The sequence below is a fragment of the Scardinius erythrophthalmus genome, assembly GCF_964197995.2.
Source record: "Scardinius erythrophthalmus genome assembly, chromosome: 19".
NCBI classification, from domain to species: domain Eukaryota; kingdom Metazoa; phylum Chordata; class Actinopteri; order Cypriniformes; family Leuciscidae; genus Scardinius; species Scardinius erythrophthalmus.
This window is the reverse complement of record NC_138239.1, coordinates 4,185,377-4,473,734: the sequence shown is the minus strand read 5'-3', so window position 1 is coordinate 4,473,734 and position 288,358 is coordinate 4,185,377. Positions and strand designations below refer to the sequence as shown.

Genomic DNA, 288,358 nt, shown 5'->3' with positions numbered 1-288,358 from the left:
TAACAAAGACGTCAAGAGGCATAAACATTGAGGCCACTGAAGTCAGCATTTATATGAGGTAGGAAATAGTGACTGAAATTTATTTTTAGCAAGATCCCTGATCATTTCAGTCTGAACAGTTTGTGTGAATAATTTGTGCATATTGTTTTTTTAATACTGCCACAATGTGATCCAAAGAAGCTGTTGTTGAAGGATGGGAGAGCCTCAACAATATTGCATTTGACAGCTAACCCGAAGCCAGTGAGTAAGCTTGGCTAAACTTCAGGATGTGTAATTTTAGAGCTATATGGCGATTCAGGATTGGTTCCACCAAACCTATTCGAATAAAATGGCTCGTCGGCCCACTACATCTGCCGATAGCAATTTGTGAAAACCCCACGAGTTGATGAAAGCTGAGTGGAAATGTGGATGAAACCTATAGCTTCATTTCTAATGGCCCCTCGAAATTCTTCCAAGTGATATGAAAGTCATCCAATTACTCAGATAATTAAATCTGTGGAGTGGTGACAGTGGAGAGGAGCAGGTGGCCATCATGCCTCAGTGTTATAGAATCCTGCCTGCAGTTAATGAGCAGCGGGCAGAGAAGTGCCTTTACCTGCGGATCTCAGGGCTCTATATCGGATGGGATGCATTTCATACTGTGTCACACCCCTATTCGAATTGAGAAAATAAGATTGAACATAATAAAGATGCTGAAAGGAACAGGTCAGAAAGAAATCAAAACGTTTTAATTCCGTCAGTATTTACTTATCATTGCTGTTGCAAACCCGCATTAGGTTATTATTTATTTATTTTCACGAAAAATCAAAGTCTCTAACCAGGCACGATTATAGTCTTGTGGTGTGTTAATACAGGATATGGAATAAAATATCATTTATAAATAACTTCTTCAGATGATTGCAAGCAAAGCTGCAAAAAGCTTAACGTTGAAGCGTATTGTTACCTCCCTCAACCCCACAGTTCTCAGTCCCCAAGAAATCTCATGAGCTTTACCAAATGTTAACCTTAAATGAACCAGAGAGGAAGAGAAGAGATTTCAGCCTCGGCTAACCTTGTGGTTTCATGAATATAAAATAGGATTTGCTCAGAGAAATGTCAGACCATAGTCATTAAGATAGTGTCCCTAAACAGTCTATTAGCAACCAAGGCTTTTAGCAATTAAAGCATATTGCTTTATTTAAAGTGAATTAATTAAATGAGGGTTGAATATTAACAGACTAATGATATAAATTGGACAGTGCTGTTAACTATTAAAGAATTATGTAATTACTGAACACCTAATTCCTCAACAATTAAGAGCTGGACTATAAATATATGATGAAATTGCTGCTACTAAAGATCCTAATGATCATCACTAATCATTTGCACAAGAAGGAACAACATAAAGTCAAGCCATATTTACTTCATTGCACCTCAACTTTGTCAGCAAGTCCAGATAATACATTCAATTTTAATTGTAATTGCATTATAATTTTACTTATTAATACAGTGTGATCTAGACATTATATGTAAATTGTATTTCTCAGCCTGACACCCCTGGGTTGTTAGTTACTGCAGAAAAATGTTACACTGAGAAAAATGTAGGCTCTGTTTTTTCCTCAAGACTGGATTACTGTAATGCTTTGATGTTTCTCTGGATCTCCGTATAAATTACAGCTTATTAAAAACAACAAAACTTTTCACTATAGTATGAGAAAATGTATACACACCACGCTCATCTTTATGCATCTTGTCATCATAAACTGACTGACTAAAAAGCTCATTAGACTACAAAATTGTGCCACAATACCTAAAAGATTTCCTGCCGCGTCTGCTTTGATAACAGAACATGGTTCTGATAACCATATTTACAATAATAATCTATATATTGTGTAAAGAACCAAACTGAACAAGTTTTTAATGACAATTAAAAGTAAAGCTGAAATGTGTGTCTTTCTTAAGTCCAAGCAAATGACATGACACTTGGATTTATCATTAAGCACAAAATAATAAATTAGGGAATTCCCTTCATTTCAATGCATTTCTCGCTGCCAACACTTTGCAGTGTGTATGTGGCCTGATAGACATGCCAGTAACAAATATGCATGCGGACTGACAACACTAGACTTGGAGAAAAAAAAACATTATTTTAGACATGGAGGATCTACTTATTTAGGTAACACAGGCACTACGGCTGTCACTTTTGTGAAAAAATCCTGTTCGATTTTTGAGACATAAGTGTTCATTGAATCGATTGTAAAATCGATTTTCCATGTCTAAAGACGTTTCCATTTTAAACGCCAAATATGGGCAAATCCACAGACAACTAACAGGCATTAGGAAGAACGTAAAGAGGGCGCTTGAGACGCACACAAGTCAGCAATATGATTTATTGGCGTGAAGTTGGCGTGAAACCTACGTAGGCGATTGTAGACCGTAGATCTCTGTATGCATGCGACTGTCTGAATACCGGCAGAATTCACATTTTTGTAGTAAAAAGAGACACATTATGCAGAAGTATAATTTGCTGTTATGTGTGTTTGTCAGAGCCTGCAGTTGCTGTGTAACGCGCGTGCGCTGCGGGCGTATCGTGACGCGCTCCGAGAGAAGGCCGTTAAAATCGATTTCCTATTTTCGAAACTTGTGTTGGTTGGTCCGATCGACTGTGCAATCGATTTCGAACGTGAAGTGACAGCCCTAACAGGCACAACATTTACTCATTAGGCAACACTATTGTCATTATTTTTATTTATTTTTCAGAAATGGCAAAAAAATGCTCCCCACAGCTGGATACTCTATACTGTACGTATAGTATGTTCTAACATTCTTCTCCATCATTTGATCATGATGTTAGAAAATGCACACGCACATCTCTTTTAATGATGGTCGCATTGTATTGTGACCTTGTTAGAGTGTAATTAAACTGAAATAATGTGTTGATTAATGTATTAACAATGGTCCATTTAGACATTCTACTGACTAAAATTAACTTTGCAACAACATGTCAACTTATTCTACTAACCCTAACCTTACAGTCTACTAATACTCTAATGAGTTAGTTGTAGCAAAGTTACTTATAGTTAGATGAATGAAATAAAGTGTAACTGTAACAAGGACACATAAAATTCAACAATGTACAGTACATACTATGTACTTATTATAGTAATTGCAATAACTAGGTACTGACCCTGAAGCTGTACCCCTAAACCTAACCTTAACCCATGTATGTACCTTATATTACCCAGTACTTTCTTAGGTAAGTGCCTGTACAGTAAAGTAAAGTGCCATTCTGTCTACCGCAGTTCGTAAGAGCACACCAGTTAAACAGCGCTGAGTGTGTGAATAAGATATATTCTATAATGAGCCTAAATTACATAGAAAGAAGCTGTGTTCATGCTGGATAGTGAAACTTAATTTAAAGCACAACACTATTTCAGTGCATTCAGAGCCTCGGTAACCTCGACTGCAGGTGGTTAGTGGATAAGACTAGGATTTTGTAATGAAATACCATCTGTGGTGCAAATGGTTTAGTGGATTTATGTTTTCATTTTAACGTAACCCATTTTGTGCATATATGCAAACACACACACAGATCCTCCTTCAGCTTTGAGTCAGAGTTTAAGAAAGCTCAGTGTCTTTTTGTTCCCTCTTCAGGTGAGTAGACCTAGAGCTGAGAGTGGGAATAAAAGAGTGGGCAATTTCGGGTTTCGTTCCATCTTAAAATTTGACAGTACCTGTTGTATCAGGTCACAGGGTGGGCTTCGGCTTAATGTCAGTGGAGACCTGCACCCCACTGCACTCGCACCTGTCATAATGTAGTGCCTTGTGCTACTGATCTTGACCCACATCGAATCTAAAGACTTTCTGACTAATAGACCTTAGGTGGTCAAAATACAGGTCACCAACTGTCTATATCGGTGTTCTCCACATGCTAAGTCAATTCAGTTCATTCAAATGTACAGTATTTAACAATTTCAGCCACAATTTACACTGCATAGTGAATGTGTTAATTAACTTGTGCAGCCGAATGAAACCAAGAAGCATGTTGAGTGTTATGTTATTCTGCTACCTTGCAAGCACTAGTATGTCCTTTAGGAAATGCAAATATAGTTGTTTAGAAGTTGAAATATTCAACACGTTCTTCATACATATTCAACATGTTCTTGTGGCTTCATATCATTTGTGACCTGTCTTACAAATTGAATATCTCCCTTATGAAGAAGCCACAACCTGCATTTCCTCAAGAGGCTGAAGATCTGTGTGAAGACAGACATGCTCAGAGGGATTGTGGATGGCATCCCCGTTCAGTTTAGAAGCTGCTCCACCTCTGATAGGAAGGACCTACAGCTAGTTAAGACTGTACAGCATAGTATTGATTGATGAAAGTCTCCACCTTTGGCCTATCTGCCCTTCCTCTTTCTAGGAAACAGCTCCACCATGTTCATTCCAGAATCACTAAGTATTTCTGCCCACAGGCTATAAGAGTATAGCTTTGCTCCCTACCTCTCAATCAGGAGATCATATGTGACCCTGGACCACAAAATGGGTCAATTTTTTTAAACTGAGATGTATACATCATATGAGAGCTGAATAAATAAGCTTCCCATTGGTGTATGGTTTGTTCGAATAGGACAATATTTGGTCGAGATACAACTATTGAAAATCTGGAATCTGAGGGTACAAAAAAATCGAAACATTGAGAAAATCTCCTTTAAAGTTGTCCATTTATGTTCGCGATTCTGCTGCATTCACTCACAAAAATAATTGTTTTATATACAGTATATATATACTGTACATAATCTGCTTTTTTGTGCATAAATGGAAGTATTTTGATTCAATACCATGTTTTGTGGCACAGAGGTGCTATAAATGTATTTACGCAGGAATCATAATTACAGGATTATTCAACTGCTCAAAAGATGATTGTTCATTCACGTACACAGCCTTGCTCTGATTGTCATGACAACTAGGTGTGTGCCTTTGAGAGAATATCATGGTCTTTGAAGTCAGCCTAAAAACATTCTGTCGGACACCATGACTTTGGAGGAATAAAGGCTTGTTAGCCATTACTCTGGTTTGAATTGAGCACTTACATTTATTAGTATGAGTTACCTTATTATCTAGCTAGCAGCTTCACTGTAATTTTTTCTATCACTGTCCTATTAATGTGGATTCAGGGTGATTTTCATTTTGTAACTATTAAAGCATGATGCTCCTGTGGAGAGCCTACTTTACACAATTTTATAATGTAAACCAATTTTGTTATTGCAAAAAATAAAAAAATAAATAAAACAAAATTCTCCCTTAGATTCTGATGCATTTGGACTTTAGGGTTGATTTTCCACTTGGCAAACCCAATGAAGCCAACAAATAAGCCAAGAAAAAAAAAAATATTATATTGGCTATTAATGTTTTGGGCATTTCAAAGCAAAAAGAAAAGAATCCTCCAGACATTTTCCTCAGTATGACTCTTTCCCTGAACAGCCCACAACACACACTTTCCTTGAAATCCTGCAACACAATCTAGAATCTTTCACAAGAGATACTTAAACAAGTGGCTGAAAATCCCTCAAGGACCATACACTGTCAAACAGAACATGATTATTCGTGATACTTTCTTTTCAGTGAATGTATCAGAAAAGCTGTCGGCATCTAAAAACATAGCCACTACATTTAAAGAATAAAATAACTCTGTGCGACACAAGACTTTGCTTTACTAACAAAGCAATATGACATTTCTGCCAAATCAGCCTCATATGGTTTGTTATTTTCAATCTAAATGTAGGGGGAATATATCGTTTTGGTTATGTTACACCTGTCAGCTTGAGTGTCAATTTCCATTACAGATTTTTTCTAAATGTCGACAAAAAACTATTGCGAAATGACGGCGTTTCCATTAACGTTTCCATATTCATTTTTTCCTCTCGCAATAAGTCAAATCATTCCAAAAACCATGGCAACAAACATTGGTAGGTTTATGTACTATATCCCAGCCACTGCACTGGCCATTATTATTAATTGAAGGAGATGTACAGGACTAGACAAACTAGACAAATCTCTCTGCATCAATAATAGGCAATAAAATGCATTAATAGGCTAATATAAAAATTACAATAGTCCAAGTTGGTTCGGGATTTGAACCCGTGTCATCTAAATGATCGAAATGGAAGTTCTACCACTCGGCCATGAATTTACTCGTTGCGAAATGCTCAAACATTCCAGTGTGTGTTCGCTTACACGAGCGAGCCGAGAAGCGCTCTTCATTCGTCTCATTCCTCAATAGAATAGTACAAATAATCAGCTTCATTACACATAATTTGCTTTTGTTTGTTAATTTTAGTATTAAATTTGTTTTTGTGTTGTTGTTTTTGTGTATGTGTGTGTGTGTGTGTGTGTGTTTTTTGCTCCCCGGGGAATAGGCTTGTCGCCCACCGACGTCTAAGCCTACAATATGAAATACAGGTTATATTGTTATCGTCTCTATTTTTAATTTGTTATTCTATTTTTCTGGCCTTATAAAAACGTTCTATATTCTGTTTACCATAGTTGTAGTATTTCATCCTTACTGTAAATTGACATTAACCCCACTTAAGGCAATTGAAAAAAAAATGCAGCAATTGCTGCTGTTTTGCACAATATCCCTTTGCGCCACCTGGCGGTCATTTCACAAATGACTTTGAAATGCGACTGGTTTATTTTTGCCGCGGTGGCTGGCGCGGCGGTAATAGGCATTCTGGTTGAGTACCATCTGTATGTGTGTTTTCCAAGCATTAATGGTAAGGAACAACCCTTTTTATACTTGTGAGCGGCACATATGAGGTGTTTCTGGGTGTTTCTCCCTCAGATCTGCTTCGAGGTCTTGATTGTGGCATTTATTTGATGTTTAGAATCCATTATTCCTCTAATTCTTTTGTCTATTATGAATTTAATAAAGAGCTCTGTCTCGTATTCTGTCCAAACACACCGCGTCATCTACGTCAGGTGACCTGTAAATGCGCAAAAACTGTTTCCATGGCAGTTTTGCGAAATATTTATTTTTCGAATTGCCTGAAAAACCACCTCATGCGAGCGTAAAAACTTTTTTTCGATAAATGGGAGTTTTTGCAAAATTGACGTGCTTCCATTGGGCGTATTTTCAATTCGTAATTTCAATTTACGTCTGCTATGCTGCTATCCCACTGCCTGGACTCATTATTTTCTCATTACTTCCACCTGTCTGTGATTAACTCGTTTGTGTTTGCCTATATAAGCCTTGTGTGTTCTGTCATTCTTTGCGAAGTCTTGTAAGTGTCACACTGCATCTCTGAGCATTATTTCTAGTTTTTGATCTTCTGCTTGTCTCCCTGGATTTCCCTGTTTTCCTGTGCCTTACTGTGCATTCACACCAGACGCGAATAGCGCGTCAAATTCGCGTCTGCCGCGTCTAGTTATACGCTTGACCACTTTGAGTTAATTCGCGCGTCAAGAGCGAAATTGACGCGCGTAAAAACAAAAGTTTGAAGCGAAATTTACACGCAAAAGTTTCGAAACGTTTTTTTTTAGAAAGAAAAAGAAATCTTTTTTAGATGTTTATTGAGCATTAGCATTAATCGAGAGAGTCACCGCTCGTATATGCTCTGGAGAGCAGAAACAGCTGCGTAGGGGACATCGTCGCTGTACTCGGGTCCACCAGACCCTCCGGAGGGTTTCAGGAGTTTAACAATTTGCTCCAGGAGCTAGGTTTGGTGGACCTAACGGTGAGGACGCTGACGAGGACAGCGTAGGCCGTATAAGGCCTCGGCCTCGAGTGGTCGCTGCCTGACGAGCCCGCGCTGTACAGCCCGGCGCGAGGTTCACCCTCGCCCGCACCCACCTAATCTGTCATTTATTTTTGTTGTGATAATAAATGGAGCCAGCCTCCAAAAGTGAAACCTGTCCTGTGATTTTTTTTAGTTTTTATACACTAAATTGTGTTTGTTGTCTTTACATTAGATTAATGTTTCATATAATCTAGAATAGATATGGAATAAATAGCATTCAATACAAAATGAGTATCTCTCTGAAATCGAAAAATTTGCTTTGTTGTGCATTTTAGTCATATTACAAAATAATTTATTTAAACATAAAATAACATTATAAACTGTCACTTCACCACGTGTCAGCAGCAAGCAGGCTCCTGATTGGTTAACGCGGCGCGAATTGACGCAGAAGTTCAGATTTTTCAACTCGGGCGGCAGATGCGAATTCTCGTCAAACGCGTGAATGCACAAAAAGCACTAATAAAATCATTCGTGCGTAACGCGGCAGACGCTCAATTCGCGCCATTCGCGCGAACTTGACGCGCAAATGAGGCGTATTCGCGTCTACCGCGCCGCGCTCTACGCCTCATTCGCGCCGCGGGAATTTTTTACGCGCGTAACGCGTCTTTGCATTGACTTAACATTGAAATCACTCGCGTCCGGTGTGAACACACCATTAGACTCTGTCATTGTTTGTATTGTTTGTCCTGTGGTTTTGACCCTCTCCTGTTATATGGATTACAACTTACAAACTACAATGATTGTAGGGATGGGCAAATGAAGCCTCATGAAGCACTGAGGCTTTCCCCGAACAGTTCCGGGAAAAGATTTGAAGCATCAAGAGTGTCGAAAACAGCGCCATCTTGTGGCAGGTCAAATTTATAGCAGCCATAAACCCGAGTGCGCAGCACCCTTGTTTAATCTATTAAGCACATATAAAAGCCTGAGAACGCTAAATGTTTTTCAGTTTTCTGATAATATAATTCACATATTTAAGTGTGGCAATAAAAACAATTATATTAATACTTTTATAAAAATACCAACAGAGTTGCTTGATGCAAGTAAATGGAGGTATAATTATTTTATGGTTTCTATGCTGTTTATATGGCAGAATATATGATCATGTTACATAGGCTATAGGCTTATTTATAAAAAATAAAAAAAAGTAAATTGACTTAAACTTCCAGAAACCTGTAGAGTAGTGGTCTGGGTTCAAACATCCTGACACCAAAGTGAAGCATCCGTGTGACTGGGAAGAAGGTGAAGCTGTGTTTTTTGTTGATCACGTGTTTTTCTGAAAACAATACGCGCTCCAACACGGAGCTTCATGAGAAATTCCGCTCCGTACTCGACACACGCTTTGAAGCTTCAGTGTCATATGTAACATCACTACTGGATTGCCCCAATAAAAGCTGCATTTGGATCCTCAACCCCAAGTCTCGGAGCAGTATGTAACAATGTAAGAATGGATCAATCATTAGAATGTAAAAATGAAAATCAAGTGTCATAAATGAAAAATGTACCAAGATGAAAATGTTATTTCTCAGGCAATTTAACAGAGATTGCAGATGAACCAACTGAGTAGTTCCTTCTAAAATTCTTCAAGAACTAAAAATGGAAACAAACAAGACAATAATTAGCATACAGTATGAGTGTAGAGCTGTAAAATGAACGTGGAAAGTATATAATTTTACTAGAAATGTTGAATATTTGAGTGAAATCTATGACTTCTAAGACTATGAGTCCTAGACTTTGGTATCTTGACAAACGTGTGCACAGTTTGTTGAGATGTATACGATTATTAAGGTATTTTTCTCAGAAGAAACATCTGAGAAGCAGGAGACCCAAACATATTCCATGCAAATGTCTTTTGTAATTGGTAAAGTGCTCCAGTTCTTTAATGTATTATACATTGTGACATCTCCATGAATAGTAAATAGGTAGGCCTATATTGGCAGGCATTTAAAGAGATTCCAAGAGATTCATTTGGATGGTATCCATAATTTTCATTGGTCAAAACACAATCTATGGTTTGGGGACCAATGGGGGATTTCAATGTAGCAGCAAAAGTGGTAACCATGGTTACGACTGATCAGCCGAGGCTTCTTCTTCTCCAGCCTACAAAAGCAGATGGACTGAAAAACGCAGAGAAACCCCCGGTCCCTAGTCCTGTCACAATCCACAGGACTCTTCATTTGTCATTCATAATAAGCAAGTCATCAAATCGTGAGGCTTTTTTTCCCCCACTAGGACTTTCTTAAGTGGATAATGAGTTCTCATCTTTTTAGCTGTTACCTAATTACACAGTATGTCATTAAAACACCCAATGGAAACCAGGCAATTGTGTTAAAAACTAAAGGGAATCTATAGTTTTTGCCATTCATATATTTAATGCTGAAATCTCTCATCTGTAAGCAATTTTAGTCGTCATATGTTGTCCACAGTCGCACGAAACTAAGGTACTAAGGTTAATGGTGCAACGCAGGCTTGCTTTATTTCATTTATCAGTTAAATATCATATGGTGGTGCATTGCTGCCACATACATATTATTTTTTCCACTCAATTATGTCGTAATAAGGAGATGTTATGTTGTTTAAACAGCATTTTTCGCATTAAAATGAAATCTGTTCGTAATAATGTGATATGTCATTAGAATTATGTTTTTTTTTCGTAATAACAAGATAACGTGTAGTTAAAATTATATATTTTCTCGTAATAAATGACGTCACTAGAGTACACTCGTTTAATTTTATTTTTAATGTTGTTTTTATTGTAGCGTCATACTTAAAAATGTATTTATTTTTTACAGTGTGATTTAATTTAAATTACATTAAACTGACTTTTAAAAATTAGTTGAATCTTGTATAACTTATAAAAAAAGTTGAAAATTGCATAACTTGTTTTGGTGAGTTAAAGCAATGTAAAACCATGTTGTCACAACTTATTGATCATATATGTTTAATATGACTAATCTCCAATCTGTCTACAGTATAATGCTGTCCAATCATTACACTCAAATAATAAAAATAAAATAATATGCGGCAGGCAGCAATGTCCCACCATACTGTTATATTTACATCTGTTTAAATAAAGTTTGGGTTCACACACCTTCCATTGACATCAAATATTTACTATTGCCCTGCCAGTATTCCAGTATCCCACTCTTTCTGACCTATCAATTCCATCACCAGTGAACCTGTGCTCAAAAAATGTCATGGACACGCCATAATGTCAGCGACAAAGAAGGTTGAAAATGGAGAAAGGAAAGAGATGTTCTGTGATCATCTGACCCAAAGATATCTGCCCTTTACCTCTTTTTCTGATAGACCTCTTGTACACAGAGTCCCTTGCAGTCTATCCTGCTCAATGGTGACAAATCAAATATCCACCCCATGCAGGAACACTGGATCCAGTCTCTTTGCCAAAACTCTCAGCACAGTTCTGTCTGATACCCAAAATCAGTAACACTGTATTCTGCCTATTAACTAAAAACCCTCTATCAGCCTGAGATGTTGACAGATGAAGCCCAAAAGCAGGACACAATGATGATAAAAAGAGAGAACTTTGTCTTGTGCTTTGTCTGACTAGATACAAATCCAAAAGGAAAAGCAGTGGGAAAAGACTGGCTCACAAAATCATCCCTGTGACGTTAAAAGCCTTGAGCTGGAGACATTCTCTTATCTCTAACCCGTGAAGACGAATATCCCTTCACACCACACAATCATTGGATTAAACAACAACAAAAAGCACTACAAAAGCAAAGGAAATAAGCTAAAAAATAAAAATGAATAAATGCTTAAACTAAATGATTTAACAATTATAAATGAATAAATGCAAATTGGTTGCCATTAAGAATCAGTAACATTTTAGTTTAGGGTCCGATTCTCACTATTGACTAGTTGCTTATTAGCATGTCATGCCTATTACTAGGATTTTGGCTGTTTAATAGTACTTATAAAGCACATATTGATGGGTTAGTTAATGATATAGTTATTTGTATTCAAATAAATGAGAATAGATTAAAATAATTTCTATGTGCATTATGAATGGAAATTTAATTAAATGCTTGCTTTAGGGAAAATGTTACTTTAGCCATTTTGCATATTGTGATAATTAGTTAAAACATGCCTTATTTTAATTTTTTTTTTAAATAAAAAAATGTTTGGAGTATTAGAATTTAATACTTCAAATTAAAACTGTAAACTCTGAGCTCTTTTGGCTCTTTCTGTTAAAGTGTTTTAATCTTTTTTTTAGTTCGTCTGCATTAACTTAACTTTTCTTTCATTAGAACCAAAAAACATCTGACACACAGAAAATTTCAATTTTCAGACCCGAGTGTTATTTACGAGGTAAAATTGCAAGGCGTGCGTTTCAATTATTCACTCTCGCCACAAAATATGAACAGCCAGAGAGATTTCAATGCAACGAACCCTAGCGCTGTCTTGCTCTACTAATCACATTCACATAAAGAACATCTTAAGTCACTCAATTTACCCCAATGACTGAGCTAAGCTCAAAATGTCTGCACTTCATGTCAAGCGGCCATTGAAAGGGATGAATTATCCATACTGCAAATGTAGTTTCACTTGAAAGACATTATAATTCTGTAGAGGTGGGGATTGACATGGATTTTTGAAGATCAGATTCAGGAGCGACTCTGAACACTTAGTTTTAAATGGAGGTAATCTAAGGATCAGATAAAGAACGCTGTGCACGTTTCCTCACAGTTGGAGACCGAGTAATTTATTCAACTGAGCTGGAGGGAATCTTTTCATGTGAGAGGGCAAATCATACGGTTGTTATTCAGTGTTTGGCAAATTAAAGTGGTACTGGGGGTTGGGGGGTTAGAATTTGTACTAGAGCTTTGCGTAAATACGTAATCCTTCAGATAATGGAGTATCGGGTCTTTAAGTTCATTGGGAAAATGATGAAAACTAGTTCTAAGCAAATCAAATCAGCTGCAACTTCAGGGAGAAAGAAAACTAACTGCCTTTGGACACGGGTCATAAAGGCCACATAAAATCAGCCATTTTAAATGAGAACTTTGGTGCTGCTAAAAGTTCTTGCACACCAGCAACTTACTATCACTACTTTCCTGCAATTTTGATCATCAGTCTAGAAATAACAACACTCAAAGTTACAGTGCACAGTTCAGTGAGAAGGCAGAAATACTCAATGCAGTATGACCTTTTTCAGCACAAACGAACGTTTCGCATATATTATTTTTAAAGGTTAACGTTTGTGATACTGCCCTTCAAATATAATACAGCTGTACAAAAGAAGCCAATGAACACATAACACAAAGTGAGTTTTAAAACCTTGGAGCAATTAAATACTAAGAGTGAAACATTTACAGTGGCATTGATGCTGAGACTAACATACTAGTGGCATCAGGTATTGAAACAATACAGAAATACTTACTGTTGGCTAAAAGAGACCTAGAAAACAATGTGATTGATTCTTAAAGCAATTCGATAGAAACAATAACAACATTATGTGGCTTTACTTACTGACATTACTTGGTAATTACACTTTTTGAATGTAATAGAAAGTTTTCCTTAAATTGAAGAGGAGAAAGGGTTTTGGTTGAGCCAGTGTTGCCACGTCGGGATAGCCAAACAAGTGACACAATTTTGACTAGCACTAGATAGCCACAGTGTTTGTTTACACTCTTTGGAGAAAATCATCTTACAAGTGGGTTATATATGTTTAGCTAGGATAGGAGAAAGTCATTTAACATAAAAAAAAATGCACATACAAAACTTTTAAAGGACCAACGAGATGACTATGATGACCTTGTTGATGTATTTCCAATTGAAACAGGAACATATGGGGAGGAACATATCAAAGAGTTAAGGCCCATTCACTCCAAGAACGATAACTATAAAAATAACTAATAGGCCTAATTATACTCTAGCGGATAATAAGCGCGCACTGCAGTTATGTCATCTCTCACTTTAAATGATCGGCTTTTTAAAACTGCATTCTGATTGGCTGTCAATGTTTTTATTGTTCGTCATCAGCATGGAAAAAAATCGTTCTGAAAGTTATTCCAATGATCTTGTTCCTCGATGTCATCATTATAGGCTAGTTGTAGTGTGTACTCTGCTATTCTTTTAAAGGTAGACTGATTAAACTTCATCATTTATGTTATAGTATGGTTCTATTCATTTACATTACAAAACCGACCTAATCTCACGAGAAAATGTAAGTATTTTTTCGTTAGAGAAAAAAGTGAATGAAAAAAGAAAAGGAAATGATGGTCCATCCCTACCCGCCGTAAGCAGATAATATGAAAATGAACCAATGAGATTGTAAGAATTCATACAAATTAAGACGGGTGCACACTGTGCGATTTATAATAGTACCTAACCCTGACTGTTGCTTGTCTTACAGTGCTCCTATTTGCTCTGCAAAAGTGAAATCTCTTCGCAAACACTTTCAAAGAATGAGGATGTGAAGAGGTTCAAATTAAGGTCTTCCCACATGTGCACCGCAACAAATCAGAAATGCACACATGGGTTTGTTGATGAACATACACTTGTTAATGCTCATAGGGAGGAATTACAGTTGCAACATCTCATAATGTACCTAAAAAACAGTAGTGTATCTCTGAGAAACATAATGCTCAAGTCGTCCTTGCGATGGAGGTTTGGGTTGAATGACTAGTTCTTCCAGTGTTTCATCATCGGACCCATGATATGGTAAAATCGACGCCATCGTTACTGTCTTTACAGTGTGTACAATCGTGCACACTATATATATATATATATATATATATATATATATATATATATATATATATATATATATATATATATATATGAATAAAGATATATATAGCTTGCTCAAGCACAAGCTTGTAGATGGACTCAAAGCAAACCTTACATTTTGATACAGTGAAGGCCATGTAACTAAAGCAGCTCAAGAAATCACAATGAAGACTAAAGCATATGCTAGTCACGATCTGTAGTATTGTTGCTTTATCTAAAATTAATAATACAACAGATCATAAGAGTCCACAGAGATCTGATGTTTGGGAAACAGCTAACCATATAAAGGAGTTTTATGCTGTCCTATTCAGCCCAGCTCTCGAATAACCTTCCTCAATATATATATATATATATATATATATATATATATATATATATATATATATATAATAGCCTACTGGTTGTGAAAAATTAAGAGAACTTGAAACATTTGTAAACCTGAATCATTTGCATCCCTGAACATGTAATGTTAATGGTGTAAATTCATCTGAACTACAAAGATGGAATATTGCTGACTGGTGTGTTGAAGTTTGCAGGAGGACGTATGACATCTTCCACAACACTGAAATTACCTTTGCTCCGTTTTAAGCCACATTTAACGTTCCTCTACACTTCACTCACTCACAAACATATATATTTGTAAGCATCTTCAAGCCTCGTGGGTACAATTACCTGCTGGAGTTCTGAGCATGTTTCCATTTAGTGAAAGTACTTACTGTAAAGCACAACTGCCACTGGAGGTGTGTAAACCGGAGAACTCGCTCAGGCTCGAAGCAGGACGCTCAATAAAAGCACGCACACACACACACACACACACACACACACACACACACACGACACAGTCCAGTGGAATATCGAGCAGCTGGAGTGAGGATGTTAGCACTGATATCAGTGTGACGGTGTGATGCAGCCCTGCCCTCTGCTGGTTCTGTCAGCACAACAGATCCTGGTGGCAACAACATCCAATTAAACTGGAGATGAAGCTGGAATAAAGAAAGGTCTTTGGAGACTAACGTAATGAGCACAAGGACGGGAAACAATTCTTTTTTTAGTTAGTCTGGAGTTTACAACGAAGATCAGAAGAAAATGCAGAAACATTACAAAATTCACATTCTTCACACTAAGTGTTTATACGTTACAAAACTATGGCCTGGTTTCACAGACAGGGCTTATTTTAAGCCATGATTAGGCCTTCAAGTAGCTTTTATACTTTGATACTATACTTTTAGTGTGCATCATGTGACAAAACAATGGCACTGACATATTTTAAGATCTGCCAGTGCAAGTTGCTTTCAGTCAAAACAGCTCAAACATGCATTCTAGACTGGGACTAGTTTAAGCCTTGTCTGTGGAACCAGGGGTGTAAACAATCAATTTTAAAACTTTTTAAGATAGCTTCTTGTTTATTTAGAAGGCTGCACAGTCCAACAAAATACATTTTAAGATGTTAAATTGTGACTTTTGTTCAGAACATCCTCACCAATTCACATTACCATAATTGCCATGAAGTTTGTGTTTTCAGTGTGCTTTAGTTCTGAAAAACTCTACTTAAAATGTGTCTGCAAGATGATTTTAAACTCCAGATTAGGGGTGGCTCATATGATCATCATCTGAAAAATTATACTGCAAGTTCTACAAATACTGTTTTTAGTATAAAAACAACAATAATAATAAAAAAAAAACATTCATTGCAATGATGAAAATCTAATGAGAATTAAAGAGAAGTACAAATAATCTCAAAATTAAAAAGGTCCATGCGCATTACAATAAGCACAATTTGGGGGTAAAACATGCTTATTTGTCATAAAAAAAAAAATGTCACAGTGTATCTACAAATAGAACTATGTGGTTTCTTTTAATTTTGGGGTGAAATATGACTGGTATATGATTTTGTGAAAGATGCTTCTAAGACCCTTTAAAACTATGTACTGGCATCTTATGTGTGAACTCAAGATTTTTGTCTAACTGAAATGAAACGTCCCTGAAGTGGCCACTGGAAGCTCACACTAATTAATTTCTGAAAGCTGTGTGATTGCTATCAAGTTATAGATCCTTTCGATTGAGCCTCAGAATGCATTGTTACCCGGGGAGGGTGAGAAGCTAAATTTACTCTAAACAGAATGTTTTGGCGCAGGTGGCTAGAAGACAATACCTCCATTGTGTCGCCTGGGAGTGTGCATGTAATGAAATGGCCTGCGTATTTAACATGCAGATGTATGCATGCTGTAATTAATTTGCCATTACTCCTTGATTGATATCCCTGTGTGTTTTGAAGCAGACATCAGGGCTATAATTACTCCCCATGTTGTGCTCCCTCCATTGTTTCGTTACAATAAACAGATGCTAATTTTACCATGGCAAACAAGTAATTGTCCTGCTCAATAATTGGGTAAAACAGTGACCGTCTGCCATTTGCTGGGGGAGAATTCAAACACGCACATTATTAGTCTCTTCCGTTTAATTTCACTGAAAACTTCCATTCAAAACCAAAACATTTAATCCCAAAAGAAGGCGATGATCCTATGCATCACAATGACTGTGAGGTGCTTTCAGTCTCTTTATTTAGACGATAAAACCACTATACTTTTCTCATCCGTTTCTTTGGCCGCTGGGTGAAAGGTGACGTGCCCATGAGAGAATCTGGTGAGTGGGACATGTAACTTCCTTCTGACCCTCCAGGAGATGGAGGGATGCCAGCCTCACTCATGGTGGACATGGGACCCTCTTCAAAGACGTCGCTGCCCAGAACCCCGTGACCTGACACCTGGCCCTCCTCACTGTCCTGGGGCTCCATCTTCACCTGGGCTAGATGCCACAAGGGGGAGCTGTTCCCTGCTGCTACTGTTGAGGACACAAAACAAACAAACACTGTATTCATCTGGAGTATTAACAAACTTTCCGAATGATCCTTGTCTTTAAAGCTGCAGTCCCTAGTTTTTCCTCTTTGTCGCCATCTCTGTTCGAAATCTGCAATTGCAGTTATTTGCGTAATTATCTTTACGTGGGTTGTGCCTTAGCACGGCACAGCGCGGATGAATCCAATGTTTTGAGGAGAATGTGCGGCTGAAAGTCGCCGCCGGTGTGGATACTGGCATTCACAATCACAGATTATACTTTTTGGAAGTATAACCAACATAAGAATTTTCACGGGTAATGTCGTCTGAACAAGTAACATCCACTTTTGTTCTGACCAACTAAGGGGAAAAAAGCATTGCAGTAAATCGCACTGATTAAATCTAACGATCGCTCATCATATCACGTCAAACCGTGCAAATTTTACTTTGTTCTCAAATTGTTAATGTTAACAACATCATCATTGCGTGAATACATTTAATGCTCTTCTGATATTTTTGCCGGTTACAGTCTCTTTTTTTCTGTAGCCACTCCGAAGTCTTTAGCATTTTACAACAGGTGAATCTCCAGTTGTCACTGGTGATTGTCGCTTGAACCTTTCTGGATCTGCCATCAAATTGATAAGTTTAATTATCAATTAATCAAGCAGGCAGTTTTGAACACTGGCTGGTTATGTACTTGCTCTAAAATTTATTTTGGATAATTTTTAACCCAAAAAAGTTACGTACTGCAGCTTTAATTCTGACCACTATCCTTGCTGTTTCCCTTAAAGATGCCATATTATGCTCTTTTACAGAGCCTTCCGATGCGTCCCAAATCGCGTATTGTTTGAGTAGGTACTACTGTACGTTTGAATTTGAACTTACTTTACGACCGTTAAAAAAATATGCTCTAGTCTATATAGTATGAATATGGGTAGTATGAATGAAATTCAGACATACTACATCCACAATGTTGTTTTTGTCACGTGACCTTCCAGTATCAGTTGCGTCGCTTCACTTCCATTCATGAATCCCCTCCCATGGCCTCATGGGATAGTAAAGTGTCGATCGAATGCGCACTTCAGAATCTCTGTAAAGGGAGTGGGTCATCCGGGGACTTTTTGCCTATTGTTTTATGAATACTACATTATAAACCTGAATAAGTTGACAACTCAATAAATTTTAGGTAATCAGTTGCATCCAGAGCTTTTCTTAAACTTATAAATCATAACTTAAAAATTAAGTAAGCAGAACTTGCATATTTTTATGTTGTACTCGGACATTTTAATTGCTCTTAACATGAAATATTTGAGTAGGCTAATTCATTCATTCATTCATTTAACTTAAAATAATCATGTAATCTCAAACTTAAATATTTTTAGTGGAAGAAACTTCGGTAAATGCTAAAATCCCAGCCTAGTTTCAGTTCAATTTAAGTTTGACTAAATGTAAAAGAAAGTTAAAAGTTCAACTCAAACCAATTAAAAATTTTGATTGATTGAAAGGTTTACAGTGTATGAATTTGGACATACTACTCTTTTGACCTACTATTTTTCCACATACTACATGTAGAATAGTATTCGATTTCAGATGTGATTTTGTGATTTTTGGGGTCTACTAGAATAGGTTTTCATGCTTATTTTCCCCATATTCCCCATTGTTGCAGCATCTCTTTCTCCAGTCTGTCAGTAACGCTCTGTTTAGTTGCGGTCTCTATGAAGCCCCTCCTTCTGAAAAGCACAATGTGCTCTGATTGGTCAGAGTGTTGTTATTCGTTGACCACTTTGAGAGTGTTTCAGAAATGTCACACCCCTTACCAACACACTACTAACTAACTCTATCAGGCCCCGCCCCTTTATTTTCATATAACATTTTTTTTTTTTTTTTTTTTTTTCTCAATACAACAGCAAAAACTAATTCAAGCCTAACTAATGGAAATAAAAAGATCAATTATTGAAGACAAGTAAAGAGCTGGCAATCAGTCCCTCCAGGATTACATGATTCTGCATGCCATCACAGAATTGAATGTAAAATCAAACAAACTCCACATTATTTGCGGTAGCTTGAACTTTTTATTATTTCTTTTTATTATTTATTTATTGTATTATTTCCTCAATTGTTCCAGAAAAAAATGTGTCCCTAAACATGAACAAACTGTGATTAGTTGCTTTACATGTCAATCAGACGGCATCTGTGTGTTTCTTGGACAATGAAAGCTGCAATGGAGTCCAGACCTTCTGCCATCTATAAAGACGAACTATAATCTATTTAATGAATCGAGGCTCACTATAGATTTGAATATCATTAATGGTTGAAACACACTGGTAAGAATGAGAAGGTCTGCAGTGAGTGACTGCTGCATGCTAGTGGCAAAATCATTTATTATTCAGGAACTACATTTGGAAAGAAAAATAAGTTTTCATATGCAAATTTTACCAAATTCAAAATTTGATATAAATGGCTTTACGCTTGACAGTCCTAAAATAATTATCTGCTGATGTGCTGAATGCGGTACCAGAAACGCCTGATCCATAATAAGCAGAATGCCGAAGCAGTTTTTGCTTCAACTCATCCTCTTTAAAGTACCACCTCAACAGCCGCTTGTGTAACAAATTCGAAGCCTTCAACAATAAATTTCAAAGATAATCACGTTCAGACATCAAATTGCCTGCAGTGAGCAATGTTCCTGTTATTATGCAGAATCCACATGTTGATTTGTGAGGTGTTGTTGACAGATTAAAGGACAGTATTTCTCTAAAGTCTGTTGTTGATTCTTTATACTTTATGCTGCTAGCTCGTGAGTGTCTGTCAGAACAGACAGATTATAAAATATTTGCAGTAGACATTAAGGATGCACAGCTGGGCTTCAATTAGATGTTTGGCATGCAATTTCTATAGTCTAACGATTAAGAATGTATTAATGCAGAGTAAGAATCATCCTCCAAACACCCAGATTGTATTAAAACTCTTTAATTTCATGATTATATGTGGGCTTTGAAATAGTTATAGTAATTTAGACCAAGGGCCAGATTTGCTTAACAGGGTCAAAAGGGGTGTGGCAAAATACACTCAAAGCCTATAAATCCTACAGGAAAACTCAGAACTTCACACAAATTGGTAAGCATATGTGACATAACATTAATAACAAGCATGCCAAATTTTATGGAGATCGGACCATAGGTGGCGCTATAACTGATAAAAAGCATTAAAACCATATATTTCCTATGGTATATTGCCTATATTGGCTGTAAATGGTCTTTTCCATCTATTATGTCAGTGGTTTCATGCTTGCTAAATAAAACTTATTTTTTTATGCTTTTGTGCTTAAAGGCCTTAATTACTTGAACCCCGATAAATGCTGCTTGCAGCTTTAATTTTATTTGATTCCCCATTTTTCATGAATTCTTCAAAACGTGTTTTATACCTGCATTAATGTCGTTTTAATATTTCTTGATGATAGGATTAGAAAAAAATATATTTTTGTATCACTACCCCAAGAATGCATAAAGTGGGTCAAATTGACCCGTATTCATTTCCTGTGGAATTTTGACTCAACAGTCCTTTTGGATACATTTTTGTCAATAATAATATTTATTTTCTTTAAATGTTATGGCTTACTTAAAAATCTGACTTGTTTTGCTCTGAGCCAAGAATTTGCCTCAGAAACCAACCCCGTGTCTGAATACGCATATCTGCATTATACTATACTATATAGTAGGTAAAAAGCAGTGTGTGAAATTAGTATTATCTCAAAAATACACAGATGACCTACTACAGTGTAGACAGCCTCAAGTACACTGTCAGAAATAGGGGTACAGTAGGAGTCCATTTCTGTCCCCCAAGGTACAATCTACACTAACGTACCCCATAGGGCTTATTATTGGACCTCAAGGTACATATATGTACCTTTTCGAGGGTCAAAAAACATTAAAAGGTACATATATATACCGTTTCTTTTAAAGGTTAAGGTACAATATTGTACCCTTGAGGGTACAGCCCTAGTGACAAGCCATTGTACCCCTAAAGGTACAATTATGTACTTTATTTTCTGAGAGTTTCATGTTAAAATATGCACCGGTTGCAGATATGTTGAATGAGCTTTTTATAAGCGAGACACTCGTATTTTCTCTAGACAGAGTGTTCGCCTATTCAATTGCTTACTCATAGTCTACTCACAGCAACCCAGACCTTTTATTGATACTAGCCTACTTTTACCTGGTGAGACATGCTTTCATAATGTTGTTTGAAAATGTGCTTTATGTTTGTAATTCTGCTAGATGCCACTAGTGTTGCAGAAACTACATTCTTCACCCTTAAGGGACTATGAAGAAAAGTATGAATAAATTGCATGGTGATTTAAATGACCATTTAAACATCTGTTTGGTAAAGGATCCTTCAGGTACCTGAAGTGTGAGGGGAATGTCCTTCCTCCAGTCCTCCAGCCAGTCTTTCACTGGATGTTCCCAGCACACCGATGGGCAGGGCCTGGTCACCTGAGGCCAGATCCGCTTCCGGCTCCTCGCTCAAAGGAAACGCAATGTCACTCACCGGCTCCTCTTTAACCTTTAAGGGTTTGGAATCCTCCAGAGCCTTTTCTGGATTCACGAGTCTCTCGTACTCTTCTGAGAGCTCCTTACTGACCTACAGTCAAAGCAATGTCAATAAAAGCTGCATGTACTGTCGTGTAGGAACTGAAGCTGAAATAACATTGGAGTTAGCTCACCTGCAGCATGTAGCTGTGGTAATCTTTGATGCGGACCTGCCAGAAGCGCTGGAGCGCCAGGACGCTGCCGATGCCCACCTCATGAAACACCTGTTCCACCACATCAGGGAAGGGTGTAGAGCCCCGACAGGCCTCTCTATCAACAGCCACGCGCAGCAACTTGGTGAGCCGCAGGTAGTGTTCGTGAACCATATCGGTCAAAGTCTCCAACACGCTCTCATTGGCCGACTCGAATCCAGCGTGAGCGAGAACTGTGGCGACCGACTGGTACAGAAGCTGACGGCAGGACAGCCAGCTCAACTCAGTGACTGGCTCACCTTTACCTCTAAAAGGAGGGAAATGTGGAGAAAGATAGAGAGAGGACAAGACATCTAATTAGGAATCACAGGACAATAAAGTTTGGACCTTTTCTAAATAAACTCAAAAGAGTTTTGTTTTTTTGAATAGCTGATGATACCTAGAGAATAGTTTCATCAAGGTAAATGTAAATGTGGGCTTTGAGGTTGTAGGCATCATAGACAGACAAGGCCAGGGTCAAGAATGTATAACAGTGTTGACGATTTTTAATCTAGTTCAGAATATGTCGAATTCTAAGAAATGTTTGTTGTATTCATGTTGGTTTCATATGCGTTTGGTAAACTATTTTTTTATAGTCTATATTTTTAGTCTAAAAATATCATGTGGTGTAACCAGGGCCTAAAATGAACACTCGCCAAGTGCCAAATAAGAGTAAAAATCAGCGTTGGCGAGTAAGACACTTCTTAGCGTCTTAAGGTCCTTGCACATTGAGTCCGAAATTCTCGTCGGAAATTACGCACGTTAAAAAATAAATACGACCTCACGTTGTGTCAATCACGTTTACACACTGCCTCCTTCAGAGCCACCAAATGACGCATACGTAAATTTTGAACTCCGTGTGCAAGGACCTTTATTGTGTTTAAATTGTCAAATACACATATGGTTTACATAAACGCAGTCATTTCTATCTTAAGTGGATGTAAACGGATGTGTGTCAGTATATTAGATCCGTGCATGAGCTTTTAAAGTGACAGCGGCCTAATATACCTGCCGTTGTCTGTGTCATTAATGTTAATCAAACTATGAAAGACAGAGCAAATCACTCACTGCTCTTGACTGAATAACTTTTGTAGCTTTAAGAATCGGTGTATATTTAATTCATACACTGAAGTCTATGTAATCTTTTATTTTTACATTTGTTTGTTCAATTTCTTACTTGAATGCTACTGTTATAGTAAATGTACCTACTGTGGCTGAAAATATTAATGCACTGTTTATTTCATTTGTATCTTGTATTGTATGTGTCCTATTATTTTTTATTTGCATCTTTGTTCTTATTTTTAATAAGATTTTATTTTGGACGATTTTGCATGTATCGCCCACCCCTACTTTGGCCTAAATTGTCTTTTCTTTTGTCTTTTGTTACCTTGTAAAGCTACATTTTTTAAATAGGGAAGTTGGAGTGCTGTGACTTGCAACATAGTCTTAAAAACCTAGCCTACATGAAAAAGATTGTGGATCGTGATCCTGTCTGAAAAAAAAAATTGATATATTTTTGATACATTTTGCCCAATATACAAGGTAAAGGGATTTTTTAAAACATTATGAATTAATATTTAACTCTAGGCTAAATAAATAAATTAATATTAGTTTCTGGGTAGTTGCATCACATGAGATTTTACAAGCTGAACTAACCTTGCCTTATAAAAATAGAAAAAGTTATAATTAACTGTTACAGTTACAATAAAAAGTTACAATTAACTAATGAGGAGGAAGTCTCTTAAAATATCAATCAATCATTTCCTGTTTTAAGTTTTGCTACATAATTTGTTTTCTAAGAAATAATAAAATTCTGCATAATAAGGTTCTCATTTAATGAATTTCATTCTTTTAATGAGGCTTTTTACTTCATTATGATAGCAGGACAGTTGCATCACCCTGACATTTTCACTTTATTCACCCATCAAATATCATTCAAAATTAATTTTAATGCAGACGTGTTCACCCTACAAGAGGTGCAAGTATGAGGATCTTTAACATACTTTTAGAAAAAACAATGACCGATATACATGATGATCTACTGACGTACTTGTAAAAGTCGCTCTCTGGGTCACTATGGCGTAGCTGGAATGGATGTCGAGGAGCTTTACTATCCAGTGGAAGCAGATCATCAGGTACAGTGGGTGTGACAGGGCGAGGAGGAAGAGCATCCACATCCTCAGGTTTGAAGACACCCTGGGCATCTAGTAATGTGGGCAGAGGCTGCTGGCCCTGCTGGGCGGCAGCAATGAGACCCCGGAGACGACGGGCATGCTGGCTCAGCTGCACGGTGTGGATTGTGAGGCTGCAGGGCTCTGAGGGGATGTCCAGCATGGTGGTGGGACGTGGACGCTGGGCAGAAGGTTGGTGCAGGGGAGGGTCCTGCATCTCCACCTGCCGGAACTCGCGCTGCAGAAGGTCAAACGAACTGCGGCCCGAGGGAGCCGAAGCCACTGGGAGCTCGCCCCAATAACGCATCATCTTCACACAGTGCTGCTTTTGGCAGTGGCACAGTTCTTGAGGACAATCTGAAACGCAAGTGAGCAAGCAATTTCATTTTATAGCACAATTTCAAACGTCAGACGTTGTCCCGAAATGCTTTACAACAACGATGACATTAAAACCAACAGTTACTGATATACAAATATGTATACATCATTGTAGTGTTTGTTGCACTGCCTTTTTTTTATGCAAATTGTAAAAATAAAAAAATAAGTATATTGAAACCATCAATGGTTCTCGTTAGATTGTCAGACAGCCACAAACAAACTCAAAAGTAAAAGAACAAAATATATAAGTTAATGGACCTAAAAATATGATTCATTTCCTTTATCATTTTTTATTTTGGACATGTTCTTCATGAGATTCCCTTTCAGTACTAAATATTACAGCAATTTCAATACTGATATGCTATATTATGCACATAAAACGTGTTATTTATTTATTTTACAAACTTTCATGTATTTAAAGACTTTTTGAATTGACACTGCACAACAGCCGCCCTGCAGACTCTAATGTTTAATGTAACAATTATAAAGCCCAATCATCAGAAAACAAAATGCTTGCTTTAACGTTACCTTTTATGAGTAGATGATCATCATAACGATGAAAAATAGAAAAATAGTGCAATATATATCATTTATTTTCAGTTCCGACTAAAACAACATATAACCGATTAGCGGCTACCAGGTACAACACTAAAATATTTCCGTGGAAAAATGTAAATAGGTCCTAGACATTGGAGATAACAGATACGAATTTAAGATGTTAAATTGGACACATATATGACAGATAATTACTATACATCCACATGAACATATTCTGATACATTTCTTGTTATGAATAAAATAAGAATGTTTAATAAGAATGACATTAATTCAAGAGTACAGGAACGGAATCATAAAAGTGTTACACCAAACACACCATGTCGGTTACTGAACACACGATGGAATCTGAACGCAGCGAGCAAATAGAAAATAATAAAACTGAAATAGAAACAGAGAAGAGTTTGGACTCTACCTGTGATAGCAAACAGCACATCAGCAGCACTAATGAAAACACAGATGATCCTTTTAAGAAACCGGTTATTTTCGCGGCTCCATCTCTCACGGTGAGGAAACCAGGAGGATCAAACTCAACCAAGAAACTCACTGAAGAATTAAAATCAGAGAATAAAGACACACATCTTAATACTAAACACCAGCCGACAGACACTCAGACAGACCCATCCGATCATCCATCATCCGAGAGAGCTGAGGCACAGAAGGTGGGTCATTGACAAATAAAAATCATTTTATTTCAATTTTGTTTGTTAAATAACATTTCAAAGTGTTTAAATTCATAATATGACTATTTTTATGTCAGGCTGTACAACCAAATATTTGTATGTATGCATACTGTAGTTGTGCCACCTGACATGGAAAGTGTACCAACCTTCCCATACTTGAAATGAGCAGTTTTAACCAGGATTTGAGAGAGATCTACTAACCGTTTCACTCTACCACTATTATTATCTGGGCTCCTCTGGATGATGCATTATAATGTATCATCTTTACTGTTATTACCTTGTCAAATCATAATAAGAGCCATGTTTGCAGTTGTGTCACCCTGACATTTGAGGACATACAAATTGCTGGACAAAAAAGTTGTTAAATTATCTCAACAGCTTTAATACTACTGATATTTTAAAAAATGTGTTTATATGAAAGGTTTCAAACCTTAAATGATGATATAGATTGATTTAGTTTTCAATTTTGTGTTATTAGGACACCATATTAAATAGTTTTCTGAATCTGTTCATTTGTTCGGACAGTTGCACCACCTGACATCTTGGGGGATTAAGATAACGAAACATAGAAATTATATGTATTATTTAGCCTAAATATGCTAAAAATTAATTCAAACTAAATAGGTTTTATAGAATAAAGTGATATGCAGTACCATTCAAAAGTTTGAAACATTACCATTTTTATTGTTTTGGAAATATGTTTTTTATGCTCATCAACGATACATTATTTGATCAAAAATACAGAAAAAAAAAACAGTAATATTGTGAAATATTCTTACAATTTCAAATAATGTTTTTTTTTATGTACTTTAAAATGTAATTTATTTCTGTGATGCAAATCTGAATTTTCATCAGCCATTACTCCAGTCTTCAGTGTCACATGATCCTTCAGAAATCATTCTAATATGCTGATTTATTATCAATGTTGGAAACAGTGTATAAAATTAGTTTAAAAGGAAATAATGCACTTGGACACAAAAAGATGCATGTCATGTCATTGACCCAGGTCCAGCCCAAACCAAAAGACACCAGACCCAAGATCACTGCCAAACTACCTCCGGCGGGCAAGTTTCCTCCTGTCCCGTACACCGAGCCCCCGTGGGGATCTGTTCCTGACATCAGCTACTCGTTCGAGCTGCTGAAAAACGGGGCGATACTAGACGCGGTCCCGCTGACCCAGAGGAGTTACTTCGTGGTGGGTCGGCTGCCGGTGTGTGACGTGTCTCTGGAGCATCCGTCCATCTCCCGCTATCACGCCGTGGTTCAGTACCGGGGCACAGCCGGGCAGGACGGGGGCCTGGGAGAGGACAAGGGCTTCTATGCCTATGATCTGGGCAGCACTCATGGGACTTTTGTGAATAAGAACAAAATACCCCCTAAAACATACATAAGGCTCCGAGTGGGACATGTTATAAAGTTCGGGGGAAGCACTAGACTCTTTATTCTGCAGGTATGTATTTCTTAAAGGGATAGTTCACCCAAAAAGGAAAATTCTGTCATCATTTACTCACCCTCAAGTTGTTCCAATCCAAACCTGTGTGAGTTTCTTTCTTTTGCTGATCACAAAAGGAGATATTTTGATGAATGTCTGTAACCAGACAGTTGATGGTGGTAAAAAATACTATTGAAATCAATTGGGCATCAACTGTTTGGGATAGCTAAAAAATATTTAAAAAACTTCTTACACTGTTTAAAAGAAATCAGAGATATTTGGGTCCCACTTTATATTAAGTGGCTTTAACTACTATGTACTAACATTGTGGACATACATGTTTTTACATTGTAACCTAAAGCTACCCAATCCACCACACCTGTCCCTAACCTTACCCGTGTCACACCTCAATAGCAGCAATGCGTTTTACAATACAATAAGAACACAATAAGTAATTGTACTTATTTTTAGATGTAAGTACATAGTAGTTAAAGCCACTTAATATAAAGTGGGACTGATATTTGTTTTAAGTGTTATTGGTCTACTGATATTTACCATGATACTGAATGATTACCAGAATAATTCACCAAGATATTGACATCGTACTTGTTCATAATACATGGCATGTTTTGTGTCTTTACAATAGCAACATAGATGTAGTAACTACGGTTCCACCAGAAACTAATTACCAATATTATGTTATATTTTTGTAACTAAAAGTCCAGCAGTTAATGAAGTTCTGACATTATTTTTTTATTTTATTTGAATGTACGCCAACTAACTAATGATATGTTGACCTGATAATTATTATATTGTTTTATTTTTTTTTATTTTTAGTTAAGTAAATAACGTTACCAATATTCATAATAGATTTATCTCATGCTCATATTGCTTGAACGTGTCGTGAACATCAATTATACCAGATTACGTGTTTTCCCAGGGTCCAGAGTTTGACGAAGAAGCAGAATCTGAACTGACGGTGACAGAGCTCAGAGAACGTGCTAGAAAACAGAAAGAAGCGCTGGAGAAGAGGATGCTGGGAGATGGCTCAGATGAGGAGGAAGAGAAAGAGGAGAGTGAATCCAGAGCTACGACGAGAAGCTCCTCAGAAGACACTGGCTGCTCGTGGGGAATGGGTAACAATGAGAACAGATGATCCTCGATCCGTTAGAACTACCTGAGTGTTTGTTGTGAACTTACACTTTGTCTTTGTTTTTTTTAGATGAAGAGGCAGTGCCAGAAGAGGATGAGAATGAGGAGAATCCATTTGCCACAGAATTCCAGGAGGATCAGGAAGCAGCTTACTTAAAAGATCCTAAAAAGGCCTTACAGGGCTTCTATGATAGAGAAGGTAAAATATGAACTTAAGTTAGATTAAGGGGGTGTTTACACAACATGACTTTTAACTAAAAAACAGAAAACTTTTCTGTTAGCCATTCGTTTTCACGACAGCCATGTTTTGCGGGCCTGGAAACGCGAACTCTGAAAGCGATACCGTTATCGTCTCTGTGTAAACTACAAAAACCAATGCGTATTACGTGGCCAGTCTATAGACACATAGTGTTTCTTTATGAAATAAGTGGCAAGAAGAGTTGGATATATGTGCAAGAATAATAAGTTGTATGAAACTCATCCGGAAATAACAAACGTACTTCTTATCACTCTTAAAACTAGACTTGATCAAGTGGTCTACACCAGATGTCGTATGGGTCATACAAGTTTGACCCAGGCTTTTTTGCTTAAAGGTGAAGACCCAACTTTATGTATGTTTTGTAAGATTCCCTTCTCTGTCAAACATATTTTATTGGATTGTCCTGGACTTAATACAAGCAGAATGCTCTTTTATGAAGTTACTTCACTTAAGGACATATTTAATAAGATTATGCCTGAGAAGGTTTTGGATTTTTTATCATATGTTAATTTAATATGACTTGCTGTTTTTGATTGTATTTATATGATATTTGTATTTTTTTTGCCATGAAAATAGCTTTGAATGCTGACATGGCATTAAATAAAATAATCTGAATCTGAATCTGTTTCTTTACGAAATGACATCGCCAACTCCTGGCCTGGCAGCAGAATACAGCGTTTTAAGTCGTTTTTGTGGATCCGCGTGAACGGGGATCGTTTTGATAACGTTGTCGTCTGTACTCTAAACTTTTCAAAAACACGCAAAGGAAAAACGTTTCCGTTTTTTAGTGCATCGTTGTTGTGTAAACGTACCCTTAAATGTAATACATTTCCTTACCACACACATCCGTGAAGTCACATGCATGGATTTAACTGTGTATTTTCATTGCAGGAGAAGAACTAGAGTTTGAATATGAAGAGAAAGGCCATGGCTCTTGGCTCTGCAGAATTAAGTAATCACTTCATCTCTATTTTTAGCCAAACTACCTTTTTTGGTTTTATAGCAGTTTAGCACCAGCTCAGTGTTCAGTGGCTATACACTTTTTTGGAAATTTTGATGACATTTATTTGGATATTTATAATATATTTCTGTGTGTTTTAGGTTGCCGGTGGATGATGCCATGGGCAGGCAGCTGATGTCTGAGGTGACCCACACAGGGAAGAAGAAAGACGCTGCCGTCCAGTGCTGTTTAGAGGCCTGCCGGATCCTGGAGGCTCGAGGTCTTCTGAGACAGGAGGCTGGTAGGCATCGCCAAAGCAGATTCAGGACGGGGCTCAGACTCATGGAGCTGTCAATAAACCATTTGTTTAAAAAAATGGTCCCACTTTACATTAAGTGGCTTAAAGTCAAACAAAATTACCCCATTGTAAAAACACAAATACACTGAGTGAGCAAACATTTCGGAGAGATAATTGTAAGGGTAATTGATCAATGTGAATAAAAGCCTAAATTAAAATCTGTTCATCATATAAAGCGATCATGTCTCGTCATAAGACTTGGATTAAACCGCTCCATTCTTATGGATTACTGTTACGATATGTCTTGTTCTTTTTGAAGCTTGAAAATATTGATTACCTAGACTTTCAATGGACTTTTCAATTGCCTTTGGCTTGCTCAGTTGGGGATATTTAATTTAATTAATCAATCAACGATACTATTGATCAGCATTACCAAACGTGGACGTTTTCCACTAGAAACAAACACTGATGTATTATTTTAATTTAATACTGTGAAGCTGCTTTGATACAATCTGTATTGTGAAAAGCGCTATATAAATAAACTTGACTTGACATGGACAAAAAAATGATGAGATAATTTGAAAATGGGATCAAGTATCAATATTTTTCAAGGTATTGTATCGGAATGAGAAATTCCATGCATGCAGATCGCATGTAAAGGACCTCTCAGCCTGCGCTCTATATAGTTTCATGACTGAACTAGATATTTGTCTTTAAAACCCTGTAATAATGCTGACAGGTCAATAGACTTGCCCACTCACAAACATTCTATTTGTATCTCTTTACAGTGTCCCGCAAACGCAAGAAGAAGAACTGGGAAGATGAAGATTTTTATGACAGTGATGATGACACGTTCCTTGACCGGACAGGTGTGGTGGAGAAGAAGAGGAAGGAGCGCATGAAGAAGGCCGGAAAGATTCAGGAGCGTCCTGATACGTATGAATCACTGGTAAAGAATATTTATTTTGTGATTATTATTACCCATGTCCTGTGTGTGCTGCACCTGGCATTGATGTAACATGTATTCTTTCTTAGCTAGCCAAACTGGCCAAGGTTGAAAAGGAGCTGGCTGACACTGAGAAAAGGCTCAGTTCTTCTGGGAAAGGTGAGGTGGTGAAAGTCTGCTTTTCCTCCATATTTCGTCATGTGTGAGTTGACACTCCCTGTTTGTTGTCCTCGTTCAGGAGGCTCCAGCTCTTCCACAGAGGATCCTCTGGATGCTTTCATGAGCGCGGTACGGAGTGAGGTGGCTCTGGATGGGGTGGAGAGAAAGAAGCTTCATTTACATGTTGCTGAGCTGAAGAAGGAAGGTCAGAGACTGCGCAAGCTAGCGGATCTGGCTAAACCTACCCAGATGCCCTCATTACAGCCCAGCGGGTGAGCGGTGTTCCCTCCACATCCACTGGGCATTTCAATATCTACTATCAGGGTTCCCACGGGTCCTTGAAATCCTTGAAAGTTTGTGAAACAGAAAAAATAAAAATCAAGACCTTTGAGTTTTTGAAAATAAACAAACATAGATACAGGTCCTTGAAAGTGCTTGAATTTATTTTGTGCAAGAAGTTTCCTGGGAAAAAAATCCATATTTTTCCCTCCGGTCCACTAATGTGTAATTTCACCAACACTTTGTGGCCTATGCACACTAGCTTGCTTGATTAACGTTAGTTACGCGCATTTACGCGATACGTTAAGTGTTACCCGTGTGAGATACTTTGTGTTGTACGTTGCCATGGCGTTCACGTTCACATAGTCATGAAACTATTATGTACCTCAACGTTTCACAGACACACATTGCAAAAATAGGCTGAAAGGATGTAACCTTGCTCTCACTTGAAATGTGTCCCCACATTAAGTCCTTGAATTTGAGGGTATTGTATGGGATCAAATTCCCGCCAAATATATAGCGGTCGCGTATAAAAAAATAATAAGCGTGAATCAAAAATTTAAAAACACATGTAAAAATATATTGCACAAACTGAAAAAAAGAATGCAAAATGATCAGAATAGCAAACAACGTGGTCACGGATCAAAATAAAATAAGCGTGAATAAAGAAATAACAAGCATGAATAAAAACTTTAAACACATTAAAAGTTATTTTGCACAAAACTTAAACTTATGGTCATGCTTTGTTAAAAAGTATGGTTTTATTACTGTGTACTTTGTGCTTTCTTGCATTTTCTGCTCATATTTTACTCTTTTGTACGCTTGTGATGTTTTTCTCTTCGCTCTTCTTTCTATGTTCTGCGCTTGCTCTTCCAAATGTTGCAGTTCGAGTTTCATGTAAATTAGGGCGGGCTTAAGCGTCACCATTGGTCCACTAGTTCTAGATTGACAGATACTCCTCTAGCCAATCAATCGAAGAGGGGAGTTGACGTCACACCAATGCGACTCGTGGCTACTTATGTTTACTTGTTATACAGGGGAAGACGACCATCAACAGGACACCTTTAAACTGCATGTGTGCCTGCAACTCAAACTGTTGCCGGTATACGTATACCTGGCAATATGGTATAGTTAAATTCGTCATCCTAACAACGACCTGTTACATAATGCCTGTCTGATGATCCATCATTCACCTCTAATGCACTTGACCTGGCACCGCGAGCGTCGATCTTCTCCGAGCAGCCACCACCTACTGGCCGTTTTACTTTCATATTTAATCAATAACAAGGATGTGTAATGTTGGTCCTGGGTGCAGAGTTTAGCTCCTCCAACCCTAATCAAACACACCTGAACCAGCTAATCATCGTCTTTAGGATATTTAAGACAGGTGAGGTTTTTAATCGGAGTTGACGCTAAACTCTGCAGGACAGCGGCACTCTAGAAACAACGTTACCTATCGCTGATGGAGATGTTGCTGTATTCAAATTTTAAGCTATATTTAAAACATTAATTCTAAAGTAGGCTAATATGCAATTATGTAGCTATGTAAGTAAACACAGTAAGTTTGTAATAAATCACTGTATTAAATTCAACTGGTTTCTCTATCTTCTCTGTAACACAATCATTTTCAATAATCTTGTCAAATTTGGCGAGGTTAATAAAAAAAGGTAGGCAATGCGTAGCGGCGACAGGTCAAAGTCCTGAAGTCTTCAGACAATGGCCGTTTTTAACTTAGTTTTTGCAACGAATTGTAGTGTTTCATAATTGCAGGATGTTTCGCTTACAGCAGCCTTAACATATTGACATCATGAGCCAAGTAATATTGTTTAACACCAATTACCAGTGTGCACATTAACATTCTCATGTATCTCAAAAAAATGAATTTAATTATTTATGTCCAGAGTTCAGATAGCTTTACTGCTTGAAAGTCTTTGTAAAGTTAAATTGAACTGCCGTCTTCCCTTGTAAGTGTAGCACTCCTGAAAAGGAGTATAATGATTAGGGTTGGGTATCGGTTGGGTTTTATCCGATACCAGTACCTACTCGGTATTTTTCAAACGGTTCCGGTGCTTAAACGGTTCTTGAAACGGTACTTAACAAAACTAAACCGCACACACTTTATCAAAAAAATAATACCTCTGTGTGTGTGTGTGTGTGTGTGTGTGTGTGTGTGTGTGTGTGTGTGTGTGTGTGTGTGTGTGTGTGTGTGTGTGTGTGTGTGTGTTTGATTTTCTGAAAAAGATTTTCTGATTTCTGATTAAATGAAAAATTGTGCCGTTTAAAAGGCTACTAATGTAGCCGAAAACACTTGAGTTAACATCAAAATTTTGTCTTCTCATATTATGACTTTTACAAAACAGAGAAATATCTGACACTGAGCAGAAATATTTAACACACACAGTATAGCCTCATATAAATATACTTGATATTGATATACTTCATACTTGATATGCAAGATTTGCAGTTGGCATTAAAATACTAGACTTATCCGAAGAGGAACACTGGCAGCTGAACTTGAACTTTAGTCAGGCGTGTCAGAGGTTTTGGGTTCTAATCCGCATTCGTAGTTTTTTTTTTTTTTTTTTTTTTTTTTACGATTATGCTCATCAGTGGTTGTATATCAAGCAGGGACACTTTGTGTCCATTATATTTTGTGATTTCACCAGAATGAATAGATAGGCGTCGTCTAGGGCTTAAAGGGATACTCCACTTTAAAATGAAAATTCTGTCATCATATACTCACCCTCATGTTGTTTCAAACCTGTATGAATTTCTTTCTTCTGCTGAACAGGAAGGAAGATATTTAGAAGAATGTCAGTAACCAGACAGTTTCTGGTCTCATTGACTTCCATAGGCTAGTAGGAAAAAAAAATACTATGGAAGTAAATGAGACCAGAAACTTTCTGTTCAGCAGAAGAAAGAAATTCATAAAGAATTGAAACAACATGAGGGTGAGTATATGATGACAGAATTTTCATTTTAAAGTGGAGTATCCCTTTAAATCAAACTTCATTCACGCACATATGAAACCCTTGCATACACATATAGGCCTACTAAGTCATACATGTATACTGCTGAATGCTCAAACTAATATGAAATGCTCAACATCACATCTAAAGTCGCTCACGCACAAACACGCAAACTCTACACACACGAGACGCGCGGAACTCTCCGCGCATACTCATCTGAGACGCGAGCACACACACACACACACACACACACACACACACACACACACACACAAACTCTCCGCGCACATAATCATATAGACGGCGCCTCATAAATAGATCGATCTCCGCAACGAAGCGCGCGTCCGAGTGACAGTGCAGTGTGCGCGAGCCACAAGAGAAAACACTGTATCCGCGCCACTGATCGCAGCGGCAACGAGCACTTTGATCACTTGATTTAAAAAACGCATTTCAGCGCTAGATTGCCTCTTATTTAACAAACGAACTAAATTAATGCTCGCTCTGCTGGTTTACTGGAGATGTTTTATTATTGGATCATTCGTGCCGCGAGATGTTTTATACACTGTGCGATTTTCGTCCGATTTTGAGCCGAATTCTGACTCGTGCGACTCTTTTTCGGGTCGGGCCGATTTTCAGCTTTGTCGTGCGTCGTTTGTCGTGCAGTGTTCGTGCAGTGTACAGGGGGAAAAGAGAGGCGATTAACCTCTCACGACCGGCAATCGGATGGTCGGATGAATTTCAGGCATGTTAGAAATTTTGGTCGCTCCTCGTGACTATATCGCACAGTTGAAGCAGAGCTACGAACCGATTGCCCTAAACTCAGTGTTTTTTCCCTCACTGCGCCTGCGCGAAAACAATTTCATCTGCAGCAAAAAAAAAAAAAAAAAAACCTAACCCTAACCCTAACGAAAAAAGGGAGATCTTTAAGTTCTGTAGTTCAAAGCTATTACTGTTGCTTACCTCCAGTTCGTGTTGCAAAATGGATTAACCATTACCCACTTCTTCCAAGCCACCTGCGATGTAGCCTACACTTTGCCTCTTTTATTATTAAAAAAATGTTTGGAAATAAAGCTGTTTTTAATTTTCATTGATGAATTATTGCAGTGTTCGGACATATTATAGACTGTTAATAATTAATTATATGTATAATTCATTGTAATCGACCTAAATGTTTTAGACAATTTTTAATGAGGAGAAGTAAAGCTTCTATGTAGGCTAATATTTTATTATCCTCACAGCGCGTTAGTTATGCGGTGATGCGCTATGAAATTGTTGCGTGGCTATGTAATTATAATAGCCTATCAGTTTAATAATAAAAGTAGCCTTCCCTAATAATAATAATAATAATACAAGCCTACTAATAATTTAATATATAAATTGGAAATGCTAAATCTTCTTGATATTGATAGCTGATGCTTGTTTTGACAATATCTCTGGATAGGCTACATGATATCGTCCATAGGCGCAACCCGGCACGAGGATTTATCCCGCTGATTCGCGCATATTTCACACGTATAGTGTGAGCAGTCAAGTCGCAGCTCGACGTTCGGACCGTACAGTGTGAGCACATAAATCCTGAGCTTTGGCTTTACATCGCATGCGATCTACTCGTTCAGTGTGAGTAGGTTCCTTGCTGAAATCGCACAGACATCGCACAGTGTATGCTCGCCTTTATAGGGGGCGGTAAAAAACATCAGGCACCGAAAGTTTCGTTCTTATTCGGTCTGGTTACTACCGTTTACGTCGGAACCGGTTCCCTATTGGCACCGGGTCTCGGTACCCAACCCTAATAATGATTAAAGAAAAATGAAATAAAAGAGAGTGCAGCAGTGCTTCTTTGTTGTTATATTTACTCAGAATGAAGTGCTTCACGGGCGCGCACCACCCACTGAAGTGTGCGGTCATAGATATCTATGTGTGCGGTGACCTATTTTTTTACAGTCTATGGCGGTGACGCAATCACGCTGGTATGCCAAGCGAAAATAATTAATTTAATAAATGCACATATCAAAGCACAAATAAGAAATTGAACAGTATATAAAAGTATTAGAAAAAAAAACATTTTAGTATATTATAATGGAATTGAAGAAATTGTACAAACATAAACAGCTTGTACCACGAGTCGCATTAGTGTGACGTCAACTCCCCTCTTCGATTGATTGGCTAGAGGAGTATCTGTCAATCTAGAACTAGTGGACCAATGGTGACGCTTAAGCCCGCCCTAATTTACATGAAACTCGAACTGCAACATTTGGAAGAGCAAGTGCAGAACATAGAAAGAAGAGCGAAGAGAAAAACATCACAAGCGTACAAAAGAGTAAAATATGAGCAGAAAATGCAAGAAAGCACAAAGTACACAGTAATAAAACCATACTTTTTAACAAAGCATGACCATAAGTTTAAGTTTTGTGCAAAATAACTTTTAAACTTTTTTAATGTTTTTAAAGTTTTTATTCATGCTTGTTATTTCTTTATTCACGCTTATTATATTTTGATCCATGACCACGTTGTTTGCTATTCTGATCATTTTGCATTCTTTTTTTCAGTTTGTGCAATATATTTTTACATGTGTTTTTAAATTTTTGATTCACGCTTATTATTATTTTATACGCGACCGCTATATATTTGGCGGGAATTTGATCCCATAGTATTGGACCTGGAAAGTCCTTGGATTTGAAATTAAGCAAGGTGTGGGAAACCTGTACTATGTATTCAGACATGGCGTACTGTTTTTCGCGTACTATACAGTAGGGAAGCATTCTGTTTCTGGCACAGCGACAGTGTTTTGTTAATTATTTGTGTGGAAGTTTTATGTGTTTTGTAGGGCCCTTTTATTTCTGAAAAAACGGCAATGGAATCGCAGGATCCAGTCGTAATTTACTTTATAACTCAGAATGTCTCAAAATATGGATAAAGAAATCAGAAGTAGTGCTTTATGCTTAATCAAATCGCAATATGGACTAGTGTTTGAAAAGTTTCTGTTCTCATAGTAAATGAGCGGCACAGTTTCGTCTGTTGCATGTACTACTCAACCACACGTTTAACTGTCTTATTATATGAGGACACTCCACAACGTTTCATTTGATAAAACTATCGTCAAATACACACAGAAACTCAAAGGTCTTCACTTCAGCTCAACAACATAAAAGTTTGTTTAAACTCGATGAAAATCCTGAAAGAGATATATTACTTTTTATTTATTTTTTTTTTTTTTACAGCAGAATGTACTTCTTAAAAGTGATAATAACAATAAAAGATTTAAAAGATGAATTAAATTGGTAGTTTATTCATGTGGACCATTGTTTTTTGTTAATAAATGTCTATTATATCAAAACAAAAGAATCCTGAAAAATTAAAACAGACAATAGAAGGAAAACGCATTTCAAAGGGCAGTAGTATTGCTCATTTTAATTGATTACACATCCTTTAATTACGCCATTAATACGGAAAAATTAAAACAACATTTTTAACAGCATAACAAAAAACACGTAATTTGAGAAAAAAATAAAATTGATTTAATTAATATGTGTGAATTTTTTTATTATTAATTTGTTTTTGTTTTTTTACAGTAGTCAGTCCACGGACTCTGAGAAACCTAAGAAGTTATCTCTACCTATGTTTGGAGCCATGAAAGGAGGGAATAAATTCAAACTGAAGACTGGAACAATAGGAGTGAGTCTTTCCAAATTGAAATAAAAACAATAGATAGGTAATTAACTTCAAATTATTAAAACGAGTTAAATGTCTCTCTCTCTCTCTCTCTCTCTCTCTCTCTCTCTCTCTCTCTCTCTCTCTCTCTCTCTCTCTCTCTCTCTCTCTCTCTCTCTCTCTCTCTCTCTCTCTCTCTCTCTCTCTCTCTCTCTCTCTCTCTCTCCTAAATGAGCAGACGTTACCCCCAAAGCGAGCCAATCTGCCTCCTGAGCTCTTCAATATGAAGGAACTGCCCCCTGGTGGTGAGAAAGAGGAAGAAGAAGAAGAGGAGGAGGAGGAAGAAAACAACAAGACTGAGGCTGGTGTCATGGAGGTTATTCAGTCAGCAGAGACGGACAGCGCACACCACACTAATGGTTAGACCTTGACCGACATAACTACCCTCTGTCTAAACACCTGGGTACTTAGGTACTCAAAATTACTAATGCTAGATTCACAGTCTAGAGTGTATAGTGTAATTCTATATCTGACCTCAAGTAGGCAGTGTTATGCTACTCAAAATGAGTTAAATGTCTGTTATTGGTTGTCTACCTTTGAGATTTGTTAACCTGTAATCCATAGGTTCATAGCTAATATGTATTTACTAAAATATTTCTATTTGTGTGTCTAGAGAAAGAAGAGCATGAGGACCAGCCTGCTAAGATAGTTACATCTCATGAAAAAGAGAAATACAAGTCATCCCATCTTCACAAAAACAAAAGTGACTCTGCTTCAAAAGGTAGAAAATCACATATTCTGTGGCATAAATGTGAAGTTTCTTCCATTGTTCCATTGATTGCAGTTGCATTTGGTGCTTCTAACTTCACCTTTAAGTGAATAATAATGGTTGACAGTTATCTGATGCACTTTGTTTTAAATTATGATTCATATCCCAGCAGAAGGAGTAGACCATGATGTCTCAAATGATCAGAGTACAAAGACAAGTACAAAGAAGAAAGTTATTGGCCCAAGCAGGGTAAGTATTTATGTAAATGACTCACCTCAAGACGTAAGATATGCATCCAAAGATTATTTACTTAAAGTGATAAATAAACCATGAACGGCTTGTACCTACAGTGGCCCCAAAATATCAAACAAAGTGGCATTTATTTCAAAGAAACAAACAGAAGAACACTTATCAAGCCAAATATTTTACAAATAAAAAAATGTGATATTAACTTATAAAACTACTAATATACTGTTATAAATGAAGAAGAACAAAGTATTTGGACATTTTCTGGTTGTCAGACGAGATGTTCATGGTTAATATGATTAGTTATGGGTCACTATGCAAGCTAGAATAGCTTTTGAACTTTATATTCTTTGAAGAATCCTGAAAAAAGAAGTTTATCATGGTTTCAACAAAAACATTGAGAACAACTTTTGCTAAAAACAAGAAATGTTTCCTGTGCCGCCAAATCCGCATATTAGAATGATTTCTAAAGGATCATGTGACACTGAAGACTGGAGTAATGATGCTGAAAATTCAGCTTTGTGTCACTGGACTTAATTACACTTTAAAATATATATTAATATAGAAAACAGTCCCAACGCCAAGAGAACACGACAGCGTTTATTGAGTTTCGTCTGGCGCTCTGAGACACACGTCATTTATGATGGAGGAAAAAAGAACCACAGTTTCTTCCCCGATTGCAGCAACTTCAATTTTTATTACAAATATTCTGCGCCAGTTTCCCAAGAAGTGACGATTTTGTTCTCTTGAACACATGGGAAGGAAACGCTGCTCCAATTTTAGGTTAAATTCACAACATTGGATTGAAAGTTTAACTTTAACATTCGTCCTATATCCATTGTGCCGTTTATTTCCAAGGTATTGAAAAATATATATATATTTTTTACAGCTTCAGACCTTCTTAAATGACAATCATATTTCTGAAAACTTTCAGTCAGGGTTTAAATCTCCGCACAGCACAGAAACCGCTCTTATAAGAGTTCTCAATGATATTTACATGGGTACAGATTCGTGAGATTTCCGTCATTTCAGTAATGTTAGATTTGTCTTCTGCTTTTGATACTGTCGACCATATGATTCTCGTTTCTCGAGTCTTGCGTTGGCCTAGGGGCCGAGGCTTTAAGCTGGTTCAAATCTTTTTTGTTTCGTTTCTCTGTAAAAATGGGACGTTTCTCCTCTTCCCTCCGAAATGTATCTTGCAGTGAGCCTCAGGGTTCTGTCTTAGGGAACCTTGCCCATATTCTCCCTATGGGCACTTTCACATCTGTAGTTCGGTTCATTTGGTCCAGACCAAGGGTGAAAAATGACACTTGGTAGCATTTTTCACACCACACTGATCCTCTGATCCGAATCAGTTGATGAGTTGATGAAACAAACCAAAATGCAGTCATGTGACAACATCCACATCACTCATTGGCCAGATGTGTCTTGAACGTATTTCCATAACTGCACTTCGATTGGTCAGAATTAATGCGGGAAAATTCCAACACAACTCCCAGAAGTAAACAAAGAGGAGGAAAATCCGTCAGACAACACACCGCTTTTTACTATGGAGAGACGACTGCGTGAGCTGATTGTATCCCTGTTCATATTTTATTATATAGTTTGTCTATGAAACCCTGAAAAGATGTCTATGTCTATGAAAAGATTTCGCTGTTCTTTTGAGTTTTTGAAAGTTGGGACCTAATATGGTCATCAGACCAAATTTCTATGAGGCTCCGCACCTCCTCACAACTCCAAGTGTGTCCGCGAGCTGCCATGCTAAAAGTGCAAACTGTCAACAAACATTAGTCCTCATACCATAATGCACAGTGGACTACGGCAGCTGGTTTAGTCCAAAAATGCACAGTTCTTTGGCAGTTGGGTCTGTTCGAGGTCGGATCACGTTCTCACCACAAACGAACCGCTCCAGAGTTCGTTTGAAAGCGTACCGAGACCTCCTCGGCCCGCTTTTGGTGCGCACCCGTGTACGATTGCTGCATTCACGCCTGCCCAGACGAACCGCACCAATGGGGAAAATGAACTCTAGTGCGATTCAACCGAACTAAATGAGGCAGGTGTGAAAGCACCCTAAATCTTCTATTTTTAGGAAGCACAATGTCTCATTTCACTGTTATGCTGATGACATGCAGATTTATATGCCTTTGTCTAGGAAAAATAAGAGTGCTCTAGACAGTTTGACAGCATGTCTTGAGGAGGAAAAAGCTTGGCTCGCCAAGAATTTCCTATTTTTGAACTCAGAACAGAAGTTATTGTTTTTGACCCCTCAGAAACCAGGCCAAGACATGATCTTGACCTTGGATCTCTAGATCTATTTATCTCTCCCCAAGTACGGAATTTCGGTGTGATGTTAGATAGCTCCTTCAAATTCGATAGGCAAATTAGTGCTGTCATTGGATCTAGCTTTTTCTATCTTCGCTCTCTAGAGAAAATCTTATCTTCCCAAGCACTCGTTGGAGACTGCGATCCATGCTCTAAGTACATCACGCCTTGACTATTGCAACTCCCTTTATTTTGGTGTTTCAAAGTCCCAAACGGCACTCTTACAGATTGTTCAAAACGCTGCAGCGAGATTCCGGAATGGAAAGAGAAAATTTGAGATCCCTTCATTGGCTACTGATACATTTTAGAATATTATATAAAATTTTAATACTGGTGTATAAATCTTTGAATGATTTAGCACCTTCTTATCTGTCCGCCCTACTCCATTTATATTCTCCCACTAGAAGTCTTAGATCTGCGGGTAAAATCAAGGGCAAACTGAGCTTTTGAACTGGCTGGCCCCACACTGTGGAACAAGCTCCCACTTTATATTAGATCGACTTCAAGTCATGTCTCAAAACGTATTTATTTTCTGTTGCTTTTAGCTTATAATGATTGTTCTGTTTTAAACTGTGTTTATTATTATTTGGATCACAAAACCAGTCTTAAGTCACACGGGTATATTTGTGGCAATAGCCAACAAAACATTGTATGGGTCAAAATTATCGATTTTTCTTTTAGGCCAAAAACCATCAGGATATTAAGTAAAGATCATGATCCATGAAGATATTTAGTAAATTTCCCACCTTAAATATATAAAAATTTTAATTTTGTGAGTGGATGCAGCACAATCACCAATAGAAATGGACAACTTTAAAGGCAGATTTTCTCAATATTTCTGCACCCTCAGATTCCAGATTTACAAATAGTTGTATCTCGGCCAAATATTGTCATATCCTAACATCAATGGAAAGATTATGTATTCAGCTTTCAGATGATGTATAAATCTCAATTTAAAAAAAAATACCCATAAGACTGATTTTGTGGTCCAGGGTCACATTTGTGTTACTAATTTCTATTAGCTCTATTTTTTGTGTACAGCACTTTGGTCGGCCAGTGGCCGTTTTTAAATGTGCTTTATAAATAAACTGAACTGGACTGAAAGTTGGTTTTCTTGTGCCCTGATATTTCTATATTTCCTCATATATTTCTAGCCTCCTGTGACCATGTCCAAGCAATACCCAGAGGACGACCCTGACTACTGCGTTTGGCTTCCTCCATCAGGTACAAAGCTTCCCTTCTTCATCCCTGTAGGCCCTCATATGAAACCGAACATAGAAATCAAGAAAATCAAGCATTCTTGGCACTTTAATCTCAGTTTACAGGCCCTCGCTGAATACTAAAAATTATCTTCAGCGATTTTTGATCCTAGGACATTTCAAACACAGTTCTAAGATTTCAGAGGATTAGCATTGTGGGAAAACACATTAATACCTGGCCAAAGAGTTTACTTTAAAGTCACAGGGTTATTACAAGATAAGGTTCTCTTTATTTCTTAAAAAAAAAAAAAAAATGTATTTCCAGTGTCTGCCAGAATCCACTTTTATTCAGCAAAGACACATTTTTTTTTTTTTTTTTTTTTTTTTTTTAAAGGGACAGTACAATATCCTTTGTTATGTTCCATAATCCTTTGTGTGTGAATCCTTTCTTGTTGACAGCATATTAGAATAATATTAGATTTTATTTACATTTTCAGAATGTAAATGGGGAAAATTTTCAGATTCAGAAAATCTGAAATGTTTCTATTTACATTCTTGATAAATGACCCTAATGGATAGAAATAAGGGTAACACTTTACAATATAAGGTTCATTAGTTAATGAATTAACTAACATTTAACTAATAATGAGCTATACATTTTTGTACAGCATTTATTCATCTTTGATCATCTTAGTTAATAAAAAATACAGCTGTTCATTGTTAGTTCATGTTAGATCAGGTCCATTAAATAATATTATTTATAGTAAATGTTAAAATGAACATCAACTAAGATTAACGAATGCTATTTTAATTGTTAGATAATGTTAACTAGTATACAGGAAACACATGTTAACAAAATAGCCTTATTGTAAACCAAATAAAGTCCTGTCCTACATTAGTTTGCTTTAAATTATGTAAGTTAAATGCATTGCATTTCTTTGACTAGACATTTAAGCGGGTGAAACTAAGATATGATTTTGTGTGTGTGTGTGTGTGTGTGTGTGTGTGTGTGTGTGTGTGTGTGTGTGTGTGTGTGTGTGTGTGTGTGTGTGTGTGTGTGTGTGTGTGTGTGTGTGTGTGTGTGTGTGTGTGTGTGTGTGTGTGTGTGTGTGTGTGTTTTGAACAGGTCAGTCTGGTGACGGTCGGACACATCTTAACGACAAGTACGGATACTAAATACAGAAAGTGAAGGCTTCCTCACTGAAATGGAATCAGCCCAACCGTTCATCTTAGTCTTTGGGAGTGCGCAGATCGATCATTTTCTCTCTGTGTCCTTTTTCCCAACTTTATACTTCATCTGCAAACAAGGAACATTGTGACTCAAGTAGCACTGAGATGTTTCTAGCACTTGGTAATGGAAACAGCTTAGTCTTGTGACTGATTTTCACTTCCCTTCGCCCAGTTTTCATTAAAATGCAATCGTTTTCCACACGTGGTTTGGGGCCAAGTTGCCAAGTATAGTTTTGAAGTGGAGACTGCTTAAGGTTTGGGGAAGGATCTGTTTGCAGGATTGTTTTCATAGGTACTTACTCAATGGTTATTCTCCACACTAGCATAATCAACTATTTTAGTGGAAAAATTAATCGGTTTTCTGCTTTACCAGTTGGAATATATTGGTTTTGACATTGCATTTGCTTCAGATGCATCATGCCAGTCACTTATGTTTAAGCACTGCTGTTGTTGACAAATCTCTCTCCACGGTTTGCTGTCCTGGGATCATTTCACCAGCCTTAAGCGGGCTCTGTAAACACTCGATCCGCTGTTCTGGGTCACTCTCTGAGTAACGGCGGACTCCCTCCTCAGTTTCGGCTCCGTATGGCGAGCGAGCGAGCGCTCCTGTTGGATGCGGTCCTGTTGAGAGAGAGCCGGCTTTACCAGCCATCTGGACACTTGCTTGGCAATCTAGGATTGGGAGCAAGCTGTTAATGAATCAGTCTATGTGTGTGAGCTCTGTGTACATTATTTGTGTGTGTGTGTATTCGCTTCTCTTGATATTAATGAAGAGTGACTCAGTGTTGGTGACGTGTTGGCGTGTCCAAGGAAGGATTAGGCCCCCCACGTTCGCTATTACGCGCTGGTCTCTCCCTCTGTTTATCCAACTCTTTTAATGCTCTTGAGTTCTCCATTGTTTGGAGAGCATGATTAGTCGCATACAATATGTGTATTTTGTTATGTATATTTTGTAAAATAAACAATTTTTTCCTGTGTCTCGCCAACATGGGGGCGTGTGTTGAATGTTTGGGTCATAAAGTTGTAATCAAATACATCCAGTAAATGATCATCATGATCAACTTTTCTGAATGACCAATTGTACACAATCTGCTACATGCCTTCTGTAATCTGATTGATAGTTTATACATTTTTATCAAGTAAAAGGCCTTTTAGTATGATTCTAAACACATGGTATACAGGGCTTGACTTTAACTTTTTTTGCTCCGCAGCCTCTGTGGCGAGTGGTTTTCCAAAGTTACTAGCCACTCAGCATTTTCACTGGCCACAATTTTGACAGCAATACCATGGGGGAAAACTGCCATATATGTATTTTTAATAATATCTTATAATTTGGCTGCAGATATATTAGGCTGCTGTCACTTTAAAACCTGACACACTGATCCATCACACCGTTTTCATTTTGAACTGTTTACGTTCACAAAACATAACTGACTGTGTTTACATGAATACTCGCCAAGACGGGCATTTTGACATTATTTTGAGTGTATTTGAATGTTTAAGCGCAATAATCAGTAAAAAAAGAGCTTAATACTGAGAGGTGGCTTTATGTGCCGCACTTTGGGTGTTTGAGCACAAAATCTGCGAGAATGAGTAAAATTGACGGAGAGATGAGAGGTATCGTATATCTATTCTGCAGAAAATGAGTATCAGAAGCGTTTCAGATATTTCAATATGTATCGAATAAATCAATATTTTTGACAACACTAAATTGCACTTAGTTTATTATTTCAGATGCATTTTTAAAGAACTACAATCGAGAAATATATTTAAATTCCAACTCGCCAAAGTAGCTAATAGGAGTGAAAATGCTGAATCTCATTCGCATTTATTGTCAAGCCCTGATTGTTAGTCATATTTCAAGATGAACACTTACTGGACGGACGCAACTTACGTTTACTTGATTATCCATACAGATGTTTTTAGAAAAATCATGTTCAAATGTGAGTATCAAAGTTGATACATCTTTTGTTTATTTGTGCATTTTATCTAAGTAGTCTATAAGATCTCATTGATTTACATCACATGATATCAGAATTTCATTTTACTTTTTGGCCATATATTAAAATATATATATTTTTTCTCTCCTCGAGTGTGAGCTCCATATTCTCATTCTTATATCATATATAAGCCATAAAAGCCTGATGTATCAAATATGATACTCAACATTTTTTTTTTTTTTTAGATCGTCGAAAGGTTCACTAAACTGTTTCTGTTTATTTGTTCATATGCCAGACTTCACAGGGCATGTTCAGGCATGTCTCTGGTTACACTCACTGGAAAATACTTTGATGAACTGTTTCTGTTCACATTTTTACAATATTATTGATAATCTTTTAAAGTAATGTTAAAGGTTCAATAAAAGTTTATTTATTGTTATATTAACAATATTGTTACCACAATAAAATTAAATAGCCAGCGGCTATTTGCACTAAGTGAGCGATGGATGCTATGTACACTACGTGAAAATGGCAGTATTTTAAATAGTAGATGCTATTTATATGTAGTACAAATATTGACAGATACTGTTTGCACCTCCTGTGTAGTGTAATATTATTATAAAACAGTATGTAATAAAATATTCAGTAGGCCAGTATATGATCTATTACTTCTATTACAGACAGTGAATATATATGTTTTAAAATCTTAAACGGATGGTGTTTTATTGTCCTAACCCTACACTTTAGTCCCACTGCAAAATCCACTTTTTGTATATTTTCTCCTAGCTGATATGCGATGGGAAACGGGAAAAGAATGAGTTTGGAAAAAGGTACAGTAGATTCAACCTCGGGTCAGTCGCATCAAAAGCATTAGCACCACACCGCAGGAGTTCTTCATAACTTTATCTGGCTTAATCAGACAATGGTGAACCAGACTTACTTCCAGTTATCACTGTAATTCTGTAGGTGGAGTTGCACCATGTTAACAGTGTTTTGTGGAGAGTCACGTCACATAAGCTTGTGCAGATATCATGCCAAATTTACCAGGTTAAACCAGCTTGGTCATGACATGAGTTGAAAGATTGCATGTAAGTGCACACAAATACAAAATAAAATACAAAACAATACATTTCCTTAGGGCATGCTGCTTATATCATTGTCTGCCCCTCAGCGATATATGTTGTAAGCAATTTTATCACACTTTATTTAAAGATGTTAAAAGATTGTAGTCTTTTAATGTTTATCCCTGCATTATCCCTCATGATGGTGCCATACACTATTTAATTTTGACTCCTAGACCACTTTGCACAAGGTTTCACAAATTGCTAATCAACTGAATGCATTCCAGATTCTAAACTCAGTGTGTACATACTGCTTATCCTACAGGAAACTGGATTTGATAGGCATCAGACGTATATTATTGTAGAGTATCTTCTGATCAGGCCGCACACACCCATCTTGATGTCTCGATTCCTGGCTCACTTCCTTCAGCCCCTCATCATAGCCGAGCACTGACGTCACTCTCCGGTTCCCTGTACACAAACACACAGCTCATTGCTCTGTTTGGGATCTGGCACGGATAGGCCTGTGGAATCTGCCCACGCTGAAATGAGAATGCTTCTTTATGGTGGATAAGGAACCTGCAATGTTGACAGACTTGCTTATCGCCCGACACACATGCAAACACAGCAAAAAAAAATGACACAAACTACACACAAACACCTTCGGCTCTGTGTGAATATGGTTGGCAGCACTTGTGAACACGTGAGCTGTGTTTGAAATTGCCCCCTGTAACCTCATTCACTATGTCCTACGTTACTCCACTAATATAGTCCACTTGAAGGAGTGAACACGATAACGTCCACTATGGTTTCACACGGCCCTATTTACGGGTATAGGGGGCGATTTCGGTCACAGCCATGGAAATCGAAAAATGATGTCATCTGAGCATGCAAGTGCAATATGTTATGCTGTTGTTTTGACAAATTGAAAACACTGATATTTTTTAATTTATGACGTTAAATCCGTCAGTTCTTGCCATCTCTGAAAAGCCAATCAAATGTTGATTCTTGTTTTATTACGAGCTCTGTCACTGTTCTGACTCTCCTCTGTTCGGCAGCTTGTTTTAAACGCATGATGTGAATTAGCTGATCCATATCAAACTTTCTTCACTCGTTGTGACAACTAACCTTTTAACAAAATGTTCTCTATTTACGGATATGACAAGACACACAAGGTAGAGTGACACACAAGGGAACCATCCCGACAGATCATAATAGGCTTACCATAGTGAATCAGGGGAAAACAAAAACACGATTGATGATCTATTGAATCATTATTTAAATAGTTAATTTTGAACAAAAAAAGTTAGTGTACCTTTAAATCAAAAGTAATAAAAAATTAATAAAAAAAGGCTGCAAAATAAAACTGAAATCGTGGTATAGATTAGTGCGATTATCAAATCATAGGCTGCGAAGTCAGTTTAATATAATTTACATTGAAATTACTTGTATTTGATTATACTTAAAAAGCTGCAATAGATGGATTTTTTATTTTTACAATGTAAAAGCATGGGGTACTTCAAGTAAATATTTTACATCGTTTGGCTGACAAAAAGGTTTGGGAACCCCGGCCTTGAGGTCTGTGTAGTGTGGTATCCTAGAACCTAAAAAAGCTCCTAAGGATATGTCAACAACTGCCTCAACTCCTCTGGGGAACACCGGGGGCATAGGTTGGGTTAATTACCCCAGAAAAGTGGCAACATCTGTTCTAGACATGCCTTTAAGAGCTTCACCAAACATACTTTGCAATAAGAAAAAGCATCTGAAGTGAATTAACAAGACACAAACTGGGAAGAAACATTTATTCGCCTCATTTGAGGCATAGAGACAGAAAAGGACAACTTTTCACGTTGCAAGCATGTACTGTACTATATGTCCATATAGCTGTAATTTAAAAAATATTGTATTTGTTTCATATAGATACACATAACACCTAGGTGAAACTTATGCAACAACTATGAATAATTGTCCTTGTTGATCACCCACCGGTTGGCCTAGCTTATTGACCCTTACACGGGTTACAACTGCAGTTTACATTCAGGAAAAAAGTATTAAAGTTTGCTGCTAAGTACGTCACATCCACTGTCAAAATCCTCAGATGGATTGTTTCTGAAATATACTGCATGGATAGGATTCATGTTGTCCATATTTATGCAATTTTCTACACATCAGAAGAATAACACATAGGCAATGCTCGGAATAGCACACTAGCATACTCATGTTACTATTTCTACAGTATGTTGTATTTCTGGAGAATACTACTGTATATCCCACAGTACACTGTTCAACTTGACCTTTCCTTTCAAGTTTCATTAATGAACTAGAAGACATTTTGTTTTGTTTTTTTAGAAATGAATTAATGCGAACAAACATTCCAAAATAAACAACATACCTTTTGAAACATTTATTGCAAATATAATGTATCCTGTTTCACATTCTTTTCTCTTTTATCCTTTTTTTTATAGTAAACAGTATACAGTGTGTACTTTGCAGTATGCAGCACGCTAGTATTTTATTCTGAACAACAACTGTGTGATAAGGGCTATGATTCAATCCCTGGTGTGTGTTCAAACAGTGTCAAAACATTCATAAACTAGATATTGATGGTAAAAGTCATTGTATTTAGGTACATAGTAAAGAGTATGCTACATAGTAAGGCGCATGTTTAATATATGATGTTAAAAGACTCTAGTATAGCGTTGTGTTGTTTCCCCTCCCCCCGTTCTTCACTTAAGATGTAATTACTTTGGAATACACATCAGATAATCAGTATTGTGATTACTGACACACTGAAGCTGAACAATGACTTGGAATGTTTAGCCTGTGCTGTCATTATATCTGATTGTTTTCCGGTTTACCCTGGTTATTATAGAGCGAAAAGCTTTATTTTATTACAAACCGGTTTTATTAATTAAGGCCCATTCTGGCATCAAACTGATTGTCTCTCATTACATTTCCCTGTCTAAACAACCAACTGCCTTATAAATTGTCTTGCATGTTACCTTCAACCCAGTGGTCTCAACACAACACAATCGTCAGACGTTGTCAACAATCCGCTGCTCACTCCTGTTAAACCCATCACAGAAACCAAACCATTTGGTTGTGGTTTTATAGATTGCGCAGTGGTCATGGCCTTGTCATTAAAATAAGTTCTAAGTGGGTTTCCTGAGAGATAGAGAGGATGAGACGGCTAAAGGCGAAAGGTTGCGTCTCCTCATTCCTCTCATACATTCTGGCCCTGATCACATTTCCTGTTTTGTCCACAGGCCTTATCACGGGGCCTTTGTTCACACTAATATCCTGCCAAATAAAAGGCAATGCAAACATACATTGTCTTTATGTTGGGAATTTTTGGTCCACAAGTGATGTTTCGTCTCTGCAAAGGTCCAGTCGTGTCCCTCACGCACACGGAGGTTCCTCAGCGGGGATCAGGGGACTGCAGGGAGGAGCGCTGCTCAGGGGCCGGAAAGCGAAGATGGATGGATCGTAGGAGTATCGGGGTGCGTGACGGCCGCCACTCAGGTTCTGTGAGGGAAATACATAAACAAAAAGATGAAGTGGGAAGAAACTGGGTTTGGTTGGAACACACCAAGCCGACGCCGACGAACTAGCGCTGATGAAAGCCGACTGTGTTGTCGCCTCGCGTCGGGGGGAAAAGCTGCGCTTGAACACACTACTGCTGACTGTCAGATAGAAAGCGTGTTCTGCGCCTGCGTGTGAATGAGACAACTGTCTATTTCTGAAGATATATTTGTCTTTATTCGTCATTTAAAAAGGGAAACCGATGCTGCAAGGTTGCAGATACACACACCGTAAACAAAGCAGTGTGTGCTTAACGTTTTGAATATCAATCCTGCTAAACACATACTTTATTCCACTCCGCTCGAGTTAATATTGAAATATTCGCCAAGGAACACTCAGCTAAGATGACGTAACATTAGAACAGCGTCTATCTGTACCGTTTTGACTTCTTTGCTCGCTGTTTTGCTATTATTCTCGTGCACTGACTCGCTCACTAAACTGAACAGCCAATCAGAGTTCCCTCTTTCACCGACGGCCCGACGCCGATTCAACATATCGAATTGGCCCGAAAAAAAGCAGACGAGGACCAATTTCAGCCGACGGTGCGGAACACACTGAGAAAAATTATACATATATTTTATACAACACAGATTATTTCAAAGCAGCTTCATTATTCAGCTCAGGTCAGTTTAGTGCTGGTGCACTTTTTTTCCAATAACTGTAAAATTCAACAATTATGAAACAAGTTCAATTCAGCTACAAGCAGCTCTACAGAAGGCAATAGTGTCATTATTCAGCTTGAGTCAGTTCAAGTCCCCCTCTGTCCGTTCGCGTTCGAGGTTCAGAGTTTACACGACACAGAACTCATGTTTAAAGGTGTAGTAAGCTATTTCTGAGAAACACTGTTGAAAGTACAACACACTTGTAGCCAATCAGCTGTAGGGGGCGTGAGAGAAATCTCACTCTCTCTCCTCCCCTCATGATAGGGGAGGAGAGAGAGTGAGATATGAAGAAAGACTGTAGAAAGAGAGATGGCTGAGAGACATTACAAAAAAGAAAAGGTCAGAGGAATATCACTGGGAAAAAGAAGGGTTATATGATCAGGACCCGTGCTAATATTAGAAAAGCTTTCCAGCGCTGGAGAGACCTAAGCGGGAAGTCCTGGAAACAGATGCTGAGGTTGTGTTGTTTCTGCTTCATACGCGAGTAACATTGTTTTCAGTCGCCAACAGCAGCACGTCAGCTCCAGACAAACAATGACACTCAAAACTAATATACTCTTGTGTACAGTATGTTCATTTTTTGTTCTTCCTTGTCATTCGTTCCTCATCTTCGCTTTATTTTTCGCTAAGCATGATCTTGCTTTGCTTTCGCTATGATAAAGAGACATCCACTCTTGCATTGCGTGTTTGTGCATTTTGGGGGCGGAGCAATGAAGGGAGAGGTGTGTTTGTTTTGGGTTCTAATATCAACAATATTCAACAACAATTTTAAGAAATCACATACTGCCCTTTAATGTGATAGTTCATCCTTAATTCTACTATACTATAATATACTGCTAATCCCAATATCCTTCACATCAAAGAATAAACACATATGTCTGGATTATTGTTTGTTATACTACAGGGCTGTTGAATGCTTGAATCTGATTGTTTGAAGAACGTTCTAAGCCAGGTGTGCATTATTTTCAGGGAAGCGCACAGCTAAAGTAGTTCCAGGCAGGTCTTGACCGCATTACAGTTCCATATCACTTCGCGTAGTTAACGGTAATAACGGAAAATAGGATACAATTCATAACAAGAAAAAACATGCAGCCCCATGCGCTTGATCTGCAATTTTCAATGTCTAGCTTCACAATCAATGGAAACATGCAGTTTAATTTTAATAAATAAAGTATATAGTCCTAGGCTATCTATAATCAATAGAAAATTAAACTGAATATAGGCTAAATAAATGGATAGTCCTGCAGCAAGGATTTTTATTGCAGATAATATATAACAAATAAATAATTATTGATAGGCCTACTTGTTAAAATGGCTTTGTGTTTCATTTATTTAGCTAGTCTACTGTCATCTGTCAATAATATAAAAAAGAATGAACAAATTAATTATAACGAATTGAATTAATAAATAAATAATAATATTGACGCACATGCTTTTCTGTCTCATTTTTGCAACATCTCTCTCTAATAACTGCATTAATAACTGCATAAAGCCGGGGACACACTTTAAGGCCGGTTATGAATGTAATTTGATACTTATGACTGATCATGCCCAAACGCGTGTTCAGCGCGTTCAGTCTGTGTTCAAAGTCGGTGTTTAAAATCTGCTGCAGTCGATGAAAACAGCGAGAGAATGTGTCAGCTAGTCGTGTGTCCCCAGCATTAAAGTCTGCTATCAGTGGCTCAAACCTCCGTTACTAACTTTAAAATGACGTTTTGGAATTAGCAATGCATTGGCATTGGCATTGGATTAGATGCGTAAGAAATTAGTCCTACATACAAGAGCATTTTAATGACAAAAACTTTACAAACGTCTTGAAATACATAATCTGAACAATGTTTCGAGGTGTGGTAACTGTAGTATAAGTGGAATAATTGACTTCAGGCCGTTGAATTATTAGAAAAATAATGCACACCCGAGGTGAACGGCCACTCCGCTTCGCGTCGTGACTGCATTACCACCTCGGGTGTGCATTATTTTTCTAATAATTCAACAGCCTGTCGTCAATTATTCCTTACTTATATCCTAATGGTCTGGTGGTAGAATTTTTGTCCAAAGATGTTCATCAGTGATTTTATATCAAGAGCGGGGACACGTTTGTGTGCATTGTGTTTTGTGATTTCACCGGATGAATGAAGCTATAGATTGAAGTGCCAGATTGCCTCTTATTTAATAAACAAACTAAAGAAATACACTACTAGTCAAGTGGAGAAAAAAAAAAAATAGAAAGATGCCAGTGACTTCTGGGGGTATTTAATAATTTATTGTATTATTAATATTTCTTTCTAAACAGTGGCATATGATTTATAAATAAAAACCATTAGTATTTATATTTATAAACGTATGCCTATTTCCTTATTTATTTTGTAATCAAGGATGATGAAGTTCTGGATCTTCTGTACTGTTTTCTTTTCAATCTTAATATGCTGTATTGGGATTTAAAAGCTATTTAAAATGAAAAGATTAAATTCGCCTAATCAGACACTTGGGAGAGAGTAACCAAAGAACGGATTAATATTAAGCAAATCAGTAAGTAACTAAGGATACGTTTACACAACAACAATGTACTAAAAAAATGAAATGCACATTTCGTTTTGCGTTTCACGTACAGACAGTGTTATCAAAACGATCCCCGTTCACACGGACCTGCGGAAAACAACTAAAAACGCTGTATTATTCATGCCAGGCCAGTAGTTGGCGATGTCGCTTTGTAACACGATACGCATGCGCATGATGTCACCATTTTCACAAATCCGCGTTTTTGTAGTTTACACTGAAACGATAACGGTATCATTTTCAAAAACTTGCACTTTGAAACCCGTTTTCAAAAATTTTAATTGTCAGGCCCCCAAAACGCTGTTGTTGTATAATTGAACAGTTTTTAATTGAAAAGGGTGTCGTGTAAACGTAAGACTATTTTCTTTCAATCTTTGTCTGTCAAAATCTATCCAACTTTAGCTTAAATGTGCAAGTTGTTCACAAGATACACTACGGAAACATGCTGAACTTTGTCGAAAAAATCCTCTAGTGTGTTATCGCTGGCTTACATGACCAACATTATCTTTAAAACAAAACCTGAGTAAAACCAAGTGAGCAAAAACCCCAGAGAAAGGAGGGGTTCCTGTCCTGGGGAATGAAAGAAGTAGTTAATATGTTTCACATATGGTCAGCTAAATCTAGCCTGGCTTAAAAAGCACAACTCAAAAAGATATACATGCAGATACCACAAGGTTAAGCTCTTTTCCTGTCAAATAGCCACTCTATTTGAGGTTTTCAAATCCATCAAGGGGCCAGATCAACACTTCATCAAAATAAAAAAGAGTAGGCCTCAGGGTTTCATTGGATGTTACATGATCCCATTTACTTTCTACAAGCAGCTGTTTTCCATGAATCTCCCTCCAGGAAACAATGTTCTGAGTTTAATCATTTTAAACTGGTTTCATCCATGCATTCCTAACAGCCAATGACAAACCATCAAGTACTATTCTTTATTGTAAGTTTTTAAGAGTTCAACAGGCCTTTAGACCGACAAATACCTGCAACCGTAGGAAGAGTAATTATATTATGACAAACAGCTCAGGCTTTTGTTTCCTGGTACATTTTACGAGTACATAATGCTTTTAAAACATTACACTACACACCATACTGCTTATACATGGGAATGAATTAACCCCTCAACCCCTAACATCTGTCTTGTCAACAAGTTTGGACCATCTAGGCGATGAGACCGTTTGTCTTCTCTGCCTTCATCCACCAATGATTTTCTTTTTTTCCCCTCCCTCCTTCTTTGGTTTCATTTCTTTCTTGTTTCTGAGCCCTCATTCTCTCCGGTCTCGTCCCAGACCTCAAACCCCCATGATGATTTTCTCTCTTCCCTAACTGGCCCCCTGATAGCCGCTTCCCACTCCATCTCTAGCTTTACCTGGAGCGTGGCCAGCAGAGACGGGGCCCGGAGATAATACCAGGGGCCCAACCACCACATACATGAGCAGAAGTCCAGAGGGAATGGGAGAAGCAGGGAAAACCAAAAGAAAAACGATTTTACTCTGAAATACATGAGAAACTCTAAACTAAAAAGTATGGCTTAAAGGGGTGGTTGATTATGATTTCACTTTAATGAGTAATGTTTTAGTGTGTAATGTTGCTGTTTGAGCATAAAAAACAACTGCAAAGTTACGACGCTCAAAGTTCAGAGCAAAGGGAGATATTTGCTTTTAAAGAAATCGCTTTTTAAGGACTACAACAAACAGCTGGTAGAGACTACACCACATTCCTCCCGAGTTAGTGACATCACCAACCCTACAATTTACATAAACCCCGCCCCCTGAACACGATTTATAGATTATCATTACAGAATATGCTAATTAATGACAAGAAGATAACTAGTTGGCATAAATTCACCAACTAACCATTCAGAAATGTCCTGTTGCTTCTACAAGTTGTCACTTCTTCTTGAGTCTCTCCATCTTTGTCTGACTCCGGTTTGAACATAAAAGGCTAAAAGTTTTTGAAATTTTCAGTGCATGTGTATGTGAGTGCAAGCTGTTGAAGCTCCGCCCCCTGTGCCGGGAGCAGCAGCTCATTTGCATTTAAAGGGACAGAAACAAAAACGGTGCGTTTTTGCTCATCCTCAAAAATTGACAATTTTAACATGCTATATAAAAATATCTGTGGGGTATTTTGAGCTAAAACTTCACATACACACTCTGTGAACATCAGAGACTTATTTTACATCTTGTGAAAAGGGCATTATACCACCCCTTTAAGGGTTTAACAGAAAAGGAATATTCAGTAATAGTATTGATTTAAATGCACCGAACAAAACTGGATATTGTAACCATTCTTTGCAAAATCAACACTTATTGAAATTAATTAAATCTACATTGAGCTGAATAATGACACTATTGTCTTCTTAAGAGCTGCTTTGAAACAATCGGTTTTGTATAAGATTTTCTGGTCTATTTGTCTGTTTGGGAGAATGCATCCCGCCTGTAGATGATGATATAGCGAGTAACACATGTAAGGTTGCCGATACCAGAGCTGCGTCCCAAATCATCTGAGTAGGGCTGCGTCTAAATCCAATTTTTATGCCCTTCTCTATGCTAACTTCCCTCTGTCTCGTTCACTCAGATGTACGTCTTTGCCATTGGACCTTAAGCTCTTGATCACTGAAATCTGCTATGGAGCTGATTTATTATTTACAGTTATTTTCCTTATGAATTTGTTTTATGCACAATTCTAAAGGCCTGTATGATGTATGCTTGGAATGTTGAAGAAAATATATTTAAAATTACACAAGCAAAAACAACAATACCATAAACTAGCAGTCAGCTTAACAGTCAGCTTAAGGTAGCATTAAATGCGGTTAAATGTCAAAATAACTCAAATATCATTCACTAGATTTGTGCAGGCTGTAATAAAATATGACAATATTTTCTAAAAATATGTTAAAAATAAAAATAAAATATGAGTCAACGATCAAGGACAAAAGGTAAAGGAAAGTGGGAAAGCAAAGAGAGAGTGGGAAGAGAGAAAGGAAGTTGAAAACGACAACAAGGCGGAGGAGTGAAACGAAGAACATCTTTCTCTCTGACTGTAGATCCTACAACAGCCGGCACTCTATAAATGGAAAATGACTTCATCCTAACACACACACACACTTCCTTCTCCCTCTCCCTCTCCCTTTTCATCCCTTGCTCCTCTCCTCACCTCTTTCCATTAATCTAATAAAATGGTCATCCAATCTCCTGCAGATGAAATGGAGGTTTCTGGATGTTCATTGGAGAGAAAAGACTATACACATCAATTCTTTTGCAGTCTACAAGAGGAAAACCTGCATTTCTGGAAGCTAAGAGAAGGGTTTTTTTATTTTTATTTTTTATCATAACATTTCAGCACTGAAAATTTGGAGACTCCATATATTGGACATTTTGGTCACTTCAGCTTAGGATCCAATTCTCACTATTAACTATGATTTTTGCCTCAATAAACACCTAATTACTGCTTAAAATAGTTATTACGGTAGTTAAATTTAGGTATTGGGTAGGATTAAGGGGATGAAGGTTATGGTCATGCAGAATAAGGCATTAATATGTGCTTTATAAGTACTAATAAACAGCCAATATCCTAGTAATATGCATGCTAATAAGCAACTAGTTGATAGTGAGAATTGGAGTGTTACAGACATTTTCTATTTTCATGCGTTTGGCCAATTAACGTACATTGCATCTCTGGTAGTTCCTGTTGTGTTGGGTTAGACTCTACTCTGAAGTAGGAGCTTATTTGATTTTTAAAGTGTTCCTGTAACTAAAATCATTCCCAGTTCCTGAGGTGTGAACACGCTAAAAAGCGGGAACTTCCACCAGTAGTTATATGAACTATGAAAACGTTCCTCCGGTGTGAAAGCCCCTTATATGGTTTAGGTCCCTCTTTTAATGTAAATAAATGGGATTTTTTTGTCCATTGGTGTCAGATGGTCATTGTGCTGCTTGATTATCATATTCATATACTGTGGTATTAACCCTATAAAGCATACGGTGTCATATTTGATACACAAAATTCAAAGGCCTCTAAATAATCAATATGATCAAAACATTGCCTAAAACATGGTATAATTTAAAAAAATCCCCATTTTTTGTTGTGAAATCGTCACTGATTTTTATAAAGTAAAGATAAGAATAACTTTGATATCGTTAGTAATATTTCATGATGAACACTTACTGGACTGAAGCAACTTAGGTTTACTTGATTATCCATTCATAATTTTAGAGAAATGTTCAAATGTAAGTATCAAATATGATACATCCTGCTTTTGAGGAATGTTTATTTGTACATATTGTAACGCATTTAAAACAATTACAAGTACAGAGCTTTTATCATAAAACGAAGCTTTTAAATATCATCTTACTAAGACATACTGTATTATTGGAAGATGTAGAGTGACAACTGATATTTACAAGCACTTTATGTAAATATTTGATTGATTTACATCAAGCTATCAGAATTTCATGTAACTTTTTGGCCATATAAATATCAGCAACTGTACCATATTGCATATTTTTGCTCAGTTTGGGGCTCTATTTTTCCTCCTCAAGAATGAGCTCCATATTCACTATATAATATATGAGCCATAAAATTCTGATGTGTCAAATATGATTTTTATCAAAAGTCAAATATGACTTTTTTTCTTTAGCTTTTTTTAATAGTTTGTCTAAAGGTTCATTAAACTGTTCCATTAAAGGAACACGGCGACTTTTGGGGACTTTAGCTTATTCACCGTATCCCCCAGAGTTAGATAAGTCCATACATACCCTTCTCATCTCCGTGAGTGCCGTATCTCTGTCTGACGCACCCACCGTTAGCCTAGCTTAGCACAAAGACTGGAGGTAAATGGCTCCAGCTAGCATACTGCTCCCAATAAGTGACAAAATAACGCCAATATTTTCCTATTGACATGTTGTGATTTGTATAAGTCACCATTGTATAGGTGCTGTGAGCTAATCACTCCGCCCAAGTAGCAGTGCTTCGCCTTCTGAGAATATAGTTCCCAGTATGTATACGGTTAGAAGATGGCTGTGTCTCATGTGACCTTGTTATTTGTACACGCTGTGACTATACAAATTAGAGCCCGACCGATATATCGGCAGGCCGATATTATCGGCCGATATTAGGCATTTTCAAAACTATCGGTATCGGCATTTATAACGGCCGATAAATTAATATTTCAAAAATAAAATAAAAACGGACGAAACACCCTTCAACCATGTTATGAGTGTTGCAATTGTATAGTTTGTCCACCAGAGGGCACTCTACACCGTCCCTGTTGGCAACACTCGTGTATAACGCGCCACACATTCAGCAACCTGTTGATCCAGCCAGAGTCGGGCAGAGAGAACCGCGAGTGAGATCAGCGGTGAAGTGTGTTCATGGTGAGTTGGTCACGACTCACGAGACATACATTGTTTGAATAACAATTAAAAGAACATCCCTATCAGTTCTCTTAACTCAAATAAGGATGACAAAATTCGTGACTCATGTCCAGTTTTGCTGCGGTTAAATAAGCCGAGAGTGAAGCGGAACAACGCGACGTAGGCTTTATTCACATAAAATGTTAACACTGCAGTTCACAAAAGTTCATAATGTGCATGTGCTTTAATGCTTTGTCGGTTAAACATTTAATTTTAAATGCTGATGCGCTGTTCTAACGTGTGCGTTTCTCAGCGCGTACATGTGAAGCTCACATGCACTAAAAGCCTTTCTAACTTAGTCCAGTATCCAGGCGCTGGTACTAGAAACTTTCTAGTACCAGCGCCTGGATACTGGACTAAGTTATCTTTCGAGTATTATTGTGCTAATACTGTTAAATACACACAAGATTTACATAAACAATGTCGGTTGTCCGCTTGTCAAATGCGTGTACATTAGACGTGTCGTGCTCAGCTCTTAAAGAGACAGTAGCAATTGTAAACACATTGCCGCTTGTCCTTAAAGGGATAGTTCACCCAATAATAAAAATGATCTCATTATTTACAGGCACTCTAATGTTATTCCAACTGTATTAATTTCCTTCTAATATTTTTCTAATATTAATAGTTTGAAGAATGTGGGTAACCAAACAGTAGCTGGTCCCCATTGACTTCCAAAGGAGAAAAATATACTATGGAAGTCACTGGGGTACATCAACTGTTTGGTTACCCACATTCATCCAAATAACTTATTTTCAACAGAAGAAAAAAACAACTTGAGAGAGTAAATTATGACAATTTGAATTTGTTGTCAATTTGAATGTGAAATTGTTGTTTTTGTTCAAAGGACTAAACGTTTAGTCTTAAAAAAAAATCTTAAGTTTGTATTTTTATACATTTTATTTATCAGAACTTTAATATATTTTGATGTTCCTCTGTTCTGTTGTGACAATACAAGAAACAAGTTTCTTTTTAAAATGCATTGTAAAGTGTGTCCAAACTTACTGTACTATAATACACATAAATAATATTGCTACTGTATTATAATATACACATAAATAATATCGGCCGATATATCGGTATCTGGCTTTTTTTATCGGTATCGGCATCGGCGCCCAAAAATCCATATCGGTCGGGCTCTAATACAAATCACAACATGTAAATAGGAAAATGTTGGCATTATTTTGTCACTTATTGGGAGCAGTATGCTAGCTGGAGCCGTTTACCTCCAGTCTTTGTGCTAAGCTAGGCTAGCGGTGGGTGCGTCAGACAGAGTTACGGCACGCACGGAGATGAGAAGGGTATGTATGGGCTTATCTAACTCTAGGGGATATGGTGAATAAGCTAAAGTCCCAAAAAGTCTGCGTGTTCCTTTAAAAAAAAAAATAATAATAATTCAGACTATCAATCATAATAAGAACTACTCATTTGATATTATTTTTATGACCTTTACAGGGTTAAATGTTACCGAAGCAAAGAATGCAATGGTAGTTTTTCTGGAAAGGGGCCCCTGCGAGATGAGACAGATTGTGTTTGTAATTCCTCTCTCTGACTCCAGCGGGCTGGTCTGCAGCCAGTGTTTCCCATGAGTGTTCCAGTTCCTGTGCCATGCAAGCGGGAGTCACTGTTCTGCAGTCCAAAAGCTGCCGAGCTCATGATGACGTCACACACTGGCATCGTTCAGCTCGGGCCTTCTGGACCAGTGTGAGGAGTGCCAAACACACAGCCGGGGTCCAGGGCCATGGCTATGAGGGTCAGCGGGTGCGTTTCGGCCCAGCTCCAGCGCACCGTGCTCACGGGTCAGGCTTTTAGAAACCAATCCAAACACTCGCATTCAAAGCATTCATGCTACTGTATTGACCTGATCCAAGACCAGAATTACAAAAACATGTCCAAATGATTTACTATTTGCAGAAAATTAACTATTTGAACAATGCCAGCAAAGAAACAATTCTTCAGCTCGCTAACAAATTGTGTAAACAGTGACCCCAAAAAGTATTTAGATACTTAAGGTTGATTGTCATTGGATTAGATAACAAAAAATCAAACCATTTTATTTTCTAGACGAGTTCAACACATTAACTATATTAACGCTATGATATAGTAAAACTATAATATATACTGTATATATTATATATATATATCTGGCAGGGAAAGCATTAATATAGTTAATGTGTCCATCAACACCCCCAAAGCTTCACAGTCCTATAGCTCGTCCTGGGTCGATATTTCATTCAGTAACATTTGGCAGTTTGTATTTATATGCTGTAATGTGTGATGATTGTGTTATTTTACATAAGCAATGCCTCTATCGCTTGTTTCTGCTTCTCTTTCACCTGTGTTTTGATCAGAAGATGCTGTACTCTTTCAGAAGATGTGTATTAGCGCCCCCTACCATACAACAGTGAAAACACGGATTGCCGGAAAGTTCCGTCAATGGCGGGGAAAGAGTTAACATGTTCTGTAAGTGTCTGAATTCTTTTGTTTTGTTTTTTTGGGCCACTGTATGAAAAAAAACAACACTTTGTTTGTTTTCTTTTGAAACACTCACCCGAATCTTGATAGTCCTTGTTTTCCCACCGCAGTTCTTTTTTAGAAGCATTTTCTGAAGCAAAGGGCAGAAAGGAGAAAATATGGTTAAAAGGAATGACATAGACCTTCCTTAAGTCTAAGCACAGCCAAACTCCACACACCAGCTGCAACACACACACACACACACACACACACACACACACACACACACACACACACACTGAGGAACGAGTTTCCATATTGTCAGTGTAAACATTTACTGCTTTTTTGCCCTTGAGCTGTTCTGGAAGATCCCTGGAAGCTCTGGGCCACTGTGGCTACCAAAACTAATCAGTCTTTTATGTAACAGAGCAAAACATCCTGTGGGCCGCCCTTTCAGGACAAACGAGGAACTCTGTTTGGTTTCCTTACCCAGAACTCTACTGTTAGTGCTAAACTGAGGCAGCGTGACTCAATAGCAGAGGTTAACTCGGATTCTTTTCAGGACAAAGTCTAAGCGGTTCATTACAGTAAAACAATCAGTTCTCCTTAAAGATTGCAATACATTTATGATTTTAAAAAACTACAGGCAATGATAAAGGAATAATTTGACCATAATTAAAACTGAAAATTAAAATACTGTATGGAATAAAAAAGATGTTTAGCAGAATGCACAGGGACCGAGACTGTGAAGCACTAAAACTGACAAACGCGCAGTTCATGCACCGAATTTATTAGTATATTATTCCATATATTAGTCTTTAACTAGAGATGCACCAGTCACCCGGCCATCGATCGGAACCGGATGGTTTTTGCTCCAAACACATGTTTTTGGTTTTATTTTGGCCGATCTCTGTTCTGGACTTGCACACAAATTGCATTGCAATCATTTCCCAAAAATATAATTTGTGTGGATTTTTATGAATGTACTGTATCTCTGACTGTCTTCATTAAAGTTTTGATGGCATTTTCTTTTCCTCTTACCTCCGTATAAAGTAGTGTTTAATAAGCGCAGAGCTGCTAACCATTTCATAAACGCCACCTACTGTCACAGACAGAGTTTGCATTTTCATTCAGTCTGTCTGCTGTTTTTGTTTTGTGCAGGAATGTTTTATGTAGCAATTTCACAAAGCTAAAGTCAGACTTTAAATATTGAAATTATGCAATCTAATAATTATATTATAATTTCAAATGGCCATAGGCTAGATATTTTTGGTTTGTTTGTTTAAGGCCAGTTTGGCCTGTAGTAGATCAAATAAACAACAAATACATTTGCTAAATGGAGAAAAAAAAAATCGACAACCGGTATCGGAATCTGTCCATTTACTTGTAAAAATTAAATAAAAAAAATCTCTTTTAAAAATCTGCAATTGGAATTGGCCATGAAAAATTAAGACTGGTACATATCTTGAAGTCATTAATCACTAAACATCTTGAACTTTGAATTTCATTCACTTTCTATGCATCAAAAAGAGAAGCACAAACATGCTGCAAAACATCTTTGTTTTCTCAAAAATAAATGAATAACATACCTACACGTCATGTGTCTATGAGAACACGGCATAAATGACGACAGAATTAACCCTTTAACTTAGAGAGCATTAAAAACAGGGTTATTCATTACAGTAAAAACAATCCGCTTCAAAGTTTATATATTATAATAAATTCATGGCAAAAATCTATAGGCAATGACAGATTAATGCACATTTCAAGCAGCCTCTTTGTTCTACAAGGGAAACTCCCAGTAAAAAAACAAAACAACCCAGGAATTGTCAAATTTGTCCAGATCTGCGTGACTGGAAGGCAGCCATGGTTAAAGCCCGGGTGAAGTCTGAAACGAGCTCGGCCTCATTTCAAAGTTCCCAAAAAAGGAGATAATGTTTGTCAAGCTCACTCAACCATGGAGGGCAGCATTTAGACATCTGTCAGACAGACCATTCATTTCGCTTGAACAATGGCTGGACCCCCGCGTTTGAGATTTAAGCAACTGCATATGTGCAGGAATGGATTAGTTGGTAAGGATTAATAATGAAAAACTAACACGACTGTCGCCCAAAAGTGGCTCAACATATTAACATAACAGCTGCCGTATATAATTAAATGTGTGATACACAGTAGAGTGAGGCTGTACTAAAGGCAATAATGATGACTTATTAATTTGTGTACGTTTGATTTAAAGTGCTTTTCGAATATTACCTTTCATGCAGTGTGTAATGTGAATGTAAAACGTCTGGCAAAGTTTTAAAGATCAAAGTACACGATAAATAACTTTATTGTCTACTATAAGAATACTGTAACGAGTCGTCAGCAATTCCAGTCTCACATATTGTTACAAACCTACGTAACAATGTATTGTATTCAAGTTGAGAAAATGCTGTTTTCATCTACTTTGCATGTGCTTCAAAAGCATGAGGACTCGCTCTGGAATTGATACAGAAAAAACAACGCCATCGTTACTGTTTGTATCATTGTGTGTCATTCGCTGAGGAAGCCTCTGGAGCCGAAATTCAGATATGGTAATGGTCGTTTAGTTACCGAGACACGCTGTAAGCGGTAGACCAATCAAAACAGACTGGCCCGTCTGACCAATCAGAGCAGAGCAGGCTCACGGAAAAGAGGGGTCTAGAGAGACTGAATCTTCGAAAGAACCGGTTTCAGACTCTGAGAACTGAGGTGATGTGCAATGTATATTATGAGAAAATTGAAGTGTTTATTTATTTTTTTTACCTTGGATGCATGTAAACTATTGTAGGAGACCTCCAAAATAAAATAGGAACCTTTAAAATAGCATATAGGGGCACTTTAAAAGAGATGAAGCAAAATGAGCTTTTAGCAGTTAACTTGAGTAGTCTCCCACATTTTGTTTTTCCATCAACACCTCCCATTCCACTTGACCGAGCGCACACACAGTGCACTCCAAGAGTCATATGGTCCTCACAGCCCTCTTCTCTCTCTGTACTCGTCTTTTTGCTCTTTACATCCCCACATGTCCTTTGTTTTAACCTGGCACAATCTGGCCAGTTTATTTGAACACCTGAAGACAAAACTACTAGGTTGAAAACTACTTTTTTTCCCACTTTGCCGTTTCATTCACTCACAGATTCACTCTATCAGGCTTTTGTTCAGAGCGAGGGAGGGGGGCCGACATCTGTCATCCTCTCTTTCTCTCTGGAGGTGGCGGGCACAAAGCCCCGGAGCACATGGACTTGTCTGAGTAAGTGTAGTTTTGTGCATTTGTCTTGCATTGTTTTCAAATTCAGCCATTGAGTTGACAAGGACTGTTGGTCTGGAACGAAGAGATTTTACACCAGAATGTATTCAAGAGGTTCTTTAGGGGGGGGAAATAGTAACTTTACTTTTCAGAGACTAAGGTTTTTTGCTGGATATATAAAGTCAGTTCAGTTCCCCTCAAGTTTACACAGGTGCCCTAGCAAAGTAACCACAGTTTCCCGTACGTTTTGAGAACCAGAAAGTTTCCATATACTTTTGCCCTAATTGAACAATATCCATTGTTTTGTCATTTAAAACCTAAACTTTTGTGAATGTTTTGCTTGATAAGTGAGCACGCACAAGTAAATTCCACTTGATCTAATATTTCATTTCTAGTGCAGTGATATTCACACTTTTTTAAGTGTTATTTAAGTTTCAAAATATTTTTTTGTGCCACTGTATAAATTGCTGTGAGTAATAAAAGGACTGCGTTGATACAGTGATACAATGGTGCATCTGATCATGGACACAATGGCTTTTAAAAAAGCAGAAGACAATGATAAAAAACGAAAATTCAAAGAAGAAAGACCAAAAAAAGGTTAATTACTTAAGGAGTGCTGACACTGATAAATAGAGCTGTACGATTTGGGGGGAACAATCGAATTGCGATGTTTCTGAGAAAAAATCCGGGTTTTAGCTATTAACTACTACACACTATTTAGAAAAAGCATGCTCTTGTTGACTGTGATTTTGCTAATAATGCTTTCCTGGATGTCTATAATAGTTGGTCCTGAAACAACAGCCCTATATCAATCAATTAGATCAAAGGGTTAGGGGTTTCTTCTACATTCTTATCCACCCATCATATTTCCCTCTGATTTTAAGGGAATGTTAAACATAGGGTTAAGACTACAGTTGTTGGATAGAACAAAAGATGCTGATGTCCTCCCTTGCAAAACCACCCAAGTTCGTTCTTAGCCAGATGTTGAGTCAAAATGAGTGTCTCTTACCTGCTGCATTTTCTCCAGGTCTAGGCTGGGGCGACCAGGTTCTCCTGTGTAATTGGGCCGGTGGCGCCAGTAAGGCATGGAAGGTTGTTCAAAGTGGCTGAGAATGATGGGCCGGACAGGGAGGCGGGCCGGCGTGTGTGAAGGCTTGAGCGCTCTAGGAGGAGAGGAGCTGAAAAGGACAGGACTGGGAGAGGTGGCGCTCAAGCGGGCCCCGGTCGACGGTTCGTTCGGACCACACAGGTCCTTCACCTCCTCGTCACTAGAGGCGCTGCTCATGTCTCCATGTCTGTGCCACTTCCGGCCCCCCTCGGCCCCCGGGGCTCCTGCGATGCGCTCCAGCTCCTCTTCCGAACTGTGGCGGTCCAGGGTCGGGTCCAGGAGTAAACGGAGACGGCGTAAGTGAGCCGGAGAGAGAATGCCCTGGTTGTGCTGTTGACTGGTGGCTAGAGGAGTCAAGGCACAATTCCGCCGGCGCTCTGTAGAGGGGAGAAATATAGCAGAAGGTTATCATTCAGCAGAATTTTTTTTTTTTTTTTTTTAGAAGCTTAAAACACACTTAAAGGTGCTCTAAGCGATGTCACACGTTTTTTAGGCCAAAACATTTTTTGACACATCCAGCAAACATCTCCTCACTATCCGCTAGCTGCCTGTCCCCTAAACACACTGTAAAAAACGCGGTCTCTGTAGACACCCCAGGCTCCACAAACGGCAACAAAAACAAACTGGCCCAGCCTGGACCACAAAACATAACAAACAGTGTTCCAGCCAATAACCAACAAGAATGAATTGGGGGTGGGGGTTGGGGGGTTCGTTCGCGTGTACATGGGGGGGGGGGGGGGTTTGCTAGAGGAGAGATGTCCTAACAACGACTAACGTTAAAGTTGTATATTCTTGAGAATTTTGATATGGCTGGCGAGAACTTCAATCCCACATTCAGGAGGCTCTGTTTTTGATGGACAGGGGGGGAAATCCAGTTTGTTTTTCAAAATGGTTCCAAGACTGTTTCAGGAAGCACAGAAGGGAGGGGGAGGGGACGGGATGAGGAGGAGGGAGGGTCGAGCTAGCCTCCGTTTTGTTTGACAATACTTCGAACATCAACAAGAAGTGACGTCACCCAACATCGCTTAGAGCACCTTTAATAAAGGGACAATTCAACACAGGCTCATTGAAAAAAAAATTCCTGTGGAAAAATGTTTGCAAAACACGCACCAATACGTACATATCACTGCAGTTTCTAAAAGAAATAAACACTAGAGGCAGTAAAACAGCTTTTAATCATTTTCACACACAATTATGATTACAGAGGCAGATTATGGATTAATAAAGACATATTTTCACATGGCTCCTTGCACAATTATATAATCAAAACACACTTTTTGCCATAGTGCATGATGTGTAAACTAATATATTTTGGAGTTTGCATCACTTAAACAGCTCCATATGTTTCGGGTACGAACCCCGTGAAAGATGAGTCACGATATATGAGAGCTCAAAGTTCAAAAACAAGCTAAAATGTCATGGTTTCGATTACATTTTTATATCGCATTTGCTTTTGTTAACACTATCTGGTAGGTTTAGGGTTTAGTGTAGGTGTATGTTATTTTAAAACGTGATGGAGCATTGATCTTTTAGCGGACATTTCAATTCAGAACTGCAGTGAAACTCCAACGTAATAAAACGTTGCCATAATCACGTTCATCTGTTCCGGAAAAAAACTAAACACGCTTTTAGCGCCACTCACTGGACATTTAACTTTGAAATTGTCGCGAAATGTACATGACACGACATATTTTGCGTTTTGCAAAAATGTTGCCGCAGGTACGTTTTTCGAATGAGCCTGAGCTGGGACAATCCCATTAAGCAGTCCAGTTTTGCTGTGCTTGTTTGTAAGTGTAATCAATATGGCTATAAAATATTATTAGTATTATTGCTAAATAAAAATACAAAAAAATTAAATAAGAAATATAACTATTGTGATATTTCACTGTTTGCGTCTCACTGAAAATTATGGTTTGTTTATGGTTTGGAGTTTCTAACCTAGAACCAAGCGCATGTATGTGACAGACTATTAAGGATTCAAATAATAACTACTCTGATAAAAGTTTAATCTGTCAATTTTTTTCTGATTATTCTATTTATCAGATACTTTACTTCAATGTGCAAGACGAAAAATGTTATGCATTTCAGAAAATTTCAATAAAGTAATTTTCACAGTTTGAAAGCAGCAGAACCAAATGTATGAAAGTGTAGAATGTTCTGGAGACACACATTCCCTACTGTGAACATAGTAATGATCTACTGCGATCATTTAACTTTTCCTATAATGCCTAATGTCATGTGTACACTTCATTTTTCAGTAATCCCATTACTGTAGATATCAAAATAGCATAGTTAGCCTACATTGAATATAGGGTTTTAATTTGTTTCATTTAAAAATGTAATTTTATGTTTAACAACAAACTTGTTCTGTTAAATGAACACTTCAACTTTTTTGCAAAACTGAAAAGCTTGATTTATAAGAACATAACAGTAACTTTAGTAAATGTATTTTTCTATGTATCATATTTGATTTCATCAATTAGTTGTTGAAGCCCTCCATGCAATAGGCATATGAATGTGTCAAAAAATAAAATAAAATAAAAATACACACCTCTATCGATCTGTGCCAACTCTTGGTTTTCGCCTTCTGAGTCTTCACTCTCCCCCCCTTCCTCACTGCCATGGTAGGAAATCTGTTTCAAAAGCAAAGCAAAGGTCAGACAAACCTGAATCGCCATGATACAAACAAGTAAACTCAGACAGTCACGTCCCACAGCTCACACAAACAAATGGAAAGGGTTATTCATGCATCTGTATTGGCATACAAGTATTGCTTATCATTTGCTATCACAACAAGACCAGTGACTAACACTTGGGCAACTTCTTAGGAAACCTTCTATACCAAAGGGAGAGATTAACTTATGCTGTAAGTGCTGAATGATTCTTGCAAACAAACCAACCTAAACAAAGGGATTATCCATTTACTAAGAAACTCCTAATGAAAATGTGCATGACGATCATCCATGCAAAAGTTGCCTTCATTATGCAAGGGTGTTATGGGTGGTTGCCAGACGTTGCTATGTGGTTCCTAAGGTATTCAGAGTTGTTTTTAGCAAGTTGTGCAGCGGTTGCTTGCATGTCGCAAGTGGCCCCAGTGATAAAAGCCCAAATCTCCATGAGAATCTGTTCACTAGATGTGCAAGTCTATGGGACTTTTGGCCCATTTTGTCATCTGCCTGCTGAACATCTTAAGACTGATTGTTTAAAAGATTAATAGTCAATAATCTGCATGATTCATGTCACACATGGCATAAATAATGTGTGATGTGTTTAATATCCAGTTCAAATCTCTAACCCAAGTATGAGCAATATTTACAGTAACGATTCACAGATTTACACCTTAACTGAGATAAGAGGTGTGATCAGATTAGAATATGTGGTAAAGCAGAAAAGATGTGCTCACTTGCCAAATGAAACCTATTTCAATTTAACTTCAGTGTATGCATTTCCTTGTTTCCTTGTTTAAGTAAAGATCCGAAAGTGTGAAAAGAAGAAACAGAGCGTGAGGTTAAGAGAAGTAAAAACAAGAGGCACACCCAATATACCACAACACCAATTGCTGTGAAACGTTAGCTATGTCCCAAGTGTGTTGGTTCATTTAGACAAGATATTTTAAGAGCAAACCGGTTTCGAAGTCTATCATAGAACGAAAGTATGGAACAGGGATAAAACCCAACAGATTGCACCAGTAAGGAGTTAAGTAACACAGTGCATGGTAATTACCTTGTCCAAGCCCAGCTAACCAGCTGCCATCTGTTCTCAAGTACACACACACACACACAGCCCACTTCTCTTCTCATCTCTTTCGCCTTTCACTAAGCAAACAGTGAGAGAAACTGAATGACTCAAATGTGTCACTCTTTCTCACAGGCTCTAGGATCTCACGGCAGCTCAGGGCCCCCAGAAGAGCCATTTCCACTCGCTGAAATCCAGTCTGTCTCCAATCTCAAAGCCACCACAAATTACCATTCCTCTCCACCAGAGCCCCTGCCAGACAGCGTCTCCGGCTGTACAAAGACAGGCGATTTTCTGTTAATATTCGAATGTATTTGGAAACTTCTGCCCATTACACGTTTCATTCTGGGGTGTTACACAAGATTCAAGGGTAATAATCATACTTAAATGTGCAGTAAGCGATTTATGAGAAACACTGTTTAAAGTGGATTGGACAGAGCACCATAACACACTTGTAGCCAATCAGCAGTAGGGGGCGTGTCCTCTCATGATGGAAGAGAGAGTGAGATTTGAAGAAAGACTGTAGAAAGAGAGATGGCTGAGAGACATTACAAAAGAGAAAAGATCAGAGGAACCAAGATATGCTGTTGTAATGTTATCTCTAGTAACAGCACAGCATGTTGGGGGCGGAGCAATGAAAGGAGGGGCATGTTTGTTTGGAGAAATGTAAAAAAGATTTAACAAGAGAAAAAAATGGGCTGTTGGGTTCCATTTTGCCAAAAACACCCATAATGCACTTTTGATTTTGACACCACCCTCTTGTCGATCCGACTCTAGTTTAATCTGTAGTTTTAACTAAAAGGAGCAGTCAAAAGTCTATCTTGTGATATAAAATGATGCAGTTGGTGTCATCCGAAAATTTTTCCTGACAAATAAAAAGGTATACACAGAGAAAGAGTGCATATTGTTAATTTACCGGCATTGAAACAATACAAACAAAGCTGTTTGAAAATTTGGTGAACATATCCTTTACAACACTAGCTATATATGGCTCTACAATGCTAGAAGGAAACTGCCCAAATCCCAAAGCCAAATGATGATTGAGAAACAATTAAGTGAAGGATCATAATATATCTGTATTGTGACAACAAAAGAGGAATCACTGGAAAGAAAATGCCAACCGGAAATGCTTATAAACATTGTGTATGGCATTAGCAAACCTGTTTTTTAATTTGAATGTAATTAAGTACAAATGTATGCATTTATATTAGGTATGACTTACATTCAACCTGTAAATATTGAAAAATAAACCTTGACATTGTGTTCTTGAGTCACTCTGACAGCATTTACTTTGTGATATTGATCGACTGATGGTACAGTAAAAGTGTTATTTAATGACTTGGTTATGTAAAGCTGTTTTACCATGCCAATAAAGCATGGTTCCTATGACTAGGAACTAAAAGTTATAGCATGTGCCTTTACTGTGCACACCGACCCTCTTTGTGTTATAGCTCTCTCAAGTAGGCAGGGGGTGAAACAATGCCAGCGCTTCAAGCCCTGAACAACACGCTGGCAAGTGACCTTGACTTAATGGTGACAGCCAATCAATAGACCCTCAGTGTCATTATAAATCCAGCCTCGTTCGAACTCACTTCAGTGTTGAGAGAAAACACCACTGATACTAAGTTGACTTCTGCGTGGTTCTTTGCCTGCACTGAAAAGCTCTGCAGACACAAAAGCTGCTGAAAAAGGAGTTGTACACAACAGGAAAAACAGGCTCTGTGTACACTGATGGGCCAAAACATTATGACTGGTCACAAGTGAAGTGAAAATCTCCTAACAAGGACACATTTTAATCTCTGTGTAGATTAGTCAATCAGTTCTCATAATCAACATGTTGGATGCAGGAGAAATGGGCAGGAATAAAGATCTGAGTGACTTTGAAAAGGGCCAAATTGTTGTGGCGAGGCGACTGGATCAGAGTATCTCTGAAACGGGTGTTGAGCGCCCAAGGCTTATTGACGCACAAGGACAACAAAGGCTGTCTAGTCTGAGCCAACAGAAGGTCTACTGTGGCACAAGTCACACAAAATTTGAATGATGGTTATGGAAGGAATGTGCACTCTGCTGCGTATGGAGACCAATCAGAGTGCCTAATGACCCCTGTCCACCGTCAAAACCACCTACAATGGGCACACAAGCGTCAGAACTGGACCTTGGAGCAGTCAAAGGTCGTCTGATCGCACAAGTCCCATTTTCTTTTACATCACGTGGACAGCCGTGAATGTGTGCACCGTTTTCCTGGGAAAGTGATGCACTGTGGAACGACAACAAGCCTGTGGAGGGAGTGTGAAGCTCTGGACAATATTCTGGGAAACCCTGGGTCCGGCCATTCATGTGGACGTAAATTTGACACGTGCCACCTACTACCTAAACACTGTTGTAGACCAGGTACAGCCCTTCATGACAATAGTGTTCACAGGTTGTAGTGTCCTCTTTCAGCAGGATAATCACAATGCACACATTATTCAAGAATGGTTTAAGGAAAATAATGAAGAGTTCAAGGTGTTGCTCTGGCCTCCAAACTCCCCAGATCTCAATCTAGTTGAGCATCTGTGAGATGTGCTGGACCAACAAGTTCGGTCCACAGCGGCTCAAAATCACAACCCACAGGACTTGAAGGATCTACAGCTAACGTCTTGGTGCCAGATCCCACAGGAAACCTTCAGGAGTCTTGTAGAGTCCGTGCCTTGGCGGGTCGGCGCCATTTTGGCAGCAAGCGAAGGACCAATAGGGAGGTGGTCATAAAGTTTGGGCCAATTGCTGTATATGTTACTGCCGGTCAGTTCAACTCTTATGTTCATTGATGGCATAGAGATAATGTATTGTATGGTAAAAGACGACTGACTTATTATTTTGGCTAGTACTGGAACCCTACGCACAAACACACATACTGCTGAGTGACTGGACTAAATTCGGCAGCACAGCATGAGGCCTGTTACCCAGGAAACTATCCCCAGATGGGATGACAACATCTTCACATGAGATTATTCCAGGCATGTGTTTAAGTGAAGATATGTTGACAGAGCTATTCTCAAAATCATCAGCATCAGAGTCAAATTACCCATCAAGCTATTCACTATGGTTTTGGACCGAAATGAAAGCACAGCCTGTTTTTCCTCAAATAATTGTTTAGGCAGTATCTTCCCTTTCACTTAGTAAAAAGTGGTTCAAAGCAGTGCTCACATACCACTGTCTTTGAAGATAGCCATCAACATTTTTCTCATACTATGACAGTATGTTTTTGAAAACCTTTAAATGCTATTCACAGTATGCTTTTCAATTTCAGTTACAAAAGAAGTAGGTTTCAATGAAACGCTCTCAGATTAAAGCATTACAGACCTTTAATATAAAAACAAGAGAAACTGTCTCTTAAAATAAAAGCGCCATGGGCAATACCATGGCACAGTGATAGTGTTACATGGTAATACGACATATTGTTAGTGACTTTTATCGTGCTAGGCAAAAAAGATGCACCAACAAACCAACAAACATGTACTGTACTTGCAGTACTTAACCCAAGTACTGGTAATATAAGGCAACTATATGGGTTAAGGTTAGGTTTAGAGGTAGGTTCAGGGTTAGTACCTAGTTATAACCCAGTTATTGTAGTTGCTATAAGTAGTACATAGTATGTTGCGGAACAGCACTGTAAAATAAAGTGCTACCAACATCTCTTTCACCAAGTTAACTAAGATAACTTGCTGCAAATACAGATTTCAACTAATGTGGGGTCACATATTTCCTCATTTCAAAGATGTTTTAATTGAAAGTGACTAACAAATGTGAGTAAAACGAGCAGCTGTTTGTATATTAACTACAGTATTTTAATATCCTCAAAGATATTATAGCTGTTTCTATCAATAACTATGCTATTTTCCAGATGTATGGATGTAAAGCAAGCTGAAAGTATAAATTTGAATAGGAAAGAATACAACCATTTTCTATCATGGTTACTATTCAACTTTGTCACAGCATGACTGAATTGCATAACTTAAATTCAACAGGCAGCACATTCATTCAGAAACTGATTATTCATCTGAATAACTGACATACAAATTTAGTCGGGCAGGTGAGCGACAGGAATGTGGATGTTCTTCAGTGTTTCTCTTTGTAACTGTACATAAGAGCGCCACAGCGCAGGGCCGCAGTTTTGCTTGAGGTCAGTAGGCATGCATTTGTAGCAGATCTTTCAGTTGAAACATAATCATAGGGTTAAATCAAACCAACATAGATAGCACTGACTGCATGACTTTCTGCAGGGGAGCTGTACTCATGCAGGTGTGAATCACAGGCTTGATGGTTTATCGCCCAGCCCATTCCCTCTGTATTTGCATGTCTTAAGCAGTGGACCTGAACTGATTTGCTTACACATGGATTACACCTTTCCTTCATCTTGGGGAATACATAATTTTCACCAATATGAAGTGCAATTCGGGATTCTCGGGAAAGGACAAACCGTTACAAATAAGCATCATGGCAGTGATGGTATCAGATGGTCATACCATGGTATTTAATGATATACTTCAAAGAATACCATAATATTACTACGGTACCATGTCCAAAAAAACAAACCAAAAATAAACTACTTTTTGTTAGTGATTATCAACTTTATTCTAATAATAAGTAGGCTATGTAAAAAATGCTTTGAAGAAATATTAGCATCATTTATTCTAATGAATTTAAGGTGGAAACTTCCCATAAGGAATATTCCCTGGCTTCAGGCCCGTTCACACCAAGAACTAGATGTCAGGGTTCAGTCACTTCTGTCTAGTGTATTTCTTGGTTCTGTGACAGAGCTCTGTCCTGTTTTGTCATGTCTGTGTGGGCGCGCGTCTTCGAGCGTCCTCGAGCCGTGCGCTTTCTTGTCTGTATGCCTTGTTACATGTGCGGGGAATGGTGTTTGGATCCCGGCACATCTGTCTAGTTTGGTTTCGGTTCTGTGTCGGGATTCGGACATTCATGCTCCTCTGCATGTTTGTCCTCTGTTGAGCTTTCGCTCATTCTCGTCTTGTCAGCATCTGTTGTTGTGTTCTGTGTTCCTGCGGTTCATGTTTTCATCGGCCGCGTGCTTTCATGTCATGATTTGTCTTGTACTTGTCTTGTGTTTTTCACTAGCTATGTGCTTTCATGTTGTCATGTTGTGAACACGTGGCGTATGAGTGTTCTCATTGGCTGCTGTTCATGTCTCGTTTTGTGTGAGCACATGGCGTGTCATTTGTTTAACTGGTCATGTGCTTGTGTTTTTTGTCATGTTTGGTGTGAGCACATGGCTTGTCGTGCGTTTCCTTGTGCCATGTGAACTCCTGCCGATTGTCAAGCCCCACCTACCTTGTTACCTGATTATTGATTAATTTGCCCCACCTGTCCTCCCTCGTTACCTGCTTTGTTGGTTCACCCTATTTATTCTCCCTGTGTTTGCAGTCCTGTGCTGGTTCGTTGTCATATGTATGTCGTATGTTTACCCATGTGTGTTCCTCAAGTCAAGTCAAGTCAAGTCAAGTCAAGTCAAGTCATCCCCTCCCCTCCCCCTCGGGGTAGTTTTGTTTGTATTTTGTTTTATTTTTTGCTTCATAAAAGCCTTTATTTCTTCTGCGTTTGAGTCCTCGCCTCATCTCCTCAACCCCAAACCGTGACACTAGAACTATAATGATAACCACAAAGATATAGTTTTAAAAATCATTCTGAATATAAAAGAATAGCAGCGTCCACACCACAACTATAACGATAACAGCACAGAGAAACAATATCGTTGGAATCAATTTCAGAATGATTTTTTTCCAGCTGATGAACGATGAAATCATTGACAGCCAATCAGAATCCATCTTGCTTTCAGAGCTCGAGCATTTAAAACAGCAGGTAACAGACCCGTAGCCAGAGCGATAGTGTGCGCTGGTGTGGATGCTAATGCTAGTTCTCATTATAGTTATCTTAAGTTATTGTTCTTGGTGTGAACAGGCCTTTTGAATTCAATAATCCCTTAATGTAAGGAAGTTTAGGATTTAAAATGGTAAGTATAATATAAAAGTTTGTTGGTATCCATTAAAGCGATCCCAGACATTTCCTTACGACATAAAAAAGCACAACCCATTTGCATTATTAACATCCGCATTTGCATGCGGGTTTGATGCTGACTACAATGCACTGCTCTTGCAGGTAGAGCTGTTTGCATAGCTTATGGTTCACTCTCTGTGTCCTCCAGCCTTGTTTGAGCTCGTAAATTACAGGGTTGTCAATGTGTTTGTATATGTAACACAATCAGCTGCCCTGTAGCCTCAGGTCGACAGTGCCATCCTGCAAAGCACTGTGGGAACGAGAGAGACGGGGAGGTGTCACTGCTGTCACGGCCTGCTGGATTAGCATTGGCTGAATGTGTGGGGTAGATTAGGGTCAGTGATGACTGTCATGGATTACAGACTTTGGAGAGGGTGTGTGTGTGAATATGATATCAGCTCAGAAAGCTGTTGGCACACAAGTGAGTTGTTAGTGTGATAATGCTCAAAGTTTAATCATGTGACAGTCTTAACGTCTTTGAACTTCTAAAACAGACGAAACAAACACACACATCAGCGCAGTAACATGTCACAGTGCTCTGAACTCTATCCATCATGTGTCCTGTAAAACATCAATAGGTCCTGATTTTGCAGTGGCCTGTAATGAGTGGTAATCGATTACTGTTGACCTTTACTACTAGGGGTTTCACGATTCTCCAAATCCTCGATTCGGTTACATTTATTTTTTTAAAGCACAGGTTGCTATGCCATTTTTAGACTAGACTTTCATGCAATATAATATCTGACCTTTGTTCGCAATATAATGCGAACAAGGTGACAACATAATGTAACTTTCATATCTTCAGTCAATTGGAAACTTAAGCAAAATAACCTGCCATGTAGTTTCTCTTTTGTAACTGTAGTCTTCTTCACAGAAGATGACATTCAAGTTCACAACAAAACAAACTAAAACAACAAAACATATTTTTTAGTGACAAATATCGCTAAATATATACACTGTATTACACTGTATCATTATATTTTTTACTTAACCTGTTAGCGATGTCTTCATGTTTTAATAAATCTGTCATGAAAACAAGTTATTACAGTTTATTTTCATTCAAGCTGAAGTAGAAACAATTCTGTTATTAAAAAGTTGATAAGAAGATAAGAAGTCGTCAAAAGTAAATGTTTTGAAGAATGTCGATAACCAAACATTTGATGGGCTCCATTGACCCATAGTCTATATTTGTTTCCATGCTATGGAAGTTAAAGGGGTCCATCAACTGTTTGGTTACCCATATTCTTCAAAATATCTTCTTTTGTGTTCAGTAAATCATTTTAAAATCTTCATTTTTGGGTGAACTTTTAAGTAAACCCTTTCAGTCACAAAAGAATGCACTGCGGCATCAAAGTTGGTTCCCTTCTGAGTAAGACAAATTGACAAACTGGAAACCCTACAGAGATGTAAAAGTGTTCTGTCAAGTGCGTCATTTGGGACAGGGCCCAGATCTCTCATTATGCGGCAAAAGAGTTAAAACCATGAAAATCTCCTAATGTTGATGGCTAAATCAATGGATTAATGAAGTCCTAAACCACTTTCCCTCAGAGAGAGTCCCTTCTCAGAGTGTAATGGTGTCTGTGATGTCAGTATGCTGTGTAGTGGGCGGTAGGTGAGAGTTGCATGCTGGGCGTCAACACGTGTGTCACAGCCACGAGTTCTGGCTACGCCATCTGCTCAACAGTTTAGGATGGTGGTTAGTCCTGTAATCATGGCCAGTCTCGGTGTCTGTCTGCGTGTGTGTGCTGCAGATCATGTGTGTTCCACAGATAGCAAAGGACTAAGTGTGGCCACTGGAACATGCCACCCTGCTCCTTCCATACACTTATATGCATGCAAACACAACAGTCTTGTGAATCAATCGAAACATTTCAGATGGAAATAAAATTAAAAATTAAAAATCACACTAAAAATGTACTTCTATGATTTCACATACTACACCAGAGACCAGATTACATTTGTTTTTAAATTAAAAATGTTAAAAATTTTACATAACTTCATACATAAATTAATACAACCAACATCATGACCTTAAAAAGATGAAAGGGAATTGTAAAAAAAATAACTCTAACTTTCACCTATGGGTTCTGGGAAATATAAGCAAGCATGCGGATGTTTAAAAATCTACTGAAAATAATATAGCTCACTATGTATGCACCTTTGACCTTTTTTAATGTATTAAGTCTTGAAATCCACAATTTATAATCTTGCATATTATTTAATATTAATATTACATAAAAGAGAATCAGCTACTGAATATTTTTGAGTAAATGTTTTTAGAGCAGAAAAATGCCTCCATTGTGTTCAATGCCATCTGAAACGTTTCTGCTCGTCCTCAATTGATTCACAAGCTATTAAAGAGATAGTCCACCTAAAAATTAAAATCAATAATTCCCCCACCCTCATGTCATTCCAAAACCTATAACTTTAGTAGATATTTTGAAGAATTCTGGGTACCACGGACTTCCAACGTATGGACAAAACACTGACATTTCTCACACAAAAAAATAAATAAATAGAAGAACACCTTTTTTAACAGCACGAGAGAGAGTAAATGACAAAATTTTTATTTCATTCATCTTTAACAGATATCTTCTGGTAAGATTCTCAAACACACCCCTTCTCAAACAAGCAGATGTACGTGCTGTGTGTGCTTTCAGCTCTAACACTTAGCGAGGGTTTCACAGGTCTCAGCATTCACTGATGATATTTATGACCAAGCACAGCTGAATGCAGACCAACTTGCTAACAATGTCCAGCAGAAAGTGCCTAATCACTACCAGCCACAACCCTGCGAGTTTCACATTTACAAAACTGCAGACCTATCAGTGTTAAAAAAGAAGTTGTTGCAATTAGAAAAATAACAGAAGGAAACAATGAGACGATTATACTAATCACTTGACAAATATATCTGATAATGCTTATTATAATTAATTAAATTAATACATTCTAATTACAATGACACGCGTGCTTAATAGCAGACCTACAGTGAGCTGCCAATTACGTCAAAGGCCTATAAAATCTAACGCAGCCCAAATAGCCAAAGTACATTTGTATTTCTGTCTTTAGCTAACCTCTTGGCTTATTCTTGATATTGCCAAATACTTTTTTTTCTTTTTCTCATGCTGACTAAAAACATTACGAGTATCCAACTTTCTGTAGACTGGCTGCGCCTGCTAGATTAAGTGCTTGGCCAACAACATGTAAATGACATTGGGCTAGAATTTCCAGTATTTTCCCTCCTGGCTTATAGAAACACAAACATTTCACAAACTGTTCATGGTTTGGCGGTAGGATTTAGGTGAGTGTGTGAATCCAGCCAACTGCCCTTGCATAATTTTCATGGCTTTTTACATTAAACCTGCACAACTGGCACTAGCGTGTAAACATAAAACAAAGTTCTAAATGAGTCTGATGTGCTTTTCAACAGAGTCGTGCAAGACTAGCAAAGGCAGGTTTGTAACATGGAGCAGTCTGCTAACCATGGGAGTGTTTAGGCTAAGTCCTCTGCGGTCAATTTAAGATCACACCAAAAAAAAAAAAAAAAAAAACAGCCACACACTCACAGCTGCGTTTTTCAATTTCTACACCAGTGCACAAGAACAAACCCATCAAAAGTGGGATCAAGTAAAAGGCAACGACACACTAATAAATTCAAACACAGGAAAGACACACAATAAACAGGGTTTCAAGACTCAAACAAACATACCGTGTGTGTGTGTGTGTGTGTGTGTGTGTGTGTGTGTGTGTGTGTGTGTGTGTGTGTGTGTGTGTGTGTGTGTGTGTGTGTGTGTGTGTGTGTGTGTACTTGTACAACTATCTTTGTGAGGACCAGTTTGAGTTTTAGACCATTGGAGTGAGGACAAAGAGAGGAAGGTGAGGACATTTTGGCCGGTCCTCACTTTCTGAGAGCCTTTAAAGGCCTGTTTGAGGGTCAAGACTTGGTTTTAGGGATAAGGTTATATTTAGGTTAAGGGTCAGGGTTCGGGTTAGGTACCTAGTTGTGATGGGTAAGTGGCTAGAGATTGCATCGTGTCAATGAATGTCCTCATAAAGATAGATGTACAAGAATGTGTGTGTGTGTGTGTGTGTGTGTGTGTGTGTGTGTGTGTGTGTGTGTGTGTGTGTGTGTGTGTGTGTGTGTGTGTGTGTGTGTGTGTGTGTGTGTGTGTGTGTGTTCATGCATAAAGGAGACTTCTGGATGACTTTATCTTCAGGGTTAGCATAGGTTCATTGTTGATGTACCCAAATACAAAGCTCAAAGTTCACTATCAACATGCAATATTAAAGGCATGGTGTGACATTTAGTGAATAGTTATTATATTATACACATTGCATGTCGTATGCAAATTAATACATAGTAAAATCGTCCTTTTTTGGCTCTATCTGCAACGCTTTCATGTGGAGGTCGGAGCTGTGCTTGATACTTGTGTGGAGAGGTGCATTTAAGCCCTGATGCTCATCGTGTGAAAGGGCATCATGTGTAATTTTTCTTCTGGCTTGTGTCTGCAGAAAAACTCCCACGAGGAACTTCTGGTCTACTAAATCTACTCAAACATGACACACTCGGACACTAACACACACACAGCTTCTGTCAGCAACCCAGCAGTCTCAAAGACGTTTCTGGCAGAAGGCCGCACTCCAACCACCGTAATTGTATTTATTAGTGTAAGCCATAGGGTCAAGCTGAGATCAGGACATGTGTCCACTGGTACAGGAATAACAGTCTTTGGCAATGAGTAGTCACCGACGTGATTACCGTACTTTGAACATCTCTAGATCTTGTAAAAAAAAAAAAAAAAAAAAGTTTCTTGGTGTTAATTTGTAATTTAGTAGTTAAGTCATTTATTTCAACCCTTGGTCTTGAAGTAGATCTCAAAGGCGATCAAAATGTAGCTTTACAATACCGTCGTCCAGCTACGAATCCCAGTTTAGCACATATACAAATGCCATACAAACTTAAAATCAACATGAAACGGAAGTCACAAGCCATATTACTTTCATAACTTCAAGAGTAAAACAAGATATCGGTTGAGAAAGGATGTTGGGAGTAGGGATGTGCCCGAAGCTGAATATCTTATTCGGAAAGGTACGGAAAAATGAATAACGTATTCTACGGTGTCCAATAAGGGACATGGTTAGGCTTGCTGTGGTTTTCGATGGCATCCGATTTCACTTCTCACGTGACGAGAGTAAGGAGCGATAACTGACAGGACGATGGCGGAGGATTTGGTGCGCAACAGATCCTGACTGTCATTGACAAATATCTTATCAATAAAGTGCAGTCAGTACCGCCGCTCCCTAAACACAGTGTTCACGAATTCAAAAGCAATTTTAATACCACGCATATTAACAGCTGCTCCCCGATGCCCGCAAATTATATACAATATAATTACCCAACTATATAATTGCAAGAGAACACAAAAGCATTGAAATATATTTTGAAATACTCATATACAGTACATCTCATTTCTATCACTATGTCCCTTTTAGGCCACCGTAGAATGTGTAATTTCCTTACCATACTTGGAAGGGACTTTGTTGTATCCATTAACGGAACGGATTGGATCATAAAAGGTGGCAATTAAATACCAGAATACTGTCAATTAAGACTACATCCATAGTAATCTGAATAAACTTAAGTTTTGGCCTTCTGTCAACACTGATGTGCCATTATTGTCCATTGAATTTTTTTTTTTGAAGATGGATGCTCTCCCAAGTGGATAAATTTGAAAACTACTTGAGGTACTTGAAAACAATGATGCATGTTTAGTCATGTGTTACATATTGTACCCATCTATATATATATATATATATATATATGTATGTGTGTGTGTGTGTGTGTGGTTGTGCTGGAATTGTTGTGTCTGCTATTCACGTTCATAGACTTATTAAAGATACATTTTCCTTGGTACAATCTTCATATAACAGTCCTAAAATATGGACAATTGCATTTTAGACCCTGAATAGCGATTTTGAGTGTGACCTGGACGCACCAGTGAGTGGTGGGATATTTTGCTAATAAAATTACCGTGCCAGAACAAAGCATGGTGTGAGCAATTTATTATGTCTGATCTCTCAATATTATCTCAGTGAGCTTTTATTGTTTTAAACATGAACATTATGGTGACTGAAGAGTTTTCATCAGTTTCAATAGGGCTTTCGCACTGGAGGAATGTTTTCATAGTTCCTATAACTATTGTAAATGTAATGTAAATGTAAATGTATTGGCGGAAGTTCCCGCTTTTTGGCGTGTTCACACCTCAGGAACTGGGAACGATTTTAATTACAGGAACACCTTTTTAGGGGACAAAATAAGCTCCTACTTCAAAGTAGGGTCTAACCCAACACAACATGAACTACCAGTGATGTAAGTGTACACAGACACTCGCCATTTTTAACCGGCTGTGTTAACACACAGCTTACATGAACTAACTCCACAAACATGGACCGACTCAGAAGTCCAAGCGCTTCTCAACTTCTACATTACTGAGTAGTTGACATTGTTGAATGCGGCTGTCGGCCGGCTTACGTCACTTCAGAGTTCCTATTGACGGTGTGCAACCAGGAAAACGGCCCCGGGGGATCATTTAGTTCTCGGGGGACCGCCCGGGTGACTAGTTCCTATAACTGAGTTCCTGCAACTACCTGGTGTGAAAGTCCCTAATGTTGTGGACAAGCAACTTCTGGAAAGGCTTGAAAATGCTAGTGTGGACAGAGACCGTTGTTTCGAAATGAAAACGCCACTTTCAGATATATCCAGATTAAAGTTGACGTAGTCTAATGAGCATTAGTCCCCTTCTAAAACACTGACAAACACACTTTTAAAGAGGTTTTTGACTGGGATGTGAAGGTTGAAGTCAAGTTCACCATGGTCATCTCATCCTATCCTAATGGTAACTCTTCTTTTTCTAATCTGTCCTTATTATTGCCTAAAGCTTTATTACATTAACATTACTAAGCATTAAATGAGCATGTCAACTATTGGCAAGGCTGCATTACCTACTACAGTAAACCATAACTATGCCTAAACAGCTTTGTCAACTGGTTAGCAGCATTAACAAATAGACCAAACCCACGTGGCCTAGACATCAGCCAAAAAGAAAATCCTTTCAAAGGCACAGCAAGTTATTTTTTCTTTGGAATCTTGATAATGAATCTTGCACAATAAGACCAGAATCATGCATTAAAGGGATAGTTCGCACAATAAAAACAATTACTCAGAAATGAAGTCACACAGGTTTGGAACGACATACAGTGCATTCCGTGTATGCTAGGCTGTGTGTACTACTGTATATTTACCCCATCTTCTTCTTTCTTCCTCATAACCAAGACAAGCTGGTCACAGTGGCCTCTCCTATTTCATTCATTACTCATCAGTTTTAAAGTAGCTTTCCATTCTGCTATTGCCACAGACAGAGCCTCCCTTTGAGGAGATAACAACTCACCAGGAAGGAGCTCAAACATGTGGCTGAAGGACACACCTCTCATGACCAATAATGAAACTGGAACAAGCAGTTGGTCAGATCAATCAACTATGGCCCTGTCTCCACCTGGTATTAAGATGCGTTTTGGTCGATCGGATCACAAGTGGACGACGCTAAAAACAGGTGTAAACGGGGCCTAAAATCTTTTGAGCTTGTCGACTTTGGACCACTTCCAGACGCATTCGAACGGATTGCTTTCGTAGTGTAAACGCTCATGTGGTCGATGTGTTCAAACAGCCACAAAAGACGTCTACTCTCCGTCTACTGACCTAATGCGTGAACATTATGCGAAGCGCACACGGGACTTAAACAAAAAGAGTAGTTTTTAAGACGAAAAACGTACCAAGCACAATGTTTCCTCACCATTCCTGATTTATAACACGCATTCACAGCGTTCGCCGTAGTCTTGAGACTATAAGAACAGAAACGAAAGCTGATGCTCTCCGTATGTTTATTTCATCCATTAGATTGAAAGATCTGAAAAAGCCCATGCATTTTCCTGCCTATAGACCCTCCCCTCGAAGAAATCAGGACAGAAGTGGTTGAAAGTGGACAAAAGACACGGATTAAAACACCAGGTGTAAACGCGAATGTGTCTCCCTCGTCTACTTGTGATCCGATCCATAACTCATCTTAATACCAGGTCTAAATCGGGCCTAAAAGTCTAATAAGGAAAATGTGAAAACTGCCAAGAGGACTCAGGCTACATCTTTGTGGAACATCAAACCATGCGCTCAAACAAGAAGCATTCATGCCAATGCCTTCGAGAAAAGTTGGTGTGGTGCATTTATGAACAATTTATAACTTTATAACAATGCAGCATCAGCAGAGAGCCAGCGTTGGGTTCAGTATGTCAAGTATTTATGGATTCCAGAAAGGTGTTGCATTACTTTAAGACTGTTCTTCAAGATGGCGTAATCCAGATGCCAGATTACTTCTGCTAAAACTTTTAACTCATAACTTCATCTGGTTCTTTGGTTTATTTCTTCAAATAATGTTTTTTCCATAGCCTCTGAGGGCATCTTTTCATTTTGTTTGTGGAGTTTCAAGTGTGTGTGTGTGTGTGTGTGTGTGTGTGTGTGTGTGTGTGTGTGTGTGTGTGTGATCGCTTGAGTAAATATGCACAGGAGTCTGAACGAGAGGGTAAATTATAAAACTAGTCTTAGTAACAAATCCACATTGAGCTTAAACATTTTGTAGTACACTGGGACAGCAACATGATCAATAGGAAGCTTCCGTATTTAATTGGAATAAAGGAGCAGTAATAAGACAAAGTGCTTTACTGTAACACTTTGCATTACAGTGTTTATTATTCAGTGCTTATTTATGTACAGTAACACTGTATTGTTAAGTGTGGTCAGTTATTTGAAATCCACTATTTTGGCATAAGAATGTAGGCTAAGTTACATAGCTTCGTGCATCTTGGTCTATAAAGGGTACTTGTATTATTGGTTACAGACAACTTAAATACATTTTTATTTATTTAATATAGTTATTTACTGACTTACCTTTAGTTGAAACGGATGGATCTCATTTAGAGAGTGTCTTCTGAGTTTTTTAGTGAGGGTCTTCAGCATTCTGCCCTTCTTTGATTGTTCTCAGCTTTAAGATCACTTCTTCAAATTACAGATTCCTATCGGATTCATAATTGGATTGATCAGCTCAGCTCTAAGAACAGTCAATGCGTGTATTCAGAGATGTTCAGCTCCATGCAAACAAACTCATGCTGAAACACAAATAAACAACGATCATGAGTTCCCAGAGGCAGAACAACAGCAGATCTCCGTGCAGGAGGGACCCGGTCTGGTTTTAAAATTAAGTCTCATAACTTGGTCTAAACATCCATCACTCTGATGAAGGTAAATTCTTTAAATCGAACTATTTAAGTCCTGTGTGGTGTTGAATTGATCAGCGACAGTGACACTCGTCATCAAAAACGTTTTTAAAATCCAGATGGGTAAAAACAATGTTAATCTTACTCCAAACGGCAGATGGACGATGAAGCTAATGTGTGTGTAATAATAAAAAAAAAAGTCTCTATAGAATCTCAATCGCACTCATACACGCACACACTCACACATACACATACACACACACACACGTATGCGCACTACACATGCAACTCGCGCTAGCTCATGCTCGTCGCGCTCTCTCATTGGTTGCTTAAACCGATGATGTCATTGCGTTCTAAAAGGAGGCGGGACAGCAACATCTTAAAGGGAAAGGAAGAGCTTTCAGGGTCTGGGTCAAGTGAGATGCGTTTCTTTATTCACAAGAAGTCTCAAATCTATCTATCTATCTATCTATCTATCTATCTATCTATCTATCTATCTATCTCTATCTCTATCTCTATCTCTATCTCTATCTCTATCTCTATCTCTCTCTCTCTCTCTCTCTCTCTCTCTCTCTCTCTCTCTCTCTCTCTCTCTCTCTGTATATATATATATATATATATATATATATATATATATATATATATATATATATATATACAGTATATATATTTGAAGATTTCAGATGCAAAAGCCTCTAAGTGCCTTCTGAAATTTTCTTCTAGAATGCTCATTTTTATCAGGTTTGTAATTATATTTAGGTTCAGTAATTTCACTTAAATGGCAATGCAAATTACCTATTAATTGTCAATTAAGTGAAATTACTTAACTTAAATATACAAGCTTTATAAAAATGATCATTCTAGAAGAAAATTTCAGATGGCAGATGGCAAAAAGGATATCTATCTATCTATCTATCTATCTATCTATCTATCTATCTATCTATCTATCTATCTATCTATCTATCTATCTATCTATCTATCTATCTATCTATCTATCTATCTATCTATCTATCTATCTATCTATTAGCAGGAATTGGATGATGTAGACACACACACACACACACACACACACACACACACACACACACACACACACACACACACACACACACAAACACGTTGTACCTCCCACACTAACCCCTAACTCTACCCGTCACACAAAACTTACTGCATTTTTACATTTTCAAAAAAACACCACTCAGTCTGATTTATAAACCAAAAAATGTCCGCACAAGGACAAGGATATTTACATTTGTTTTTAAATTTTTTGTTTGTTTTTTATGCATTTATTTCCCCAAAAAGCTTTGTAATTAAAATAAGTAATTAAACAGTAGTAACTGTAAAAGACTGCTTGTTATAGCCTATTTCTTGCATTTTTCTTTGTACATTTTACATTTTACTTTTGTCCCTACATTTCCCTCTTCTCTGTGTGGAACTGACACATAATGAGAATCGAAGCCTTATAACATCACATGGCTAAATAAATAAATAAATAAATAAATACCAAACCAATGGGGAAAAAAGTACATAAGAGGCAATACAAATTATTAACAACACATTGTCTTAACACTATTTTAACAGAATGCGGTTTCTTGCCGTGTGGTTTTCAAGAAGATTTAACATCTCATTACCTGCACTTAAAAATGACAATTCTGTCAGTAATTACTCTCCCTCATGTTGTTCCAACCCCGTAAGACTTCCATTCATCTTCAGAACACAAAATAAGATATTTTTGATGAAATCTGAGAGCTGGCTCACTCCAAATATCCAAATAACTTGAATCAGTCGTGTCCAAATAACTTAATTAAAGGAGAAGTTCACTTTTAAAATTAAAATTCTGTCACCATATACTCACCCTCATGTTGTTTCAAAGCTGTATGAATTTCTTTCTTCTGCTGAACAGAAAGGAAGATATTTAGAAGAATGTCAGTAACCAGACAGTTTTTTGGTCCCACTGACTTCCATAGTATATTTTTTTCCTACTATGGAAGTCAATGGGACCCAAAAACTGTCTGAAAAAAATTCTTCTAAATATCTTCCTTTCTATTCAGCAGAAGAAAGAAATTCATACAGCTTTGAAACAACATGAGGGTGAGTATATGGTGACAGAATTTTCATTTTAAAAGTGAACTTCTCCTTTAAATTACGTGGAACCACTGTCTATGATTGAATCATGTTCAACCAAAGAGACATTTTTTTTAGTGCTGCTAGGAAATTGATATCTGCCATCCCAGAAAAGTTAGTAAAGACATTGTTAAAAAACCTTTATCAAGTGACGAGAATACTTTTTGTGCGCAAAACCCCCCCAAAAATAACGACTTTATTCAACTCTTCATTTTCTTCTGTGTGTCTCTGAGTGAGTTCACGTAGTGTAACAGCGCAGCACTTCTGGGTTGTACGTCAGAACGGAGGCTCACTATTGGCTGACGCTGGTCATGTGTGTGATGTGTGTGATGCTGGCCAATAGTCCAAGCCTACGTTCTGACGTACAACCCAGAAGCGCTGCGCTGTTACACTACGTAACGAAGTGTACGAAGAAAATGAATAGTTGAATAAAGTCGTTATTTTTGGGGGGGTTTGCGCACAAAAAGTATTCTCATCGCTTGATAAACTTAAGGTTGAGCCACTGCAGTCACTTGGACTATTTTAAACATTGTCTTTACTAACTTTTCTGGACTGGCAGATGAAATTACATAGAAGCCTATGAAGAAGTGAGACAGCTCTCAGATTTCATTAAAAATATCTTAATTTGTGTTCTGAAGATGAATGAAAGTCTTACGGGGTTGTAACAACACGAGGGAGAGTAATTACTGACAGAATTTTAGTTTTTGGGTGAACTAACCATTTAATAAGTATACACTGAGAATAAGGAATGTAGGAACACAATATGACCACTAGAGGACACTGTCTTTTTAAAAATGAATGTGTTGCCTGTGGCTTTTTGTCATGCAAGTCAATACGACTGTTCGTGAATCCTAAGCTTAATAGAGAACAGATGAAGCTGATTGAGGCCAATGAATTATCTCTGTTTGACAGCAGATGTGTATTGAAATGCATGTTTTGAGTTAGGATAGCCGTGCCATGTTTTGCATTTGACTTGTTTAGACTTGGAATTTGGAAATTGGGAATTTGTCCCATAGGCCACTAATATTAGAAACATTTTCAGAGGTAGGAGAATGATGGAAGATTTGACAAGGATCTGTCCAGTGAGAACAGGACACCTGGCACGAACTGCATTCTTTCTATTTACAAAAACATGGTGTGTTAACATTTCTCCAACAGTAAACACACTTTCAATGTAATTAAATTGTCAGTAAAGAAAGAATTTAATTAAGATGATCTGAATTCCGCAGTTGGTCAATAGGAGGCGATGTATGACCGACCACTGATGGAGAGGTCAAGCAAGAATAACAGGAAGTGTGTGTGCGTGTGTGTGTGTGTGTGTGTGTGTGTGTGTGTGTGTGTGTGTGTGTGCGTGTGAGTGCGTGTGTGTTTAACCTACATGGTGAGGAACAAAATGTCCCCACAAATATAGTAAAATGTGAAAATGTTGACATTGTGGGCCCATTTTGTCAGCTTATAAATCATGCATGTAGTCTAGTCTAATGTTTTTTGAAAATGTAAAAATGCAGAAAGTTTTCTGTGATGGTGGGTAGGTTTAGTATAGGGGGAGAGAATATATAGTTTGTACAGTATAAAAATCATTACGTCTATCGAAAGTCCCCATAAAACATGAAAACACAATGTGTGTGTGTGTGTGTGTGTGTGTGTGTGTGTGTGTGTGTGTGTGTGTGTGTGTGTGTGTGTGTGTGTGTGATCAGCAGGAAAATAATGATCAGTAATCATTATTAAAGACAATTATGTCATTAAACAGCTGACGTCAGTTCAGTGTTGATTCAGTTCAGTTCAGTGTGTAAAGTTTAAATTGAGTTATGAAGCAGATCTGCAGAAAATAGGGATGTCATCATCCAGCTTAGTTCAGTTCTTATCCAATAGTGTCAGTGTAGTCAAATCAATAATATTGCTGAATATTAAGTGTTCATATATGGCAACAAAAGGTTCAGTTGATGTAAGTTAATGTTTTAGGTAATGAATGCATGTCAGTGTTAATCTGTACTTCACATTACTAACATTTCAGGTACATTTGAGTTATGAATGAACATGAATTAACAAATGCGCACACATACTGTATGTGCATGTGGCTTGAAGGAGAAAAAATAAATAAATCCAACATGTGACGAGAACATTTCACTTTTAGCCTGCTTATTAGTCATCATGCCCAATAAATGGCAACAACATCAAATAAATCTGTTGCATCCACGTCAGTGCTTTTTTTTCTTCGGGCTCCCTTTGTGCCAAACAGAACTAAAAACAAACTGATGACATGTGGAGCGTTGTGACCTTCACACCCGTGTTGCAGTACACAAACGCTCTCAGCCTACTTGTCCTGAACGACTCTGACTTTCCAGGTGCGCTCAGCCCACACCACCCACCGCTCTCTGGACCAGTTCAACCAGTTCCTCCCCGAAGACTCTCACCCACTGACCCACTGGCGGAAAGCGTGGGCGCCGTGCGTCCCAGAGTCCGCTTTTAGAACGCCAGATGGCTATTTTCTTCCCCAAGCACTCTAAAAAAGAACAGACTTACATAAAACTAGCACTGCTAGGAATGCTGGTCCTGGAGAGATCTGTAGAGAACAAAGGTATCAAAGATGACCTTCAATCTGTGCTTCTTTTCAAAATAACACAAGCGAATGTGTGAATATGAAACAGAGATGAGTCACTTTAAAAAAAAGAGATTGTGGGCCAATGTTCTTGATGATGTGCGAATAAAATAAAAAATAAAAATCGAATGAAGAGCCACGCTGTCATGTGGACCTAATGGCATGTGATTCAAAGACAGCAAAACATTGGGTCACTTTTTCCATTTTGACACCAAAGTCAAATGTCAGTGATATTTATAGCACAAATCATGACTTGCACATGCAGATGTGATATAAGTAGTTCCATGACTTTTGTTATGACATTGCTGGTGAGAGGATCATATCCTCTTGGAGAATGTGTGGGTGTGCATATCAGCAGATCTGCTTGTTCGAAGGATAAAAATAAAGCAATATCAGCTTTAGTGGTTAAAAATGACGTGCAAGTTTGATGTCTAAGTGCATTTCATAAAATAGAGTCCTGTTTTGCAAACTGTTGGATAAATGGAGATATGACATTAATTTGACCTTCTGCTAAAATGATTCAGATCCAAACTGTGGATTTCAACATGTTCCAATGATCTCAGAGCAACTAAAAACAGGTTTGTATATCTGTTAAAGATAATGCAACTCTGTTATTTAACCAATGTCAAGAATAGATTGTTTATCTAGAAGATTAGCGAATCTGATTTCATCAAGTACAACATGTTCCTGGAACAACATTTCAATCAACCAATCAGATTTAGGGACAAGTTTACAGTTTAGGCTTACAATCAGGGTTAAGTGCTTTTACATCAGTGTTCTTCACCTATCATTTCCCTATGATTTTTGGGATAACCTTTGGGTAAGTTTAGGGGTAGGGATCCCAAAAATCAGATTGAAATGAACAGATGTAACGGTTATGTTGTGTTTTTGGACTCTTGTGTTTCCTTTGGTTCCTTGCTGTGTTTAGTACCTGTTCCCGTTGCGAGTTTCTTTCTATGGTTACTCATTGGTTAATTAATTTGGTTCACCTGTGTCTTGTTTGGTTTTTCATTTAGCTATGTATTTTAAGCCCTCAGTTTGGTTCTTCCCAAAGCTTTTCAAAACTTTTGAATCAATTGAACCAATTGTTTCGCAAAGCGATTCACTGTTTCAAAGCACACAAAACGCCAAACGTTGGTCAGAACAGTGTGAATGAAACGAAAACTCAGAACAAACATGCATGTGTAATCTTTTAGATGCAATAAAAATAATCTAATACCATTAAATACAAAGAGTCTTTATAATATGTGTTATTTTATTAAATTGTAGTTTCGACTCTCTGATTGGTGGACAGTGACACTCTGTACAGCATCATGGGTAATGTAGTTTTTCACCACAAATTCAGCTGTTAAACAATGATTTATTTATAAACTAAGTTAAAATAATCTGGGCTGATGTCTTTTAACAGAAGCAAATACCATCTATTAAAAACCTTGTACCTCACAGTAAGGCTGTCTTGAAAGGTTTATAAGTTAATGTTAAAAATCAACTTCCCTATGGAGAAAATGAATGGATTTTTACTTCTGGAACCTGACCGTTGCACTCTATTGTTTTGTACCATCAGTCTTAATGAAGTATGAAATGAAGAGTACTGAACTCCTCAGTGCACTGCATGCATATGATTCGAACATCTTCCAATCATTCTCTGTGGGAAGTGATGCTTTCACAAAGTCAGACCCTATGAGACCTGGAGAGCGGAAGCAATACAATCAGAAGTGTTCCAGTGACTAAATCCACGGATGGGTTAATAAACGCTCGCGTGTGTTTGGGGTGCTACTTCCTGCGTAACCTTGGTATCAGTTGCTAGGTGATGGATGGAGTGGAGACAGAAGGTGTCAAATTGTACCTCAGAACAGGATTTAACAAATGGTTTCTATTTTCTAAAAATTAAAAAAATTTGTCCTAGATGACAATTTTGTTCTTCTTAAACCATTTAGTTTATACTTACTATATATAGACAATAATGAGTTTGCCATCAGCTTGAAAATGATGAAAAGAACAACGGATATGCAGTGATTAGAATCTGACTCAACTTGAGCTGTGCACTTTATTACCAGTTTTCCACCAAGCAGCTTTTCCAGAAGAATATCCGTTTCCAGCAGTAAGTGTCCTGATCTTGTTTTGCCCTCCCAGTTTCTTTCATTCATTCATCTTTTCTCTCTTCCTCCTCTTTCTCCTCGTGGCAGATGTCAGCGGCCTCGGTGGGAACAGGAGGCAGTCCATCCCACTCTCGCTTGCGTCACGGAAAGGAGAGAGGCTTCCGAAAGTGGAAGACAGATGGGAGAGGGATCCATTAATGAGAAGTAAATCCACAGACTGCGAGTGAGGCGTTTGGCACTCTTGTGCTAATGCATTAGTGAGCGGTAATGAGAGAGTTCTGTGCATAAGATGCAGATGAGTAAAGCAAGAAGATTTATTTATCTATTTTGTGGGTATTTCTTATTGAGTATAATTTAATTGTTACTTAATACAATTAAAGGTAGGGTTGGCAATTTCGGAGAGGCTAACAATAGCGAGCTAGCTTTGAAAGCATGAGATGCCACCCTGCCTTCACAGCGTCTCCAAAGCCACGCCTCCTCCAAAACACATGACCACTCGAAGCAGAGTCTGCAAAGAGACACGAGAGACAGCGTTACATTACCTCATGTCTCAAAGCACATAACTTTACAATAATAATGAATGTAAACAACTTAGTCTAGTTGCGCCACCTGACTGCTGCAGTTTTATTTCGGCTTTGATAGTGTTGACATAGAAACATAAATTTGAGGACGTGAACAGCTCGAACGTCACAGGTTTCCATCTCATAATTACGGTTATTTCACGGCATGAATGCAGCATAAGCTCGTTGTTTCGGTTCAGGAGAAACTGTAAAAGTGGCTGCTGTTTGTTTGTGTCTCTCTCTGACTGACGTCTGTCTACAACTCTGCATAGCCTTACAGAAAACATTGATGACGTGTGATGTGTGTGCGAGCAGGTGTGTGGAGGTATAGAAATACATGTTGAAATACATGTTGAAGAAGATATATGTACATGTTTTAATATTTAGGCTCCTTCTTTTATTGATTGCTATCAGGATGTTAAGAGTGTTTCAACCAGTATAACAAAAAGTGTTAATAAAACAAATTCCCTACTTTAATCTTAGTCGCCAAGGTCTGTCCAGGGTCTAAAGAACTAATTTCAGTTTATTTTATTTTTTTCTAACCTGCAGCCTGGGCAAAAACACATTCTTATCAGTGCTTAACCAGTCGTGGGCTGAAGCCAGTGCTCTCTGCGATAAAATCTAGTGATATTTTTCTTTGCAGTAGTATTCTAAGAAATGATTTCCTGAAATGCTTTTGTTCTAATTCTCTAAGAAACCTGTTCCATATGGAAGACTCAATGAGAGGGTACAACATCATCTGGTTCCCTGAATTGCCGTCACCATGGCAACCTGATGCACATCCGTATGACATCACAGCCCACTCAGTCAATCTAGCAGGGACAGAATGTGATTTGAGAGAACATTGTGTGTGTGAGCACATGCTGTCTACAAGAGTCTTTGACCCATTATATCTATCTATCTATCTATCTATCTATCTATCTATCTATCTATCTATCTATCTATCTATCTATCTATCTATCTATCTATCTATCTATCTATCTATCTATCTATCTATCTATCTATCTATCTATCTATCTATCTATCTATCTATCTATCTATCTATCTATCTATCTATCTATATATATATTTTTTTTTTTTTATGAGACAACATATTTTAAATCCCCCAAAAACTTTGTATGTGTTTGTCTGCTGAGTGTCATATTTGATCCATCAGGCTTTTATGGCTCAGTTAAGAGAATATGGAGCTTGCAGAACCTGATTTCACATGTTCCTGGTCAACATCTTAAAAAAATCTTATAAATTCGTATGAGTGAGGTCATATGAATTTGTACGAATTAGCCACCTTGTAAAATTTGAACGAATTGCCTTGAGATCGGGTTGGTATAACAGATGTGAATAAGTAAATAATCATATATTTACTTTTTGAAAAACATTCCAGATTTCACAGCAAAAAGACACATGCTCCATAGCCTGAAGGGGGACATTTTTACAATTAAAAGGCCTTTTACTTGTTAAAGAATGATAAGCTGTTAATCAAACAACAGAAGGCATGTAGTAGACTGTACAGCAGGTTTTTTATCATGTTGTTCATTTGTAGCCTTAGAAATTTGCCTATTAAATACAATACAGTAGGCTTTATAGGATTAAAGTCCCCCTGTGGTGAAAATCAAGCTTTTATTGTTGTTTATGTGTCTATGTGGTGTTTTTAATGTGCTTTAAGACAAACCATGTGCAAATTCATAAGTCAACACCATTGCTGAGTATTTTCTTTTTAAAACTGCCGTGAACTAAAGACAGTCTCAAAAACGCGGTCTGGGATCGATGGTGTTTCTGACGTCACAAACTACCTTGTAACCAATCAGATCAATGCGTCGGCGGGATTTAGCATATCATTAACCGCAAACTTGCAGGGAGAGTCTCGAGAGATGCCAGGTTATATCCCGGTTTAAACTTGATATGAAAAATCAGGTAGATTTAGCAATATAGCGGGTGTATGATAGGTTATGATGACCTATATGCCTTTCTCCACTGACGTTCTGAGTTGTTCAAAGCGTTTCTGAGGATACTGATTTTTAGAAGGCAGACTGAACATTAACACATTATTAGCTGTTTGAGTCAAGCAAAAGGACATAGTCATATTAATTACCGTTATGTGTCCGACGTTGTAAAGAGCGATACCATTGTGCAGCGTTTACCTCAGTAAGTTGACCGACCGAGTGGATTTCTGAGCTGGTGTGAGTGAGTGGAGGCGGGGGAAATTTGCATATTAATGGTTCTGCATATACTAAATGAAGCAACCCAGCAAGCAATAGCCGCCATTTCACCGTCTCGGTTAACTATAGACCTGATATAGTCCGATATTTAGCATTTGCGTCTATTCTTGGGCGATGGTTAGATGATACAATTTTCACTGACAGCCCAAATGTTGCCTTGTTTTAGCCTATAGACGTCTGGGCTGTGTTTGGACGGCTATTAGACGTCTTTTAAACACAAAATTGCTTGCTGGGAAGGCTGTAGAGTTACACTGAAGCTATTTTAAGGCATTAAGAATTCTTGGTAACGCTTTAGATTACAGCCCGGAAAGTACTACATAATTAAGACGAATTTACAGCGTAACTTTCGGTAATTATAGCGTATGAAGTACTTCCATGTATTAGGGAACAATATGCAAAGTTTGGGGAATAAAGGGGTAACAACCAAGAGAATTAAAAAAAATATTTATACTGTAAGTATTATAGAACTAAGGGGTACTTATTCTACTATTATGATACAACAATCTTACATTTGGGAGCAATTTAGCAAGAACATACATGTGCACCTTTTAGTAATAATTGTGTACCAATACAAGCTGTATAGGCTTTTTAAAAATTACAGGGTACATATCTATGCATTTATACAGTTTTTTTTTTTTTTTTTTTTTTTATAGCAAAAGTGCAGATGTTTAAGTTTGAGCTTACATGCTTCAAGGCAAGTAAAGCTAAAACTATTGCATTTCTTTTTTTTTATATATATATACTGGGAAATATACTCTTGTTCAATGTAGTTACAGGGTAAGTAGCCTACAATAAAAAATACATACAGACAATCTTATAATACTGACTAGGAAACCTTTATAAATTGGTCCCAAATGTTATTGTTGTATCATAATAGTAGATCTACTACAATACTTACAGTATATATAAAAAATATATAGCCTATTTCTCCTGGTTGTTACCCATTTATTCCCCAAACTTTACATGTTGTTCCCTTATACTTACATGTAAATACTTTATAGGTACACTATAATTACAGAAAGTTACACTGTAAAATCGATTTAATTACGCAGTACTTTCCGGGCTGTAATCTAAAGCGTTACCGAATTATTTTTTTTCAAAGAAAAAAAAAACATTTAAATATGTCATTTTGGTGATCAAAGATGAGTTTTAAGGGATACAATTATTGACTACAGGGGGACTATAAAACATTATCACTATGTGAAACTAAATTTGAACTTGGTTATCTCTGTCTATTTCGTAATTTTGGAATATTTGACATGTAGGCTGATCAAACTTGGCACCTTCTCTCTTGCACATGTGTCTATTGCAGCATGTAGTGATGAAATGCTTGTTGTGTCAGTGTCCGTAAGCAGGGTGGATCCGTACATAAAATCTGGGAAGATGTGAGCTAATTGAGCAGCCTGAATGAAACGCTTCTTCTGCCTCTGTCAGGCCTCTCCGCAGAACCATCATCTCGTGACGCAGGCAGTTTCACACACATCCTGCCAGCTGGTAACAGTGCGGCCCATCCAACAATTCATTTCCTGAACGCTGTGATGGTCTTCCTCTTGGCAGTATCGTTTCCCCTCTTCCAGTCATCTCTATTTCTAGAGATTCTGTCACCCACATTGATCTTGAATATGTGCTGCTGGTCAGCGAGTCGAACACGCCGTCAAGACCACGTACATACGTGTTGTTGTTGGAATGACAACCACATTTAAAGGAACACGCCGACTTTTGGGGACTTCAGCTTATTCTCTGTATCCCCCACAGTTAGATAAGTCCATACATACCCTTCTCATCTCCGTGAGTGCCGTATCTCTGTCTGACGCACACACCGCTAGCCTAGCTTAGCACAAAGACTGGAGGTAAATGGCTCCAGCTAGCATTCTGCTCCCAATAAGTGACAAAATAGCATTTTCCTATTTACATGTTGTGATTTGTATAGTCACTCAGGTGCTGTGATCACTCCGCCCAAGACTAATCACTCCGCCCGAATAGCAGTGCTTCGCCTTCTGAGAATATAGTTCCCAGTATGTATGCGGTTAGAAGATGGCTGTGTATCATGTGACCTTGTTATTTGTACACGCTGTGACTATACAAATCACAACATGTAAATAGGAAAATGTTGGCGTTATTTTGTCACTTATTGGGAGCAGAATGCTAGCTGGAGCCATTTACCTCCAGTCTTTGTGCTAAGCTAGGCTAGCGGTGTGTGCGTCAGACAGAGTTACGGCACGCGCGGAGATGAGAAGGGTATGTATGGACTTATCTAACTCTGGGGGATACGGTGAATAAGCTAAAGTCCCAAAAAGTTGCTGTGTTCCTTTAAATGCAAAACAGAATCCCGTAAATTATCATTCCGAGTGTTTGCAGAACAGTCACTAAAATTCAACTACAGCTTGTAGTTATGTGTAAGTTCTGCAATAAAATAAAATAAATAATAATAATAATAAATAAATAAATAATAATAATATATATATGAAGAGTTCAGATGCAAAAACCTCTAAATGCCATCTGAAATTTCCTCCTAGAATGATCATTTTTATGAAGCTCGTATATTTAAGTTCAGTAATTTCACTTAAATGGCAATGAAAATGACCTATTAATTGCCATTTAAGTGAAATTATTGAACTTAAATATACGAGCTTGATAAAAATGATCATTCTAGAAGAAAATTTCAGATGGCATTTAGAGGTTTTTGCATCTGAACTCTTCATATATTGTACCTTTGCATTTTGGTATCCCTGTGTTGTAGTATCACAGAGACACTATTATAGTTTTTTTTTTATTTAAATATTTTTAATTTGTTTTTATTCTTGTATTTTCCATTTTAATCTTATTTAAAGTTTTAGTAGTATTGTTGTGTATTTTTGTATTTTTAATTTTTATTTAGCCTATGTAGTATATATTTGTATATATTTAGCACATTAAACAAAATGAAAATAAGAAATGTTGCTTTTTCAACTAAATGAAATAAAATAGGCTACGTCTAAGTTTAAAAAATATATATTTTTTATTTTATTTCAGTTAACGTTGATTTTATTTCAAGTAACATTATTATATTTTATTGATAATTCGTGGTAACGTTGCTTCATACAAATGAATTTGACTTTTCTAAAAGAAAATTTATGTTATTGATTTGTTTCTATTATTAGGAACATTTCATGTTCATCAAACTAAATGGAGTAACTCAAAACCCAACTTTGCTCATTTTAAAGCAGCCTTTAAAATGTATTTTGAGTCTGTAAAGTTTTTAAAAAATCGAAAAGCCCAAAGATCTGTATCGCTGCTAAATGAATTTAATATATGTTTGTGATGCCCTTTATCTTTTGTTTGTTTCTTTTCTTTTTTCAAATTATTGTTGTTTCAAGTTATACTTACCAAATGTGAAAATGTGTAAAAGAATTGTGTCAAGAACTTGATATCAAACTCTGTAAGTTTAAAAAAGAAAAAAAAAAAAGAAACAGATCCCACATGACACCGGAAGCACTGGAGATTGAGCCGGAAACTTTAAGTGACAGGAGCTCAATGTGACATTTCGGAGCGGTTATTTCTTAACTGTTATAGAAGAATAAAAATGTTTCTCACTACTGTGAACCGTGAGTACATCTATAATCATATAATATCTGCAAGACCTCATTGTCTGCATAATAGTGTTTGTAGACTGCAGAACAGACGCGTCGTGTAGCGGCTAATACTGTAACTAGCCAGCAGTTTCACCTATAAATGTATAATGTGCGCATTATGTGTCCCAGTTCAAATATATGCCATACATATTTGTTTTTAGATGTTATTTAGTGATTATCTGTTTATAAACAAACATATATCCACATATGCCCCATTACATTTGATCATATTGTTAGTTGCTAATGCTAATTATGTTTCTTTTTATTTATTTCTCAATCTAGTTGCCAAGAGCAAATCGAAGTGAGTATTCCTCGTCCTCATTGCAGTGTGATTACATACTGAAACTGTGTGAGCACTTTATGCTTTACTGTTATGCAGAATATACTGCTGCCATGCTGTAATATGTGTGAAAAGACAATGTTATGTCCTCATATCTCCTTAAATCTTAGGTAAAAATATCATAAATGTATCAGACTTTAAACAGAGATGATGCTGTGTAATGCATTTCACTGTCAAGGACTGTTATATGTTCTGTTGAACGTTTAACAAATTAATTTGTGAACTTTAGTCTGGTTAAATGCTTGATTTAAATTGAGTTTTGAGATGTTGCCTGGTTTAATGTCTTGTTTTATGACAGACACACTGCAGTCAGTGCTTTGTTCACCTGTGGCCTTGAATGCTCTCGTGTTTCAGGACGCTGCTGGTTCAGATGATGAGCGCGGCTGGCACGGGTTACTGTTTTAACACAAAGAGGGGCCGATTGAGGGACAAGCTGGTTTTGCGAAAGCATGACCCTATAGGTGAGGTGAACCATCAGTTTGACTTCATATAGATCCTGTTTTCATTTGAGGAACACAAACTAAGTGGCTCAAAATGATATATTGTGCTTTGAGTCAACGTTATTATAATGGTAGAACCTGATCTGATTGTCAAGGACCCCAAAAATGATGATAATTTTGAAAAGGACATGTAGGACAACCCTGTTGCAAAGTATAAAGTTAGCTATAGCCTATATGTTCATGTGAAAACACCCATACTGTGTAAGGAAATATTATGTACTGTATCTTATAAACTAAAAATAAACAAAAATACATGATTGGTCATTGAGCTAAAGCCAAATAATTTCACACATATTCAGTTTGTATTAAATTCTTCACTTTGTTAGACTTATACAGTACTGTGCAAAAGTATAGTATTATTGTAAAGTAAAGTTGGTTTACTCAAAAGCTGTTTTGAAGTGTGGTCACACCAAATATTGATTTAGAAAAATGATTACAGCATTTTTACACAAGTGCCTAAAACTTTTCACAGTACCGTACAATTAATGGCAAAATGAATGTTTGGAAATGTAAACTGATATTTCCTACTGACACACTACAGAAAAAGATATAAATAAGTGGCTTTAAATAATATTTTGGTGAAATAAGACTTTTGCACAGTTTTTTTCTTGAATTAAATTCAAATGTATTCATATACCACTTTTTATATCTAAATAATAAATATCATTCCATAGCCATTTTAATATTGCCCCAACCCCCCAGTGAACGAGATAAACTCACAGATACAACAGATATGCAAACTATTCCATATGTACATGTCAAGGAAGAAGAGATAAACGCATAGAAATAAGTATTAGTAACACTTTACATTAAGGTTTCATTACTTGTTAACATTAGGCATCTACTTAAGTTTATTTACAGGATTTATTAATCTTATTTCAGTAAAAACTATTGGAATAGTTTTAGCATATTAATGAAAATGGCATTGTTGATGTATTTGGTCTTGATGGACTCGATCTGCTATGGCTGGTGATGATGCAGAAATAGAGTAGCCTGGAAATCTAGACCCAAATCTGAAATATGTGTGTGTTCATTGTTAGTTCAATTTTAGCTAATGTATTAACTGAGAATGAGACCTTATTGTAAAGTGTTACCTAAATATTGTTCTATACACTTGTTTGCCATTTTTCCACTAGGGTTATCTATAGAATAATTGTGATCCCATAATGTGATTTCATTACATATTTCCGTTAATGTTTTTTTCTTTTCTCCTCATTGCTCTCCACAGTGAACAAACATGTTCTGTTCTTTGAGAAGAGGAAGATACGCTCTCTTTAAAGAAATGGGAGAAACTTGTGAGACAGACACTGAGAAAAAGGACTTTTAAAGTGTTACTGGTCACAGTGTGGTGATCAACTACGCCAGAAGAGCCGGATAACTGGTGTAATGAGACGAGACACAGGATGATGTGTTGTTAAGACCATTACAAGAAGTCCATTATGTTCACTTCTTTTGTTTCCTTTTTTCTACCAAGGCAAAGTTGACCCTACAGCGAACAATGAACCTCCCACTCGATGACAGATCGCTTTAGGCTGGAATAATTAGCCAGCAAAATTTATTTTGTAGAAAGAAAAAAAGAGATCTGTGTACATAATTGTTACCACAAAAATAACAGCAATTCAAACATACGAAACCGCCTGTGCTGTTTGTGCTTTCCTACATATATAGACATTTTCACTATGACAACTGTTCTTATCTTCAGTGATGCTTTCTGGGAATCGTTTTACTCTCGATTACAACAAACAGACCGTTACTTAAATTCCAGAACTTTCTCTTTTGAGATTAACTTACTCTTGCTTTGAACAAAACTTTGACCAATATATAAACCTCTTAATAGTGAATTGTGAGAAGTAAGGAAGCTCGTTTCCGCCACTGAATAAAAAAAATAAATAAAAAAAAAGGTAATTGCAAATTTGCAACTTTTTAATCTCACAATTCTGACTTTTATTTTCTCAGAATTGCGTGAAATAAACTCGCAATTCTAAGAAGAAAAAAAAAAGATATAATGATATAATCATCTAGGCAAGGAAATGAAATCAAGAACTCTCCAGTACTTGGTATTGTTTATTATACACAGTAATTCTGTGGACACTGTGCACAGATTACATTTTTTTTGGTGTGTCACCTTCAGAACAGTTCAGTTGGCAGATCCTTCTGAAATGGAAAAGATGTTTGAGTGCCGACCGTCTGCACAGACACTGCTGCGACGAGGTTGGCTCTCCTGGCCATCTCTTCCAGTGGCATTGTGGGATATTGAGCCATGTAGAAAGCCAGAGCACCGATGAAGCTGTCTCCTGCTCCCTGTTGAGAGTATTTTTAGTTCAGTTTGTGGCTTTAATCCTCATAATCATAATGCAGTTGAACAGAAGAACACTGAATTTTTGCAAAACAAAACATGACAGCAGGGGGTGCCGTCATACTTTTCAATGCTAGTGCGTAAGTCCAAAGGTTGTAACTTTGCACACAAATCTGGGGAACAATATTTGACTAAATAAATATTAAAACATCAATTGATCCTGACAGTATTTAATGATGATGACATGACTTTAATCCCCTGTTGAGTCATTTGTGTTTGCCGTTGTGTAAGGCATGGTGAGTAAGTGTGTAGATGCTGACTTGGGCACAGGTCACAGAGGTCAGTGTGAAACAACACGCATGCTTCAAGCTTTTCTTGACCGCTGTCATGCCTCAGAGTCTTGTGAAGCTCTTCTGTTATGAGACATGCAGCGTGACATTTTGTGTTCTGCAACTTTTGGTTTCTGTCCCTCTTAGTAATTTCACTGTAATCAGTATGTTTGGGGGAATCTGTCAACAACACGTCAAATCATATCTAACCTCAAACTCAAAAAAGTACAACAGTTTGAGGCATTAATGCTAATTATTTATTTTAAATCATACTGTTCATATAATATATTTGTTGGATTCAGTATATATCTGTCCCTTCAGCTGAACACTCAGATACACTATCTATCTATCTATCTATCTATCTATCTATCTATCTATCTATCTATCTATCTATCTATCTATCTATCTATCTATCTATCTATCTATCTATCTATCTATCTATCTATCTATCTATCTATCTATCTATCTATCTATCTATCTATCTATCTATCTATTTGTGTATTTCAGTAATTCAAATTAAAAGGTGAAACTAATATATTTAGTATATATAACTATACACATATGCATGACGATGCTTTTCAGAGGGCCGACATTTCTGTATTTAAAATTTAATTTTCTGCGGTTTTGCATTTGGGGTTTTCATAAGCTGTAAACCATAATCATCAAAATTACAACTTTTGCACAATATTCAAATTTTTCGAGTTTCACCTGTATATATACAGGCCTTTCCAAAAAATTAGAATATCATGGAAAAGTTTATTTATTTCCATAATTCCATTCAAAACGTTAAACTTCCATAGATTATAGATTCAGGGCCCACAACTTAAACGATTTCAAGTATTTAGTTGTTTATTTGTACATAATTTGGGCAGGTGCAAATCCTGCTGGGAAATGAAGGAAGCATCTCCATAAAGCTTGTCTGCTAAAGGAAGCATGAAGTGCTCTGGAAATGTCCTGGTAGACGGCTGGCTGCGTTGACTCTGGATTTAATAAAGCACAGTGGACCAAAGTCCTCTTTTCTGATGAGAGCAAATTTTGCATCTCATTTGGAAACCAAAGTCCCAGAGTCTGGAGGAAGAATGGAGAGGCACACAATCCAAGATGCTGGAAGTCCAGTGTGAAGTTTCCACAGTCTGTGTTGGTTTGTCATCGGCTGGTGTTGGTCCACTGTGCTGTCCACTCAACGCAGCCGTCTACCAGGACATTTCCAGAGCACTTCATGCTTCCTTCAGCAGACAAGCTTTATGGAGATGCTTCCTTCATTTCCCAGCAGGATTTGCACCTGCCCACACTGCCAAAAGAACCAAAACCTGCTTCAATGACCATGGTATCACTGTGTTATTACTGTGTGATTTCATGTGATATTCAAATTTTTTTAAATCCTGTTTTCGTGGGTTTTATGAGCTGGAAGCCCAAATTATGTACAAATAAACAACTAAATACTTGAAATCGTATTGTTGAAAAGTTGTGGGCCCTGAATCTATAATCTATGGAAGTTTGACGTTTTGAATGGAATTATGGAAATAAATAAACTTTTCCATGATATTCTAATTTTTTGGAAAGGGTTTGTATATATATATATATATATATATATATATATATATATATATATATATATATACATTTATATTATTCCAAACTTTTGACTGGTAGTGTAGCTGAGTTTTCAGCTGAGGGATAGATATATACTGAATCTAACACACTATTATATGAACAGTATGCTTTTTTTTTCCGTTTAATTAAATTGCTTCAAAATGTTGTACTTTTTGAAGTTTGAGCTAAGATATGATTTGACGTGTATATGTATATATATATATATGTGTGTGTGTGTGTGTGTGTATATATATATACAGTGCTATGCATAAGTTTAGACACCCATGCTAAAGTTGACTAAAAAGAGGAATAACAAATCATCTTTTGGAAATTGAACTTAATGCCTTAATTAAAAAAATTAGGAAAAATCCAACCTTTAAGGACACCAATTTTCTTTGTGAATGAATAATGTATCGTAAATAAATAAATGTTCTTACTTAAAATACAGGGTGCATAAGTTTGGACACCCCTATGTTATATTCCCATAGGCAGGCAGATTTTTATTTTTAAAGGCCAGTTACTTCATGGATCCAGGATACTATGCATCCTGATAAAGTTCCCTTGGCCTTTGGGATTAAAATAGCCCCACATCATCACATAGCCTTCACCATACCTAGAGATTGGCATGGTTTTATTTCAGTTAGCCTAATAGCTGGTTTGATTTGCATTGAGAGATGATCTTATGGAAAGTACCCCATGCCAATCTCTAGGTATGGTGAAGGCTATGTGATGATGTGGGGCTATTTTAATTCCAAAGGCCAAGGGAACTTTATCAGGATGCAAAGTATCCTACAATAAAAAAAAATAAAAAAAATACTTAAAAATAAAACTCTGTCTGCCTCTATGGGAATTTAACATAGGGGTGTCCAAACTTATGCACCCTGCATTTTAAGGAAGAACATTTATTTATTTACGATACATTATTCATTCACAAAGAAAATTGGTGTCCTTAAAGGTTGGATTTTTCCAAATTTTTTAAATTAAGGCATTAAGTTCAATTTCCAAAAGATGATTTTTTTATTCCTCTTTTTAGTCAACTTTAGCATGGGTGTCTAAACTTATGCATAGCACTGTATATATACACACACACATATATATATACAGTATATATATACAGTATATATATATATATATATATATATATATATATATATATATATATATATATATATATATATAAATATATACATACACACATATACATATCTATATATAGTTTTTATAAATGTTGAATGAAGTTTCTTATGTTCGCCAAAGCTGCATTTGTTTAAACAAAAATACATTGAAAACTGTGTGAAATATTATAATTTAAAATAACAACGATTTCCCCGCCAGTGTTAAAAAGAGAAGTTGCCAGTTAGCGGCAATTCTTTTAAACAAAATATTCATGTCTCAGAATATTTTGTTGTATGAATATCTGAACATGCAATGTATTGAAAGAACATATCTTTTTTTTTTTTATTATTCTTGCTTAATGCATTCTTGAATGTGGGTAATGTATTCCTGTGATGGCTTAGTCCAGTCTTTAGTGTCAAATGATCCATCAGAAATCACTATATGTTGACACTAATATGCCTTGATGAGCATAAGAGACTTCTTTCAAAAACATAATTTTTTTTTATTATCCTAAACTTTTGATCACACACACACATTTTCCAAAGATCATTCTTTTTCCGAGTCATCGTTACTGCACACTAAGACCCACTTTTCCATCTCCACTTATATATATTTAATTATATATATATAAATGTGATAAGGACACTGGCATGTTTCACCGTGCCTGCGGGGGGTAGACCGGGATCTGGGGGGAGGGGTAATGGCGGGTGTTGAGTTTATGATGGGAAAGCACAGAGGAATGCAGTGATGTGCTCAGATTTAACCGCAGATCTCCCTGTCACTGGTTCTCACAAGTCTACCAGATTACTCATCTCAACGGCTCTTAACCATCGATCGCTATTACACACCTCTGACTGTCCCTTCAGTCTCCTCCGTATCCACAGCTGTCTAAACTCCCCTACTGATTGATGACTGGATGAAGTGATCTGTGCAGACAAGAATTCATTACAAAATGATCACGGTCCACCTTAAGCACTAATGCATGTCGTCTGTTTGGGTCAATGGAAGACCATCTGCAGTTAGACATTTGGTGTGGTCATGAGAAAATTTCTGGAAAAGATTATCCTGAAATTTCGGTAATGTCTCCACGTTGTCCACCTTCCGTCTGCCTCTGTTGCTTTAATAAGATTCGTGCAGCAAGGAATGTGACACGCAGAAATCGTTATTTTATTGCTTGAGGTTGCTAAGTGGTGTATTGTTAGTCATATGGTGCATTCAAGTCCTCCTGGAAAGTTTGTATTTACAAGTTTGAAAGTCGTGTTTACAATGTTCAAGTTCACTTTCATCGGAGCAAGATGGCGGTGTACCTTCTCAACTACACAAAAATACAGCAAGGTTTTTAACTCTACTTCTAGAAAATAAAGAAGTGCATCAGGTGTGTTAAGTAATTTATGAAGCAACTGTAAACTTTGTTTTATATTGTATTGGTATATTACAATGCTATTATTTTTTGTGTTGCAATTATGTTGTTGTAAAAAAAAAAAAAAAAAAATCTTGACAATGTCACTGCTAAATACCTATTAGTATTGTGGTATTCTGCCATGTTTCTCACTGACACCCCCTCAACTCATAAACATCGGGTCTTAAAGAAAATCCTGAGCTTCTCCCCCCTTAATATTTACTGTATGACTTTTTGGTGGTGCATTTATTTCTCTCTAATTTGTGTCACCAACTGCTAATGAAAATGAAAACTTTCACTCGTTTCAAAATATAGTCGGTGTGAATACCTCATATGTTAATAAAAAAGTGGTGTTAAAAAAAAACAAAAAAAAAACTACATAGACACCATGATGTGTTTACCATGCTGAATTGGGCACAAATATTATATCTCCCAATTCTGCATTAAAATGATCATCCTTGACTTTTAAAAAGTCAGCGTTGGTCTTCACAGGCTGCATGGTTAGCCTTCAAAAGTGAGAATGACTTCTGACAACAGTTGACTGAAGCTTGATGTATCTGTAGTGACACTAGTAGCTTCCAAACAGTCCCAGATAGAGCTGTCTGTCAATCATATGACAAAACTATTAGATGCGGTCAGTCAAAGACCGAAGTCTATTTTACATTACGGTTCTCTGGAAACTTTGAAGATGCAGGACAAATTACGTTCTCCAAAAATTAAGTAAAGTTTCTCCAGAATTTCTGTACCACAGCGTTATGGATGTCACGAAATAAACATGAAATGCATAGAAGACGTATTTCCAAGTGAAAAGATATTGAGAAAAAAATGTAGTCTTGATTTTATCCAATGGGAATTATTAAGTAGATGATGAAAAGAGGGTCCTAAGGGAACCATGTGGTTAAAGGGGAGGGGTTTGAAAAAGAAGAGGAATTGGTGACTTCACCCGAAAAGTAAAGTAGTTTCAGTGAGAATGACAAAGACAAGCAATTTTTCATTCCACAGATGAATTGTGGACAATTAATACAGGAACATGTGTCAAGGAAATGAATAGGATTCATTTTGAATGCATGTTGAAGTCTGACAATGTGATACTAAACTAATATCTACAGTAATTTGGTGCTAGTTCAAGATTATGGCCATTGGAGTAAAAGCTTGGGAAAACATGATGGTCATCACAGTTGGAACAATATTTGTATCACAACACTTTACACCTGCAGTGTTGCGGTATAATAATTTAAAAGGCTATAAAAGCAATGAAAGGAGTGGATGACTCAAGATGGCATTCAATGCCAAAGATCATACTGAGAGAATGACCACAGATTCAAAACTTAAAGAGAGCCCAACAACATGTTATCCTGTCGCTGTTGAAAAACCATAAGGATTTCCCAAAGGTTGGTGTATCATAAAGTGTTGGATGGTACAGTACAAGCTTTAGAGTTTGTTGACGGTCAAATCTCGAATCTTTTCGAAACCCACCTGTGGGTCTGAGTGGTCATCTTGTGTCACCAAAGCACATGTTGCTAGGACATGGTTCCTCTCAGAAGAATGGCTGCCGTCCAAGCGGCTCAGTGTGGGTTCTTCTTTGTGGGTTTCATTTACAGTCTCTTGGTGTGACGACACCAATGTCGGTTGGAGGCATTCAGTGCTTTCCGGTAAATACTCACCACCGTCTGCTGTAAAGATCCCTGTGGTGGGTCCTCTATGTCTCTTTTCATGGAGGTGAAGTTTGGCTGATTGTGATTGTCTGAAACAACTACAAGCCTTTATTGTCTGGTTTTGGAATTGGGTTGACATCCAAATTTAAGAGCACAGGCCACCCACAGTCCATGCTGTAGGGTCTCTGTGAACACACACACACACGTTGGCTTGCAGATAGGATCACTTTCTCATGAAAGGGTCGGTCAGTGTTGGATTTATGAAGGCTTGTGTAGGATATATGGAAGAAAGGGAATGATCTTAGAGCTGGTGTGTAGCCACACAGAGGGAAACTGCTTACTCGCCCTTCCAGTAGTGTTTAACCGTGCTTTTCATGTAGTGCCATACCACACGGCTTTTGATGTGATGTGAAGCTGTAAAACTGCCAAAAGATCCTTTTAACTTGAGACTGCTTAGTGTCCAAGAGAAAGGATTCCTTGATCAAGAGTACACAACGGCACGGTCCATTAGAGATGTGCGTAATGTCCTCTTAAGGGTGACAGATGCGACCCACTCACTGATTTTCTTTCAGCGCTCAAAAAACCAATTCATCTGCTGAGTTAAGAGTCCAACCAACTCTCTTCGCAACCTCTGGGAACAACATAAAGATGTGAATTCTCAGTCGCTGTTGATGGGCGGTCTCTCATTGCTTTGGCATGTCCAATGCGCTAGCGTAACTCCTCCCCACCTCCACTTCAACCTAACAACTATTTGATCAAAACTGTTTTGTGGCATTCCCTCTTTTCCTCAGCGAAGGAGCTCATCGCCGTGACACCAGTTGTTGCCCATGATGTTCACGTCCACGTGGTGCTTCTGTTCTTATTTCTGCGAACTGAATGACAATTGGCTGAAGAGAGGCTGCAGTAAGTGACAGAATCTGTGAGACATGCTTAAACGATTACACATCTTTCATTGCTGAGTCAATGCGACAGGATTGAGGATCAACGGATAAATGTGACATTCTTTTTCAAGTTTATCAGCGGGCAGCTGGCTTAAAATGTTACAAATATGTCTATGTCCTAGGAATCTAACTGAAATATTCCCATTTCTGTCCATAACCAATGGTTTCTAAGTAGTTCTGCATTAACTGCAGTGCAAACTAGGGCACCGCGATATATCGAAATATCGCAAACGTGCATATCGCGTTACGATAACTCAATGAATTTAATAGTTCAAAAGTTTTAGGTCGACGCAGAGAGTAGACTGGACTCATGACCGTTAGATACGTGTGACATGCTTAATGTTTTAGGTGCAATAAGCAAAGTACTCACGCTTACAGAAAACCGCCTCATGTAGCATGTAATCCCGATTCCAGTTCTCTTCCACAGTTTATCTGGCCAAATACACACAAAATGATGTCAAAATGCCCGTCTTGGTGAGTATTCACGTAAACACAGTTGAGAAAAAAGGTGTGTGTGTATCAATATATTGGAGCCGTGCAGCTCTTAAAGTGACAGCATCCTAATAATCCTGCTTCTATCCGTGTGCTTAATGCTAATGTTAATCAAACAACAATAGACAGAGAAAATCACTCACTGCTCTTGACTGAATAACTTTTGTAGCTTTAATAAGAATCAGTATTTAGTTCATACAGTGATTTATTTTTACATTTGATTATTTAATTTCTAACCTAATGTAGGCCTACCTGAAACCACAAACACCCTGGTTTAAACTGATGTTAAAATGACTTACTTTTTATGTAATGCTAGAGTAAAACTGCTTTTTAATTTCAGAAATTGTAAGGATGCTTTCTTGTCGCAAAAAAATGTATAATATGTATGTTGGTTATACCATTTTCTATATATTTAAATATAATTTACACTTATTTTACACACGTAAAGCATTATCACATTTTGAATTTCGCATTATTTAAAGGCTTATAGTCAAACTCTATATGAAGAGTTCAGATGCAAAAGCCTCTAAGTGCCGTCTGAAATTTTCTTCTAGAATGATCATTTTTATCAAGCCTGTATATTTGAATTCAGTAATTTCACTTAAATGGCAATTAATAGGTAATTTGCATTGCCATTTAAGTGAAATTACTGAATTTAAATATACAAGCTTGATAAAAATGATCATTCTAGAAGAAAATTTCAGATGGCTTTTGCATCCGAACTCTTCATATATAGTTAAGCAATATATATAGCGGCCCTAGTGCAAACTGAGCCACAGAAACAAAAAGACAGCGTTTAATTCATGCAATACCAGAGCTGAGACCATTCCATGCCTTTTCTCTGAATAACAGGGGTTGTTTAGTATGAAAGGCTGGGATTTGGTGACACTGCAGAAAATCCTGGATCCAGTCCAAGGAGCACAGAGCAACACTGAGCTTCGTGACTCACACCACTACGCTCGGAGAGAAGCCCGGTAAACACTTTAACCTCCTATTGAATGTTCTTTAATGACTAAAGATAGACCTCACAAATAAACACAGTCGCCACATACTGTTAAGAAATGACGACAGTTCTCTTTTTGGTCTTAACCGGAAGTGATATTCCATCACTCTTAGAGAATAAGCCGATGGAAACATGCCTTGCTTCTGTCTAGCCGACCGTTGAGATAAAATCTGGCACTTGGCCCCATTCCCTCCTCCTCCTGGTTTTTAACAAGTGGGGGAAAAACAGAGTTACTGGAAGAGGGATCAGGGCATCCAAAAGAGTTAAACAACTCAGGATTTATGGGTCATCAAAGTGCACGGGAACAGGCCGACCGCCACGTGGAGACCACAGCCAGGCGGACTCCCGCTGAGAGGATCTCTGCTCAGCACTGAGTCACCCAGAGAGAGCAGGGCGGCCATGGACAATACTGTGCTCTTTATATCTGAGTGTGTGCGCTTATGAGAGGCGTTGTCAGAAATATCGATATGTATCGATACTGAAATATCTGAACTGGTTCCAATACTCTTTTTCGGTAGTATTGATCAATTGACAGTTGTACACACACCCGCCTCCACTCACTCACTCCGGTTGAATAGTGCTTGTAATGCGGATAATTTGACTCATTCCCACGAGCACCACTGATCTATTTATGTGGCGATCTCATAAAGCCGCCTCTCAAACATGGCTTATTGCGATTAAACGGTGAAATACATACAAAATTATGTCAAAATGCCCGTCTTGTTGAGTATTCAGGTAAATAGTCAGTTTTGGAACATAATCTTTAAGAGAAAACGCATGTTGTTCCAGTGTATCAGTATATTGGATCCGTGCATAAGCTCTTAACCCTTTAGAACCGGCTGTGTCATCACCGACACATATCAGCAAGCTGTATTAATTTTACCGTAACTCTTCAACCGTTTGCACTATCAAAACCATTCAAACTGCCCCTGACAGTAGACAAAATACGGCTTATTACGGTAATTTCATGCTTTCCATCAGCAAATGACAGCAGCTTTCTGGCAGAGGATTTGAACCGAGAGATACAAAGAGCGGCAGGTTAGAGTGTTTTGGATTGCATAAAATAATAAAAGAAACTAACAAATACATGGCGAAAGAAGTGGTAGACAGCAGAAGAGGGGATTGGGATGATTTTTAATGAAACTTGGGAGGCGGATGGCAGTTACTCTTTCACGTATCTTAGCATGTGGTGTGTGCATGTGTATGTGTGCGTGCCTATGAATGCGTGCATTTGTATGTGTGCGTGTATGAAAAAAAGTGTCCTAAATGAAAACTGTGCAACCCAATGTCACACAAAAGACTTGTATATATATATATATTATATTTCTTTTTTTAACTTTAAAGTGTTAGTTTCTTTCGTGCGTGATTTTTCTTTTTTCTTTTTCTAAATAAAAATCAGTAAATTTATTCTCCTTTTTTTTAATTTTTTTTTTATTCTATTTACAAACTCACCACACACAGTAATGGTCAATAACTGTAATTTGTTGAAAGCTAATTTTATTCTGAAAAAGATGACACCTAAGAATTTTACAAGTCAAAAAATGTAAATATGTGGAAAACACCTATTTTAGCTTCAGGTTCTAAAGGGTTAAAGTGACAGCAGCCTAATATTCCTGCTGCTGTCTGTAACTTATTTTTGTATTTAACATGTACAACATTTATATAATAAGTGAGTAAATCATGAATCCATTTTCCAAACCGTGTTTTCGTCTTATCCTGAATCACTATGGTACACCTGTAATAAGTGTTTATATTGGGACTATTTTAGACTAGTTCGGGTCTTACCGCTGCGGAGAAGCCCAGTTCCCGCGTAACTCGTCATAGACAGAAACAGAGAGAAGGAGATCCGGCTACAATGTTCTTCCACAAGACGCATGCAGTTCTGTTTATTAACCGCTAGAGCGGCAAAAGTTACGGACTGCAGCTTTAATCAAAGAACAAAAGACAAAGAGAAAATCCCTCGCTGCTCTTGACCGAATAACTTTTGTAACTTTAGTTGTTAGCAGTTATACAATGAAAACTATCCAGTGATATTTTACATTTGATTACTTTCATTTCTGTGGTATTTCTTTACCTGAATAATACTGTTGGACGCACCTGAAAAACGTAAAGCCATGTTTATTTCATTTGTCTCTTTATTTTTGTTGTATTTATTTGTGCTATTTGTTCTAATTTTATTACTGACTGTTTACTTTTTTTTGTAAATCTAGTTCAACTATTCAAATAAAGCCTCCATGTTCTCTGTGTAAGCTATAACAACAAAATTACTCAAATGATCAAAAAATTGAGTTAATAAATGATCTGTATGGTGATATATATGGCAGTTTTCCCCGTGGTACAGAAAATGGTATTGAATATCGGTATTTTTCAAGGTATCGTATCGAAGCTGGAAATTTGAGTATCGTGACAACACAAGTTCTTTCCTTATTGTGACGAATATTAGAATAAAAAGACTTCTCAAACAAATGTAGGGCGAGACTTGATTTTTATCATTGGGAATTGATTGGATCGCATGTGAGTGACAGGTTGTCCCGCCCTCACGCTGAAAACACATCAACAGAGAAGAGAAGAGATGTTGTTGCATTATTTTTTTACAAGGGCATGGACAAATCACTGCAATATTTCATGAAAAAACAAGAATTGTCAATGTTGCTTTACTGGTGACTTTAAACGTTTTCATCATTGAGAATGGAAATCAGTCAAAACAATGTATACAAACAAATAATGATTTAATTATTTAATTTAATTTATTTAGGGCTAATAAATGATAGAGGAGGCAGTAAAGGATGAAAGGGAAACAGGATATGATGCAAGCCATACTTGCATCTGCATGTTTCACACTAATCGCTATGCCACATCTCTGGCGTTATAATCTATGTTTTAGGAAAGAAAAAAAAAATTTATGTGGGTTTGAAAATTTTATGAGTCATGTTTCGAAGCTAACGTTTTTGACTGAAGATTACTAGGGCATATGAATTTGAACAAAATGATGCGCATGGATAAACCATTTATAATTAGCACTGCAAAATTCTGTAAAAAAAATTCCTGGTGACTTTTAGTATTATTATTTTTTGTGGAGTCACAGCATATTGTATGACATATTACAACCTGAACTTAACTTTTCTTAGTCAAATGATCTGAAATATTAGGAAACTTATTGACACATACTCATGAGGGTCTGCAGGGCTCCTTCTTTGACATCATTTCCATTTGTTTTTGCACCACATGACTTTGATTTAATTTTTTTTATATATATATATATATATATATATATATATATATATTTGTCTAAGTATTAAGCCTTAAGGCTTTTTATGATATTAGGACAGTTGATTGAAGAAGAGACAAGTCACAGTGACAAGTCTTTTCACCGGAAGTCATCTTTTCGTACGACTGTGCCGTGATTATCAGAAGAACCCTTGACTAAAAGAGATAACAATGAGTAAATGGATATGGTCTATTAAGAATCCAGTGCTCATTCTGCTGGAAACTAAATGGATTATGAAATTGCAAAAAAACCCATTTAGTTCTCAGAATTTCTCCAAATAAATCGTTTTTCTTAGAACTTAATGTGGTCTTGCAGTAGGTGTGGGATGAAGTTACAGTATGAAATTGCTTGTTAACCAAGTAAGATGTGGTTAAAAAATGAGAACTGAAATGCAAGACAAAATAATACAAATAAAGAACAGAGAAGCAGTGCAACCTGTTTTGAGGGATTTCTGGTCACTGACTAAACATACTAAACATATTTATTGCATCACACTATGATGTATCCACTTTTCTTTCTGTCTTGATGCATTTCTAATATGTGACTTGTTGCTCTTCACAAGATTCCCTATTGGTGTTTAAAAAATAAACAGGAAATATGAGCAACTGTGACGCCAGATCATCCGAATCCAGGCGTAAAATGAGTATGTGTCTTTAGAGATTGCAATCAGAAGAGAAACCAGAAGAACCACATCCACAATTAACATGAGATTGATGTCAAATGTGTGAAAGTGTGAGGCAAACAAGTAGCCATATTCAACTAACATGTACGTACAACGCCAGACTGAACTCATGACAACAATCAGCAAAACAATCTGTCTTAGTAAGAAATGACGTGAAACACCAAGAAATACCCTATCATAACTCCGATCTCACTTTTTTCTCTTCTCGTGTCAAGATTAAAGCGCACACCACAGCAGAATACAAATATTTCAAGTGATGAAAAAATTGTGTTTACTACCCATTCACAACATACTACTTCAAATATGAATCATCCTAGTGGATCATGGGCATATTATGACTGATGACTCAATATCATTCACACAGATGACTAGTAGCATGGCAAACTTGTAGGGGTATAAAAACATCTGGTTTTCTCAGACACTATGTCATACAGTTAAGCTTCACGTGGACCACCAACGAACCATTCAGAGACTATCTAATGTATATTACATACAAAAAAAAAGGAAAATTGATCTATCCGGTATGATTGGTGCACGGGTTATCAATACAATTTGTGTTATAAATACGTTTTTGTGGCATTTAAAGGGTAACTCTCGGACGCCACTTTTAAGTTTGACCGTATTTACGTTTTCGGTCAAATTGCCTTTTGAGTGGGAGTGCTAGGGGAACGACTATGATAGCATCAAAATCGCTATTTTTAAAACACTAAGAAGGCTCGACACAACATGAAACTTTGCTTGAAATATCACCAGAGGCTCTACACATGAACTCCAGCATTGAGAACATTGTTTGTGTTCATCACAGAGTTTACTAAAAAGAAAGTTAGTGTTCCCGGCCGCCGGCATTTTGTCAGTCAAAAATAGCTATGATAGATTTTAATGCTATCATAGTCGTGCCCCATTCACTCCCATTCAAAAGGCAATTTGACCCAAAACGAAAATACGGTCAAACTTAAAAGTGGCGTTTCCATTCTAATTATGCTTTTAAACGAAAGTTTGACTCGGGTGGATTAACAAAAAGAGCCTAGGTTCAATTTTGATAAGAGTTACCCTTTAAATTACTCAAGCACAAGCTTATAAAGCACAATTTTAAATTCTTTCTTTGTTTTATATTATGTCTTATAACTCAAATAATACTACTACTTATGTATTGAAGCGGTGGAAATCATAGACTATATACAGTACAAGGTCTATATCCATTTTCAATTTACATTCTATGATGTCGATGCAACCATTCGCTCTAGAATTTCCAGTGAGATGCCATTCTTTTGCTCATCAGTCTATTACCGGTGTACAGCTGAACTGTGGTTGGTTTGTGAGTTAGATGGACTCTGCCTATTTAAGTAAGTGACGTGATCTAACATGAGAAGGCCAAGTATGGGAACCTATACTCTGAGTTTGTCCTAACCCATCCAAGTTAGTGCACACACATTAGGAGCAGTGAGTAGCGAACACACACACACTGCAAAACGTGACACACACACACAAACCTTGCTTAAGTCGTGGGTACTGTGGGTGGAAGAGAGCAATATCTGCCGCCACTGAGAATCAAATCCGCAACCTTTGGGTTACAAGTCTGACTCTATAACCATTAGGCCACGACTGCCCAACTGGTTCTTGGCCAGTTGCAAAGTTCACATTTTCAATTTATTTGTATAGTGCTTTTCACAATACACGTCGTTTCAAAGCAGCTTTATAGAAAATGCATGAAACCTGCAAAGTGAACCAGATATCTATAGTCAGAGGGTTTCTTCTTTGTGTGATTAACTCAATGAATGCTGTTATAAAATAAAAGGGGTAAAGTGTTTTCATAGGTTTGTTAGAGAACCTACCCAGGAAGAACCGCTAGTGTGTGGTGAGTCACAGACTTTGAGCGCCAGATATACGTGCTGCAGATAACTAACTCAATATGCCACATAATACATTTATTCTACTTCAACACACATCTGGAGCACCGTTAGAAAAAACAGAGAATTAGGTGTACAATGTTCAGATTATCTCGAGCTGTTACCTAAAACATGTTATAAACCTGCCAGACACACACTTTTGATGGAAAACAACAATTTTAGGGACTGAACAAAACTATACTGTCTATAGCCTGGTTTCCATTACAGATTGGCGCAAAACATTTGCGATATTTTCTAAATGTTGATTGTGAAATGATGGCATTTCCATTAACCGATGTTATGCAACTAAAACATAATTTCTCACCAAAAATAATGGCGACGGATGTTGGCAGGTTCACGTATGTTCATCGCAGCCACCGCACTAGCCATTATTTTTAATGGAAGGAGACGTAGGCGATGTTATCCAAGCATTAATGGCAAGGAAAGACCCTTATACTGGGGAGCGGACACGTATGAGGTGTTTCTGGGAGGTTTTCACAGAGGAACTCCTTTAATTATTTTGTCTTTTATGAGTTTATAAAAGACTAGTCTTCTGTCCAAACATACCGTGCCATCTTTAAAGAATGATCATGTGACTTTTACGTACGCCAGGTGACCTGTAAATGTTTCCATTGCAGTTTTGAGAAATATTAATTTTTTTAATTGCCTGAAAAACCACGTCATGCGAGCGCAAAAAACTTTTTTGCGATATAAGGGAGTTTTTGCGAAATTGAAGTGTTTCCATTGGGCCATATTTTCAATTTTACATTTCAATTTGCGCAATTTGAAGGGTAATGGAAACGCAGCTACTATGTAGGCCTATGTAAGCATGTGAGCTCCAAACTGTTGGCCCAATCTGAATTAGCCCATGTGAATCTCATATAGATTCTGATTGGGTCTAATTCAGATGGTTGACATGGGGAACATACCTCGAGCCCAAAATGTGCCTACCAAGAAATGTCAACAGTCAACCGCAGTCTTACCGTGGTATCGGCAGCAGTGACGGCGGTGGTGGGAATGTGTTTAGGGGCCGTGTTTGTGGACTCGCACACCACACAGCCCTGTGGCCCCAAGGTGACAATGACTGAACCACAACTTCTGTGTAACAGCTCCAGGCCCACTCGACTGGCATCCTCCACTGAGGTGACGGACAGACCCGTCAAGAGCTCGGCCTGAGAGGAAAACCACAAGATACAGAGGAAACAGTCACATTTATGCTCATAACGGTTATGCTAACAGCTAATATGCAACTTTGCTAATATGTTTGTGTTCTAAACCACGGTTACAGTTGCCAATAACATACTCTTTGTTCGTGAACTCAAACACTTCTAGCTATCAGCATATTATTTAAGTTGTATACATTGACGTTAGTTAATTAGCATACCATGTTCTGCCTGAATACTCGATTCTGATTCGCTAGAACAGGGGTCGGCAACCTTTTTGTCATAGAGTGCCATTTTTAAGTTTCCGAGTTCATCACTGTGCCACAACACACACATAGCCTATATATATATATATATATATATATATATATATATATATATATATATATATATATATACATATATACACATACACATACACATACATACATATACATAAACACACACACTCATATAAATACACAAACATTTTACATTTTCATAATGGCTTACACAGAAATAGTACAGAAATTTAAATATTTCTCTTGAAATTTGTTTTAGATTTAGATAGACAATTTAATAGTATTTATAACTCCAAGATGCACTGATTACAATTTTCTAGGCCGATTCCGATTTTCATTGAGTTTGACCTGCCGATACCGATTTTAGCCGATTCCGATTTCTTTTTTTCTAACCACTTTACAACACACAGAAATATATATATATATATATATATATATATATATATATATATATATATATATATTTTATATATATATATATATATATATATATATATATATATATATATATATATATATATTTTATATATATATATATATATATATATATATATATATATATATATATATATATATATATATATAAAATATCATATCCTTTTACCCAAACTGAATAATAAAAACAAGTTTAAATGAGTAGATTTTATATAAATATTTTTGAGTCTTCATTTTCTTTTCTGACATAACCTAATCCAGTTCTTGTTAAAACACACTAGACATGCACATTCTGTGCATTTTAGGCACTTTTGTTTGAAATCATATTTATTTTGTCAATCAAATGTGTGCTTTCACTTTAACTGAGCGTGAGCAGCGCAGACAAAATAGACTCGGCGGCGAAACCCTCGCTTCACTGCTGCTACGCGCTGCTCCCGGTGTGAATGCACTCACTGATTAACATGCACGCCGAAAAAAATATGCGTGAAACGGCCGTAATTCACGAAGTTTCCTACATGTGCGTTCCGTGTGCACATGTGATGATGGTGTTGCCCGAGACCGAGTGCATTTGTCCGGCATAAAATCGGCATATGTCAGACTGACCGGCCGGTCGCCGGTTATGGCCGATCACGTGAAAATCGGCTGATTTCGGCCACCAGCGGATCAATCGGTGCATCTCTAACTTAATAAAATAAGCTGTTTTTACTATGAGGAATTATTACATCAAAATGTAGATCTGTGTGCAGGTAGACTACTTTATCTGAATGAAATACATACACTTCTCTCGCATTTGCTTGCGTGCCAGCGATTAACCCTCCGCGTGCCAGTGTTGGCACGCGTGCCTTAGGTTGCTGACGTCTGCGCTAGAAGGTCATATAACCGTTTAATGCACAAGTAGTTCCAAGTCAGTTTAATCACCGTTCTATATTAATGCGCTGTTTTCACTGAAGCGCTCACACACACACATACGTTACTCACACACAGCTGAGATCGCGCTGCACACACAGAAACATTCAGGAATCAGGAGTAAATAAAGTTATCAACATTGCCTGCAATTTTTTAAAATAAAATAGCTTCGCTAATTAATCACTACATTATATTTCTCAGCAACGAGGGAGTTACATCGCTATTATGAAGTAATTACACTCACAGAACATGTGAGAGACGCTGCAGACAGACAAGGTAATTCACACACGCATCTCTCTGGCACTCTCGATAATTAATTCAGAAATCTCATTCATTCATAAAGATATAAATGTACTTTATCTCTGTGTCTGATTTATAGTGGAACGGATGCTCGAACTAACGAGTCGTAACTGACGAAAATAACCATAATTTTTACCCTTCCGGTGAAATATTGCGCTGCAAACATCAATAACAGCTTTAAGTTGTCTATGTTGGCAAATGACCATGGTATAAGTGCGTTAATCACTTGCGATAATAAGTTTTAAGTCAACATAAAAACAGCATCTGAAACCCATTTTACTGGTTAAGTAATCTGATATATTTTATTTTGAGACAGGACATTCAACGAGGAAAAATATCCATCAGGAACTGTTTGTATCATGAAATGTGGGTGTTGCATAACTGGGACTGCTGAAGTCAAATGAAAAGAAAGTGTCTTCAGAGGTCATGAAAGTTATTAGATTTGATGAACTGAGTCAAGTTGTGCACAATGTGGGTTATGCGTAACAAACTTCTGTATTCAGTAAAACAGGTCGCATCGCTTCTGGCTCAGGTCTTTTGTACGTGTTTCATTAAATGTAGAGTCGTTTTACTCAAGATACCTTCAAAGGACTGAGGAAAATTGAGCATAACCAATGTCCATCGCAATTGCAGTGAGATGTCTATGTTTTTTTTCTTCTTACTAACATTTAGATATGTTAGATAAATCAAATAAAACAACAATAAAAAGAACTCGCTAGGTTACCTTGAAAGTTCATAGATATCGCCATCAGTTTGTACTGTCGTTAACACTTTCTCTGACGAGTGGAATCAATGAGCACTGTGTTCCTGTTTGTTCATGTGACGTGTGTGTGGGATAAAGTCTATTAGAAATACAAAACTGGTATGCACATCCCAAACACCCAGATTGGGCTCAGGGTGCAGGACATCAAAATAACATAAACAAAAAAACGAAATGGTCGAAACGTGCTTTCAATAAATTTATCTTGAGTAGCATGCAGTGTGCGGACTTCACTTTTCTTTTTTTGATAAAGTCTATTAGACCAGGAATGACACCACCATCACCATTTGAGTGCTGAAGTTTGCTACAACCACAGTAACACAGAGTGTGTATTAAATATATACAACATGACTGTGTGCTTAAATAATACATTGACCAGGCATTTGTGCCTACTGGACATACCTGTGTAGTTTCTGATTTATGACTTTTTCCCCTCGGTACCACAGACAGGGCTTAAAGGAGAACTCCGGTCAATTTTAACATTGAGCTCATTTTTTTGTAAATTTGGAGTGCTGTCAGTACAGAGAACAACGACAAAAATCGGTGTTGCCGGTGTTTTATCCTATTTTTAAAATTTACACCCTGTTGACTTAAATGGGGCAAGTTTTAAACCTCCTTTTAGCCTCTTAACATCCTTGATGTGTCATTACAAGTGCACAGGTCATGTGAGTGATTCCTTCAGAGTGATCACGGGTGAATCTGACTGCAGTAGATGTGAAAGATATGAATAAAAATGATGTTATTTCAGCCAGCGCACATACCTGTGTTTACATCCTGTTTTCGGTCGAAGTCCATAGTAATCGATTATCGAGTTCACACGCATAGGTTTAGTTACCTATGATCACGCGCGTGAACTCAGCAATCGATTACTATGGACTTCGACCCAAAACAGGAAGAAAATACAGGTATGTGCGCTGGCTGAAATAACATCATTTTTATTCATATCTTTCACATCTACTGCAGTCAGATTCACCCGTGATCACTCTGAAGGAATCACTCACATGACCTGTGCACTTGTAATGACACATCAAGGATGTTAAGAGGCTAAAAGCAGGTTTAAAACTTGCCCCATTGAAGTCAACAGGGTGAAAATTTTAAAAAGAGGATAACACGGTGTAGGCAACACCGATTTTTGTCGTTGTTCTCTGTACTGACAGCACTCCAAATTTACAAAAAAAATTAGCTCAATGTTAAAATTGACCGGAGTTCTCCTTTAAGCTAGTCCCAGACTGAAATGCATGTTTGCATGTTTTGACTGAAAGCATCTTGCCCTGACAGATCTTAAAATATCTCAGTGCCATTGTTTTGTCTCAAGATGCACACCAGTAATATTTTTAACGCCATGTTTATAAAAGCTACTTAACTGTCTGTGAAACCCGGGCTATATTGTTTAACTCAATGTGATAAAGTGGGTAAAATTCAGACATCTGTGTGATCAGGAGATTCGTGTGATGTGACGCAGATTTGTGAATTTGCTGCGCTGTCCATCAGCTGCTTGGTTTGAAAGTGACTTGTGTGTGTGTTTAGCTTTACACATTCCTGCTCTATATACAGTACAAAAGACCTTTTCCCCTGCAAAATCTTGTGTCAGCGACCTTTATGTCATTCATGACTAGCAGAGTGTATGAATAAGTGCATAAAGATCAAACTGTGTCTTCAAAGTCTCTTCAGCCTGGAAATATTTAGTGTTGGCATTATCAGTTCTTTTAGGTTCTCTAGTGCAGGTGCGAAGAATAACCCCCACTCTGGCCCACCAAACGACTGAAAGATCAGGGCAACAAGTATCCCCGTTGTATTAGTGTACTTTAAGCTTTGCCATCAATCTTTCCAAGCTGGCTGCCAAAACAGAAAAGCGCACAGATTACTCATCAATGTGTGGTTATCTGCTTCTGTAAACTGCCGATGATTCATCCTTCACTCCCGCAACTGAAGTCGTCGGGTGAGAGCCAAGCATGTACGCGGATGCGTGCGCTGGGACGAAGGCTGGATCTAAGGGGCTGATTTGTACTGAGGGCTCTCACTTTTAAGTCCCACCTGTACATTTTTCCCCCTCCAACCTCCCAGCCACATCAAAGCTGCCCTGACGGAGAACTCTGGTTCAAACTCTCAGTCACGCTGGAGCTTTCGCCCCGGGCCGGACTGACACACCATCTGTGCATCTGCCTGCCTGGTCGTGGATGCTTTAACTTTACTGTTTCCCATCAATCCAAGCCCTTGTCTGTCATCTTGCCCTGCCACGATGTGAAAGAGGGCGGCCTCAAACATAACAGTTACTGTAAGACACCGCAGCCAACCCCGTAATTTCTTGCACTTGGCAGGTAGGTGACTATTTGAGCTTTAGTATCTTGTTTTTAGTATGCAGGTCATGACCAGGCAAGATAAGTGAGCTGTTGTTTTACTCTAGTAACCTGCTTCAACAAACCTGACAACCTACAGGCAAAATAGGCTCTACAGGTTAATGCAGTCAAAATGCACTTTGTCATGTCGACTTTCTTTTTGGAATTTGTATTTTAAAGTTCATTTATGATGACTTTTTTCATTTCTAAAAATGCAGAATACGAACCCCGTTGGCGTTCTCGCAGGTTCGCGTTTTTGAAGTTTGCGCAGAAAGAACTTAAAGGGGTGGTATAATGCCCTTTTCATAAGATGTAAAATAAGTCTCTGATGTCACCAGAGTGTGTTTGTGAAGTTTCAGCTAAAAATACCCCACAGATATTTTTATATAGCATGTTAAAGTTGTCACTTTTTGAGTCTGTTCCTTTAAATGCAAATGAGCTGCTGCTCCCGGCACAGGGGGCGGAGCTTCAACAGCTTGCACTCACACAGACACGCACTGAAAATTTCTAAAACTTTTAGCCTTTTATGTTCAAACCGGATTCAGACAATAATGGAGAGACTCAAGAAGAAGTGCCAACATGTAGAAGCAACAGGACATTTCTGAATGGTTAGTTGGTGAATTTATGTTGCTGATGTGTAGTTATCTTCTAGTCATTGATTAGCATATTCTGTCATGATAATCTATAAATTGTGTTCCCGGGGGCGGGGTTTATGTAAATTTTAGGGTTAGTGATGTCACTAACCCGGTAGGAAGCTTATGTAGTCTCTACCAGCCGTTTGTTGTAGTCCTTAAAAAGCAAATTTTTTTTAATAGAAAATATCTCCCTTTGCTTTGAACTTTGAGCGTCGTAACTTTGCAGATGTTGTTTATGATCAATCAAAACTAACTTTAGCTGGACAATAACTTTATTCTAGAGCTGCTGTAAAGCCAAAACAATCTCTGTTACCGTACTTTCATTTCCTATTATCACTGTAAATCCGCTTTGTTAAAAGCGCTATATAAATGAAGATGACTTGACTTGACTACAGCGACACACTAAAAATCATTCTGAACATCTTCTCAAAGCAATGTGGAGCAAACTGGAAAAACTTTGTTTATGTGCTATTTTTCGTTATGTAAAATGATTGATATTGTCTTTCACCTCAGACTCATTGCAGCAGAAAACATCAGATGCTTTGTAGAAGTCAGCGTGCAGGTCTGCAATAGCAGGAGCTGGATTAAAAATGGTCTTCACTGTAAGAAATATAGAAAATATTATTCACATATTGGGTCATATAGAGAGAGATGCAAAAACCACATGTAAAAATGCGAAGACCGAGGTAAAGACTGTGTATGATGTCAGATTATTGTAATGGGTTACAATAATCGGTGTGCACGCAGACACAGACACTGACACACCGCAGTTCACGTCAGACAGCAGTCAGTGTGAAACTCGCTCTTTGAGCTACTTGCATTCATCCGATTTGATATAAACAAACTTTGCTCATTTCTGAACGCAACCATATTTTCATAACGTCAATCCTTGGCCAACAGTTCCCTTTCTCTCTTTCTTTCTCTCAGTCCAACACTTGAAATGTTCTCTAAAACCCGACCACATAGGAAGTGACTGTAACCGAGGCACTATCTCCTTACTTCCTGTCGCTGAGGGGATTTCTCACTAGTGAGCTTAATAAACAACACAATTTAAGAGGTGGGAACATTAAATGCGTCATTAGAAGCATTACTGCTGAATAATTTATCCCAAGAATGTATCTGAAGAAAGAATCGTGTAAGTTGCTGCTTATGAATTTATGCTAATCTAATATGAATTAAGACATGTTGGAATCCTTAGAGCAGTTTCTACTTCTAAGCCTCAATATTAATGCCAGTAATTGCAGCAGAAATACCAGAGGGAACATTTTAGCCAATAATGGGGGGCTTCAAATGTTATTAGACAATGGAAGGCCTTTGTGTCAAACATTTCGAGAGCCACTGCTTTAGTAGATCCAAAAAGTATTTGGACACTCAAGCCACACTTAATTTTTTTTTTTTTTTTGTAATTACCTTTAAGCGACAGGTGCCAAAGGACAATTTTAGTGATTTGTATTGGCACTCCAGGGGGAATTACACACAATACATACAATTTTACTTAAAAACATGATCAGTTTATCATGTTACACTGTGATTTAACACATTTCCTTCCCCCATACAACATCTAAAATAATAAATTTCACACCTAAAAGTTTATGTTTTTCTTTAGTCCATATTTTGCATGATGCCCAGAAGCTGGTATTTTCTACACAACAAATAGTGTTTCAGACTGTCAAGCTCAAGACAAAAAGGAAAGTACAATAAAAGTACTTCATATGACTTGTATGCAATATTTAGACATTTTGAGAAGCAATCAGAGAAACAGATTTGAAATTACAGTGTTATTGTGTTTCCTTGTTGGAGCTTTGCCTTCTGAAGCACTGAACAAATTTTCCTTTCTGGGTGAACTGTCTCTTTAATCAAAGTGAGAGTGTTTTAGGAATCGGCGGTGAGCCTCTAGTTGAGCCTCTGTGAAGTGAATAACGTAATATGGAAGACGAGGGAAATAATGAGGGAAAATAAACGGCAATACTAACGAGTAAATGAGATGAATGAATGAGTCATGCCAAACCTCACTTGCTCAGAGATGCTTTAAAAAGCTCAGAATGAAAAACAACAGAAACACAAGTTAAATGTGAGCTAAATTCACACTAGAGTGATCAAACATCCCTTTAGTAGCTGATCTAAAGTACGAAATTACATGTTAGCCACATATCAGCTTTGAAGTTAACCGAAATTAACCACACTTGAGGAGAGAATCAAAGCTAGATGGCCTTTATATTAATTTATTTAAAAATGTGGTTAGGAAAGCGGTCCTCGGATTCTTCTCCACTGAGCCTGTGGGGGTGGCATGTGCGTAATCCAAGCCTTGAGCTCCGGCTAAGTGCTATTTGCGCACGTCATTGTCTGATGAATTCATCCCAAGTGATAGGCGCATAATCTGGGCTAATGGCCTGTCTCTTAACACTTAATATGGGCCGCTAACGGGCTAAACAGCATGTATCTGGGGTGTTGTGAGGTGGTGAATGTGAATATCGGGGTGCGTTGGTGTGGTGGTGGTGTTGGGGGGGGGGGTATCCATCTGTGTCATCCATCTGTGGAATAAGCTTGTTGCATCATTGTACATCTCCATGACAAGGATACACGGTGTCTCTGATCAGCAGGGACCTGAACATACAAGGTGCTAATGATATCTGAGACACAGCAGGTTGTGTTATTTTCCACAGGAGGGAAAAGTCGTGCTTTATTCTCACCAATCATTCGGTATAAGGAACTAAAAATAGTTATTAGAAAAGGGGAGTGAAAAGGAAATAAACTACTGTTGTTAAATGATTGTGCTATTCTTCACGCAAACCTATACAAGTATAGGACCCCAACAGTGTGGCAAAACAAGTGATTTTATGAAAGGACTGTAAGGGAAGGGGAAGACCTGAATTGTGATACTTTATTCACATACATACAGAATGCTCATGTAAAGTGATATATACAATATAACAACGATAAACTTCATCATTGCTTCTTGTAATGTCGCAGAATGTAAACTTTATGTAAATGTAAACTTTAAAATTAGGGATGCACTGATATGAAAATTTGGAATGATACCAATAACCGGCCATTTGAAAGCCGATAACCGATATATTGCCTGATAAATCTAAATGCAAATTTTTATATAATTTTTGAGAGCCTGAAAAACAAAATTCTCACCATGTCCCAAGCACACAATTATAATACTAGTCAAAAGGGAACTGGAACGCTGCTGGTATCCCTTGTATCCTCTGGTGCTCATGAAAGGGTTAAATGTTCATAAAAAAGAATTTGGAAAAAAATTCCAGGTCCAGGCACTCAGTTAAAAAGCCTCACCAACACCCTGATGAAGGCCAGTGGGCCGATACGCATTGGTGTTTTAATGCTTTAGCCCTTTTAAATAATAAAGGCTTTTTAACTTTTGAGTGCCTGGACCTGGATTTTTTTTACAAATTCTTTTTTTACACACAATTATAATGTTCTCGTTATAATTTGATGTAGCCGATATGACAGACTTGCGCTGCACGTTGCACTTAACCGTATTTTCCTTTTCAAAGTGATTCCAATCATATTTCACGCGTCTCAGCTGAAGGAAATAATCCATTATTTAATATATAGGCCAATTTTGCCTACCGGGCCGATAACGAAAACATCAAAAATGAACATATATCGGCCGATACCGATATGTTGGCTGATATATCGTGCATCCCTAATAAAAATATTAACATCTTATAAACATTACCATCACTTTTTTTTTTTTTTTTGTAAAGATCCTTTGAAACAATGTGCATTAAGAAATTTGGCTTAACAGGAAGTGGGATGAGACAATCAAGTACATTGAGATATGAAGCAAAGATGTGTGTCTGACCGTGGTTCTCTTTGGCCATTCTCAAGGCCTGCAGTGATGCATCTGGGTTGATCTCAAGCTGGCAAACAAGCACCTTGGCATTTACTATGGCAGACTGTGCCCGCTGTAGCTCCTCTTGCCCCAGAAGCATATTAGCACCAGCCACAATCACTATGGCATTCTCCCCTGTCAATACAATATTAAACATGACGACAAGATGCTTATAAAACCTTTAAGGAGACATTACTGTTAAAGGGATAGTTCACTGTGAAATTAAATGTTGGTATGTTTTAGCTTACCTCAAGGGCATCCAAGATGTAGGTGTCTTTGTTTCCGCAATAGTTTCAATTTTGATATTTTTAGGTCAAACCGTTCTTGTCTGTCAGTCATATAATGCAGGTCTGTGGTCACTGTCTCGAAGAGCATGCACAGAGAAGTCCAAATTAAACAATTCCCCATCGTAAGTACACATTGATGACCTAAGACACCAAACGAGCGGTTTGTGTGAGAAAACGAACAGTATTTATATTGTTTTTACCTCTTGTACACTTTCCGGCGCTTGCACAGACTAAGCCAGAGCGCGCGCACACGTCACACACCAGGAAGTGCGCGCGCCCTCAGATCACTTGGACGTGGTTGTGTACAAGAGGTAAAAACAATATAAATACTGTTCGTTTTCTCACACAAACCACTCGTTTCGTGTCTTAGGCCATCAATGTGTACTTACGATGGGGAATTGTTTAATTTGGACTTCTCTGTGCATGCTCTTTGAGACAGTGACCATAGACCTGCATTATACGACTGACAGACAAGAACGGTTTGACCTAAAAATATCAAAATTGAAACTACTGCGGAAACAAAGACACCTACATCTTGGATGCCCTTGAGGTAAGCTAAAACATACCAAAATTTTATTTCAAAGTGAACTATCCCTTTAATTAGACTAAAATTTAATTACAAATCCACTTTTACAAAGAATGCATTCATGTACAAAATTACAGGCCACATCATAGGAATATACAGTGACTCTAAAAAACTATTTAGACATACAAGTTACACCTTAAAAATATATAAATGTCATTGCATATCAAAATAAGTGTCTTTATTTAAAACTATGTGTACAATACATTTCATATACTGTTAAGACAAAATATGGAACATGATGAACTAAAATGACCTTGGAACCTTTTTTTTCTGTCTGAACATGTTTTTATCGAATTGAATGACATTCATAAATTTTTTTTTAAATGTGGTTTAAGTATACAAATGGAGCCATGGATATAGAAGACACTTTACACACCCAGACATGTAGCCTACGAAATTCTCTCGCTATTGCACCACGAACAGACAGACACAAATAAAGAGCTGGCATAAGCGTTCGAAAAACCACACTGCAGAGTCAGGAGATATTATCAGTCTTTTCCTCATTTCAGCTTCCTTGTTAGCTTGCGAGATAATTGTTCAAATTTCACATCGTTGTGATATTCACACAGGAAGCTGGGACACTGAAAGTAGGTTGTTATGGCGATCATGACGCCAATCAGAGCTCTTCCTGGAGAGCTCACTGTGGTGCGAGTGGACTGCCACGAGGCTTAGCACTTATGCTGGATCATGACATTTACAATGTAGCAGGCCTTACATTCAGAGGTAGGCTGCTTATGGCACCTTTCTTTAAGTCCAAGTAGTGCTACATTAAACTGGGTCTAAAATTACCCTGTGTAGGCGAGGTGGACACAGATAGAGAGCTTTTCACTCATCTATGTCTCATTCAGAAGAGTACTTAGCGGTGTTTATGTTATTTTGGGGGCTTTTAAAACGCAGGGATGCAGCAAGGCTCGGTACTTGGACCAATTAAATTTTACCTGTGTCATTTACGATGATCGAGGCAGCACCAGTCGCAGCGTTTTCAGTCTGTTCCACATAGGCTGAGAGAGAGAGAGAGAGAGAGAGAGAGAGAGAGAGAGAGAGAGAGAGAGAGAGAGAGAGAGAGAGAGATGGTGAAAGTGGATAACCTAAATTGCTTACAGTATAAAAAAAACTGAACTGAAAAAATCAGAATGTCCATTTAAAATATTTTACAGTGTTTATAAATTATGACAATAGAGGCAGCACATATGCAGACTTACAAACTGTGTTGGGGAATTACAGTTTACTGATAATAAAAATAAAAAAATCTAATAACTGATTCAACAACAGTTAAAATAAAAATACAGTTGATCGATTCAGCAGAAACATAACAAGCTAAACTACAAGTTACTAACAAAATGTAGATAAATATAAAAAGGGCCATATATTTTAAATCATGTCATTATCAGATTGCAAATACAGGGTGTTTCAGGAACACAAATAAACTGCAAAAAAATAATGTTCATACTTTGTATTTTTTCTTGCTTTCAAGTAAAATGTCTAAACATCTTTAAAGCAAGATTCGTTTTTTGCTGTTTGTCACGGTTCATCATTGCGCAAGTGCTGAAATCAGATCTGTTTGTCCTGACAGCATAATCAATATCTGATATATCTACATCGGCTGCTATAGTAATAATGACTTAGAGACGTCAGCATGATAAGAGTAGCTGTCATCATGGAAATCGTACGTAAAACTGGAAATTTTGCTTCTTCTTTACGAACATCATGTCATCTCACTATAATGCTGAACTCTCATCAAGGTTCATGTTACATAAACATAAATAATGGAGGCATTACTATATTTTATACAATCATATTTACAAATGTCATATTCATTCACTTATTCCAGTGAAAAATGAAAAAGTCACAAAAAATGTCTAGAGGCACTATTGCACACTTTGTATTGTATTACGTTACACACAAATTTCCACTCAAATAATGGGGAAAAATACAATGTCATTCATAATTACTTCAAACTGAAACATCATTTTAATCAAATTTCAAACCACCTACTAATTTGTTTTGTTTTGTGTCGGGTTTGTAAAAAATGCACACTTTTTCCCCCCACTTTTCTAAATAGATTCGAAACAACTAAAAAAGATTTAGGTTGCATACACCATTTGATTTTAAAAGATTTTTGGCTGCCAGAGATGTGAAACAATATGAAAGCACCGTTTGGCCATTACCAGTCGATATGCCATTATTTTTGAAGTTTTGAATGTAGTCGTTCCCAAAAACGTCTCTGCCGACCTGAGGAGAAAAGGCAACCAGAGATGAAAAGAGGAACTTGAGATGATATTTTCTAGAAACTGGCTGACCGGCCAAAGTTCTGCATTGCTATATCAGGCCAAGCCTTCCAGATATAGCATCCCCAAACAAACGCCTCCACTCTACAAATACAACTTTAATCTCCCCCTCTCTCTCCTTCTCTTCCTCTCTATGAGACATTCGATGTTGAGGTAGAGGGCAAAGGGGTTCCTTTTTTCCCAGCTGGGTCTGCTTTTATCCCACACTGGTAAAGACATGCCAAGGATGGGGTCCTAAGCCCCAGCAGCAGAGACCCTTCACTACCTGGCCTTCTGTCTTTGAAGTGTGATCTCTCTTTGAATGTTTCTGAAAGCATGGGAGTCTATTTTTACACACTGCATACGCTTCGGTATTGATTGGGGTCTTTGCACTGACAAAATCAAGAGCTTTATTACTTGGTTAGGTTCTCTTGTGCGGTTAAATGCTGAAATACATGATCAACCTAAACGTTTTTTGTGTCTGTGTACTTCAGGCTATATTCAGTTATTTAGGATGTTCAGAAAAGCAGACCGTATTGGGTACCTTGCACACCATGGCAGTCTTGGCCCCCATTCGCGCAGCTTGGACACACTGATTGGCCCCTTTCCCACCGAAACCAATGAAGAACTTGTGTCCATGAATCGTCTCTCCAGCCTTGGGAAGTCGCGGTGCCTGACTAACAGAAAGACATATGGGACTAGGCATTAAAACATATTAAAGCATTCATCAAACAGTTAGTCAAAAGAATCTAACCAAGAATTGACTTGAGGGAAGGCAAAAAAGTGTCCATATTTAATTGTACCGAAAGGGTAGTTCATTCTATAATGAAATTCATTATTTACATGTAACACAAAAGAATACCATTTGAAAAAATGTCAGTGTTTTCTGTGGTATCGATGCGTTTTAGTCGATCGGATCATAAGTAGACGAGGGAGACATTCCTGTTTAAACCTGGTGTTTTGATCAGTCTCTTTTGTCCACTTTCAACCACTTCTGTCCTGATTTCTTCAAGGGGAGGGTCTATGGGCGGGTAAATGTATGCTTGTTTGTTTTTTATCTTTCGATCTAATGGACGAAATAAGTTTGTGCAATTTACATGAGCATCACCTTTCGTTTCTGCTCTGATAGTCACAAGACCAGCCGAACAATGTGAGTGTGTGTAATAAATCAGGAATGGTGAGAGAACATTGTGATTGGTATGTCTTTCGCCTTCAAACTAAACTTGGGTCTTCGGCCGACAAAGTTTAAACCCTGTCTGTCTAGCGCGCTTCCCATAATGTTCACGCATTAGGTCAGTAGACGGAGAGTAGATGGTCTTTTGTGGCTGTTTGAACACATCGACCACATGAGTGTTTACACTACGAAAGCAATCCGGTCGAATGCGTTTACAACTACCTCTGGAAGTGGTCAAAAGTGGACAAGCTCAAAACGTTTTACACCCCATTTACACCTATATTTAGTGTCGTCCACTTGTGATCCGATCAACTAAAACGCATTTTAATACCAGGTGTAAACAGGGCCTCATATAATGTCTTATCTATATAATGAAAGTCAATGGGGTCCAATTATAACTGTTGAAAAGAGAGTCAACCCTATCCACCCAAAAGTAGAAGTACATACAAGTAAAATTCAGAGAAATTCAAAGTAGATTTTGATAAACACAGTTTGTAAAGCAACCTGTTCAGTTGTCTTAATTTGAAAGCAATTGTTGAATTAATGCACTGTGTATCTTTGTACCGCTTTATGCACTTTGTTTTCAGAGGAATGACTAAAAAGTCCATATTGTTTGAATGAAAGGAACTTTTACTGGAAACATTCTTGTGAGCTGTAAATGAAAGTAATATGACATGACATTACAGAGTCCTTCTAAATCAAAGGCAGGTGTCCTGAACTCCCTAAAAAGCTAATTGCTGTGCTGTTTAGTGCGTGACATTTCAGAGCGGGGTCCATCAGCCTTTCACCCGAGCAGAACTAGCAGGCATTACTCATTCTATTGAACAACAGAAGAAAAAAAATAAACCTCAATCCCAGACATCTAGTTACGGTCTGGCCCCAATCCAAGTCTCCGGGTGCCCATGTTTATGTGATGGCAGAATGAGCCGATAAAGTTGTTTTTCGCATGTGTGTTGTGTGGTTAAGAGAGGGAATATTACAGGAAGTCAATGCGGATAAACAAAGATCCTGCCGCGATTTTAGTAAAGCGAGCGGTGAGTAAAGAGATTTCAGCTTTTTGTTTATGATGTTTTTGATGAACTGTGATAAATTATGCTGATAAAGAAAAAAATACTTAAGATAAAGAACTAATGGAGGGAAATTAAAAGTGACCACAAGGCATATTTCCCCACATTTTCAAATCTGAACTGACTTTTTTTTTTAAAACACTTTTTAATTGAGTATTAATGATAAATAATGAAAGGATGTATAATAAATAAAAGAATTGTTGCTGGTCAGAAACTTGAAGACAATGAAGAAGGTTAAGCAAAACACTACTATTGCAGTAATAACTTCACATCTGCGACACTTTCACCACAAGCAATGCTCTTGGGTCAGCAAAGAAGACGGAAATTGTAATTATGACCGCACAACTGCACTGAAATTTCTATTTGCATAGATTCAACTGTACAACCAATAGGATTGTGGATCAAAGTCCATTTAAGGCAAGTCATTTCACTCATGCCTCACGAGCAGCTATTTCAAAAATCAAATTCTTCAAAGCTGTTCACCAAGCTTTTTATTAAATTTCATATTCGAAATCAACAATGAAATCCGACAACTGTCTCATAAATTCCATTTCCAAATGCTCAAATCATGACAAACAAAAATGCAATTTGGGAATCAATTGGCGATTGGCTTTTGTTTAGAAAGCAGGACTTATTGCGCGTTGCATGTTCTTCCATTCATAGTAATATGAGTGCAGGGTCTTTCTAAATCTAAAGTGTTTAGTGTGGATGCACTATTTTACAACTTGCATTCTAAGGTTGTCAGACTGAGTCACTGTCTGTGTCACAGGTTACAGTCAGACGGGCCTCACCTTAACTCCTCGCTTACACTTCCTCTATTGTTTTATGAGCAATAGTCATTCTCCCACAAACGCATTTCTGATACAAACACTGTGACTTTCCAGTGCCAAGAGGAAACAACAGGTGTTGTGTGACGTAGGCTGTGGTCCACGCAGATGTTCACTACTTTATAAAGGCAGGACCTCAAACAGCCTGCATGAGAAACAATGTGTGCAATTGTACATTGTGGCAATAAAAGAACAAGTATTTGCTTTTAACAATTCATTGATTCATTATTAATAACTAGCATTTTTATTTTTCTTGTATTATTTTCATCTACAATGTGGTTTAATTAAAACCATTTCATTAATGTCCGTGCAGAGTCTATTGCATTTTATTTATCCATGCCACATGCATTTTTATTCTTTATGCAAGTACTTTTCTTTTTTTTTTGCATTTTATTTATTTGTAAGGCAATAGATTTTTTTTTTCTTTAGACATGGTAATTTCATAGCATTGTTCAAGTACTTTGGAATATCATGCAAATGCCATATAATATGAATACAGAGATTATTAAGTACCATAATAAACATACTTTAAATCAAGACATTACAGGCAAAACCATTGTTTTTTCAGACACTGGTCAATTTTGTAGTTCTGGGCTAACTTGCTTTCATAACTTCAGACTAATGGAAAGAAGACATCCAAAATGCACATTTAAGTGTTTATTTTATCAGATTATATATATATATATATATATATATATATATATATATATATATATATATATATATATATATATATATATATAACCTATAACTCTAATGTCAACAAAATAAAATGAATTTTGAACCTGGCTTTATCCAGTGTTTAGATTTCTGTGCTGGACGTTTATGCAAATTATTAGTGCATATTTAAGTAGTTAATGGCTCGTTTGCATATTTAAACACAACATTTCAGAAAACGTGTATTGATGTACTGTGATGCTATGGTGATATCTATTGGTTAAAATGTTTACCCTTTTCACCTGTAAATATACCTTATACATGCAAAAAGAGAGAGAGATAAAAATGTAAGCGAAGGAGGAAAATAAAATACAATTTTTTTTTTTGTGTTAGTACCGTGTAACTACAATGGTGCATCAATATGTTCATCATTTAGTGCTATGATGTTTATCAAAGTAACATAGTTTTATCAGTAACGTCTCTATTACAAAAAAAGGCCCAGTTTGAACCAAAGATAAAGTTCCTGAAGTGAATTGTTTCATGAATATACGAGACCCCAGGCTAAGAGTGTGCAAGACTTGTGTGTGCCGCACTAACATCACACACTGACGGCTCCAGTGAAGACACACCAATAGGTCTGAACAGTAATCAGCAGGTGGCACTGTCTGGCTTCAGCACAAACACACACACGTTCCACACGAGACACTGACTCCGTTTGACTATCAGAAAACACAAGCCACAACGAAAACTGGATTTTACACTTCAAAGCCATGCATAGCACTTTGATGGGTGAAATGTGTCAGCCACCCTCCAAAAAAACAAACACACACTTCCCATCAGAACTATTGCCTAATTGATGCAATCTCTTCTGTTCAAAGGCCAACATTGATGACTGGATGTCTTTAATGGTAACGTATATGAGCAATTGGAACTTTTTTTTTCCCCGTAAGGGGTAGTTTGTTTTGATTACTTAAGGTATGACAAAGCAAGAAATGAATATGATTTAGTTATGTATGGAAAGGAAAATGTTGTTTCTGGATTATCTCTTTGAGAAACATTTCCTCTTCTGAACAAACGCCTAACCTGACTTATTCAAATCTGGCATACCTTGTCTTGCGCCAATTGTGGAATGATACCTCAAATAATAAAAAGTGAAAAAATTACGTTTAATAAGGTTTGGCTATGTTTTTATATAAACATTGGATTTTGATGTTTGTTTAAAAACCCCATACACATTAAAAGAAGGCCCCAAGAAAAAGAGATCAGAATAACACAGAGACTTGGACACTTGGATACACTACACTTTACTGTTCAAATACTTGGGGTCAGTAATGATTTGCAATTATTATTTTAAGAAATCATTACTTTTATGCAGAAAGAACACATTAAATTGATCAAATCATTTGTAACCAAAAACATTTCAATCAAAATATGTTCACACATGTATCATGGTTTCCACAAAACATTCATTGATAATAATCATAAATGTTACCTAAACCACAAATCAGCATATTAAAATAACCTCTGAAGGATCATGTGACACAGAAGACTGGAGTAATGATGCTGAAAATTCAGCTTTTGACATCAAAGTAATACATTGCACTGCAAAAATAAAAACTCAGGGTGTATGAGTGTATGAGCAAGGTGAAAGTTTACTAGTTTGCACAGCTGCAAGTGTACGCCGTATTCCAGTCAAGAGGTGCACCTGAAAACACTGCAGCCAGAACGACAAAAAAAAAAAAAAAAAAAAAAAACTGCCAGCGGCAAATATGACCAGTGAGCGGTGAATCAGTTCCCTGGGGAAATATTAATAATAGACAGAGCTGGCAGAACAGAAGGCAGTTCCCCAAATCTGCCTTTGTTGGACCTTATTTGGTTCCTGCTGGAAGGACTAATTCCTTTCCGAGTTATTTTAAAATCTTAAAGTCTGCCTTCTGCAAGTGGAATATGTTCCACAATCATAGCGACGATGAGTGTGCGAGTTTGTCACATGAGCATGAAATCATTGTTTGGTATAATATGTGCGGTCTCAGCTTTAAGTTCATAACAGAGGGTAGATTTGTTGAAAATTGCATGAAATTGAACATGAAAATTATTTTTTATTTTATGAAGGCATGTTTTTTTCTAACTATACAGTAAAAAAAAATTATGTGACGTTAAATTATCATATTATTTGAAAAAAATGGTTGTTGCATATAATGTCTACTCAAACGTATTTGTATATAATGCACGATTTCATATTGCAACGAATGCTCTTCTAGAATGCATGGGTCAGTAATCGTACAGTATGATTACATGGATCTCTATTGTTCATTGTCAGTGTAGATTTTGCTGCAATCACTGCTTTTGTTCATCAGAACAGAGGAATGCATTACAAAGGCATGTTTGCCCACGTATTTAAAACATGTGGCACACATTTGCCCCGGGTCTGGTTCACTATGACACTGAATCCTTTGATGGCTTACCTTACTAAGTCAGTCATACAAGATCCCACCACTACAACACTCACGTCTGCAGGCATGACCTGATGACATTCATAATGACAAAAACAACAACATTTAGACTGAATATTTGACATTATTTACATAGATTTCTAATGAAATCTTGAGATTAAATTGCGGAGAACAACAATTAAACGTTTAAACATCGGTAGTTGTGATCCACATTAATCATGCCTACTCTACTGTGGATGATTATTTCAGGACTGGATCATGTGATTGACAACAACCATGGAAATCCTTCATTAATTCAATCCCTCGCGTGTAGGCAACATATGTGAATAGTGGAGTGTTAATCTGCTCAAATCTCCCAGCATGCCTCAGGGGACTGTAAAAGCCTGCCGCTGGCTAAGGAACAGCCTACATTTTCTCAAAATAACTGAAGTCCAGGCTGCATTTTCTGCATATTTAGATTCAAATCAATCTTACTGGTTTGAATGGCTTCGAGTGTTTTGCTGTTCGGGCCTGAGACTTAGATATGATCCTCTCTGCACGATAAAACGAACAAAGAGAGTCGAAATGTGATCAAAATAATTTAATCGTGTATTATATGTATGGCTTTATTATTTCATGGATGTCTCAGGAGAAAATATTGTCATGAAAGTAAGATGCAACAAATTATTCAGTCAGGATTATTTGACAATCTGATAAAATCAAGTCATTAGTTCCTGCAGAAACAAAATGTGCAGTGTTGGGAATAACAATATCTAGTTAGGTTGATACAGTCTTGTTAAAGGAGGTAAGAAGTGTATTTTATTTACAATCGTGAAAATATTTGAGGATTTTTACAGAACTGTTTATCTAGGCTGGTTTAGCTGGGCAGTGGTTGAGTCTACTAATTATTTTTCTATTAATTCTACAAAGTCTACTAAATCTTTTGCATCGTCTAATATCTACACCGGAAAACAATATGTCTAACGCTGAAAATAAAACTATTATAATAAAATAAAAATAAAAATATTTCAGTTTTCTACTTCAAAACCTCTCGGTTAATTAAATGTATTTTATGCTGTTTCTTTGTAATCGTTTATTAAATTTACTAGCAACTTCTGAGTGCATGTTTGAGTGTAATTTAAAATCTTGCTTAATGTGCAATAAGTTTTGAATGTTTGTGTGGACAATGCTAAGACTAAACTAGTTACATTATACACTATATGATATACATATCTGAACATTTATTAAAACAATTATATATATTTCCTCTATATTTCCAATACTGTATTATATTGCATTATTACAATTTTTGTGTCTTATATTATTGTTATATTTCATTTCTGTACTTCTGCACTGGAAGCTCCTGTCACCAAGACAAATTCCTTGTGTGTGTGTGTGTGTGTGTGTGTGTGTGTGTGTGTGTGTGTGTGTGTGTGTGTGTAAACATACTTGGCAATAAAGATCATTCTGATTCTGATACTTGATTAATCATCTCATTCACAAGAATTCATGCAATATCACATTAAATAATTTCAAGTGCATAATTAATTAGCATTTAAAATCATTTTGTACATAATAATATTTTACATTTTTACCTATTTGTCCACTGAATAAAGCGATATCTAACCTGCCAAAGCAGCACTTTGTACTCACGTCTATCTGACAGCACAGAAACACATGACTAGACACAAGCCCATTTTGAGCTGTCACAGTATTCGCCTGTCTTTAAAATGAAGGATTTATGATTTCAAACGAGACTAAACATTATTAGCATGTAGAAAATGTATATATGTTTAATAGAGTATACTATTGAACACACGCACGTATTATTCGCGTAAGTCATTCAGGAAAGCCGTGGTAAAACTATCAGGCATATTGATAAACATCCATAAACAAGTCTCAATAACAACAGCGGAAGTGAGGAATGAGTTCATACTCGAAAGTTGTTCTACATTACATATAAAAGGTACTGAAACGGCATTTGTTACGTACGAAAATGTTACTTGATCGAAACGACTTCTTTGATAAAGAAAGAAACATAATTAGCAAAGAGAAACTCGTTCATAGTGCAGGATTAGCATGCTAGCCGGTCTGTTAGCATATATTTGCAGCTCTAAAACAAACTGAATAAACAAAATCAAATCAAACTACACAACAAACTCAAATTCTTCGATTCACTCATCCACATGTGTTGTGGTAGTGTTGTTGTTTTGTGTGTCACTGCAGCTGCTCGACAGTATTAGTAAATATCATCAGTGTTATTAATGTGTTCCATGATAATAATGTGTTTTACACAGCTGGATATCACGCTGATGACTTATTTTTATTTACTTTTTCCTGTCTAAACAAGATTTATTTATTTTATACTGTGGGAATCCACTTATTAATTAGTGTCAGCCAGGACAATACAGCCTATTCTGTGTTTACATCTCTTACTTAAAGAGATAGTTCACCCAAAAATGAAAATTCTGTCATCATTTACTCACCCTCAAGTTGTTACAAACCTGTATGAATTTCTTCTACTAAACACACTTACAAAAAATATACATATTTTGAAGAATGTTGGTAACCAAACAGTGGATGGTAACCACTGACTTCCATAGTATTTTTCCCTACTATGGAAGTCAATGGCTACTGTCAACTGCCTTGTATCTGGACTTTAAAGTGGACTCAAACCTCCTTTAGTTGTAATAGAGTCTCAGTCTACATTGCATTCACACTGGTGTTTTTAAGAAGCCAATCAATAAAAATATAATAATACAAATAATAGTAATATTAATATCCCCAAAGGCCTGTTCACACAAAGAACGATAACTATAAAGAAAATTATACTAATGTCCACAGTATTGTTCTGTTTATTTGAAGTGTGTGCTTTAGTTTTGTCATCTGCCACTTAAAATGCTCAAGCTCTTGATGTTTTTATTCGTTCAACAGCTGGAAATAAATCATTCTGAAAGTAATTCCAACAAAATCGTTTTTCAGTGCCGTTATTGTTATAGTTTTGGGATGAGTGGACTCTTCTATTCTTTTATATTTACAACGATTCTTAGAGTTATATCTTTATAGTTGTCGTTATAGTTATTGTCCTTGGTGTGAACGGGCCTTAAGACAGTAATATATAGTCATATGATTTCGATGTGAGTTTGATGGACACATGCTTGTGTCATTTTATGTTATTATGCAAAGAGAAGAAATTATTTTTAGCGTATATAGGACAGAATAGACCAGGGTTTGGAACTCTGGCCCTCAAGATCCCTCTCCATCCCTGATCAAACTCGACTCTCTGTATCTCTCTAGTAATCCTGAACACCTTGATGATCTTGTCCAGGTGCGTTTGATCAGAGTTAAACAGTGGATCTCGAGGGCCACTCCTGGTTTAGACTATTGCGTTATTTACCTTACAACTCATGGAAAGCTCTCATAATGAATGAACATGTCTGTATTGTCATGCTGTCTGATCTTTTGTGTGTAAGATGAACAGTCTGTCTCCAGAAGTGGCACTGAGCCGGATCTCTCCGGAGCTCCGGCCTTTACTCTGCACTGTGGTGCGCAACGGACGGGTCGGGTTAGACTCCTCTGGCTGTCTCCGGATCACTGACCTCAAGACCGGGTGAGTGTTCTGGTAACTATGCAAAAAGTTATAACTTTTAGGGAACAATGTATTCGTTGATGAATATGACTAATATCTAATAGGCTACAACTAAAATAGCCTACTTTTGAATTAAAATCTTATCACAATTGCTCAATCAGTATTCCAGAAAGCTGAGGGGACTTTTCAGAGTTGATCAATCAGGCACTACTTCTTCAAATATCTAGATTAAAAATAATATCAAGACTTTATGTAAAAAGAACTGCAGTGCAATATGTTTGATGAAAAAGAAATTGGCTGTAATTTTCTATCCCTCGCTGAGCTTTACAGTTCAAGGCCTTTACGATTATTGCAGACCCTTTTCATTAATTCAAATACATTAAATTATTAACTATATTCACAACTATATATTAACTATACAGTCACTTGTTTTAATTGGTTATGTAGTTTCTTGTGTCATGAGGTGAGTTTGACTGAACCCCGACGGGGCGCAGGCCGATCAGTGCCTGACAAACGCAATGCATTCTGGATATAAAGTTTGTCCGGCTTTGCTCGGTGTCGTTAAAGTAAACATTAACGTAACGCTGTTTCACGATTGGCCGAGTTTCACCAAATCAGCATGTTAGAATGAATTTCTGAAGGATCATGTGACACTAATGTCAGTAATGATACCGAAAATTAAGCTTTGATCGCAGGAATATATTACATTTTAAAATATATTAAAGTAGAAAACAGTTTAAAAACATTTTAAATGGCAGTAATATTTCACAATATTACTGTTTGTATTGTATTTTTGATCAAATAAATGCAGACTTTAAAAAAAAGAAAAAAAAAAATCCTACTTTTGACCATTAGTGTAAATGCACTTCACATGTACAAATGAATAAAGATGGACATCTTCAGGAGGGCATATTGAACGCTCTGAAGTGCCTCAAAATCATGCCATGTTATCGAAGTATTGACAGTTCTTTTCTTCTTTTTTCCCTTCAGCTGCACATCATTAATGCCTGGTCCTTGCTGTGACAGATTTAAACTTCATATTCCATATGCTGGAGAGACTCTCAAATGTAAGTAGTAGTTCTCTTCTAGAGTATATGAACTAATCAGAGATCATATATGAAGTAGTGGTTTGCAATAGTTGTTCCTGCAGCCTACAAAGTTCTTGCCTGACATGCCGAAATAGTGTTAATTTAATGTGTGGCCCTTAGTAATGTGTAGTGACGCATTATTGATTTATTGTATTTTCAGACCACAGTGATAAATCATGTCGTTGTTTTATACTCATTACTTACAGAAAACTGTAGAAATGTGAAAAACAGGAAAGTACAAAACACTGTGGTAGCTCTGTTTTTAATATCTGACATGTTCTTATAAACTTCAGCTCTGGAATTTTTCATCAAAGTGCTATGAAGTGATTGATTAAAACCTTATTAAAGCTGAGGTGATATTTTGTGTTTAATGAGCAGAGTGTATTTGAGTTCATGACAATCATGTTAGTAATTTAGTATCTCATTCTTGCTAAGGCAAACATCACTATCATTTATACTTAAACGAATAGTTTGAAATTTCTGTCATAACTCGCCCGCACGCTGTTTCACATATTCATAACACTTCTGTGGAACACAAAAGAAGATATTTTGAAGAATATTTCTAACATTTTGGTTCAGTGGGGTCCAAAAAGCCCCCAAAAGGAAATCAAATTAATCCATACACACAGGGTTATTATTGTAAACTAAACATTTTTTTATTTTATTTCAGGTAGTTCCCAAAGCAACATTTATCATATTTGTTTAGTTTAAGTACAAAAACTAAGTAAACTAAAAACAAAAGCTTAATGAACTATATATATATATATATATATATATATATATATATATATATAAAACAAATATAAAAGTAACAAAATGACAAACACAACCAAATTAAATATAAAAAGTAAAGTGTAAAAAATATATATAAAAATAAAAAACCTGAACAAAAACGATATGCCCTATATTAAAATAACACTACTCGACTCGCCAAGTTTCCCAGGTAAGTTGTCGAATATGTTTGTTGTACAGTCATAAATTATACTTTATTGATCCTGAACAGAGGGGCGCCATACTAATATTGCTATGAGAATATAATAGAGACTTGCCGAATACAGTTGCATAATTAATCGTTAAAATATCTCGATCTCTATTCAAGCACCCACAGGATTTTATTCCTAAAATGACAGTGATTCGGCCTCGTCTATTAAACCTTTGACAAGTACGATCACAGCAGTTCAGATGTGTGTTGGCGTTGATGCTAAACCAGAGAGAGTAGTGGTCATGTTTAGGTGTGAAACAGCTTTACAAACAGACTTTTCAACCACACAGTATCATTATTAATTCATATTATTGCAGAAGTACTGGGATAAAAGTTTATAGTTCGGATACAAACATTGATGCATACAGAAGCAATCAAGATCTCCTTTTGAAAGTAACATGATGCTTCAAATAAATAATGTATCAATCCAACGTTACACCAGTAGGTGGCGACAGGTGACTGTAAAAAAATAGATTTTTCATTGAATCATTCATTCAAGAGATTCGTTCAAAAACATTGATTCATTCAGTAATAAAACAAGTAGTACTTCTGATGCATACAGCACACTTTTCTGGAAACACTTCAGGAGTTTTGAAGTCTTCATCTGATTGGTTGAATTCTACAGGATGTCCGGGAGACGTGTGTGTCGCGGTCTTTATCGGTCCGCCTGAAAACAAATATTGCGATGCCAAAACGTGGAAGAAGAACGCTGTTGTGTTTACAACCGTGACAATGAGCGCTTACCAGGATCAACTAAATGCTGGAATTTCAAAAGTATGTGAAATTCGCGGCTCCATTATTGCCGTAAACTTGCACAGCGTTCTTAAATGAATAATTTATTAGATGCACGCCGGTCTGTTATTGTAGGAACATCGACATTATATTGTCATGCCCCCTAAACATGACGCGGAACAAAACGAACTGTGATTGGTGGCATTACATGTCAATCAAACGTCCTTTTGGGACGTTCCTTGGCCAAGAAAAGCTGCGACAGACAGAACTTCTGCCGTTAGTCTGAAGGTCTGGCTTCACGAGACTGTGAAACAAGTGAAGTATTTATGAGTCATTGAATCATTCATTCAACCCGACTAAAAAAAGAAAAAAAAATCTGTGTTTTTTTTAAATAGACTGCAGTGACAAACATTTTGTGTTTTTAACAAATTACATGTTATTTTGTTTAGTTGTCTATTCAGAATCATGATCTCTATTTTAAACAATAAAATCTTGACATGAGCATCACAGCATGTGCGAGCCCAGGCCTAAAAATCTTACCTTCTGTTTATTAGCTTTATTTTGTAATTGATTGCATTGTACTCTCTAAAAAAATGCTGGGTTGTTTCAACCCATGTTTGGGTCAAATATGGACAAACCCAACCGTTGGGTTTAAAATTGTATTTAAAAATGTAAACCAATAGTTAGGTTTGTCCATATTTGATCCAAAATGGGTTGAAACAATTCAACATTTTTTTAGAGTGTACAATACCATCAATTACAAAATAAAAGAGACAAACTGGGGTTTTAATTTCCCCATAAACTGGCAGAACCACTTTCTTTAAGGGTCGTTACACTATGAACATGTTGCAAATGTTAGGCCAAATAAAATGTTTTACACAGATTCTTCAAGATTAGGAATGGCGGTGCACTGAAAGCACAATCCTTTTGATTTGGAAACAAGCTTCTGAGAAGAGCTTTTAGAGGTTTTATCTGAAATGCTTTCAAGTACCACAGCTCAGTGATGTTTAATGAGGTTGGATAGTAATTATAACTTGGCAATGATCTTAATTGGGAGTTCCTGTTATAGCTCTGAGTCATGAGACACTCAAACACTCAAGCAGTTTTTCACGGAGGCCACATATGAACATATTTCTCGGAGCTGGAGTTGATCATGTAGTCTGGCAATGAGCAATTGAGGTTACTCCATGAAGCTTTCTTCCTTTTGGAGCTTTATGGCTATCAACTTATTCATTATATTGTGATTTAATGTGTGTCTGATCTGAAGAATTATAAGAGAAACTATGGGTTGGTTATTGAAGAAGTTTGGTTTTTGGTCAATTTTGGGACATGCGTTTGGCAGTGCTTTTAGTTGTGCACTATAGAGTGCATTAGTGGCTTGAGCTCAAGTGTAAATTAAAATGGAAAATCAAATTTTGGAGGCATAACTGAATGACACACATTATTAACACTGTGTCACAGTTAACCACAATAAATCATAGTAATCAATATTTGAATTACATCCACATTCTTATGTTAAGTAATAACATGCTCCACGTTCATGTTCAAGAAGCAGTCCATTAAACATTTAGAGTTTTCCCCCAATAAATTAAAATAGGCCTAGTCTTTTTTTCTGGTATTGTTTAGATAGAAACAGGTCTAAATGATTTTCTTGGAAAACTGATGCGTCCACTTATCCATTATTCATAATATCTATTATGGATAGATAGTAGAGACACATCAGACTTTTTTCAGCCTCTAAATAATCAAGAAAGATAGCAGAGTTAAGTGTTGGAATCGTCTCTTGGGTTTGATTGAGCAACTGACGGTGGCTGACAGCTGACAATTGACTCAAGATCTTTTCATAACTCTTGCCTTTGTTTTGCCTAAGAATTACAAATCTATGCAAATCCATATCGTATGATTTTGATGCATCTCTGTTTTCTAAATGTTGAAGTACATCTGCTGTGGTGTTGTGCTTTATTTCCCACCATAAGAGGAATTCATTTTCTCCAGTCCAGATAAAATAGAAATAGAATAGAAAGTGTTATTATTAGTGGGTCAAGTGTTCACGTTTCTTGAAAAAGGCTAAAGACTCAGCAGCTTGTGTTGAGTTAGCAGGTCATTCCACCAGCAGGGAACAGTCAAGGTAAAGGTTCATAAAACTGATTTTGTGCCTCTTTGAGGATGGCACCACAAGGCGCCGTTCACTTGCAGAACACAAGCTTCTCAGGACACACAAGTCTGAGGTAGTGAGTTTAGGTATAGGGGTGCAGAGCCAGTGGGTGTTCTGTAGGCAAGCATCAGTGCCTTGAATTTGATGCGAGCGGCTATTGGCAACCAGTGTGGATTGATGAAGGGCGTTTTCACACCTGAAAGTCTGCGCCAGATCCGAACCAAAGTTCATGTTTTGATACATTGTATACACGTGGTTAGTTTTGGTTTGGTTTCACATTGCAATTATGCGAGCGCATTTAATAACTTTACGTGACATACTTGTGTCCTGTCGTCATCATCTATGTGGGCTGCATCTTGACATTGATTGGTTTGTAAACGGACGTGCGTCTGACGTCAGCGTGTTGTCAATTCGGCGGGGAACTTTGACAAGAATGAATGAACAGACGCATACCGTTGCCGCTATACTGTTATTATCACGGCATTACTCCCTGCAGCACCAACTATACTCGAGGCTAGTTCAAATTCACCAAATGAGTGAACATTTTATCGTCGCCGGCAGGAAAGGAGGAGAAGACTGTAAGCAATCCTGATTTTTTTCCCTGCTATCTTCTGTCTTTTTCTCTCCGTTGTTTTAGGATACACGGGAACCACCGGAACTTCCTGTAAATGGTCTGAAAGTCCGAACCATACAGAAAATGCTTTCATACTAGAAACAAACCAAACCTTTGTTCAATTTGATCCGTGCCGAGACTAGCTCTTTTCGTCTGACCAAATTTCGTCTGTTTGGTCCGGATCGTGGTCCGGTGGAGCTTTCACACCTGTAATTTTGATTCGGATCAAACTTAAAAGTCCGAAAATCCGGACCAAACAAGGTAGGTATGTGAGGGCCCGAAGAGAGGTGTGACGTGCGCTCTCTTCAGCTCGATAAAGACCACTCTCGCTTCAGTATTCTGGATCATTTGCAGAGGTTTGACAGTGCAAGCTGGAAGGTCTGCCAAGATAGCATTACAATAGTCCAGTCTGGATAGAACAAGAGCTTGGACAAGGAGTTGTGTAGCATTCTCTGATAGGAAGGGCCTGATCCGCCTAATGTTGTATAAGGCAAATCTGTAGGACCGGGCAGTTCTAGCAATGTGGCCTGAAATCATCAATCACAACTCCAAGGTTCCTGGTTGTCCTGGATGAAGTTATTGTTGATGAGCCTAGCTGAATGGAGAAGTTGTGATGAAGTGTTAGGTTGGCCGAAACCACAAGCAGTTTTGTAGGCAAGGAAGAGTTGAAGGTGAAGGTGACATTTGATAATCGAGCAGATACCGTCGGATCATCCGGCTGAACCGAGAGGTACAGTTATGTACAGGGATGGGAAAAGCCCTGTTTCTGAATGACAGATCCTAGTGATGTTATGTAGATGGAGAAAAGAAGTGGTCCAACTTTAGAAATAGATTTGTACTGCTTTGCTTTACTTATTAACCGATGTACATATTTACCCATAGTAAAATTGATTCCAGGACTGCTGTTGTCCCGAAACTTAACGTGTCTTCTTTTCTATTTGTTCTGCACAAGAATCAACACATAACACAAGGTTACAGGGAAACAGATCAGCGTAGAAAACTCCAATCACAGCAATGCAAACAAGAAGACCAATTGCAATAGTTTCTTTGCTCTTGGTTCGATTTTGAATGGTACACATATAATCAAGTGAACCGGCTTATTTAATGTATTCTAATGGATGATATAAATCATAACAATATATAATAAAGTAAAATCCCTGACTGTTTCTAAATAAGAACTAGTGGAAAGAAGTGTTTTGTTTAAACCACTTTGCCTTCATTGCATGGCAAAGTGAAGAGAGTTGCACAGGTTGTGCATTTCATAACTGTTGCCTGCTCTAGTTTTTTTTTTTTTCGTTTTTTTTTTTTTTTTTTTTCTCCTGTTGCCGTACTTCCAGGAAGAATGCTGATTGTTTACTTGTGATTGCTCTGGCAGGAGTGCTGACTGTCTGTTGTTTGCATGCAAAGAAAGTGCGCCCAGTCCTCCGGCTTTCCGCTCCTCACAAGAGTTTGCCAATGCTGGTACGATGTTTCTCGAGTAGTACCCATCTCATCTGCCCTCAGGGTGTAAATTTGGGAAGTGCTGCATATTTGCCCAACATTTCCACTGCTATCTCTTTTCATATATTTGGCAACAGCTTTTCCAAGATGTGACAGATGTATGACAAACATCATCCAGGCTTTTTTCCCCTATGCTCCATCTGTGGAAAATTACTGCCTTGTGTTTGTTTTGCTCTGTTTTTTTATCCATGGAAAAGAAAGAAAGAAAGAAAGAAAGAAAAAGAGAAACAGAATGGCTACAGTATAAATAGAAATGTGCAGCCTATTATTTGAATATGGTGAAATCTTCAGTTATTGAGAGGAACTAAGCTACAAAAAACAATGCTTGAAACAAAGTCACATGAAACATGGATGATATTTGAGTTATTTGTTTTTTCCGTACATCGGAAGGGAATTTCAACCAATTGTTAAGCTCTGAAAAGCCAAAGAAGTACCAGAAATAGAAAAGACTTGTGCGCTACCACATCTTCTGCTGCCATACAACACCCATGTGAAACAGACTGAACTGTACATCATTAGTTAGAAGCTTTCATTAATAGTATCTTGAATAGTTTTAATCATTAATTTTACTTTTTCACCTGAGGTATTTTAAGAACTTTAGCATAGTTTTTGCATATAACTTAATGAGACCAAGTAGATGATGACAGAATTAATGTTTGAAAAAAATATTAAAATGACATATTTTAGCAAATATTCTTTTATTTATTTATTATTATCATACAGAAATACATACAGCAACTCTACAAAATACACACGTCAACCAAAAAAACAAACAAAAACAAAACACAGATAAACAACAATATAAGAACAGATGAGAGAGGAAAAATAAATAATTAAGGATAAAGAAAGAAAACTTTGGACTTTGTGGGGTATACAATATAGGGATTGTGTGTTCTCTCATGCAGAACTTGGCACTCACTATGACTTAGGGCGGTCCACACATTGCCCAAATTGAGGAGGAAAGGAACCCACATGGAAAAAAGAGTGGGTTTTAGCAGATATTCAATCCTTTACAATGCTGAAAACCTTTGATTTATAAGTGATGCTGGTTACACTTTATTTTAAGGTGTCAATATGTAGGGTTTGGGTTAGGATCAGGGTTTGGTATAGGGTTAGTTGAATGTGATTATGCATAAATTACTGTTATTACTATAATAATACATGTAACGTGTATCAAGGACACTGTAAAATAAAGTGTTACCATGGTGCTTAATAATGATAAAGAAATAAATAGCCTATGTACTTTGACATGCTCTGGAGAGGTACTTTTTGTTGTACCTATCTTTGTTCCCTGAAAGGTATCGCATACGAAAGCTTGTTCATGTGCTTTGTGTGGGATTAAAGGAAAGGGACACATTTTTCTTGGAAGTATAGAATTTGTAGATTGTTACCTTCTTTTCCATCCCATGTTCTCAAGACAACAAAATCGTCTCTTCCTGGAAATGTATTAAGTTGCTGCAATCGGGGAAGAAACTGTGGTTATTTTTTCCTCCATCATAAATGACTTGCGTCTCAGAGCGGCAGACGAAACTCAATAAACGCTGTCATGTTCTCTTGCGTTCGGATGCTTCTGGTAGGAGTCAAACCAAATCATTCTGATGAGACTTTGACTCGGGTATTTCAGAATGATCACACCAACATTTGAGATGCTGTGATGCGATTGGTCCGCTGGTTAGTCCAGTTATTCAATCACATCCACTGTTGAGGGAAAGTCACCTGAGGTTTTTGTTGCGGATCGAGGGATTTATTCGGTTAATGTGTTTCCATCATAGTTTATGTGCATGTCTTTTTATCGGATAAAAGATGTATCCACCTCAATTGATCGCACACGTTCTTTTATACGCATTTATACTGCATTTTTTATGCAATATCCCAAAATACGCATAAAAACAGGTGGATTGAAACATAGCTATTGAAAGATACCAATCAATCCCAGCATTCATAATGTTTACCTCTTGCACACAGATAAAGCCCATCATAATAGAAACACCAGTCCAACAATATTTATATCAGAAGAACATTATTCCCATTGCTAATGTCCATTAGTACTACATTGCTCTTTGAGAGTTTCGAGTTCCAGGGTCTCAACACAAGTGCCATTAGGCCATGGACTCAAAATAGTCTTTGATACCGACATTGATTGTTCGCTCTAATAGGATCTTGCATTGGTAAACATCCATGCAACCTTTATCTTTTACATAAAAAGCGTACATGGAACTGTAAGTAGCATGCGTGAATATTAAATATAGACATCTAAAGTTCAGATCTCTTTAATTATGGGTGTGTTAACACTTGGCATGTTTGGTTCGATTTAAATAAACCCTGATTATTTCTGAAGTGTTTTGTTTCATATGGTTTATGAAGGAATTATCTGTGTGATTAACTCTTTTCTTCTTACAGGGGACATCATCTTTAATGCCAGTGACCCAGAACTGCCCCCTGACTTTATCTTCGGAGAAGATGCCGACTTCCTTCCAGAACCATCTGAACTCCCGGTGCGTATTAAGATTATAATTATATGATGCCATTATTATCCTGTATTCTGAATGTAGAGCTTTTATATCAATATTGTGATACAGAACAGTAGTTAAGTAGATGGACTATACACATATTATGGTTATAAATAGTAGTAAGAGGACAGAAATGTACAAGAGATTGTTTTTTTTATTCAACATCACAGCAATATCATGCATTCAATGTAGATGTTCTATGTTCAGAGAGACTACATTTAACAAAGCCTGACATATATAAATAGTCGTGTTTTAGTGAAGTGTTTATGCTTGCATTAGGGTCATTCTTACACACACACACACACACATAAAAAAAAATCTAAAATCTCCAGTGAACCAAAAATGTGCTAGCTGCAGGCTAAACCTCGGTTGTACAGAAATACACCCAAGAAGACAGAACAATGGCTCTGTTATGATTGATATCTTTGAAGATATCGTTTTAACTTCCTTTAGTGCAGTTAGTTAAATCTGATGGCTGGTATCGATGTGCGTGGTCGACTCAGCAGCCAGATTTGACCCGCGGGGCTTCCAGCGTTCTGAAGAGAGGGTGTTGGTGAATTACATAAGCGTTGCGTCTGCACTTAACACTGCCGTTCTTCTGGTGCCGCTTTTAGGATTGCACAATTAGCACCAGAGGCTTCACTGCTCTCACAACACACTCAAAAAGAGCAGTCATTTGTTCTTTATTAAGGCATGTTGTTGATTTATTTATTTGTTGTGTTCACTGAACATCATTTTTGGCATAAAGAGCCACTGTGTGTCTCTACACACAGTGTGCCGCGTGCTTGGTGATTGTGTTATCTTTGGGGTTCGAATTTTAAATGTTTCCAAAAAAAAAAAAAAATGTAAAATAAATTTTTCGAAGTTGCAAATAAAATAAATAAACAAAAAGATTATTAAATTCGCAAATAAATATAATGAGATTTACAAATATTGTTATCTGATTGACTTGAGATTTGTGTGCATGCTAGAAATGTTTTAAAATCCACAAATGCGTACAGTGAGTCATAAATGCATAAGCTGTGATTCATAAATGTCTGCTGCGATCAGGGCTATTATAGTTAATTAAAACTAAAACCACAAAAGAAATGTGTTACTTGAAGTAAATAATTGTTAATTAAACATATTAATTCAGCTATTTGCCAAAGCAACATTTCATTTTCATTTAGAAAAATTAATAAAAAAACAATATAGAGACACATTAGAAACAATAACTATTAAAAATGACAAAAACATACAACAAAATTACTATAACTAAGATGAAAACGGAAAATATGGAGATGATAATAAATTCAATATTTTAAACAATCTCGATGACTCTAAAATAACATGGTTTGTGAGATAAAAATATATTTGTAAATGTATTTAATGTCCAAATCTTACTTTATTTATTTGTGAATTAATTGTCCTAACATATTTGTGGACTTTTTTATTTTATCTGTACATTTTTTACACTTATTTGTGGATTGTAATTCTGTTTATTTGGAAATATGCAACAAATCTAATCCCAAAGTTATTTGTTAAACCTCTATTAATGTATGAAGAGTTGGTGGTCAGAGATGTAGTCCAGCAGACTGTTTCATGTGCACTTGAGACATTTCACAGATCCACAGCACTCAGGTCTGTTGTTCTTCCTCTCAAATCACAGGATGTGTTGTTAAACACTCTTCTTCATAGTGGGTGACTTAGCAAATGTATCATTACAAACAATTCATAGGTTGCTGATTCAAACCTCATAAGAAACAAGTCATAATAAGCCATAATTGTATTTCCTTGATTGTTTTTATTATATCCATTTTATAAATTAATGCTGTTTTTCTATAGTGACATTGTGTGAAAACCACAAAGGCAAGTTCCACTGACCATTGTCATGTTGCAGTATATTCTATTCTATTCTATTCTATTCTATTCTATTCTATTCTATTCTATTCTATTCTGTTCTATTCTATTCTATTCTATTCTATTCTATTCTATTCTATTCTAATATGTTCTATTCTATTCTGTTCTGTTCTATTGTATTCTATTCTGTTCTGTTCTGTTCTGTTCTGTTCTGTTCTATTCTATTTTGTTCTGTTCTGTTCTATTCTGTCCTGTTCTATTCTGTTCTATTCTATTGTATTCTATTATGTTCTATTCTATTCTGTTCTATTGTATTCTATTCTATTCTATTCTATTCTGTTCTGTTCTGTTCTATTCCATCTGTTCTGTTCCATTCATTCCATTCCATTCCATTCTATTCTATTCTATTCTATTCTATTCTATTCTATTCTATTCTATTCTATTCTATTCTATTCTATTCTATTCCATCTATTCCATCTGTTCTGTTCTGTTTTATTCTATTCTGTTCTATTCTATTCTATTCTATTCTATTCTGTTCCATCTATTCCATCTGTTCCGTTCCGTTCCGTTCCATTTCATTTCATTTCATTTCATTTCATTCTATTCTATTCTATTCTATTCTATTCTATTCTATTCTATTCTATTCTATTCTATTCTGTTCTATTCTATTCTATTCTATTCTATTCTAATATGTTCTATTCTATTCTGTTCTGTTCTATTGTATTCTATTCTGTTCTGTTCTGTTCTGTTGTATTCTATTTTGTTCTGTTCTGTTCTATTCTGTCCTGTTCTATTCTGTTCTATTCTATTGTATTCTATTATGTTCTATTCTATTCTGTTCTATTGTATTCTATTCTATTCTATTCTATTCTATTCTATTCTGTTCTGTTCTGTTCTATTCCATCTGTTCTGTTCCATTCATTCCATTCCATTCTATTCTATTCTATTCTATTCTATTCTATTCTATTCTATTCTATTCTATTCTATTCTATTCCATCTATTCCATCTGTTCTGTTCTGTTTTATTCTATTCTATTCTGTTCTATTCTATTCTATTCTGTTCTGTTCCATCTATTCCATCTGTTCTGTTCCGTTCTGTTCCGTTCTGTTCCGTTCCATTTCATTTCATTTCATTTCATTTCATTTCATTCTATTCTATTCTATTCTATTCTATTCTATTCTATTCTATTCTATTCTATTCTATTCTATTCTATTCTATTCTATTCTATTCTATCCATAGGCTAAACTTGCTGGCATCTCAATGCAGTACTGACCAATAATAATCAGGATTCATCATATGGATCCTGATGAATCCTTTGAGGTTTGTTCCTCAGAGATAATGTTTGCAAAAGTGAGACACAGAGTTTGTGCAAGACGTGGTCTAGATTTGTCTGGACGGTGTTGATTGCTTAAAGCTGTGCTCCAGGCTATTTTTAAGAAAGAAAAAAAAATCCCCTGCTTATGTCAGAGTCTGTGAGACGGTGACTATTGCTCACCGTCTCTTGAACGCAGCTGAAAACACGAGGGGGGAAGCACCTCTGCGCTGCCAGGGCTTCGCTCTGCCCATGTGTTTGCTTTGCGTCTTTAAGCTTCATGGCTGTGGCTCGAGTGTGTGTGGCTGTGTGCAGCCGTTCGGTTTCTTCTCCTGGGATATTTTTCCTTCACTGGTTTGCAGCCAGTATCCCTCTGTCTTGTTCTTCATCCTGTTTATTCTGCACTAAACTGGATTTTTGTGTAACCAAACATGAATGATCCAAAAGGCCTGGGGATATTAGTACGCCACATCATTGGCAAACATAATGTCCAAAAACGGCATTAATTTGTTTAATATGCTCTTACTCTGGCTTGCTCATCTTATTTGCTTTCATCCTTCCCAGACGGTTCTGCTGGTTCAGTCTGTCTGTCAGTGCCTCTCCTGCAAGCTGATCATTTTCACATTACCGTGTGAGAGCCTCAAGATCAACAAAGAGCTCTTGCGTCCTGATCTTTCACACCTTAATATGCAGCTCTGTTCCAAAACCTAGTGAGCTGCCTTGCCATCTACTGCCTGTATAGACAGCTTCCTATGTGTTATAAAACCTCATAAGAAAATTATTTGAAACGCTGTACATAGTCAGCAACTTGGAAGCACACAGGAGACGCAATTCATTCTGCAAATCACAATTTTCAAGAGATGCCCTGATGCTTCTTTTTGCTCTTAGTATTAGCTTTGTAATATGATTTCCTCAAGTTTGAGCACTTTAACATTATGACCAGGCAGAGATTGTGTTGCTACCACAAGTTTGAGAGTCCTTGTGATTAATTTAAAAACTAGGTGGCGAGAGACTTTGAGCTATGTAAGTAAGATACTGAACGTTTTTAGTTGTGATATATTATACAGTAGGGCTGCACGATATTGAAGAAAAATGCGATATGCGATAACTTATTAAATAATGTGATATTCGATATGCGATACGATAATGCTTAAAGTATGTAAAATAAACTTAAATTACCTTTAAAATATATTTAGAATTATATAACCTACATACGTGTTTCACATGTTAAATACTGATTCTTATTAAAGCTACAAAAGTTATTTAGCCAAGAGCAGTGAGTGATTTTCTCTTTGTCTTTAGTTCATGACCCCAGTTATTGCAAGCCGTTCCGATATGCATATTGTGATATATACATTTGTGATATTTCGATATATTGTGCAGCAATATATCTATTATACTTGTTCATCAACATCACATGATGTGCACTTTATACATGAACAGCAACAAACAATATGCTAACATTGCAAGAGAACGTGATTATCTTTCATTACTCCCTTCGCCAAGTTTGTTCCAAACAGCCACGTTATAAGGACACAATTGACGTTTTGATATTAGCATGTTGCTAAGGTGACAACAAATATATCCACACTTTTTCTCACTGTTATACATTTGGAGATTCTGATTTTCACATGACCAGCATTCAGATGCTGAACGCTGGCTTGTTTTCCAGCTGCATGTAATATCGCCCAGTTTTCACACTCCTGTGAGGAATTCCTGATGTCTCAGCAAAACTTGGGCTTGTTTACAGTCTGTCACAACTTAGTATTATTAGCTGCTAACCACCATTTTGTTTCCATGCCCCGAATGGTGAGTTTACGTGAAACGCTGACACCAGAAGATTTATTACGATGTGAAAAGTAGTGTTACCAGAGTCTTCTCATCATTTCTATTTTTTTTTTTTTTTTGTAAAGTCAAATAATGTAGTTTCCTTTACAGTTTTTAAGTTTTAATTTTGTTCTTATTACAGACACATTAATAGAGATTGCTCTTAAATTTCCCCCAAAAGTGAAATATCTGTGATCATTAATCAACATTTTACATCAAATTTTGTAGAATGAAGCTCTAAAAGTGTAGAAAACACACAATAAAGCAGCAACTGTACTTTATATGACTCGTGTGCTTCTGATGAAGCCAAACGCTAGCTTTGTGTGAGGCACAGACCAAAGTTTAATTTGTACATGTTTGTGCACATTAAAATATGGGTTATGAAGACATGTAATCAGTGATCTGTTACAAGATATACAGACCAGTGGCATTTGTCACCAAACCTGTCTTGATGTGCAATGAATGAATGCAAATAAGACTTGTTTCATATTTTAGGCAAATATGACAAAAAAATATCTCCAATGCAATACACCATTAACAATAGAGATGCCCTGTGGCTCCTTTCTGCTCTTAGTATTGGCTTTGTAATATGATTTTCTGAAGTAAACGCACTTAATAACATTATGACGATGCAGAGATTGTGTTGCTACCACAAAGATCACAAGTTTGATTTGGCTAGCTGAGATATCACTGTTTGAAACACAATATGACTCAGCGAACTCTAAAGAGCAGCGGCTGTAGCAATTTCATTCAGATACTTTTCATTCACACAGCACCTGAGCACCCGAGAGCCTCAAGCCTTGGCACTTTCTTTGATGAAGGTCAGAGCAGGCAAACAGATATCTGTACCAAATACCAGTTTAGAAAAGCATGAAGGGTCAGAATAATTTGTGTTAGCACTTAAAAATGAGACAGGCAACTCATTGAAAAATTCAATGCTGTATTTTTTCTTTTCAGTTCATGCATTCCCTGGGAATCAAACCCATGATTTTTATTTTCATTGCTAGTTCCATGCGGTCAGTCCTTACTTTAGAACATTTATGCACATTAGCTTGAACCTGAAAATGAAGATTTTTTTGTTTAGTTTTATTTTTTTGCTTGATTTGAGGTAAAGAAGAACAAGAGGTAAACCTTTAGTTTACAGTCCAATTCTCACTATTAACTAGTTGCTTATTAGCATGCATATTACTGGGGTATTGGCTGTTTATTAGTATTTATAAAGGACATATTAATGCCTTATTCTGCATGACCATTCTACATCCCTTATTCCCAGCCAATACCTAAACTTAACAACTACCTTACTAACTATTAATAAGCAGTAATTAGGAGTTTATTGAGGCAAAAGTCGTAGTTACTTGTGAGAATTGGACCCTATATCTAAACTGTGATATATCTAATATATACATTATTTAAAAGTAAGCTTGGTTTTAGAAATTTTGTTCTTAACCCATTCAATTAGACAGCAGGACATGCATGACTGAAGTAGCTCCCCAGCACTGAACAATGAGCAGGCTGACAATTGTGTGAAAACTTTTAGATTGGATCTCCATGTCTAAAAAGGTCAGATCCAACACTCGATCCTGTCAAAAAATATTTGTTTTGTCTGTAATCCAAAACCGGTAAAACCTGTCAGCAGCAAGTCTTGTCTGGTGCCCAAAACTCTTGTTAACAGCCTTCTATCAGCCTGAGAGTTTGACCGAGAAAGCCAGGGAAGAGCAGAAACAAGAGATGATGTGATCAAAAGAGCAGTTCATTGAATAATCTGGTCACACTTTAGTTTAGGGTGCAAATTTTACTATTATCTATGACTTTTGCCTCAATAAACACCTAATTACTGCTTAGAAATAGTAAGTTAGTTGTTAAGTTTATGTATTGGGTAGGATTAAGAGATAGGTAGAATATGGTCATGCAGAATATGGCTTTAATATGTGCTTTATAAATACTAATAAACAGCCAATACCCTAGTAATATGCATGCTAATATGCAACTTAAGTTAATTGTGAGAATTGGACCCTAAGTGTTACCAGTAATCTTAATTGCATATGTTTCAGTGCTCGGACTTCGTCTGACCAGTACAAATCCAACAAGTGTTATTATCCCAATGGAAAAGCAATGGAAAATTACTGTGTCACAACCTTGTCCTGCATGTGATGTTAAAAACCTTGAAATGGAGACATTCTCTATTATCTCTTACTTATGAAGAAAAACATCCCTTTGGAATCTCACAATCGGATTAAACAACAACAGATAGAAATATAGTCATATAATAGCATAAAATTACATAAATGAATAATAATAATAAAATGGTGGATAAATGATTAAATGATAAATGACAACTACATAAATGAAGTTAGATCATATAAAAACAAAGAAAATAAAACTAGATGTATGGTTGTTGTCTTAAAGTAACACACAGGTTGCAATTGAGAATCCTTAGATCCTTGAAAACTAAAAAAGACTGTTCATTACAATAAAGTTTTTTTTTTTTTACAGTTGTGATGTAGTTTGACCATCATTAGTTGGGGAACCTCAACAATGCTTGATTTTCAGACTGAGCACAGCCAATCCTGTAGTCTAATGTAGCAGTGACCCAAAGTGATTCAGCATGCTGTGAAGAAAGCCAAAAACCATACTTAATTCCAGTCTTACATAATTCCTCTAACCAGAGCGTTCACTTGCACAATTTGGTGGAAAGTTTGTGATTAAATGTCGGTACTTCCCCCACTACATTTGGGTTTACGAAGCCAGACATCAATTAGCAATTAAAGCACTGATATGGTTCAGGCGAAGTCAAAGAATGATCTGGTGTGACATTTTTTTAGAACAAAATCAGGTCAAAAGGAAGTTGCTTTGGAGTTTGAAACAGCTTGCCAAAGTGAACTTTACTAAAAAAAAAGTGGGGGTTATGTAATAGATTGGTGTGGCTCTGGAGCTCCGCCTTCTTTGATGAGGAAATCTTCTCCAGTTCATTTTTTTTCTGAACACAAAAGAAGATATTTTGAAGAATGTTGGTAATCAAACAATTGATGGGCCCCATTGACTTCCATAGTAATTTCTTTTCCATACTATGGAAGTCAGTGGGGTCAAATGTTCAGTCTACCCAACATCAACTGTTTGGTTACCCACATTCTTCAAAACATCTTCTTTTGTGTTCAGTAGAAGAAGGAAATTCGCGCCAAGCGCGATGCAAGTGTTTTTTGCTAGTTTCAGTCCGACGCAATTATCATTTTCACGTCCTGCGCCACGTTGTTTAAATAGCAAATGCATTTGTGCCCATTTGTGCACCCATGGGCTGCTGGTCTGAAAACGAGGTGTGTTCTGGCGCATTGTTGGCGCGTTGCTATTTTGAGGCAACGGAAATAAACTGAGCCATTGACCAACTGAAACCTGGTCTAAAGTCAATGGCACAATATTTTTTTTTTGTTATTTAAAGAGCTTGTTAGTAATGTGTGCCTATAGGTGGGTCCAACAAACACATACACTCTGCTTATTAAACACACAGGGACGCACAGCAGCACACAAACATGCCAAATATTTAAAATAAAAGGATTACAATGTAAAAGATTATTATTGTGTACATAAAGATATGGTGGAATCCGGTTTGTCCCGTAGATGGTCTGCTAGCGCACTTTAACCTCACGCACGAGCAGATCCGTTTGTGCTCTGGAGAAGTCTTCGATCTTTCCACTATCAAATTCCGTCATGTAAATAGCAAATCTGCCATGGCGTGAGCGCAACTGGCATTTAAAGGGAATGGGAGATGAGACTCTGATTAGTTTAACGCACGTAAATCCCAAAACACACCCATTACTCATTAAGAGAATAGGGACAACCCTTTTAGACCATGCGCCACGTCGTTAAACTAGCAAAAGTGGATTCGGACACGCCCTAAGTGAACTTGCGTTGTGCGCTTTAGATCATGCGCTTAGATTATTAAAATAGGGCCCTTAATGTTAATTCATCACATTGACGCCCTCTTTACAAACCTCTTTTTCTATAACCGAAACAAAAATATAATGTCTTCTAAAAAGCAGAATGAGAGTGAAAGTAAAGGACATCTGCCTTTATTTAAAGTAAGGGATGCCTGTCTGCTATACATGCCTCTATTTTAGTGTCTCTAATTAACCTCCGTCAAACACTAACACTGCCACAGCAGCACTCTACAGCTTTACTGCTTCTCACTTTAATTAGTGGCTTTTCTGGCCATTGAGGAAAGAGCAGCTAATTGTGGTGAGGTGGCTGAGACAGTGGTCGAAGCTCTCGGGTGGAACATCTGACGTTAGCCATGGGAAAACTGGAGAGATCAAAGCACGCTCAGTTTAAGTTTCACCGGGCTTCGGAGAATCGAGGCTGCAGTCTAGACAGCAAACATCTCAGCCTGTGGTGATGTCTTGTTTAGGCTTAGATTAATGATTCATGCGACGCATAATCCTGCTATATTCCACGTTTTTGTGTGTGACCTTGTTTCGACCGCGGTGCAACCCACACTTTATTAAAAAGCGTCAGGTTTAAAAGGCATTGCAACCTAATATCATAGTGGAACTATTGAACTGTTTGAATTGTGTAAAGTTAACACTAAATGAATGAACAAGTGAAACCATAGACAGTAGATACAATCTAATCAAGATACAGGCTAATCAGCAGATTTGCATCAGTGGTGTGTCACTTCTTTACTCTGGGATATACACTTGACTGTAAACATTTGTTTGATTCATTTAGAATTAGATCTATATGTTCACACCACAGCTGTGCCCCAAATTATTATTATTATTTTTTTTTTGACAAAAAAGACCCTGTAGTTACCTTATTTTTTTCCGCTTTCTGAACGACACTGAACAGCTAATCTCAGATTTTCTGTTCCACTGTCATTAGCTGTGTTTCCATCCAAAGTTGTAAATTTAACTTATGCTCAAAATTGGAAAATCGCATAAAACATTTGCGAATAAAGCAGCGTTTCCTTCCCATGTGTTCAAAGGACAAAATCGTCACTTCCTGGGAAATTGCCACAAAATAGGCTATTTGTGATAAAAATGGAAGTTGCTTCAATCGGGAAGAAACTGTGGCTCTTTTTTTCCCTCCATCATAAATGACTTGCGTCTCAGAGCGGCAGACGAAACTCAATAAACGCTGTCATGTTCTCTTGTGTTCGGATGCTTCTGGGAGGAATTAAACCAAATCATTCTGATGACAGACTTTGACTCAGGCATTTCAGAATAATCACACCAACATTTGAGATGCTGTGATGCGATTGGTCCACTGGTTAGTCCAGTTATCCAATCACATCCACTGTTGAGGGAAAGTCGCCTGAGGTTTTTGTTACGGATTGAGGGATTTATTCGACAGATGTATTTCCATTGTATTTATGTGCATGTCTTATCAGATAATAGATGTATCCGCCTCAGTTGAGTGCATAAATTGTTTTTATGCACACCTTGGTGTTTCCATCCAGGTTTTTTTTAATGCGATATCCTAAAGTGTGCATACAAAGGTTGATGGAAACATAGCTGTTGTGGAAATAAATTACATATTATTTTTTTCTTTTAGGTCAGAATTCAGAATTCAACTTAATTTGTTATTATTCATATCTATATAATTCAACATTTATGATGGATCTTTTTTAGATGTAAAAACCAAATGCTTCTTTAAAATTGTACACTTACTAGTTGCGATGTATTTAAATGGAAAATATATCTATGTAAATGTTAGTATCACAGGGTTACAATAAATGCATTTTTTGTCATCCCTTTATGGTTAATTCTTATGTTATGGATTAATGTGCCCGTCATTTGCCTCTCCTCGTCCCTCTGGATGCATAATTTCCCAACAATCCCCATAGAGGGGCATTTCATTGGTGTCCCGTAATTGCCCTAAAGTTCTTTTAAACCTGCTTCTGGCAATCACACCGGCAGTTCTGTTTTTACGAGTCACTTGGCATAATGGGAAGAATGAAGCATTGACAATAGAGAGGTAGGAGGGGGTTTGTTTTGGCATTGCTGACCAGGAAACTGCCGGGAAGTGTGTCGGCCAGAGAGATTTTGGGAACAGCAGGAGGATACCAATGCCTGGGTAAAGAAGTGTTAAAGGGATAGTTCACACACAAATGTAAATTCTGTCACCATTTACTCAAGTTGTTCCAAACCTGTATGAATTTCTTTCTTCTACTGAGCACAAAATAAGATATTTTGAACACTGTTGGGTGAACAGATAGTTGACGGTAGTCATTGACTTTTCATAGGATTTTTTTGTTGTTGCATACTATGGAAGACAATGACTACCGTCAACTGTCTGGTTACGCACATTCTTACAGGTTTGGAACAACTTGCAACCTAGGGTCCTTTTGTTCATCTACCTAAGGCAAACTTTTGTTTAAAAGCATAATTAGAATGGAAACGCCACTTTTAAGTTTGACTATATTTTCGTTTTCGGTCAAATTGCCTTTTGAATGGGAGTGCTTGGGGCACGACTATGATAGCATCAAAATTGCTATTTTTAAAACACTAAGAAGGCTCGACACAACATGAAACTTTGCTTGAAATATCACCAGAGGCTCTACACATGAACTCCAGCATTGAGAATATTGTTTGTGTTCATCACAGAGTTTACTAAAAAGAAAAGTTTTGAACAACTCACTGTGTGTCCGTCCGCCGGCATTTTGTCAGTCAAAAATAGTCGATCTCCGTAACAGAGGAGAGCAAAGATGGAAAGCTCCTAAAGCTTAGGTCCATATACACTCTCAGAAAAAAAGGTACAAAAGCTGTCACTGTGGCGGTACCTTTTCAAAAGGTACACCTTTGTACCTAAAGAGTGCATTTAAGTCCCTCAAAGGTACATATTGGTACTAAACGTGTACATATTAGTACCTAAATGGTACATATTAGAACCCTTTTGAAGGGTACTGTCCCAGTGACAGCTTTTGTACCTTTTTTTTCTGAGAGTGTACATTCACAGATAATTTGTTGTTTTGTCATTAGTGAAAATCAATATTGACCTTGTATTTGAAAAAGGATGCTCATATAAGAAACAATACTAAAATTCAGAGTCAGTTCATTCGCATTCGGAGATCGACAATTTTTGACTGACAAAATGCCGGCGGACGGAAACACAGTGAGTTGTTCAAAACCTTTCTTTTTAGTAAACTCTGTGTACACAAACAGTGTTCTCAATGCTGGAGTTAATGTATAGAGCCTCTGGTGAGACTTCCAGCAAAGTTTCATGTTGTGTCGAGCCTTCTTAGTGTTTTAAAAATAGCGCTTTTTGATGCTATCATAGTTGTTCCCCAAGCACTCCCATTCACAAGGCAATTTGACCGAAAACGAAAATATAGTCAAACTTAAAATTGCCGTTTCCATCCTAATTATGCTTTTAAATGAAAGTTTGCCTCGGGTAGATTAACAAAAAGACTCTAGGTTGCATTTTGGCGAGAGTTACCCTTTAATGTACAGCCCATATTTTTCTTTTTTTTTTCTTTTTACTTCTGTGACAGTTGCTTCTGGTATAATTATGAAGATTGCATTGTTTTATTGCTTTATCTGTACAGCCTTGTTTTGATTTGCCCAAGATGCAGAGAAGTAAATAAGTCTATTGCTGGAACAAGGCCTGAACCCTGGAGACATCTGATTTACAACCAAGATTAAGTTGTAAAGAGCAAATTATCTGAAATACCTACCAGACAAGAAAACTAAAGAAAAAAAAAACCTGAATGAATTCCAAGTGGTAAAAAAACACAGAGTTCACACAAGATGTACTTTGTATTACACTCAGTCATGCCGCCTATAGTCTTAAGACACTGCCATATCAACTGGCCTGGCAAACTCTTTCACTGACAGATTTATATTTGTATAATTTAAACTCCAGCTTCTCCAGCCTCTTAAATTTGCCCATCTGGAATTTCCTAAACATTTTGTAACACTCTGTCCTGAGTGACCTGTGTAATTTCAGCCCTTTCAATCCTCCAGCCCCGTTTGCTTCCAGGTCTCCGACACACCAGGAATTCTGCTTTGAACTGCAGTTTGAAGTGTTCAAACAAAGTAATGATTGTAAATATCAGCATTTAGCCCGCACCTGAACCATGAGCGTATGCTGGGAAATACCCTCAACTGTCATAAATCCAGACGTATGCGGGAGTGCGAAGGCATCTCGGCACCATTTGCTGACTTTAAGTGCAATAATCCTCTGCAGCTCTCACAGAAAAACCTGTTAGAGACATAAAAAACCCATTGTTCACTTGCACTAACAAAGCACTGTTTTAGATTTAGTGTAGTTTAAGCTCACTTGAGATCAGCACTTCATGGTGACCATTGAGGTCAAACAAAACAATAAGGTGGCATGAAACAGTAAAGCCATACAAAGTATCTCCACTTTGTCTTGTTAAATCAGTTGAACTGGATATGTTAATTCCTCGTTCTTGCTTCAACCCATCCTGAGCTCTTGTTATCAAATTATGTAGCTTGTAAATGTGCTTACTTTTCTAAAAAAAAAAATAAAATAAAAAAAAAATCATTCTTGAAACTTTCACTTAATAAAATGGGTTAAAAAAAAAAACTTAGATTTTGAAGGGAGAGACTCCAGAATATTATAGAGACTTAAATCAAATATACAGAAAACCCTCGCAACTACTCAGAACACACTGATGACCACATAGCAACAGTGTTGCCAATTTAGCAACTTTGTCACTAGATTAACATCTTTTCTTTACCATTTTAGCGTGTTTTTTGTTTTGTTTTGTTTTCAAAAAAGCGACTTTTTAGATTGCTGGTTAACATATAGTTAGTCACTATATCATACTGATGTCTGACAGGAAATATGTAAATGAGAACAGCTTTATTTTACAGTGTCTTTGTTACATATGTTACATGTAGTTACTATAGTAATAACAGTATGTTTTGCATAATTACATGCAACTAACCCTTAACTTAACCCTAATCCTACCCTAACTCTATAGTAAGTACATATTGTTAATTAATATTCACTCATTTCTAAATATATAATTACACTGTAACAATGACACCTAAAAAAATAAAGTGTAACCCAGCTTTATTAGACAGCTTTATTGGACAAAAATTACAATAACTAGGTTCTACCCCTGAACCCACACCTAAACCTAACCTTAACCCCTGTAGTTACCTTATATATTACCCAGTATGGTTACACTTTGTTTTATGTTGCCATTGTTACAGTGTAATTATGTATTTAAGTACTGAGTAATATTAATTAAGTGCATGTACTTACTTACTATAGAGTTAGGGTAGGATTAGGGTTTGGTTGAGGGTTAGTTGCATGTAATTATGCATGATTAACTGTTAATACTATTGTAAGTACATGTAACATATGTAACAAAGACAGTGTAAAATATGATCATATAACACCGATTTTATCATCCCTACATTGGTTACCTATAAAGTCCCGTATTAATTACAAGGTATTGCTACTGACTTATAAAGCCCTAAACGGCTTAGCTCCAGTCTATTTAACCGATCTTCTATCGCCCTATAATCCATCGCGCTCTTTAAGATCACTAAATTCGAGGCTTCTGGTCATACCTAGGATATCCAGAACCACCAAAGGAGGGAGAGCATTTTCACATTTAGCACCAAAACTCTGGAATAGTCTTCCGGATACTGTTCGTTGCTCAGACTCACTCTCCCAGTTTAAAACTAGATTAAAGACGCATCTCTTCAGCCAGGCATTCATATAATACTTTTAATCCTACAGTTAAATCCGACCTCTAGTTCATAAACGCCAGAGGAGAACTGGCCCCCGACTGAGCCCGGGTTCTCCCAAGGTTTTTTTTTTCTCCATTAGGTCACCTGATGGAGTTTTTCGGTTCCTTGCCACTGTTGCCTTTGGCTTGCTCAGTTGGGGATATTTGGGGATATTTAATTGAATTAATCAATCAACGATACTATTGATCAGCATTACCGAACGTAGACGTTCCACTAGAAACAAACATCGATGTATTGTTCTAATTTATTACTGTGAAGCTGCTTTGATACAACCTGTGTTGTGAAAAGCGCTATATAAATAAACTTGACTTGACTTGACTTGACTTAAAATAAAGTGTTACCCCCAGTATTGTCTTTGGTTAGTACACTGTAAGTAAGTACACGTACTGTAAAATAAAGTGTCAATATAAACTATTCTCTGTCATGGGAAAGGAAATGCTGAATGGAAGGTCCTATGGTGGATGCAGTAAAAATAATTTTAATAGAATCTGCTGAAGGAACACCTCATGTCCCGTTACACAACAATGCGATGCCTGGTGACGGTATTCAGAGGCAGGAGAACCTGGGCACTTTGTGAACCAACACTTCCTCTTCCTTCCTGTTCTGCTGAAGCAAATCCCAAAGTTATCGCTGCTATTACTGGCAGAGCCATTGACAGATATGGAATCGTGTGTGTGTGTGTGTGTGTGGTTCACGATATCATTGTGATCTGATAGTGATGCTTTGTTTTAGGAGGGTTTATTTGTATAATAATTAGATATAAATGGTAAGGTCAAGCAATTTTTTTTCCACTTGGGAAATTCTCTTGTTTCTTGGTTTCTGTGCGGTTAGATTCATATTACTTGCAGTTTGTTTGGGAAAAAAATATTTCCGTAGAGTTTCAATGCCTATTTTGTACTCGTTTTGTGAGACGTGTCTTCATTTTTCTTTTTTTTTTCTTTTTTATAAAGCATCATGTCCATGTGAAGAGAACATTCTGGACCTCGTCAGCCAAGTCCGCTTTAACACATGACAAAATCAATTTAGTGTGATCTTAAACTTGGCACTCTTTAGACACTCTTTCATGGGGAAAACTGAACACTTGCCCACACTCAAATTAGACGCTAGCTCAGATTAATTTAATACTCAAAATATTTTTTCCTGTTTTTAATTTGCTGCTCAAGTTTGTTGCTATTTACTGGGGCCTATTGCCAGAGGCGCTTCAAATTATATTAAGGTGCTTAAATATTAGCAGTACCCTAAATATTTATCTCTGAATTTCAGATGACAGCTCTTCTTATAAAGAGAAACAGAAACAAGTATTAAAGAGTTCAACCTCAATTAAGTTACATTTGCTCCTTTTTACTGATGTTCCCTTTTTGTCCCTGTTTATATTTGCGAGATTTGAAGAGCTATAAGCTCACGGCAGAAGGCACCAGTCTTCCCAATACAGAAAGTCCTCTTGAGTTTTTATCAACAAATGTTTTTTTTCCCAGCGTTTAATTAGTTCACCAACAGATTTTGTTGTGACTGATGTATTATTATGCAGCAAGCCACTGTCAGAGGAACTCTTGCTGTTTGGGGTGTGTGTGTGTGTGTGTGTGTGTGTGTGTGTGTGTGTGTGTGTGTGTGTGTGTGTGTGTGTGTGCGTGTGCGTGTGCGTGTGCGTGCGTGTGTGTGTGTGTGCGTGTGTGTGTGTGTGTGCGTGCGTGTGTGTGTGCATGTACGATTGTGCGAGTGAGTGAGTGAGTGTGTGTGTGTGTGTGTGTGTGTGTGTGTGTGTGTGTGTGTGCGTGTGCGTGTGCGTGTGCGTGTGCGTGTGCGCGTGCGCGTGTGCGTGTGCGTGTGTGTGTGTGTGTGTGCGTGTGCGTGTGCGTGTGCGTGTGTGTGTGTGTGTGCATGTACGTGTGCATGTCTGCAAGTGTGTGTGTGTGTGTGTGTGTGTGTGTGTGTGTGTGTGTGTGTGTGTGTGTGTGAGGAGGGCTGGGTGTGTCTCTCAGGCGTTACTGAGCCCGGAGGCGTCACACCCACGGCACATCAGCCTTGGCCCAGCACTGACAGATCAAGCTACAGGAACACACACTCCCCTCTTAAAATGCTCCCAGTGTGGCCACATAGTAGCAGTCAAACAAAAAGACTTTATATAGACCTGCAGAGCAGATTAAATATTCATTGCTTATTCATTTATTACTATTCATTATATATATATATATATATATATATATATATATATATATATATATATATATATATATATATATATATATATATTAAATTATACGATTTTCTATTTCTGTCAGTGTTCCCCAGTGCAATGAACTCTGTGTAGAAAAGTGTTAAGCTACATTGTTATTCAGAATAACTGAATTTGTAAGAGACTAATTTTAAGTCAATTAAAGTGAATTTTTACGTACATCTGTAAAAGACACTTATACATGAGCTCACAGCGAACCTCCAGAACTCTGATTCTGTAATTATACTACTCGTAACTGGGAAAAAAAAAGCCGTTGTTCAAGTCACGTAAGAGACTGATGCTGTTTGGATTGTTTATTTTATATGTACACAACAATATATAAATATCTACACTGTAGTAATACTACTACTACTACTAAAATGATTTATGATATGATAATTTATGAAAAAACATAACATACATGATACTAAACATTAATTGAACAAGATGTAACATAAAATCCTAATGAACATGTAGATACAAAAGGGAGTTTAAATTGAAATGAACAACCATCAAATGTGAGCTTTCTCCCTGTAAATTATAAGATGGCTTATTTTTCAATTCCAAAAAAACTCATTTAGTTATTATTAGTGTAATTATTACAGTGTATTAGTGTATTATTAGTCTAATTTAGTGTATAATTTCCAATTAGATGTGTTACAAATTTTTATTGTATAGAGTAAGGGAAGTTAAAGTTAACATTTACATTTACATTTATGCATTTGGCAGATGCTTTTATCCAAAGCTACATTCTGATCAGTTCTTGCTTTCCCTGGGAATCGAACCCATGACCTTAGTGTTGCAAGCGCCAACGCTCTTCTGTTCTGTGCTACAGGAAAGCTGTTAGTTAACAATTAGCAGGTGTTTTCACTAGCATTTTTACAGTCTTTTACCATTAAAATTGCCATGATAATATGTTTCAAGATAATGCAGTTGGTTCTGCTTTGAGGAAGAGTGTCATTCATTGAAAATGAGTCGATTTTAAACACCCTTCGTCTCTAGCATGTGGTCAGTTTGCCATTTTTGTGTAATAATGAGATGTTACAGAATGAAGTGTGTGTTGAAAGATTGCTTTGTCCTCTCTCTGAGGAAGAAATGGTTTCCAGGCAGACAGGACTTGGGATGACTCAGAAAGAGTGTAAATATTGCATCACTGTACCTGCGTAGGCCTTTTGTTTTATTGGCCGTATTACCGTTTTGCGACAGACTTGTGTCTGGATCGTATTGTCTGGGGAGAGTGAAGTGACAGAGACTCTCTAGAGGCCCTGGGTAAGTTTAAACACAGTTCCTCTGACACTGCACATTCCTCACGTCCGCTCTACTTCGTTTTCTTCTTCCTCGACTCTCCTCAGGCTGTTCATTGCTTCATCCTAAAACATACCTAAACAATATCCAACTTGTTTTCCGTCGCCCACTCATTACGGGAATCCTGTTGTTGCTGGTAACCGTAGCCGGCCCGGGACGATGAGGTCATTGCTGGTGTAAGCGTCTTTCCTCTCCCGGCAGAAAGGATGAGCCCATCCCTCTCTCCAACACAATGCCATCTTTCTCCTCGCCCAGATTGATCTATGGAGAGACAGACAGACAGACAGAGGTCGGACTCAGAGACCAGACTGTTATTGTCAAGTCTTCTAACCAGCACTAGAGTTATGCGTTCTTTCTTTCATGTTGACGTGGCATGCAAAAAAGCTCTGACTTTTGACCCTTTTTGATCCCAAAACAGAAAGAGCTTAAAATAGAGCAATGACTGATAAAAGTGGCTAATGGAGGTGCTTGTGTGTGTGAGCCACTGTGGTTATGTCATCATCTGCTGGCTCATACCGTTTCTGGCATGGGTTTAGCTGCTGAATGCCTCAGATGTTTTCTGGGGTCATTTATACTCAGTATTTGTGAGAAACAGTCATTTGAGGGGTTGTATTTCACACAACTGTCATGCTTCTCATATGAAGTGATGTCATACTCAGTCAAAACACAATGATGTGGCAAAGGCAAAACGCTCTCTGGTTTTATTGTGCTACTCTGATCTGTTCCTGTTAGTGGAAAAATATCTGTTAAACATCTTTAATTTAGCAATGAAATGATTTTTGCAAACTCAGAATAATTTGATTAGTCTCACATTGAGATTCAATTAGTGATTCGTTCAATGATTCTGTAGGGGTGAGCAATAACCAAAATATTAGATCACGAAATGAGTAATTTTATTTCATGTTAAAAATGCATGTTATGATATTTTTATTTTTATTTTTTGGAAATAAGGTTGTTATGGTAAGGTTTTAACTTTAGATGCCAATTATTGATACCAATTTTTGGCGAAGAAAGAAAGGTCAGTCTAACTAGTGCAAGTAGTGTTCAAGTAAAAAAAATATATTTTACATTTGATTATTATTGATTATTATTATATATTTGATTATTTAAAATTAGAATTAAAACTGCATAGTCTTCGCTGGATCCTTATTAAAGCTACAAAAGCTATTCATTTAAGAGCAGTGAGTGATTCTCTCTTTTTATTGTGTTGTTTCATTAACATTAAGGACATAGTATACTGTATTTGGCTGCTGTCACTTTATTATGTTTATTATTATTATTATTATTATTTGTGAAGGTTTTCCCTAAACAGTAGTTGCAACATACCTCAGTTCTGCAGATGTCCTCCACTTCTCCAAGTCTGTACTTTGGTGACTAAGGCCTCGTTTACACTGCAGGTCTTGATGCCCAATTCTGATTTGTTGCCTATATCCGATTTTTTTGACCGTCCGTTTACACGTTCTTTCAATTGTGACCCATATCCGATTCATGTGTTTACACTTGCCATACTATCTGAAACATTGTGCACGCTTAAAGGGTTAAATTATCTTGCACAGATGGACGAACGCAAAATATGATTGATGCTAGCTCTGCGACATATGCGAAGTTCGCCAAACATCACCATGATTATCAGGCGGAGGAGGACGAAAAGTGCCATCATTGCAGTCTGTGCATATGCTTTAGTTATTGTTTGAAATTTTAGGATGAGCAAGCCAACCTTTGATATGTTGTGTCAACGTTTGTCCACATTCCTCTCCTACGACGACACAACGTTTTGTCGGGCCATCCGTCCCTTTGCAGAAGCGCGTCGGGGTTTCTCCGGATACATAGCCTAATGCCTCAGAAAATCCGATCTGCCTGTTTACATGACAGTCGCATTGGCACCATACTACGGTGGCCGAGAGGTGCAAAACAAATCACAATTACAAAAACAAAATAACAATTCAGAAAACACAACGACAATTTAGAAAATAAAATAACAATTCAGAAAAAACATATAGTTCTAATGAATAGCGGGCTATCGCGCTAATCGCGAAACACTCATGCTAACCATGTGCTCAGGCATACTAAACTCATGACACACTATTAATATAGTAAAAATGATGTGGTATGTCGCCAGCATGTCCACAATCACGGCACATGAATGTCCTTCAAACAAATTTCTTGATTGACAGGTGTCTCGTCCAATCAGTGATAAATACGTCATTCTCAAAATATACCTACCCTTTCCGTTTTGTATGAATTGTCGTTGTGTTTTCTGAATTGTCGTTGTGTTTTCTGAAATGTCGTTGTGTTTTCTGAATTGTTGTTGTGTTTTCTGAATTGTCGTTGTGTTTTCTGAAATGTTGTTGTGTTTTCTGAATTGTTATTGTGTTTTCTGAATTGTTATTGTGTTTTCTGAATTGTTATTTTGTTTTCTAAATTGTCGTTGTGTTTTCTGAATTGTTATTTTGTTTTCTGAATTGTTATTTTGTTTTTGTAATTGTGATTTGTTTTGCACCTCTCGGCCACCGTACATATCCGATTTATATCTGATTTATTTCCACATATGAATGAGGCCTGAAACCGATCTCGAAATATCTGAATGCATGCGTTTTTTTCCTGTTTACACGGTCATAGAACACATCCGATCTATGTCACATATGAGCAAAAATTCGGAATTGGGTCACATTTCACCGACAGTGTAAACGAGGCCTAAATGTAGAGTCTGCTAATGTAGTAAAATTGTAGTGAATGTAGTGAAATTCACAACAGTGCACATTTTGCAAATCAAAAGTCATTGTGGCTGCAAAGGGAACGCTTGTGAGCACCCATCTACATTTTAAAATGACAAATGAGACCTTTAAAGATTTACGCTAACAAAGGCCAAAACGACATTCTCACAATTCCTCGGTTACCGTGTCATACGCTATTGTAAATCGAATACTTCCATACTATATAGTCTGTGAAAAACACTACGTCCGAATTTCATTTATACTACAAACTGAATTTAAATAGAGTATCTACTCGGACAGTATGTGATTTTGGACGCAGCTCTGGTGTTCAGTGTACAGTATTACTTAAGAGTAATAATAAGTAAGAATAACATATTCAGGCTTAAATCGCTTTGTAACAAATGTTCCTATTAATCTAAAAATGAATAAAGACCTTGTAAATCTGAATCAAACTAATTGTATCTGAATTGCACAGCTGACTTTAATACAGTTTATCTTAACTTTACCATAGCAGATATCCACCCTGTATTATTATGATGAATAATGGCCATCTTAGAAATGTTTCTCATACACGTCTTACTCCCTAACAACGGGAGTGATGATGCTGGGCAATGATGTCATCTCATTTTTAAAGACTTAAAGACATTATCCAGAAAACCACTCCTTATATGTGGAAACGTTGACTTTCTCATGACCCCTAATCCTGTAAAGAATTTAACGTACTGTAACAGTGGAACACTTTTTAGGGTGTTTTTCAGGTCATTCTCAACCACGCTGGGAAAGATAAATGTTTAGCCGTGACTCAATACAACATTGGGAAGTCTTTCTTAAACTCAATATTGTTTCAGTGACTAATATTATTGAGTGAATATCCTGATTTGATTTATCCATTGAAATTTGGATTGGATTGAGAAATGTAAGCATCCTATACTAGAATGAACCTGAATGCAAGTTGATTATTGGTTAACGTTATCAAATAGTATTCCAAGGTGATGCAGAAAAAGAAAGTTCACTGTTTTTACTTTCTGATTATGACGTTTTTTGTTTTTGTTTTGCACAAAAATTACCATTTTGATTTAATATTTTCAGTAATGTGGCACGTTTGAATAGTTTTGTTTTATTTTATTTTATGTTATATATATATGTGTGTGTATATGTAATCTTTTTTATCTTTCCGTATTGCCTATAATGGGGCACATGCTTGAATAATTTTATTTTATATTGCCTATTTGATTACCACTGTGTTAAAGCATGTGTACTAACAATTTACCATTACCGAAAAGGGAAGAAAAAATGACAATTTCAGGAAAACTTTTCAATTATTTAGCCGTTTTGAAAATCGTATTTAAATAATTGGGTTTCTTATTTATCTGTGAATGGTCTTGCTCTGCAACATTCTTTCCCTGATCATCAAACCCGGTCACAGCTGAAGAGCTCATCTCTTATCTTTCCTTTCCCTTTTTTCCTCCTCTTTTCCATCAACTCTGAGAAGACGTTTTGATTTGATCCCAGAAATGTAACAAGCTCAGCTGTATGCTGTGGGTCGTGCTGTTAATGAGTTGTGTAATGTGTGCCTCAATGGACAGACGGCGTGCTCTGTCCCCTCTCTTCTCTTCTGCTCGTACGTGACTCAGTCAGGCTCGTAGATGGAGAGATTCACGGGAGCGATGAAAATCAAGCCCAAATTGCATTGCCGTTATTTAAAAATCCAAGACAGCGTGTGACAAACTCATTTGAACGCAGCCTGTGTTTGTGCCTCGCGATGACAGCAATACTTATTTGTCTGTCTTATTCTTAACCCTTGACAAGGAGCCGTTCTTAAGCGAGGTACATGCAATGTTTATTTACTTGCTTGCAAAAATTAATATTCTGCTTTTTATTTTCAGTCACTAAAATTTAAGTTCAACTTATGTACGTATCACGCATCAGCGAGCAATTGGGCCTCGGAGACAGAACTGGCTGTTGGGTAGAATTAGGCCAGTGAAAAGAATGGTGGAACACTTTGTGAAAAGGTGGCAATTTGGTTTGTGCCCCCTCGCTCTGAATTTGCATACCTGTGCACTGCTCCAGTCAGGGAGGCTCATGCAAATTGGGATCACCTATGCAAATGAGGTCAGCCTGTAGGAGGAGAGGAGGAAAGGCAAGTAGAGCGTGTTGGCATGCGGGCCTTTTCCCGCTCACGCAGCCCGCAAGAACACGGCAATGCAAACTCTGTGATGTGCATACACCCACTCAACTCACTCCTTTCCCTAATAGCAGAGTGTTTGCAGTAAGAGAGACTGGAAATAGCCTGCTGTTGGTTGCCGTCTGAACCTTCAAAAATCGAGTTTTCTTACCAAACCATTGTTACCTGCATGCATTAAACATATGGCACAGACTCAAGGTCTTGTGCTGTCTTATCTGAAAACTGTACGAGAACAGTGTTTCCTCCTTTTTAGTGCCTTAATTTCCCATGCTTTGAGGCACATTGTTAGAATGCCTCGGCAAGAAACGGTGCTGGAATCCTTCGTCTTCTGGCGTCCGGACTTGGGATACGTAGAATCTGGAGATTAAAGCACCCTCGCTGGTGCAGGATATCCTGTGTGTTGCCATGATTTGCCTCAAGATTGTTGGGAGGGGGGTTGCAAAAGGGTGGAAACCACCAAAAGACCCAGGCTCAGCACATTAGAAACTACCACCTGCATTTAGTCGCCGCATTCTTTTGTTTTCTCCTTATCTCTAAAAGTTATTTTGCAGTCTAAGCATACAGTCTGTATTTAATGTCTGTTCCATATAAAACATCCTTGCATTATATCTGTTTCACAATGAGTCATTCAGTGATGATTTTTGATAACTTCATCGTTCATAAAGCTAGTTTAAGATTCTAGTAACTCTAAAAGAATAACTCTGTTATAATGCCATAAACATTGCACTTGTGTTCGGGTTATTTCCCTCAGGAGATTGGATATTCTGAACTGCTTGTTTAAAGTTGCCATGAAATCAAAATGAACAATTCTTATTTTTTATGGAATGTTAGAGTTTTTATTATATATTATTTATCCGTGCACATCTTTATTTTTTAAAAAAGTGCCCTTATAATCTTTACTAAAATCTTAAAAATGATTGTGTCACCCTTCATATTTTCCTAGTTGAGAAGCTATTTCACTCATACTGTATATACTTTACAATAGGAAAGACGTTTTCCCTTAAATGCATGAATGTTCCACCAATCATCATTACATTTACGGGTCTTTAGCGACCCGGCTCTATATCTAACACTCCTGATACAATTGCAAAAGAATAAAATAAAGCATATTTTATTTCCTTTTGGAAATTTGAAGGGTTAGCTTTGAGCAGATACCTTTTACCATCATCACTGTCACCGTCAGAGCTAATTTCCCCGGTACATCCAGCATATGACTCGTATAGCTCATATTCACCATCTCAAACATTCTCAAAACTATAATTTTTTAACTTCTTAACAATCAATATTTTGATCGCTGACAGCTTCTTCTCCAGATCCACCATCAAGTGACAGTGACACTAATATTTAATTGCGTACAGTACTTGCTCATTAGAGATTCAATTATTGTTGCGCAGAAAAAATATAGTTACACTATTACAAACCACGGGTCGCCAGCGACCCCAAAAACATAATTAGAAAACAAATATTATTTTTTTCGTGTTATATTTGTCGTAATGAATAAATTGAGGAATACTAAGAAGATTGATGTCTAACTTTAAAAAAAGAGTAGTGAATGATGTTCCGGGTCAATAAAGACCCGCTTAAGGGTTAAGCAATTGCCTGTAAGTGGTGTTGCAATCCAGTGACCTCAATCAACGTCACAAGGTGGGACTAGCTTTATGAACCATGGCAGATAGGGAAATATCTGGGAAACCTCTTTGTTTCCATTTGGAGGCACAGAAAACTCACGGTGTAACTTTTTAAGTAATCAAGAATTAAAATTGACCCTATTTGCATTCGTAATTCACATACTCTGAAACGACTTTCCCATTCTGCTGATGTCACCAAGACCACTTACTGTAAGTTTCAACCAATGGTGTCGACGGAGTTTTATGTTTTGCATCCATTCAGATATTATACCCTGACTTTTTATAATCTAAATAACACCTTCAATCTTCAACTCTTAACCCGACTTTTATAAAAAAAAAAATCTTTTTGCCATAATGCAACAAATTTCACTCTGAAATATACCATATTACATAAATAAAATGAGTGGCAAATGCCTTTTCTTGTTAACTTTTAACAAGCTATTAATATTCACTTTATGGGTTTGTGCACACAGAAAACTTTGAAAGTTGACTGAAAAGTGCTAGATGTTTCTGTTTCCCTGTCTACACTTGTTCTGTGTGATAAAATGCTGACTCCCACTCTCTTTCTTTGGTTTTGTCTCCTCTGGCAGCACTTGGTGTCGTGGGATGCGGGTAAACCGGAGTGTCTCCTGCAGCTGGTGAAAGAGCTGTTACAGCAGTACCATCAGTACCAGTGCCAGCGGCTGCGCGACAGTTCCCGTCTGCTCTTCGAATACGACAGCCTGCTGGACGACCCTAACTATGGACGCAGTATGGAGATCTACGCCGGGCGCAAGAACAGCTGGGTAACCGTCCTGCATCACCTCATAGATTCACATTTACACACTAGCCCGATGTTTCCATTCAGTGAGATCGTTATAAACATCCGTCCGTCCATCCATCCATCCATCCATCCATCCATACATCCATACATCCATACATCCATACATCCATACATTCTTCAAACTGCTTGTCCTATGTAGGGTCAAGGGGATTCTGGAGCCTATCCCGGCATCTCGGGCCAAAGGCAAGGAACAAATCACTGTGGACAGATTGCCAGTCCAAGTGATAAACATAATGCCAAATTAATCAAAATATAACACTTTCACTATAGACAATTGTATTGATTATAGCTGTTTAATAGGACTTATTTATGTAATGAGTCATGTTACATAATGTTTTACTGATGCCAGACTTATTTATTTGTTTTGAACATCTTTTTTTTTGCATCTATCAAATTCCAAATATAAATACAGTATATATACTACGGTATATATATATACCAAAGCATATATATAAAGCATATACTTGAAGCACTGAATCGCTTGGCTTCACTTCAGTTAAACTGACCTCCTCCTAATGAAATTTCATGAACTAATTGACTGAAGTGGTAATAATTCTCTGCTTCATTTCCTCCTAATTTTAAAGTCCACCTTTGCAATTCTGTAATTAACAGTGCTCATTTTTTAATTAGCCGACACTTTTATACAGTGCTACTTCAGAGTTCTCTTATTACAGGGATATACTTCACAGCGGTGACTGGTAATCGTTCATCCCATTTAGGGTTTGAACCGACAACCTTATGTATGTGTTGTGCTGTTAAAAGCACAGACTATGGTGTGGGCCTCAGTGATGCACACACAGGGCAATGGGTTCTTGGTGAAGAGCAAAGCGAATTGCACAACGGGTCAAAAACGAACACACACTCCCTCACAAATGGACAGGGTTCCGTAATATGGTCGTGTTTTTGGGAAGAGTGCTGTGTGTTGGCTATGGGCGTGAGTGTGTTGCTTCATGGGCTTCAATCTTTAAAGGGATGTGGTGAATTGTGGTCTGTGGGATAACAGACTGTGATTAGGAAACATTTGTGTAATCCTCATTTTAAAATTATGTAACCCAAGTTAGGTAGATTGTATGAATGTAAACAAGGAGTCATGCTGCGAATTACGTTCGAAAGTGAATGTGACTATGGCCTACTTACTTTAGAGAGCATTTGATGAGAATTTGAAGTGAGCACTCTGAAGGGAGCAGGGCATTACTCGCTCACATGTGTTGCCTAATATGTACCTCACCTCCATTTTAAATTGAATCAAAATTGTACCTTGACAATAGTGGCGCTTGACCAATGCATCAGCACAGTATTTGATAACATAGCAGGAAAATTATTGTTTACAGCTTTTGCTGATAGCCCTTGGTAGGGACGGATTACAGTAGGTTCCCTGGAGCACCAGCTGCTATGAGGACACCCACCCAACCACCCCGAAACACACACACACCACCTTGAAAGGGACATACAAATCAATGAAACGTGTCGTTGAAGAGAATTTTTCTGAAGTCATACAGTAGCTTTGTGTGACAAATAGAAATTCAAGGCAATATTCACTGAAAAAATTCACAAATCGCACTGATATGGTTCTTGTCACTGACATTTGGAGGTGGAGATGCAGATTAGCAGTGAATACTGATTGAAATTTTTACTTTTGAATCTTATGACTTTAGAAAAACTGTGCCCATGAGACTAGGAATGTCTATAGTTGCGTCCCCCACTATGTATTCAACCTTGTATGAATTTTATACGGTTATTTTGCCATTCAACGTTGCAGTCTGTTAGCCCCTCCCCCTCTGCTACATGATTAAATCTGGGACAGTTGAGTGCATGAAGTGTTCAACATTACACACTTTGTTTTGTATTTTCAGTTAATTAAGTGCATCATCTGGATATTTAAAGTGCACTTTTTCTATTTGGAATTTTTTGTGTGAACGCATTACACTATTTATACAACAAAATGGCATAGAATAGTGCACAAGTACACAAATTGGGATGCACCTTATGTCTTCCATCCATCCAGCCATCAATTTTCCAAGCCGCTTGTCGTATGTAGAGTTGACGTCTATTCCAGCATCATGGGCCGCAGCCTGGAGCGGACGAATGGCCAGTCCATCGAAGGGCTAACACAACTGTATGGATGTCTTTTGTGCGGCTTTTACATCATTATGAAGCTTGAAAGCCTCAGTCCCCATTAATTTTAATATGATGGAAAAGAGCAATTAGTGCGATTTTTTTCAGAATTTCTGAACTTTAGTATTTTAGGCCAGAAATATAGTCAAAATGGGTTTGGGACAAATTGACAATGAGAAAAAAATGACAGAATTTTCATTATGGATAAATGAAGTTGGTTACTGTGTGAGGAATGTTACAGAATGTGTGTGTGTGTGTTCACTATTTGATGTTCTTCATGTGTTTTTTTTTTCTTCTTCTTCTAGACGGGGGAGTTTTCTGCTCGATTCCTCCTCAAACTCCCTGTGGATTTTAGCAACATTCCCATCTATCTTCTCAAGGTAAGTCACATCCATCAATACTCACTCTCTGATAGCACATAAGCCCCTGTATCTTTGATTTGTTTGGAGAAAGGATGTTTATCTCCACCAAACGTTGCATTAGAAAAAAGTGCATGTAAGAATAGGTCGCTCATTTCTCTGCTCTTGTTTGTGCGTGTGTGTAGGCTGCGAGTTGACTAATCAGCAGCCTGTCACTCCCAATCAACTCTGAGCTGTGTTGTGTCTGCAGGCCCTCTCTCTCTCTCTCTCTCTCTCGCCTCCCCTTCCAGTCACCCCGTGTCTTGCCCTCCCTCCCCTTGGTTTTTTTCTTTTCTATTTGCCCGTCTCTGCCGCACTAGCATGTGTATGTTTGTGTATGTTAGTGGGCATGTGTGCGTGAGAGGGCGTGTACGGCCTCGGGAGGCCTTTGCTCTATGGCCTTTCCCAGTCTGAGCCATGTTTGTCCTCCCCAAGAGAGCTGAAATGATGGTAAACATACGGAAAACAGCAGCCTTCATCAGCATCACCGTCTCACCATTCAGTCCCTCAGTAGTACACTACACTCACGCATAGACATGTACAGTTCACTCCCAGTGGACCATACTACACTGAAACTCACTTGAGCTACAGGTCAGCCTCGTTCTGTGAGGTCACCGGGGTCATTGATCCCAGCTAATCTGTCATGAAGCTTGACATATCAAGACCCAGATATATGATATGAAATCAAAATGTATTATTGTAGCTTTTCATCTGGTTCAAAGGAGTGTTGTACGTACACTTACTGTTGCAGTGTATTATTTCATTTACATTTAACATTTATGCATTTGCCAGATGCTTTTATCCAAAGTGACTTGCATTGCATTCAAGGTATACAGTTTATCAGTTCATGCATTTCCCGGGAATCGAACACATGATCTTGTTGCACTGCTTGAGCTACAGAAATGCTCAAATATCTCTCGCCGAATTCTCAAGTATTTTCTCGCCACTAGCTGCACCAAATTATACTGCAAAAATATGTCAGGCATCTTAAACAGATTTCAGTTTCATTTGGTTTCCAGTTTTCTGTGAAACTGTTGTCTTGATATTAGCAGGTTCAAATATGTTATGCTCATTATGTAGGGATTTATTTATTTTTAACGATCATTAATCAGAGTAAATTTGTGCTGGAAAATGTTTCCCTGCCTACATATGCAATGTCCAACTATAATTATGATTTCTTATAAAATGAGGGTATATATGAAGAGATCAGATGCAAAAGCCTCTAAGTGCCATCTGAAATTTTCTTCGAGAATGATCATTTTTATAAAGCTTGTATTTAAGTTAAGTGATTTCACTTAAATGACAATTAATAGGTAATTTGCATTGCCATTTAAGTGAAATTATTGAACTTAAATATACGAGCTTGATAAAAATGATCATTATAGAAGAAAATTTCAGATGGCACTTAGAGGCTTTTGCATCTGAACTCTTTATATATATATATATATATATATATATATATATATATATATATATATATATATATATATATATATATATATATATATATATATTCATTATGAAGAGCTTGTGGTCTCCATAATGTAAGATCCTCGGTTTTATTTAAAAATAAACTCCTTGATTTAGGAGTTTTCCTTTGTAGTATGACAACTTTTGTAGTCGCGATTTGTCATAGTTGGCTTCATGGACTGACCATTTTCCACAGAAACAATTCACATCCAGATTTAGAGGCGCTTGTGACAGGCCAGTTGAGTGTACAATGGAAACATTTTTTTTTTAATCAGCCCCTAAATTTGCCTGAATGGCATCAAAAAGTAGCCAGAAAATGTCAATGGGATTCACTGGACAATTAACACAAAATTTACAGAAAATTAAATCCATATGTTGTTGCTGAAGTGTGTTGTTGTCTTAATTAATAATTATTTTTAATTAGTCAATTAATTAATTTGGTATAAGGGAGTTTGTTTGATATAAGACACGGTCATGTGCATGTCAAAATAATTCTTAGTCTGAAAAATGTAAATATAAATTAAGGCCAAGAGAAATAAATAAAACTAACTGGTATGACTTCATTTAGACTTTAAATTGCCATTGGTCCACGAGGGTTACTTAAGGATGTGCTCTTTGACATGGGAATCTTTTCAGGTTCTCCTCTTCACTTTTCAAGGTCAGACATGAGTAAAAACATGAATACTTTGGCCAATTGCAGAGCGCTTTAAACATATTCACATCTCTATGATCAGATTAACTGCCTTTATCTCACCGCTGTCATTATTGTTGTGTGTTTGTTGCATTTCTGAGAACATAGCTCGCAGCATATATTTAATTACTCATTTAAACACTGCTCCCAACATCTTGAGCTGTGCTGGAATGTTCACAAACATTATACCATTACTCAGCTATTTAAAACTTCTGTTTAACCCAAGTGAAGAATGAAGAACTAGTACATTGGGAAGAGATATTGAGGTCTTTAAGATAATGGTTACTAGAAATCCCAAAAACACAGAATGAATGTACCTACATTGATCTGAATTTTGAGTCATATAAACAACTTACTCAGAATGTCCTCTGCAATGACTTGCATACTAGAGAAAACTGCATTTGACTGGAGCCACCAGTCTGAAATTCTCATTGATCAAAGTTATGGTTGCATGTTGAGAAAGTACTTTAGTGTGCAGGCACTCTAACAGAAGATTGATTTATATCTGCACATGTCCAAATTAAAGTAATTTTGCCTACTACGAGACCAAGGAAGTTGTAGAAGGTCAAACTATCTGAGGAACTGGAGCCAAAAGGAGATTTCACAAGAAAACCCTTTGAATAAAGGCTTAACTCAGGGGTGTTCAATCCTGTAGAGTTTTGCTCCAATCATAATTAAACACTTGAACCAGCTAATCAAGGTCGTCAGGATTACTGGAAACTTCCAGGCAAGTGTGTTGGGGCAGGGTGGAGCCAGACTCTCTAGGCCTTCCAGGATTGGACAGTTCTGGCTTAACTGGTATATAGACCATAATATGAAAATGTTCCATGTAAATGTGGTTATTGAGTTTTGCTTGACAATGCTATCCTAACTTGAGAGCAAAATCAGAAGTGATATTATATATTAATAGTATATAATATGATATCACTGTCTCTCACACTAAAGGTGGAGATGCTTGTTAACAATGGAGAAAAGACAATCTAGTTGAATTTGCACTAGCTCAAAGATCTCTGGTTTAGGGGTCCTATCTCTTTCTTCCTGTCCAATACCTTCCATTACAAGAGGTTTGAAAGTCAGCAAACATCACAGCCTTTTTTTCACTCCTCTAAGTTGCTGGTAGATGGCATTTTGACTCTTCTAATCTTCATCAAATCTCCAATGACGTCCTCTCCTCTCCAGGTTTGCCTTTGCCCTCTGCTACAGCGCAGCGAGGCCATGAAGGCACCGGGAGGAATGGTGTCATGTACCATGATATTTGCCTGGAGTGTGCCATCTCACTGGTTTTATCTTAGTAGGCTGGACATGTTTACCTTCCCAAATCCACTTGTGTACTTCGGGGCATCGAGGACTTGTCATGAGAGCAGTCTGCAATGGTGGAGAGAAATAGAGGACATTGGCACTGTGAAGTAATCCAGGCATCAGTAGTTTTTTTTTTCCTGGTGAGGACAGAAAGACCTGCAACTGCTGTCTTGTCTGTCTTCTTTTGGATTGACTTAGGGAGGTCGAAGTGGGAGCCCTAACCCTTGCAAAAATGTTTCATGTTTAAAAGCCGATGCAAAATGATTGATGATTATCAGAATTCAAGCTCATTTCAGGCTTTAGAACAAAACACGAGTACTGTACCTCAGACAGAGCTGATCAGGCCTATACGCACAGTACGCAAGGCCCCGCCTCCCCCTCATGTCAAAGCGCGTCAATCAAAGTTTACAACATCGATGAGAAAATTAAGCAGAACTATCCTTCTGGTCACGAAAAGAGAGAGAGAAAAAAACACCATGAGAGTGAATTGCGGGAAATCAGGCAGAGATGTGTTCTCTCCTCTCCAAGTTTGATGTCAGCAAAGAACAGTAAAGTTAAGTTGATGTGCATCTCTCTCTAGTCTGTCTGACAGTCTGTTCTGTGACTGACAAAAAAAAGTGAGAGTGAAATACAACTATTTATTACGTTTGATAAACGACAAAGGGCAATGGTGTTTGTTCATAAACTACAGCTCGGAAAAGATAACCGCGTCGCGCGTTAAGCCCAATTTATACTTCTGCGTCGAACTCACGCCGTAGCTCTGTCATAGGCTGTGTGTAGCACGCGTACCCTTCGGCGTGCTACCCACTATCAACACAGTGACATGCTATGGCAAGCCATTTTAGCTTTTATTCATTCACAGGATGCATTTTTGATTTCAATAATTAAATTTGTACTATTTAAAATGTGAATTCTTGATATTAAGAATGTACTTTTTCTAGTAACAATGTCTATTTCTGATATCAGGAGTTACATTTTCATTAGTACTAGTTAAAGGAGGGAGGATTGTAGTGTAGTGGGAGCACTGGGGTGTCAGGTGTGACTGTGTGGCAATGGCAAATGGTTTACAAGGCTCATGGGTCAGGTAAGAGGGCAGAATTTTGCTTAGGCCGTGTGTCCGCTCTGCTGAAAACGCCTAGCTATGGGCGCTTGAGAGCGTTTTGCCAGCGTTGCGTTTTTTTCAGTTGAGACACTTTGCTTGTTATGATACGGAATATCTGCGAAAGTGTTACTAGTATCTCATTTCACACATTTTGTTTCTGTGTTGATTCTATATTAAAATGTCGATACAATGTAATGTATTTTCTCTGGTTCTTGTTTTAAATGATTTTGTTCAGTTATTATGCTTATTGTTGTCATCTGTTGACGTTGTACAAGCAGAATGTGGCGGTTGGTCGGTGTGGTATTAGTCCCGCCCCTCCTCCACTGTGATTGGACGGTTGGGTAAAAAGTGACAGTGATGAGTGCTGCGTTTTACCCAAAGTTGAACATTCTTCAACTCTCAGCGACCTGTAGTAAACGGCGAACACTCAGCGATTCAGCATGAAAAAAAAAACGCTCAGTGCCTTGTTACGCTCATGGCGTTTTAAAAACGCAGCACTCCCATTGAAAACAATTGAAAAAATACGCCAGCCGCGTGAAAAAAAACGCTTTGTTGGACACACGGCCTTAGGGCCCCAGGGAGGTCAGGATCGGCTCTGACCTCAGACAGATCAATCCAGTAGGCTTGGACTGAGCACCGTTCACTGCTCTTTTGTTGGCTCTGTTTAGCATGATACCCGTTAAGCTCTAAATGTCAGCTGTCCTAGTTTGCGCTGCCATCGGTGAAGCGAGCTGAGGCTCTGTGTTCGTGACAAGCCTGATCAGTCTCACTTCACTGGAGCCGTACGGGCCGCTAGCCGAGACCTGGCTTCCTGTGCAACGGGTGAGGAGGAGGATTGTGCCGTTGGCCCTCAGGGAGACCACAACCACCACCGTTGATTATTTTAGACAACTCCGGCGAGTCACGTGCCAGGTCTACAAGTTGCTTTTTGGCTGCTGATAAAGGGCCAATCGGTTGCTGTTGAATAGTCAAAATAGTGAAATTACTGATTGCTTGAATGAAATATGAAAGAGTTAAGCAAGGAGGCCTGCTTCTGTCATGGTTTTAACATCTCCCAAGGAGCACTTACTGAAAAGCAGCAAATCTTGTAATTGCAACTTTTTATGTTATGCCTACATCAACACATTTAATTTAAAATCCAGTTCAAAAACAATGTCTCCAGCGAGTGAAATGAAAAGCAAAACGGATCACTGACGACGGGCCTATTCACACCAGGAATTAAATGAAAAAGCAAAACAAATCGAAGATGACATGTTTGTTCATGTCAAGAGTGAAATAAAAAAGCATTCCAGTTATTCACGTGCAAAATGCAACCCATCTGAAACGACACTTGCGTGAGTCTTGACATTTGAGCTTGGGGGTGCCAAACCGAGCCAGTTGATTTGGGCTGTCACATTTTTAAACACATTTTTGCTTCTCTATAGTAAACCTACAAAAACGTAACTCTTTGTGTACCATATTCAAGTGATTTTATGATAGATCAGCAGCAAGCGCGTGAGATTGACATGGCAATCAGATTTTGCACGCATATTACTTCTAATTTTGCTCTGTAAAACTCTTAGCACTTGAAATGAGTGCATGTTTGTCAACACGATCTCAAAGTAGGCTTTTATTAAGCAAATCAGTTTTCAGCAAATTTGGTTGTCAAAGTAAGTGGACGTTGTAAAAAAAACCCCACAGAATATCCAATTTATGCCACACAACTGGCAAGCAGTATACCATAAAGATACAGATTTATCACGTGATTAACTTCTTATGCAAATGAGATTAGATGAAGGCGTTAGTTTGACTGGATTTATTAATTCCTTTACAAAATAATTTAAATGGTATAAAAATACATTATGTGCATATTTACTTTTGAGATAAAAAATGATATTAAAGGGGTGGTTCACTGCCTTTTTTCTTTGCTTGATTGTGTTTATGGGCTGCAATATAACATGTCTTCGTGTTTCGTTTGTTAAAAAACGCCTTATTTTTCATAAATTTCACCTTTATTGTAAGCCGCTTCCTCCTCTGTCATTTGAACGACCGGTTGACTTCCTGATTCTATGAAACCACTCCCTCAGAAAGAGGCAATGAGCTCAGATTGGTTAGTTCGGCCGGTGTGTTGTAATTGGCTAAACTGCGTCCGGAATCTTCACGCCCATTACCTTTACGGGCGACAGTTGCATGTGCTCCGGTCAAATGTAATGGTGTCAATATTGCCTCATCAGTTTGAGCCAGAATCAGACCCAGAGAGCGGTGATGAAGAGAGTCAAGCAGAACCTCCGCAAACACGGCTCTTACTAAACGTTTCTGAATGGTAATTTATTTTATTTTATTATTATTCTCTCAAAGAATTTCCATACGCTGTTACTTGAAAATGCTACTGCTGTTTGTTAGCTTTTGAGATACGCTTTCCCCCTGATTAAACATTTAATATAACTGAATACATGACTGAGTAATACCGTTTTTTAAAGATATTGTTTTATTGATAGAATGAACAACCGTTTAACTATTCACAAAGCTTAGTTTACTCAGTTTGTCGTTTTCTTTAGGTGTACATGTGATAACAGCAGCTGAAGTTTGCTGTTGCGATAATTTTTTGAAGTTTGTACACGTTTGTCTTATACACACAAAATAGCATCGAACTAACTAGCTACTATAAACAAACAGCTTTGGCATTGGTTTGCGTTCTTGATCAAATAAAAAAATTACGTCATAAAGTATACATGGAAAATACGTTTACAAAATTTGTACATATTACAAATTCGGGTCCAAAATGTTTGTACGCGTTTGTCATATACTAAAGCCAGCGCTGGCATTTTTTTACATCCTTGATAAAACTAAAACATTACGTCTTAAATTATACAGGCAAATACATTTAAAATGCTTAAATCTTACTTGCAGGTTGTGGCCTCTGGTTTTAAAGCTGTAACTGCTTCATGTTGGAGTAATAGTTTCTTGTTGAATCCGGCATTGAACTCGTGTAGATTCTGGAAGCTGTCTTCCGTAAAATGTGCAGCACAGAGAGCTAAACTACGATTGTAATTGTCAGGAACATAACCAAACTTAAATTTTAACCATTGTTGACGAACTACAGCGTCTGTAGGAAGCCTGAACACAGAAGACCTGACAGCTACAGCTCTCCACTATAACTCCTCCTCTTCGACAGCAGAACATGTTCCGGAGGGAGGGTGGATGTAAATGTATGGGTTAGTTACGTATAAAACCCGGGAAGTATCTCGTTGTAGTCCCATTCGAGACGTTTTTGTAGGCATTAAACTTCCTGATTTTTAAAAGACAATATCTCCGCTTACGTTGAACTTTAAGCGCAGCAACTTTGCAGATACTGTTCATGCACCAACAGCAACATTACACAGTATTTAAAATGAAAAAAGTGAAATAGCAATCAACCACCCCTTTAAAAAATATATTTCAGTCACTAGAGCCAATTCCCCCAAGCTACACCCACATTTCACTCTCTTTAACATAGTGATATAGATAAATTCACTGTAATGGCAATATAAGAGCTGTGCTTATTATAAATAATAGTGATACAAGAAAAGTTTAAGGTAGATAAAGATTAAACATAACAATTTTCATTTTGACTATTCCCATCTAGTTCTGAGAACTCAAAAACAAATCTTATTGGACATTGAGTTTGTTTATTGAGTGAAGAAAGAAAAAAAAAAATGACCAAGAATGAAGAAAAAAAAAGAAATCCTTGCTTTGTCATCAAAATATTTTGCCTCGTCCATATTATTACATTTTTCCGTTTTTGTGGAAAATGCTCAGTCTCACTTTAAAGGAGAGACTTTATGAGTGCACTGATTCTTGGTTTCTTTTTTCTAGTACATCCGCACTCTACTGTATGTCCAGACGGCCACATCACATTCATCAGCCTCCCTGCCCTTCCTCATGCCACTTCAACTTAAATAGTTGGCCAATTAGTTTTACTCTAATTATGTTGTGAGTACTTTTCAGTCTTGATTTAAGTGCGCTCTTAACATCAGTGGCGGCAGTCGCCAGAGGCCTCGAGGTCTGTGCCTTTCTCCTCACTTCTGTTCCCCAGCCTTATTTATGCAGGAGACACACTCATTTTAATGCTCTCTTCCCTTATTCCCTTATTCCCATTCTTTCATTCAGTCATTCAATGAGATCTTAAGACATGTCTGTCAAACCTTTTGCATATGAAGTGAGATGTGGTTTCCCTTTAAAAAGGAAAAGATGAACATTTGTAAGAAATGTAACCTCATCATCATTAAACTCTTATGCAACAATTAATTTCAAGGCTGTCTGTGCCAATTTAAATCTTTATTATTATTTCAATTAAAGCAAATTAAACATAGCAGGAGAAATGTTCCCTCCTAATTTGCTTTTCTCTTGTGCATGTCACATGAACGGCATTCACGATCAAGATCCTTAGGTGAGACGTTAATAAAAACTGTCATGGAGTTTTGTTCGACAGCCCCGGGCGTGGTTTGATTTTAAACTGGGATATGCATTGACCGTCTCCAAGAGAAATGGAGAGTGGGTGTAAAACAGAAAGAAAGGAGAAAGACATGATTGAAGGGTTGAGGTTTAATGAATCGTTTTAACGTCAGTGCCTTAGAAACCCCCCGCTGCATTAAGCACACATTGAATTAGACCATGAATTTTCTCGACACGGGCACTGATTGACGTCACACACTCTGTCATAGGTACAAATTCCCAAGATTGTTCTCTGTATCTTTAATATGTGCTTCTCATGGACAGCATTGAGTGTAATTTAAAAAATAAACCTTTAAGTGAAGATGTTTTTGTATTTATATGGGCTGTCACTCGTTTTGATCATAGACATGGTCACTGCTTATCTTTCATCTTTCTCTTCCACTGACCTATTTTTCCCAATGGACAGATTATTGCTGTCTAAATAGAAAATTATGCTATTTTACACTGTCCTATCGTATTTGCATCAGAGCTCAACAGCACGTTATGTACCACAGTGCGATCTGGAAACTCGTGTTTGTTCCAAAGGTTGCTGTCCGAATAATGGGCGTTGTACATTATTAACATTTAGGCCGGCATTGGATTTATTCAGGTGTGGCTCGGACGTCAAAACCTTAAGAACTAAATGTGTGGTGCTTAAATTTAAGGTGGAGCACCAAGGAGTTTAGTGTTTCCGTTGGCGTGGATGCAGTTTTCTTGTTGAGGTACAGACTAGTAGGATATTGCACGACAAAAGCATTATTATACAAATGAGCTTTTTTCTGATATATAACTTGTAATTGTTATTCTATGAGACATAAATTGTTGACTTCAAAGTACAGACTTCAAAGTACATCTGTCACTTGGTAGAAATGAACCACATTCCCACATGGACAGTTTGCACGTCGTGCCCTCTTCCATAAAAAAAATACAAACAAAACTATTGAAGGTAAAAGAAAACGTAACCCAGCATTAAACATGTCTTGTAAATCACACTTATTTCTGTTGTTTACTTTATCATTTATAAAGTTGTCAGTGTTCCTGTCTATGTATGTTAATCATATTGCATATTATCAGGCCTTTGCACGTCATAGAAATACATTTTAGTATTTGATTTTAAATACTTATTTTTTTTAACATATAATTAATTATATGATTTGATAATCTTGAGTCCTAAATCAGCACCAGTTAAGAGCCACTGATATGTGCAGTGTCTATTACAGTTTCATGACATGACATGCCATCCTTGCCAATCTTGTTCCATTTGGCCTTTAGATCCAGGAAAGGTTCATTGACTAGATCTTACGGTAAACTCTTGGATTCATTGCAAGAGATGTGAAGATTGTGTGCTCTCCGAAGGCATTTTATTTTGGAGATAAGCTGCTTTGTGAAATGCATTATAACTGTGACCGGACTCGGAGCATGCAAAGATGCTAACTGTTATAGGAATTGTACGCCGGACAACTTCTTTAAGTGGACTGTGTGTAGTGCAGTTTAATGTTTTCACACCCACACGATGAATGGCATCTGACAACAAACCGAATCACAGCAAAAGCTCTGGTGTGAAATCACCTGTAAGATTAAGAACCTCTTCTCAACACCCTTATATAACTTGAGACATTTGATTTCGGCAGCCTTTAATAGTGGAATTGATTGATTTAGCAACAATTAATATGTAAGAGAGTAGTGTTACTGTTCTCTCTTAGTACTCAGATTGTGAAATTGTAAGAACTGTGCTGGCCGACTAACATCAGACGTACTCGTGTCGTGGGGTTTTATGATTCATCTGCGGCGTGCTGTGTTATAAGGGCTTTGAAATTAATTGACTCACTTTCTTTTGCATGTCAAGCACTGAGATACTGGAGTGTAAGACATCTGACATGGAAATCAAGGCAAGGCTTTGTATTTATTTATTTTATTTATTTTTTTTTTTTTTTGTTAGAGTCATAACTCAAGCATATGGTTGAAATTTGTTAGCCTCTCTGTTGTGTACATACAGGTGAAACTCGAAAAATTTGAATATCTTGCAAAAGTTCATTTATTTCAGTAATTCAACTTAAAAGAAGAAAAGGTGAAACTAATATATTACATAGAAAGTGAGATATTTCAAGCCTTTATTTGTTATAATTTTGATGATTATGGCTTACAGCTTATGAAAATTTTAGTTTCTGAGCTTTTGAATTTGGTGCTTTCATAAACTGTAAGCCATAATCATCAAAATTATAACAAATAAATGCTTGAAATATCTCACTTTGTATGTAATGAGTATATATAATAGACTAGTTTCACCTTTTAAGTTGAATTACTGAAATAAATGAACTTTTGCACGATATTCAAATTTTTCGAGTTTCAAGTATACTGTGTTTTTTGTCATGAAAAACACATGATTAGCTATATCTGATACCATATATACAGTCAAACCAAGATTTATTCAGACACCTTCAACATTTCTCACATTATCGCTGTTTATTCGCTATAGTTTAGAAAATGGTAATAAAATACTCACTGGTTTACACTCACAATACAGTTGATATTTCACTGGTTTTGGCCATACTTCTGTTAGACTGTCTCACAAATGAATTAGGTTGAATAGCTGTCAGCTGTTACATTTAAGTACACAATTAGATAATACCAATTTAGGTCAACAAATTACCAAACAATAGTGTCTTGCACCCACTAGTCAAGTCAAGTCACCTTCATTTATATAGCGCTTTTAACAACATAGATTGTTTCAAAGCAGCTTTACACTAGTAAAAAAAATATCAAGAATTATATCTGGTGTCTGAATAATTGTTGGTTTGACTGTATACACTCAGTGGCCACTTTATTAGGTACACCTTGCTAGTACCTGGTTGTACCCCCCTTTTGCATTCAGAACTGCCTTAATTCTTCATGGCATAGATTCAACAACGTGCTGAAAACATTCCTCTGAGACTTTGGTCCATATTGACATGATATCATCACGCAGTTGCTCCAGATTTGTCGACTGCTTATCCATGATGTGAATCTCCCGTTCCACCACATCCCAAAGCTACTCTATTGGACTGAGATCTGGTGACTGTGGAGGCCGTTTGAGTATTGTGGTGCGTAATCCTGCAGAAGATGGTACACTGTGGTCACAATGGACATGGTCAGCAACAATACTCAAGTAGACTGTGGTGTTTAAGGATGTGTTCACACTTGGCAAGTTTGGTTTGATTAAAACGAACCCTGGTGCAATTGCTCTGTTAGTGCCAACGGAACCCTGGTGACACCAAACAAGCAGGCCGAGATTCACTTCGAAACTAATTCTGGTGTGGTTCGAATGAAATATGAACGCAAAACGGATCAAATACTTGTAAACGAACCAAAAACAAGAAGATGAAACACTAAAAAGGACAGAATGCTCATGCATATTGTTTTTTTTTTCTCTCGTCTTAGTCACGCGTTTGCCCATCACAGTTCAGTACAGGTGTCAGAACCACGTCTCCTCACAGCAGATCTTTGTTTGTGTGTGTGACGGAGGGATTCCTGCTGCTGTTTTGACTCATTTACACATTTTATAAGCTCTTCACGAGTTCTCAGCTGGTCAAAATACCATTATATGTAGCTACGCACATTCAACGAGCGTATTTAGCCCAGAACACAGCATTGTTTTGGATGTTCGGTAAGTTCCGTTGTGAAATATACGTCATAAAAGCCGACCAATCAGGTTGTGAACATATCCATATGCCTTTAGGTTCGGTATCTTTTGGTTTGGTGATAAAAATGCCAATTTGAATTTTAAGCGGACCAGGACTTAATTTTTGTTTTGGTCCGGACAAGTGTGAACACACCCTAAATGATGCTCTATTGGTACTAAGGGGCCCAAAGTATGCCAATAAAATATCCCTCACTCCATTACACCACCAGCAGCCTGAACCATTGATACAGAGAAGGATGGATCCATAATTTCATGTTGTTTGTGCAAAATTCTGACCCTACTATCTGATTGTCAATTTATTTCTAATCTACTATTGTCTGATTTTTGTGAGCCCTTGCAAAATGTAGCGCCATTTTCCTGTTCTTAGCTGAAGGAATTGGCAACTGGTGTGTCTTCTGCTGCTGTAGCTCGTCTGCTTCAAGGTTCGAGGTGTTTTGCGTTCAGAAATGCTCTTCTGCAGACCTAGGTTGTAACGAGTGGTTAGTTTTGGTAGTTTTGATTAGGGATGCACTGAAACACAACACATTGACTAACCATGTGAACAAAGTTATCAGCTAATGCTGATAATACCAAAAATAGTAAAATTATTGTCAAATATATTGTATGTAATGTACACGGACCGACTGCCTCTCCCTAGTAATCAGCGCCGCCCCGTTCCTTAACTCGCCGCCCTTCGCCAGGTTCCCGACTGGAGTGGGTGTGATTGGAGAGGAGAGGCGCTGAAGATGAGAATTGGCGGCCACTGCTGTTAAATGCTGAGCGCGCCTCTCCTCGAGAGACCGGTCTCTTTCATGTGCATGCACACTGGTGTCCTCGTGGGTCCAGGAAGGGAGCGTGGAGGGATTCCAGCGCTGCCCAATATGTGAGTCGCCGGACCCGCTGTCCGGAATGGAGAAACATGCGTGACGGCGCTGATGGGCTAGGACGCCAGGCCGCTATTCCCCTCAGTTGCCGGGGCCTAGAGAGGACAAACCGCGATGCGATGAGAGAGAAGCCCATGTGAACGCCGGACACCGCCCCCTTACCTGGACCCATCCCATCTCTTCACTACCCATCCTTCACGATTCCCTGGCACGACAAGGTCACCAGATCCCTTGTTGTTTTAACACTTTATTTCCCCCATTTTTTGGATTTTTTATGTTTATTTACTTTAATAAATGCCTCTCCGAGGCCTGGCACCACTCCCACTGTGTCTGTCATTTGCTCCTCCCACCACAGTAACTAATAACATTTAACACATACCAAATAAATAATGCAAATGAGTCACATACTTGAGTTACATTTTTTTCATTTTTGTATTAATGCCAGTGCCATTTAAAGACAAACTCCTACACCAGCTGTATAAAGTGACAAGCAGGAAAAGCTACGTTTCTCTCTGCCATAATTGCTTTCTATTTCTTTCCACATTGCCGCATATTAAAAATCAAATAGATTACCTGTGATTGTACGATGCCACACAGCATTTCCACTGCCCGTGTGGACACAGACAAATGACTTGCTGAAGCTGTTAAACATTTTGACATTTATTTCTGGATCTTTCTCTCACGTTCTGTCTGAGACTCATGAAGCAGGTTGTTGAGTGCCCACATCCCGTCAGTGATCTCTCAGAGGCGTATCAATCTGAGCACCTGACGTCTCTGAAACGGCTCTCCCCGCTCTAGCAAAGCTCAGATTAGGAGAGTGCAGAGTGACATAAAGCCCCTTTAACAGTGGCCTACACCCACCGTTCAGCTTTATGCCAGCGGCAGCACGGAGCTTTTGGCTGCTTGTTTGTTTATCTGTTCTGCGCTGCATGTGGAGTCTCTATCCTCTCATGTATTAGCACCGCTGTTGGGATATGTCAAGCTGACTGACAAGGTCACGTCAAGAACTTCATTTCTGCCAAGATGATGTTGTTAAAAATATTGCCATTTACTGAATATACCTGGGATTATCCTCTATTTGGAATCAGAGAATTGGGGCGATAAGCACATAAGCAGAGACTGTTTTGGAAAGTTCCTCTTTGCTTTGAGATAGTGTGCGTAGAACAAGTTTTTCTCTTTGTGTGGCTGCAATGTTTCTGGAGAACTGTTTGCCCAACACAAGCGTGTTGAGTAATGTGATGACAGGAATGAAATGCTATAATACCTCCAGAACACTCATAATCTCATTGGCACTCCATGTCCACTCACTCATTGTCTCGCAAAAAAAAAAAAAAAAAAAAAAATACACGTTTACTTTTACTGTGCAAACATGGAGTAATGGATCTGACAAGAATGTTATGTTGGAGACTGTGGATATGACATCAATGGCTATGACTTCAACACCCTTCTTTAAGATGACATTCAGTGTATAATTAACTGCCCAACAGACAAGCTGCTTCTCTCCATTGCCTTGTGTGCTTTCTTTTTATGTGTACACCAACTGAAAAAAGTAATTGTGATTTAACGGTAAAAGACCGTAAAAATGCAACAGTAAAAACCTTTTAATTGGTTCCCAGTAAGTTTCCTTACTATATATGGTGAATAACTGTAATAGATCTAACCTTAATGTAATTTTACAGTAAAATACTGTTAAATTTACAGCTTTTGGCAGTGAAAAATTAAGAAGTCATTGTATAATTTACACTGAAAAACCGTAAATTGACATTCCCAGAATTATCTGCATGACACTTCTCATTAGATTTATTTTCATTGAAATAACTGTTTCTTCTTAGTTTTTCTCTCTCTAATCATGTATGATTAACCAAGTTTTTTACCGTAAATTTCTGATTTTTTACAGTATAGTTGTTAGTGTTTCAGTTAATTATGTGTAGGGAATAAGTCACTAAATCAAGTTTCTGTCATTCAGAAAAGACCATGGCAACATGAATTGGAACTGTAAAGCTCTCAACAAACCTGATAGAAATCTAATCAAAAACTTGAAATGTCTTTCTTCAACCAATCACAATCATGTATTCCACGATTGCACTCTGTTTCAGTCAGAGTTTGTTTGTAAGTATTTAAATCAAAAGTTTCATACCATAAATGTCTGTGGGAACTCTGAAATCATATCCAAAATGTTTACTTAAACAACATCCCAATCATATCCATGTTTTACACAGTTTTTCTTTCAAGTTGCCAAATAACACAATATACTGTAGCTGCCAAATAATATTGTTTACGACTAATCATAGAGAACGAAAAACAAGCAAGAGATCTAGACATTACACCGTGCACCTGTGTGATCAAAGCGGATTCTTCTATATGGCACACTGTGCCCGTTTGAGACACTCCCTGCTCTGTGCGTGACTGTAGAACATTTCATGCCAATGCCAGTAGTCGTAATTTGCAGGCGGATTGAGCGCTCCAACAGTAAACACTGACTCAGGCCCAAGGAATCTTAAAAGCTTTGAAGTAATTGCAGGTTCCTCCTGTTTCTCCACCATCGCTTGGCCATCAGAAACCAGAGCTGTGCCACAGCAAACATCTGTAAGAGAGGAAATAAGCTGTCCAACACCAATCTCTATAGGGCTTTTTGATCTCTGTGTTCAGATTAATGAGCTGTGTCTACTGTTTTGCAGCACTCTATACAGCCAGAGATAGGGTATATATATATATATATATATATATATATATATATATATATATATATATATATATATATATATATATATATATATATATATATATATATATATATATATATATATGCAGTGCTTGACAAAAGTCGGGAATGATTACTTTTTTAAATGTTTTTGAAAGAAGTCACTTATGCTCAGCGAGGCTGCATTTATTTGATCAAAAATACAGTAAAAACATTAATATTGTGAGCTATAATATTCAGTGCAATCACAGGAATAAATAACATTTTAAAATATATTCAAACAAAACAGTTCTTTTAAATTACTGTTTTTCAATATTACTGTTTTCACTGTATTCTGTATTAATACAGCCTGTATAAATACAGCCTTGCTGAGCATTAGACGACTTTCAGTTAAAAAATATTTGATTCCAAACTTTTGACCAGTATATGAATCCCTCATTACTGACATGCAAATAATCTCAGTAAGAAGGGACCAGCATATCAATTAAGAGCAAAAAACACCCCAAAACACCCCACAGTAAACCCTAACGCTCAAAATATTTAATTGGTTTGAGTATGGTAAACTTATTAGAGTTTTTAGATTTTTTTTTTTTTTTTGAGTTTACAAAACTGACACATTCTAAGTAATCTGAATTGTTTCATTGTTTTGAGTTTAATGAATTTGTTTCTTTTAATTTAGACCAACTTAACTGACTTAACTGATTAGCTAGTTAAATCATCTAGTTAAAGCTAGCCAAGTTTCCAAGTTTTTGTTGAAATTATATGATAATTTTAAGTTAAATGAATGAATGAAAGCTTACTCAAATATTTAATGTTAAGAGCATTTCAAATGTCTGGGTACAAAATAAAAATAAGTTCTGCTTACTTAAACTTTTCTTAAACTTAAAAAGAAATTATTACCGTAAAATTTTTGGTTTTACTGATTACCTCAGATGTTTTGAGTTTTGTTAACTTATCCAGGTTTAGCGATGATTTTGCATTGAAGAGGCTAACTTTTATTTCCTTCAAAAAAATGTACAAATCCAGCTCATGTATATGTGCATAATGTATACAATCTTTGGCCCAGTGTGCATCAATAATGGCTTGCTTTTTCTTTCTCCTGACATTCATAATGTTCACCCTCTGTGCCTTTTCATAGCAATAAAGCTAGCAAAATCTCTGTAAAAACTCAGCAGAAGTCTGAACCTTTGAGAATGCCACCGCCGCATGTTCAGCTGAGATCCCCTTGACATTAGCATCACTTTTATTCAGAGTGTAATGAGTAAAAAAAATAAAAATGAGTGAGCAAGAAAAAAGACAGATAATTGCTGGTTTGAAGATCTTTAATGCAACAGGCGATGAAGCACTGAAAAGAGCAGCTAAGCCCATCACTCCGACAAACAATCAGGCTGCTGTTTAAGAGTCCAAATTATAGGTTGGGCTGGGCCTGAGGATCAAAATAAAATGTCAGAGGAGAAGTTCACAAACAAGAGTCAAATTGGTTGGAAAGACAATGGATCTGAGCAGTCTGTTGGCATGGAAGCCAAGTAAATAAGTAAAGATTTTGGCCAATAAAGACTCTACAAAGTCCATCGCTCTGAAAAGAGCTGGAAAACGTACTTCAGTTTCACCAGGCTGTTCATCAGTGTAGTCATTTACTTGTTTCAAACTTGTATACTTTTTGCTCCATGGAACATAAACAGAGAAGTTTAAGTCATTTACTATTGGACTCATTCAAGGTTGGGTATTTCAATTTTAACTATTCTGATTAACTATCAATTGATTCTTATTAATTCCTCATTTTGATTCCAATAAAAAAAAAAACATGGATATCATTCACATTTATTGCAAGTCTTATTGCAAAATAATAATGAATCTTTTCATTGTGGCTGAATACCATGAACAAAAATCAACAGGCTAAAGAACGCTTACACGAGGAACTTTTGCCTATTTATTAAAAAAATACCATTGCAAAAACAATTAGCCTAACTAATATGAATTTCAAGCATTATTGAAGACAAGTAAACACTCCATAATTAAAAAGAGACTCTTAGAAATTGCACAAATAAATACAACTGAACAAAGATACGATTGAAACAAACTGTGTTTTATGATTTTCAGCTATTCAGGTACTGTAATCAAATGTAAAATAACACTGCACTTTATAAATTAAATATACATTAGAAATATAATTACTCAAAGTTATTCATTTAAGAACAGCGAGTGGATTTTCTCTTTGTCTTTTGTTGTTTGATTGACGTTATTATAGAGACGGCTGAAGGAATATTAGGCTGCTGTCACTTTAAGAGCTGCACGGATCCAGTATACGGTTACACGTGCGTTTTCTCTGTCGACTGTTTACGTTCACTTAAAACATAACCGACTCTGTTTATGAGGATATTTTAATATTTTTTGTGTGTGAATTTGTCCGTTCAAGTGCAAAAAGACGCGGAAGAGAACTCAGTTTAGTATCGCGTACTATACTATTCAGTATATATACTTTCTGTGCGCACGATTTGGATGAAAACAGCTGAGTCTTCTTGTGCTTGAATGGTTTAAAATCACATTAAAATCACTTTTTTCTTTGCGCACAGCAAGCGGGTCATCTTGTGCTTGAACGGTTTAAAGACATATTAAAATGCACACAAAGAAATCGATAAGAGGAATTGAAATTTTAATTTTATATCGAGTATCTGATGCCTGGCCTGAAGTAATGGACTCCAAAAATTAAATCGATTTTCGATTCCCAACCCTACTCATATGGACTTTTATGTTGAGTTTAGTCCTTTTTGAAACTTGATAGCCCAATGCTTTTGTTATATGGGGCAAAAGGCAGGACGTTTTTCTAAATATCTCTTTTTGTGTTCGATGAAAGAGACAGAAAGGCATACAGAGGGCGAATAAATTATAACAGAGATTTTACATTTAAGAGGACTATTTCTGGAGAAAGCAGAATTTTTTGTGTGTGTTTTAGCACATTCTATAGAAAGGATTTATCTTGGCAGTCCATCCTTGGGTGGTGTGTCAAAAACCTTACCCGTAATACAGGAAAGGAACAGCATTTTTGCTGACTTGACTTTTACACATCCGGTGTGTGTCACAAGTGGGTGTTTGTGGTTGCAAAATCATAGAAATGTGTAGAAAGCATGCATTGGCAGCCTGCCATCAAAAGACCAAGTGAAGTGCCAGGTGATCATACTTCTAAAATGAAGGAAACCTTTGAGTCACTACAGAGATCTACATGCATTATGCTTTTGTTATCCACACCTGTCTATATGCTTTTAATGTTTTAATAGACCATGATTGTTGTAATTACACTCAATTACCTTGACTAATATATTGACTATTTCTATCTTTATTGATTACTACAGTATTAAAGACAGGTTATACATATACATTTAGTATTACTTGGTTTAGTATTAATCCAGCGTCTTTGTTGATTTCGTCTTATTTGCGTATGTGTATTGCCTCATAATTCCATGACAGTAGTCACACTTAATTACCAGAGGTGAACAAAAACATTTTTTTAACCTAGCTCAGACCACTGAACCCAGTGCACACCCATTACACCCACTCTTGCCCTTTAAAGTGTTTCGCTTTAATCCCATAGTTAGTGCTTGCTTGTTGAAGCAATTTTAAAATCTGCATTATAAAATGCAACAAAGTGCCCTTAATTTCACCTATTAAACCTGATTAACCAGTGCTGTTTTTAATCCAGTGAAAATCATTTGTTGGGCTCATTATATGGTCTGTACAGTGAGGGTCAAATATTTGGAGTAATGGAATAACGTTTTTGTTTTTATGTTTTTGAAAGATGTCTCTTATTCTCACCAAGGCTACATTTATTTGATTCTAATCACAGTAAAATGTAAATTCATTCTAGTGATGGCGAAGTCATTATAAATTGTAATATAAAAGTCTTTAATGTCACTTTTTGATCAATTTAATGCATCAAATACACTTTTGAATGGTAGTGTATCTCAGTTTCTACAAAAATATTGGTAACACTTTACAATAAGGTCTAATTTGTTAACATTAGTTAATGTATTAATTCAAATTAACTAATGAGCAGTGCATTTGTTACTGTATTTATTAATCTTTGTTAACATTAGTTAAGAAAAATACAACTGTTCAATGTTTGCTCATGTTAGTTCAGATCATTAACTAATGTGAACAAATACAAACTTGATTTTAATAATGTATTAGTAAATGTTGAAATTAACATGATCTAAGATTAATAAATGTTGTAGAAGTATTCATTCTTGGTTCATGTTAACTAATAAAGCCTTATTGTAAAGTGTTACCAAATATTAAGCAGCAAAAACTGTTTTCAACATTGTTGATAAAAAGAAATGTTTCTTGAGCACAAAATCGGCATATTAAAATGATTTCGGAAGGATCATGCGACAGCTTTGCCAACACTTTAATAAATTACATTTAAAATATATTTAAATAATTTTAATATTTCACAATATTTACTGTATTTTTGATCAAGCCTTGGTGAGAATAAGAGACTTATTTGTTATTTCAATAACAACAAAAATTGCTTAATTATACCTTTTGACCAGGTGTGCGTGCGTGCGTGCGTGCGTGCGTGCGTGCGTGCGTGCGTGCGTGCGTGCGTGCGTGCGTGCGTGCGTGTGTGTGTGTGTGTGTGTGTGTGTGTGTGTGTTTGCCTACATGATGCAAGTATTTTGGTTGCACAGCAGTTGCAAGATGTTTTGAATGGTTTGTAAGCACATTGCTATGTGGTTGCCTGATAATTCCCAATAATAGATAAGTCAATAGAGCTCAGCCTATGATATTCTGTTCATGAGACTCTGGTCTCTTGATATTGTCCATCCTTCACTGTAAGCCTATGGAAATTCATATTAAAATTGTCCATGAGATGCGTGCCAAACATAATACTTGGGGTATCAACAATAGGAGCATCACTAAACCAATAGTTTGCATGTGATTGTTGTTAAGAGGCCATTATGGTAAGACACTATCGCATGTATCTCACATCTGCTGTGAGGGAGTGATGCAACTACATGAACATCAAAAAGAGTATTCTGACTCCATGTGTCTCTGAGCAAACTCTCAGACTTCAGACCTGCATTAATGCAAGCCAGCACAGCTGAATCTTTGGTCTTAGCGTGTAAACTCGCCATTATCTGCGCGAAGGGCTGGATCGGCTAATGAGGGCCCGTCGTTCTGGCTTAGCCCCTAGGGAGGAATGGTGCTCCCAAACTCTCCAGTGGTGGGTGGCCTCCTGTTTGAAGTAGTGTAGATGTTGCAGTGGCTGTGTGTGTGTGTGTGTGTGTGTGTGTGAGGGCCACATGATGAAGCCTGGAAACACACACACACACCTGATGCAGTGTTGTTGTCTGAACTGAGTTGAATAATGACACTATTATCTTTTGTAGAGCTGTTTTAATTGAGCCATGTTCACTTCATAACTAATAAACGTTCAACATTCTCACTGTTATTGAAGATGAATCAACATTTAATTTAATTACACTTATCTTTTTAGAGCTGCTTTACAAGCTGATATTGTGTTTCATAATTAAGGAAATTTGTATGGTTATTTTCTTGTTTATTTGCTGCTTTGAAACTATTTGTTTTGTATAAAGCTATATGAAAATAAATCTGTTTGTCAATTAGCTGCAAAGCTTAAACTAAATGAAATCTTTTCTCGTTCTGTTGGTTAGTATCATGCTATGTGGATTTTTAAATTTGTATTTGCTTAAACCACAAACTAAACTGAACACTCATAAAACACTTCTTTTAGCCAGTGTGATTGCTTTGGGATCCAGGGCGAAAGGGTTTGAAATGACACAGATGTCTCAGATTTGTTGCTTTTGCTTAGACCTGCTTGTGATAAAAATGTCAAATAAGATATAGATGATTTGGCTTTTGGTTAATATTCTCTGGTTTACAGGCATAAAAATGTCTTGTTATTAGGGTTATCTTAGAAATATATAGTTTATACAATCCAGGCTTATTAGAAAAATGTACCTTTACCTTTTTTTCTTTTCTTTTTTTGTGTGCCAATCTTCAAAAACTTACCAGTAAAAAACAAAAAACTTTCATTTCATTCATTCACACAAATTGAATTGCAGAGACAGATTAATAATTAATAAAGACTTATTTTCCCACAGTTTCTTGCACAATACTCTCTTGTCACCTCAAATCACTTACCGTAGTGCTTGAAATGAAAACTAATACATTTTGGGCATAACCATCTCTATATCTATAGATTTCTTGCGTAGTAAATACAGCATTGTGTCAATTTTAGCACCAGTCACTGAATATTTCACTTTGAAAGTATCACAAAACTTTAAAGAAGCAACATAATATCAATTTGCAGAAATGTCGCCACATGCACGTTTCTCCAGTGAGCCGGTGTTGAGTTTATAATGGTCTTATAAAGCTCTCTGTCAGGATTGCTTATGCTAAGGTGGGAGTACAATACTATTATTGATACCTGAAAAAAATAAAAAATAAAAAATAAAAAATATACAGGAAGCAGAGGATGTTTTGAACTTTCCGTGGAATTCTATATACCTATTCTAATCTACCCTCACATATTCCATGTAAGTGAGTAATTACTTTTCTCTTTTACTTTTTTAGCACTAAATATGAAACTAATCATCAGATGCGATTTCTGTGCTGATTTTTTTATTTTTTTATTTTCTTAAGTAAAAGGCTGAATTCTGTGAATTCAAAATTCAGCCATTAAAAAAGAAATAGCCAAAAATGTGGAGAGCACTGCTCTTTTATTGGTGTCTGAAAACACAAGTTAGCCAAAAATATGTATTAAACAAGTCCATAGAACATTGTGAAGGAATGGGAAAGCTTTTTATAGAGTTCTTCAGATGCTAGTCTCTACCAGCTGCACAGATCCAATCTAAATCAATTTTAAAATGCCATCTTAGTCTCTAATAAAGTCTAATAAAGCCCAGGTCTTGATGTTTGTTGACCGCTCTGCTGCACCCAAAAGCAATTTACTGACAGAACAGAGGGAATCTTGACCTTCAAAACTGTTATTGCCACAAGCAATTACAGCAAATGCTTATTTTTTGTACCATTTGTCCTCCTCTCTGCCTTCCCCTCCTTGTGTTTGAGCTAACAGTTGTGTTTCATTTGCACAACGTGTTAACTAATTAGATTAATTAATCAAGGTTAATTAATCCGAGAAGCGACGACTGACTGAGCAGAGGGAACGGCGGAGGGGTTGCTCACGCGGCACTCTCTGTGTGAACCCCACACACACACACACACACACACCAGAGGAAGACAGCGAAAACATCAGATCTGTGAGGAGGAAAGGGGATCTTTTTCAAAAGCTGAGACTGCTTTGAATAAACCACAGGAAATCTGTGACAAGGAAACAGCAGAGCTGTAGAGTAAGCTGTTAGTGATCAGATACTGGAAAGAGAGACCTGTACGCCATAGTCGTGTGGGAGATGGAAACGCTACTGTAATTTACTGTAAAGAGTTGGGACAGAAGACATCTGGAGAGATGTGTCTAATGTAGATATGGCTCATGCCTGATCTTAAAATCATCTCTTCTGTGATTTGAAAGAGGATGGGCGGTCACTTCACTCTCTTAGGCATGTAGTTAAACCAGTGTCGTCATGTCAAACAGGGAAAATCATGAAACAGGAAGTTGCTCTGGAATCAATGAGCTGTATTGCATCATGTTACACTTTCAAACATAGATAACACTCCCTCAGATTCTGATCGTATCATTTCTGGCTTCTGAAGAAAATTGCAAATTAGGGTTGTGTAACTTAAAGGGTAAAACCAGGTTCAAGTTCAACCGCATCTCAAGTCATTCAAAACCTGTGTGACTTTCCTTTTACATGGAACAGGAAAGGAGATGTTTAGAGAAAAAAAAAACACCATAAAAAGTGTATCAAAAGTACGTCATCCACCCTTTTAATGTATTATTTAAATAATGACTTTTTATTTCATTCTTTTTGTTATCATTTGTTAATAATTGAATTAGATGCGAGTTTCAAACATGACCTGTAGGCCTATCTGAATTCATAGTTTGTTGCTATCATGACGTCTCTTCAAATATAAATACAGGCCTACAGTTATTTGATTTATAAAACCATAGAGTGTAATTTAATACAATATACACGTCAAACACCACAGATGATCATGAAATCGGCGTCAGATGCATACACCAAATATATATATATAGTGTGCGTGTGTGTGTGTACTTGTACAACTATCTATGTGAGGACCAGTTTGAGTTTTAGACCATTGGAGTGAGGACAAAGAGAGTAATGTGAGGACATGTTGGCTGGTAAAGAGCCCTTTAAAGGCCTGTTTGAGGGTCAAGACTTGGTTTTAGGGATAAGGTTATATTTAGGTTAAGGGTCGGTTTAGGGCCAGGGTTCGGGTTAGGCACTTAGTTGTGATGGGTAAGGTTAGAGTAAGTGGCTAGATATTGCATTGTGTCAATGAATGTCCTCATAAAGATAGATGTACAAGTGTGTGTGTGTGTGTGTGTGTGTGTGTGTGTGTGTGTGTGTGTGTGTGTGTGTGTGTGTGTGTGTGTGTGTGTGTGTGTGTGTGTGTGTGTGTGTGTGTGTGTGTGTGTGTGTGTGGACATGTTTTTCTACACTGGTGGGGACTTATACCTGAATGCACACAGACTCATGGGGACTCGTGTCACCGTGGGGACCTAAATTGAGGTCCCCATGGGTACAAAAGCTTATAAATCATACAGAATTAGTTTTTTTGAAAATGTAAAAATGCAGAATGTCTCCTGTGATGGGTAGGTTTAGGGATAGGGGCAGTGTAAGGGGATAGAATATACAGTTTGTACAGAATAAAAACCATTACGTCTATGGAGAGTCCTCACAAAGATAGTGCACCAGACATGTGTGTGTGTGTGTGTGTGTGTGTGTGTGTGTGTGTGTGTGTGTGTGTGTGTGTGTGTGTGTGTACAGAAAGTTGTATTAACATTATAAGTGAACCTCAAGGAACAAATTGAAATAATTAATAAATCCATGTTGTGTTCCCCCATTAATGAGACTAATAAATCATATAAGATTTTTTTTCTTTCTAATAAATCTAAGATTTATTTTATATTATTTATATATATATATTAATAATATACAGATGCCATAGTCATCTATAAAGGTTACAATTTACCAGTAATTGCACACGGTTCTTCAGGTGGACAGTTCATCTCATCTGCACCAGTCTGCATGCTCTAATGTCGTGCTAACAGACACACAAGAACCGCTGTCGTTCAGCATCACTGATGTCAAATGGCATTCAAAAATATGTGAACATGCAAATGACATTTAAGGGCTATGACAGAGGGGATGATTCTCAGAGAAGAACAGCTTCAACAATTATAGTCCATTTCTAACACTTGGTATACAGTACACAATCTGTTTTATAACTCTTTGTCTTGTGTTTCACAGAAAGGTATATCATATGGGTTTGTAATGATATAATGGTGAGTATAGTAGATTGTGACTTTTCATTTTTGTTCTGATTTTCATCAAACAGAATTTTGCGATGTGTCTAGTTTGTATTTGAATGGTTTAAAGCACACACACACACACACACACACACACACACACACACACACACACACACACACACACACACACACACACACGTTGGTTTATAAGGACATTCCATAGACATATTGATTTTTATACTGTACAAACTGTATATTCTGTCCCCTAACCCTAAACCTACCCTTCACAGAAAACTTTCTGCATTTTTACATCTTCAAAAACATAATCCTTATCCTTATGGGGACCAAAAATGACCAAAAAATCCCCACAACGTAGGGAATACCTGAACAACACACACACACACACACACACACACTAAAACCAAAAAGCTTTAAATCACCCTCTGTGTAAATGTAAGTACGGTATGTAGATAAGCAGGAGACGCAGGGTTATGAGGGTTGTGCTGGTTTGAAGGACAGTACGTACAATGAGCTTATTGTTTTTCATAGAAGGAATTCTGAATAGAAAGGTTTAAAGAAGGGTGGACACCTGACAAATATTACAGTTGACCTCATTGATCTTAAAGAGGCTGTGAGCCGCCCTGATGAAAGCCTGCTTCGTATGAATATATCATGCTGTTCTTTTTTCTTTTTGTTCTGTGTTATTTTTATATTCATAAAATCCCTCAGGCAATTGGACACAACCCCACAAATGTGAACCCATGCTCTTAATGCAACTTAATTCCTTATTGTGGATATTTTTTGCATGTTTTTTTCCCCCACTAAATATATTGTGACTCTTCAGTTGGCAAAAACCTTATTAGGAAGTCCAACATTTTCTTGCCAATTGCATTTGCTTTCTGTCATTGGTCAGATCACATGCCATATATATATATATATATATATATCAAAATATATATTTATGCAATATGATATGCAATCTCTACTATAGTTTGTGTTTATATATAAACACAAACTATAGTAGTATATATATAAGCAAATAGAGAGAACAATCTTCATAAAAATACAAGAACTCATTCTGAATCATTCTCATTTTTTCACCTATTAATTTCAGAGCCTGAGAGTGATTTGCATCAATATAAACTATTAAACTATTTAAACTATTTGAACTCTCCAAACCGAACTTTAAAGCAAACTGATATACTGTACAGTTGTAGTAAATGTTGGATATTCCATAAAGTAATAATGCCACCCTGCATCATATTTGCTTGCATGTCACAAAATATGATTAATTTCATTTTTGCTTTTAATAACCTTTTGTAAGGTGAAGAAGATTATCACCAGAAAAACTGCCACAAAGACATGATTCTCATCTTCCTCTGAGCCAGGGTAGAACTGTTTGTTCAATTCCCAGCCGATTTTTACATGCATGACGTCATTATGTGCCTATTCATGATTTCAAGGTCAGAATTATGGGCTATAACAGAAGAAAATGCAAACATGACCCAGATTTTTTTTTTCTGCTACATCTGTGGGTGTTTTACTACGTACAAGCAGACAGAAGATTACAGAGTACAGATTTTGTGAAAAAAAAAAGTTTATTTAAAATAATGTTTAATTTTTTTAATTTCATTTATGCTTAATTCTTTTTGTCATTAAAACTTGACATTTGACTGCTTTTGTTATTTTGATGCATGCATTAAAGCTGATATAAAAATGACATTAGGCCTTTTTTTTAAGTCATCTTTTTTTTCTTTTTTTTTTAAATGCAGGGCTGTGCAATCATCACGACATCACTATAATTTTCAAGTGTGCTGGGTTTCACAAAAAAAAAAAAAATGAAAAAGGAATGAGAACCTATCACCCTTTCCCAAAGCCCTTTCCACTTAAGGTCACCTAAAGTAATCTGCGTTTGCTTCTGTTAAAGAGGACAAATTGACAGATTCTTGTCTGTCTCGTCTGTCATTTTTTGTAATTACTATTTTCACCTTATTACGTCTTCCTCGCAGCCATATTATTATTACTAAAAATAGACAGTTATTTTAATCATTATACTGTGATACAATCCTGTTTCATGAATCACTTTGTTCCATTCCAGGAGAGTGACAAAATTGTATAGCCGTGGATTATTGTATTATAAGTCATTCTATTATAGGATGTTGTTTGTTTTTTGTGTGTGTGTGTGTGTGTGTGTGTGTGTGTGTGATTTACTAGAATGTGCTTCCTTGTGTGCAAACTTTGTTTTGTTTTGCTCATTTTGAATATATATATATATATGCAATATTATATGCAATCTCTACTATAGTTTTTGTTATATATATATATATATATATATATATATATATATATAAGCAAATAGAGAGAACAATCTTTATAAAAATACAAGAACTCATTCTGAATCATTCTCATTTTTCACCTATTAATTTTTAGAGATTTGCATCAGTTTAAACTATTTAAACAATTTTAACTCTCCAAACCGAACTTTAAAGCAAACTGATGTACTGTACAGTTGTAGAAAATGTTGGATATTCTGTAAAGTAACAATGCTTTGTTGTGTTTTGCTCATTTTGAGTAGTTTTTCTGGAATAGTTTTTTGTTGTTGGTGTATATAAAAAAATGTGATCCTGTCACTTTGTGTTCATTTAGTGATTGTGACCAGATATATTTGTGGTTCCCCTCGTCCCCTCGCCATTCTTCTGGGAATAAACTCAAAAAGCGCTGGAGAACACGGATGTGTCTGTTGTGTGTGTGTGTGTGCGCAGTTGTCCCAGTTATCCTGAACTGCACTGTTGGGTGTAGTGGTTGTGGCCAGGTCGTGCTCTCCAGGGGGTGTTGAACGAGTATGACCAAACTTTGCTTCACGTGCCGCTTGGCATCTCTTCCCTGATTATATTAGCGGCGTGTGAATTACTCACATTGACTCACTGCATCGTGAGCACCCTGGTGCGTTGACACTTCTCAGACGGGATCAAACAAGCGAGTAAAATGAGGACATCACCACGCCGCTATCACAACTACACGCCCCAAGTGCAAAGCTTATGACTTGTTTCTGGCAACATATGATACACATTGATGACAAGTCATCCTTATGAATGCATCATACTCTGTAATAAATGTGTCTACTGTTTTGCCTCCACAGAGACGGGTGGCAACAACAGGGGCAAGATGGCTAGTGAAGTGTGGGATCTTAATACTTTAATGAGATTTAATACCTTTATGTTTGAATGTACATAGGCTACCTGTCTTGTTAGCTTTGGAGTCATTGTGTAAACTCTACTGCAAACATTACAGCAGCTTTACTTTCTAATTGCCAAGGCGTACTGTGCTGAAATCTAACTCATATCCTAATATTCCCACTGTATTCTTCAGGAGAAACATCAGATTTGTTTGGGATTGAATAGTACATCGCTTACAGCTTATAACCGCAGGCTACAGTACATACACTACCGTTCAAAAGTTTGGGGTCAGTAAGATTTTGTAATGCTTTTAAAAGAAGTCTCTTCTGCTCACCAAGGCTGCATTTATTTGATTAAAAATACAAACAAAAACAGTAATATTGTGAAATATTATTCCAATTTAATACAGCTGTTTTCTATGTGAATATACAGTAAAGTGTAATTTATAAAGCTGAATTTTCAGCATCATTACTCCAGTCTTCAGTGTCACATGATCCTTCAGAAATCACTCTAATATGATGATTTGATGCTCAAGAAACATTTATGATTATTATCAATGTTGAAAACAGTTATTTACATTTTTATTTTATGATGCTATGATGAATAGAAAGTTCAAAAGAACAGCATTTATCTGAAATCTAAAGCTTTTGTAACATTAAACACTACCGTTCAAAAGTTTGAGGTCAGTAAGAATTTTAATTTTATTTTTGGGGGAAAGAAATAAAATAAATCAATACTTTTAATATTCATCAAGGATGAGTTAAACTGATCTAAACTAAAAGTTACAGTAAAGACATTTATAATGTTAGAAAATATTCTATTTGAAATAAATGCTGTTCTTTTGAACTTTCTATTCATCAAATAATTTTGAAAACAATTTGTACAATTTGTAGCTTTGATCACAGGAATAAATTACAGTTTAAAATATATTAAAATAGAAAACAGTCATTTTAAATTGTCATAATATTTCACGATATTACTTTTTTAGTAATATCTGCAGCCTTGGTGAGCAGAAAATACTTCTTTTAAAAACATTAAAAAATCTTACTGACCCCAAACTTCTGAACGGTAGTGTACATATTTAAAAATGTATGTGAAACTTTGTGCAATAATCATAATTCATACACAAATGTAAAAATGTTTCCCCCAAAAAAATTAAGTACATTATAGTTTAGGTTTTTAGAGTGTGGCCTGTCTCTTTCACACTGTTTCTTTTTCACACTGTTAAGGCCCGTTCACACCAAGGATGATAACTTTAACAATAACGATAAAGATATAGATCCCAAAAAATCGCACGATAACGATAACGGCACAGAGGAACGATAGCGTTGGAATCACGTTCAGAACGATTTTTCCCAGCTAAAATTGACAGCCAATCAGAATCCATCCTGCTTTAAAGAGCTCAAGCATTTAAAGCGACAGACGACAAAACTGCAGCGCACGCTTAGAATCAACGCTGGTGTGGACGCTAATATAGTATCCATCTTAGTATGTAAGTATGTTTAACAAGCAATATGAACGGGCCTTTATTCCTCATCATTTTGGTTTATTAGCTTTTTCCCTGTTTCCAGTCATTGATGAACCTGGGCGACAGGTGTGTGTGTGTGTGTGTGAAGGAAAAAGAGAGGGAGCGTGTGCCGCTACATGTTTTCACCGTAGACCACAACTCATGGCTCAATATCACGCAGCTGTTGATTGTCCTCTGTGAGTCACACACTGCTGACATTTCCAGGCACTGCTCCCTTTTCAAACTGCTGTGTGTGCTCGTGTGTTTTTGGAGAGAGTGGGTGGACACTTTCCCTCTATATGTTTTCTGTTTTCATTTGACTGCCTGTCGCTACCTGAAATCATTTCACTCTCAGTTTAACTCAAGGAAGCCATTTTCTGCTCTTTGCTTTGTTCCACACTCAAAAGACTTAAAGGTGCCAGTAAACTCACCTTGTTCTTATTTATTATCGTGACACTGGAAACTAGATGCGTTTTGTTTTTCCGACAAGTTGACAAGAAGCTTGCTTTAGATTATGCAGTTTCAAGTATTCAAGAAGCAATGAAACATGAACTGTCATTCCGTGTTATAGTCGATCAGCAAGACATGCTTTTCATATTCCAGTGTAGAGATTCGCAGTGAAGCTATATCCTTTTTATAATGTGTCCTTCCCAGCTTTTGTTGCATTTAAATGATTCATATATTGTAAAATAAAGAGGCCCATTTTTTTCTTTTAAATACATTTCTTAAGTGCCATACTTCAGATGGACTCAGGTGTGTCATGTCTGTCACTGCATCATGTCATTTATCTCTGTTTGTATTGACCAGTCAGTGTCTGTTCATGTTAGATCAGTAGCACACTGCTCTTTTAAAGCGTATTTTAAAAAAACTCAACAAAAGAATATATAATTTTAGGGTTTTTCACACACACACACACACACATACATATAAGATTTCATCAAGCAGTTTTAGGTTCATCTGAAAGTTTTCTGGTTGTCCTTTATGCACATGAAAATGACTCTGTTTTGTTTTGTTCTCGGCTCTAAGTGAACTTTTTGGTGGACAGAGCAAGTGACTTAACATTTGTCATCATTACACCACTGATGTGCAGACTGTCCATGGTTATTATGTTTTGTTTTTTTGTGACAACAACACATTTGTGTGATCGAACGCTCAAATTGAAGAGCCCACTAGCTAGAAGCTGTCCATCCGCGCTCGCAGTGTTTGGAGTAAACTTGCAAACTTGTAAAGACTTGCATGCTCAAGTGTGCATGAGATGGAGCAGAATGTGGAAAACAAAGTATTCCTTGGCCTTACGACTTATTTAGTTATGATTTCAGTGTAGTTTTTCATCATGAAGCTCAGGATTGGTCACATGAGTCAACTCTATGAGTAGAGTGTTATCTTCTTCATCGTACCATTGATCAGATGCATTGCAGATTTCTGGTCATTCTGTTGCATCAGCCACCACACCTATTTTAAATGGTATTTGGCTCAGGCACACACACACACACACACACACCCACACCCCTTAGATACAGACACTGTGGCCTAGCTGTGTTCTCCACCTTGGAGGGTGTGCCCAGATTGTTAATATGTTCCACAATCCTCCTCCACTAAATCCACCAAAACAAAGAGACGCCTATTTCTGGAGCACGCAACCTGTCAGAATGCGTTCAGTAAATCAGTGATTGGCTTTTCAGTTTTCACTACCGTATTTTACGGAAATGTAAGTTTTTGTATTTTCTAAAACATGCTGCGGCTTATATTCCAAAGAGACTTATATAAATAATGCAATAAACATCAAGTGCACACATTTGGATTTGTGCTGAATGAGAGGCGTACATGAGCCCAAGCTTATTTAAATATACAAATGAAGTATGAAATATTTGTTTTTTCTCTCAGCAATGCAGTTTTGACCCAGTGCGACTTGTAGTCAGGTGCAACTTATTTTCTGGAAAATATGGTACATTATCATTTTCGTCACAAACACAGACCAATAAAGCGACTGAAGAAACACTCTAAGGACACCTGTGCATTTCCTGTGCTATGCTGTGCTGTTTTTAGGATTGCTTGTCACATTTTCAGTACCTTTGTAGAAATGTTTATAGGTTATGACAGCTGCCTCTGCTACACCGATGGTCTTCTGTCAAATCGTTGCTTCAGGTAAAATATTCCTGCCATAAAAACAAGGCGTCCCATTCAAGCATCTCTCCAGTGATCCATAACTGCCCACATATTGATACATATTGCAATATAGCGATCCAATCTGTCAAACGTGTTTGAAATAATGTGCTTTGTAAAGCATTTTACAAATGAGCCTGTCTTAAAATGACTTTTTGAACTAAATTATAGTTATGAATTGGTACTGTAAGGTTTTATGGGAAAGCACCTGTTCTTCAAGGTCACGGTTGTAGCTGACCACTCGTGTCTCTGTGCTTTCCAAATGAGATGGCACTGAAAACACTGAGCAATTCAGTCTCTTCCTAAAGGGGGGCCAAACAAATCAACTTCACCTCAAGTTTTGATTTTAGACAGCTCTTGGCTTGGAGACAGCTGTCACATCTCTACGATGTCATGGCAAGCACCCGCGGGGAGGTCATAAGATAAAGCGGAGTGGGCGTCCACGTGAGGGTCTTACCCGGGGCACCCTTGAGCCCTGCGCCCTACGCCCTACTCCTTGACACTGACTCACTGGTTTAAAAGAATGTACAATACCCCCTCTCTCTCTGTCCTGGACTAAGGGTCACTGAAACACTCATTAGTCATCACTGTCCTCTTCATTAGTTCTTTACCGAGAACCTTTTAGAGCATGTTTTAATGATGCACCTTTATATTCCTATTTAAGCAGCATTTTGCCCAAAGCACATGCATACGCAGTTCAGATGCTCTTTATACTTGGTTTAATAAGTGTTCTTGTAACCTACTTTAGATTTATTGTAGAAATAGAACCTTTCTATAAGTATTATTTTTTTCGTTTTATGCCAACTACAGTTAAAGAAGTCAAAATAATTATGTTAAACTATGTAATATCTATGTGAAACTGTTTAATGTAGTATTTTTTAGATTTAAAATCTTATCTATGTTAAAATATGGATTTTATAACTTGTTTTAAAGGATTTTAAAATAACTTTCATTTTAACTTTCAGCATCCATTTTGTGATTATGAAAATAAATGAATCAAGATTTTATGACATTGATATGTATGTGAATGCACAAGATCTTTCGATCTGCTTAACATATCTTAAAGGTAGGGTAGGCAATTTCGGAGAGGCTAGCAATAGCGAGCTAGCTTTGAAAGCATGAGATCCCACCCTCCCTTCAGAGCGTCTCCAAAGCCACGCCTCCTCCAAAACACATGACCACTCGAAGTAGAATCTGCAAAGAGACACGAGAGACAGCGTTACATTACCTCATGTCTCAAAGCACATAACTTTACAATAATAATGAACGTAAACAACTTGCAGTGCCACCTGACTGCTGCAGATTTATTTCGGCATTGATAGTGTTGACATAGAAACGAATAAATCCAAGTCTGAGGACGTGAACAACTTCGGGTAGAACGTCACGGGTTTCCATCTCATAATTACAGTTATGTTAAGGCATGAACGCAGCATAATCTCGTTGTTTTGGTTCAGGAGGAACTGTAAAAGTGGCTGCTGTTTTTTGTGTCTCTCTGTGACTGACGTCTGTCTACAACTCTGCATAGCCTTACGGAAAACACTGATGACGTGTGACGTGTGTGCGAGCAGGTGTGTGGAGGTATAGAAATACATATTGACAGGACATCGAATCATTGCATGAAATTATTTTGGTCCTGAGACTTAGACAGAAGATATATGTACATCTTTTAATATTTAGTGCACTCCTATAATTGATTGCTATCAGGATGTGAAGAGAGTTTCAACCACTGAACGTTTTTAGATGTTTACAAGTATACTCAAATTTAGACCTTTTGCAGGGAAACTTTTTTTTAAAAAAGAGTGTGTTTGCTTTGACTTTTTTGGAGGAACCTCTAGTCGATACCCTGCAGTCCAGTCCTTTTTTTGCTGTCTCATCCTTTATCTGTAGTAAAAGCACCATTGATTATACACTTACATGAATTTGTTTTGGCAGATGACCAAAAGTCATCAAAGTAAGTTAGAAGAAAGTGCATATATTGTGTTCTGAAATGGGTTCCATAAGCAAAATAATAAGACAATAGACTGCTTCTTTGCGTCAGGTTATTGGCTTTTCAACTCAGCGTTACTGCTTTCTTGATACTTTAATTTGAACTGGCGGTGTAAAACAAGCAGCAGAGAACTTTTTGCTCGGTCAGAACTGCTTCTCATTGTAATTAAAGATACTGGAGTGTGCAACATTTTATTGACCTTTGCTTGTGTCGTTATTGAATCCTTAAATTTGGATAATCACGCTTTTAAAATTAGTTTGAGCCACATTCAAAGCTGTAAAATAGCTAATATTATGGCTATCTTGCCAATATATATATATATATATATATACTATTCAAAATGTATTCATTGCAGGTGTAATACACAGTGTTTCATAGCGTTTACTTAATTAAACTGACTAGAAATGTTTGTTTCATTCTTGTCATTGGAGAATGACTTCAAAATGATATTCAATGTTTGTTCCTATGCAAATACCAGTCACACAGGAATATTTCTGCTCCATCTCCTTCTTGTGGGAGCCATAACCCAACAATTCCACCAATACCCATCGGCAAGAATGAATTATATCTCTGGGAACATGGGTCATACCATAATGCTGTACTGATGCAAGCTGATTAAATCAAGCAACACCTTGGAAACCCCCACTCCCCACTCAGGTCCATGTCGTATGATAGTGGTTGATGAAGAGCAAGAAGAGACAGACGACAAGGGTAGCCATCAGCTTTGCGCTTGACATTTTGTTCCTTTTTGTGTTCATACAGATTCCCACGTTTGCCCTCAGAGCTTCATCAAATAGATGCTTTTTAACAGCAGCCCTATTCTGCTGAATGCTAGGTTTCTAGCCCCAGAAGGTCCATCCTGCTTGTAAAACATTTTGAACATTTTTCAAATCTTAAGCAATGAACTCAAGCTTTCTTGCTGAATTTGTGAGTCTCAAACATGGTTTTAAATGCTGTGAAGCTTATCTGTTTGGATGTTTCCAGTACCAGTCCTGGAGGGTACATTCATTTCAAAAGGCTTTGAAACTATCGGACCAATATTTCCAATATTACATATTGATGAGCAATGAGCTTACGAAACAACATGAAACATATATCACCATACGCTTTAGTGTAAGACACCGTAACAAAACAAAACAAAAATCAGTAGAAAAACAAGAAAAAAATTCAGGCATTTACTTCAACCCAAAAACACAACAATGCAATAGGGCTTTTCACATGCACTTAACCCCAGGTTATCATCGTTGTAAACCCCGGTTAGAGAAGCATTTAATCCAGAAGTGGTGTTAAACCCCGCATTGCGGTGCCAAACTTGCATGAAACAGTGTGGTGTTAGAATGTTACAGCTAGATGCTTAGCAACAGAGAACCAATCACGTGCCTCATATTCATGTGCTTTGGACAGCCACAGAAAAAGGGGAAAAATGTCAAATGGTGATGGAAAACACATCTATTGGTGTGAAGAAGAGAGCATTTCATTCTTACCTTTATACTGTAGTCTGAAAAGTTCAGGAAAAGCTTGATAGCACAGTCGACAAAATACGAGGATGTGCAACGCTGGACACAGCATATGTCCGGTCGAATGCTGCATTCATCCAATCAATGACAATGATACAAATATGCAAATGAGAATGTTATCCCAGGGTTTAAGAATGTACAGTGTGAAACCTCAGCCTATGAATACCCAGGATTAATTGTTAACCTTGAGTAATGAACAGTGTTAATCATGTTAGTCCTTAAAAATAGGGCCCACAGGTGTCTTACCTGTATATTGAATCACGCATTGTGTTGTGTTTTAAAGTTAAATTAAATGTATGTAAACTAAACGGATGATATCCTGGCAGAACATTACCATAGTTTAAGATTGAATCAGAAAAACAAATGTAAGAGCGTGGAGAAAACGCAGTTCATAAACAAACTTTAGACGCTGTGGAGACGTTACACGTCACATCGATGTCACGTGTCTTCACGGGATCTTTACGGGATGTGTGTGAAAATCACTGGCAGTGTGAATGAACCAAAATCCAACGATCCAAACGGTGCATTTCCTGGAATCTCTGTGTGAAAAGGGCTAGACAGTATTCAATGCAAGTACATAAACAGAAACCATTCAAGCTACACAAACTTGATTTCATGCATCATTGTCAGTTGTGTTCAGAATGCCAATCCACGCTGCATCCCAACATCGCTGCGACGGGCACCAGCATCACAAGAGCAAACTAAAAACCTTAGTGTTAGACTTAACTGCGATCAGAATAAATTAACATTTGTTGTTTTGGGGATTTTAATGCATTCTATGTAATTCTAATGTAGCAGATAAATTTGTGGCGCTCATAATTGGACTAGCCAGAGCAGTTCAGTTCAGTTAGACATGAGAGAACCGTTTTGATATAACTTCAAGTAGACTGTCAGGCCGCTTCTGCTGAATATGTGTCCCATTCACATATATCAAGGCTGAGCTCGCTGTTTCTGCCCAGACCTCAATGTGCCTCACTGAGTTATGCGTTAGCTTATCTCGCACACGTCCCCTCTAACTGGTAACGTCACAAATCCAACACACACGGCTCGCTCTAATGGGAGCAGAGGTTACACGGCAGGCAGCAATTATCACAAATGGATGAGTTCAAACCGACTGAAAGACATTTGATTAAAGCCCTTCGTTCCCGCCATGGTGCTAATGACGTGCGTCAGGGCCTAGCTCTAGGAAAACAGCACAGGAACGGTGCGGAGAAAGGATCATCTAGAGTCCCTGCGGAAACTTCGGATGTGATGAGCTTGAGATTGGCAGATGTGGCCGTAGCTGAAGCTAAAGCTAATGCAGCGTGAATTCTGGTTGTAGTCTTTTCCTGCCAAAATCCCACACCACCTTCAGATGAGAAGTTGCTCAGCACCAGCCGGGCTGGTCTTTCTGCCAGCTAAAGGCCTTCAACGTTTCCCAACTTTCATCCGGCTCTTTATCCTCAATGCTATGTTCCTGTACCCAGGATCCCCAATGATTACTTGACCATTCAGATTTCATATCATTACGTGGGCGATGTTAATGCGGAAATCAATACATGTCGTAGAAATCTCGCGGACTTTTGTCTGTTCTAAGCTTTGATACATGTACCTTTACAAAACCCTCTGTGAAGGATATTGGATCGGATCTGTTGTCCACAGCCAAATATTCGCCACCCACCAGTTAACCAGAGAACCACTAATCAGGGTGGTCCGTATATTTTATGACACAAAGAAATATGAAACAAAAAAAAAGTGCATTCTGATGTTTGGATGTGTTTATCAGCCAAGCAGACACAGTTGTTGCTCAATGCTGATAATCTCAATAGGCAAATATGAACCGATTAATAGGTTTAGCATTAGCGTGCACAGCCTTGTTTCGTAATATCTTGCCAACCGCATATTTGATTGTCTATACAGTCTATAATATAGCAAATTTTTAAATGCTTATTTTCCTTTATTCCTCTCTCAGGACACAGCACTGGATCCAGGAGAGGATGTGGCGCTTCTTTCTGTAAGCTTTGAAGATGCTGAAGCCACACAGGTCTTTCCAAAACTCTACCTGTCTCCCAGCATTGAGCAGTGAGTGTCTATTCCATCCAAGTGAAAATAATTTCTCCCAGGTCACACTGAAATGTGACGTTAAAGGATTAGTTCACTTCAGAATTAAAATTTCCTGATAATTTAATCACTTCCACACATCATCCAAGATGCTCATGTCTTTCTTTCTTCAGTCGAAAAGAAATAAAGGTTTTTGAGGAAAACATTCCAGGATTTTTCTCCATATAGTGGACTTCAATGGGGTCCAACCGGTTGAAGGTCCAAATTGCAGTTTCAATGCAGCTTCAAAGGACTCTACCTTTCAATGTGATTACGTAATGCGTGGAACATCACAGTGCCAGTGCAAGATGAGCATTTGTGGTTAAAAAAGTTTGTATATTTTTAGTTTTTTTCAGAAAATGAAGAATGTAGAGACTTTGAAGCTGCACTGAAACTGACATTTGGACCTTCAAACCATTGATAACCGTTGAAGTCCACTATATGGAGAAAAATCCTGGAATGTTTTTCTCAAAAAACATTTGACTGAAGAAAGAAAGTCATAATCTTGGATGACATGGGGTTGAGTAAATTATCAGGAAACTTTACTTCTGAAGTGAACTACTCCTTTAAATAATTCTAGGAAATTGAGGCATCTGTTTTTTTTATGTATCTGTTTGTGCATGTATGCAATCTGCAAAGTTACAAAGCTCATAGTCTCAGGGATTTCACTGATTCAGACCTGCCTAAAACGGCTTGATCAAAGTCCAGATATTCCTTCCTCATACGTCTACGTAAAAGCGAGTACAACACCGGCTATATACAATGACTACTTACCACATTCAGATGTTCTGCTAAAGATGTGCTTGCAAAGTTGGTTCTGATCGATCGGCTTGATCAACCAGATTCTCAGAATCCAACTCGAGCTCAAACTGATATGTAAAACAGACAACATTATTTTGTGTGTTTACAATAGTAAACTTAGAGCAGCGTCAGGACAGGTATGAAAGCGAGGCTGTGAGGGATAGACTTTAAAAAGCTGCTTGATCACTTATAATTTTCCACAGCTCATATTGTTTGGGTTTTTGTTTACTAAAAGATACTTTTGCAGTGTTTCGTCTGCAGAACAATCCAAAAACATGAAATAACAGTATAACCCACTGAAGAGATGTATTTCTATCCCTCACAGCCTAAGGTCTATTGATTAAAGACTTGGAAGCTGAAGCTCGGGATTATGGTGTTACATTTCCGACACACGCTTGAGGTGTTTGGCCAATCACAGCACACTAGGTCAGCTGGCCAATCAGAGCACTCTGAGCTTTTCAGAAGGATGGGCTTTGTAGAAATCAGCGCTTTTCAGACAGACTGGGAATAGAGGAGCTGCAATGTTAACCTACTCTATTAACATAATAAACAAAATAATGAACTTTTAAAATAGTATTATATGACCCCTTTAAAGGGCTAGTAAAACATTTTATTGCCAGTAGAAGCGTGAAATGCTTCTAACTGTTGCTTGTCAATTGCAGGTGGTATTTCGGGGGGTGGACATTCTCGTTTTATTTCCTTAAAAATTAGAGCCCATTATAATGGAAAAGAAAGACTCAATTTTAAATGTATTTGCTAATATTATTATTATTATTATTATTTGTCTCCATGAAACAGAAGTTGTAGTCATCTTCTCTGCTGTGGTGTTTGTCTGAGTGAAACAACGTTCTTAAACAGAAATGTAGGGCTTGTTTCGTTTTGATCATATTCAAAACGTTATTAATACTTATTAATTCTTAGTTATTAATACACAAGAAAGTGTGAGAATTGCTTTCCGGGTCTGTGTGCTGTTATTTAAGAGATTGAAGCACATGACTCATGACACACCTTATCCAACCGCCAACTTGAGTACATAAACTAAAGACAGCACTTCTTCTTCTGCTATTTACTTCCTGAAATCCTGGAGGAATTGAGAATCGGTTTAGTAAAAAAGATGTTCTGTTTACGCAAGGACGAAGAGAGCCGTTATTAAAGGGTTCACGCTCAGTTATTGATGAGACTTGCAGAGCATGACATTACTGACTCTTTCAGTTGGTGCACAAAATAAAAATGAAGCCTAGAATTAGTTTGATGTTGTGCACCATAAAAGAGCAGAGGAAGAGGTTCATAAATAGTGGTCCTCATCCGCTCCTTCACCTGACCTTGCTACGGCTCTTTAGGAATTCGTAGATGATCAACAACTTCTTTTGAAATCCTTGCAATACAAGAACGAGAACCACGTCTTCTGTTCTTTGCCGCTGGGCTCTATAGTGAGTGCTCAGTTTTTTAACGGCCTTGGTCTTGAAAGTCTTTTCATTTATTTATTGTCTCAATTTCACCCTCAGAGCTCATAGTAGGTCTATAATAAAAGGTTTATTCATTCTCTCTAGCAATCGATTTTTCCCTGGACTTCTGGAACCTTGTTATTGTGCTTTTTTAAGCTGGGTCTGTATATACTGGGGCTTCATCGATAAATTCTGATTGATAATTGAAGCTAAACATAAACTTGCAGTCCACTTTGTCAACCATGACCCTAGTTATCCTGACATTTCCCTCTGCCCCGTGCAGTAAGTAGAACACAAGGTCACTTCTCAGAAGGAATGGAGGAGACTTCAGCGTGACTTCACAACAGATAGATCTCAATGGGCAAGGTCTGCTAATGCCAGCCTCTGGGTGCCTGATGATTTTTTTTGTCTTTCATTCTGTGCTGTCCTCCATCCACTCAAATCAGCACAAACAAGCCCGTTTGTTTGCTCTCCAGCCATGTCAGCTTGTATCTGTCACGCACACACTCTCTCCACCCCATTATATTAGGGGGGTTTGGATAATGCAGGACCACACAGGGTTGACCTTGCCTCCACACATGCACATTAACAGTTCAGACTAGGGCGACTTAGAAGGGACTGGCGGGTGGGCGTATATGTGTGTGACTGTGGGTGATTTTATTTGTATTTTTTTACAAAGGTAGAGCCAGGGGTTCAAAACAACGTTGGGAATGTGGAAACTTTGCTCCTGAGGACATACCCAAAAAATAATGAATGCTAGAACAGCGGCACAGTGTTTTTGAAGCCCACTTTTCTGTCTGCGATTTGAACTTTTTGCACAGATACAAATGCTGGTACAACACACACACTTGCAAACAGACTTTGTTCATGCGTGTGTGGATGTTTATCAGACTTGCACCTGAGTAGAGTTGAGTTTGTGCTGATGGTACTTCTATGTGTGTATGCACACGTTTGCTGTGCCGCCAGCTCTCTTCTGTCTTTTTACCTTTTGTTGCTGGCGTTCATGTTATGTTGGCTAAGCTTTAGCACAATCAATAGAGTTGCTAGAAGTGTTAAAGAGATAGTCCAACCAAAAATTTAAATTCTGTCATTATTTACATGGTCTCATGTGATTTTATACCTTTCATTTTCTGAGGGATGCAAAAGGCAGAATGTTCATGACGCTCTTTTTCATGCAATAAAAGCATTGCATCTATATTTCAAGTCTTTTGGAACCATATAATAGCTTGAAATTTAAGCTGATAAGGCTTATTCACACCAAGAACGATAACTATGACAATAACTATATTGGTGTCCACACCAGTGGACGATATTATCCTTGTTATTCTAAGCGCTCTCTGCAGTTTTGTTGTCTGTCGCTTTAAATGCTCTTTAAAGCAGGATGAATTCTGATTGGCTGTCAATATTTTAATCGTTTATCAGCTGGAACAAATCGCTCTGAAAGTGATTCCAACGATATTGTTTCTCTGTGCTGTTATCGTCATAGTTGTGGTGTGGATTCGCTATTTTTTTATATTTAGAATGATTTTTTAGAACTCAATGGTTATCGTTATAATTATCTTCCTTGGTATGAACGGGCATTTATTCAATTAATTTTCCTATACCATTGAAGCCCTCAAAACACATTTGTGTAATTTAAAGTGAAGAACTGTTTTGGTAAGTTATGTAGATCTTCCAACCCGATTTTACAGGAAAACTACTTCATATGAATTTGTGCGATACAAATTAGTAAAACAAAAGTAAGTGCTAAGTGCTTTGTGCTAAGCTAGGCTAGCGGTGGGTGCGTCAGACTTGAATGGACTTATCTAACTCTGGGGGATACGGTGAATAAGCTAAAGTCCCAAAAAGTCAGCGTGTTCCTTTAAAGGCACACTATGCAGTTTCCGTTTTTCTCAAACAGCGACCCCTAGAGTCGCTTTGTATTTGTATTTAACGTTACTGTCGTAAATACCACTCACGCAGTCTCTGCACTCTTCCGACCGCGCTTTCTTTGTTTTCTTCGTCGACTCTGCCATGATTCACTTCTGAATTCAGTGTCTTCCATAGAGGCTGCTTCATATGTTGTTGATGTATGTGACGTCGTGCCGTAAAGCAAGTCGTGATTCTCGCGAGATTTGGCGGGGCGCCACCTCTCAAACCTGAATTGCTGGTTTTGCCGGCTGCGTTTCAACCACTTCCAGAGGTAGTCAAAAACATATTCGACTGGATTGCTTTCGTAGTGTAAACGCTCCTGTGGTTGATGTGTTCGAACAGCCACAAAAGACCATCTACTCTCCGTCTACTGATATAATGCGTGAACATTATGGGAAGTGCGCTAGACAGACGGGAGTTAAACTATCAGCTGAAGAGCCAAGTTTGGTTTGAAGATGAAAAATGTACCAAGCACAATGTTCTCTCACCATTCCTGATTTCTAACACGCTTTCACTGCGTTTGGCGGCTGTCAGAACAGATACGAAAGCTGATGCTCTCTGTGTGTTTTTCTGTTTTCTCCGGTCATGTTCACATGTAAATTGCACAAGCTTATTTCGTCCATTAGATCAAAAGATCTGAAAAAGCTCATACATGGTCCGCTCATAGACCCTCCCTTCGAAGAAATCAGGACAGAAGTGGTTGAAAGTGGACAAAAACACCAGGTGTAAACAGGAATGTCTCCCTCGTCTACTTGTGATCCGATCAACCAAAACACTTACATCTTAATACCAGGTGTAAACAGGGCCTTAGCTTAAGATCTACTTTTGTGTTCCCCAGAAGAAGGAAAGTCACAGACAGAGTTTGGACCAACACGAGAGTGACAATTTTCATGTTGGGTGAAGTATTTCTTTAAACAAGCCCAGCACACGTGAGGAATCCCCTGCTTCCGCTCTCATCCAGGCTGGCACAGAAAGCATCTCCTCCAGCCAGCCAGTCATTCGGCCGTCCCTGCGGCCCGTCACAGAACCGGAGAGAGAGAGTGAGTGGGACTTGAAAGAGGAGAGCAGGAGAGAGGTCGCTCTCAGCCTGCCTGAGCTGAGTGAAATAAAACCCTCCCAGGAATCCTTCTCTCTCTCTCTCTCTCTCTCTCTCTCTCTCTGAATCCACACATGCAGGTTTACCCAGCGTATCGCTCTTGCAGTGATGGCCACTCTCGACTCCCACACAGCAGGCTGTGTTATTATGACTGTGAAGTGCTCACTGAGTTTGACAGTGGACTTCACATCTCCTTCAACATGCGATGGTGCGAGATCCACTCCTACACATTCTATAGTTTGACAGAGCACCGAACACTTCTTTTTTTCCTGTTTACACCCTTCTTTCTCTTCTGTTTTTGATTGCATTTCTTTCTGTTTAGAAGTCGGTTATTTAAGGGTTATGCTTTGTATAATTGTGCGGCTTGTTTGCATGTTTGTCTCCGGTTGTTGTTTATTCTGTTCTTGTGTTTGTAAAACTGTTTTCTCCTTGCAGGTCTGTTCACTCAATGGCCCAATAACACTCTGAAAAGCACAACAAAAACCGTATCAGTGATATATCTATATTTACACTACTGGTCAAAAGTTTGGAATTATTAAATAATAAATAAAACATAAATATACTGTTTTTTTTTCTCTTAAGCTCACCAAGGCTGCACTTTTTTAATTAAAAATACAGTAAAACTATAATATACTATACTTACAATTTGAAATAAATGTTTTAACTATTTTAAAATGTTTTAAAATTATTCCTATGATGCAATGCTGAATTTTCAGCAGCTATTATTGCAGTCTTGTCAGTGTCACATGATTCTTTAGAAATCATTCTATAATGGTAGCTATTATTGGTACTCATTTATTAATAATGGTTCTTCTTATTATTATTATCAATTATGACAACAGTTTTTTCTGCCTAATACTTTAGTGGAAATTATGATGAATGTTTTTAGGGTTCTTTGATGAATATATATATATATATATATATATATATATATATATATATATATATATATATATATATATATATATATATATATTAAATGCATTTATGTGAAATATAAATCATTTGTTACATTATAAATGTCTTATCCGTCACTTTTGATTAATTTGATGCATAAAAGTTTTAACTTCTGTTTTCAAAAATCACAATTTCCACCAAAAAAAAGCTGTTTTCAGCATCATAATCAGAAATGTTACTACAGCATCAAATCATCATATTAGAGTGATTTCTGAATGATCATGTGACCCTGAAGACTGGAGTAATGATGCTGAAAATTCAGCTTTGATCACAGGAATAAATTACATATTAACATATATTCACATAGGCAACAGTTATTTTAAATTGTAATAATATTTCTCAATATTACCGTTTTACTGTATTTTTGATCAAATACTAAATGCTGCCTTGGTGAGCATTGCTCTTGAGACATAAAAAAAAAATCTCAATTCTTCAAAACTTTTGACCAGTAGTGTATAAACCACATAATCAGCTGACTAATTCAAGATATTATTCCATTCTTATACCATTTATTTTACATAGCTTGTTGTATATTTTCAATCTGTTGGCTTCTGTGAATCCCTGTGAAATCTGCTCAGGCAAAGTCGGAACAGAATATTCTTAGACAACTTCAGTTCAAGGTTGTAATTCCATAATCTTCCCTAAAAATATCGCCTGCTGCTGAGATTTTTCTTGGTTTCCTCAAATAGCTATTAAACAAATATCCCCCCCTCCATAAGCCTATCCTATTCCGACAGACGAATTCTCATCTACTCTGGGCTGCTTATGGCTGCTGGCGTTATGCCTGCACACAACCTGCAGATGCAGATCTCAAAACCATTGATGCATAACTTGCCATATCTAGGGACCAACTGTGATGGGCAGATACTAATGACCTAGCAACCACCCCAAAAGCACTAGTAACCACATAGCAACACCCTAGCACCATAGCAGTGAGGTTTGCATGGGCACGCGTCACTCACATCAGAGCCGGATCTCCATAGAGATGCTTCTCTATTGTCATTGTAACACGGCAACAACATTGTGTTATGACTGAGCCCGATGTGGAATTGACAGCTGAATAGTGTTTGAGTGGCGTCCCTCATCATTTCCTGTTTCTGCAGTCAATAAATAACACGTCTGCACATTAACATCTCCAAACAGTCTATGAATATACTTCAGGAGCTTGATGGATGTGAATGACATTTACATGCTTGTATATTGCCAAAGACTGTTTCAGCAAAAAGGTAATCTAACTGTCAGTCAAGGGCATTGTTGATCTAAACCCAATTGACAGAGGATTCTAGTCGCTATTCTTCATATATTCAAAGAATGGCTGCAGAATATCTTAAATGTTTTAATAAGTATATTATAATCTTCCTTCATATTCTATTAAAAGATGTGTTGCCTTATTTTTTCCAGCTGTTGCTAAAAGGAAAGGACCCTCCAACCAAAATAAGCATCTAATAACCAAACCTCCAACATAAGAGCCGTTAATGGAGCTTCTCTTTCTGTCTCGTCTACATCATACTTTTCATGAGCCCATCATGTCATCTCACCCTGCATTGATCTGGCGAGTTCTAGTGTCCTTTTACAATCCTATCTATTTGTGCGGGTTGTTTTTCTCCATTCACTCATCTGATCATGTGGAAAGCAGGGGAAGAATGTATTGTTCAGATTTCTAAGGGTGTGTTCACACTTGGCATGTTTGATTCAAATAAAGCGAACCCTGGTGCGAATGCTCTGTTAGTGCGGTTCAAGTGTGAAAGCTGCCATCCAAACCCGCTGAAAAGATCTCGGTCCACTTCCAAATGAGCTCTGGTGCACGGCACGGACCAAAGACATGTAAACCAACCAAAAACAGGAAGATGCGACCCTAAAACGGACAGAATGCTCACGCATTCCTGTTTTTTTTCCCATTCATGCCGCGATGTTGCCTATCACAGTTCAGTACAGGCGTCAAAACCGGGTCTCCTCGCAGCAGATCTTCGTGTGTGTGTGTGTGTGTGTGTGTGTGTGTGTGTGTGTGTGTGTGTGTGTGTGTGAGACGGAGGGATTCCTGACACTGTTTTAACTCATTTACACATCTAAGTGTTCTCATCTAAATCATATACCATCATACCTGAATTTAGCATTGGTCTGTGTGAACAGGGATAGTTTTGACAGCGAAACTACAAAAAAAAAAAAAATACAATCAAAAAATCTTTTGATTTTAATAGATAGAACACTGTTTTAACTCATTTACACATTTTAAGCTCTTAACATGTTCTCAGCTCAATCATATACCATCATACCTGAATTTAGCATTTATCTGTGTGAACAGGGATTGTTTTGACAGCGAAACTACAAGAAAACTATAAAAAAAAATTCTGTTGATTTTTATAGATGACTTAATCCAACTAGTAAAATAAAAATAGCAAGCAAATTCCCCACATTCATGGGAACTCCAAGACTGTTGGAAAAGCGTGCCAGATGGCACCTCTTCAAATTGTTTGAGAAAATGCACAGTGTGCAGACCTCTAATCATCTTCACAGGACTACTTTTAAGTAGCTAAAATATATTAGCATTTTCACTTATTTAACATTTTTTTGGTCACAGTAATTCCCCTATTTCCATTTGTTATTTCTTAGTTTTGATGACTATACACATTTACATTTCACAATAATATTACAGTGTCGGATTACGGAAATGGGTTGCATATGCTGTTCCATGTTCTGTACACTAATGAAGTGCTCCAGATAATGTGGAGGAGTGTTTAGGGAGTGATCCTGGAAGATCAGCAGCTTTAGGGTTTCACCGAATGCTGACCTTCAGAAACACAGAAACTGATTTTGCTGAATGAGATAAGAGTCATGGTTTTTCCTATCAACAAAGGTGAATTAAAACGTTTCATATTCTTTTATCTCTTCCTCCCTCTCTCAGTGCACTTGGAGGGTCTTCGGCTTTACATATCCCAGCATTCCCCAGTGGAGGCTGCCTCATTGACTACGTGCCTCAAGTGTGCCAATTACTCACAAACAAGGTAAAGTTCCTTCATTTAATCACTGAGATCGCAGAATCAATCAGGTTACACTATCAGTGAAGTGTGTGTTTGTGTATAGTACACAATAATGTGCTGCTAAGTTCATGAACACGTTCTAAGCAACTGAGTGTGTTTGCATGAATTGCATGCATGTGTACATCTCTGGTCAGTTTTGACAAGGCTATATGACAAGTGGAAATAAGAATGTGACTGTCACTGGCCTGAGGAGTCACTGACATTGCTCTCCCCTGACATCTCTCCTTCAGTTCAGCCCCGCTCCTCATATCCACACAGACAGCATGAATAATCAACCCTTCCAATCTTACACTTCATGCCCCTCCAGTGGCCACCCGCTCCTCAGGACACACTCACCTGAACTTAGGTCACGCGTTAGTCTAGTCCAAAAATGACAAAAGTGACAACAGAGAAATTGTCTTGCCCCCAGTTTAAGTTAATATTAAACAAATCCGATGGTTCATGTGTTTTTCGGATGCCTATTATCTATTTTAGTGCTTAAAGTCTAGCATATCGACTCAAAATTTGTGTAGTAAATAGCTCGAAGGATCGTCTTAAAACACAAATTAAGATATTTATTATGAAACCTGAGAGGTTTATGTCCCTCCATTAAAAAGATCAAACTATAGAAGATTCAAGCAAGTCATAAAGGCGTCGTTAAACTGATCCACATTAATCAAACAGTCTAATCCAAGTTTTGTGAAGAGGTATGATCGCTTTATATGATAAGCAGATTTACATATAGAAACACATCACATATGGTAAAAGCAAGCTCAAACTTGCGTGCACGAAGCACAAGAACCCATGAACCAACAAGCTTCTGTTTACCTAAATAAAATCTGTTCATCGAGTGATGGATTAAATCACTCGATTCATATTCGTTTTATGACATTTTAATTACCTTTTTGAATCTTCTAATGGAGGGAGAGTAATCTCTCAGGTTTCATTAAAAAATATCTTAATTTTTGTTTTCAATTTTAACCAAAGTCTTGTGGGTTTGATAGGAAATGAAGATGAGTAAATTATGACAGAATTTTCATTTCTGAGTGAACCATCACTTTAAAATTCCTCTATTATGCTTTCTCGAATATTACCTTTCATGCAGTGTGTAATATAGATGTTTGTGAATGTAAAAGGTCAGCGACATTTTAAAGATCAAAGTCCACGACAAATAACCTTATTGTTCCCTAAAAGAAAGAATTGATTCTGAACTGCCGTCGTCAGCAATTCCAGTCTCACATCATTGAAGACGCTGTTTTCTGCGCTGTGAATCCACTTTGCATGTGCTTCAAAAGGCTCATTCGCGCTGGAATCTATATGGAAATCGGACGCCATCGTTCATGTTTGTATCACTGCATCAATCGCTGAGGAAGCCTCTGGAGCCGAAATTCAGATATGGTAATAGGTGTTTTGTTTCCGACATGCGCTGTAAGTGTTAAACCAATTACAACAGGCTTGCCCGTCTGACCAATCAGAGCAGGCTCACGGAAAGGAGGAGTTTAGAGAGACTGAGGGCCCTATTTTAATGATCTGAAACGCAAGTATCAAACGCGAAACGCAAGTAACTTTGTGGGTGGATCTTGGGCGCTGTTGCTATTATACCAGCGGGATAAATGACTCTTGCGCCCGACGCAAATCTAAAATGGGTTGGTCTGAAGTAGCTTCATTACTCATAGGTGTGGTTTGGGCGTAACGTGAAATAAACCAATCAGAGCGACATCTCACATTCCCTATAAGAGCAGACGCGCTTGTTCCGCAAGTTCATTCCCTAATTTACCGACGTGCGTCTGTGGAGGGAAAAGTCTGCTTTGCGTCGGGTGCGAAATAGGAATGATACATGCGTCGGTGTACAAAGTCAATTGTGCTGGGTGCAAGATAGGGCCCTGAATCTTTGAACGAACCATTTTCAGACTTTTTGAGAAATGGGGTGATGCGCAATGTACATGAAAATAATGTTTTTTGACCTTAGATGCATGTAAACTCTATGTAGGAAATATTTTGCAGAAAAAATCTCCAAAATAAAATTGGGAACCTTTAAAGTAGCATAGTATGGGCACTTTAAGTTTTAGATCATCTGCCTAAGATTAAAATTCTCCCGTCAACCACATCGGTAGAATGCCGTGTAGTTTGAAATCAACCAAGACTGATGATGCTATCATAATATTTGCATACTGCAGTGGTTTCTAACCCTGGTCCTGGACATCTGACACATACATCTGAGGTCTTCGAGTCTTTACCAATGATTTGAGCCAGCTGTGTTTGATTAGGAAGACATCTAAAATGTGCAGAGCCTTGGGTACATCAGGACCAGGATTGGGAACCACTGGCATACCTGATTGTGGTTGTTTTCCCTTTTCATATTTATTTGAGTCGCAGTAGCAACGTCATGTATACTTCAGGCTATTTAATTTATCCTTCAAAATTCATAAAGAATCATAAACGTTTGATGCTCAATGGAAAAATCCAATTGGGTTTTTGTCGAGGGAACCAGGGAACCAGTTATGCTGACTTCCGGGTTAGCCTACAAAATGATGTTATCATTGCAGCACTCTATAGTTTATATAAAGACAGACCAGTTCAACTCAGTTCAGATATTGCACAGGTTTCATGACCTACGTTATGTTTGTGAAAGTGATGCACACACACATGCATCTGCTCAGTAAAACAATTATGAATGGTATTTTCTATTTCGGATTGAGCACACGGACACCGGAAGCTGGACTTTGAACTGTTGTAATCGAGCAGGTTTTAGCAGTGATCTCACCTGTCAGCATCTCCCACGCTCCCTGTGTGGGTGTAGAGTTCACTGATCCAAAGTTCCTGACACTCCTCCTCTCAACAATCCAGGCTTAGAGAAACAAAACGAGCAAGTGTGCGTGACTTTTTTCATTGATCAGCGTAATGTTTCTCTCAGATGTGGGTCTTCTATGAGTCATGAGCATTGATTCTTACATCACACATCGGACACACCAACACCTGAGCTGCTCTAATCCTGATCTCACCTGTGGAAAACAATCCGCTCACTTCACATTGAGCAACTACTCTATATCTAATCTGATCTAATAGATCAGTGCTGAAAGACAAAGAACTAGTTCAGTTTGCAAGACATTGATTCTCCTTGTTGCAGTCGTGACAAGATACACAGGTGTTGTTTCTTACACAGAAGATGCCAATTTGATTTTCAAGCTCGAGTTGTGTACAGTATTCACTTACCATCTCTCTCCATATCATTTTTGTTTACTACTTTGATGAAAATGTTACAATAATAATTTTTACTGATTAAGTTAAATTGAGTGAAATTAGTGAAAGTGACATTATGTAGCTTTACAGAAAAAACGAAACGCCTTGAATAAAAAAGGAATAGAAATAAATAAAGGAAAATAAATTAATTTTAAATAATGATACAAACAAGTAAACAATTACAAGTCTTGGTACTTGTCTAGTAAATAAAGGTTTGAATTAGAACAGACATTATGTCTTAAAGAGGACCCAAAAATGAAAATTCTGTCATCGTTTACTCACCCTCAGGTTATCCCAAATCTGTATGAGTTTCTTTCTTCTGAAGAACACAAAATAATATATTTTAAAAAATGCTGGTAACCAAACGGTTGACGGTAGCCATTGACTTCCATAGTAAAAGAACTATCCCTTTAAACCCATTTTTATCTCTCTTTCCACAAGTATTTCCATATGTCGTGTGCTATTCTGTCAATAAAATGTCAAAAATCCCTAAAAATGAGTACAGCAGATTCCAAGAGGGTCACCATTTGGCTCGTACCTTTACTAGAAACTTAAGCATTTCATCTAACTCTAAGAGTCTAACCTAATGTAAGCAATGCAAGCGAGTCAAAGACATGCAAACGCAGACGCCTACAGAAGGAAACATCTGCTCATCTTCTAACGTATTTTCCTTGATAGAAAATATATCAGTTTTATTCTTACTAATAAAGTAGAGCTCTAGACATGTGCTCAATATATCATCTGATTAATCATACATCAAGTGATTATGAAATACAGTTTTTTATTGTTGTTGAAATTGAACATTGATTCCTGTCATAATCCCTGGCCTAATGCAATACTTTATTGTCAATTTGCATCCGCATGCATTTTGCTCTTTTTCTATCAATGCACTTTCATTTAATTCTCTTTTTTGTTGATGTTTTTCTCAACTCAGGTTCAGTATGTCATTCAAGGATATCACAAGAGGAGAGAATACATTGCTGCCTTTCTCAGTCACTTTGGAATGTGAGTCCGTTTTTACCGTTAAAAACTGCTTGATTTAACTCTGTGACATTTGGGGGAAAAAAGCACATTCATTTGGCAGACATTTAACGACCTACAAATGAGAAAAACACAAGCAATGTATCATAAAATGAGCCTATTACATTAGAAGTGTTATTACTGATTTCAGTATTAAAACCAGAATTCTCTGGCAGAGGTTTTTTTTTATTTAAACTTCTAGCCCTGTAGAAAGCTAAAAGTGATGATTTGGAGACATTTTGAGACCGAATCGAGACAATAAATGAATAAAACTGGCCTTGCCAGTCCAGGCCTGTAGTGGTAACCAGTATAGCTGCTCACCACGCCCCTCTGATCATGAGAAATTAGTTACCAACACTAATTCCTTTTTTTTTTTCTTAATTACTGAGGATAATTCTGCTTCTAATCTCATAAACAAGTACAGACAGTCTCTTTATAATGGGCTGTAATACACAAGGCACCACGATGTCTCCGGTTTATTAACACACCTTAATACATTGTCAGACAAGGCAGTCTGGCAAGAGCCACAACCTTACACGTCGATTTATTAAAGTGGCATTAATGTAGGCTATTATGGGAAACTTGCTTTTTGGGATTTAGTAGGGCAACTCAATATTCATATCTCTTGCATTACCATGGTTTTTCAGTGCTGTTCTCTTCAGAATTACCATATTAAACATCTTCTGATAATGTCCCAGAAGATACCATGGCCCTAAAAAGAATTTGTACATGAATGTCATTGCATGAGATGACAAAATAATTACATTTTTAATGGTGGCTTAAATACTTTTGGGTCCACTCTATATTTAATTCACTCGCAGTAGGTTTGAAATACATTTTAAGGCTAGATTAAATTGCAGATATTGGCAAAGATGGCTTTGGAGCATTAATTCATTGTTATTTCTTCTTGGTTATTTACTGTCACTTCCATTTTCTTTATCATTTCCTTTGGTGGATTGTTTGATAGGGAGGGAAGGGCATGAGTTGTGGGAGTTGTGACTATTGCATCTGTTCAATATTGTATCATGTCCGCATATGCCTTATCAAAATAAAATATAAAGCAAGCTAAGATCTTCTTTTTAATGGAAATGATGACCATGTTGGGAAGGGTTATCCCACTATCTAGCCTCTGTGCGGCTATTGGATGCTATATTGGCTATGCCAAGATTACATATTTTATCCAACAATGTTATGAAGTATATATTTCTCTGTTTTGACTACACAGGGGGGTGGTAGAGTATGATGCTGTTGGGTTTACCAAGCTCACGCTTCTGCTGATGTGGAAAGACTTTTGCTTCCTGGTCCATGGTGAGATACACAAATATGTTCCCTTTACATGCGCACCTTTATGCAATCCAGACTCACTGGAAACTACATTACTGCAGAACCTGAAATACGTGGCTCCAGGTACATTTCACTGCACTTTTTAGGTGACACATCCACAAAAGGCACTACAAGCAACTTTATTGTTTTCATTGTAGACGCGGGTTTATTAAAAACAGCCCTTTGTGATGAGAAAACATGCCGTGTGTACTTTCAAAGTGAAACGTCCAATAAATAGCGTGTTCAATTTTCTCTGAAATGGGATTGTGGCAACAACATTTCATTAGGTTGATCTTGACACGGATCACGAGTGCACTGCTTATCTTCAGAGCAAGTTTATGTCAGAAAAGCCATACAGATTGTCAAAATGCTTTAGTTTACAAATCATGCACTATGTAAAGGTGTTTTGATGTCGTAATTTTGTATTACGCAAGGAGAAATGTGCCGAAATGTCACTAGAGTGACGTATTTCCAATGGTTGCCTTTACATAATGTGATAATAATATGAACTCTTATCTCTGGGTCATGGTGGTATCATATGTCATGTACCTCGTGTCTGTTCTGGATGATCTGTATTTGAGCTGTTCTCTTGTCTTCCGGTAGTGGACCTGCCTTTGTACTTCCCTCGAGATCAACCCACCCTCACGTTTCAGTCGATCTATCACTTCACCAGCAGTGGGCAGCTCTACTCTCAGGTGCAGAAGTCGTACCCCTACAGTCCACGCTGGGACGGCAACGAGATGGCCAAACGAGCCAAGTAAGAACTGCTGAATGAGGAATCCTCTCAACAAAAGAGCTCCCTGTGGAATGGCATTTCTCTCATTCGCTTCCTCTTCATGTGTAATGGTGTGACCTGAGTGCAGTTGAAGTGTGGCCACTGGAATGTGTAGTATTTACCTTTGGACCTTTCTCCCAGCCACACCTCATAGCTGGAGAGCACTCTTTGTCCCGAGTGCGATAAGTGTCAGAGATAATACATTTCTTCTGTGTGTGTTCGGCCCGTACCTTATCTCTTTTGCTCAGGCTTTCCAGCTTGGCTTCAATCAAGCAGAGATTAAACATGTAGACGCCGTGATTATCAGCATATACTGGACATTTACTGCATCTGTTAGTCGACCTGATTGGTTTTAGTGTGTATTTTTGCTTTATTAGTGTTGTCACAAACTCACAATACTAAAATTTTAGTAGTCAGAGCAGTTTCATTACTCTTCATACCAATTATGTGAGACCTCTTAAAATGTAGCACTATTATTGATATGACTGTGCTGACACTATTGGATAGTGAGCTGGATGATGACGACACTGTTTTCTCCAGAGCTGTTTTATAGCTGAATTGAACTTTTACACAGTTTTACACAGTTGCTCAACTGAATCAATGCTAAGCTGACTTGAGCAATGACACTATTGTCTTTTAGCAGCTGCTTCATAGCAGAATTGAAGTGTTTATTAATGTAAAGCTGCTATGAAACAATCTGTATTGTATAAAGCGCTACATTAACAAATGTGACTTGACAACAGCAAAGATCTATGCTTATCTTGTATTTTGATAAAGAAAGCATTGTTCTGTAGTCGTTCGTCAACAGTCAGGAGGTCAGGGTGATTTCACATGTAAGTTTCTACATGACACTGCTGATGTCCTGTTTCTTTCTCTTTCTTTTCTGTTCGTCTTACTCTCTCTCGTTTTCTCTCTCACCCACAGGGCTTACTTCAAGAGCTTTATCCCTCAGTTCCAGGAGGGGGCTTTTGCCAACGGGAAACTGTAGATTTACAGTGTGATCGAGGAGTTGAATGGAGGGCCTGTGGACATGATGTACAGAAGACCGGAGTCTGTTAATGTTGGCCTTCTTTAATGTTTCTGCCCTTACAAGCAATGGCATTTGGTACATTTACATGTACTGTGTGTATTTGTTTATAATTTATATGCTATTTGTCTTTTCTCATGTTCTTTATGACACCAATAAATCAAGTTGCATTGCTACTTTCCTCAGTTACTGATTTTGTTGCTCTTATTCTTAGTTTTTACTTTTAAAGTGTTTTAGGTTTTAAATTCATCCACAAATTGTTTCATTTTGTTCCCTTTTTTAGGTCTGTATGAAGTAAGAAGTCAATTTTCAATTATTCCCAAAAACTGGAAAACAAAAAGCGTCTAAATCATGAGCACTCTTATTTCTAAACTGGTTCATTGTAGTCAACGTCTTTTTGTTTTTGTAATTTTCCAAGGAGAATGCAGTTGAGTGTGTTCATCTGTGCATTGCATTTTAAAGGCCTTATGTATGTGTGTATCTGCATACATGTGTTGTTTTCTTGCGCTCAAGCCTCACGATGATGGAAAAATGTCTTGACGTGTCGTCGCTGTCAACCCTGATCGCTTTTAAGCTTTAAACATGGTTTCAAACACAAACCCTGAGTGTGTGAGAGTGTTTGTTGAGGGAGTGTAGACATGAACGGGGTGTGTGTGTGGGAGAGAACCCACAGCTGAGCGAGCGAGAGAGCGCTTGTTTTCATCATTAAACACAAGGGTCATTGTCAGGGGTCTTTGTTGGCCTGGGGATCTGCCCTCTGCTATATTTATTGTTGGTAATGCAAGAGCTGTCATGTCTAATTGGGAACTACGGGATAAATGTATTTGGGCCATTTAATAGAATCAAGTCTTTTAATAAAAGAATTAATAACAAGATTCTTTCCGTCTGTTTTCCCTTCCGTCCTAGATTGGCACCGTAACCTTTTCTGGACTGCTGTTAAACTGGCCCTGTGTGTGTTGGACCCCCGTTTCAGGGTGTTTTGAGAGAGCTGAAGGAAAGGTTGATGGTTGTGTTTCTTTTTTCAGCGCCCACTCGATCAGCTCTAGTGCTGCATTAACAGTAAAGTGTAGTGCATTATGGGTTGGGGAAAACAAGTGCTTCCTCTAGTGTGTTCCATGCACATGTCAGCAACTTCTATATCAAAGTATACTTTTTGATTTCAGTAGTTCGTATCTAAGAGTTGATGCAGATGAATAAACAGCTGTAAATGAGGTGTAGAATGAGCCTGTTTTTAAAGACCTTGTTTTCTTTTTGCTCTCCACTTTTAGTGCCGGGGTCTTGCCTGCCAACTTTGCTGCTAATTCCCCAAATCCACTAATCCTGCCTTATTTAAACCATCTTGATGGCAGCAGGCCACAGAAAATAAAAAGCTTGGCAATCTAAACGATGCTCAGATTCATCAATTGCAACGGTATTGTCATTCCAAAGCGGGCAAGTTAACCTTTGAAGGAATTGCTGCTGACAGTTTCAGTTGTTTGTTTAAGTACAGGCTATTTTAAAATGACTTCAAACCATCTGTTAATCTGAGTGTATACATATTTCTAAACGGGTTTTTAGAGGAGTCCCAGCCACAATCGTGTGTCATGTTTCAACATGAAAACAACTCTCCTCCAGGTTTCTCCTAGTCTACTAATGGTGATTATTTGGGAGATAAAAAGCAAGAAAACAACCAAAATGCTTCCATTAAAGCTGTGTAAAAGAAGCAAGTTGGAGAAGTTTCTCCAGACTGTAATGTAATTAATTCAACATGTGACAGACTAGGCGTTTGAAGCCATAAGAACCTTAAGAAAACAAGCTTATAGTTACTGAGACCCAGTGTCCTCTGTGTGCCAACATCTCTAGGTCTAATCTCCAGTAGTGGATGTGACAGCTCTCTGACTCTGCCTCGTTCTTACCTTTCTCCAGAAACGATCAGAAGAGAGGCGGGACATGTCCAGACATTCGGAGCCTCCCAAAACAGCTTTCCTCTGCAATGCAAACTCCAACATTAGCTAGTGTTTTGATGTCCACAATAAGACAGTGAAGATTGAAAGTCCCGTTTGCCATCTTAGATCACCTCCCTCCCCGAAGACGCTCTAAGACAGGGCAGCGGCGAACATGAGAGGTAATCGGAGCGAAATAAGGAACATTACGAAGGCCTGAATATGTCAGAGCGAGGCTGAGGGAAACGCGGTCAGGCCTTCGCCTGTTTACCACTGCGGAGTTCCCCAAGCTGTCAGGCCTGGCCATTTCATACACAATCACCGTTATTTCATGCATTCCTCTGAAAAACACATCATTAAAACAAAGGCACTGAAAACAAACATTTGAGACGGGGGGGAAAACGAGAGACGAAGTTTCCTGTTCTGGTAACTCTGGGAGACTTTGTGTCCTGATGTCTGCAAATTCAGAGTGACATCAGTGGGAGTTTTTCCCCTCTTCGTCGCCGTCGTCATCTTCCAGCGAGGGAGAGGAGGGGGCGGCAGGGATTGAGGATTGTGGCGGCACTCATGAACGGCTAGGGTTGTTGACGCGAGCCATGTTTGGGATGATGGAGCTGAGAGGCTTAGCTAATTTGGAAGAGTGGGGGAGATTTGAGGCCTTTTGTCGGAGCCTGTTTGATCTGTTGCAGTGGGGGAAAAATGGCCTCCGAGATGTCATGGAAATGAGAGAATTACAGTCTTTTCGCTTTGCTTTGTTAACGTGCTAGATATGTTTTCACCCTCGCTTGATAATAACTTCCACTCGTTAAGCCCTGATTGTTAATTGCTAATTACTCTCCTCCTAGCCATGCATCAAAAGGCAGGAGAGAGCCATGCTAAGCGGATCAAACACGCTCTGTTTCTGGCTCGGGCTCGCGCTGCTTTCTGCTGGCGTCTCCCCCTCACATTTTTGGGGCTCGGTTTTTTATTTTTTTATTTCCATTTTCTTTGGGTTATGATGGGGGATGACAAGATGAATGCAGATTTTCTCCCGTCTTCCTCCGGGCTGCAAATTGTAAGTGTTCGATTTAGACCTGTCATGGATTTACAGAAGCAAACCCCTCAGGTGCTTCAGCCCTGGCACACAGCTATTGGCTTTCCCCAATTTAACATGGAATTAAAGGGACTGACATTCCAATTGGAATGGAGCATTTGTCGGTGACTAAAAGGGGCTTTTGCACCGGAGGAATGTTTTAATAGTTCCTGTAACTATTGGTGGAATTTCCCACTTTTTAGTTACAGGAACACCTTTTGGGGGGACAAAATAAGCTCCTACTTCAGAGTAGGTCCTAACCCAACTATGAGTGACGTATGCCATATGAAACGCAGACACCTGCCATTTTTAAAAAGCTGTGTAAACACACACAATTTACGTGAACTAACTCCATGAACATGGAAAACAGCCATAAGACATAAATATACAGAAAGCCAATGTCGACTGTATTTAGTGTCGCCTTTGTCTGCAAGTTGTCATAGGAGATTGTTGGCCAGTTAAAATGCACGTTTGAAATATGTGACCCAGGATCACAAAACCAGTCTCGAGTCGCACGGGTATATTTGTGGCAATAGCCAACAACACATTGTATGGGTCAAAATGATAAATTTTTCTTTTATGCCAAAAATCATTAGGATATTAAGTAAAGATCATGTTTTATGAAAATTTCCTACCGTAAATATATAAAACATTTATTTTTGTGAGTGAATGCAGCACAATCGTGAACATAAATGAACAACTTTAAAGGAGATTTTCTCAATGTTTCAATTTTTTTGCGCCCTCAGATTCCAGATTTTCTATAGTTGTATCTCGACCAAATATTGTCCTATACTAACAAACCATACATCAATGGAAAGCTTATTTATCCAGCTATTCATTATTAAATCTAATGACCCATGTGACCCATGTGGTGTTGTGGTCCAGGGTCACATATTTTAACTGGAAGCAACTTGCTTCCATTGTTTTGTCTCAAGTTTCACACCAGTAATGTTTTTCTAAGGCACATTTATAAAAGCTACTTAAATGTCCTAATTGAACTAAGGCCTAATCCTGGCTTAATCTAAACCCTGTCTGTGAAACCAGGCCTGTGTTTCTTAGCCCTCCTTTTTGCTCTTTCAATCTCATAACATATACGTCTACATTCCGTCTGTTATCACGAAACTCACGACACAACATAAACACAGCTCCAATCACAGCGCCCATCATTAATGGACGTTGTTGAATATCACACTTAAATGTCGTCACCGTTGGTCGGCTGACGAGTTCATACTGACGGTATGAATGCAACCAAGAAAACGACCCTAGGGGAACATTTAGTTCTCGGGGGACCGCCCTGGTGACTAGTTCCCATAACTGAGTCACAACAACCCGGTGCGAAAGCCCCTTAAAAATAGGAACAAATTAACCATTGCTCTGTGGACTATGCAGATTTTGCTCATTTTCAAGATGGTTCTGTGAATTCACAGCACTGACCAACAGAAAGCTGCTTCAATCTGGTCTCTGTTTTCGTCTGTACATCACTACTCTAGATTAACAGTAGACAATGGGCCTTTTTTTGCCTACAGAATTGTAACTGACCTTTCATTATTGTACTTGACATTACGTACTGCACTTTAAAGGAATAGTTCATTTCAAAATGAAAATTCTGTCATCATTTACTCACGCTCAAGTTGTTTCAAACCTATATGCACTCTCGGAAAAAAAGGTACAAAAGCTGTCACTGGGACAGTACCCTTCAAAAGGGTTCTAATATATTCCATTTAGGTTCTAATATATGTACACATTTGGTACCAATATGTACCTTTGAGGGACTAATATGCACTCTTTAGGTGAAAAGGTACCGCCACAGAAACAGCTTTTGTACCTTTTTTTTTTCCTGAGAGTGTGAGTCTTCTGCTGAACACAAAAGAAGATATTTTGAAGAATGTGGGTAACCAGACAGTTGATGGACCCCATTGACTTCCATACAGTAGGAAAAAAAATTATAAGTCAATAACTGTTTGGTTACCGACTCTTTTTGAGATCAATTATCTCATTTTGCTCAGACATCCCTAAACTACTTCTCCCTCCGCGTCCACATTCCCGGCGCTCCTGGCTGGCGGCAGTACCTGGTCAGCTGTCAGGCTGGATCGAGTGTTGACCGCTGTCACGCTGAGAGATGCGCTCTGATGGCCTGTCAGAAGGGGTGATGAACACAAGGTAGAGTCGCACGGACAGGTGCACACTGCAGATCAAAAGGCAGGAATAATTTGTAGGTGTTTTGTGAACCCTACAGTCCTCTACCGACTCTAAGAGAATCTTTACATGAAACTCCAGACGTGTGTTTATTTCTGCTGCATAATTAGAACAGAACATATATGTGACCCTGGACCACAAAATCAGTCACATGGGTACATTTTTTACATTGAGATTTATACATCACATTAAAGCTGAATAAATACGCTCTCCATTGATGTATTTGTTCGGATAGGACAATATTTGGTCGAGATACAACTATTGAAAATCTGGAATCTGAGGGCGCAAAAAAATCGAAACATTGAGAAAATCTCCTGTAAAGTTGTCCACTTATGTTCACGATTGTGCAACATTCACTGCATTCAAAAATAAATGTTTTATATATTTACGGTAAGAAATTTACAAAATATCTTCATGGAACATGATCTTTACTTAATATCCTAATGATTTTTGGCATAAAAGAAAAATTTATAATTTTGACCCATACAATGTATTGTTGGCTATTGCCACAAATATACCCGTGCGACTTATGACTGGTTTTGTGATCCAGGGTCACATATCAAGATCAGTCATTTGTGTGTACATTTCATAAAACAGATAGTTCTGACTTGGAGATGCTTTCTTAGTTGTTGCTGTGTCCTATATTAATTCAATAACTAAGTCAGACTAAGGCACACCAACACTGGCACGCCGAGGGTTAATCGCTGGCACGTGAGCAAAACCGAGAGAGTTGTATGTATATCATTTAGATAAAGTAGGCTACCTCGTATCTGCATACAGATCTACATTTTGAGGTAATCTCTCCTCATAGGAACACAGCTTGTTTTATTAGGATATTTAAGTTAGTTAAGTGCACAGATCATGACATGTATCACACAAGTTAAGTCAGTTTGACTGACAGCTTACAGTTTGTTCTGCTGGATTTGTTGCGCTTAGCTTTGAGATAAAAAGAAAAGAGTTTCTGCTATACGTTTATGAGATTCAGCCAAGTATATCGGTGATGTGCAAACTCTGTTCACATGTAGAGTTCAGAAGTGTCACACTGGATATCTGTTATTCAAAGTCTCATTTAAACCTGAAACAAACAAACTTGTAGGATTTTGACATTAAAAAAAAAATGTGGAAAATTGCTTCATGCACTATTTCTAGTTTAAGTTTGTGATTGATCAAGTTTGATCATCAGGTTTACTGTATAATGTGTAAATCTTTCAATTTAGCCATTATGAAATTTTTAAATATGATTATGGAACAGTGATTAACTTAAAAATGGCACTTCATGACAAAAAGGTTGCCGACCCCTGGTTTAAAACACACACTAGCCAAATGCAGTAAGTTTAAAATATATAAAGCTTTCACATAAGTTGTGTGAAAATAATAATCCCTTTTGTTGTTTAGTAAGTTTGTTTCCTGGAAGGAAATATCTATAGTCTAGATTAGAAACCTTTTGCTATACGGCAGCAATTCTATTTTTAGTTATTTTTTTACAATTTAAGAATTTTGCATAAGATGTTTAAAAGTGAGCTTGTGTTTTTTAAGCTTGTTGTAGCTCTATACATAATGTATATCACTACTGTGAAAAAAAAAGTGTTTATTGTATTTTATTATACACTGCCCGACCAAAAAATAAAAAAGTTGCTGAGTCTATGATTGGATCAATATTGCAGTGATTATTATATGTTTCTAGTATGTTATATGTTTGGCAACAGTTCTTCTAACCCTAAGTGTTTATTGAGTGTGTAGCCTTTCATTTCTTAAACAACCATGTATGAAGACACATTATGGCCATATTCCAGGATGACAATGTCAAGATTCATCAGGCTCAGATTGTGAAAGAAAGACTGTGAGGAATATGATGAATCATTTTCACAGAGTCCAGAGCTTAAACTCATTGAAAGTCTTTGGGATGTCCTGGAGGAGACTTTACAGAGTGCTGGACTCTTGCATTGGCAATACAAGATCTTGACCAAAAGGTGATGGAAATCAATGTTATTTCCATCAAGAGCTGCATCATTTTTGGTCAAGATCTTGTAAAGCCCATAAAAGCACTGAAACTCACAGCATCTTGCATGCTATTAACGATTGTCTATAGTGCACTAGACCAAAAAATACCCTTTTAATTAGTTTTTGTTGCAAAAGTTAAATGCTTACCAAATATGCTGTAAACTGTTGACCTCTGCATGCGCCCTTGACCTCAGTGCTCCTGCAGGGCTTCAGAAACACTGAGACTCGGAGAGGAGGAATGAGGGAGGCTCGTGCCGAGCGCCTGAAACCCCCTTTAGCTGCTTAATTACATTTTCCACTTTTCCACACTCACATTACGCTTTCATTCAACCGGACAGAATGGACGCTCCAAAGGAGCAAACCCCGCAGAGGAGCTCTGCCTCCAGAGGACTCTCCTTCCTATCCAGAAGACATGTGTAAAGCTGGATATATGGAGGGAATTAATCTCCGTGTTATAGGAAACTGGACTGGGTAACACTCAATGTATCGTCTGTTTGTGCAGTGGAAAGAATGTCACTCGCTTTGTCTGTCTCACCTCTCCTGATCTTTATATGTTTATTATTGGGTGTTATACAAGGGCAGGTGGAGACAGGTGAAGTTCAACTCGTGCACCGACAGGTCATGCGCGTCGAGATAGAGTCAGCACGGGTTGTTCTCTTCAGGATTGACAGCAGGCCTTTACATCATGAAGTGATGATGCAAGACATAATGGAAAATGAGGCAATATGATCACTTATTTATTGCATCACCTCTTCATGATGCATTTTACCGCACCACAGCTTGGGTTATTTCATAAAGTACCATGCAAAGATCACATCTGACTCATGCATCTGATCTGAAGAGTAAGGAAACCCGGAAAAGTTTCAATCCTAGATGCTGATCCACAGCTTCCATCGCTCATAAAACACTCAGTATAGTGAAAGCTTATGCTGCCTGTTTCTAGGCAAATTGTATAACTTTGAACTTGTTAACTCCTGTCTATAAAATGTCAGATTGTAAAGTATATACTCTGTCATGACTGGGCCAGAAGTTTAAGGCTGCATCAGAGTCGCTTCTCACACTAGTGGCTGAGATGGGTCAGAGATGACATAATGTATTTAGTACATGTTTTATGTGCCATTGAGTCTTTATTTAGAGCAGACACAAAGCCTGCTTAAAGTCCCCTTGTAGTCAATAATATAATAAAAATCACATATTTAAAAGTTTTTTTCTTTAAAAAATGCGTCATGCCTTAAAGGGATAGTTCATTCTGAAATTCAATTTTGGTATGTTTTAGCTTACCTCAAGGGCATCCAAGATGTAGGTGTCTTTGTTTCCGCAGTAGTTTCAATTTTGATATTTTTAGGTCAAACCGTTCTTGTCTGTCAGTCATATAATGCAGGTCTATGGTCACTGTCTCAAAGAGCATGCACAGAGTCCAAATTAAACAATTCCCCATCGTAAGTACACATTGATGGCCTAAGACATAAAGCGAGCGGTTTGTGTGAGAAAACGAACAGTATTTATATCGTTTTTACCTCTTGTACACAACCAAGTCCAAGTGATCTGAGGGCACGCGCGCTTCCTGGTGTGTGACGTGTGCGCGCGTTCTGGCTTAGTCTGCGCAAGCGCCGGAAATAGGGTGACCACCTGCTAATAAGCCCAAGGGGGGACAAGGGGTATGTTTCTGAGGGACAATGTGGGACACTGCCTGGCGCGGTGGTGCCCCCACCCCATGGGCAGACTCACTGTGGATAGTGGTTTACCCATTTCTGGCACATACCACCTTACATCATCATGGTATATTAATAATGCCCTATTCCCCTAAACATGTATAATTGCTGATGTATGCTCATGAATAGGCCAACCAATGTGTATTTTTTTCTAAATAAAGATTCATAATATTTTGAACATTCAATGAATTGACAGATGCACTTCCACTTATGATTTAGGCTACTATTTAATTGAATTTATTTTTCATTACAATTTATTCACTTTAAATAAATTAAAATATAAAATTATAGGATTAACAGGAATTGTAGTTGTTCAACACCACAGGAACAGTTAAAAAAAAAGTATTTTCAAAAAAAAATTATAGGCTACGATTGACATCGTATTCCCCTCCATGTCTGATTGAGAAGGACGTTTTGCAAAGGTCACAAAAAGCCCTCTCGGTATCCCCCTCAACACCTTTCAGCCACAAATATTCATTTTCCCAGTCTTTCTTGAACCCACACCTTCTCTTTTTAATTGATGATGGCGGTGCCTCTCAGACAGTCTCTTTCTCCATTTTTCGAATTGGAAAGCGCGCATCTAAAAGTTCCTTCCCAGTGTGTTTGGTATGCGCGTGCGTGCGCTGTCATGACAACAACGAAAAAGTTGACAACAGTCAGCAGTTCAACTGAGGGGTGGGTGTGGCAACAATAGCGTGCTGAACTGTCAAGTAATGTTCGTTTGGCTACCTGGGGCTCGAGGATAGAGCGACCAACTTTTTTTTGAGCAAGCATGGATTATGCGTGACACGGTCTCAATTTGCGGGACGCATGAATTGGGCTTCAAACGCTGTGCGCGCACGCGCTACGCGGGACGGGTGGTCACCCTAGCCGGAAAGTGTACAAGAGGTAAAAACAATATAAATACTGTTCGTTTTCTCACACAAACCGCTCGTTTCGTGTCTTAGGCCATCAATGTGTACTTACGATGGGGAATTGTTTAATTTGGACTCTGTGCATGCTCTTTGAGACAGTGACCATAGACCTGCATTATATGACTGACAGACAAGAACGGTTTGACCTAAAAATGTCAAAATTGAAACTACTGCGGAAACAAAGACACCTACATCTTGGATGCCCTTGAGGTAAGCTAAAACATACCAAAATTTGACACCCTTGCCTCATTTAGCATACACGTAAATATATATATATTATACGGATAGATTATATATAGTATACGATGAATATGCAAATGAATATGCAAATGAGCCCCGCCTCCACTCACTCACAGCAGCTCAATGATCTGATTGGTTAAATGGTAGTTTGTGACGTCAGAAACACCAAACTGTGTTTTTGAGACTGTCTTTGGTTCACTGCAGTTTTAAAAAGAAAATACTCAGCAATGATGTCGACTTATGAATTTACACATGGTTTGTCTTAAAACATATTAAAAACAGCACATAACCATATAAACAACATTAAAAACTTGATTTACTCCACAGGGAGACTTTAAGAACAGCTGAAATTCATTTCAATTCTTTAATTCAGTTTTTTACTCAAATTGTTTTACTGATGAAAAATATGATAAACCGTAGTTTACATATCAGGGACTAGCAAAAAGATGGGATTTAATGAAGTAACTCTTTATTAACATTTGTTGATTATTGTCTATAGGCTAATGACAATACAGCACTGCTTCTCTCACCCAGTTGCTTAAATACAGAAGGCTACATCAAGGATATCTACATTTTAAACCACGAGGACTCGGTTGTTTTTCAGCTCCTCCTCATGAAAGGACAATCGCTGTTAATATGTAACAGATTTGACTCGAACAATTAAGTTCATTCCATTATGTGGCAATGTTTACCAAAAGTTTCCTCACATGTTTGCCAGTAAACCAGTATTACAATTTTGTAAGAGCTCACAAATTCTTATCAGAAATTCTTGCTGTTGTATAGACTGAGTGTATTTGTCCTATTTAAGTAGTGTGGCATTCAGTGTCTAGCACATTGAGGAGATGCAGACAGGTTTACAGGAATCTTATCAGCTCAGACAGCGAACGCTGGTCAAACAAACACATTCGCATTCCAAGAGCTTGCTCCTCATCTCCATGCCCATTCATACTTCTCGTAAATCTAACAGAGCAAGCCCACTGCCGTTCCGATTGCGTTCAGCGCCTGTGATGAAAAGCCCTCGGAAAGCGACACCTGACAAAATAATTTGCCAAACAAGAGGTGTAAAGGATGTTCAGACTGTCAGATATACCTCTGCATCTTTCCTCTACTGCCCTGTCGGAACAAGTGCTCGCTGTGATGGGTCATATTTGCCTTGGCCAAACACCCAAGGTTTACGGGAAGACCCTTTCACAATATAAATCTTTCTGTCCGTCTTTAAAGTCCCCCCACCTCTTTTATTTCTGCTCCATTCGTTAAGTTCTTCCACTATACGCTCCTGCTTTCCAACTCCCTCTGTTTTTAAGTGGCCATCACTTTGTTTTGTCGCTCTTTGTTTTGAGTCAGCCACGCGTTTGTGACGCATTTCCTTCCATTGTAGCAGGAACCGATTCTTATAGTAATACCTCTCTCAGAACCACGGTCAAAGCCACAGTTTGTGTTTGTTTATGGGTAAATAAAAACCAGTTTTTTTAAGACAACCTGCTACCATAAACAGTCCTTGTTAGCGTTATAAACGGAGAACATTGTTCAGTAACGGGGGAAGGGCTTGATGTTGAAAAAATGCTTGCATAGGCTACATCACATTCCTGCTTGCTGAAATAGGTCCTGTCCTCTTGGTTATAGACAGCAGGTAGTGGAAATATAAGTAAATAAAGAGTGCCTCATTCCGTGACAGCTCTGAGTCAGTTGAAGACGAGGCCGTAGGATTTCTCCATTCACAAACACATAAACAAGAAACTGAATGTGAAGTTGCCTAACTAGAATTTGAGTCTTTCACACAGCATTCATTGTTCTCAGCTCTCCTGGTGATTTATGAAGATATGCTGCTCTCTGTGTTTGCCATATAAATAATCCTCAAAATGAACGCTTCAATATTTTTGATAATTTTGCGATAATATGTTGTCTTTGTGCCCTTGTGTGTCTTTAACCCTCTGTATTCTAACCTAATATTCTTTTTAATTACTATGAGATGATTGTACTATATTTTTGTTCAATAATATTTTTTTATTTAATATTTTGTATTCTTGGGGGATTTTAAGGTACTAAATTCTATTTATGCAGTAATTATAATCCATGTATTCCCCTTTTGAGCATGAACCTAAATCTTGAATGCTTTGGATCACAGATTTAAGTTTGGCCAGTTTAAAGATGACATTTGAAAGATTATTGCTGAAGTGAAAAAAGGTTTAAAAAAGTGAACTTTAAAAAAATGTTATACAATTGTACATTCAATGTTTTGAAAAATGGACAAAATGCCATTTTACATTTTTTTTATAAAATATATATTTTTAAAACTGTGAGAAAATCAAAGATATATATCTAAACAAGCTGTGTTCCAAATTTGACGTTGATGTCTCAAAAAGTACCAAAAGTATCCACTAGATGAAATTTGTCTCCCATTCATTTCCAATACAGCCTTTTTTAACCACGTAAAATACAGGTGTGACTATTTGTTTCAGGACCATTTAACCTTTTCAGATCATGTCCATGTTACTTGTGTGTGTTTGTTTTCACACAGCAAGTGCCAAAAACTACCAAGTTTTGTACCATTCTGATGAAGTAAAATAAAAATAAAAAAAACTTTAAATTTTAAATAAAAAAATGACCGAATAGCATATTTTGCCTTCTCAGTTTTGTTTTTATTACACCCAAAAATGAAAATTAGCCCATGATTTACTCACCCTCAAGTCATCCTAGGTGTATATGACTTTCTTCTTTCAGACGAAAACAATTATATTTAAAAATGTCCTGGCTCTTCCAAGCTTTATAATGGCAGTGAAAGTCCATTAAAGTGCATCCATCCATTATAAAGTCCTCCACACGGCTTCGGGGGGTTAATATAGGCCTTCTGAAGTGAAGCAATGCGTTCGTGTAAGAAAAATATCTATATTTAAAGCTTTATCGACTAAAATAACTAGCTTCCGACATACGGTCGTACGCATTGACTTAAGTAAACCTTGTACCTGACGCATTGACGAACGCGGGAGTGCAGAGGATAGAGCAAAAGAAAACACCAGTCACGAATTTTAGTCGATAAAGTTTTAAATATGGATGTTTTTCTTACACACAAACTCATCGCTTCACTTCAGAAGGCCTTTATTAACCACCGAAGCCGTGTGGGGCACTTTTATCATGGATGGATGCGCTTTGATGGACTTCAAAACAGAAACCGGCCATTCACTGCCATTATCAAGCTTGGAAGAGCCAGGACATGATGAAAGAATCCGTCTGAAAGAAGAATATCATTTACACCTAGGATGGCTTGAGGGTGAGTAAATCATGGGCTAATTTTCATTTTTGGGTGAACTATCTCTTAAAGAATAAAAATGTCCCCATTGAATCCCATTAATTCTTCCATTTTTAATCAAGGGCCAATTGACTTTAAAATAATGCAGTCTTTGTTAAAAGGCCTTATTTTGTTGGCAAGGCTTCAAAAATAGATTTTTTTACTATTATTTTTACCAGATTGGGCCATTTTCTCAGGTTTGGCCTATAAAGCAAACACTCGCTTTTTCTGTTTTCTGCTTCTTATAGAGCCATTTGAATAAATAATGCAGCTATTTTTGTGTGGATATGTTGTTGTGGATGTCAGAGTGTGGTTTGTATGTGTGTGCATGTAATATTTGTGAGAGAAAAAATTCTACTGTACCGAAAATCACAAATCCCACCACAGTCCATATCACTGCGCCCAAATGAAAGCTTACTGAAAGCGAATTTTTTTATATCAATCTCAAATTTGGAACACAACTTAATTAGATTTATGGCTTTAATTTTCTAGAACATGTTGTCCTCTAAAGACCTCAGAGTAACTTTTTTAAATTGACGCACTGGGGTTAAGGAGTTGCTCATCTTTGAAGAAAGCAAGAAACAATAAATGAGGTGCATTTGCAGATGTTTGAATCTCAGCTGTGGTTTTGCTTGGAGAATAATTCTGTTTGGGCCAGTCTTGGGGGATTATGTACAATAGGCAAACCAAGGCAATGTTTCCTACCTCACTGTAATATGATTGGCTTAATCAGTGGAAATATTCTAGCATGAATTCATTTTCTATCCTCTGAGTTTCGTATTCCCTCTAGGCCTGGAATGTTCACATTGTGGCTCTGTTCTGTTTCAGACTGGTAGTTGCCAGGGAAACCTGCAAATAAAATTTCAAGAGATCATTGGACCACTAATCTAGATCAGGTGTTCTACCCAGTCTGTAATCCACAAAGCACTCCACCCAGGAGACTCCCAGGCAGATCGTGATGTTAATTAGACGCTCGGTGCCACTAGATCTACCCATTAATGCAGCATGGATCCTTTGTGTTGAAGGACAAGCATTGTGGAGCATAAAAACTATAATGTTCCGGCATTAGTGTGTGTAAAACTGTTTATGCTACTGTATGTCATTAAAATATGTGGAGTGTTATTTGGCTACACCAGTGACAAAATGGTTTTAGCTCATTATGACCAAACCTTTAATGGGATAGTTAACCCAAAAATGAAAATTTGCTCATCCTCAAGTTGTTCCAAACCTGTATGACTTACTTTCTTCTGCTGAACACAAAATAAGTCAAAAAAGACCTTTTTCCTCAGAATTGCGAGTTTATATCTCACAATTCTGACTTCATAACTCGCAATTACGAGTTTATATCACGCAATTCTAAGAAAAAAAGTCAGAATTATGAAATAAAAAGTTAACCTTTTTTATTTTTTATTCTGTGGCGGACACAAGCTTCTATAATTTTGAAGAAAATGGGTAACGAAACAGTTGACAGGCCCATTGACTTCCATAGTAGGCTATAGGGAAAATAAATCTAAAAATATGGAAGTCAATCGGGCCCATCGTCTGTTTATTTACGGACATTCTTCAAAATATCTTCTTTTGTGTTCAGCAGAAGAAATAAATTAATACAGACAACATGAGGGTGAGTAAATGATGACAGAATCTTTATTTTTGGGTGAACCATCCCTTTAAGTGACGGAAAGTGGCCGATAACAACAAACTTCCTCACAAAGAAAGTTTTACACGCACGTTAAAGATGTGATAAACCATCAACACTAAAAGTTATACTGCATTCTTACCTTGTGCCTTCATTGTATTTGCCTCATAGGCCTATTACAGTATCAATCGGCACGTGCATTCACTGGCTGTTATCAGATTAGCTTGATGCGTCTCATATACAATCTGGGTTAAGGAGCTAATCTGTTTATCATTGCTGTCGTCATGACTACTGCTATGTTTTATGGACATATGCGATGTAATATAGTTTAACATTCACTTCCATATAATGTAGGCCTATCGAAATACCATGGTTATCTGATCTCTACCACTTGTTGGTAGTTTAAACTAGTTTAATAGTTTGCTTATGTGCACACACCAATATGATAAATGTCTTCTTTCGATTCAGCTATTTAATTGAAGTAATCGATAGTATGAGACTAGAACTCGCAGCATTAATTTAGCCATATAATTCTCTCTTCCCCTGTTTAATAAGTAGAGATCAGAGCTGTGCCAGACAGCGAGTGACGTTCACGGTCCCCGGGAACGCGCGTCACTCCTGTTCTTGTTCTTTTCCATAATGCTCATCATCAGATCCGATGGCAGAGAAGTAGCCTATAGAGAAACTCACAAGACAACCAATGACAGATAACATAATGGAGGCATAAAGCATTAGGTGTAATGCAAATATAACTATTTGGGTGTATCATAGTCTGTGATTTAATATTATTATTGTTGTTACAATAAGTATTAGGCTACATTAATTCCGTATTTACGCCAATAAAAGTAGCCTATTCTGGCAGCCTACTCGTGTATTGTTGTAGCGTTGGTTATAGGATCTATACTAATAGGAAAAATGATGGGTATTTCCTGTGCACCAATGTTCATCAGTCCTCTTTTACTCAACTCGGAATAAATCCACTCATTCTGAAACGGATTGTTACTGCAGTCAAGTGTTTATTTCCACTTTTTCCTGTTTATCATGGTATGCGTTATGCTAAAAAAAAAAAAAATGGTAATAATTATTGGTATAACCATACTGTTGTAAAATTAGTTATATCCACAAAATTATATTTCTAAAAATGTAATAGCCTATACATTTATATATCTACGATACCTACTGGACCCCACTTGAACGGAATCAAACTCAACTAAAAGTGTTCAATTGATAATTCCCCTCCCCCACTAAACTTTATTGTACCACTGGCGACATCTATCTGTTCTTTGGGCAATAATGATGAGTTTTATTTCATCTGGAGAGAACATTGAGTATGAAGAGCTTTTGTGGTAGGCTAAATGGGTTGAAAAACAGTTATGATGCATCAAAGATTTGTTATCAAGGAAAAATACAAAAATATTAAATTTATTAAAGAATCTGTATTTCGAACTGCCAAAAAAAGTGTGAGAAAAAAAAACTCCACGATGAAGCAATTGCACTAACATGCTCGCACTTTAGAACGCGCACAGCCTATGGTTCAGAGAGCAACATCCGGCCACTTTCTGAAACCACGAGCACCTCTGCAAGCTCTCGCCGTGTTCCGAGCTCGTAGGAACCGTATACATGTCCACAGACCACCCAGTGAAAGTTAAAGGTGGGGAAAGAGGGGAGGGAATCCCTGACGCGTCTTTACCGTGCCTTTACCAAGGAAACCCATGCGCGTGTGCTCTGACGCAACTGCCCATTTTTGGAAACATGCGTCAATGGTAGAAACCAACTGTGGAATAGGGGTGGACGCTACAAACAAACAAGTTTAAAACAAATTAATACACCTTAAACAATTTCTCCTTTGCTGAATTTAATTTCTCGTTGAACATTTAAGCCCTAAAGCTTCATAAGCTCTTCAGGGAATAGTAACGTCTGGCATAATGACCCAAAACATACATTAGGAAACCCCCATTTTGCGTTGTGTCTTAACAAGGCTGTGACGCGCAGACGCAGGTTGGCGTTGATAAGCGGAGCATTGGAGTAGAATAGAGCCATTGAAGTGAGTCATCTGTCGACTGACGGGACCTGTAGAAGTAGCACTGAAGTTCACCTAGTCGCCAAAATCAGTTCAACAAAGTCCAGAGCGGTACACTCATCCCTGCGTTGAGTCACTGCTGTGGGGACAGGACTAAACCTGCAAGAGTTCACTGAAGAAAAGTAGGTGCTTCACAGATTTTTCATTTTCCATCTGGTTCTAGCAGAACATCTCAGTAGCGATGAGTATTACACATTAGTTTTACACGGGAACATCAATTTATTGGACTATTAAAGAGACTACAGAATTTGAGATCGCTAACTTCTCTAATAGGCTAACAGAATATTATGCCTGGATTTATCATTAAAGTAGCCTATCTTGGATATCATTTTTAGATCAGGTGAAAAGGAATCGCTTTCGTTTGGAAGTGTTTTTTTTGTGCCACTGAAGACACTGATCGTGTGGGAATTCATTACCAAGCTTCTGAAATTTCCTCCTGTTTCCCTGGATCATGTACCAGGATTACACCGGGACATACGACACGTCCTCCCGCGGCAGCAGCAGCTCACCGGCGCACCCGGACACCAGCCCCATCCCCGCCTCCAGCTACCAGGTGCCCGAGTCTCCGTCTCCACACACACCTCACATCAACGGGTTTACATGAACAGGCCTACCGTGTTATCACTATTAATCCCAAACTCTAAAAAATACTGGGTTGTTTCAACCGTTGGTTTAATTTTCTGACGGTTGGGTTTGTCCGTATATTTGGGTTGAAACAACACAGCATTTTTTAGAGTGTAACAATATGCACTTAATAGCTTATCTTCTTTACATTACAGTGCTCACACTACATTACACATTCTTCATGTTATTGCAGTAAACATAGTAGTGTGTAATTACAAGCAGCGCCGCAAAATAATAACACATTCGCACAGATTAAAGTCATGCATAAACTGCGATGTAAAATGAGAGCAAACTTTTTATATATCGAGGACTTGCAGGTTGTCGTTTTCATCATGCAGTGGCCTTGTGTGCATGTACAATACAAGCAATACAAGTGTTCTGCATAAAAACCGGACATTCGGTTATTGCATGTCGGGCTATGCGCGCTATAAGCAGCCTATAAAAGTATATAATACCTGTTTGTGTGTGTGTCACATTTTTATTGCTGTGTTTTAAAATCATATCTGATCATTATTTTTGAAAAGAAAGTGCATGGAGGACACATACGCATCTTCGCGCAAAACGCGTAAAATCCTCTCAGAGGAATCCGTCTCGCCCTCTTAATAAATGATTCCCAGAAGGGATTTCTTTTTTGCTTCCTGCAATCTATCGTTTTGGAAAGATAGCGCACATGTTGGCACTCATAACATTATGTTTCCGTGGAATTAGGCAGATAAGGGCAGCAGTGGCGTGGGTGGCGTGCGTAATGTGAAATAAACCCACGGAGACGAGAGTCAGTGCGCGCGCAGTGGCCGCAGAATGCCACACTTCCGGGACTTCCACATAGCGCTTGTGCTTCACTAACCTTCAGAACATGTGCAGTTGCCATTTAGTTTATCTGAAAATACCTTTCATTTATCCGTAGTTGAACTGTAAAGTTTAGGCTGGAGAAAAGAACGACAATTCAGATTTCGAGTAGGCTATATGGCAAACGTAAAAAAAATCTCTCTCTCTTTCTCTAAACATATATGACCAATATATGCGCTTTACACAAACTTTGGGCTTATACTTTTTTATGAACTGACTAGAATTGCCAAATATGGTGAATTAAATGATATGGCAGGAGACTAAAAGGGTTGCGCATTAGGATGTTCCTGTTTGATTACTTTATTAGTAATTATACTTCAATAAATGCATGTATTTTATGGAATTTATGCGACTTTCTGCATGGACAAAAAAAAAAAACTCACTAACTCGCAAATTGGTCCATGTTGAAAAAAATATAGTAAAAAAAACTCTATCACACTTTATTTAAAGCTTGTAAGATACTAAATTCTATCCTTATGTCATGCAACTCACTTTATAATCATTTGTATGTTATCGTAGATGTTAATCACAGTTGTTTTTATAATAATTAGCTCCATGTTTATGGTTACAGCTACTGTTAGATTAACTCTTAGGTAGACTATCTGAAGCCTCGATGAGTGTTGCATTAAAATGGATTATAATGTTTCCAGTGAAGTGCATCTCATCTTCATGGAGTGTTTTAGGTCATTTCCCCCCCGATCTGGTTCTTCTCAGGGAATGAATAAGAGCTTGTGTACCGGGTCAGTTTGGCAGCTTGTTCCCCAGACGCTGGTATTTTAATCACATCTGGAAGGTTTAACTTGCTCCTGTCAGAAATTCCCGAGCATCATCTTGTCTTGTAGGGTTGCTGTTTAAACTCGTGGAATAAACTGCCCCCTTTCGATCCCAGCATGTAGAGTTTTGACTCCTTCGGGGGAAATCAAGTGGAAGGGATTCGGGTGAATTTCAAGAGAAGATAAAGCGCTACTTCTCAACACAACAGAGGATGATTCACCGTGTTTATGTGGATCTTCCCGGTCCTTCGTCATGGATGAAATGGGAAACAAACGCATCAGTTCCTGGTAGTTAGTGGAGGCTTTCGCAATATGCTGTGGGAAACGATTATCTACTACCGTGTTAAAACAACACTACACCTTCAGTGTAAATACTACTTTAAGAACACCGAATCGCAGCTTTTAAGCTGTAAAATAATGCTTGTTTTTCATTCACGAAATGATCGCTGTTATTTCCCGTAATTCATTCGCCTCCAAATGATTTGCGGTAAACTCTATCTGTAACATGAAGTCAGTTTCCCGTTAAAATCCCACCAGAAATGTGTTGAATGGAATGGAATGTGGAGGATGGAATGTGTTGGCACGAGATCCCAGTTCTGCTTCCCGGCTGAGGGGAACTGAAGAGCAGTCTCATATTCTGATTCAGCATTTGTCAGACTACACATGTTAAAATCATATCATTCGTGTGTATTTTTCCATCGAATATTCGGGCAACGCTTGCTTGTAAGTCATTCCCTATCGCTGTACTATTTTCCATAGCCTATCAGAAGTTCAAACGTTTCCAAAAATGACTAGCCCTACAAAGTTAAATGATGTTAAACGTTTATTAATTGCCATTAAACATTCTAACTTTATTTAAAACGGAGCATTCATTAATTGTAGTAATGGTAATTAATGTTAATTAGCAATTCAAATAGTTGTTAATGTATTATATTAATGTATTAAGTACAGAGTAATATTAAGTAACTACATGTACTTTGGTTAGGACTTACTATATACAGTAGGTTAGTAATTTATAGTTATTACTTTTGTAACTACATGTAACATCTGTAACAATGACACTAAAATAAAGTGTTACCAGTGTTTCTTATATGTAAGTTATAATTGTGTTCAGTAGGTAAATACAAAATAATTACACAATGCAGTCAAAAAACTCGAATTTAAATGGTTGCCTATGATTAGATTATTGCATAGAAATCTGTTCATCCAACAGCAAGAAAACAGTAGGAATTCAAGTTAAGGCAAATTTAAGTTTAATACTGAGGTTTTATTAAACTTAATGTAATATTTGCAAATTTTTCATTTCTAAGTTTACAGACAACCTTAAAAGTTAAAAGACAGTTTGCATTAAAGACATGCAATAACAAAACAAAACGTTCAGCGTTTTATTTAGATTTTCTCATTAATGATGTATTCTTAGATGTCGCATGCACTTCTAATAAGAGGCTTGTTTCTTGAACGACACAGATCTGTTGAATGCCCACACAGCGGTGATACTGTGGCCCGTTGCATCACCACGGCTATTATTTAAGCCTGGTCTGCTTCTGTCAGGGAGGGTTGTGGGCTTTCCCATGATTCACCGTGAGTGTGTCACCCTGTCGCTCTGGGGGTCAAGCAGTCAAGAGGGCGCAGAGCGAGGCGGCACGCGCAATGATTCATTAGTATGTGATGATGGGAATTTGTAAGATGGCTAAAAAGTGGGTGGCTAGGGGGACTGCAGTAACAAAGACCAAAAATGAATCACACAGTGTGTTTAATGTACGGTGAAAGTCAGAGTCTTCTTAATCCACAGTTTCTTCATAAATGTTTGCACTTCAGTTGTGACATCACCATAAAAGAATGGCTTAATCCTAATGCTTTTCTTTCTTCTCCACAGAAGTACAGAGTAGACATGCCTGGCTCTAGCAGTGCCTTTATTCCAACGATTAATGCCATAACCACCAGTCAGGACCTGCAGTGGATGGTTCAGCCCACAGTGATCACATCCATGTCTAACCCGTACTCTCGGCCTCACCCGTACGGCCTGTCTGTGTCCAGCGGCCCGAGTCTCCTCGGACACACGGCTCTCACGCGGCCCGGGGTCATCCGCTCCATCGGAGACGCTCGAGGTCGACGCAAGCGAGATGAGCAGGTTCGTCTTGCACTTTTCAACGTATAGTACAAAAACACTTTGGTAACACTTTACAATAAGGTTCATTAGTACATGCATTAACTAACATGAACCAACAATGAGCAATACATTTGTTACAGTATTTATTAATCTTTGTTAATGTTAGTAGTTAAAACTACTTTGTTCATGTTAGTTCACGGTGCATTAACTAATGCTAACAAATACAACCTTTGATTTTAATGACATATTAGTTAACGTTGAAATGAATTTAACTAAGATTTATAAATGCTGAAAAGAAGTATTGTTTATTCTTAGTTCATGTTAACTAAGGTAACTAATGTTAACCAATGAACCTTATTGTAAAGTGTTACAAACACTTTTTTAACATCTATTAAATCATTGAATAATGACACTGTTGTGTTTTTAGAGCTGCTTTACAGCTAAAATGTGTTTCATACTTTTGCAACATTAATGTCTTGTTATCTTGTTTATTACTGTGAAGCTTCTTTGAAACAATCTTTAGGGTGAATTCAGGTTGATTTGGACAGTTTTTCCAAGTCATCTCAATGGCGAAAAGTGTCCCAATCACCCTGACTTTAAGCGCTATATAAATAAATGATTGTTTATCTGAGATGCAAGGATTGATTTTTTTTACATCACAAAGATTTCTGACAAACAACTGGGAAATCTCACTCCTAGTTCTATCTGCAGCTCACCCCAGAGGAAGAAGAAAAACGGAGAGTCAGGCGAGAAAGAAACAAACTAGCTGCGGCAAAATGTCGGAACCGCAGAAGAGAACTGACCGATATGCTGCAAGGGGTGAGTTTTCTAATGCCTTTACAAACACGCAAGCATTCTCTAACTTTACTAGCACAATGGGGAAACTTGTTTACCGAACACCCCAAATGAAATGCCCACAAATATTGCACTCATTTCCATGCAATTCTCAGTGGTTAAAAGCTGAAGACACCCTAAAAAGACACTCTTTACGACCACAGAAGACCAGTGTTGTCTGGCGGGCTTGGGAATGCCCCGAGTCCCAGACAATGCTGGCTGTAATTGAACTACATAGCTTTCTAATGGCATCTCTCAGGCTGTCAGACCTGAAACACGAGGGAAGAATGTGCTACAGGGGGTTGGAGGGAAGCAAACATCTGATATTGTTGGAGGAAGAAACCGCAGCTAACCATCAAACCCCACTCACTGCATTTTTTTCCCTCTTCCCTTCCCCCACTCTCTTCATTCCTCACCAAATAAGGAACTGTATCTCCTGTGACAATAACGAGAGCCTTTCTTCTAATGAGTTTCTTTCTTTGTAAATTTAGCATTTGCTTTCATTTTGGTTTCATTCTTCCTCATAGCCAAATTAATGAGGCTTATCTTTGACAGTCTAGTCACATCAGTCTTTGAACTTTCTGCAGGCTTGGACGATTGTTTCGAAACACTTGTTTTTTGTGTCAGGCGTTCCATGTGAACAGCTTAAATTTATTTGGGAAATACTTGCTTGTGTTTATAGGTGGGCGTTCCTTTTATAGTGCTACAGTGTTCTGAGAATTCAATCTGAAAAACGTTCACGATTTAAAGGTCTCATGGCATGAAAATCTCACTTAATGAGGTTTTTTAACATTAATATGAGTTCTCCTAGCCTGCCTACGGTCCCCCAGTGGCTAGAAATGGCGATAAGTGTAAACCAAGACCTGGGTATCCTGCTCCAACTTTGAGAAAATGAAAGCTCAGATGGGCCAATCTGGAATCTTCCCTATATGTCGTCATACGGGGAAAGGTTACCTCCCCTTTCTCTGCTTTGCCCCGCCCAGAGAATTTGGCCCGCCCATGAGAAAATGAGCTACGCCCATGCGAGCGCGATATTGGTTTTTCCTTGAGAAACAGCACGGCTTGCAAACAGTTGCTCAGTGTTTGGATGTACAAATGAACACAAAAGTATTTTTTTAGTTCCTTCTTCCGAGTTTCTGAAGAACCAGTGGGTTAATTTTATTTTCTCTGGAAATGCACCAGAGTACAGTCTTCTCTAAACTACAAAGATTACTGATATAGATGCTAATACAGCTTTAGAACTATAGCAAATCAGAGCAACATGAAAAGCCAACAATGTAGGCTAGCGTTATAGTTACATGATAATAACTGTAACAGCATACATAAACAAACCAACTAAAGTACCGTATCCAGACACAATATTTTAAACTAAGATTCTGGGTCAAACTGGAAAGCTTGAATGATTGCGTTTCTACGAGCCATTGCGATACATCCACTCACTGTAAACATTAGCCAGCAAGAACCAATGAGGTTTGCTTTTGGGCGTCAAGCAGGTTCGGTTGAGCTTCTGTTTATGTTCACTGATCAATGTTTTTATTAATATTTGAAGTGTCAATGTGGTAGTTGCGTAGCTGTCAATGAAGGGACAGAAATGTCTCAGATTTCATCAAAAAGATCTTCATTTGTGTTCTGAAGATGAACGAAAGTCTAATAGGTTTGGAACGACATGAGAGTGAGAAACTAATGTCAGAATTTTCATTTTTGGGTGAACTAACCGTTTAACCAGCGCGAGGGGGATCAACCTGTGGGAACCCTTTAATAGCAACCCAATTATGCAGGAAAACCACATACTTGGCAACCCTGGCGCAGCCCTCGTATAGGCTTACGTTAAAGACCTGAATATCATATAGACATTTTGGGAAGGGGTCTTTTGACTAGGGTTAGGAACCAGTTAGAAACCACTTAGAGCACCACTACATAAAATGCAGCATAATCATTCTTTAGAATGAGGCATTTATATAGCGCTTTCATATGTACTACTGTACACCCAAAGCGCTTTACAATCATATCACGGGTCTCTCCTCAACCACTTTGTATTTCTTTTTTCATTCAAGGAAACCGAGAAGTTGGAGGAGGAGAAGGCCGACCTGCAGAAAGAAATCGAGACCCTGCAGAAGGAAAAGGACAAGTTGGAGTTTATGTTGGTGGCCCACAACCCCGTGTGCAAACTTCCCCTCGAAGAGCGCCATCAAAACCTGCACTCCCAGCAGTGTGCGCCCCTTCCTCTGACCATGCGCTCCAACCTGGGGCCCCGGGGCCCGATGCATGCTCTCAACCCAGTGGTGGTCAAACAGGAGCCTTTGGAAGATGATGACGATGAGGATGAAGCAAAAACCCAGCATTCAGTCATCAAGCCCATCTGTCTAGGTGGTGGCATGTATTGCTCTGACGGAGACAGTCTGAACACTCCTGTGGTGGCCGCTTCCACCCCGGTGTCCACCCCGAACCACTCCAGCCTCATCTTCACGTACCCCAGCATGCTGGAGCCCGAGAGCCCATCGCCCTCGTCCGAGTCCTGCTCCAAAGCCCACCGGCGGAGCAGCAGCAGCGGCGACCAGTCCTCGGATTCGCTCAACTCTCCCACCCTGCTGGCGCTGTGAAGGACAACTGGACTTTCCTCGTTCCCGTGGGTCTCCAGAGCGCGCTCGGCTAGGGGTTTGAGCGGGACTCCTCCCTCAAACTAGCTGAGAACCCTCAAGGGCTAATTTGCTCGTTTGATTTAAACGTTTCAGAAGAGAGTTTTCGTTGTCGTCGTTTAAATGTACGTGCGAATTCCACTTTGCTGTTTTCGTGGTGAGGTTTTGTAATGAAGAGGAAAGATTGCGTCGGTGCAAGTCGACCGCCTGTTCAGAAGACCTTGATATTTCCTGACGAATAAGAAACGGGGATTGCTTGAAAATTGCATTCTTGATAGGTACAGAATCAGACATTGGACACTACGCCCTCAAAACGTCATTATCCTTGTACTTGTGACGTGTGGATATTGTCCCATTGTGTTTTGTCTCTTGCTGTTTATAATATTTAGGGTTCACTGGATGAGCCTGACTGCTGAGTGTCGAAAGAACCATCCTGTATAATAAAATGCTGACCTTTGTTGATATTTTGTATATGCGGCACAAGCACTAAGATAATTTGCCAAATTTACATAGCTTTTGTTATGTAAAGTAAACAGAAAAAAAAAAAACTTTATAGCATCAGCGAATCTACTGTCAGGGATTTTTTTTGTCTGTGTCAGAGTGAGCCATACAAGCATTACTAGAAGCAATTGCACACAGAATATAACGGTGTACATGAGGGAAACTCCAGCCATATTAGGCTCTGCCTCTAACCCTGACATGGCAATACCGCTTTTGTATTGGCGCACACTGTGGTTTTCAAATAATAAAAAAAGAAAGGAGCAAACTATGTATTACTTTTATAAAATGTACTTTTATGTCTCGACTGGCCCTTTTTTCAGGGTACGGTTTAAAGCGAATCAATGATATCAGCCACACGAGCACTTCTCCCTGAAACACTGGCTGGCTTTGATTGCCGCACTTGAGAACAGATGCACTTTGTCAGCAACATTACAATCGAGTAAGACACCATTCCTTACAGTGATGGAGTAAACAGGGAATGCAGAGTGATATTGAAAGTTTGACGCAAATGCATCAGACGCTGAAGAATATATACAAATCGCAATATTTTTTTGAAAAACATTCCTTGGGAAAAGGAGCGATCTGGAGGTCACCGTTGCCTCAGTCAGATCATAACTGAAGGTGAATGGGAGTATTTTGTTGTACAGTACGCAGCGAACGGATACAAAAACAAATGTGGCTTCTATTTGAAGGACTTTGTTGCTTATTTATGTCAGGAACTTTCAAGGATCTAAGAGACGAGTTCAGTGTTTGTTAAATCGAGTGTGAGAGATTCTAGTTGCAAAAAACAATTTAATACCAAAAAAAAAAAAAGAAAAAAAAAAGGAAAAAAAAAGAAAGATGTTTATGGACAGTGTGCTGTAAACTGTTCTCTGTCGGTCTTTGAACCCTGTGTATTTTTGAGCAAGCCATCTGTACAGCTTTCTGCACATGTCCTGCTTATCGGTCTGTATTTTCTCTCTTTTTTATTGCTTTAACTGTTGAAAGACAGAAAACAACCTACAAAAACAGCAATATGTAAAGCAGTGTTTGTTCCTTTGGTAATTTAAATTTATTATAATGATAATAAAAACATTTCCAAAGTGGTATTTTTTGGATAGTCGTATTTTGCTTGTGCATTTATTTATTTGTGCACAGTGTTTTGGGTTTGTTGGATATCTCATTGTTGCGATGTGGTGCTTCTGTGTTCAACCAATCACAAGACGGTTGAATGAACCTGCTTTATGCATCAGTTATTCATTCATCTCTCATTTCTGCACATTATCAAAGATGCAGATTTATTCATCTTAGCTTTGATAGACAGTTTTGCTTTATGTCAGTGACAACATAAGACATCGATAATATTTGTTTTGATAAATACATAAAAGCATTATTTCATAAATGGGGATGAAGAAGTAAAGGAAACATGAAGCATGTACATTCATTATGTACAGTTTTGAACTTCCTGTTCATAGGTCATCGATGCTTTTAGCTGTAGTTCTGGTTATCAAGATTTAGCAAGCTGCACTTTATGTAAAATAAATAAATAAATAAATAAACGTGTATGTTAGGATACTAATTTGGGGGTTTAATTTCACTTGAAAAGTCACTCTATACACATACATTTCAAATGTCCAGACTGATGTTTTGGTTAAAGGTGCATTCATTACCTTGCATTATTATTATTATGAATGGATGACCCATTGTCTCATTTCACCTGATCAAGTTTTGTATTGATTATGTACGAGGTTGAAAGTGATTTGCCAGGTTTGAGATTTTGGTAAGAGTTGAGTCCATTTAAAAACATTGATGGCTGTTTTGCAGTTGTGTGTTGAGCTTTAGGCCAAATTCATGTGTATGTGTGGAAATCTTTTATTTTGAAATAAATATATCGGTTTACATCGGAGATGTGTATTCTGTGTACAGAATTATTGCACATTATAAACTATTATTGTGATCAAATTACATTTTCTCATTTCATATACATCGCTTTAAGAATTACGCTTTTTCAATTAATTCTCAGCTCCATGACTCACTGCTAAAATTACTTGAACACTTGAAAATAAAATAAAATAGTTTACTGGTAGAATATCAGATAGATATAGATAGATTACAGTAACATGAACTAAAAATGTTCATTTTATCAATCTTAATCTTAGTTAATGTTAATCTCAACATTTACTTATACATGAATAAAGTCATAAGTTGTCCCGAACTAACATGAACTAAAAATGAACTCTTGTATTTTTATTAACTAATGCTAAGATAGATAGATAGATAGATAGATAGATAGATAGATAGATAGATAGATAGATAGATAGATAGATAGATAGATAGATAGATAGATAGATAGATAGATAGATAGATAGATAGATAGATAGATAGATAGATAGATAGATAGATAGATAGATAGATAGATAGATAGATAGACATTAGCCCTATGTTGAACTGTGTTATGTACTCAATAGTTGATTTCAACACTGAAATTTTGCAGTGTTTCCGGTAAATGCTGGTTTGAGCAACAATTACTTTAGAAAGTGCTAATTCTATGGTAAGACTGAAATGATGTGGTAAAACAACGAAATTAAGTTACTTAATGTAAGTCAAGGATGGCTATACCAGTGACCTAAGTTCTGAATTTTATGTATTTTATTTAAATTACTAATACTGATAAGTCTAATGTCGGTTTAAGGAAAATCCAGTACTCCCTCATGCAGTGCTCATATAACATTTATATATTATTGGCCATATATACTGTATATTGGCCTATATTGCACTTAAGGACAACAAAATGGTATTTGAAATCGTTAGCCTCATAGCATAATTGCCTAAGTCCTTTTTTTTTTTTTAAATAGGACTTAGGCAATGCTATGAGGCTAACGAAATGTATTAACAGCCATCAGGCAAAATGTCACACTACACAATGGAGTTATACTGCCACTTAGTGGTTAAAGAGTGATACATATATTTATGACATTATTTGACATTTTTCTATGTTCAGCATTGCTGTTTACAATCAATACATTTAAGTTTTTAAAGGTAGGCCTATATATTCAAATGCAATTAGAATTATTATAAACATATTAGGAATGGTTCTTTGGAAATATGAAAGCTTACTGAATATTTGTATTAAAGCATAAATAGCATGACGATATGAGAGTCAGTCAGGTGATTTCTTCAGAGAAACCCTCACTGGTGTGTGTGGATGTAGTCAGGAAATGTTTCAGGTTTAACTCTTCGGCTTCACTGTCTTAGATAAAGCTAGGGTAGGAAATGTTTTTCATAAGCACTTTCTGTTATAGGCTGTGGTAGATTTTTCTTACGTAGATATTAATACATTTATTAAATATTAATATTCTGAAAATATGAACTGTTTTAGGCCTACTAGTATTATTTATTTATACGGTGATATTATTGTAGCCTATTATTTATTTATTAAGTCATATTTACCAAGTATCAGATATTCAGTTTTGTTTGTTTATGTGTAGAACCATAGACAGTATAAGAAATGGACACAGCGACCCGATTGGATTCAACGGAGAAAAGTGAAGTCAATTAAAAGCACTCACTTCCTGATGGCTAAGCGTACTGCGCAGACTCAAACTGAGCTTGACGACGTAGATGTGACGTGAGCAAACTGTCTGTCTGTCTTCTAGTAGCTGTGCCAAATCTGAATCATTCCCTTGAATGATTGACGGAGAGCGTGAGTAGGAGCTGTGAGCTAGGAGCAGGAGAAACTTTTGCTAAGTATTCTGATTAATTATTTTGTCATTTTGCCTCCACGTCCCCCCGATTGCTCGCGAGCTTCTCCTCCTGTCCATACGGTAATCTCTCTACTGTGCGACAGAGATTCGCGTGGTTATGACGCAATCGTTAGCCTATTTTTACAAAAACTGCTTCTACGGGGCCATAGCGTAAGACACAAGGTAACGGAGCCTTTTATGCATTTTCATGTTTCTTTAGAAATAAATAATGGACAAATGGAGTCTTTAAACGCATCAGATGTAAAGTTATTTGCTGTCAAAGTGACGCCAAAATGAATGGGAGTCAATGGAACGCTAACAGCGGGTGGGGGTCCGCTAATCAATGGCGGCGCCCGGGGAAGCTTCAATGTTTTCCGGAACACTGTAGAACATAGGTGTAACGGTCACCAGCTGGAGTGCCCTTGAGAGCCACCAGAGGGCACTCCACACCAGACTATTATCACTCCCTCACAAACTACATTTCCCATAACTCACTGCCCGGACTCATTATCACCCCCTCCCCCCTGATTTATTTATTTATTTATTTATTTATTTATTTATTTATTTTCTTCTCACTGTTAATGTCTGTAACCTTTCATTTGCAATAATAAAAAGACCTGAGCAGACATTTGTCCATTGCCTGGGTATAATATAAAATATGTATCTTTCTCTGTCTGAATTTACTTGTGCAGAGACAACTGTCACACAGACAGTTAATTCATTATTCATAAATTGTTTGGATAGTGACAGTATGAACAGCAAAAGTGACACTGAGTTGAGTGCAGTGCTTATGGTGGAGGGAGAGTAATAAAGTAAACTGCAACAGAATAGTCTGGGGTGGTAAAAATAGTTTCTGGTGGTTATTGTTCAGTGAACTGTTACTAGTTTTAGTGCAGTGTTGTGCTTATTGGACTGGGGATATAGAGGAGCACCCTGCAACACTGCAGTTTGGGGTGGGTGAAGGAAGGATTACAATAGATTTTTATTGAGAAACAGAATTATTTCAAGTGTGTTGGGGTTTAGACGATTCCTCTTCTCGCACAAAATCTCTCTAGCCTTGGAAAAGATCCTTTCACAAGGAACAGAGGATGCAGGGGAACATAAAAATGCCAGTGCCAGCTGGTATAAATGAGGATACTGCTTCTGTTGAGCCCAGACAGGGGAGGATTTCCTCTTTCTTGCTAGTCCGTTACCAGGAAAAAGGAAGAGGTCACAAAAAGCAAACAAATCCAAAAGGGCAATCCAAATCAAAAAGCAGTCCAGTCCAGATCCAAAAATCCAAAGCAATCCAAATAATATTAATGTAACAAGACTATAACATAGCTACTATAATTAATAATAACAATATAGCCTACTATAACTACTCAACCTGATAATGTAATAATATACAGCCCTAAAACATATATGACACAATAACGACAATGACAATGATAGTTAACTCTCTGACTCTCTGACACTACTACAACTGCTTCTACTACTGCTGACAACACCCACAAGGTGGCGCAAGTTTCGAACCCCCTTTTTCCAAAAGCAACACTCAGACCGAACCGATGACGTATCCACACGTATCCAAATAGTATTACAAAAAAGCTGAATTTTCAAAATCATTACTTCAGTGTCACATGATCCTTCAGAAATGTGAAAACAGTTTGCTGCTTAAAGGAGAACTCCGGTCAATTTTAACATTGAGCAAATTTTTTTGTAAATTTGGAGTGCTGTCAGTACAGACAACAATGACAAAAATCGGTGTTGCCTACACCATGTTATCCTCTATTTAAAATTTGCACCCTGTTGACTTCAATGGGGCAAGTTTTAAACCTGCTTTTAGCCTCTTAACATCCTTGATGTGTCATTACAAGTGCACAGGTCATGTGAGTGATTCCTTCAGAGTGATCACGGGTGAATCTGACTGCAGTAGATGTGAAAGATATGAATAAAAATGATGTTATTTCAGCCAGCGCACATACCTGTATTTTCTTCCTGTTTTCGGTCGAAGTCCATAGTAATCGATTGTCGAGTTCACCCGCATAGGTTTAGTTACCTATGATCACGCGGGTGAACTCGACAATCGATTACTATGGACTTCGACCGAAAACAAGTTTTGTTCAATAAATGCAGCAGCAGATGTTGAATATGTCTTCTGTCTTCTTGGTGGGGGAAGGGTCTAACAATGTCTAGCATGTTTCTGATTGGAGGAATAAGACTTGTTGCAACTGTACCCGGTCTCCCCTACCTGGAATCCGAACAATGAGTATAAGGAATCCGAGCATGAAGGCAGATGAGGAACAAGTAGAATCTGAGGCAGAGCATAATTACCCTTTGACTGAGCCACATCACCCTCATCCCAAGTTTATTGAGGTGCAGAAGTTGGCCAACAAGATGCTTCGATTTCAGAGCTGGTTCAATGATTTCCCTTGGTTACACTACTGTCCTAGACTGAAAGGAGTTTTGTGCTTTTATTGCACCAAGGCCTTTTCAAAGCAAACATCTTCACTAGCCAAAAACACAGAGCCAACATTTATTTTGACAGGCTTTAGGAACTGGAAACGGGCTGTGGAGGGTTTTGAGCGACACTCAAGCAGCAAAACACACAACATTGCAGTGACTACGCACATTTATGAGCCAAAATCAATTGATACCCAACTATCCAGTGTTTTGGCAACTGCACAAGAGGAGGCCAGGTCAAACTTACTAAAAATATTAAGCTCTGTTACGTACTTGACCCAACAAGGCCTAGCTTTAAAGGGATAGTTCACCCAAAAATGAAAATTCTATCATTGTTTACTCACCCTCAAGTTGTTCCAAACCTGTATGAGTTTCTTTGTTCTGCTTAACACAAAGGAAGATATTTGGAAGAATGTTTGTAACCAAACAGATCTCGGTCCCCATTGACTACCATAGTATATTTTTTCCCTACTATGGAAGTCAATGGGGACCGAGATCTGTTGATTACAAACATTCTTCCAAATATCTTCCTTTGTGTTCAGCAGAAGAAAGAAACTCATTCAGGTTTGGAACAACATGAGGGTGAGTAATGACAGAATTTTCATTTTTGGGTGAACTATCCCTTTAAGAGGGCATGGAAATGAAGAGGGGAACTTCCACTACCTTCTCCTTCTTAAGGCAGAGGATGATGGTTAAAACGGAACCACAGCTACACCAGCCCTGTCGTTCAAAACTAAATGCTAAGTTTAATGAGCAATACCATCATTCGCAACATTGCAGAGGAAATCCTGGCTTTACCAGTGGTCCAATATTCAGTAATAATTGATGGAGCACAGGACGTAAGTGGCACAGAGCAGGAGTCCATCTGTCTCCGCTATGTTGATTCCGACTTGGAACCACGAGAGGAATTCATTGGCCTCTACAAACTTCTTCCACCACAGGTGAGCAAATTTCTAAGATTTCCTCTGATGTGCTACTCCGTCTGAACCTACCCCTTTCAGGACTGCGTGGCCAGACCTATGATGGAGCAGCTAATATGTCAGGACATCTGTCGGGAGTACAGGCTCACATCAGAAAAGAACAGCCACTTGCTATTTATGTTCACTGTGGGCCTCACTGCGTCAACCTGGTCACGCAAGCAGCTTGCTCAACCCCACCGATTGTGAGGGATGCATTGCAGTGGACCCATGAGTTGGGGTGCTTGTTTGGACAATCAGGCAAATTTAAGACCCTTTTCAAGTCTGTTGCAAAGTCCACAAGTGGTTCCTACATCACACTCAAACCTTTGTGCCCAACACGATGGACAGTGCGCACCCCAGCCATTGACGCCATCCTTGGTCAATATGAGGCAGTCTTGGCTGCACTGGAAGAGATGGCTTCGTCCAACACATCCGACACAGCTTCTAGAGCTAATGGCCTTCATGAGTGGTTCCAAAAGGGCACCACAGTCCTTAGCCTGTTTCTGGCAAAAGAGGTGATGATGGGGTTAGAGGGCCTGAACACTTCACTGCAGGGGAGAGGGAAAACAGTTGGAGGCATGTTAAGTGCAGTGGACTGTGTGAAAAAAACACTTTCAGAGCCAACGAACCGAAGAAGCATTCATCACAGCCTACACCAGTGCAACTGATCTGGTTACATCTTTGGACATCGAACCAATAAAGATGCCACATTTACGAAAGCCACAGAGGAGACACGCTGGCCCAGCTGAGCCCTACGTTCCATCCACAGATCAGGAGTACTACCGTGTACAGTTCTTCCAAGTCCTTGACATTGTAACAACACAGCTGACAAAGCGGTTTGAACAGGGAGGGCTACAGCATCTGGTCAAGCTGGAGAAAGTCCTACTCTTTGGCCAAGTTGATGACGTGGTTGACCTGTATCCAGAGCTGCAGTTCCAGTCCCTAAAGGTGCAGCTGGCCATGTTCACTGCCAATTACACCTACAAAACCTGCTCAGAAGTGACAGAAATCATGAGGAACATGGTTCCCGAGGTCCTTGGTCTCTTCAGTCAAGTTGAGGCACTTCTGCGTTTGTTGCTCGTTGTTCCTGCCTCATCTGCTGAAGCAGAGAGAAGCTTCAGTGCCTTGAGACGCCTGAAGACCTGGCTGCGCTCTTCAATGTCACAAACCCGTCAGTAATAGTGTATTTTGTTTAAGTTACTTTTTTTGGACAATGTACATTGTTTATTTCTGTATCTAAACTGCATTGCATGTTTTATTTTGTGCAAATAAACCTTTAACATTTCTTGGTTCGCTTGATTTTTCAGAACATTTTAACCAAATGCTTTCAATTGGTGGGGACAAAATCAGCCATTTCAAAAAGTGGTGTAATGATGGGAGATGAAAAATGTAAATGATACCTATGCTGGAATCTAATTACCTGGGACGTCTCCAATCGACACTTATTTATAGCTCTGCGTCTGCAGTCGACAACTGGCTTTGAGTTTCCTAACCCTAACTTGTTCCTCTAACTAACTTTCTGCGCAGCAATAATAACCAGACAGACTTCAGACAATGTCCTTGAAATGCTTTAATCACGGCGGCCGGGAGAGTTATCAAGGTAACCCCCCCCCCATTCGCCCCATTCACCCCATTCACCCCATTCACCCTCTGTACTGGCATGCATGAGCAAAATAATCTCGAATCATCAGAAAAAATAATAGAGAAAATGGTTAAGAGATCAGTTGATTACTCAATATCCCATGAGACGATTCTAGAAAGTATATTTTTGATATTGTCATGGTCAGCACTTAAGAGTTTTCCATGGACACAATATTCAGAGAACATTTTTGGTACATTTTGTTCAAGTGTTAGAGTGTTAGGCCTGAAAAAAGGGAAGTAAGCTTTAGATGTTAGAATCATGGTTAGTTTAAAAGATAGTTTACTATCTTATCTATTAAAAATCTATCACAAGGCGTACTGGTTGAAACTCAATAACACAAATCAATAATAAAAGTGTTCTAAATATAATAATTATTTTGTTTTTATAAAAAAATAAAGACTTCTACAACAGGCTTTTGAGAAATGTTTATTTGTTCATCTCTCATCATTGTATTGGATTGCATTATATGTTTATAAAGAGATTTATGCATTATAAAGATCTTTATAAATTATATTAAATACTGCAGTATATTGAAATTACTTTATATGTTGCATTATAAAGAGCTTTGATCAATAAAACTAAGAGTTTACATTTGATCTTCCTAAGATATATTTTTGGAAGATAAAGAGTGACAAGTATGGCCAATTGTTATTAAGATCTCATTGTTTTACATACAAGCTATCCAAATTTGCCACTGCAAGAATTTTACAGACCCGACTATTTGTGTCACGTTGGTTAACAAACAGAGTCTTTATTGAATAAACTGGAAATAAACAATGCAGTTCATGGGTTACCGAGCCCAGGCCCGGCTCCAGAAGCCCGGTTGCTCTAACCTTAATGCACATATCCTAGCAGACTTTTTTGCTATAGTCATTTCAAGAGTGTATTCTGCTTTTGCAGTGTGTAGATGTTAATCAGTGAAGCTGTCTACACCGCACAATAAATCTCTTTACATCGGGTCTACACTTAGAAATTGTTCAAATAAAAGGGATTCGTGAGCTTGCAGAACTCAGCACTGAGCAAAACCCCTGGCGTTTTGAGCGGTGAGTGGATTCTGATTGGCCACTGCGTTCAAGAAATCAACAGATATGGCAGCGATCGGCTACATTGCTCAACACAGCAAAAGAGTCAAGAGACTCTGGCACATGACATGTGAAGACTAGCACTAGGTCAGTACTGTATTTTCCTCATTTAGCTTTTTTTTTTTTTTTTGTCTGGTATTGTTGAAGATTTACAGTACAACCCTTATCCATGTTTGAAGTAATAGTTCACCCAAACTTTTTTTTTTCAACATTTACTGACCCTCGAGTTGTTCCAAACCTGTATGAGTTTCTTTCTTCTGTTGAACACAAAAGAAGATATTTTGAAGAATGTCTGTATCCAAACAATTAGATTGTAGAAAAAAATACTATGGAAGTCAATGGGTGCCATCCACTGTCTTGTTACCAACATTCTTCAAAATATCTTCTTTTGTGTTCAACAGAAGAAAGAAACTCATACAGGTTTAGAACAACATGAGGGTTAGTAAATGATGACACAATTTTCGTTCATTTTTGGGTGAACTATCGCTTTTAATATGGTAGCCTAAAGTAACTGTATGCAGCAAAAGTATAGCCTATTTCAATTGGTGGTTTATTCTTTCCACAACCAATCAATGAGCTTAAATAGAGAATAGCCTTCATAGCAACAGTTTCATGTTTATTTTTCATTATTTCATTATATATTGAATTATTATATTTATTTAGACATTTTTACATATATTAACAAAATTATTATTTTTATTAATAATAGGCGGCCCACAGGTTGAAAACCTCTGTCCTATATCATATAAAACATAAATGTCTGAAACTCAACAAAAACAGATGCAAACTGTTTCATTAAAAAATTTAATAAATTAAAAAATAAATAAATAAATATATATATATATATATATATATATATATATATATATATATATATATATATATATATATATATATATATATATATATATATATGAAGATTTCAGATGCAAAAGCCTCTAAGTGCCATCTGAAATTCTCTTCTAGAATGATCATTTTTATCAAGCTTGTATATTTAGGTTAAGTAATTTCACTTAAATGACAATTAATTGGTAATTTGCATTGCCATTTAAGTGAAATTATTGAACTTAAATATACGAGCTTGATAATATATAATTATATATAATAATTATAACTTATATATATAATTTAAAATGTCAGGCTTTATAGGTTTAAGAAAGTTTCTAAACAGGAGAAAATCTGTTCATCAACAAGTAAGTTAAGTTTGTTATTTTTCTTTTGCTTTGTTGCTCATTTTGATCCACTATAGGAGCTATAATGCACTTTTGGTTTGGCTTTTGTTGTCACTTGCTTCACTTTACTTAGTAAATAAAATCTTAGTCCTTTCCAAACTATTACAGTGATTTGTCCATTTCAGTTCAAACTAGGCTTGGTTTTCTCTTGGGTGTTTATGCAACTGCATGTGATCAACATCATGTTGAACTGCGTCATGTGAGCTCAAAGTCCACAGCACTGTGAAATTATTAACAGCACTTTATGACAGATGCTTATGACACACAGTTGTTGAGCATGGCGTGCAGAACAAGACAAACAACACTACAATTTCTGGTGGCTTTTAATAGGTGTGTAACATTCACTCCACTTCCTACTCGAGTCGAAATCCCTTATACATTTTCGCTGTTTGTAGTTCACAACCGAGAAACTACATTGCCCAGAGTTCCTGTATATTTTCCTCGACGTTGATTGGTTGCGCAAAGACACGCCCCCTCATGGTTGTCCCAGGCGAACTGCATGTCAAGTTTAACGCAGCCTCAAGACGAGCGGATAATGTGCCAGCTTCAGCACAGACTGTCATTTGTGCGTTTATGATGGCATTAAACTGCAGCACATTCAGTCGTCTTATCTCTGGAGCTCAGACCGCGGCTGAGGCCTGCGCACGGCGGGCCGTTCAACAGACATGTGGGAGATACAGAGTGTGTCGAAGGTATTCCAGTGTCACTCCTGAAGAGAACACACTGGAGCAGGTGTGTGTGTCAGACTCTGCCGGTGCATCTGACACAACTGCACAGGTAAGATATCATACAATTCTTAAAAATGCATGTTTTAAAACTTAAAAACGTCACAATACACTTGGGTTTGGGATCGTAACTCTTGCATTAGGCTAACATCCCAAAGTCTGACTTGCTAATGTCTGTTAATGTACTTTGTTCCGTTTGTTGGTTTTGCTGATGTGTGATTGCTGTTACTATGTATATACTATACGAGGTGTTTATTTTCTGTTAGCGTAATATAAAGTATTTTAATGTGTATATAAAGTAGCCCCAAAAATATTTTGAAACTTAAGCCACATTTAAAAATGTATGATTGTCAAAACCATAATACATAAAAAAAAGTAAAAAAAAAAAAAAAAAAAACATGCTCAAGGTCTCATTTATGCTTCATTCAAGAATGGGTGCTGAACATAATGGTTTGAAAGTGTGACAAATTATAAATGCTTCTTTCTTTAAAACAGTTGGGTCATAAGACCCTCACTAAAGTATCAAAGCAGACATATCAGTCATGGATGTCACGTGATATGTAATATTTTAAAACCGTTATGCATTCGGTCTTGCCATCAGAGTTTACACAAACTGGCCAATGGCCTACAAAATGAAGAAAATTAAGTCTAAATATCATATTTGTACAATATAACTTGTTTTTCAAAAATTCAACAGAAATACTCCCTTAATATGGACTTTGCAAAAGCTTGCAAAAAAAAAAACCTTAATAGCTGAATAGTTAGGACATATTATGCAAAATTCACTTTTATAAGGTGTTTAAACACAGATGTGTCCACAGTGTGTGTAAACAACCAGCCTATTATAGTACAAATCCACCTATTCTTGTTTTTATAATCCCCATAAATCATAAACCGTCTCCCCAAAGTGGTCCCAGATTTGTAGTTCCGGTAGCCCCGCCTGGTGACAATTTGCCCTATTAGCATAGATCCCGCCCTGAGAGAGATGTATTTCTGTTTCCTTGCTGTAGCAGCTCAAGATATACAATGTCTGCACCAAAAAAATAAAAATTAGCCATTACAAATGTTCTGTTATTAGATGCACCAACGAACATAAGAATCTCCATAGACTCCTATCATCTGAGCCTCTGAGGACACGTGGCTGAATTTCATTTATGAAGGAAATGTGCAGAAGAAAGTGTTATATATTTGTGCAAATCATTTTACGCCCGACTGCTTTACGAACAAGGGTGAGTTTAATTCTGGATTTGCACAAAAGTGTTTCTGAAAGATTTTTAGATTAACATGACGGTGCATGCTAGTCGATGAGTTGAATCAACTTCATACATTTATCCACTAACCATTCAGAAACGTCCAGTTGCGTTCTAAAATTTCCTGAGTCTCTCCATCAGTGTCCGACACCGTTTCACACATGTAAGGCTGAACACCACTACTGTCAAATGCTGACATTTTGGCAGTTTGAGATTCTCCAGTTTTGTTGTTGCTGGAGGATCTGAAACACAGCTGCAAAGGCTCCGCCCTCTTCTGGAAAGGGGCGGGAAGCAGAAGCTAATTTGCATTTAAAGATTCACACACACAAAAAAAACGGCATGTTTGCAGGTGTGTGTGTGTCAGACTCTGCCGGTACATCTGACACAACTGCACAGGTAGGGCTGCAACTAACGATTATTTTGATAATCGATTAATCGGACGATTATTTTAACGATTAATCGATTAATCGGTTTATGTACTTATATTTTAGTTTTAGCCATTTTTTTCCCCAAGTAAATTATTAACAAAGGGTCTTTATCATTCAACATAGACTTTTTAGAGATTTTAACCATTTTGCATTGTCATATCCTCATCAAAAACATACTTGGAGTTGTGTTTTATTATGTGTTAGTAATCCTTTGTCGAACTCTTCTGCAATCAAAACACTGACCCATAGGTACTCTAGCAAATTTCACAAAGGAGATTTCAAATGTTTTCACCATGGCAGTCCTTAGGGCTCCTAAAGTAAAGTAGTTTAACATCCCGAACAAAGCTTATTAAGGAATCTTGCAGAACATATTTTCACGAAGAATAAGAATAAAGAATACAGTTGCAGTAAATTGCATTTTATTTTATTTTTTCCTGTAAACACACAGCTTATACCTGGGAAACAGCTTTATACAGTAGCTTATGCTGTGAATGTGAAATCAATCAGAAAGTAGCTTTTTTTGGTAAATTTATGGTAAACTTTCGTTCCTACCAAAACATTAGTTCTGAGTAAAAATAATGAATTGCAGAGTTTAACCATCATAGAGTTAAAGTGTATCATTTGCTTGTGACAAGTCCTGTCAGTTTAACAGAGAGCCTCGGCCGAGCGCTGTCTTGCTCTCTCTCTCTCCCTCGCGCATATTAATCAAAATCAATTGATACGATGGTGTCGGAAAAAAAAAACCTCTCCAGTGATGAAATGTTTTCTTTGTTGACAATTCTTGTGCGATATCCTAAACTGCCGAATGCTGCTTCGTTCGATTAGTTTCATCTTCCGCTTTTTTCTTTTTCTTTCTCGAGCTGCCATCTCGCTGAATGCTGCAGAGACGCTGTGCGGGAAGCACGTGGCATAAAACAAGGCCAGCTATTGGCTATTCGCTACTTCTCCTGCTGTACTGGCTGAGTAAAAACTCCGGTGGATCATTACTGCCACACTTTGGTCACCGCAGATTTAAAATATGCACGAAATGAGCCGCTTACGGCAAATAAAAGTTATTTAGCAACTAATCGATGACTAAATTAGTTGACAACTATTTTAATAATCGATTTTAATCGATTAAATCGATTAGTTGTTTCAGCTCTATGCACAGGTAAGATATAATAGGCTACATATCTTAAAAATGCATGTTTTAAAACTTAAAAACGTGATATTTAACAACGTCACAAATGATTATCTGATACACTTGGGTTTGGGTTTGTAACTCTTGCTTAGGCTAACATCCCAAATTCTGACTTGCTAATGTCTATTAATTGTTGGTTTTGTTGATATGTGATTGCTGTTACTATATACTATACGAGTTGTTTATTTTCTGTTAGCGTAATATAAAGTATTTGAATGTGTATAAAGTAGCCCCAAAAATAAAAATTGTCAAAACCATAATACATAAAAAAAAAAATAAAAAAAAAATATTATGGCTATCTGACATGCACAAGGTCTCGTTTATGCTTCATTCAAGAATGGCTGAACATAATGGTTTGAAAGTGTGACAAATTATAAATGCTTCTTTCTTTAAAACAGTTGTAAGCAAGTCTGGATTAGTACCCCCAGGGGCCCCTGGGCACTGAAGCTCATGGATAAATAAATGTCATATTTACCTGTGCCTGTCTAACAGGTAGACCTAGGACATATACCGAAATTGAATAAAGTTATCAAACTGCACTGCATAAATTCTAAATTAGATATAGACTAATCCTTATTATAGCAAAAAAAAAAAAAACTTTAGTCAACAGCAGTGAGTCATTTTCTCTGTTCTTTTTGTTCTTTGATTAACTTTACTGACAGAAAGCTTTATTGGCTGTTGTCTCTTTTAAACCTCCCGAGACCCAGAAAAAAAAAGTTTTTTGAATTTAGTTTTTTTCCATGTCATCACATTGTTTAGAGCACAGTAAAAAAAATGGTAAAAAAAATCATTTTTATTTTTGAAAAATAATATTTTCTTCATACGTTATGCTATGTCCTTTGTTGTGGACGCCTGGACTAAGTTGTTTAAAAAATAAAATGACATGAAATTATATGTATAGGCAAAAACAATGGGATTTTTTTTTTATCACCAATAAATTTTGGGGTTTCAGGATTTCTTTTCCAAAGCCGATTCGAAAGACTGTTCGCCAGCAGCAGCCGTCATTCTTTGTTTTCAATACATTTTGCTGCCGCTAGGGTGCGTCTAGATTTCTAGGCTAGTTCTAACTAAGTTTATGTGGGAAACTACGGCATTCATGATTATACAAAGTTACCATTAGAAGTAGTTGAGTTAGTCAGCTTTGCATCTATGGTTATGGTTGAGACCTCTGGTTAGATATAATCTATAACCTAATCCAGTGTGTTCAGATCTATGGGGACTAAATAATATATTCTAGAATGAGCAAAGTGGAGTACGGCCGTCTAGGATATTAGTCGATCGCCTCTGTCTAATGACCGAGACTGACGAGTTTGTGATTATGAGATCGTATAACCAGCCGGTGCGAGACTCCAAGTGTTATAGGAATCCTGGGTGTAATTTCAATAGAGTTCAATTGATTAATCAAACATTCACATAAATTTAACAACCTTTAACGATCTATTGACCTTTTTTATTTTTGGAGTCAGATGAAACAGAGGTAATTCAATGAATTTGCCACACTGAAAAAACACAGTAACTGAAAGTAACACACAGTAATCTTTCACCCACTTATCAGAAACTGTTGTTGGACCGATCGGGCGGGGACTTACAGTACTGTTTTTAACAATATGGCTCATGACAAAAAAAGTGTCATTAAAAAAAATTGCTGAGGTAAGACACAGAGAATAGACAATATGCACAGCAATACAATACTTGCAATAAACAACACTTAATAACAACAAAATAATAAAATGACTGAGCTTAAAAAACATTTCTTGTAGTGTACTTGTGTATCTGGATGGATATTCCAGGCATGATTACGGTAAGGGCGCGTGGTAGGGTGACCACCATCAAACAAACCAAATGTGGGACGATTATAAGTTTGTGTGGGACATTCTACCAACACTAAAACCTAAACCACCCCTGTGTTTCTGCACCCTTCAGACTGATTATCTTTAAAGATTAACTTTTTTGTTAGTTTTTTTATTTATTATTATATAATGTCTTAACTTAATAAAAACATTTGAATTCTGCCTTTCAGCTGATAAAAATGATTTGTTCTTTAGTCCCTTCCAGAAAACACTATTAGCCTTCATCACAAAGTAACATAACATGTCTTTATTTGACATGTCATTTAAATTCAACATCACTGAGCCCAAAGGCAGCAGGCATCATGCAGATAACTATTTTATAAACCGTTCTGACCAAGTCCAATTAAAATCCAACAAAATAAACAATGAACAAATAAAATATAAAACAACATGAAATTAGATCATTGACAGTCTTATATATTAAGAATACAGTATATTAAACCAAAAACCTTCATATTTTTAGAAAGGATGTGAATTAAAACAACCACAGCAGGCAAGAAGTTGATACACTCTGTTAAATTAAATAGTTAAATTTAATTAATTACTAATTATTTAGTTATTTAAGTCAGGCACGTAAGGCCGGCAATATATACTGTATAGCATGTCTCAACTGCTTGATTGCTTGTATGTTCGCAAAATGTACAAATATTATCGCCTAACTCTATTATAGTTGTTAAATGCAACTATAAGGGATGAAGATATTAAAGGTATAGCGGAGGATCTTTCCAAATTTTAGATAAGACCCGCCCTCTCCACTTTTTGAAAAGTTTGATTGATTCACCAGAATGATTGACAATTAGGAGGACCAATAGTTTAGGTTACCCACCAGGAAGTAAAACATCCTCCGCTATACCTTTAAGATATTATAAATATTAATTAATGTTCCGGTTGTTGTTTCCGGCAGGTCCGAGAGCATGTGGTTGCAGGCGGTCATCGGCGAGTTCTGAAGGACGTCCTGCCTTTCTCAGCATTTCTTACAGACTCTTTTGGACGAAGACATAATTACCTTCGCATTTCCCTCACTGAGAAATGTAACCTCCGCTGTAAGTCTCTCAAACACTGCATGCTTTGTAGAAAGACATCGGCTTCATGAATATGCAAATTAGCCCCACCTCCATTCAATATATGCATCATATAGCCTACATCATTCACGCGCTCCTGTCCCTTCTTAAAGGTGTTGTTTCTGTGGAAAAGCCTCGGCCCGCACATTGACAGGATTGGTTACATGTTTGTGACGTCAAGTCAATTTCTATAACGCTTTATACAATACAGATTGTTTCAAAGGAGCTTTACTGGGATAAACAGAAAAATAATGATTCAATGATGCAAACAGAGTTCAATTCTGCTGTAAAGCAGCTCTAAAAAGACAATAGTGTCATTGTTCAGTTTTAAGTAGAAAATACTCAGCAATGGTGTTGACTGGTGAATTTGCACAAGGTTTGTCTTAAAGCATATTAAAAACACCACATAGACATATAAACAACATTAAAAAATGTTGAGTTTTCACCACAAGGGACCTCCCATTGAATTTTTTTCTTTTTTTTACAGATTTTTTTAAACAAAAAAATGTAAGAGATATAACCATTTCAAATAAATTGTTACACCTTTTGCATTGTGGTCTGTTTTGACCCGAAAGTGAACTTTGGCTTTGAAATCATGCTGATTTTAATTTTATTTTATTTTTTCACTCACACACACTTTTTTTCCTTCCCATTGGTGTTGTGTTTTGTTTATAAATATGCTTGCACAAAGCAAACACCCAGACAATCATTTTGAAATAAAAAAAATAAAAATAATAAAATGACAAAAACAGATTAATGGATTAATCTGTTTGTAGAGCAACATTTCATAGTCTTAATTTGATTAAGGAAAGAGGGATTGAAAAAGAAAAAGTCCACATTTCACTTTTCCACATATTGATGAACCACTGCAGCATGAAAAGGAGAGTCAAGCTGTTTATCATCTTCATTTTTTTTCATAAAAGTTTATGCAAGTGAATCTACTTTGTTTAACAGCATTTCGAGTAACATTGATGTTGTTTTAGTGTTGTTTTGTTAGAAAATAATATGTAGGTATCATAAATTTAGACTGTTTTGACCAGTCATGAGTTAAGTTCATTTAATTAAATCCACTGAAGTCAATGTAGTTCACACTGGTAATTCTTATATTACAGTTCTTGATATATCTAATGATATATTCAAATAAAATTTCTCATACGTGTTAATAAAAAATATATGTTTTCATACATTTTTTTTATGTGAATTTAAGTGATCAAGTAATGTTAATAAAACTTAATAAAGAACATGATTTTTGCTTGAGTCCCGTCGGATTGATTTCCATCGGCGGTCGAGGTGAAGATAATCTTTGTTATTGTTGTGAGTATGTGACCTCTAATGGTGAAACATACATATTGTCCCTTAAGGATTAATAATGATTAGTTTCTGTGTTTCTCAGGTCAGTACTGTATGCCACAAGAAGGAGTGAAACTCAGCCCTCGCTCTCAGCTCCTAACAACAGAGGAGTTACTGACGTTAGCCAGACTCTTCGTGCGACAGGGGGTGAACAAGATCCGGCTGACTGGAGGAGAGCCTCTCATTCGCCCAGACGTCCTGCATATCATAGGTACGTTTTACACCTTCTGTTAGCTTTGTAAATGCTCGTTACCTTTGAATCATAAGACAGAAGTGATATAGACATCTCGGACATGTTGGAAATCGAAATGACAATCAGTTCATGCTTTTAATGTACAGTGGATATTTGAACTAAGAGACTAAAGGTACAAGAGGCTAAGGTTGAAATAGAAAAAAAAAGAAAAAAATTAACAAATTAGAATTTAAATGAATTAGTCATCTTTTAGTTGGCATTTCGATTGAAATTGATGGTGTATTGATGCCAGAGGAAATGGCACTACAGAGATGGTGCTTTTAGTGTCTATATTGACGCAAAAACCCTAGAAATTAAATTTAACATATTAAAAAAAATAAGTTTTATATAATTTATTTTATCTTTAATAAAATTTGTGTATGGAATATTCCATATTGTATATGGAAAATTAGCTTGTATCTGCTAATTCTATTAATCAGTGTTTAAATAAAATAAAAAAAGAAGAAACCGCATCTTCCATATTTCATTTCTGGTTTAAAAAAGGAAAAAGGAATGTAAAGTACACCGACCATGTTTCATGCTTATTAGCCAATATTCTGAAAATCAAGCATGACAAAACGAGGATGCAGCCAGAAACACTAATTAAACTTTGAATAGTTGAACTTTTCTCTTTTTTTCTTTCTGAAAGCGGAATTGAGGAAGTTGGAGGGCCTGAAGACCATTGCAGTCACCACAAACGGCATGAATTTGAGCCGGCTGTTGCCCGGTTTGAAGAAAGCTGGAGTGGATCTACTCAACATCAGCCTAGACACCCTGATCCCGGCCAAATTTGAGTTCATCGCTAGACGAAAAGGTGCTGTTGACCAGTCACTGAAATATAAGAAATATAACACCTATATCCGAACAGAGTTTGTGTTCCTCCAGGACGGATGTAGATAGGTGCAGATAGACAGCATGAGGTGTCCTGGATGAAGGAACTATGCTTTCCTATGCTAAATGGAATCCAGATATAAAAACGGAATTTACTGGATAACGCGGAATTTCATGGAATTTGTAAAATTTTGGATGAATAAATAAAAAGTAGGTCAGTACACTTACATCAAATTGTGATATAGACTAGTGTCTGTGAATATTAAACTGCAAAAATACAATTTAAATATGAATCCCGCATGTTCTGCGTGTCTCTGTGTGTGTGAATGAATGGTTTCATTTGACACACACACACACACACACACACACACACACACACACACACACACACACACACACACACACACACACACACACTGAAGCTCGCGTGACGCTTGCAGTGTTTTCAGCCTCTTCCGCCTCTCTATATGAGGACATGAATGCATGAACTTCATCTCCGGAGTCTCTTCATTTGCATTTTACCATTTCATTTGAGAAAAACTATCGTCATATCATAAACGCACAGAAACTCAAATGTCTTCACGGCAACCTGTCAAAATAAAATAAAATAAAATTGAAATTGGTACAGAAATATATTGCTGTTGTACTGTAGAATTAAGCTATGTCTCAATGTAATAATATTACTAGCACTAATAATAATAATAATAATAATAAAAAATTATTATTAAAACCTTTTTTTGTGCAGCACTTTGTTTGACATTTTTTATTTTTAAATTTCATATGATTAAAAGATAAATTAAATTAATTTTTTATGCCTTATAATTATTGATCTCAAGCATAGAAAATTATTAACAACAGGATTATGAAGATGTATAGTCAGTATAAAAGCTCCATGTTCTCATTTCAGAATCAAAACACATTGCAGAAAAACGAAAGTGCACAGTGTAACTTCTATCAGTAGGATTTCTTTCATAACTCTAACCCAATTTAAGTCTTGTTACATTGTGTCAAAACGTTTGTCTTCGCTAAATTAACATGTTCTAATTAGAAGCGGTCCAGTGAAACATTTTTGTCAGACTTTGAAGGGTATTTTAATCATTCATTAATAAACTTGTAATGCCAAGTATTTAAGCTTTACAATAGCAGTACTGTGACAACTAACTGACACAACCATTTCAGAGACTGCATGTTTTTACTAGAAAATAGATTGAAATATATATGGCTATGGAATTTAGCTGAAGCTGTGAAAGTCACACATTATTGTAAATGGTCTCGCCTACAATACTTTCTAATTGACACTCAATATTGGTGCCACCTGCAGGGTTTCATAAAGTGAGGGAAGGCATTGAAGAGGCTATTGACATGGGCTACAATCCAGTCAAGGTAATGTACCTTTCTCAAAACATGGGATTTTAGAATCCCTTGTGATGTATGAAATGATCAATGTCTAAGGTTACAGCTTCAAAAAGGTGCAAACGTTCTAGAAAACAGTGTTAAATACTGTCATTGTTAAAAGTAACCAAATGCTGGAGATACGTAAACTCACTTCAGGGCATTTATTACTACCTTTCTAGCAACACCCAAAAAAGTTTGCTGTTAATATTAATTTTCTTAAAGTTCACCCAAAAATTCTGTCATCATTTACTCTCCCTCAAGTTGTTTCAAACCTGTATGAATTTCTTTCTTCTGCTGAACACAAAAGAAGATATTTTGAAGAAAATGGGTAACCAAACAGTTGATGGATCTCATTAACTTCTATAGTATGGAAAACATGCTACTATATAACTCTGTTCTCAGGTGAACTGTGTGGTCATGAGAGGTCTGAATGAAGACGAGTTGATTGACTTTGTGTCACTGACAGAGAGGAAACCATTGGATGTGAGATTCATTGAGTACATGCCGTTTGATGGTAAGATTATGCTAAAGTCAAAGAGAGAAGTCTTCATTGTGCACTTGTTACAGGTTGTAGGATAATTGGCACGGTTGTAAAGGTTGCAGTTTCTGCCCCAGTTCTCTAATCGTATTAGTAGTGCAGAGTATTATCTTTCCAGGTCAGTGAGACTTTGTTTTCCTCAGGATTTATTTTCATAACACATGTAACACAGTCCACATTCTGGAGATGTTTTAGGCCAAGAATCATTTAAGTCATATTCACCACTAAATTGGGTTAACAATGTGCAGAAACAAGTTTCAAATGGATTCTGGTTCTTGCCCTGGAGGTTCAATACTACAGCAATCACTCCAATAGCAAACTGACTAGATACTGTGATCAAGGTTCAGAAAGGTTGAGATAAGCACTGGAGAAAATTAATTAACAAACTATGACATTTTAGATTAATTTTCTTTCTTGTTTTGAAGCTGCAGTTGTAGTGAAACACTCCAAGTTTGAGTTAAATATTAATATCTTTCTTCACACTTTGCCTTTTAAAAGTAAAGGGTCATTCCACTACCCCGGCTCATAGTTTTTGGTTTTATTTCTGAAGAAAAGTAGTGACAAAAGTCAAAATATTAAATGTCATGGATGTATATTTATGGGGTAATCCACTATTTTGTAGAGTGGGGTCAAATTACAATTTTCACCTGCGATTTGGAGCCTTTGGGGGAAAAACACAAGAAGTGCTTTTTCCCATTTTTGAACTCTCACCGTTGGCATATAATGCAACAAAGATTGCTAAAGTAAACAGATTTTACTAATAGATCTACCAATCTCTGTGTAGAAATAATATAATGATGCTGCCATCTTTCTAAAGTCATTTTTACCCCAACGCAATTTGGCTCCAGGTGAAAATCTCTTTCTTTCTAGAAAAGAAATAATCAAAATGTTAATGAACATGATCTGCCATTTAATCCGTTTGGAGAAACCATAGAAAAATGTAAAGCAGTTGAATGTTGTTTAAGCGTCTTAACACACATTGGCTGTCTCTGTAGGTAACAGATGGAACTTCAAGATGATGGTGAGCTTTCAGGAGATGCTGGACTGTATAAAGCAAAAATGGCCCAATCTGGAACCTGTGCCTGGAGAGGAAACCGACACAGCCAAGGTCAGCCCAGCTCCAGACTGATAAATAAATCACTGGCCATGAATCATTCTCAATGCTAAATTCTCATTGGAGCATTGTTTTGGCTCATTGCTGAGGTTATTTCCAGTTACTGTGCAGTTATTATCCATTGGTCTGTAAATGTTTTGTAACTTTCTCATGTTATTAATAGGCCGACAAGCTTTTATCGAAACATTCCTTCTGCAATTGTTGTAGATTTTTCCCTAAACGTAACTACGTCCTATAATATTTATACTCTAGCGCGTCTACAGTCGACGTCGGCCGAGTCTAACCCTATACTCTAGCGCGTCTACACATCGACATCGGCTGGGTGCTAATCCTATACTCTAGCGCTTCTACACACTGACATCGACTGGGTGCTAACCCTATACTCTAGCGCGTCTACACACCGACGTCGGCTGGGTGCTAACCCTATACTCGTCTACACACCGACGTCGGCTGGGTGCTAACCCTATACTCTAGCGCGTCTACACACCGACGTCGGCTGGGTGCTAACCCTATACTCGTCTACACACCGACGTCGGCTGGGTGCTAACCCTATACTCTAGCGCGTCTACACACCGACGTCGGCTGGGTGCTAATCCTATACTCTAGCGCGTCTACACACCGACGTCGGCTGGGTGCTAATCCTATACTCTAGCGCGTCTACACACCGACGTCGGCTGGGTGCTAATCCTATACTCTAGCGCGTCTACACACCGACGTCGGCTGGGTGCTAACCCTATACTCGTCTACACACCGACGTCGGCTGGGTGCTAACCCTATACTCTAGCGCGTCTACACACCGACGTCGGCTGGGTGCTAACCCTATACTCTAGCGCGTCTACACACCGACGTCGGCTGGGTGCTAATCCTATACTCTAGCGCGTCTACACACCGACGTCGGCTGGGTGCTAATCCTATACTCTAGCGCGTCTACACATCGACATCGGCTGGGTGCTAATCCTATACTCTAGCGCGTCTACACACTGACATCGACTGGGTGCTAACCCTATACTCTAGCGCGTCTACACACCGACGTCGACTGGGTGCTAACCCTATACTCTAGCGCGTCTACACACCGACGTCGGCTGGGTGCTAATCCTATAGCCAATCCTATACTCTAGCGCGTCTACACATCGACGTCGGCTGGGTGCTAACCCTATACTCTAGCGCGTCTACACATCGACGTCGGCTGGGTGCTAATCCTATACTCTAGCGCGTCTACACATCGACGTCGGCTGGGTGCTAATCCTATACTCTAGCGCGTCTACACATCGACGTCGGCTGGGTGCTAATCCTATACTCTAGCGCGTCTACACACTGACGTCGACTGGGTGCTAACCCTATACTCTAGCGCGTCTACACACCGACGTCGGCTGGGTGCTAACCCTATACTCTAGCGCGTCTACACACCGACGTCGGCTGGGTGCTAATCCTATACTTTAGCGCGTCTACACATCGACGTCGGCTGGGTGCTAATCCTATACTCTAGCGCGTCTACACATCGACGTCGGCTGGGTGCTAATCCTATACTCTAGCGCGTCTACACATCGACGTCGGCTGGGTGCTAATCCTATACTCTAGCGCGTCTACACACCGACGTCGGCTGGGTGCTAATCCTATACTCTAGCGCGTCTACACATCGACGTCGACTGGGTGCTAATCCTATACTCTAGCGCGTCTACACACCGACGTCGGCTGGGTGCTAATCCTATACTCTAGCGCGTCTACACATCGACGTCGGCTGGGTGCTAATCCTATACTCTAGCGCGTCTACACATCGACGTCGGCTGGGTGCTAATCCTATACTCTAGCGCGTCTACACACCGACGTCGGCTGGGTGCTAACCCTATACTCTAGCGTGTCTACACACCGACGTCGGCTGGGTGCTAATCCTATACTCTAGCGCGTCTACACATCGACGTCGGCTGGGTGCTAATCCTATACTCTAGCGCGTCTACACACTGACGTCGACTGGGTGCTAACCCTATACTCTAGCGCGTCTACACACCGACGTCGACTGGGTGCTAACCCTATACTCTAGCGCGTCTACACACCGACGTCGGCTGGGTGCTAATCCTATAGCCAATCCTATACTCTAGCGCGTCTACACATCGACGTCGGCTGGGTGCTAATCCTATACTCTAGCGCGTCTACACACCGACGTCGACTGGGTGCTAACCCTATACTCTAGCGCGTCTACACACCGACGTCGGCTGGGTGCTAATCCTATACTCTAGCGCGTCTACACACCGACGTCAGCTGGGTGCTAATCCTATACTCTAGCGCGTCTACACATCGACGTCGGCTGGGTGCTAATCCTATACTCTAGCGCGTCTACACACTGACATCGACTGGGTGCTAACCCTATACTCTAGCGCGTCTACACACCGACGTCGACTGGGTGCTAATCCTATACTCTAGCGCGTCTACATATCGACGTCGGCTGGGTGCTAATCCTATACTCTAGCGCGTCTACACACTGACATCGACTGGGTGCTAACCCTATACTCTAGCGCGTCTACACACCGACGTCGACTGGGTGCTAACCCTATACTCTAGCGCGTCTACACATCGACATCGGCTGGGTGCTAATCCTATACTCTAGCGCGTCTACACACTGACATCGACTGGGTGCTAACCCTATACTCTAGCGCGTCTACACACCGACGTCGACTGGGTGCTAACCCTATACTCTAGCGCGTCTACACACCGACGTCGGCTGGGTGCTAATCCTATAGCCAATCCTATACTCTAGCGCGTCTACACATCGACGTCGGCTGGGTGCTAATCCTATACTCTAGCGCGTCTACACATCGACGTCGGCTGGGTGCTAATCCTATACTCTAGCGCGTCTACACATCGACGTCGGCTGGGTGCTAATCCTATACTCTAGCGCGTCTACACACCGACGTCGGCTGGGTGCTAATCCTATACTCTAGCGCGTCTACACACCGACGTCGGCTGGGTGCTAATCCTATACTCTAGCGCGTCTACACATCGACATCGGCTGGGTGCTAATCCTATACTCTAGCGCGTCTACACACTGACATCGACTGGGTGCTAACCCTATACTCTAGCGCGTCTACACACCGACGTCGACTGGGTGCTAACCCTATACTCTAGCGCGTCTACACACCGACGTCGGCTGGGTGCTAATCCTATAGCCAATCCTATACTCTAGCGCGTCTACACATCGACGTCGGCTGGGTGCTAATCCTATACTCTAGCGCGTCTACACATCGACGTCGGCTGGGTGCTAATCCTATACTCTAGCGCGTCTACACATCGACGTCGGCTGGGTGCTAATCCTATACTCTAGCGCGTCTACACACCGACGTCGGCTGGCTGCTAATCCTATACTCTAGTGCGTCTACACACCGACGTCGGCTGGGTGCTAATCCTATACTTTAGCGCGTCTACACATCGTCGTCGGCTGGGTGCTAATACTTGTTCCCCTAACTAGCTTACTTCCTGCGCAGGAATAATCGACAAACAGACTTCAGCAAATGTCCTCTAAATGCTTTAATCACAGCCAGAGGATCTCTCGAGCAGTTCTCAGAGAATCTCCCCCAAGAAGAAGCAAGGCCGGAGGATCTCAGACAAATTCCATTGAGAATCCCACCAGCTAACACGAATACAACAGTTTTTATAGAATAGGGAGGTATGGCAAAATGATATGAATTTGATTGGTTCTTCATATGCAAACCCTTCTGTTACTAGGTAAAGCAAACTTTGTTTTAATGATTACTTCATTGTTAATCACAAGGTTCTAGTCATTTGTCTAGTTTCATTTCCCATATTTGTTATTTTTACACTCACACAACCAAGTCAAAGGGGTATGGCAACATAACATGCAACATTAAAAAACAGGACAGAACATTTTAGTACATTGTGTTTCAAAGTGTTATCATGTTAGGCCTGAAAAGAGAAATAAGGTTAGATGTTAGAAACATGGTTAGTTTAATATACAGTTAACTATTTTATCTATTAAAAATCCACCACACAATCTTGAATCGTGAAGTATCAGCCCTCATGTGTGTATTTCTGTGTATTGCGTTCACAGGCGTTTAGAGTACCAGGATTTCGAGGCCAGATGGGCTTCATTACTTCCATGTCAGACCATTTCTGTGGTTCCTGTAACCGCCTGCGCATCACGGCCGATGGCAACCTGAAGGTACGTGTTGTGTTTGATGTTCCTTACACACCTTTATGCTTCTCACCCAGTTATCTACTCTGTGTTTTATATATATATGTGTGTGTGTTGGCATGCTATTAGGTTTGCTTGTTTGGGAATTCAGAGGTGTCTTTGAGGGATATTCTGCGCTCGGGAGCCCCTGAAGAGGAACTACTGCACATCATAGGGGCAGCAGTCGGGAGGAAGAAGAAACAGCATGCAGGTAAAGACACACACACACACACACACACACACACACACACACACACATACACACACACACACACACACACACAGGCTGTGTCTGAAATCGCCCCCATACCCATACCCACTATTTGAGGGAACAGCCAGTTGTAGTGGTGTCCAAAACCATAGTGGACGTTATCGAGCTCACTTATTCAATCCCACAATGCACCGCAATAACGAATGTACAACCAATGTATACTCAAGGGCTAGAGAATACCCATCATGCACTGTGAGAGTCGTGCGTTGAATGAATTCCCGCATCTGACCAGAAGATGGCGTCGCAGCTCAATCATCCATCCATTTTCCATACCGCTGGTCCAATGTAGGTACAGAGTAATCATACAGGTATACATTCATGTTTAAGTTGATTATTACATTGTTTAATTAAAGTTTATACATGCTAGTTCAAGATAAATATTTTTATTACTACTGGAGCTGCCAATCTTGCAAAAAATTATTAAACGGCAAGCTCAAACTATGCAAAAGCAGCAGCACTTCCGGCTCACTCAGTGTCCGAATTCACTCACTAGTTTTCATTCACTCCTTCAAGTGGACTATATTAGTGAACTAATGTAGGGAATAGTGAATGAGGGTATAGGGGGTGATTTTGTACACAGCCACACACTCTTATGTCATGTCTACGTACATCATCATGTATTTTTTTAAACTGAATATGACTTTCTCTCTTTTTTTTCTTCAGGGATGTTGAATATATCTCAGATGAAGAACAGGCCGATGATCCTCATTGGTGGGTGACAGCTGTACGTAATGCACTTCCCACATCACTCGCTCTGCTTCTGTTTTCACTCACAGGGTTAAGGGTTAGTTTAAGGGTTAAGTTTGTCAAAGCAGAAAAAATAGTTTGCAAAGTACATGCCAGTCAAATTAACAAAACAGTATTATTATTATTTTTTGCATGTAGTATGTGATAAACAAAAGAGTGATTTGAATGCATTTGAATGCAACTCCGCACAAGCAACCTGTCTGTATTTTTGTTTTCCATAAAAATATGTATTTTTTGATGAACTAGGGGTGTGCCATATTGACAAATAATAATGATTTCTGTGTAGCCGTGAATTATGCTGATTCACTGAGATTGTTGAGGTTTTGCTGCATTTGCACAGTTCTGCCCAGCAGAGGTCACCAGCGTGTGGCGTTTCAAACGCTTCAAAACAATGATGAATCATTTTATGACGCCATTGTTTCAGTTCCTCCCATCACTATGTACTGCTGTAGCTTTATTAGCAACTATTTTAGTTGGCAAAATGGAGCAAAAATAGACTGCTACTTGGTTCAATTGAGAATCCTCACACATTTAAGCTAAGCTCACGCCACAGTCTCCTGGCTCACACATTATCCCTGACACCAATATTTAAACTATTCATAAAAGATGAATCACTATCTGCACAAAGCTAGTGACATACAGTACTCAATGATTCCAGCTTCCACATCATTAAAACAACAATTATAGATCGCACAAGACACACACCCCTACCAACAACCAACATTTATTGTTAATTAGCCACCCCTGTTCCCTCAGGTAAATATGTATCCATTTCCCACATTTCCAGCAGTGGAGGATTGACATTCAGAAGTTCAGTATGAATGTGTGTGTCCTTGTTCACAGGTGGAGATCACAGCTGGCCTCTTCCACTCATCCACAGCACTGATCCAGCAACCTCTTCTTTACCACACTACACTAGTCATGTCCATCAGGACGACACAAGCACTTTTGTTGATGATGCACAAGGCTTGACTCATTTTCATAGAAAGGATAATCCCATGATGAGCATTAATACTCTGAGACACATGCGCACAACCTCATTGGCACTTTGCAGTGACGCGATGACCGAATCTCATCGCCAGGTGAATCCCGGAGCCTCAAAACCCCCTGTTACACACATGTTTCCCTGGAGGTCTCGCCCAACACAGCGACAGCCCAAAACATCGGCTCCTGTCCCCCTTCTCAGTGCCCTACTCTCGACGGACAGATTTAGAGATTCATCCCTGCAGTTTGCACGCCACTGCCACAAAAAAACAGGGTTCGATTTGAAAACGCCACATACAGACGCACAATCGTCCAGCTTTGATGGAACCTCTGATCGGTTGACCCACACTGATGCCCAGGGTAAAGCCTCCATGGTTAATGTGGGCAGTAAGGCGGTGACTTGTCGCACAGCCACAGCTTGTGGTAAAGTCATCCTGGGTCCAAAAGCTTTTCATCTGGTGTGCGTCAACCAGCTCGCCAAGGGCGATGCCCTAGCGGTAGCACAGCTAGCGGGCATCATGGGTGCCAAGCAGACCTCATCGCTCATTCCCCTCTGTCACCCGCTTCCTCTGGACCACGTTTCCGTTACCATCGAGCCGCTGGAAGAAGCACATGCCGTCATCGTGAAGGCGACCTGCCAAGCCACGGGCCGCACAGGAGTGGAGATGGAGGCTCTGAGCGCCGTTACAGTCGCCTCGCTAACTCTCTACGACATGTGCAAGTCAGTCAGCCGGGACATTATCATCACTGACATCAAGTTACTCAGCAAGACGGGTGGGCAGAGAGGAGATTTCCATCGCTGAGCCGACTCCTAAAGAACGCACATCTTACCTTAGTTCTTCTCTCTAGAGCGACGTCAGTTTTTCTCCAGCAGAATGTGCCTTCAGATGCCTCTAGATGATCCACTAATTGAGCTAATGAAATGTGATTTACTTGAGCAGGAATCATTTACTTAACACAAAGAATACTATATTTTGGTCTAGATTTATTTTGATAATGATAATGAGCAGTATTTCTATGAGGATACCTATTTTGCTCTGAAAAGGTTTAGCCTACCTGAGCAAAAATTGAGCAAAACTGTGGTCTGGTTATTCATTTGATTTAAAGGAATGTTTCACCTTTAAAAAAAAAAGATGTTTTGAAAAATGACTGTGGTCATTTTTTTGTTTGTTTTCCCATATAATGAAAGTCAATAGGGTTTAGTGTTGTTTAAAAAATATAAAGAACAAAAAGTGCATTCAGGTTTGGAACAACACAAGGGTTGAGTAAATGATGTAACTATCCCTTTAAAACAAAATACATATGACTGGAAATTGTAAAAACCTGGAGGAGTTATCATTTTAGCCGGTTCCATTGACCTGATGTCAGTGGGTTCGGGGTTAAATGCCTGAAATAAAGTCAGTGGTTAAAGTCGGCATGAAACCGATGATGCACTAGTATTCTCTTTTCTATCGTGACGTATATCTAAGTGAAACAACTTCTTGAACTAGAAAATTTGTAGGGCAGGACTTGGTTTTGTCCATGATGAATTGATTGGATTGTTGTGGTTTATTTCATGAACCAAAAAAAGAAAAGTGAAGTCCACACACTGACCTTATGGTCGAAACGTTGTGCTTTTAATACATTTATCTTGAGTAGCATGCAGTGTGCGGACTTCACTTTTCTTTTTTTGTTTATGTTATTTTGATGTCCTGCACCTGAGCCCAATCTGGGTGTTTGGGATGTGCATACCAGTTTTTTATTTTTTATTTCATGAACCAAGCAGAGAATTTCTGTGAAGCGGTGTACCGGACGGGCCGCCAGCATTCGTCAGAATTATAATTTTCTGATCAAATTGCTAAAATTTACAATGTAGAATTCGCTCCATATTTTTACTGCAATAATAAAATGTTTGAATGACAGATCCACCTGATGTGTTTGGTCAATTGTAATGGATACATAGAATTATTTAACTTATTACTGTAAAGTCATGCATATAAACTGACTTGCTAATGTTGGCCCGGACACTGCAGTTTGTTCAGAAGAGGGCATTGTTACACCGTGAGAAACAACTTCTTCATCTGTGAGAACCGCCATCACTGAATGAAAGGAAGACTGTTTGCCTGGGATATTATGAGTGATTTAAGAGCCAGCTGTACAGGAGTGAAACTCAAAAAAAAAAAAAAAAAAAAAGTGCAGATGT

The 288,358-nt window shown here is 37.8% G+C and overlaps 8 protein-coding genes across 34 annotated transcripts; 5 read left to right on the top strand and 3 right to left on the bottom strand.

Moving 5' to 3' along the window:
* Positions 1-15,548: 15,548 nt before the first annotated feature.
* On the bottom strand, positions 15,549-25,904 carry supt7l (SPT7 like, STAGA complex subunit gamma). 2 transcript variants are annotated; one of them, XM_081347752.1, is made up of 5 exons: positions 25,665-25,904; positions 24,196-24,673; positions 22,089-22,413; positions 21,769-22,006; positions 15,549-17,372 (listed from the first exon to the last, which is right to left on the bottom strand). In XM_081347752.1, exons 2-5 carry the CDS (start codon positions 24,624-24,626, stop codon positions 17,110-17,112), a joined length of 1,257 nt encoding a protein of 418 aa, XP_081203878.1. In that variant the 5' UTR covers positions 24,627-24,673; positions 25,665-25,904; the 3' UTR covers positions 15,549-17,109. The 2 variants fall into 2 exon arrangements, with proteins under 2 accessions (XP_081203878.1, XP_081203877.1); XM_081347751.1 differs by lacking the exon at positions 25,665-25,904 and adding an exon at positions 25,223-25,485.
* slc4a1ap (solute carrier family 4 member 1 adaptor protein) lies at positions 25,340-44,766 on the top strand. Of its 7 annotated transcripts, none has more exons than XM_081347745.1 (15): positions 25,527-25,911; positions 26,939-27,382; positions 28,305-28,500; positions 28,587-28,715; positions 29,667-29,727; positions 29,877-30,016; positions 30,802-30,962; positions 31,049-31,118; positions 31,198-31,390; positions 37,939-38,038; positions 38,253-38,433; positions 38,688-38,795; positions 38,953-39,032; positions 42,506-42,575; positions 43,677-44,766. In XM_081347745.1, exons 1-15 carry the CDS (start codon positions 25,570-25,572, stop codon positions 43,724-43,726), a joined length of 2,325 nt encoding a protein of 774 aa, XP_081203871.1. In that variant the 5' UTR covers positions 25,527-25,569; the 3' UTR covers positions 43,727-44,766. The 7 variants fall into 7 exon arrangements, with proteins under 7 accessions (XP_081203874.1, XP_081203871.1, XP_081203873.1 ...); XM_081347747.1 differs by having other exon boundaries at positions 37,936-38,038; positions 38,956-39,032; positions 43,682-44,766; XM_081347744.1 differs by having other exon boundaries at positions 37,936-38,038; positions 38,956-39,032.
* A 1,197-nt stretch (positions 44,767-45,963) lies between these two features.
* On the bottom strand, positions 45,964-85,247 carry LOC308679898 (uncharacterized protein). Of its 4 annotated transcripts, XR_014028866.1 has the most exons (7): positions 85,075-85,204; positions 84,604-84,821; positions 68,371-68,452; positions 65,721-66,196; positions 61,541-61,594; positions 50,111-50,306; positions 46,610-47,252 (listed from the first exon to the last, which is right to left on the bottom strand). XR_014028866.1 is itself a non-coding variant. In XM_081347754.1 (6 exons), the coding sequence occupies exons 2-6, from the start codon at positions 84,670-84,672 to the stop codon at positions 50,181-50,183; spliced, it is 807 nt and encodes a 268-aa protein (XP_081203880.1). In that variant the 5' UTR covers positions 84,673-84,728; positions 85,075-85,247; the 3' UTR covers positions 48,569-50,180. The 4 variants fall into 4 exon arrangements, 2 of the variants coding, with proteins under 2 accessions (XP_081203880.1, XP_081203879.1); XR_014028865.1 differs by having other exon boundaries at positions 45,964-47,252; positions 84,604-85,245; XM_081347754.1 differs by lacking the exon at positions 46,610-47,252 and having other exon boundaries at positions 48,569-50,306; positions 84,604-84,728; positions 85,075-85,247.
* Positions 85,248-97,685: 12,438 nt separating this feature from the next.
* On the top strand, positions 97,686-100,961 carry mrpl33 (mitochondrial ribosomal protein L33). The gene is made up of 4 exons (XM_081347742.1): positions 97,686-98,111; positions 98,421-98,439; positions 98,833-98,939; positions 100,207-100,961. Exons 1-4 carry the CDS (start codon positions 98,090-98,092, stop codon positions 100,254-100,256), a joined length of 198 nt encoding a protein of 65 aa, XP_081203868.1. The 5' UTR covers positions 97,686-98,089; the 3' UTR covers positions 100,257-100,961.
* A 49-nt stretch (positions 100,962-101,010) lies between these two features.
* On the bottom strand, positions 101,011-137,299 carry rbks (ribokinase). 10 transcript variants are annotated; one of them, XM_081347740.1, is made up of 10 exons: positions 137,206-137,265; positions 136,106-136,164; positions 135,644-135,702; positions 129,998-130,130; positions 129,355-129,418; positions 128,125-128,187; positions 126,284-126,448; positions 122,963-123,054; positions 116,622-116,810; positions 101,026-101,279 (listed from the first exon to the last, which is right to left on the bottom strand). In XM_081347740.1, exons 3-10 carry the CDS (start codon positions 135,697-135,699, stop codon positions 101,106-101,108), a joined length of 936 nt encoding a protein of 311 aa, XP_081203866.1. In that variant the 5' UTR covers positions 135,700-135,702; positions 136,106-136,164; positions 137,206-137,265; the 3' UTR covers positions 101,026-101,105. The 10 variants fall into 10 exon arrangements, with proteins under 10 accessions (XP_081203863.1, XP_081203866.1, XP_081203864.1 ...); XM_081347735.1 differs by lacking the exon at positions 136,106-136,164 and adding an exon at positions 115,243-115,293 and having other exon boundaries at positions 101,029-101,279; positions 137,264-137,291; XM_081347733.1 differs by lacking the exon at positions 136,106-136,164 and adding an exon at positions 105,161-105,238 and having other exon boundaries at positions 101,031-101,279; positions 137,264-137,291.
* On the top strand, positions 137,294-231,757 carry babam2 (BRISC and BRCA1 A complex member 2). Its single transcript, XM_081347730.1, has 12 exons — positions 137,294-137,576; positions 139,084-139,220; positions 140,190-140,266; positions 148,670-148,764; positions 174,114-174,308; positions 176,767-176,841; positions 214,833-214,942; positions 224,073-224,172; positions 228,362-228,432; positions 229,673-229,755; positions 230,374-230,527; positions 231,470-231,757. Exons 2-12 carry the CDS (start codon positions 139,084-139,086, stop codon positions 231,531-231,533), a joined length of 1,161 nt encoding a protein of 386 aa, XP_081203856.1. The 5' UTR covers positions 137,294-137,576; the 3' UTR covers positions 231,534-231,757.
* Positions 231,758-248,558: 16,801 nt separating this feature from the next.
* Positions 248,559-258,840, top strand: fosl2 (FOS like 2, AP-1 transcription factor subunit). Of its 6 annotated transcripts, none has more exons than XM_081394010.1 (5): positions 248,559-248,753; positions 249,092-249,184; positions 252,751-253,005; positions 253,696-253,803; positions 255,873-258,840. In XM_081394010.1, the coding sequence occupies exons 3-5, from the start codon at positions 252,766-252,768 to the stop codon at positions 256,416-256,418; spliced, it is 894 nt and encodes a 297-aa protein (XP_081250136.1). In that variant the 5' UTR covers positions 248,559-248,753; positions 249,092-249,184; positions 252,751-252,765; the 3' UTR covers positions 256,419-258,840. The 6 variants fall into 6 exon arrangements, with proteins under 6 accessions (XP_081250136.1, XP_081250135.1, XP_081250133.1 ...); XM_081394009.1 differs by having other exon boundaries at positions 253,684-253,803; XM_081394008.1 differs by having other exon boundaries at positions 248,574-248,753; positions 248,967-249,184.
* A 9,667-nt stretch (positions 258,841-268,507) lies between these two features.
* mocs1 (molybdenum cofactor synthesis 1) lies at positions 268,508-288,083 on the top strand. Of its 3 annotated transcripts, none has more exons than XM_081347938.1 (11): positions 268,508-268,814; positions 274,375-274,513; positions 275,925-276,092; positions 276,763-276,927; positions 278,266-278,327; positions 278,742-278,853; positions 279,873-279,985; positions 284,052-284,162; positions 284,265-284,385; positions 285,109-285,156; positions 286,036-288,083. In XM_081347938.1, exons 1-11 carry the CDS (start codon positions 268,515-268,517, stop codon positions 286,977-286,979), a joined length of 2,283 nt encoding a protein of 760 aa, XP_081204064.1. In that variant the 5' UTR covers positions 268,508-268,514; the 3' UTR covers positions 286,980-288,083. The 3 variants fall into 3 exon arrangements, with proteins under 3 accessions (XP_081204064.1, XP_081204066.1, XP_081204065.1); XM_081347940.1 differs by having other exon boundaries at positions 285,109-285,169; XM_081347939.1 differs by lacking the exon at positions 268,508-268,814 and adding an exon at positions 270,395-270,408.
* Positions 288,084-288,358: the final 275 nt, after the last annotated feature.

What these genes read in the sequence shown, in the direction of transcription:
- slc4a1ap (XM_081347743.1), top strand. Translation starts at nt 25,570, where the DNA reads ATGTCGGTTACTGAACACACGATGGAATCTGAACGCAGCGAGCAAATA. An exon ending in TGGCTGCTCGTGGGGAATGG is followed by an intron (nt 28,501 to 28,586) that starts GTAACAATGAGA and finishes TGTTTTTTTTAG; the next exon opens with ATGAAGAGGCAGTGCCAGAA. An exon ending in CCCTCATTACAGCCCAGCGG is followed by an intron (nt 31,391 to 37,935) that starts GTGAGCGGTGTT and finishes GTTTTTTTACAG; the next exon opens with TAGTCAGTCCACGGACTCTG.
- fosl2 (XM_081394005.1), top strand. Translation starts at nt 249,083, where the DNA reads ATGTACCAGGATTACACCGGGACATACGACACGTCCTCCCGCGGCAGC. An exon ending in GACGCAAGCGAGATGAGCAG is followed by an intron (nt 253,006 to 253,683) that starts GTTCGTCTTGCA and finishes TCTCACTCCTAG; the next exon opens with TTCTATCTGCAGCTCACCCC. An exon ending in TGACCGATATGCTGCAAGGG is followed by an intron (nt 253,804 to 255,872) that starts GTGAGTTTTCTA and finishes TTTTCATTCAAG; the next exon opens with GAAACCGAGAAGTTGGAGGA.
- mrpl33 (XM_081347742.1), top strand. Translation starts at nt 98,090, where the DNA reads ATGTTTCTCACTACTGTGAACC. An exon ending in GCGAAAGCATGACCCTATAG is followed by an intron (nt 98,940 to 100,206) that starts GTGAGGTGAACC and finishes TGCTCTCCACAG; the next exon opens with TGAACAAACATGTTCTGTTC.
- mocs1 (XM_081347938.1), top strand. Translation starts at nt 268,515, where the DNA reads ATGGTTGTCCCAGGCGAACTGCATGTCAAGTTTAACGCAGCCTCAAGA. An exon ending in CGGCCGATGGCAACCTGAAG is followed by an intron (nt 284,163 to 284,264) that starts GTACGTGTTGTG and finishes GCATGCTATTAG; the next exon opens with GTTTGCTTGTTTGGGAATTC. An exon ending in CAGGCCGATGATCCTCATTG is followed by an intron (nt 285,157 to 286,035) that starts GTGGGTGACAGC and finishes CCTTGTTCACAG; the next exon opens with GTGGAGATCACAGCTGGCCT.
- supt7l (XM_081347752.1), bottom strand. Translation starts at nt 24,626, where the DNA reads ATGATGCGTTATTGGGGCGAGCTCCCAGTGGCTTCGGCTCCCTCGGGC. An exon ending in CCAGAGAGCGACTTTTACAA is followed by an intron (nt 22,414 to 24,195) that starts GTACGTCAGTAG and finishes CCCTCCTTTTAG; the next exon opens with AGGTAAAGGTGAGCCAGTCA. An exon ending in ACATTCCCCTCACACTTCAG is followed by an intron (nt 17,373 to 21,768) that starts GTACCTGAAGGA and finishes TGTCCTCAACAG; the next exon opens with TAGCAGCAGGGAACAGCTCC.
- babam2 (XM_081347730.1), top strand. Translation starts at nt 139,084, where the DNA reads ATGAACAGTCTGTCTCCAGAAGTGGCACTGAGCCGGATCTCTCCGGAG. An exon ending in TTCCCATCTATCTTCTCAAG is followed by an intron (nt 176,842 to 214,832) that starts GTAAGTCACATC and finishes TTCCTCTCTCAG; the next exon opens with GACACAGCACTGGATCCAGG. An exon ending in TTTCTCAGTCACTTTGGAAT is followed by an intron (nt 228,433 to 229,672) that starts GTGAGTCCGTTT and finishes TTGACTACACAG; the next exon opens with GGGGGTGGTAGAGTATGATG.
- LOC308679898 (XM_081347754.1), bottom strand. Translation starts at nt 84,672, where the DNA reads ATGCTGAAGACCCTCACTAAAAAACTCAGAAGACACTCTCTAAATGAG. An exon ending in TCCATCCGTTTCAACTAAAG is followed by an intron (nt 68,453 to 84,603) that starts GTAAGTCAGTAA and finishes CTTTTGAAACAG; the next exon opens with ATTTCCTACCATGGCAGTGA. An exon ending in GTTGGCACAGATCGATAGAG is followed by an intron (nt 66,197 to 68,370) that starts GTGTGTATTTTT and finishes TCCCCTCTACAG; the next exon opens with AGCGCCGGCGGAATTGTGCC.
- rbks (XM_081347733.1), bottom strand. Translation starts at nt 135,699, where the DNA reads ATGCCTGCAGACGTGAGTGTTGTAGTGGTGGGATCTTGTATGACTGAC. An exon ending in AGACTGCCATGGTGTGCAAG is followed by an intron (nt 129,419 to 129,997) that starts GTACCCAATACG and finishes TTTTCTCCTCAG; the next exon opens with GTCGGCAGAGACGTTTTTGG. An exon ending in AAATAATGGCATATCGACTG is followed by an intron (nt 128,188 to 129,354) that starts GTAATGGCCAAA and finishes TCTCTCTCTCAG; the next exon opens with CCTATGTGGAACAGACTGAA.